We start from the raw sequence: 288358 nt of genomic DNA on the forward strand, positions 1-288358 counted from the left end.
TTTATTCATGCTAGTGAAAACTCACCTGTAGACCATACTGTTTCGGATTCCAGTTTTGAAAAAAAACACCGATAAAAAAGGCTCCTTTGGAAAAAACTCATTGATTCATACGCTGTTTGTAATCTAAGAATTATAAACGGTAGAACTATAGGCGATGACAACATACAATGAAACGTACAATGGTTTCAGCGCCGTTGATTTCTTTATTTGCAGCAATTTAGAATAAACCGATCAGATACATCTGATGGGGAATAAACGAGCTTAACGTCGTAAGTGCTTTCGAATCCCTGGAAACAGAAATCGAAGAGTACAACATAGGCGTCCCCAGGACCCCCTAAGGACGCCCATGCAAACAGATGACACAATCAGTTTGGACTCAAGCTCTCTGCTAGAAAAATGTACGAATAGCGAAACTCCGAATGTCATGTCATAATCTTAAAATGGAAAAATGAAGGAAACGTGGCATCGATCAATCAAATGGTATCTGCCCACACTGTATAGTCATTGGCGTTGAAACTCATTTCGTCTTATACTGCAAACTTAAAGATAACCTAAGAATTAAATATAACATTATTAATTTACACCTAGATACTTTTCATTCGACCTACATCCATCCTAGCAAACTAATTTTCTTAGATATTGCGCAATTTATATATCATTGACTTGTAAATATCAAGTAAAGAATATTGTATGTATATCAGATATTAAATGCCTTCTTCTTTTCCTTTATCGCTTTATAATTGATCCTTTTTCAATCACATACTTTTTATTTATGACGAATAAAATGAATTTGAAATTTCAATTGTCTAGTGTAGCCGTTATTCCCCAAATACGGAGCCCGTAACAGCAGGGGTGGATCCAGAGCTTATATTGAGGGGTAGTACCCGATGAAAAGGGCAATGATTATTAAGAAATGCGCTATCCACGAGTAGCGAAAAGGGGTCTGTTTGCCCTTTTGCAGGAAAATTTTGAAAAATAAGCCCCTGCAGATGCCATTCCCAAGTATTTGAGCTAGTTTCAACCACAGAAAAATGCAATAAGAGCCTTTAGATGTCTTCGGATGGTACTGAATTTTCGGGGGCCAACTGAAAGTTTAGAGGGTTGCACGTGCCCCAGGGGCTACCCTCTGGATCCTCGCCTGTAACAACGTCTGGTATTCCGACTATATCATGCATACACTCAGTAGATGCTAGATACAAGAAGATTGCAGATTCAACGGGAAAGAAACAGAAATTATAAATTCATGAGATTCGATATAAGTTTTTAATTGAAATAATGGATATACGAGAGACTTCAGACTTGGCAAACTGTCCAAAAATTTTTACAGAAAATTGCGTTTCGGTGACAATTCCTTTTTCTAGTTGAACGCTAGTTAAGTGTATATATTGTTATGCGGCCCGAAGAAGGAACCGAAATATCGTGGGAGAGCGTATCCTTCCTCAGCTCCGCACAACGACACAAATTGAAATTGACCCGAGACCAAAAATAAATAAACGACTAAGATGTATATACTTCGGATTCTAAATACTCACAACTATTTATTATATCAGTTCCGTCTTCCCTATGTATCGACACCTTTTACAATTTCTGTTTCTAGTTTCTTACGGTTGTCCTTTCCCTCTTGGTTTCCCAGGTGCTCTCCCACTAGTTCAGCTATGTCTCTTAGTTTTATACTATCAAAAATTTGGTTTCCAAGGAACTATTCTCGTGACCAACGCCACCGCATTTGGGGAGGGCCGACGACCAACCTCGGGACCTGATTCGCCCACCAGGCCCCCAAGAATTAATGTTCTTAGCAACCTGGTTAAGAAACAAGCCCGGAGTTGTCTCGGTTTCCAAACATGTAGACGTGGACACTTGACTAATCCCTTAGGATTTTTTATTATTGTCTTGAAAACTAACTCCAAAATATTTCTTATTAATCGAGACATAAACTGAACCAGTAACAAAGGCAAATAACATTAACTGATGGTAATGCCAAAACTTGCCCGTTTATGAATTTCTAGTAAACAATAACAAATATACATTGAAAAACCGTTATAATGCCATCATTTTTAATGCCACCGCTCACTGTCTTAACGCCAGCATTTTTCAGAGAATAAATTTGCGCAATCTAACTCAATTTCATTGAAAATGCCATTCGTTTATAACAGTGCCGTTATAACGGACTTTGGCTGTTAATACTTCAAGGATGCAGTAAAATAATAAGCAGTAATAAACTTGTTGTTTTCAAGTTAAACGATTCAGTAAACGTGATTGTTACTCAAATGTTACCTCAGAAAAGAACTCGTGCTGATCAGCAAGAAATTCAATTGATCAAATAAGTTGCAAGTATAAGGCGTATGCTATATACGTATGTCCCCGGCCGTGCTAAGGCATAGACTATATAACAGCAACCGCTTTCACTGGAGTGATCTCGTCTGATTCATTTGTTGCGGTCACGAGTCATCGCCAACCTGTTACGCACGGGCGGGGATTTTAGACGGTACATATATAAGTGTTTTCTTGAAATGTATATATAATGATAATCTTGTGGAAAAAGAGATTTTGATTACATTTCATGTATTGTAAGCATGCCTGCTTGCTTTATGTCGTTCGGATCTTGGTTTCCCAAGACTAAAACCCTGATTATTCATTATTGCTTTGTCTATATATTTTACCGACCAGTTTTTTTAGGTGTTTCTATGAATTGTTTGACCAAATTACCAAAATAACCCAGAAATAAATATATAAGTCAACTACTGAATACAAATCCCGACAAATACTCATAATCCTTCATTTTGTTTATTATGAGTTTCCTATCTCTGTCGACACCTTACAATATCTGTCACAACGTAAGTTTCTTCATAAATTATGACTAGCTTTCTTGGGTGGGTTTTCCTGATCTTTTCCCAGAGCGCTCTCCCGGAGCGCCCCCTTGCTCACCGGCTAGTTCAGCTATGTCTCTTATTTTCATACTATTAAAAGTCAGTATCCGAGGAATTATTCTCGTGACCAACGCCGCCACATTTGGGAAGGGCCGACGAGACCAACCCCGGAACCGTATTCGCCCATCAAGCCACAAGAACTAATATTCTTAGAAACTTGGTGGCGAAATGAGCCCGGAGTTGTCTTGGTTCCCAGACATGTAAACATTGCAACTCGAATAATCCCAGGATTTTTACTAATTGTCCCGAAAACCTAAATCCAAATTGTTTATCAGAGACCAGTAAAAAAGCGAATAAATATCAAGCACAATGAGTTGTATGTGTTATGAACAACTGCTATAGATTTATGCATGTTTATATAGATATCAAAAATTGCTTATCATAACAATATAAACATGTTTATTGTCAATACATCTGTGTCTATGCAGACTATGACATTTCAGTATCAAATCCATATTCCTAACCGGTTGGGGTGAGTTGCACAGACAAGTTTAGAATTGAGACCAGTCTAAGACCATGAGCTCTATAATAAACAATCCAAGAACTTCTCACCAGTCTTGTGATTTAAGACCACCTCCGCACTTAAATCAGGCGCGTTCGAACGGGCCCGGGCGGTAGTGATGGCCACGACTGTGAAGCCATGGAGGATTCTGAACCTTCTTCGACTTATATATAAATCGCCCATTTAGACCACTTGACACTGAAAATTGCAGTCGAAAATATATCCTGGTGGGTGCGATTTATGGTGAGAATTTGTAACGCTGAGGTTATTTCAAATATTCTATGTTCAGTGCATCCAGGCATTGATGCAGTTATAAATAAAAATTCGAAAATTGTATTATAATACATTTTTGGTGTGTTTATTGAGTGATCAGTTGAGTGCAAACGAGCAATAAAACCATCTCGCGACATATGAGACTTGTTGATACCGAAATATTATTTCAGTAAAAGCAATAAAAACTGGCATAAACTTTGTATATAAGTTCGAAGTATCAATTGGTTTCGAGTTTGACTGCTATCGAGGTAAGTGGAAGGTTAGAATATTGGTTTTAATAGCTGGCGGTGTGGTTCGAGCGTTCGGCTATCGGAAGGCAGGTCATAGTTTCGAACCCCGTACATAACCGACTGTGTCCCCGGCCAAGACACTTTATCTTCATTGCCTCACTTCACCCGGGAAATAAGACGGGTACCTGGCCTGATAGATGGTGACTCCTGAACACCGCACCTAGTAGTTGCTCGGGTATGTTACTTCTCCCCAAGGAGAGATGACTGATATATGGTTAGAGTAATAGGCTGGGGGTAATACATGTAATACCAATTGGAAAGCACATTTCAACATTGTATCACAGTGAAAAGGGCGCTATAGAAATAAGATTACTTGATATTTAGAACATCAATCATTTTTATTAAAAGTAACTGACATGGAGTGATGTTCTTTTCAATTTACTTCTCTTTGCGAAAGGGGAAACTAACTGTCAATCGCGATTTAAATCCGATTCGTTGCAATTCCAGAATAAATTCAACACTAATAATCAAGCATTTCTGATTTTTAGTATAAAGCTTTTACATCCGAAGAATGTTGCAGTTACTTGGCAAAAAAAGTTTGGACAGGTTTTTTTTCTGTATTTGCGTTCAAGATTTTAGGTTAAATTGACTGAATCAAATTTAGGAAGCAAACGACTTAACAATGACGGGGCTACTCGGAAATAGGAAAGTGATTGGACGGCTGAGCGTCATAGCTCTGATTCTGCATTCGATTATCTGGGCCAATGCCAAGGACGTTGCCGCGCAGCAGGTGAGTTTCAGGCCCCAGTTGCTCAGTTCTGTCCAGAGGTAGTAAATATCAAGATTGGCTTTATGACTAAGTTAGTAATTAGATTGATCTTAAATCAAAGCCATCGCTGTGCAACTGGCTCCAGCAGTTTTGCAAGTTGGTATGAATTCAGAATCTTTCAAAATAAAAAGCCTTACGTACATCTTGCAGAAAATACAACAAGTGGCTTCTTTATTTCAGTCCAAAGGCGACGCCGCGCACTCACTAACTGAAAGGGCGCTGAACGCGGATATTAAAGGCTTTTTAGAACAGGCACTTGGAAGAGGTAACGTAACCATACACCAGCCACATGCTCGTGTAACCATTACTGGGGTTCGTTGCTAGCTAATGTATACCCCGGGCCCGGTTTTATAGACTGGTATTACCTTTAACCGGGAGGCTAACTCAATTGATAATGAATTAAGTTAGCCCCGGGTTAAAGTTAATACTAGTCTATAAAACCGGGCCCTGGTGAATACCATAATGACAAATGATTTTGAAACTCGGCACAACCATAGCAAAATTGATTGATGATACATGTATGATGAAAATGAACTGAAAACCTGAAGGGGTTTCGACGAGATTGCTAGGTTGCGGGTTCAATCTGCCAATTCCTATCTTCGTAGGAAATCAGCTCGATCTTACCATCAGACAAAGATTCATTCCACTAGCTTGATTTATTTTCTATTTTCAACAGACGAAAGACATGCGCTGTTTAAGCGGCGACTCACCGCGGACTTCAAAGGCAAGCATTTCATGACAACGTCCACATTCCACAGCCTGGGAACTCGACAGCGAAATTGGGATAATGAAATGACCGCGCGGCTGCGGTACTATCGTCGAGATCCTAATGTCATTTCATTGATAGTAGCAAATAACGATGCCCGATTACAGACCGATATAGCGCGCCCGGCAAATACGGTTCCCGGTGGACATGGCAATCTGTATCGCGCAAGCAACAGTTACCGCGTATACGACGCGTCGATCCGGGTTAGGATACAGCACGGTAGGAAACGAGCCACGGTGACCAGTCTGATCGATCGAGGATTGGTGAATTTGATTTTGGGTCATAAAACATCGAGTATGGGCATTACGATGCACTACGACCGCATCGATGGCGCAAGAGGCAACACACGAATTCACCTGCATCCGTAATGGGGAAGGTGTCCACCGAATCTGGACAATTCAATTCACCGAAATATCCAATTCAATAAAAATCAACCGACTGAAATAAAACTAATATTAGCATGTATACTCTTTTTAATTTTCTTCTGTATATCAACATGACACCGGAAGAGCTCTGGACAACGGGTTATCTTTTGTGCATCAATTTCCTCCCGTATTCGGCTTCAGACGGATCACTTTTCGGAAAATGATGCAGCCTATTCTATGAAACAATTCGGGGCAGCTTCGTGATAACAACTGAAAACAAGAAATGAACATGCACGTATAAAAAGGTCTGTCTTGGTAGTAGAGATCCGAACTTGATTGGCACTCTGTCATCACATCCGGTCAGTATAATAAACACGTGAGAGATATAACCAAGCAGGGGGCGCTGCAAATTTTTCAGCACAAAAAAAATGTGTTACCCTTTCAATTTCTCGTGGTTTCATCGCTCTGTCGGTAAAGAGCCGCCTGGGTATGCGCACGCGATCGAGGTCATGTGGATCGATATTGATGACGCCGACTAAGGTCATTTGAACTTCTTCCAAATCTGGAGAGCACAAGAAACATCAATCAATGATCTGGCCGATAAATCGAACCCTAAAGTTACGAATTTCGATATATATTCCCTTTCTCGGTTAAGGCTGTTTTTAAGTCTTACCAGTATTATCTGCAATCGTATTCATGCCAGTGACACAAGAAATAGTTGATATTGTGTCATTCTGGAAAATACATAAACGAAAAAGTTTATGAAATTTATAAAAATGAAGCCACAACGTCTCAGTTCTTGACTAAGAGTCATCGTATTTCATTTGCTGACACGGCCTATTGAACCAGTCTATATTGAACCAAAAGTCTGTCATTTCATTTATTACCAAGTTAACTTTATTAATATTCAGCGCTTGATCTACTTCCTCGTAGAGTATATCACCATAATCTAACAGAACGTTACTGGCTGTAGATGCCAGAACCACTGGACCAGGGGTTAGAACATCTTCTTCGTTGAACTGAGTAAAAGAATACAAAGAATTGAAATAATATTGACTCTTACGTACAAAATTGCTCCAGAATTCCCTTTTGACATCAAATTGTCCCTTGGCATGTCTAAGAGATTGCTTTAATCAGCACATACCCATTCGACATGATCCGATAAGTCTATAAGGCCCTTCGATAAAAGATGGCTGCTTTTAGAAAACTTATGTCATCCAAGTTACTCCTATAGATCCTTCCAAGAAAATGGGCCGACTCCATAAATCCCCCTATGACATCATCGAATTACCCCTAGACTTACCCGGATGGTGTTGAAATGATGGCTGTTAATTGCCCGGAGGTTGGTGCCTAGCTTCCACACCTCGGTTGAACTGAATGGTCTTACAAATCTATGAACGAAAACCTGCAAAAATAACCATAAAATTGCGTCGGAAGCAAAATTAAGTCTTGACAATTACCGTGCGAGGTAATTTAGTCCTATTTTGTTATTTCAACATTCGAAAAAGTCAGATATTCCTCACCTTGCCAATGCGCTTTGCAATGTCTGGATTATGACTGTCGCGGACGGTTCTGTGTTTTGCTGACTTCACTATCAATTCACGCAGACATTTCACATGCTATAAAACAGTCAAACGCAACTAAAAGACGGTGCAGGGATTGATCCCTTTCAAGACGGCTATTCATTTGCAAAATTAAATTAACGTAGGTCTTAGCAAGCACATCGAGTAAAACTCGCTGATTTGTCTAAAACAATGAAGCGAAACCCCGCCAGGTGTATAGGATTAGAGCGTTGCAAAGCTTTCCAACTGGGGTATGACACACTGCTTAATTTATACCTGAAGTTTTCCTACAATCCCTTTGTCACCACCAGCCTCAAATAAGGGACAGTCTTTCTGTGCAAACGCTGTGCGTTTCTCCGCGCTGAATACAACATCTCCCGCTTGGTCTACAATCACGTGCTCAGTCGTGACCACCTTACGACCCTCGTCGGATACCGCAGACGATTTAGTGTCAGTCACCGCTGTAACGGCGCATCTTGCTTTCAGTGTGTCGCCGATGTAAACCGGCTTGTGTTGCGTAATATTGTAGAAACCTAAATGGTAACTTGCCATTTCGGAAAATCTGTAAGAAAAACAAAATGAAGCTTGGCAAAAACGAACAAAGGAAATGCTCCTCATTCTAACTTCGGTATTTATGTATCGTTCTAATTCACCCGAATCATCTAGCCCCAACCCTCCGAGACACCAGCCGAGACACCACAATGTTCTTACCTAATAACCAAAAGACCAGCGCACAATCCAGCCAGATGATAAAAATTCGCCAGTCGCGATTTCAGACCTAATTTCCGACTGAAAGCATCACTAGAATTCACTTTAAAACCATTGATAAACGACTCTTCCCAAGTTGACGCGCACGATGCGTCAAGTGTCACCTCAAACGGAGAGTGCGTCACCTTGGTTAGTGCCCCAGCCATTCCCGGGAGAAATTCTGCCTGAACAAGTTCATCGCTGTCGTTTTCATCCTCGACTGTCGTAGTTCTTTGCTGCGCTGCCATATCAAGAAGGTTCTGAGCGTGCTTGACATGCGGTGGTCCAATACCCTGCGCGCTATCGTAGGCCGAGCGTTTGTAGATGTGCATTCTACCATCATCGTTCGGGTTCCAACTTGTGATCGTTTGGGCTGATTTCAGATCGTGACCTTTGATCGTCAGTATATCGTTAGCCAGTATCGTCTGCGCCGGCGTTAAAGTACACCTCGTGTAGAACCCAAGTTCTTTGGCGCGTTTGGTCTGACGTATGAAATGCGAATGACTCTCCATGTTACAGTCGGCCCCGAATATCGGCGTTATGTTTGCTCGGCGACATGCTTTTACGATTTCTATCTGAGCTGCTTGGGCCACAAGCTCATCCACGGGAGCCATAGTTTCCGATGCATAGTCGTAACTACCGTGAAACAGAGACACTACTCGGTCCGAGCTGCGCACTATTTGCGCGCAGTTTTCCAAGCCTTCAATCGATTCGATTATCCCAACTATTTTCGTCTGACCAACTTCCATACCCATCTGCGATTCAATCCGGCCAATCAGGTTCGCGCATCTCCGAACCTCGTCGCCATTGGTCAATTTAGGAACTAAAAAACCGCTCACGCGTGGATTGACGAGCTCGGTGACGTCATCGATCCACGTGGAATCGTCTGCTACCATTTCATTGATGCGGATGAATATCGGAACCGGACACACGATACTGTTAACTAGTTCTTTGAAATTTCGCCTGGTCGTGCTCTTGTGGTCTGGGTGGACGCTGTCCTCCAAATCGAGAACGACACAATCCGCTTGCAGGAGCCGCAAGTTCTCGTCGGTTAAACATTCTTTTTTGACGAATTGAAATGTTCTCGGTAAATAACCGCCGAAGGCGTTGGTTGAGCGACACCTGGCGATGACTGATGCAGTTGCCACGAATTTACTGTGGAAATTCGCTACACATCGAAGCAGCATCTGAAATTGGACAATTAACGAATCATCAAATGAAATACTCACGAGCACGTAGATTTGTTTGTAAAGTTATTTCAGTTATTTTTCGACAACCAGTTTAGCCCCATTATATTGTTGACGTATATCGCTTGCGAGGGGTATTGCTCACCGAACCCAGCTCTCGCCAGCCTTCTGAACTTATTCTTAAAGGCTGGCTTATGTCGACAAGCAACGCGACGCCTACCGAAGCAACTGAGTTTATCGCCGGTTAGCGGCAATAGCGGCCTACGAGAGGCCGCAAGATGCTGCTCTATCGGTTCGACCTAAATCAAACACTCTGGTAGTAGAAATGTATCTCTTGAATATCATCTAGGATGATATGCAAGCGATACAGATACCTTATTATCTGGACCTTATTATTAAAGGCTGGCTTATGTCGACAAGCAACGCGACGCCTACCGAAGCTACTGGGTTTATCGCCGATTTAGGGGCAATACCTCTTGCATATCATCTAGGGATGATATGCAAGCGATACAGATACAGAAATATACAGAAATTACAATATTCATCACGCGCATATGTATTTTCTTGAAGTTATTGATCTACACAAGAGATTTTTATAGACAATTATTTTGGCAAATTGTTCCAGACAACAGGTGAAGCAATAACACAACAGAAAATTTGTTTCGGTGGTCATAAATCTACCAATGCGCAAAGAATTCCAGTATCTACGTAGTTGCAAGCGAGTGTCCATACTTCATACACTCTGTTACGGTATAAATGACGACATTTCATTCACGTGATCTTACTGCGATGATTCAGTGCAATTTGCATAGTTGCGAATGATGACATTCTCTTCCTTAATACATAGCCTTCTCATTCTCAAAGCATACAATTCAGTAAGCGTGAACTCGAGTGTTACCTTCTGATGATTAATCTTGGTGATCAGCTAGCTGAAATTCAAGTTACCGTTCTAGTTATGCCCTTCTAGTTCCGCATACCGATAAAGTAACGATGTATGGTTTTCTCGCCTATTCATTTCGCGCAAACAAATGTTGCAGACAGTCATCGCACACCTGTCACACGGTGCGCGGGATTCCACTACGGACAAGTAAATCGGCTAAGGTTTATTCAATCTAGGGCATATATGGAGGGGTAGCACCTGCTGATGAAAAAAGCACTGCAAAGGAGTCACAACCAAAAAGGAAACCAGAACACATAGGCCTATTTCCTCTATGTTAAACCTGTATATATTTCTACTTTATATTGCTCTATTTTATCCAATTCTTTGAAAAAAAATAATCAGATTTGTGCTGTCCTATAATTTATTACTGTTATACCGAGGATATGCTTCGTATTCTATAATAAGGTGTAATAAAGTTATTTTGAATTGGATTGGACTCCTGGCAAGCGGGGGTGACTTCGGTTATAAAAATACATATTTCTCAAGGACGTAGACTATGCCGTAAACAAACTGAACGAAACTCAAACTTAAATAGTCTAGTACCTATCCTAGTCTGAATACCAGTCGTTGTTACGGTTCCGTAAAACGGTTTCAGGAACAACGACTATTTAGTACCCGTCGTTCTACAAACAAGGGAACCGGTAACAACGACTGGTATTCAGACTACACAAATAATTTTAGTAAAATCTGACCACTTTGCATGAAGAATATTGAATGATCGATCAGTTCACCGAGATGGACCCGAAACATATTTTCGTGCGTGAATTCGAGAAAGACGACGGCTCTATTTTAAAAATCAACCAGTACGAAATAGGCGATGTAGGCTGCGTCGTGTGGGACGCGGCTTTAGTTCTCAGTTCGTTCTTAGAAACCGGTAATCTACGTAAATACTACGCCGATAAACCGCTATCCACGTGCACGGTCATCGAGCTCGGTGCTGGAACTGGAATTGTCGGATTAGAATTAGCTTCGCTCGGGTAATTATCGTTTAATCGATCATTATAGATAGATCATTAACCCCCAATGACATCATCATCACCAGCCTCAACACCATTCAGATTCCTGGAAGTATGCATCAGCATGGTCTATGGGGCACTTCGGTGATGTCATAGGAAGACGCTAATAGGTGATGTCATAGGGTGATTTATGGAGGCAGCTATCTTCACAATGCTCTTTTAAGTCACCTCCATCCCTACTGTCAGGTTATTTCCATTTTAGAGCGAACGTCATTGTAACGGATTTAGAGGAATTTGTGCCTTTGCTGAAAATGAACGTCGACGCAAATGAAAACTTGCTCGCTGCGGGTAGCGCTGCAGTGCGAACACTAAAATGGGGCCAAGACTTGAGTCCGGAATTCGAGAGACCCGATTTAATTTTCATGGCCGACTGTATCTACTATGAAGAGGTCAGAAAAACATTACTTTTTCAATTAAAAATATTTTCTGAAAAGATTGCGCGGATTTTGAGGTTTAAAATTTCAGATACTTGTAACCATTCTTTATTTTCAGTCGCTTGAGCCCCTCGTGAAAACCATCAAAGATCTTTGTCGCGCTGACACTTGCGTTTTCTGCTGCTTCGAGCAACGAACTACCGGAAATAAACCCGAGTTGGAACGCAGGTTTTTAGAGGTAAGTTTTACCAGCAGGTTTTCACAATGTACATCTCAATACAAACACCCCCGATACGCCGCCATACTATCTATACCGCTAAAATCGTTCTGCACCGATGTGGGCGGTATATCGGGGGTTGACTGTAGTTTTAATTTTTTTTTCAGCTTATTGGAGAGAATTTTACGATAGACACGATTCCGCATCGCGATCATCATGTCAATTTTACCAGTTCTGATATTCAAATATTGAAATTCTCACCGACTTGACATGAATTTCAATAATTAATCCTAGATTTCACAAATGGGATTAAAACCAAGATACGAGTCTTCGATGGTATATATCAGCCCGTGTATATATACGATGCCACTCAGCTGAAAGTTTCCATTCCTTGTCACTGAAAAGCCTAACACGTCTCAAACTTTCCAAGACAAATAAATGATTATCTAATTATAGCATTAAATTTTTGTTTTTCATTTGATAATTTTGGATTATTCTATAAACACAGATAGTCCAACGAACTACCCCCAAGTCTGTGGTTGGTGGGCTATCAACGCTTGTAGTGAACTGATCTAAATCTCAGCATAGTTAACGAATTAAAACCCACAGTAGATTTGAAGAAACAGTTTTACTCTATTTCCTTAAAATTCCTTATTTCCTTAAAATATTTTTTGTTCCTCTGAAGAAATTACATGTAACTGTTTCTACAAATCTACTCTAGGTTTTATTCGCTATCAACAATGTGGCTTTATGGCCTACATATGTGACCCAAATATGCAGATTACACAAAAAGTGTGGGTTTATTGAATGACCTGATGAATCGGGTAAAAATGTTTTTTTTTTAAGGATAATCAGCAGATCTCATAATTTTAAGCAGTGGTACATAAGGGGCGAAAATAAAGATTTTTCATTTTCCACGGAAAAATTTGTAATGAAAAAACAAGAACTGTTTGAATGGCGAAAGAGTAAAACGCTTGCAACGCCAAAAATGTTCAACTGCCAAAACACGATTCAAATAAGAAATTGATTTTTTTCCATATCATTGCTTTTATTATATTAATATCAATATTATTATCAATATTATCGTTACTATTAGATTTAAAGCATAAAAACGAGAGAAAAAAAACACATTTACAATGCATTAAACGGTAAAGTAGTAAATTCATACCGGGTACATGTATTTACAACTGAGTTAGAGTGAAGAAAACACCGGTGCCACTTTCAGCCCTAACTTAACTAGTTCTTTAACAGGTTCCAGCTAAAGCCTGCCCCCTCCCCGCCCCTGCAAGAGATCGCCTCCGTATGATCTTGCAGGGTGGCATATTGTGGTAATTGTATCAGAAACTAATCACTATCATTTTACATTTTGAAAATGCCACAGGAGAATTTGCACAAGCAACCATATCTAACCAGAAATTCCTGACAGTAATTTATTGATGTCATAGGGGGATTTACGAAGGTGGCGGCCATCTTTAATGTGGAGCTCAATATCAACTATCGGTGTAGTGCAACAAACAATCCTGTTGAGTAATTAAAGAAAAAACATTCGGAAAATTAGAGAAAAAAATGTGTTTCACGAGAAAAATCACTAACTCATCGCAATACAGAGACTAAACTAGGTCTTACTTCGAGTCTAGACTGTGAAATTGGGCACGGATTTACACATAGTTCAAGAATGGATGATTCAATCGAAAGAACGAAAGCATAATAGCTTAAGAAAAGAGATAGCATTCACGTTAAAAAACAATGCTCGTTTTGATATGTACTACTTACAATAGAACTGGAGGGAGCAAGCACTTATTTCAGAAATGACCGGTCAGCCCAATTCCACAGTCAAAACTTAGCTAAGCTAAGTCCACTATGCTGTGACCGGAGTGGACTCCGCGTGGCGAGACAGGCAAATTCCGGGGCAATCAGAGCCAGATCCGAGTTGGAAAATCAGCTCTGCGGCAAACGACTGAATAACCAATCTACCTACTACAGTGGAACCTCGTTATAGCAAACTTCACGGGACCAGAAAATATGTCCGTCATAACCGATAGTACGCAAAATCGGCCATTTTTTCATATACATTAAGCATTACAGTACGCAATTGCACTGACCCCTCCCCCCTCCCCTAATGCGTACGTAATAAATGAATGATCCCTATTATATCCGTTGAATGGTTGTATCAGAGTTCGTTATAACGAGGTTCCGCTGTAGTTAATATCAGTTTTAAGATGAAGACTCCAACTCTTTGACCTCGATATCAACCGTGGGACCCCGGTTTAGAGAATTTTTCATGGCCTCTTCGAGGTTAAAGATAAGATACACCGTGGGAAAACCCTACATTCGACGATGGCAGGGTTCATAGCGTCCATGACCGATCTCATTTAATTACTTTCAAGGACATTTTTGACTCCGATTCCAGGACTTGCATATAATAGTTATATTTGTATTGTCCAGAATCGGGGGCCAGTTGCATAATCGTGACTTAAGTTCAAAAGTGGTCTTAAATCTTAAGACTGGTTAGATTAGCTATAGAACTAAGTTGGTCTTAGACTGGTCTTAAGTCTAAGCCATGACTATGCAACTGGCCCCAGGAGTCGCAGGGAGTTGAGATAAATAATCTAGACTAGTAGTAATAGACCTAACAATACCATGATCTAATAAACTGTACATCACGATGATAGGTGACCAGAATCTTCAAATTGTAATCGCTAATTGTCAAGGACCATGACAATGATTTAAGCATTTAGACCCCATTCCATGATACTCGAGGCCTTGAATTGACCCATACCCATTTCAAAACTTTCAAGGCGCGCTATGAACCCTGCGATGGTCTGCACAGCAAAATATATCTACAAAAACCACTTCTAGTGTTTTTCCACTAGAATAGCTGTTTAAATGAAAAAAAAAACATACACTGATCATATCTAAAAAATACAACACAAGACTAAACAAAATCTCAATATTCAACATCGGCAACAAACTGGGTTTGTTTCTTCTTTCTTTTTTTTTAAAGATAGGGATCGGAAGGAAAAGGGTTAATTTATAATCTATCACCGCAAATCGATAAATTTTTCGGCGCTCCGCCGGAACGTTCTACAAAACATCCGAGCCAAACGGCCGAAAACACCATGCTTCTTTTCAAGGAATAAATAGAATTTAAACTATCTTACATAAATTTGGCAACAACGCTGAGAAAAATGAGCTTTCATCACACGAGGGGTTTACACGAATGAAACACTTATTCATACTTTCGACAATATCATTTCGTCATTTCTTCTGATTTTCGACCACGAGAAACAGAAAGAAATCAAATAACTCGCTAAACTTTTAATGAGATATATATATATATATATAATATCAATTGAAGCGTTCGTATTATTTCGTTTTTTTTTTCAAACTTTTTTCTTCATAAAAATATTTGAATTTCTAGAATGTATCTAACAACACGACCCAAAGTCTATCGACCATCGTCAGACGCTGTCACGCGAAGCTCGCCACGTGAAGGCAACGAGACTCGTGAGCGAGGATGAATCCATGTATGCCCGCATCCGTATACAATACTATGACCATAATTAACCTAACCCGGATTACCTTAGCTCAGGATCTAGTTCCTCCGGATGTTGGGTATAAGTATTGCCCGGTCTATGAACCCAAAGGCTGGCGGTTGTACATAGGCCTAATGCAACCGAGACAATAAAACTGGGCCCCAAGGATTTCAGTGAAATTCACTCTATAAAACCTGGGTTTAAGCTGAAGTCCATAAAACTAATTTCTGGGCTCAGTTTCACAAAAAACACAAATTTTTGGTGTAATTGCCATTGGTTACTTCATGTTTTCAATGAGGACAACAATTCAAACTTAACCGTTTTAGGCTTTAACTCTTTCGTGAAACTGGGCCCAGTTGTATAAGTCGTAGTTATTAGTTTAAGCCTACCGGTTGTCTAAAACCATCTTAGTTGTATTACCAACCTATAACCATTCTTAAGTTTGGGCCCAAAGTCGCAACTGCGCACTGGCGTTAAAGTATAAATCAGGCCTAGGGTAAAATGAAAACCCTATCTACGAAAGCTTACAAAGTGCCGCTCAACAACTGGATCCAGTGGTGAAACTAACACCCAGTCTATAAATCCCGGCCTAACAAGGGTTAAAAATACCTATCACCAAAATCTATGAAATCAGGTTAAGTATAACGCGACGACCAGGGACCACGGGTTCGCGAGGGTGTTCCCATCGATTAAACCTATAAAGCTGGGTCCCCGAGGAATCGCACCCCTCCCCGGGGACATCGGATAATTTTGATTTTCTAACGGGAGCCCGTCGATTGAGCAGGTATCATCTATCTCTATTTCGATTCGTTTTGTAAACAAGGTCACTTTTCTAAAATCATCTTTTCATCGTTATTTTCGTTTTCGGTGAATAACGCCTTTTGATCTTTTTCACGACGACAAATTTCTACGTCAATTTTTCTTTCGCGCCGTCGGTGTCACTTGATGGCGCCGCTGAAGTTTGATTGTCCGATGATGATGTTGTCGACGTGGCGGCGGGTTTTAGGTCGCCGTTATTTTTTTTCTGCGTTTTCCCCGAATGCGGCACCGGCGCGACCAGAATCAGCAGGACTGATATATGCATGAACCAATAAAATGAACTGCGGAAGAAGAAATTTAACGGTGAAATAAAATTAGCAATTTTCATTCAGTTTTCCAAATTTTCGCACGAGTTCCGAAATTAATCGTATTTTAAAAATTTGTCATATAAGTTTTCGTTTATATGCACATATGCAGGGTGGCTACTTTCCCCTTTTACAAATCCCCTGAGTTTTCCCTGATTATTCCATGTTATAACAGTAAATCCAAGGAATTTCATCGTTTGAAATGTTAAATCTATTAATTTTTTTATGAATTACATATTGATAAAGAAACACGTGGTCAATAGCATTTTCCGAATTCCCTGGGGCCGGTTGCATAGTCATGGCTTAGACTTAAGACCAGCCTAAGACCAACTTAGTTCTATAGCCAATCTAACAACGTAAGACCATTCTTAAGATTTAAGACCACTTTTGGACTTAAGTCACGACTGTGCAACTGGCCCCTGGGCTTTCCAGGTTTTTTTGCAAAATTTGTCATCCCTGAGTGTGAGCTGACTTTCCCCTTGAGTTTTACAGATTTTCTCATGTCAATGGCCTTTTGCTCTCGTTACTAGCATTTGCCGGTTTTTGTAAATACTTACTTGAAATACTGTACACACCAAACAAATTCTAACAGTGAAAACGGTACAACTAAATGCCCGAGGGTGAGCTGACAAAAAAACCAAGTGATCACGTCGTAGATCGACTTCAAAGTCGGCGACGCTAGGAAATATGGACGTATATGACGACGGACCTGAAAAATAAACGAAAAATACCAAACATTTTAACAGCACACTTTTCAAAAAGTGATCAACGACACTTCGCATAATAATGAATGTCGGAAAAGAGGTGGTATCGGGCTGCATGTTGTCTGATAGGGTGGTACCAGGCTGCATGTTGTCTGAGGGGGTGGTACCAGGCTGCATGTTGTCTGATAGGGTGGTACCGGGGTTTAGATTGTTTGTTTCAGGGAGTGGTACCAGGCTGTAGATTGTTTCAGGGGGTGGTACCACGCTGTAGATTGTCTTGAGGGGTGGTACCAGGCTGTAGATTGTTTCAGGGGGGTGGTACCACACTGTAGATTGTCTTGAGGGGTGGTACCACAGGGTAGATTATCTGAAGGGGTGGTACCAGGCTGAAGATTGTTTCAGGGGGTGGTATCACGGTGTAGATTGTCTTGAGGGGTGGTACCAGGATGTAGATTGTTTCAGGGGGGTGGTACCACGCTGTAGATTGTCTTGAGGGGTGGTACCAGGATGTAGATTGTTTGAGGGGGTGGTACCGTACCACGCTGTAGATTGTCTTGAGGGGTGGTACCAGGATGTAGATTGTTTCAGGGGGGTGGTACCACGCTGTAGATTGTCTTGAGGGGTGGTACCACAGGGTAGATTATCTGAAGGGGTGGTACCAGGCTGTAGATTGTCTTTAGGGGTGGTACCAGGCTGCAGATTGTCTGATAGGGTGGTACCAGGCTGTAGATTATCTGAAGGGGTGGTACCAGGCTGTAGATTGTTTGAGGGGGTGGTACCGTACCACGCTGTAGATTGTCTTGAGGGGGGGTACCAGGCTGTAGATTATCTGAAGGGGAGCGGTACTAGACGGTAGATCGAAACGTTTCCGAACGAAACTCACCTTACGAGAGGCAGCCAAGAAGAAAGAACCACTAATGAATGTGAAGTAATATCCCGGGTAGAACCCGTGCCAGATGGCGCTCAAACCGAACGTCAGAACGGTTTTCTGAGCCGGCGCCCGATCGTAGCAAACGTAACGCAGCCATTTCGAAGTCATTATATTCCAGCTGTCGAACACGAGTTTAACGCTGGTCGCCATCTACAAACAAAATATCAGCGAAACGTAACGATATGTAGACAACAGTGAAAAAACAGCCTGGAAAAGAACTTCAAATTTTGCAATTTACCGGTAATCAATTTTCGGTAATGCAAATGTCACCAGTAAGTAATGCAAAAGTATCCACCCGGATTCGACCGAACTTACTTCGAGATTTCGAATTTTTACGTTATTAACGAGGTCCCACCGCGCGTTTCCCGATTCGTCGAATCCGTCGAAACCTAAACCGGCCGCATTGTTGGCTGCCTCGGCTGAAAAAAATTATTCAAACGATTTTCTAATCGCAATTTGATAACCGAGTCTCAATCATTTCACGACGGACACTGGCCCTTGTTTTGAACCTAAAAACAGGACTTAAGACACGTGAATTAGCTATAAGAGGGAATTGCCCGTTGACAATTTTTTCTCAGATATTCATAATTTCAGGGACCACAGAGCAGGGGGTTTCCAGGCCTCCTTCCCCAACATTGAGCTTCATCAAAAATGTATTGAATTCAGTAGTTTTTATTTAACACACTGTATACCGGTATGGATTTCTTAGTAAAATTGTCCTTTGTTGTCTATGTTGATGGTTCTTTATTGAAAAATGGGGGGCAATTGACCTAGAATCCTAAAACATTCCTACAACCTTCCTACAAACTACAAGGATTAGCTAAGAATCATCCATGAGATACAATTTCCAAAAATTGAACTTACAAAGTTTCCAGGCGAAATAGTATTTGGCCCTCGCCAACGCGACGACGAGAATCGAGTAGAGCACTCGATAGAAGAACCCGCTCACCGCTATAAACTTTGGATCTGAAAAAACGAGCGAAAAAAAAAAAAATTGCACGGAAACTCACGGAGAAATGATCGAGTATCAAGCGGCGAGATCTTTACTTACCCATTATCGACGGCTCCGGATATCGTACGGCTAAACCGAACACAATAACTACACAAACCACCGATATACACAACTTCTCGATAACGGCTCTCTGCAATTTACGAGTTAGAAAACGCTGAACAACAAACACCAAACACCGTTGGACATTTTATCGACACACTTTCGAAAAATAGATCACCCACACTTCACACTGTCAAGTATGTTGCATATACAGACATTTCTCATTTCAAATTGACTACAAACATCAGAAACATTAGACATCTGATCAGCACACTTTCGAAAAATTATCGTCCACATTTCACATGTTTTCAGGGGCCAGTTTCACAAAAAAGTTTAACTCAAATTTTTGGTGTAATTGCCATTGGTTACTTCATGTTTTCAACGAGGACAACAATTAAAACTTAACTGTTTTAGGCTTAAACTTTTTCGTGAAACTGGGCCCAGAACTTCATCAGAGACATTTTCAATCGAAATTGAACTACATGCACAAACAAGACACTTCATCAGTACACTTTCATTCAAAAAGTGGTAGTCCACATTTCACATACATGTATTGTGTTCAGTACTTCCCCCAAGACATTTCTGAGTGAAAGTGAACTACAAACACCAGACTTCGTAAAACATTTCATAAGCACACTTTCAAAAACTGATCTCTAGACGGCACAACTTCACCGGATACATTTTTATTGAAAATGAACGCCAGACATTAGACAGTTTATCAACACACAATCAAATGAAGATCATCCACACTTTACACGTTGCAGGACCTCAGATGCATATTTTCATAAGATAAAAACCCACCATCTACAGATTAAAAGAATTTAAAAACAAGAATTTATTTATTCAATCTAAAATATATATAAAACACGACATTTCGATCTCACCCTAGTACCTGACAATGATCTCTAGGGTGAGAACGAAACGTCGTGTATTATATATATTTTAGATTGAATCAATAAATTCTTGTTTTTAAATTCTTTTAACCCTTTCAGTGCTGGCTAATTAATACCATTAAGTGCTGAAGATAATTTGAAAATTCTGAAAAATTCCACCCTAGTGTATTGAATAACGGGAATAGCACTATAGTGCATCTACACCCTGGCGCAGTATACCATTAGTTACTAATATTTCACTGTTTAACAGGTGCTGCCATCTTTCAAGAGATAACTAGTAATTACTAATTAGATCAATACACCGCAGTGCGGTGTACTAGCAAAATCCATCACTGATTCGTACACCGCACTGTGGTGTAGACACACTGAAAGGGTTAATCTGCAGATAGTGGGTTTTCATCTTATTATCCGTTCACCACGTTTGAGTGTGGTTATCGTTCTATCAAAGCACATTTTCATATACGATGACTACACGAACACGAGACACTTACATTAGGCGATGGTTCGGGTACGTTCGCGGCGTACTGATCAGGAGCGTAATGCTGCATCGTACGACCTTCGATGTAAACGATGTAATCATCGAAGAAACAGAACGGCCCGACGAGCATGCCGTGAAAATATAACAGATAACTAAAATACGTCAGCAAATTCGGCAGTTTACTGAAAGATCAAAAACAAGGAACAACGTTAAGAACTACAATCTCATCCAAGACCTAAAAACCTGCATCTAAAACTTATTTCATGTAGAAATTTACTCATCGTATGGAAGAGGTGGGTATTTTGGTAATGCTCATTTAAAGGGCGAGAGCTGTTTTGATAATACTTCGGTAATACAGTAAGCTATTTTGGCATTACTCATTGAAGCATGGGATGATAAGATGGGGTATTTTGGTAATACTCATTGAATGCAAGTGGGTTTCTTGGTAATAATATTCATTGAAATGAAGGAGCATTTTGGTAATATATATTGATAAGGAAGTTAGAGGGGGTATTTTTGCAATATTAATGCAAGGACCAAAAGTGATTTTTGTGGAACTCATTTGGTACTACTACCCATTGAAGGGGCGTTTGAAATACTCACTCCACTGCTCTGCGTTTCTGTTCAACGTTCAATTGCGAAAATGCTTCTTTTGACTGCATCCCATCTTTCAGCGCGAACGCTAAACTGGTCAATTTCATCGTGGTCACCATCAACGGACTGAAAATATATACAGTATGATGTCATAAGGGGAACGCACCAAGCTGGCAGTTGTCTTTTGATGTGATAGAGCATGTTATGGAGAGTTATTCGACGATGTCATAGGGCCATTTACAGATGGTTATTTGATGATGTAACAGGATTTATCAAGGCAGCCATCTTTCCGAACCGATCTATATAGGAAGTGAGAATTGATGTCACAGGGGGATTCATTAAAACGACCATCTTTAGTGACAATTTCATAATGTCATTCGGGGATTTATGAACGTAGACGTGTTTTCCAGGGACGGGCATCGATGGGTAAAGCGATGACATCAAAGGGGCATTTACGAAGGGGTGGACGACGTCATAAAGGGGGTAGGGGGCGTGGGTACGAGGGGCTTACCCGGTTATATCTAGAGTATAACTACGATAGTCATATATTTGACGGAATATATGCATTGCTGATAAATACACCATCGACCACGCGAACACTAACCTGTCAAACATAATTAGGCAAACCGTTAGAAAAGTCATCCGATGAAAATCAACGATATCATACAATGTACTTTGGCCGTGGAAATGTAACCTCTATTACATATAATTACTAAAGTCTATTACGTGTATATTCTCTAAAATTAACGTTTATGTCATTATTAAAATGATAAATCAATAAAAATAATCGTAACAACCTCCCTCTCGACCCCCCCCCCCGGCCACTTTACGCAAATAGCAACATTAGTGTATTTTTTTTTGCTTTTTGACACTCTAGTTGTAACATCAAAACGAATAGATGAAATCCTTCAAAGACCTGAACCATAAAAATCCCACGAAGTTGTACTTACTTGTGTCTGATTTTTTCACCGGAAAATTTTAAGAGAAGGTAACACACGGTCGATTGTAAAAATACGTGTATCATTTGACTGCAAAAAATCAAAAGTTAAATCCTAAAAATAACTTCCCCAACATTATTTGGGTTTTTTTTTATTGCTCCCTGTGTTTTTCTTTAAAAAACATTAGGTTTTTCTTTTAAAAACATTAGGAACAATAAATAAATAAATAGACATTTCCCAATTCTGTTACTCAAAACAAAATATTCGTTAACATTTCAATATTTTTTCATTATTCCCTAATGCTATATCAACTAGAGGCCATCGGTTGTTCGCGGCAAAAAATTAATAATCGTTCTCGAACTCTGCATAAGGTCTTTAAGATTCTTTGCATGCCGGCAACCCGTGCATTGTGTTGTACGCCTATACGTACTACACTCGCGACACGTCGGGAATCATGACTTACCGACCGAAACAGAAAAGTCCCAGCGAGGTTCCGAGGAAAAACGCGACGCCATGTCGAATGTTAGCGCTGACTTTCGTCGGGTGCAAATAAATCCGATACAGAACACCCACACATATCGCTATTATCTGACTGCACACAAAATTCAACTGCAAAAAAAAGTGAGAGAAAGAGTTGAAAATATGTGAATTTAAATTGTGGAACTCAAATGATGTAGGGTCTAATTTCACAAACTGCAGAACTGTGGAACTGGAGACTCGAATTAAACCCATCCAACTGTCGAAGTGGATTGGTAGTGAAAATTAAACCCAGACTACTGTGGAACTTGGATCTAGGTCGAAGGATCAAATTACACAAACCACACAACTGGATCTAGAAGTGGAACTGGATCTAGAGTCAAATTAAATCCACATAACTGTGGAACTGGGTCCAGAGTCAGATTAAACCCACACTACTGTGGAACTGGATCTAGGGTCAAATTAAACCCACTCAACTGTGGAACTGGATCTAGAGTCAAATTAAACCCACACAACTGTAGAACTGGTCCAGACTCAGATTAAACCCACAAACCTGAGGAACTGGGTCCCAGGTCAAATTAAACCCACGTTACAGTGGAATTGACTTGGATCTAGAGACAAATTAAAGCCACGCAACTGTGGAGCTTGGATCCGAATCAAATCAAACCCCACACAAGTACAACTAGGTCCAGTCAAATTAAACCCACATATACATAGGCCTAACTGAGGAACTGATCTAGAGTCAAATTAAACCCATACTACTGTGGAACTGGCTCTAGAGTCAAATTAAACCCATACTACTGTGGAACTGGCTCTAGAGAGAAAGTAAACCTCTACACAACTGTGGAAGTGGGTGTAGCGCGAAAACAAAACCCACACTAGTGGAACTCGCGGATCTGAATCAGAATTAACCAACACATCCGTGGAAATGGGTCCAGGGCGAAATCAAAATTACTGATGGAACTTGGATCTGCATCAAATCAAACCCACAAATCTGTGGAACTGGGTCCAGTGTAGAAGGGTCATATCAAACCCATGACTGGTGAACAAGGTTACAGTATACGTAGTCATTGAAACCCTGGACCTATAAAGCACACTCGAGTACAAATCAACTAGGAACCCATGATCAAATTAGACTTTAACACAAACCACATACAGTTATTTTTAAACAAATTATCTTTCTACGATTCATATATTGCGCACAACCATTGATTACTATATTAAGGGTTATATATCATCACCATTTGACAGGGTTATCAAACTAATGGGTCATACGCAGTTGGTTGCTGATAAGTTTTTTACTCTGAAGTTCGTCAAGGTAGACTAATCGATAAGATTAATCCACTGTCAACTGGTTTAAGAGATCGTGGAAAATTTCACCAAGCCCTTTTCTAATTACCATGTACTCAGGTAATTCAACCCTTACACATGAAAGTTAGTCTTTCACGAAATCGGTTCAATCGGAGGGGGGAAACACAAAAACTGTATGAGGGTTTTACTCTAACTCTAAAAGGGTAGGACTAGGCCAAACTAAAAATGCTACTAAGTCCTGATCATCGAAAACAGACACATAGGCCTACAACTCGTTCATTATCAAAACTTTGGTTGAATGGAAACACCTAGGCGACAACACCGTCCAGTGGAAGCCTTCAGAGCAAGGCTCTGCTTTGTTGCTAGCCCTACAGTAGGCCTAGCCCTCTCTCAGCCGCCGATCCCATGCCAGAATTGGTTATTACATTTTCAGATTCAGCAGAAGAAAATCGTAACCCCTTTCAATGAAAAAGTGCTTTTATCTTTAAAAAATCAAGGTCTTGCACGTTGCGGAAATCTGGAAAAAACTTTCAATCTCATTTTTTCCATACCCTGCCTGTATTGTATTGAATTACAATAGATATAGACAAAAGTTCTCTTGTACAGGGAGGGCACCAGACCCACGTTCTGTTCCAGCTAAATCAATTAAACCCACCGACCAGCCAGCAGTGGAATCACTAACACTTTACCACAATAATATTTCTCACGTTACACCAGATGCCGTCCCCTTTTTTTCACAGGGGCTTATCACACCCCTTCGAAACGATATCCAAGAATGAAATAAACATATAACACAGCAAAATATAGAACGATGTAATAGTAAACAGGTAAACATGAGTGCTAGCACTAACTTATTAATTAGGCAAAACAACGTCAACGAGCGAGTGTGTGTGGTCGCTGAATGAAGAAGCCAACTAACAAACTGACCTGATCTATCGGTATACTGAGTATCTCAGCGACTGGGTTCAACATTCGAGACCCTGCGTAAACTGTTGACGGCATTCTCCTCTTGTTATCACAACCATTTAGAGTCGATTAATCAGCGCGAACAGTCCCGAGATATTCACGTTTTTATGCTCACCTCTCTCGATATTTTTATCAACTATGAATTGTGAACTGATCGCGATTTTCGTGGCTGAATCAGCGTAGAAACGGTCAGACGAAACGTCACGTGCTAAAAGTCTACCGAAAATTTTGAATTCAAACAATTTTGCAATTCTGAACCGAGAAAATATTTTTGAATTAAGATTCAATCGAAGAAACTGATTTGAAGATTTCTATCGGCACTATACTTCGAATTCTTGCTACGATATTTCATCTATACGATTACTCAAAAGTGACCGCAATATTCATTAACTTGAGATCAAACAATGAAAAGCGTCTACTGAAACGTCGTCCATCTACTTAAATGTTTTTGATATTTAAACGCATCGAATTGGAGTGATATACCCCAGAAATAGCAATACAAACATGTTTTAGGTGCATATTTTTAGGTGAAAAAGATTTAGAAAAGAAAATATGACCGACGACGAAGTTTCGGGTTCGGGCTAATAAGGCTAGGCCCGGGCCACAGAAACGTGTTAAAATCTAAAAAAATATTTGGCTAAATTTTCAAATAAAGATATACCGGACAGCCAATAAAGATCAAAAGTTCTGCCAAACAGAAATTTTTTAAACGGTTTTACTCGCTACTTAGGTTGATATGATTTCGGTCAAGGTCACAGGGAAGTGGGAAAGCAAAACGCACAAATTAAATCAAGTATATTGAATGAAATTACGTTCACTAACTCGACTGATAAGCTGATAACCCAGCAATTCTTAAAGCAGTGGATTATCCTGCGCCGTCCATATAGAGAACAAAGGCCGAAAGGGTGAACAGGAATTATCTGTTGTGGGGTAAGACTAAAATTTCGTTTTTTAGTTTTTCGTTTAGCTCTCGTCGACTAACTTAGACAGTAACTAAACTAACTAACTTAACCAAATCGTTTCTGTTCTTTCTGATGATTGATTGATTTGATATGGCAAATCAACCGTGACTAAAACCGGAACGGTACTCAAGTACTCATGAGTCCGTCAATGCATCTGAGCTTTATTGAATTGAAAAGTTTAAAATGTTGTAGGGCCTAAAAAGACAATCAAAAAGTGATGTCCTATTTTTCTTGATGAATTCTGTAGTAGTAGGATTGGTTGGTGAGAAAGGAATACCATTGTATTTTGTATTCATTTATAATCTAATAATTTAGGCCAATTAGGTAATATGCAAAATTGGTATTCACGATTTTTAAAACATTTACATTCCCATATCAAATTGATTTTATTATAAGGTCTTTGATAATGAAATGATAGATTAGAATCAAAATAATGAAAAATGGGTCTAACTGCAGTTGTCAAATATTAAATCTTTCTAATCATTTTGGCCATCTGTTATTAGTTCTGGGTGTTGCTTTGTCTAACTTAAGCTATCTTCTAGTAGTTTTCTCTACTTTAGAGGCCATTATAGCGGGTCATCCTTATTACCGAGATGACGTATTTTACCGAGATGAACCGAGACGAACCGAGATGAAATGAAATATAGCATATTTATTTATTCCTTATCGATTTTAACACTTGAAATCATGTTATATCAGTAATAAATACCTTTTAGAGTCATATTTTACATATTTTTTTTATTAAAAAAAATTTTGACTTCAAATACGTAAACTCGGTTAGCAATGAAATTTCATTGAATTTGATTGATCGACGATCTCATCTCGGTAAAGTTAAGTTATTTTTCTACAAAAATATCCGACAAAATATGTAAAATATGACTCCAGCAGGCATTTATTACTGATATAATATGATTTCAATTGTTAAAATCGATAAGGAATAAATAAATATGTTATATTTCATTTCATCTCGGTTGATCTCGGTAAAATACGTCATCTCGGTAATAAGGATGACCGATTATAGCCTACACTTCAGGATCCAGTGCCGCAATGGTCATCAGTGGCAGTGAATTAAAATCAATTACATCTAATAAAACTTGAATTTTTCGAATAGTTGAATTCCAAAATTGTTGAATAATCAAACTTACTTTCTTTTTGAGAATGGGAAAAAAAGGAACTGGAATGAACTGTTGAAAATCACAAAGTTGTGGAACTGGATCCAGAACATCCATAGTAACTAGGCCTGTACTTTGACTGATCAGGTCGAACCTTTCATTGGCTAACCCTTTCAGTGCATATACACCGGCAGTGCGGTGTATTAATCAGCGTTTTACTTTGCTTGTACACGGCGATACACCGCATTGCGGTGTGTAACAATGCTGTTATTATAAGATTAGTTTTTGTCTGTATTGAAAGATGGCAGCACTTGTCAAACATGATGAACTAAGATAAAAACCCACTATCTACAGGTTAAAAGAATTTAAAGACAAGAATTAATTTATTCAATCTAAAATTTATACAAGACACGACGTTTCGATCTCACCCTAGAGATCATCGTCAGGTGAGATCGAAACGTCGTGTATTCTATATATTTTAGATTGAATAAATTAATTCTTGTTTTTAAATTCTTTTAATCTGTAGATAGTGGGTTTTTAATCTTATTATCCGTTCACCACGTTTGAGTGTGGTTATCATTCTATGATGAACTAACGGTACCGCTTAAAAGTGGCGTGTCAATATCAAACAGACTGGGGTGGAATTTCTGGGGTAAGTATAAATTTGATGGCATTGAAAGGGTTAATCTCTGCCTCTATGAATTATACATATTCTAATCTGCTCATATTTTCTATGTTGTATTTATCAATTTAGACTATGTCTACTCTATGCTTCACCGCTCACGTCCGGGACTAAGTCGTCGCTTGTACTAACCACACTTCTGTCCTAAAAACACTGTAAAGCACTACAACCGCACCACTTCTTATCGGGGCGGAAATTCTATTCGTTCGAAAATGGCCGAAATTCTTCGCGGAGGCGCGGGTGCTCGCGCCTCGGTGGTCGGAATACTGAGTCCAGTCGCTGATCATATCGGACTCCCCGTCGATAAGGTAGGTATAACAGTTCAACAAGCTGAACTGTCCAGGTCAACCCCGGCGTTTGAAATCGGGGCTAATTATTTAAAAAGAACCATATTTTCAGGGCCCTGCAATGCTCTGTGAGTATGGCCATTTCCTAGAACAGCAATGAAGGTATCTACTGCCTTGAACCACTTCAGACTTAAAATACTCCAATCAGCATTCTTTCAATTTTTTATTATCCGGACTTCACTCTACAATAGTAAATCTAGGGAGGCTGGTTCCAGGTTTTAGGTTCATTCATTCATTAAGATACTCCAGCACGCTTGCTTTCGCGATTCGTTTTTGGAAGGTGGGCGTGTGTGGTAAGAGAGGAAGAAAAAGAATTTCCCTAGAAAATTGAATTGATAATGATAAAAGAATTAATATATACATTTTAAAAACACTTAACAGGATTTCAGAATTCAAGGTTGTGTCACAGATACGGTACCAGCCTCCTGAAGGTGGATGGTGCCTGCTTGCAATTAGTCTGAGGAGTGTGGTTCCTGGCTGCAGGTTGTCTATAAAAGGGTGATTCTAGGCTGAAGATTGTCTGAAGGTTTGGTGGGTGGGTACTGACAGCAGAATGATACGCGCATTTGAGGCGCTCCCTTGAAAAAAAAAGTTAAGGTTTAATTTTGTTTTTGAAGCTATTTCCGTCGCACCAAATTAGTTGGTTCAAGGTGGGAAAATCGCTTAATGAATCATTTGAAATCCGTTTACACTTTTTATGAAGTTTAAATCAAATTTAGAAAAAGAATATCCAGTTTTATGTTTAAACTTATCTTCTGTTTTCATGTCACATTTATAGGCCTATATTCCGTCGCCAAATTCTATTGTCGTTACAAAGTTTTGTCGATAATTGAGGTCGACAAAAATCTGCTTAAATCTAATGAAAACAGTGTCGTTTTATGGAACTCGCCCTCGAAAACAACTGGATTTTTCCAGATTTTTAAATCTTATCTGATTCCGGCACAAAAGTTGAAGTCCAACTATTTAGTTTCTTACACGCCGTGAACCTAATAAACGTCAAATTCATAGAAATGTAACCAATCACAAGCTGCCATATGTATCAGACTTCCTAATTTAAAGCTTCGAACTGATATAAGTTTCGAACCTTTTATTGCAATTGTTTTAGAGGAAAATTATGATATCATTCGAAATGATATTGAAAACGGCCGATGTTGTTATTAGCTTAATGTGAGAATTAGATTTGGGGGATTTCAGATTTCTTAGCCCTTTCTGACTAATTAATACCCTATAGTGCTGGAGATAATTTGAAAATTTAAGAAATTCTTGCTTGGTGTGGTGTATCGCTAGTTACTAATATTTCACTATAATTGACAGGCACTGCCATCTTTCATTAGAGATAAAAATTAATTACACCTATATACCGCAGTGCGGTGTACTAGCAAAATCTATCACCGATTAATACTCCGCACTGAAATGGTTAAGGTGTACAGGGTTCAGTTTTATAGACCGTGACCCATGAGTTCTGCAGTTGTTCTGTTCCTGGGGTACAATGAGTCCATTTCAGTCAATATAAGGTTATACGCTTAGTTCATGATTTATAGGTGTGGAACCGGGCAGGCTATACTCCTTGCAATGAATTGAATTGACCCTCGAGTTAGGGTCCTGTAGATTTGTTTTTACCCACTTTTAAAGTTTCGGATTTAACTTATATTTGCGCGCTATGAAACTAGATAGATTTGATAGTTTTTATCCTCGCAAAAAAAATCATCAGGTTCCAAATTTGAGATCGACTCAGGAAGACATCAATCATTGACCTGAATGCCTTCTCTTGATGGCTATGAAGCACTTATGTCGTTATATTTCAAAAGAATATCTAGGCTATACCTACAATTATCAACAAAACTCTCCCTATTATTATTATTGAGAGCTTTACGGGAGTGAACTAGGTCGCATGCCTTTTGCATTGAAAAAGCCCTGAAAATACGTGTGATCAACATGTACTATCTAGTATTGTAGGTCTATATTACAGCAGTGCGTGCGCGTAGGCAGCTATATTGTAGTACATATATCTATAGCGGTATTCTTAATCTCTACGCGACACCACCGGTTTCCACGGACGAACATCTAGATATTGTTGTAAAATACCGGTTTTATACGTGCGCGTGCATAGTTAGAGTTGCCACTCATTTACATTTTGACCGAGCTATAGGTTGTTACGTCCTACTCGAGTCATTTGTTCGCTACCGTACGACGGATTACGGTAAAATATGATCCACGATAATCGGAATTACATTCCGTATTTGGCTGGCACGGGACTACTGACACCGATCGGGGACTTTTTCGGATTGAAACAATATCAGGTAGGCCTTACGCATTAACCTCCAGGGGTAAAGTATGATGCGTGTATTAGAATTGTATCATACTATGTATAGAGGATGTACATATGCGATGTAGGCAAACCCGGTAGCCTGTGTGTATTGCTAATCCCGGTATGTACCATATAGCCTATGCACAGACTCACTGTCCAATACTGAATGAGAGGTTGCAAAATACAGTAGACTCTGTCTCTTAATGCCATGAAGTTGAAATCGGTAAAATTCTACCTAGAGTTGGTGCCAAATACTAAGTAAGAGTTTGTGAAATACAGTGGTCTCTGTCTCTTTCTGCGGTAAAGTTGAAACTCGTAGAATTCTACCCGGAGTTGGTGTCACATACTGTGAGAAATACAGTAGACTCTGGGTCTTTCTGTGAATGAACGTTGAAACTGGTAAAATTCTAGCCTAAGTTCGTGTCAAGTGCTGAGTAAAAGTTTATGAAATACAGTAGACTCTGTCTCTTACTGTCATAAAGTTGAAACTGGTAAAATTCTACCCCGATTTGATGTTAAATACAGAGTGAGAGTTTTGTGAAATACAGTAGACTCTGTCTTTTACTGCCATATAGTTGAAACTGGTAAAATTCTACCCCAAGTTGTCAGGTACTAGGTAAGAGTTTGTGAAATACAGTAGACTCTGTCTCTTACTGCGGTAAAGTTGAAACTGGTAAAATTCTACCCCGATTTGGTGTCAAATACAGAGTGAAAGTTTGTGAAATACAGTAAAATCCGTCTCTTACTACGGTTAAGTAAAGACTCATAAAATTCTACCACGAGTTTGTGTCAAGTACTGAGTAAGAGTTTGTGAAATACAGTAGAATCTGTCTCTTACTGCGGTAAAGTTGAAACTGGTAAAATTCTACCCCGATTTGGTGTCAAATACAGAGTGAAAGTTTGTGAAATACAGTAGAATCTGTCTCTTACTGTGGAGACTAGAGTTGTCTCATCGGTATCGAGAAGGTACCGGAGACCAACCAGGCATTAAAGAGCGCAAATTCTCGCTCTGCTTAAATGCATTTGACAGCTGGTCTAATGGCTGTTTAGTTCGTATAGACGTAATAATCCAGACGCGCATTTCGTTTTTGCCTCGTTTAAAAAAACAGTAACACATGTTAAACGTCAAATAGAATGGAATAATGCGATTAATGTCCGGGCGCTTTCATTTGAATAATAGGTACGACTTAGAGACCGAATTTCATATACAATGATACAATTTCACGAATAAAAGATACGAAAAAAAAGTATAGCGTTTTGTTGTCAACTTAAATGAAGGCGTATCTATACCCTTTTGTATTGATAGAATTGGAAATTTTCCTATCGGGGTTCTGGTAAAAAATTTGTTTATGCAGGAATGAGTCAAAAATAATTCGATGCCTTCAAATTATTGTTACGGTAGTTACAAATACGGGGGGGGGGGAATCTTGGAAATGCGAGAGGCCGGGTTCCAGAAGATAAGAAAAGGCATATCTCAGATAAAACAGCCCGATCGTATTAGATACCTCGGTATTAGATATTTTGAAGGAATCAACTCGAAAATGATGCAATTTCTCTGAGAGGATGTGTGTCAAATTTGTGGGCTTTCACGACCTCCGTCTTAGCAAAAAAGGACAACCTCAATGGGAGGGCCCCTCGAGACCACTCCCGCTAAATCCACCCCTGAACTACCATACGTTTTGTCCGCTATAAAATACCATTATTGCGTGATTTAAGGAGAATTTCCCCTAATTTGTCCAGTAAAATGACGATTATTATGTTACAAATGTCGATCTTCTCATTCTCGATTTAACTTCAATGATTGAGTAAAATACGATTATAAACAGTTGCATGAAACTGCGTCCAAGTCTTAAGCCGGGCGCACACCTTTGCGATCATCGCGTCATCGTATCATCGCATGCGATGACATGAGGAAAATCGCATCATCACCTTTGCGATTTTTATGAGGGCCTCGAGTTGGATTCAATCACGTGACTGAGCCGCCATTTTGAACATCACGTGATTGCTTCATCCTCAATTCTGATTGGCTACTAAAAATTTTCCTTCGGAAAACCGACAGCGTAGCCCGCACAGCTTTACGATTTTCATCTCACGGAAAATCGCATGCGAAAATATCAAACAAGTTTTATTTGTTGCGATGAAGCGATGAAATCGGCCCCGGATGCCACCGCATCATACCTTTTTGATGATGCGATAAAACCATGCGATGAAGCGATTATATACGATCAATCGCAAAGGTGTGCGCCGGGCTTTACGAAATTCAGGCTATAAAACTAGCCTCAGAAGACCTCCAAATTTGCGCGCGTATTTGTTACTGCGAACATATCCCACCTAACAACTCTACTAACAGCTTTATATAGGCACATTCGCGAGAATGTTACTGATAATGAATAATTGAAAAAAAGATATTCTTTGTCGTTTTAGGTGAACTTCTTGACGTGTCAATTCTTGGCGTTGTTGCTCAGTTACCCATTGCGTTCGGTTTTGAGTCCGTTGAAAACGTCGTCTAACGCACGCCTAGCGTATGAACTGTTCGTGGGGTTGTTTTTATGCACATTCTGTTTCGGATAGTAAGTTCACACATTTACATCTTAAATGATACGTCTCTACGAGATATCTCAGTCGGTGTTGATAGTTTCAAACCGGTTTCTTTGAAGTATTTTGAAGTATCTCACAGTTGCATTCGGTATAGCACCACAACAGTACTTGAACAGTCCCAGCGTATTAAACCTACGATGCCTTGATTCCTTAAATACCCCTTATAAACTATCTATGCTTTTAAAGTTGCTTGAAACTCCTTTAATTTGAGCAAAATTGCGAGGATTTTTTCTTTACCCAATTACTGAATTAGAAATTAAGTTTAGTTAGTGTAAAGGTTAAGATTTGCTTACAAAGCCACGGAATTAACGGTGTTACTGAAAAGAACAGTTCTGATTTAGAATCTACAGTAATTGGGTCATGAAAGTGATGCAGACACTTCCTTGAAATTTTCTCCTTTAAAACTCTTTGAATACTCCTTACATCCAGGATTGACTGACACTGTTTTATAGAGACCATATGATTGATATCTCTCATCGAATTTGGCAACTAGCTATAAGCTCTAACTGAAACTATGAGATATCTCGAAGTGGCATCTGGTATATAGCACAGGACCTGAGAGATACCTCGAAAAGTTCCAGCTCTAGAACGGATTTAAAGTTCTCAAAGTGGCGCTTCTTATACGTCCTGATTGTTATAGAAGAGATTCATGCGATAGCTGATGTTTCATTTGCAGATCAGAAAAAAAATCAATCCTTCTTTTACATCTATGTTTTCAGTCAAATAATCCATTTGATAATATTGAGCACAACATGTTTGTTGATATTGAAGTATTACCCCGGGCGACATTACAGACATTTGATAGTGTTCGCGTTCGCAATGCTGTACCTGGCGGTCACTCATATACACCGGCAGGTCTACGACTACGGCGGATACACCATGGACATATCGGGGTAAGTTCGTAGAATGGCTGATCGTAATTTTGCTGGAATTGTTGATGTTATTGAGAATGAGATTGGTGGCTATGGGGGTTGTGGTAATTTCACCGAATGTTCGAATTTGTCAGGGTATTTTTGCTTTAAAAAAAGGTCGGGGAATTTTGCAAAAATAAAAGGAGCTAGAAGTTAGGGAAAAGTCTGGAAAATGAGAAGCGCAGTGGCGGCCGAGTGGGTAAAGCCGCCAGTGACAGGTCCTGTCAATCCAAGGTTTATGGGCTCAACTCCTGGTGGCGACAGAGTTTCTTGGTCGAAGGTTCGTCTCCGGTCTCCCTCCCCCACCCCATTGAGAAAATAAAACATCGAACCCACTGATAATGCTTTGCATGGCGCTCAGTGGGTTGAGGGAATTTAAAAAGAAAAAAAAAGCCATCGAAAACGAGAAGATCATGGCTCTTCAAAGATAAGTCACTGTCTAATTCAGTTGACAAATTCATTAAGTTTTTGAAAACAACTTCTAGATTCGAGATGGAACGTTATCATGCTTTTACAGTTTTTCATCAATATTGTTGGTTTTATTTGTCATGAGATCACTTCTTAAGTAGCTAATCATAATACACTCAATCTTTGAAGTCATCGAGAATGAGAACGTTATCGTATGTAGTTGATATGTAACAGATAAAGCGATGTAAGTGAGACCGGGTATTTATACAAGGTGTGTCTGCGGAGAAGTGATCGTACTGATTACTGTACTGATGTTTCTGCGTATATTTCCAGGCCTCTGATGGTGATGGTTCAACGCGTCACGAGTTTTTCGTTCAGCGTCCACGACGGAACGATCCCCGATGAGAAACTATCCGCCGTTCAGAAACAGAGAGCTGTTCGGTAATTAACGATTAAACATAATTGATCAGATTACTTCGGACTACTATTGCCGTCACCCGGTGGATCCTCACTTGCCTCAATGCTTTCGTTGCGTCTACACTGTAGTGCAGTGTACATCAGTGATGGACTTAGCTAGTACACTGTATCACAATGTATTGATGTTATTAGTAGCCAACATGTCAACCCTTTCAATTGTGACTTATTGATACACGAACGTGCTGGAGATAATTTGAAAATTTTTGAATGACAGGCAAACCCCTTTAGTGTGTCTGCCACAGTGTATCATTAAAATTGTTTGACAGGAACTGCCATCTTTCAATAGTGATAAAAAGCTTATTGCTAATAACATCAAAACACTGCTATGCAGTGTACTAACAAAATCAATCACTGATTTATACTCGGCAGTGCGCTGAAAGGTTACATTGATATCAAAACAATTGACAATGCTTAACGGTTTTGATTTTAATACCATCGCAGTGGTCCATCATATCTACACCTTTCCGGTTATTAATGACCTGACTGGTAGAGGGTTAATTTCAAACATTGCGAAATGTTATTTTGTAGAACATTCCCGAGCGTGTTGACGTACTATAGTTATCTGATGTTCTTCCAAGCGATCATGTGCGGGCCGTTCGTTTTCTACGACGATTATATGGGGTTCATTCACGGCTCGAAAGGCCCGAAAAAGCCGTCGCTGCCAGCGACGCTGCAGCAACAAAATGGGGTTGATTCACACGGTTCTGTACCCGAACAGACTGAACCAGCTCCCGGGGTAAGTCGAGCAAAACCTGGACGGGATGGCCACAGATCTCTGGAGAACTCAGTTAATCAGAGAAAATCAGGGAAAATGGATGGAATTTTGATATTATATATGCTATTACCATAGTTTCGATCATATTGAGCGCATGTTTCTTTAGCAGTTGGTGATTCATGAAAATTAATATTTTCAAACAAAAAAATTTCTCCCATTCAGCTGCAGCCAATTTGGTGAAAATCAGGGAAAACTCAGGGAATTAGTAAATGGGGGTTAAGTGGCCGACCAGATGGGTTTTAAGTTCCTCCTAAATATTTCAGCTAAATCTTACCGATCTGTAAATAATTTGAAAGTGGGATTGGTAAGGCCTGGTTTGGGACCTGATTTAACTGGGACGGGTCTCGAAATTTAGAGTTAAGCTTTAAATAGGTGCTCAGCCTGGTTCTAGGAGTATCTTAGATTTATCTCGTTATTCCAGGGAGTGGTCGCGAGGAAGTTGTTGGTGTCAGTCGTTTGTGGGTTGGTTACGTTGGCCTTAGCTCCCAGTTATCCCGCCGAGTCGCTTACACGTAAGTCCGCGCGCGCAATTTTTTCTCGCAAGAACATTCCAGTAGCTTTTCAGATTTAGCGAACGATGAAAGAATGAACCAACTTTCATTCTTTAACTAATCAATTTCCAGTTAAATCGACGTCATCATGACTTTATTTCAAAAGTTGCCCAAAAATTATAAGAACTGATCACATAAGTTGACTGGTGTAGACTGGTATTAATCGCAGAATTCCGTTATGAAACCAACAGTTGATGATTTAACCATTGATTCCGGTAGTTTGAAGTTATGACTAAACTTACTCATCGGAGAAGTGAAAATAACAATGCTATACAGTAATTCGGGATGTAGTTGTTACGAAGTAAGGTTAGGGGCAGGAACTAAGTTACAGGTAAGACAATAGATACATGAAAAATCTCAATATCTAATCATTTTTTATTCCCGTTCTCAGGTCCTTCGTTTAATGAGATGAGTTTCATTGGTAAATTATGGCATATGCACGTAGTTTTGCTAATGGCGCGGATGAAATACTATTTTGCCTGGACCATGGGTATGTACAAAATAGAAAACGATAAGTATGAAATTCTTCACAAAAAAAAGCTGATGGCTGCCTCCAGTAATCACCCTATGACGTCACCAAATTGCTCCCTACACCTATCTATGACTGCGACATTATCAAGCTTCCATAGGCCTATCCACGCCATTCCAGAAAAGATGAGGGCTTAATACCTTCCCCATATGACATCATCGTCAAATTTCCATAGACCTATGCCCTTCCATTCCAGAGAATGTCAAAAAGCCCTCTAATTCCATCATGTGTTTTTGACCATTGACTTTATTTAGATAAACCTAATGTATAAGTATATCTGAGAAAATACAGTTAAATTCTTACAAAGCACCAAAACAAATTCAAGGTAGCAAAAAGGTAGACGAAAAGCCGAATCAGTGGTTACAAGATTCATCACAAATACTGTGAAAAAGGAAAATTTCTGTTTTCTTTTTTAATAGGTTCCTTCGTGATGGTGTGCTTTAATACGATTCCAAAGTGCTCTGACTAGTATGGGGTCATTCATTTATTACGTACGCATTAGGGGAGGGGGAACGGGTCAGTGCAATTGCATACTGTAATGCTTAATGTATATGAAAAAATGGCCCATTTTGCGTACAGAGGGGAAGGGGGTTGAAAAATTCAAATTTTATGCGTACGTAATAAATGAATGATCCCTATGATAGAGACTGCGACTATTACCGTAATGTTTCTAATGTTTCAATCGATTTGTTTCAAGCTGAAGCTGTCTGTCACAACGCTGGATTAGGCTTCAATGGTTACGATTCTTCCGGTAAACAGCGCTGGGATCTTATCGATAATGTCGATATCAAACAAGTCGAGGTGAGAAACAGAAGAAATGATCGTCAAATGATGGTCGTAGCCTGGCGCCTGGATCGCCGAATCCCTCTGAGACATTCCGATACTTTTCCACGTTTCTTCTAAATTTCTGATTATCCGTGCTTCACACGATATTCAGCACTCCACTGAAGATATTTATTGAAAATGCAGGGGTTTATCTAGGAAATAGATAACCCCAAGTCTGGGCTCCAGCAGGAAAAAAGCATTTCTTGGATAAAGCTGCCTAACCTTTCAGTGCGTAGTAATATTGTAATATCCGAAAGTGCTGGGGATGATTTGAAGATTTTTGAAAATTCCGTCCCAGTGCGTTGAATATTAGGCATATCGGTTTAGTGTATCTACCCTGCAGAACGGTTTATTGTTAGTTACTAATATTTTACTTAGTTCAACAGTTGCTGCCATCTTTTAATAGGGATAAAAACTAATTATTAATACCATCAATACACTGCGATGTGTTCTATTGGTTAAGTCAATAACCAATTTATATACCGCGTAGATGCACTGAAATGGTTAAGATATTTTTTGAGAAATTTATTCGAAAAGATGCAAATTCTGATATAGGATGAGCGTCAAATTTGCAGGTTTTAACGATCTCTGGCTTGCCAACGAAAGGCAACCTCAATGGGAAGGCAGGGGTCCGAGAAGCAAGAACATCCCCCTTAAATCCACCCCTCAAATGAACTACTAGCACTAGACATTAGACATTTCATTATCAATGCAAAACGCTGACATTTTGCATTATTTTATCGGTGCGTTTCGTTTTTTCTCATCAATTTTCAGTTATCGACGAATTTAAAAGCTTTGATAGATGCCTGGAATATGGGAACGGCCAAATGGTTGCGGTTTATTGTTTACGATCGTTTGACGAAGTGGCGAACAACCGCCGTGCTATGCGTGAGCTCGGTTTGGCACGGATTCTATCCGGGATATTACCTCATGTTCATTAACGGTGGAATTCTAGGAATTACAGCACGAAAGGTCAGTCAATAGTCAGACTATAGATAGAGTCCTCTTGCCTCCGATCGTGGCTCTTGTCTGAAATGGTATTAAGATTGTTGTGTATGATTGAATTAGGGAGGATTGGAAATTTTAACTAGCATTACGCTAAACGACTTGAGTAGAAATGAATGGCGAATGATTGTTTTGGCACTGCAGTTCCCCTTTCATTAAGGCGTTCTTGCCTATCGAATCCTGTGATAACATCATCGTGATTATTGTTTTATTTCAGATGAGGCATCATTTCCGCTGGTATTTCCAAACGTCGAAATCAAAAAGAGTTTTCTACGACATTGTGACGTTTATTGTAACTCGTATGGCGATCGCGTATATAGCCTCGTCATTCATCCTTCTCGAGATAACGCCCAGTTTAGCCACCTTCAGGTCAGTAACTATGAAAATCACAGGTGGGGGAGGGTGATAGTTAGATGAATAATCTATATGGCTTCTGAGGGGCTATCCAGATAAGATTTCAGGTCAGTTAAATATCTAATGTAATCAATTTAAATAACTAATACAGTCACGCCCAATATACCAGATCTAACAGAGCAGAATGATTTTGGCGGTATAGATAGTATGGCGGTATATCGGGGGTGTTATACTGTGTATTTGTATAGAGGTGTACATTGAGAAAACCTGGTGGTACGCGGGGGTGGCAGTATATGGAAGGGTGGTATATCGGGGGTTGACTGTATAATCAAGGCTTCAGAGCGGCTGCCCAGGAAAGACCTACGATATCACCAAATTGTCTCTATAGGCTTTTCAGTAAAAGTGATTGCCTCCATAAATCTCTCTATGACATCGTGAAATTGCCTTGCATTTTCAGTCGAGATGGCTGCCTCCATAAATTCCCGTATGATATCATATACAGTAATTGACTTTGTATTTGCTTTCAGGTCGGTTTATTTCTGGGGTCATGTTGTCTCGTTGCCGCCATTTTTACTGCTGAGCGGACGAAAACATCCGCAGAAACCAACGTCGAATCACGCGCAGATGACAAAAAATCATACGCAGACGATTACAACGAATCACGCTCAGCAGACGACACCAGTGCCAGACGACAAAAAATCTTTATGAAAATGCGATTCATTAGTAGAATTAAAAATAACCAAAAATATTCATCGGCAACATCATCATTCTTCTCATCATCAACGTCATTAGAAAAAAGCGATTGTGTGATAAATATTGATACAGTTTTACAACGAAAAAGAGAAATTTTTAAACGGATTTTAAATACTGCAAAACACGTTTATAGAATCAACTGTTCTCAAGTTTGACACAAAATTTCTTAAAGATAATGCCACTCTATAAAACCCTTTAGTTTATTTATAATGTATATATTTACCGTTTATACGTAGATTCAAATCATGGAACCTGGGAACGTTATAAACCCCCGAATTGCTCAAAATATATTTCCAATCTATTCTTCTATTATAAGTTGGACTTATTTCTGATGCTTTTTGATTCAAATTCTTCCCTTGTTTTTATTAATCATAGACTTTTTATGCTTATTTTACTACATTATATTGTTCCATTATATACTTGACTTAAAATTCGGCCATTCTCGATACTAGAAAGAGGGAGATGGAGAAAAGTTACGAGTAAGCTGCTAGTTCTTGAAAAATAATTTCTTTTGATAATATGTTATGGTATTGTACCAGCAGCTGTGGGGAGTGAGGGGAAGGGGTAGTTGGGGGAGAACCACCATTTACTTGGTCCAAACGGGGAGTTGACTTCAGCCAACTTCAGACTGTGCAACTGGTCCCTGGGGCATTAGTTAAAACTGGTCTATAAGACTCTGATCTGAGGTACAAGTTGAAACTGGACCATAAACCATTACCTTGGTGTAAACTGTTAAAAGGGTCCATAAAACCATTGTTTATCAAAAGCTTTATTTGATAATCTATCAGTTGATTTACCAGGGGACAACTTAGTGTATCTAACCATTCCCTGCGAATTCCGATGAACTAAGTATGATAACATCTAGTAATTTGCATATCATTAGAATAATTTATCATATGATTTACATAGATGAAAGCAGAATATATATTTTTCTAATAATCGTTAGCCTTCCACGTCGCGTAGACGTGAGGAGGTTTGTGCTAGTCTATGTGCATTGTTCATTGAACTCATCGAGCTTGATTTACTGATTTGTGAAGGAGCCGTGTTAACCTACGGTGTCAATATGTGAACGTGAAGATGGATAGTACTTAGTAGGTTAATTAGATTTTATGAAAAGCTTTCGTTCCTATTCATCTGGTAAATGAATGATCCCGGTTGTCAATGATGAATTAGTCTGGTAAACTCATTTACCTAATGATGTCATATACTGGTAAGGATTTTCCGATTTTTCACATTGGCAAATACTAGGGATAGAAGATCTTTTTTTTATTTTTCCAGTTTGAGTGGATAACCGAGTAGGCTACTGTACTATTCACTAGTAGCAAAAGCTTGTTCTTTCGATAAAATCTAGTTACCCTACAAAGTGCTACAGCAAACCTCACCTAACTCGGATAAACTGGAACTGGTAGAAACAGGTCCAAATTAAATGAAAATCCAGGTTATGGGTTGAAAAATGTGTTAGTAAAATCAGAAAATTATTTTGTTGTCCGAGTAAGTCAAAAGTACATGTTGGCGAGGTTCACTGTATCTGTCCTTATGTTTACTTAATTAACTGTAATTGTTAATTAATTCGATATCACCATCAATATGCCTACATCTATGAAGTGTTCCCATTGGGTGTTCTATTTTTAATTATCAATTTTGAAAACTGTTGCGTCAAATGTGCTTACCCGATACACGCATATGTGCTGCTATTTTATTAACGTTTAACGATCGAGATTTTTGTGGAGGTGTTTGTATTTCGAAGCTTTGCAATAAGGGCTGAAAACGCTTGGAGCTAAACATGGACGTTTTACGTCCAGGCAGCTGTACAGTCATGGCTTAGATTTATTACCAGCCGAAGACAGTCTTAGTTCAATAGTTAGGGCTAACTTAAGATTTAAGACCATTTTTGGACGTAAGTCACGACTGTGCAACTTGGCCCATAAGCTGAGCAAGTTATATGTACTGCAGAGCGCAGCCCGCGCGAAGCAAATTATTTTAAAAGTTATGTACTGAGCAAGACGATAAACTCTGAGCTCTGTGCTTAGCAATATGGTAACGCTTGATTCTTAGAAAGTGTTCAACTCGTCTTTGTGCTTTATGTTCGATGTTAAATGGCTGGAAAATCAAAAATTATATTTTTGTTCATAGATATTTTACATAAACGGATCGATAAAATAATTCATGAATTACTATTATTTGTGATATTGGGTCCAGCCAGCAGAACCTGCTCGGTTTAGGAACCAAAATTTGGAATTATTTATTCAATTCATAAACATCGAATAAACTGACTTTTGAAATAATTGAAATGGCTTTCGTTTCTTTATTTCATTGGAGTTAGTTTCCAAACCACCCTGGCAATCGAGGATAGGATATATTCTGTTCGGTAGACTCGGAACAGACATGGCTCACAGTGGCAAGAAGTCCTCAATCCCTTTATTCTACAATTCGCCCGTGTGATCTGATATCTGGAAGCAGCATCTCCAAAAAATCGTTCAAAACTAACGCTAGAATTCCTAGAATCTGATGATCCGCGTACCTTTTTGGGCCCAAGTGTAGGCTCCGGTAGTTCCAGGACGAATCACATGTTATTTTCATCCGCACTTCAGTATGTGCGCAGATGACTGGATGACTTTGATAACTGGTCCACTGGGTGATTAGATTACTGGACAACTGGATCACTGGTTCAATAGGTGAAGTCGCTGATGGTGATTATGATGATGATGATGGCGGAGAAGGTGGTGATGGTGATGATGGTGATGGAATTGATAGTCATGAGGATGGATATGGTGGTGCTGATGATGATGCCGGAGAAGATAGATACATGTACATATAGTGGTGACGATGATGCTGGAGAAGGTGATGCTGAAGATGACCGTGGTGATGAAGGTGATGGTACAGATGGTGGAGACGGTGGTAATGATGGAAGTGATGCTGGTGGTGGAGATAATGATGATGGTGGTGATAGCTAATCGTACAGTCCTCCAGTCATCCAGTCTCCCAGTATACCAAGTTACCTGTGTACAGTCGGTAGGTCTTCGAATCACGTCAAATGAAGAAATGATACAATAATAAAAGTATGGATTATGTTCCTACACCCTTGTACTATTACCCCGTATTCTATACTTGGGCCCTTTCCTGTTCCAAATCATTAAAAGACGGCGATCCAGCGCAGGGCTCCAGCTTGTAGGTTAGACGAGTGTCCTGCTTCTTACACATAGGTAGATAATCATCTTAGCGGAAAAAACTTCAATTCAAAAAAAGAATCTCTAGATATCTTGAATAGACCTTGTGTATCTCAAGTTCTCTGGTTTGAAAGATCATCTTAGCAGAACAATGCCACTAGTGATCAATATCTATTCATTTCAGAGATGCGTTGTTTTGGCTCCGAGGAAAATCTCTCCCTTGTTGAGATAAAACTGCTAGAATCCTACAAAACAATTGCCCATTTATACTGTAGCGTTTTTAACAACTAGAATAAAACTATGGTCGGAAATAGAGCTTATGTGAAATACATACCACGGGTTGGGATGGGATAACATGGTGTTGAATCTGTTTAGTTGGTGGTAACCGACAATGAGCCTGTCTTTGAAAAAATATCGATGATATTTCTATATTTAGAACTGTGGGAAATAGAGCCCTTTATTACTTTGTAAGTTTGAATAAAACATCCGCAGGTTCATTTCTATTATTTTCGTTTCTGTTTGAAGTTTTGAAACACAGTAGTTTATTGTCCTAATCTGTTTTTTTAAGTTTGGCCCCAAAGATATGTTTGCAAAGGAGGTAGTTTTTAATTGGTTAAAGTAAAAAGGCCAACCAGATGAAAATGGTTAGAAACCAATGAAATCAACATGGGGTGGGTCTAGTCCCTTGGGATTATATGAATTATATATCGACTATTTGGTGTCATCGTCACCACCTTCAACTGCAGAATTTCATCAAACATTCAACACAATGAAAGCAAACAAGATTTTACAAGTTATTTTCTGTATTGTCGTCAGACTACGATCAGTTCTTATTCCTCGAACAAGGTCTCAGGGTGGAATATCCGTAGTCAGCAAGCGATACTGCAAGGCTAACAATCTCTTGGTTCCCGACTACGATCCAGAGAAGCCCTCGACCCACATAATGTACCTCGACGTGGGTAACTTATATGGCTGGGCTATGTCGCAACACCTGCCTATTCAAGGAGGCAGGTGTTGGGAGGATTCAAGTGGGTTGAAAATCCAGAAAACCCTCAAAGTCCCAGAACACCCGGATGACGCAGAAAAAGGCTACATCCTCCACAGTTAGACTTGCATTACCCTCAGAGACTGCACGACTCTCAAAAAGAGTGCCCACTGGCACCGGAAAGGCTAAAGGATCAAGAAGTTAGGAAGTCTTCCTGTTAAGAAGACTGGGAAGTTCAACCGACACAGAAAAACTTGTGCCCCAATCTCGGCAAAAAAGAGAGATACATGTCATAGGAACCTCATATTAAGAGTCATGAAATATGTTTCATTGCAAAATGAACGCCAAAATTCTTATGTGTAATTTTAATTTTGAAACGCAGATATTGGTGACAGTTATTGATGACGTAGAGCATCTAATCGATTCACACCGAAGCGCATAGTAGTTATCATTGTATATAAACATTATTGCATTGTCAAAAAATCAAACTTTTTCAAACAGCCTGTATTGTACGTATTATTATGTATATGTTCTTTTCCATGAAATGAAATAACTCGAACTTGGGACCCTGGCGAATTTTGGTGGAATGACGCTTGTTACAGTGGTTGCCGGTAGGGTCTACCCCAAAATGAAGTCACCATCTATTTCTTACTAACGGAACCAACCGGGAAACAACGCTTGAAACTATCGACAGCACTGTTAAGATTCAGCGCTCGTTCACCTTCCAGGCGTCTGATGCATTCACCAGTTGAGACAGAACAGTTGCCTTCGTTATGGGCGGTGTAAGCTGAAAAATGCGCGACACCGTAAGTTTTCATGCTGAAGTTGTCAACGGCGTCGCCTTCTTTGGATTTCCTTCCGTCCCCGCAAACGACATCGTATTCGACCCTGACCCGTTTAGCGTTTATTCTGTATTCCTTGACATCGGCTACGACCAGAGCTGCTCCGGGACCCTCGAATTTAACTTCAGATGACGCCCCGCTTGTCCTGACGTTTGAGCTGGTCCATGTAATAGACCCGCCTGACATCTGTGCCATTCTAAATGACGCAGAGCCACTGCCAGTACCAAGCAATTTGACCGAAGGCTGAGCTGTCACCCTCAGCGTGCTTTGGTACGTGAATGAATTCGCGGTGGGAGTAGTAAACGAACCGGTCTCCCCAACACTATCGATTCCGCCGAGATTCAGGCGAAATTCACGACCATTGGAACAACCTTGAGCCGTAGCGATCCCGACAATTCGTGACCTGGAACCGGTCGATCGTAACTGGTCGAGAATTTTCATATCAGCTGCTTTACAAACAGAAAAACGACACACTCTGAACTTGAAAAGCCGATCCCTGAAAGTATATAAGCAATAACAGCAAAATGTGAGTACCAAGAGCTATTTCGGATTTATATCTTGAATTTTGACGAAAGATTGCTTACTCTTTTCCATTGTCGTGTATGCTATGCATGCCGGTGATAGCCTGTCCAGGTGATAAGTGGTGGTTGAAATGATTGTCCCAGTTGGCCAGCCAGCCAGTCCAGTGACAGCCGAGTCCGGGTTTCGTCACCAACTGCGAATATATACGGGAAGCTCGGTTGGTATCTTGATCTTCAAGATGTCCTCCCCCTTATGTATCTTATTTGATGATCTGATTTGTTGTTGTTTCTTACAAACCCACCATTCACACCTGGCGGGAGTGAAATGGGGGATTTGATTTTGAAATCGAGGTTTAGATATAGTTGGAAGGTCGGTCGAATTTACAAAATTATTTCAAATCGATGTATACATGATTGGAAATTTCTGTTCCAGTTCGTGTTAACAATCTTCCAACCAGTCTGAGCCGGTAAGCGACTGATTGGAGTTAATTTTCCCGACGTTCCCGATAAGTGTATGGTATAGTTTTATTAGAATTTGATTTACTAATTAGAAAAGTTGACTCGAATTTAATTGAAATGTAAGAAATTGATCGCGGTAACCACCAGCGAACCTGGCGGATCCTCGCCTGCCATACGTGGAATCCTCGATTGCCACAGTAGCGTTGCTGGTACACCATTAAAAGGTAAACTATTTCATAGTGACTGCTTACTTATTTTTCGTAAATTACTTCTAAGTAAAAGTAAACGTTTAAGCTCAGGCTTGTTCTTGGATTCAGCTTATCAAACTCGCTTCATTAAGCGAATTAAGCGGTGAACTTACTTTACAACAATGTAACTTCCATCTTCTGTCCTCTTTGCCATTATCATGATAACTATGAAACCCGGTCACTATGCCGTTGTTGGGACATACGAAGAGAACAGGTCTATCCCAGTCATTCAGGTAATCAGTCCAACTGCACTCCGTGCCGACGTAACCCGGTCGACAGCCCATATCGAACAGTCTATCTTCACGGCCATTATCGTGGTGACTTGCGATCCAGTGGATGTGCTGATTTCTGGGACATTTAAAAGTTAACGGTTGGTCCCAGTCGTTCTTCCAACCTACAGAAATGTGGCAGATCCCGAGCAAGGATATTATCAAAACCAGGAGTAAGCTGTTCATACCTAAACAAAAACCAGATAAAACACAGGGCCGTCAGCTCACGAAATCGCGGGTGGGTTCGTATTTAATGAACCGGAACTAAAGTAGGGGGGCGTGGGGGCCCTCTCCCAGAAAAATTTTAAAAATTTGGTGCTCAGATATGGCCTCTGAGCGATTTCCCGTGGATATATAAGCAAGGTATAAATGAACAGATTTATTATAAAATGTTGTAATTTAATCAGCATTGTCAACATTGTTTGGAGCATTTACGTCAAAAATGTTTCACTAAGCAATGAGACTATCAATTGCCATTCTCCTGGGATGTAGTTTCGCATATATGTCAATCGTCCGATTAACGTCAACGGAAATACAATGGACGCTGGCAACAGTGGACGACGGGAGGTCGCTTAATATTTTTTTTTTGCTTTAAAACGAGCGGAACTCCATTTTTCGTTCGAAAACGTGACGGGCCTGAAACAATAGATGGTAAATACCGACGAATCGGTGGATAAGGTGTTTGACTCGATCGCAGCAACCGAAAGATAGTGGGTTTGAATCCTGTAGTGAGAAAAAGAAGAATGAAGAAGAACACAAATGTTTCTATAGAGGACTATTTATTCCCCTACCTACCTACCTAATAGAATAAGGTAACTAGTCCACGATTTCAAGACAACCACCATGTATTTAAGTACAGTGCCGTGCTGCTTTAACATATGAATAATTCAAACATGCTAAAACTCGAGCAAAGCTCTTCTCGAAAGCGTGATTAAATATCATTTTGTAAGCGTCCCGAATTTTATAAAGGACTTCACATTTTCAAAGACGAATATAATTCTAAATAGATATATTGTAAGCTGCGCTGCTATGAATAATTCAAAAACGTTAGTGGGCGCTTCTTTTCAAAAGGATGCTTTGTTGTATATTATTATAGAATTGCAACAACAGTTTCGCAAAAACCATCACTCATTAATCCGCACACAATGACGCATTTCTTAATAATACTTACTCTATCCGTACATGGATACAACAGGGCAGCTTTTCCAGGTTCAGCTCCAAACTATATTCAGTAGTAACCACCTGAGGTGACCGTCAGGCCCGTAGCGTCGCGGATGGGTCCGTTTTTGAATTGGTTTTCGAACTTAATGGGGGTCTGGGGTGCAGCCCCCTCATAACGGGCCCGAATATGAACCTTATATAAGTCTGGTTTAAGCCACAACCGACATTCATATATCAATCTTCAGCCTTGACCCCGCACTACAGTAGACATTATACTGCTATTCTTTCAACTTTTGCAAAAACGTATCGTTCAGGCTTCACCTATACGTGATTTATGGCTGTGGAACCGGGCAAACTGTACTCCTTTCGATGAATTGAGTTGACCCTCGAGTTAGGGTCCTGTAGATCCTGTAGATTAGTTTTACCCACTTTTAAATCTTTTGGATATAACTTAAATTTGTGCGATATGAAACTAGATAAATTTGATAGTTTTTATCCTTGCAAAAAAATCACCACCCTGCTAACAAAAATACATTGTCGGTATGTTGTAACAACATTAAATCAGATCAGACTAATGTCGCTTTAATGTTGGGTTTAATGTTGTATCTAGTTTAATGAGAACTGTTGACTCATAGCAAGTTGTCACAACATTGTTGCAATGTTGTACCAAACATCTCCACAACATGGATCAACGTCGAAGTGTTAAATGTTGAAACGGACAATATTTCTACATTGACACAATGTCATTATTTTACTTGAAACATTCTTACAACATCTTTATAACATCCTAATAATATAAATGGGAGGCCTTCAAGGGGTGAATTAAACTTCATCTTTTAATCCATTAGCCTATATCCTCATCTTCGGTTGTATGGGTATAGCCATATAACTAATAAACTCGAAAATAAATTTGAGTCGATTTTTAATTTAATTTTATTACCTCAATATTCATCATATATACAAACGATATAATTTATTGATACGATGCAACATCTATTTATATCTATCATCTTCGACCACATCTACATCCTTAGTCACTGATTTATCTGAAAAGAATAAAATATTTGTAAAATGTATTGCCCTAGTTTCAGAACAGTGCCACGTACCCAAGAAAAATGGCGGGAAATTCTAATGTGAATGAGGCGTGTGCTAACATCTCGTTTATCAATCAATTAAGACAATTAACCACATATGCTTACATGAAATGAAATCTAGAGCAGTAAAACTCACATCAATCATCGATAAATATCCAAATCATTCTTTCCAAAAACAATAGCCCAATGGAATACTCTCCCTGCATCAGTTGTCCTGACCCACTCACCTGAATCCTTCAGGAGGCTGGTATCTGTGGCACACCCCTAGATTTATTCCGAAATCCTATTAAGTGTTTTTAAAATGTACATTATCTCTTTTATTATTATTATTAATTGAATTTTCCATGCACACTCTTCTAACACAGACGCGCACGCTCCAAAAAATACTCGCGAATGCGAGTGTGCTTGAGTATTCAAATGAATGAATGAAAGCCCTGAAAATACGCGATCAATATGTAATATTTATCTAAGGTCTATACAGCAGTATGCGTGTAGGTAGCTTTTTTATATGTATAGCGGTATTGTTGTAAAATACCGGACCCAGTTCGAGGGATTACGGTGAAAAATGATCCACGATAATCGGAATTACGTGCCGTATTTGGCTGGCACGGGACTGCTGACGCCGATCGGGGACTTTTTCGGATTGAAACAATATCAGGTAGGCTTTACGCATTACCTCCGAGGTAATGTAATCGGACTACCACCTCCACCACTTGTAATTTCACTTAACAATCTCTGTACCACTTGTTGTTCCACTAGATTCTCCACCAGTTGTTCGGTGTTGTCATATCGCGAAATCACGGAATCGCAGAATTTTCCAAAAATGTGGGATTTCTTCATTTTCACTATCGTAACCTTGTTTTTCCACAGGATACCCCCTGTTGTACAAGGCACCGGACGCATGTTTTTGTTACCGGTACCTGGTAGGCCTATTTGATAATCGATTACCATGTAGCCAAATTTGCATGCGTATTCGTAACTGCGTACATAAACCCCCTAACAACTCTACTAATGTCTATTTATTAATTGATGAGACCTGTTTTTCTGGGATATTTTGCTTACTTTTTGGGGTACATACCTCATTTATGTCTTAACAGAATGCCAAAAATCGCGGACAACAACTGAATATCCGATATATTTCCAGTTCGGTACCAATTAGATGGATTGGCAAAAAGACTCCTTAAGTCCAGTTGAATGAGAGAGAAAATCCTCCATTTTGTCAAATTTCTTGAATTTTTACATTGTCACCATGCCTACGAAATGAAGTTATTTTTCTTGTGGGGTCTCAACAACTAAAGCAGGGTGGCGTAGGCATGGTAACAATGTAAAAATTCAAGAAATTTCACAAATTGGAGGATTTTCTCTCTGATTCAATTGGACTTAAGGAGTCTTTTTGCCAATCCATCTAACATCATTTATTATTATTAACAGTAATTAATTAACAGTAATTTTTATTAACAGTTCGCTATAGGCATGCTCACAAAAATGTTACCGATAATGAATGATTGAAAAGAGAATTTCATTGTCCGTTTCAGGTTAACTTTTTGACGTGTCAATTCTTGGCGTTGTTGCTCAGTTACCCGTTGCGTTCGGCGTTGAGTCCGTTGAAAACGTCATCTAACGCACGCCTAGCGTATGAACTGTTCGTTGGGTTGTTTTTATGCACATTCTGTTTCGGATAGTAAGTTCACACATTTTCATCTTTAATGATACGTCTACGAGATATCTCAGTCGGTGTTGATAGTTTCAAACCGGTTTCTTTAAAGTATTTTGAAGTATCGTACAGTTGCACCTGGTATAGCACCACCAGTACTCGAAAAGACCCAACATAGTACAGGGTCCCTACGATACCTTGATTCGATCCTTTGCTTTATCTATGCTTTTGAATTTGCTTGAAACTCCTTTAATTTGAGCAAAATGGCGAGGTTTTTTCTTTACCCAATTACTGAATTAGAAACCGAGTTTAGTAGTGTAAAGGATAAGAATTAGCTTACAAAACCATCGAATTAACGGTTTTCTGAGATGAAATAGTTCTGATTTAGGAGGAGTCTACATTGGGTCATGAAAGTGATGCAGACACTTCCTTGAAATTTTCTCCTTTAAAACCCTTTGCATACTCCTTAAATCCAGGAATGACCGATCTATAGACCCTGTAATAGATATCTTATCGAATTTGGCAACTAGCTATAAGATATTGTGGTAATTAAACTATGAGATATCTCAAAGTGAAATTGTGAGATATCTCGAAGTGGCATCTGGTATAGCACGGGAACTGAGAGATATCTCGAAAAGTTCCAGCACTACTGAATTCAAAGTTCTCGAAAGTGGTCCTTCTTGTACGTCCTTATTGTTATAGAAGAGATTTACGCGATAGCGGATGTTTCATATGCGGATAAAAAAAAAATACAATTCTTCTTTTACGTCTTTATTTTCAGTCAAATAATACATTTCATAATATTGAGTACAACATGTTTGTTGATATTAAAGTATTACCCCCGGCGACATTACAGACATTCGATAGTGTTCTCGTTCGCAATGCTGTACCTGGCGGTCACTCATATACACCGGCAGGTCTACGATTACGGAGGATACACCATGGACATATCGGCGTAAGTTTGAAGATCGTTAATCATGATTTTATATTTACTGGAATTCGTTGAAGTTATTGAGAATGAGATTGTCATTGATAGCTATGGGGGTTGATTGTTTCCTGATGACTTTTTACTGAATGGATGGTCGAAGTCATCGAGAATTAGAAGGTCACCATTTGTAACTAATTCTCAGTCGAACGTTATAAGTACGAGCTAAAATGTAACAGATAAAGCTATGTATGTGAGACTGGGTATTTATTTTCACGAAGAAGTGACTTTGTTGTTTCTGCGTATACTTGCAGGCCTCTGATGATCATGGTTCAACGCGTCACCAGTTTTTCGTTCAGCGTCTACGACGGTACGATCCCCGATGAGAAGCTTTCGGGCGTTCAGAAACAAAGAGCTATTCGGTAATTTATAATTCAACATCAAAAAGTGGAGTCTATTGCCACAGGTCATGTCGTACTGTCCTGAGCTCTAGCACACCTGGTCGATCCTCACTTGGCTCTGGTAGAATTCTCTATAAAGGTCTTGCACGTGATGCCTCGTTTGCCAACCAGTAGTGGAAAACCATACAATAACAGAAGATAATCGGGCAGCAAGAACCCTGTAATTGCCGCAGTAGTCGATGCCCTATTGCACATTAACGCGCCTGATGGATCCTCACTTGCTACAAGTGGAATCCTTGACTACCAAAGAATAGAATTCCCCTTAAGCAAGTATTAAAAAAGAAGCCTTTCCAGTTATTAATGACCTGGCTGATAAACTTTAAACATTGCGAACAGTTAGACAACTACATGTACTTGTCTATGGAAACCAAAATTGCGAAATGTTATTTTGCAGAACGTTCCCGAGCGTGTTGACGTACTATAGTTATCTGATGTTCTTCCAATCGATCATGAGCGGACCGTTCGTTTTCTACGATGATTACATCGCGTTCATTCACGGCTCGAACGGCCCAAAACAATCATCGTTAACAGCGACACTGCAGCAACAGAATGGCGTCGATTCACGCGGTTCTTTACCGGACCAGATTGAACCAGCTCCTGGAGTAAGTCAAGCGAAACGTGGACGGGGTGGCCACTGAGCTGGATTTCAGTTGAATTTCACAACACCATCTTAATTCGAACGTAGGATTGGTTAGAACTTGAGTCAAGACCTGATATATCGTGGGCGAGTTTTGTCACAAGCTTAAACTAGGGACACAGCCTAGTTCTGGGAATATCTCCTGGAAATTCGTCCTTAATGACCTTATTACAACTGGATACATTTCGACTCTATCATGTCATTATTTTTATGCTCGTTATTCCAGGGAGTGGTAGCGAAGAAGTTATTGGTGTCAACTATGTGTGGCTTTGTTACGTTGGCTGCAGCTCCCAGTTATTCCGCTGAGTCGCTTACACGTAAGTTGACTCCGAGATTTTCTCAGAATAGAATTCTATTAGCTTTTCAGATTAAGCGACGCCGCCAAACTGAGCCGACTTATCAGTTTCCCGTTGCACAGTGATGACTTTATAGTCTCATAATAGTAAGAATGGTCCCACGTGTATAAGTAGTTGCAATTGCTGTGTAACCAAAATGAGCTTAGACTGGTCTTGAATCAAACCTCAATGATCGTGCTAACTGGCTCCTGAATCTCAAAGAGTGTTAGCCCATTTTCAGATCCCGATTATCTGGTGCTATTCAATATCTAATTGTTTTTCTATTCCCGCTCTCAGGCCCTTCGTTTTATGAGATGAGTTTCTGTGGTAAATTATGGCATATTTACGTAGTAATGTTCGTGGCTCGGATCAACTACTACTTTGCGTGGACCATGGGTAAAATCGTGTATTCGTTACAGTAGAATAAGATATATAATCAGTTGTAAAACGGACGTCAAGCCTTCTAATTAAAGGTAGACAAAAAGCCAAATCAGAGAGGTTACAAGATTTATCACTAATGAGATTTATTACTAACGAGATTTATCACTGTTTTTTTGTTTGTTTGATTACTTGGTGCCTTCCCGGTAGGCTGCTTGAATACGATTCAAAAGTGCTCTTTGTTTGATTGAGAATACGATTATTTCGAATGTTTTAAATGATGTGTTGATGTGTGTTTCTAGCTGAAGCTATCTGTCACAACGCTGGATTAGGCTTTAACGGATACGATTCGTCCGGCAAACAGCGCTGGGATCTTATCGATAACGTCGATATCAAACAAGTAGAGGTGAGAAAGAGAAGAACTGATAGTCAGGTCTGAAGTGCCCTTGTAGCCTGGCGCGCATGTATCACCCCTCAAGACGTTTCGATACGTTTTCACCTTCCTTCGAAAGTCCATTGTCTACGTGTTTACCACTCCCCTTAAACATCAATGACCTACAGTAAATCACGCCTAATTCGGACAAACTTGGACCGGTAGAATCGGTCAGAAGATGATTCCGTTTTTGTCCGAGTAAGTCAAAATCCCGAGTTAACCATGTCCAAGTATGGCGAGGTTTACTGTACTAACACAGGACGTATCGGTACGTATTTCACGTCCACACTAATTCTCAACCCCTTTTACTGACACGTTTTGTTAATTTCTCATCAATTTTCAGTTATCAACGAATATAAAAGGTATGATAGATGCCTGGAATACGTCAACGACCAAATGGTTGCGGTTTATTGTTTATGATCGCTTGACGAAGTTCCGAACAACCGGTGTGCTGTTTGTGAGCTCGGTTTGGCACGGATTCTACCCGGGTTACTACATCATGTTCATGAACTGTGGAATCCTAACAATAGCAGCACGAAAGGTCAGTCCGTGGACTAGTACAATCCTCTTGCCTCCGATTTCGATAAATTCTCCCCTCGGTACACCCAAATTCCGGGGCGGTCGAAGAGCGGGGATGGGTCGTCATCACGATGAATTGGTTTAAGGAAATTTGTAATGCCGGTGATCAGGTGGGGCACGAGGCAATCCAAGGAAATTGACTCCGGGGTAAATAGTGTCCGCTTTATACATTTAATAAGCATTTCAAGAAAACATGGCTGCTTTCATAAATCCGCTATGTCATAATCGAATTGATGACCAGCGACAGCGGTGACCCGGTGACCGGATGGGACGAATCAGCAGAGACCACCCAGTGTGATGACCAGCGGACCAGTAGAAACCAACTGGTAGATAGACTTTGGTCACTTCCAGAAAAGGTGGCTGCTACGATAAATCTCCATATGACATCATTTAAGTACTCTTTTGAGACACTTCCAGAAAAGATATGCATATACATCACAAAATAACTTTCCTAGAAAAGACGGCTACCTTCATTAGTCTCCTTGGTGATCATCTCATCTATAATAGCCCATATAGACATGATATCTTCGATAGACATGATTATTGTAATGTTTCAGATGAGGCATCATTTCCGCTGGTATTTCCAAACGTCGAAATCAAAACGAGTTTTCTACGACGTCGTGACATTTATTATAACTCGTCTAGCGATCGCGTATATGGCCGCACCATTTGTCCTACTCGAGTTGATGCCGAGTATAACTGTTCTCAGGTCAGTAACCAAAAAACACATGGGGGATGGTGGGACTTGTAAATTGAATAAAGTAGAGATTTCAAGTTCATCCGTCTATGACCTCACCAGATTGCCTCTACAAGCTTTCATTATGGATGACTGCCTTCATGCTTTCCCTATGACATCATGAATGTGCCTTTTGAGTTTAGATGGCTGCCTCCATAAATCCCCGTATGATATCATATACAGTATTGACTCTTCTATTTGTTTGCAGGTCGGTTTATTTCTGGGGTAATTTAGTCTCGTTGCCGCCGCTTTTACTGCTAAGCAGACGAAAACATCCGCAGAAACCGACGTCGACGCAGACGACAAAAAATCATACGCAGACGACGACACCGGCACCAGACGACTTAAAATCATCATGAAAATTCATTAAAAAATAAAATTAAAAATATTAATCGGAAATGTCATCATTCTTATCATCAACGTCATTAGAATAAAAGCGATCGTGTGATAAATATTGATATAGTTTTACAACGAAATAGAAAAAAAATATATTTTAAACGGATTTTAAATACCGAGTTTATAGAATATTCTGTCATCGGGTTTGATGTTAAATATCCAGACGATATCGATATTAGCTGAAGTTCCGATAGATGTAATCGTTTAGTTTATTTATGACGTATATATTAAGCCGTTTATATGTAGATTCAATTACCCCCGAATTACTAATAGTCGGACTTATGCTTTTTTTAATTTAAATTCCTCCCTTGTTTTTATTGCTCTCAGATTTTACGCATTATTTAAGTACTTCCTTATATTGTTTTACGCTGAATAAATTGTACTTCAAATTTGACCATTCTCGACTGTAGAAAGAGGAAGATGTATAGGAAGAAAGGTCATGAATTCGCTTATTTCATTTTTGCGCCGTTAATTTTCTTTTAAGCAGATAGTATTAAGTACCAGCAGCTGTGTGGAGTAAGGGGTGGAGGTGATTGGGGTAGATTTTTTACTGAATTAAGTGAAAATTCGAGTTTTCGGTTTTATTCACAATCGTGTGTAGAATTCAATGGAAGTTCGGACTATTTTCCGTCAATACTGGCGTCAGACAATTAGGGGAATATCTTTCCTCGCTACCAATTGCTAAATCTTTGATCGAATGATATGGAGATTTTTGTGTTGATAAGCTACACAATACTATAGCAAGGCCCATGCACTAGCAAATACAATCTCAATACGTAATTATGCATGGTGAGACTGGACGAACGCCACTGATGTGAAAATATTCAGAATTCGATGTCAAAGACTACTGGTGCACCTGGTGGATCCACGCCACATTAAGTGAATATGAATACTTTATTCTCTCTAATAACAAATAAATAATACACACACACATGAATACATTTCGAGAATCAAGTGGAATCCTCTCTTGCTGCAGGTAGTTGATATACTACTGCACACTAGCACACCTGGTGGATCCTCACTTACCGCAGTAGCATTTAGTCTTTCCCATTGACAATTAACTTTAAATACGATTTATGGAGCTATAATTTCTTACATCAATAAAAAGTTGTGAACGCTCGTAGTAAAACGCTTTCGATTGGTTTTATTCTTTTTACGAGATCAACAATTTTCGAAACTTACGTCGGATAGAAATGGTTTCTCGAAGTCATTGCACCCTCTGGTGAATTTTCAGTGCAACAAATCACCGGCAAATACTAAGTTGGAAAAATTCGAAAAAAACTGACTGATCGTTCAATATTAATCGTCATTTAATTACATTGATAAACTATACAGAAAATAGCATTGAACACATTTTTGCATCGATTAATTCCAAATTCTTAAACGAGTATAGAATTTTCAAGCGCCATCAATAACTGCTGGGCCAAATCATCGTCATCTTCCTCGTCATTCTCAGAGTCGCTTTCATCAGGAGCTACAGCCAGATCGGTTACCTAAAATTCAGTCAAGACGATACAGTTTTAGACCGTGTGCAGATCTGATTCCACAGCTGTTGTACAGATTTCAATAATTAGACCCGAGAATCCAGTACTACAGTTGTTTTGGTTTCATTAAACTCTGGATCAAGTTCTGGAGTTTTGTTTGATCATGGGGTTTCGTTTTATAGTCCAATATGACTCGGGATCCGGTTCCACAGTCGTTTCATCCTCCCCCGGCAGGGATTCGAACCTGATGGCATCGAGATTGCCACGGCACGAAACCCTGCCATAATCGACCGTGCGCGCAGATACATGCGCAGTTCAGATGATGTGATTTTTAGCCAATCAGAAATCCCGTTTTATTTTAGCCCGGGTTTTCCCATTTATAGTTCTTTCTTGAAATTTGCCTCAACGATTATACAACGAGCAATCTCATTGGTGCCGCCAGTTTTCGTTCGGAAAGCTGCGCATGTACCTGCGCACCCGGTCTACTGATGCAGGGGTTCGTGCCGTGGCTGAGTGTAGCGATGCCATCAGGTTCGAGTCCCTGCAGAGGGAGGATGCAGTCGTTTGGGTTTAATTTGATTATGGACGGAGCTCCAGGAGCACGTACCATAACACCGGGGTTTTCATCTGTAAGCAAGCATTCCTGTGACGAGGTGTCGATTTCTACGTAGACCTTCCCGTTCGTGAAAAGGGCCAGTAACAAGCTGACGAACGCGTTCTGAAATGCCCTCTGCTGGGCGAATTTCTTCACTTTACAAACGGCGTTGGCTTTGTCCCTTACATCTGGAAGGAGAAGAAACGTGAGTTCCCACATATTCACCCAGAGTCCGGGCTGCGGTTTTTAATGATAACTATTCAGTTTTTAAATTGGTGTGAACTGAATAGGGGTCTGAGGATGGGCCTGAGACTAAACCTTAAGTCTGACTATGGCCACAACTGACTGCAACAGGAATCCATAATCGATCTGCAGCTAGACCCTGCACTACATAAGACATTCATAGCGCTATTTTTACAACATTTGTACTAGTCCACCTATGCGTTAGGGACTTCGCCGGAGACATTTTTAATCGAAAATGGACGACATTTACCAGACACATTTAAACATTTTATCAATGCATTTTGAAACAAGTGGTCGTCCAAACTTCACATTTGTTCAGCGTTTCACCTCATTTTTACCATGAACATGAACTACTTATTCGACCCGGACATAGATATTTTATCAGCCACTAAAATCCTCAGACTTCTTTAATAGGAGACGAACTGTACTGTAACAGGCATTAGGCATTGGCTACAACTCACATTGCCATTTCTCTTCAAATACTCCAAAACCCTTAGTCTCAACTCCCTGACTAGGAACGGCTATTTTCATACAGCAGCACGCACTCGCGCTTGAATCAGACGAGATTTCATTCGTCAAATTGACGATTTCCGATTTCCATCCGTTGAAACCTAAGTAATGATTGGCCAGGTCTTTACATTTGGTCAGACTCAGTGGAATCCGATTGCGTTCGCCTGTGGCGGTCGGCTGCATCGGTTTCCTGGTCAACTTTCTTATCTGTAAGAGGGTGAAAATTACACATACACATCTTCCTATTTTTCACTGCATTCACGATTTATTTCGAAAATTTCGAATACCTTGGAAATTCTTCCATTGATAACTAATTGATTGTTGAGCGTAGCGCGGGCCTTCCTTGCGTCACGTGACGAGTAGAACCAGACGAACGCGTAGAAAGCGCAGCCCCCAGCAGCGTCACCGCTATTATCAGTATAAAACTTGCTCTTGTGAATTGTCACGTTAAATACGAGTCCGTACTTCGAGAATGTATCAAACAGCTGGCTCTGAAAATGTATTAAGTTGGAAAATGTTATCGGAATGGAATACAGTTGCTGTACTCGTGGGTTTTCTGTACAGTATTAGCAACTAGCAGCTGGTGGCAAAGTCGTATCTAGTGCAAAGGTGGTTTTGAATCTTAAGACTGGTCTTAAGCGTTAGATTTGCTATAGAATTGAGTTGATTTTAGACTGTGACTATATGTAACGAGGCCCTGGTTTTCCACTGGTCTCAGCTGGTTGTAGCTGGTAATTCCCCACTGGTCTCTAGGCTATACCATCTACCAGTTGGTTTCTACTGGTCCGCTGGTCATCACACTGGGTGGTCTCTGCTGATTCGTCCCATCCGGTCACCTGGTCACCGCTGTCGCTGGTCATCACAGGTCCATCCTGCGGGTCTCTAATACGTAACAAGGTGGTACTGGAACGTATCTGGTCGATTTCGGCCTGCAGCGTACACCAGTTCCAAACGGTTACAGTTTTGGGGTGGAAATTCCTCGAATTGCTACCTAAAGCGCTAACTTACTTGCAATACTTCTGGTTCAATGTCGGCGATGATTTTCGTGATGTAAATAGCTTTTTCCGGATCGTCAGGGCAGAAAAAATCGATGATCTCAACCACTTCGTTCATCTCAAAACGTTCCAACTTTCTGAAATACAAAAGATCATCAGTTACTTGGTCATCAGCCATGATCATAGCCGCGATCACACGGGCATGTTTGGTCGGGGCTTAATTTGGCCAGGGACAACACTGTTCATACAGGTGCCAAGGGGGCCCGTGTCCGGAATTGATTCACTTCGCTTTCTTTAGTATCGAGTGAGTTGTTTACGTGTGAACACGCTCTCTTATCAGGCACGGGCCAAAATAAGTCCATGTATTTACCAACTTTCAATTCATGTTCAAAGTTAAATGTCATGCAGTTTTAAGGCAGACCCTAAGTTGCACGTACGTGCCAAGCGCACCTCGACTTGCATGTTATGTCAATGTGGATATTTAGGTTTCAACAACGGCTCTACCTTCTAGATACCGGATCTAGTGTAGGTAAAAAATAGAGCTCTCCAATAAAAAATCTATCAAATAAGACCTTACTGCTAAATCTATTAACAAACAGTAATTGGATTTTGACGTTCATTTGCATTATTCTGTAAACCCGTAAATGTTTATATTCCCCTAACGTCTTCTTTAAAAACATTTCATTGTCGACTTCATTTCATGTTACTTCATAGCGTATATCATCAGCTTTTAATAAAGGGACATCGTATCAGACAAATCTTGCGGCCACACGTGATCCAACCTCTCCGATCCACTTCATTGGTGTCTACAACGTCATCAGCTTTAACGCAGATTCAAAGTTCGGATGCTTTTACCCTTTTTCTTGAGCCAATTAAAAATCTAGGAATATTTCTGGGCCTCCAAGAGTTCGACCACCAATCAAGAAAGACAATAAGAACCTCTTTTTTATCTTCAGTAATATTTTTATTTTCTCGATATAAAAATTTACCACAAACACAAACGACATCATACAAAACATCATATACATAAAAACATAGTCTTTCATATTTTCATAATATTAGTTATAAGTAAAATAATTGGTCGACTAATGAAAGAATTAATTAGTCAATTAATCTTTTTCTGGATTAATTCATCGTTTTATCAGCAATTGACCAACGGTAATTAAGAGAATAATTATACAAAGGTTAGAACACAACATAAAGCATTTTTCAGGAGCCCTGGACCTAGAGGGAGAGTAAACCCAGCCCAAGATTTACTCTGCCTAGCCCTGGCAAGCACATTTTTATGCATAGGTATTAACAATGAGGAAGGAATCTTTGATTCCAAACAAAAATAAAACATCTTTACAAAAAACCTTTGTTAAACTAAATTTCAAATTTTTAACATCAAACACCAGAGTTTGATGGTACAGTAGACTCCACTCAAATCACGCCTATTTAGACCATCTCAGGGTTGAACGGGTTATCTCTGAGTTAAATGGTTACCTCTGAGTTGAACAGTGATCTCAGAGCTGAACGGGTTATCTCAGAGTTAAACCAACCGTTACCTCTGATTTTTTCAAAATAATCTTCACGTAACACTTTAAATTCACGATCACCAAAGCTATAATTTCAAAAGCACATTTATTGTCGTGAGATTTTCAGTCCGTCCGAAAAAAGCCAGCAAAACCGAAATTTCCCCCGAAGTCCTAAACAAAAGAACGATTTCGAATTTTGCTCATATTTCAAAAAAAAAAAACCTTCACAATTCACCTGGACTTTGAGCAAATTGTCCGAAGCAGTGATCTACCGGTGGTGACGAGTCAAATAACAAAATTTCTCCAAATCGCGAACGCAATACGGGGGGTTAACATAGACGTGAGTAGACCGGCGATTAGATTGACGCTGTGATTATCGAGTATTCCGACGCCGCTGATCCAGTCGACGTCTTCGCCCGCGTTCTCGACGATGCACTGACGTTCTTTAGAGAAACCTAGAAGAGCGAAATGATGCCGACGAATAATATCTCGCGAGGTTTTGAAGAAAGTTGAAATCAACGAAATTCGTTCGTTCTACAACTGTTCTACAGTATGATCCGCTTAATGCGGATCATTTGCGACCAACACAATTCATCCGGTTTCGGGAAATCCGGATTAAAAGTAATTTTCTTGTATATTAATGAACAAAATGGACTGAAAATAATGTCGGGATCAGATCGAAATCCGGATTAAGCGGATTTTGCTATATATACATTGGAAGCTTGTTACAACAAACCTCAGGATAAAGTTAGCTTTGAGTTGAAACACTTAGCTTCTTGAATTCGCTCAACATGACAATTCCATACCTGAGTATTGAAGCGTAGCTCCAAGTAGTGAATCTATCACCGATCCTAACAATCCGGCAATAGTCGCCACGACGATGACCGGCCATTGTGCGGGGCTGGCGTCCATGTAGTCGGACGGGAGTTGAGACAGCAACATTAAATAGAACGCCACTCCGACGACGAAACCTCCTAAACAACTACTGATCAGCCCGACTAAAGATACACCTCCGTTAGTACCTGAAATATATACATCATTTAACAATAAGAAGTTACTGCGGCAATCGAGCATCCACTGGGTGGCGCTAGTGTGAAATCAGATTTCAAAGACCCACTAAGTGGTACAAGGATTTATCTACCCGGTATGATGTCATAGGTTATTCAAGGAAAATTTATCCGTTGAAAGTGTCTATACGGACAATTTGATGATGTCATATGGGGATTTATGAGGGAAGCCATTTTTCCTGAAAGGGGTAGATTGTAAATTGAGGATCTCATAGGGGGATCCATGGAAGCAGTCATAGTAGGGTCCATAGGGACGATTTGACGTCCATGTCATAGGGGGATTATGGAGGCAGACGTATTTTCAAGAGTGATCTCTAGAAGCAATTCGATGATGTCATAGGTGGATTTATATGAGACAGCCGTATTTTCATAGGGACAATTCATAATATCAAAGGAGGATTTATGGAGGCAACTATTTTTCTAACTGACCTTTAGGCACCGATCTGAGCGTCGTGATAAGGCGAGGTCTCCAGCTCGCGAAGATGACCGTGCCGAGCTCCGAGGCGAGCGTATCTCCGCAGCTACACGCGAGAGCCCCGACCACCGCCATCGACAACCACGACGCATTATATTTACGAGAGAAATCGATGGCCACCTCCGTACAACCGACGTCCATCATGTAGATAATCGCCAGCTCAGTGGCCATACCGCCATTGCATAACACCTGTATCCAATTCCGCTGACCCCCTGAAAAAAAAGGTTCAACTTAAAATAAAAGGTAATAAGAAAAATAAAAGGTAACAGATAGTTGAGTTAATCCCCTGTTTCAAGTTAAACTGTTTTATGAAACACACATGTCCTAGTTCCATTAATCAGCGTGAAAATCTTACTCAAGAGATGAATACTTTGAAAGTGAACTAATTTCAAAAGTTCGAGTTGAATCTTAATACTTTGATCTTGAGCAGCCTTAAGTAGGCTCAGTGAGATAAGGTGTGATGCTCCCGCAATCACAACTATCAGCGCTGAGTAACAAGCGGGTTCGAGTTCCGCTGGCTGCTTAAAGTGTGCGGACTGGGCAACGCTTCAAAGGTCATCCCATTTTGAGGTTAAATGAACAATAGGGTTCAAGGCTCGGGAAACCGAGATCCGAACGACATCTGTAATAATGACTTCAAACAGAGAGAGAGAGGGAGAGAAGATTACCTTCTTTAAAGTCTTCTTCAAATTTTCTCTTTTGGGAACCGCGGAATTTCGTCGCCTTCGACGTCACAGTGAAAAACGCCAATAAACACGCGAAAAAGCAGTAGTTGCTGATCGTCAGCACGAAACCGACGAGAAATGCTGAAATAGAAAACCACAAATCTCGGTTGGTTAAAAAAAAAAATTCCAACTTGAAGAAAAAGGCGATTTCTGGTCACGCGTGAACCAGCTCCATTATTCTATGTTGCTTACTATAGAATCAAAAAGCTTTCGAATATGGTTTGTCTCGATATTTGTATTCGAGTGAATTTGGTTTTTACTATCTCAAGCACCCAGTTCCGCAGAAATGAGCTAAGATTCGATTCAGAGTAGCTGGTTCTAGTCTTCTAAGGTTTTTAGATTGGTTTTTCAAGATTTGCTTAGAACGGTCTCAAATCTAAGCCTTGAGTCTGCGCAACTGGGCACAAAACTGATACAGTCAAACCTGCTTAAGTGGTCACATCACTTATTAAAGTCATCCCTATGCTGTTGTCCCAATTGTATTCTACTTACTGAAAGTCATTATTTGGATAAGTCATTGACAAACCGGTAACGATTGTCCTTAACCACAACTTAAGCGACGAGTGATTGTACATGTATTTGTACATATATTGTGTTTCAAACTTCAGTTAATTGAAATCTACTAATTTTGGCTCAACATAATCACAAATCAAGTCAATATGATCGAACTCCTAACCAACTCTAAGGCCCAGTTTCACATTTGTGAATTCAAAACGACGTCCCGAAATTTTTCAACGGTTCAGAGTAGAATATTTATCACCTGTAATTGCTCCCGAATCATCTAAACTTTTGTGGCGGCGAGCGCGTCTGACGATCCACAACGGTACGACGAACGCCAACAAACATCTCCATGGTGACACAGCCGCGTTCGTATCTGTGTAGATAAGATACGATCAGCACAAACAATCAAACAGGAATGTTCGGGATGTTTGAAAAAGATATACCAGGTCCCTTGACGACACAAGATCTATGGACTCTCCTTTGAAGAATCCGGAAACTAACCAACAAAGGATTTAAACCCTGTGAATGCAGAGTAGTGGTCAGGGTCAAGTATTGAGCAACTGCCCCCCCCCCCCCCCCCCGATTGATAACTCTTGAATCTACACCTTCTTCGACATACTTAGTCTTGTCATCAGCTTTTTAACCCTTAATCACAACAAAAACCAGGATTTCTCACAATATCCACAAAATTTGTCCATATTTTTCCACGCCAAGGTAGCGGAAACATATCTGGACAGATTTAAAATGAAATACATTACAGCATAATTCTGAGGCCTATATACAGGGTAAAAGCATTTAGACGGACACTACTCATGAATTTTTCCCACATTTTCATAATTTTTCACATTACTTTTTTACTTTTAAAGCAGTTATCATTTTTCACCATTTTCTCATCAATCTGATCCTTGGCAGAGACTTCTTTTGGAATATATTTCACTGTACAACCATTTTAATAAATGAATTTACGAGAAATCCGAATTAAACATCATATTTTACTACATTTATCCACAAATGCACCAGGTAATATGGAGATTAGATCAACTAGGGGTCCAGGGACACCATGCCCACTTGGGAAGTGGTTTCAAATGCTCAACAATCTAACAATTTCAATATTCAACGCCCTCTGGTGACCATATACAAAAACCAATGACCTTGAAACTCAATACAATCATAAAACATGTCAGCAGCTACGATTTTGTAATTGATTGTGATAACAAACAATGCCTCGTTGACAATTTAATATGGAAATACTAAGTTATTCTACTATTCAACGCCCCCTGGTGACCATATTCAAAACCCAATAACCTTGTAACTCACCATATTCATAGAACATGTCATGAACTACAACTTTGCAATTGATGATGGTAACAAAATATGCCTAGGTACCAATATAATAAGGAAATACCAGGTTATTCTACTATTCAACGCCCCCTGGTGACCATATTCATTAACTAATGTCCTTAAACCTCACCATAATCATGGACGATGTCATGAGCTACAACTTTGCAATTGATTGCGGTAACAAAATATGTATTGGTACAAATATAATATAGAAATACTAAGATATTGTATTATTCAACGCCCCCTGGTGGCCATATACAAAAAACAATGAACTTGAAACTCACCCAAATCATAGAACACGTTATACGCTACAACTTTCTAATTCATCGTTGTAGCAAAATATGCTTAGGTATCAATATAATGTCGAAAAACTTTTTCCCACCTACAAATAAGTACTAATGACACCAAGATGGCCGCCAATTGCATCATAATTGGCGGATCAAAAATACCTGTCTCAGGTATAAAACATCCCTTTACAAAGAATACCCATCACAAATTGCAATGAGAAATGGCAAACCAGTAGGAAGCTACAGGACCTAGAATTCTGGCCAAATTAGACATTTTTGGGCACTTAAAAGGTCATAGGACGGCCATCTTGAGTCAGATGGACCCAATTTTTCTTATGCTGATGGGCCCTTGGTAGATTCAAATATAATCGAAAGATCAAGGTAAATGATCAAAGCGTCTTCAAAATTTCCCTCGTAAATTTCGAAAATGTGTAAAAAGTGCTTTTTTTGGCGAACAACAATGGCTGCCAGTCGGCCATCTTGAATCTGACAGGGCCAGTTTTTGGGCTGAAGATGTGTCTAGGGTAGAAACATGTATAAACCAAATATCAAGACATTTCCTTGAAGCGTCTTCAAAACTTCCCAAAATAACTGGATTCCGTCTACAGACGGACGGACGACGGACGAAAAGTGAACGCAATAGCCCGCTGGGACTAAAGTCCCAAGTGAGCTAAAAAACGATTTCAAACAAGGTCTGGAATAAGCAGGTTTGGTCGTTTCAAAAATATTCATGACAAATTCCCAATCAAATGCAACTGATTTCTCCTTTTTATTACTACGTAGAAACTGAAAATGAAATTGCCTTATCCAAAAAATGTTTCTGAATATATAATTAATTTATAATTACATTAATAATATATGAACGTATTCTTTGCAGTGGAAAACAAACAGTTTATGTAACCAGACATCTAGGTCACACCTGTCATCCCGATTATTCATCGAGAAATATGTGACATTTTTAAACTTAACCTACTTCTAGCGGGTGACCTACTAGAGGAAAATAGAAGCTGTTGCCATTAACATAGAACCCGTTTATTTTCAAGGCCACCGTAGTCGTAAAAAATGTCTGTATTTGACTTTGCGTACCCCTCCCTTTTTAGCGATTCCCCTTCATCAGCCTTCACCTCCTTATCAAATAAGAAAAAAAAACATCTTTTAAAATGCGATCGATGTCTCGAGGTTAGATTAAACATTTAAATTAAATTGGTTATCGAGATCTAAAGATGAACTTACCGTCAAATGCGCCGTACCAGTGGAAGAAGAGGTTACACAGCCAGAATATCAAAGACAACAGGATTTGAAGCGAAAGGATCTTCGCCAAAAACATATTTTCGACATCTCGGGACATACGTGAACAAGGGACAGATTTTATAGTCCAGTCTGACCGTGTCGTGCTGCCATTCGCGGCAAAATTAAGAACTAATTATTGTTTAGACTGGTAACCAGTGAGAGGCAACCAGTCTAATATATTTAAGATCACCCAACTTCGAATTTTGTCACGTCATAATCTTATAATTGAAAATGGAAGGAGACTTGGCATTGATCAATCAAATCGTATTTGCCCTCATTGTAACGCAATCGGTGACGAATCCGACTTACGCTTTAGCGAAGCCCAAATCGCGAATTTCGAAATAGCTTCAATGCTCGTACGTAACTACTAAGATTAAGAATTTCGTATCACTTAAATGTCCGACTCCTAAATCCTTGAAAGCTATGGTTGTCTCAAGTACACCTGTTTATGTGATATAAACACTACCTATATAGGTAAAACAAAAAGACACCTAGTAACAAGAGTTAAGGAGCACAAACTTAAGACTTCAGCAATGGCCAACATCTGTCGATATGCCGTGACTGTCACAAGTCTCGTCGTTTAGCGAAAAGAATTTCAAAATTTTAGATAAAGGATCTTCTGATTTAGATTAGAGAAAAATTAGAGAAGCACTTTTTATCAAAACTCAACAGCCCTCCCTTAATCAACAACTATTCGAACACGGTTCAGGCTTCCTCCTCAATGTTTTTAGATAATTAACTACTAGTCAAATATCTTCACCCAGTAATTTAGATTGTGTGTAATTAATTATCTTCGTATTATAATTATATTGTCACACAATTGTTTGTAATTAGCTTCGTCTTATTCTATATAATTACCAGTATGATATGTAAATTCAATCACTTGCTCTATGCCTGAAGAGGGGATAATGTAACTCCCAAAAACGTTCGTTTGATAATATTACTCATTAGAAAATGAGATTTGTACTGTTTTTGCTTCTGTGGATCTTAAATTATAAAACCAATTTCTCCTATGAGAGATTTATCCTAGAAGAGAATTGGGACATGCCACGGATGGACATAATTCGGCGGATGTAACTTGAATTTGCAGTTGAAAAAGTAATGTCCACAAAACAAGGATATCAGTTTTTAGGTCACCGATATCTCTTTTACATTGTGGCCTTGATTTCTTCTTAAATCTTATTTGCAGTTCCAATTTAAGCTGGCCGTTAATTAACTTGATAAATCATCCAACTATAGTTGATGTCCGCGAATGATGCAAAGCAAGATATTGAACAAAAATAAACCATATTTCATTTTCAAATAATTCAATAACATAAAGTTAGTGCAGCACCCCTTTAGTAGTGTACATATTTGTGTTAAATTGGCCGAGGCCACTAGTTCAAAATACCCAGCCAGCCTGAGGAGGATGCAAACACTCGTGACAATTACTGCTTATCAAAGTCCTCACACATTAAAACTTCCGAGGAAAACCGAATGCCGTGAAGAATTGACTTGATCTAGACTCTATAGAAAGAACAAAAAATGAATCCCAGTTTTTAGTGCAAGTGTTTTATTTTCATCAAAAATAATATCTAGGTAAAGGCACATTTCAATTCAAAATTATCAAATTTTAAGTTACAATATTTTTACAATATCCAAAATAATCAAAGGATCCTGTGACAAGGGAAGGGACTTCAAAGTGTGCATTTATTTCCAAATCATTATCACAATTCAATATCACAGCTCTTCACAAAAAAATCTATATTATACATTTTCAATTTCGTAATCTTTTTGAACATTTAGATATTGCGCGGTGTAGTGTTAAAAGTCTCTAACAATTTTCACTAATTAAGATACTAAGATACAATATATTAGAATCGTTGATAAATTATGATACAATAACTAAGTAGCAAAACATGATAAATAAATAGATCGATTAACGGATAACAGAACAACCAAAGTTTTGGTCAAATTTTCCTCGAATTCGACGCAAACTTAATTAATTAATCTTAACAGTTCTTAGAACCAAAAAAATCTCGATGAATTTAACGCATAGAAATTCATTGAGCTTAATTTGATTTATATTTCATTAATCATACATTACAAAATCGAATTTACACACACGAATTTATCACAAAATTTACCAATTTTAAATTGGCAAAAAATGTAAATTGCTAACAGCGCTTAGTTTTTTCAAATTGGGGTGTGTGGGCTGGCAAGATATTGGCGAAATACACAAAATCCAATTCGTGGTCATTCATTTATTACGTACGCATTAGGGGAGGGGATGGTGTCAGTGCAATTGCGTACTGTAATGCTTAATGTAAATGAAAAAATGGCCGATTTTGCGTACAGAGGGGGAGGGGGGGTTGAAAAATTTAAATTTTATGCGTACGTAATAAATGAATGATCCCTTCTGAACCCGAAAACGGCGCAACCAGTTTCACGTACCTACCTCACGATCTAATTCCAAAGAGTTTGACAGATGGACCTAGTGCTACAGAGCTCAGGACAGTTCTGCTGGACTCGGCTTTATAAAGTCTAGTCCATCAGACACTAGCTCCTCACCGCTCAGGACGCAGTGTGCCAGGACCCACAGTGTGACACAGCTCAAAAATCATTCCCAAGACCTAGTTCCAATAGGACAATTAAAGTCTACTCTTCCATCAAAATCCCTTAATCGATTTCGGATTTTCCGATGACATAACTACAATGAAATAGTCGAAGTGGACATGACTCAAACTTTTCCCTGATCTCACTCCAACAAACCCCCCCCCCCCCCCAAGGATTGAAGGCAAATTCCGGACGGATTGATTATTAGGTACATATATACTACACATATCTCAATGAAATTATCGATTTTGCAAATGATTCTTAATTTCCTCCAGCAACGAGTCACTGATATTATTACCGGGCGCGAGGGTAACATCTTTCAAGGTCGGGTGCATTTTAACGAGTTCTAACAGTTTGGCGGCGCCAGCGTCTCCGATCTGATTCCCTTCGAGGTCGAGACTCGACAACGCGGCGTTGGCGGCGAGTGCGCCGGCGAGAATGGCCGCACCGCCGTTACCGAGCCGGTTATAATCGAGCGACACCGTTCGCAAGTTCGGACTCTCGGCGATCGCGGTGAAAACTCGCAACCAGCCTTTCGCGGTGACGCGCTCGTTTCCAGTCAGGTTCAGTGTTTTTAAACTCGGAGTCGCGGCGATCAAAGCGGCGACGGAACCGGCGCCATCGTTCGTCGCTCCGACGTCTCCGATATCGAGTTCCGACAGCCGCAGCAGACGCAACGCTTCCGCGATATCCCGCAGCGAATCGGAACGCAACGCTTCGTCGATCGCGCCGGTTGCGATGTCGCGAGCAGCTTTGTTGATTCGTTCATCTTCCGGGTCCGCCGTCGCCGCTGCAGGTGACGACGGTTCGTCGGGCAATGTCCGTTCGTCTGTCAACTCCTGAAGTGTATCCGCTATGACCTTGACACCCTGGTCGCCGATCGGGTTACCGTGAAGACTGAAAACCAAAATATCGACATTTTCTTGTAAAATGTGTTGATTATTTCATGAAATGTCATTTGAGATGACAAAAAACTTTTAGAAATGAGGTTTTTCTTATAGAAAAACGCTGGTTTTTAAAAACATGAATATATAAATGATTATTGATATAACAGGATTTTATGTTGTTTATCTTATTTTTGCAAAAGCGCTGGGCTGAGTTAAAGCTGAAAATGAATACACGATTTTAGAGCAATTTAATTGAAATGATACATTAATCTATGATTTCAGCCAAGAATGGAACCGTATTCTAAATGAACCCTGAAATATTCATAACAAAAACTAGATTTTTGTACGAATGGATCCTATCAAATTCAAACTCCTAACTGTGGAACTGGGTCCTTGGTCAATTGGTTTCTCTTCACTATCGCGAGATCTACCAATAGCAAGTTCCATACAGATATTAAGTTTGAATCTAAACAGTTAGAATGAGTTCATTTTCAATAAGTTGATTTTAGAGTAAAAATTGTACCGGTAACTATAGGTACTCGCAGGTTCCCGTTCAATAGTTCTTGGTAGATTTTTACTCTAAGTTCAAAACTATTGAAAACGTACAAATTTCCACATCGAAAAGCAAACCTTATCCAAATTTTGTGTCTTAAATCATACCCAATGATATAAAATTACAGTGAACCCCCGATATACCGCCCTCCCATATACTGCCACCCCCGCCTACCAGCAGGTTTTCTCCAAGTACATCTCTATATAAATAAATAGTAAAACACCCCCGATATACCGCCATACTCTCTATACTGCCAAAATCATTCTGCACCGACGTGGGCGGTATATCAGGGGTTGACTGTAGTTAGAGCGGGTTTCGTTAGAATGCGGTTCCACTATATTATGAGGGACGATACTTACAGTAGAACTTGTATATCCGGTTTGTGTTTTAAGACGGCAGCCACGTGAGCGATACCGTCGCCGGTAATCTTGTTCAGATTCAGATTAAGAAGCTATAAACAGCAGAAAGAGAGAAGCTTGGTGCACAAAATCGATCATTAAACAGCGAAAATGAACCGTTCATGAAGTACATATGATCGGTACGCATCCCGAGTTTATGGACACGGATGTAGGCTTGCATTAGGCACCGCTCAAGTTGGATCCGATTAACACGAATATTACTTGGAAAACTTAATGAATTATCCATCGGGCAACTCTGATATTGCTCTCAATTTAGACAAATCTTGGCAATCCAAAAAGATCACACTGGAGCAGAGTCTACTGCATACATGTTTGAGTAATCTGACAGATTACTCCAAACATACATATACTCTGCGTCAGGCATTTATCTGTAGCTTTGATTGATTTAATCTAAAGACGTCTTAAAAACACCAAATTTTTTTTCCTAATATGCTGTATGAGGACACCAAAAACTCTCTCATCCCTCTGATTGCATATGTACTTAATGAACGATGTCGTATGATTGAGCTATTAAAAGTATCCAAAAAGAAAGGAGATGCCTATAAAAATTCACAGATATGTCCATGAAAAGACAATTTATTCTCGACACATTTTGTCTAGTTTAACAGCAAGCAATGAAATCAAGATGAATGAAATTCTACATGAGAACTTGAAGCAAACTGATTCGTGAATTTGTTATAGGTATCTCCTGTTCCCTTTACTATCTTCAAGATTTTAAAAACTAGTTCGAAAGGACTCAAAAAACTTCTTGTTTGTTAGCGAAATTAACCTTTGTTTTAAGGGGTGGGTTTCCCCAAATTGATAAAGAACACAAGTTTTTTTTCAGTCCTTTCATATATTCCTCAGCTGCGAAGCTCCAAAATAATAAAAGTTTGAAATTTTATTAAAAAACTAAAAACATTCATCATTCTCTTGTGATATGGTTCTTTAACATGGATTGTTGTTAAACTCAATTAAGATTGTTTAACTTAGATATTCAAAGGGTTTAATCATAACCTTATTTGTTGTTTCTTTTAGGCCTAACCTTTTAAAATATGTATCTATTTTGAACTTTAAAGCAATGAGTTACAGATTAAAAGATTTAGGCACTTATGAATATTTCAACATAGATTTATTGAATCCTACTGTTGTATAGGGTTATAAAGGTAGGATACAATAAAACAGCAAATTATAATTTCACAAGTTAATAATCTGTTAGGAATCAAAATGATTACCAAAACTTTGAAGGTGAATTTCGTTTGAGGAAAACAGGACAGAAAAAAATACCACGGAAAATACGGACACACAAGAATTGAAGAATGGAATAGAGAAAAGGAGCTCAGCGGGGTTAAAAAGAATTTGTTAAAAATATCTAAATATGAACTGAAAAGGTTAAATATCTAGCAATAAAAACATCTAAATTAAAGTTGAATATTTAAAAAAGTTAAATATCTATGAATATATCGGTCAGATTAAGAGTCTTAGTCCTAATCATAGAATAGGTTGAAGTAAGAATTTTAAAATTATTCATATTAAGCATTATTGAAGTAGTCTCGAGTAGGATTATATATATTTGATAGCTAGTTTCATGCCAAAGTTAGTTGAAATACTTTTAAAGGGAACTTACGACTATGTTTGATGGTGATTTGATGATAGCCTCGCTCAATTCGGCCATTGATAAATCATCGAGTTTAGCATTACGAGCCACGATTGATTGTACGTCGTTTCTTTCTGTGATTTCTTTACAAAGTTCCGTAACCTGAAAATAATCGAAAAACTTTCTCCAATGGCAACCTTCTCATATTCGATGAATTCAACGATTCATTAAAACTACGATTAGTTCTAATGATGGCCGATTCATTCTCAAGGACTTCAACGATTCAGTAAATTTATGATTAGTTCTATTGACGGCCTTCTAATTGTTGTTAATTTCACTGATTCAGAAAAACTGTGTAACTAATGAAGACCTTCTTATTCTTGATAACTTCAACGATTCATTGAAATTATGATTAGCTTGATTTGTTAGACGACCTCCTTACTCTCAATGATTTCAATGTTTCAGCAAAACTATAATGAGTTACTTAAGATTGATTAGTACCTGTTGTTTATTGAGATCCATATTAGATACGTCTAAATCTTTGCGATCCTTTAAAAGGTGCGCAATGCTGCCGTCGTGTTGAAGAGTTTCCTCCACCCCGACGTCCGACATCAGTGTACCGTTTAGCTGAGCGGTGTCTTCTGCTGTAATTCCATCCGGGTCGTTACCTGAAATAGACCGGGTAGCGAAATAGAATACAATATCATCGATCGAATAGGAAATTCTGTCAAATCCACGTCCATATTTCCTATCTAGATTTGACTCAAGTTCCAAACGGTCATTGTAAAGTAGAACCTGCTTAATAATTCGGCTCATTTTTGGGACAAATGAAATTTATCTATTTTATGAGAAATCAGGATTACAAGTCATATTCTACATACATCTACAGAGGCCTTAAGGTGGATCGTATAATCTTGGAATATTCCAGTCTGATTACTCCATGGTATAATGATATCTGATAATGTCTAAATCCGTATTTAACTGAGTGGAATGAAGCGGGTTCGACTTTAAGTTTTTTAAACCGTAACTTAAGATTTCATGTTCTTTTTCACACAGAATAACCATTAAAAATATCTTCACTCAAACAACTGCAGATTGACTAAAAAGCTGAGTAGAATTCATTGCATCTAAACAAAGAATATGAAAACAATATACAGGCACAAAAAAACTCAACTAAATGAACTACTGTTCGTGCTGAACTACGAGGTTGTATTTTAATCCTGAAAGAAATTCACGACAAAAAGCGTGCAGCGATTGTAAGTAGCGTTCAAAATGACAAGTTTCATTTTTCTCACATTCGCTTTTTTCGGAGACGTTTTGCGTCGGCTTCGTCTGTGAAGAAGGTTCGAGGTCTGCCTCAATCGACTTGTCACCTTCGGCCTTGTCGAGCCATCTGTTAGCCAGAAACGTGATTGCGGCGCCATCTGGTGACTGTTTGATGGTAATTTCATCGACGTACCAACCGCAACCAACGCCAGAGTTATCGTGGCCGATTCTTAACTTCGAAATCTTTGAAAAAAATTTGTTCTACCGACATCAAAATAATGCGACCAGAATTCCGAATCATTTCTTAAACCTTACTAGAAAAGATGGCTGCCCCTATTGCTCCCCCTATGGCATCATCTAACTGCCAATTTAATATCTCTTTATGACATCATGATTTAAGAAAGCAAAGTTTTCTGAAATTATCATGATCGAATGAAATCATTTGAAGACGACTTGATGATATCATAGGGGGAATTAGTCAGTCAGGGAATGAGGCAGTCATGTTTCCTAGGTTACTTTGAAATGTATGTCAACAAAAAGAATTCGGAGGTTTATGTATTCGTTTACCTCCTCGCCCACATCAACGGCGTTAACGCGGAAAACATCGGTCTTTCCGCGTTCGAATTTGTTGAAATTCGTCTCCGATTTTGTCAACCATATAACCCCGGTTTTATCGCTATTACCGTGGATAACAATGTAAACGTTCGAGTCAGTTCCGGAGTTCGGAATGTCACCGGTTTTAACGGAAATTTCGTAGCTTCGCAATTCACCTGATAAATTATACATGACAGGTTTTAATAGAAATGGATACAAAGTAAATCGGACTACGTTCGTGTCTCCTTAGAACTCTCAAAAAGCAGTGGTGGTCTGTTCTGGACAAGTCAAAATTTGCCCAGCTCCTGTCCTCACCCCCAGGTAAGCCACTGAATTAGAAACTAGCAGTTTCAGAAAAATCGTGAACCAGAAAACTCAGAGAATTTGATAAATTTTGCCATAACTCAGGGATTTGCAAATGAGGGAAAGTAGCCACCCTGCTTCACCAAAACAAGATACATTTGTAGCAAAATATTCATGGCCAACATCTTTATTACCAGATACACCTAGAGCAAGTTGTAAACAATTGTTTTCAATTCGCTCTAGATGTATACATGCTAGGAACTCCGAATGTCAACATTTACTCATACAATCCCACATGTTTCAACGATATATAATCATAACACCAGAAGAAGACTAGCGTGACACAGTCCAAACATGTCGAGTAAATAAACTGTTAATATGAAGATGTTAGCCTCGACTTTTTTGCTAAGTCTACTGGTTTAAAACTATCTATCGGCAGATATATTTACATACCTCCATCTAAATCATCATCCTCAGCATCTGATTCACTGTCGGATGAGGATGGTGAACTGTACGTCAGTGACGAAGCTGATGATTGGTCGCTTGACTGCGAGATGTTGTCATCATTATCTGTGTGTCGAAAAATGAAAATACAAAATAAGTAACTGATACAATAACTACAGAAAATATGGCTGCATCCATTAAAACCTCTTTGACATCATCAAATTGATGTTTCTAGAAAATATAACTGCTTACATAACCCCCCCCCCCAATGAAATCATTAAATTGTACCTATAGACCATTCCAGAAAAGATTGCTGCCTCAAAAATCATCAAATCCATTCCTACAGACCTTTCTGGGAAAGATGGTTGTCTACATAAATTCCCCTATGACATCACGTACATCTGTACATACCTGATGGTTTCCCCTCTCGGTTCTCTTTGGTTGGATCGTCTTTCTTCAGTTCTTCATCCAGCGTTTCTTTCTCGAGTTCTTCCTCAGGCTCTAGCGATAATTTTCTCATTAACTTCTGTAATGATATAACTTAAACTTCATGTTTCTGTAAACAATAAAAATCTGCACTCAGGGCTCACTGCTATTAGAGCGTGAACTTCAGATTTGTCAGTGTCTTACCACTTCTTCAGCAACAATACTTATTGGTTCTTCGTCCTTTGCCATACAACCTTTTGTAACCTCATGAACCTGGACATGCCTAGTTACTTCAACTGTTACCACTTTATCCTGGATAGCAACGTGTTCAGGGATGAATTCCACTTCAGACTGTGCCATCAATTCCTCATCACTTCCATCATCAGCTTTTGCTTTTTCTTCTTCATTATCACTAGTCGTCATGGCTTCATCATTTGCCGTTTCCACAACATCGACTTTGGAGTCATCATCCTCTGCATCTTTTTGGAATTTATCATCTGCATCTGTTTTCTCTCGGTCATCTTCTCGAGGAGCTTCTGGTGCCACATCATCGACTACCGCGTCAACTTCAACAACGCGTTTCTCAGCCACTTCGCGTTCTAAGTTAATGACGCACAATATATAAGGTTACTCAGTTACAACGTATGGATTATGACAATGTACAATTTGACAATCATGCATTTTTACAGCTACTATTTAGGAAGTATTTATGCCAACTGAGAAGAGGTTACGTTGTACAATTATTCAATCTTTCAGAATTTGGTCAGAATCATGAGAGAGGTTAATTAGAGAGAGGTTAAGAACTATTTACAGTTGTAGATAATGCATTTGCAAAGACCAAGCTTTACATACTTCCTGAACAGTTTGAAACACAGCTAAAACATTCATTAGACCCTGGTTAAACATTCTTCCTCAGTTGTCCAAATTTTGAATTGTGTTAAAAAAGAAAATGATCACCTTTTTCGGAAGATAATCATTGCATTGTAAAATTTCATAGGGATTTACAAAATTAAAGCTTAAGTCACCATCGTCACTTAAATCATCTTGAATTTGAGTTCCAATTCAGTTTACTAAGCAGAAGTCGTCAACAAAATATATCGGTCTTGACAACAACAACTTAAGCGAGTTTCAACTGTATTTCTGCTGCCCCAGTGACCCAGGAGGTTTTCACCGTGGTAGACTGACACGGCTTAGAAAAGCTCAACCACATTTTTACAAATGAATTCCATCACCTTAACATTCAAAATACGGGTAGCTATTATATCTATACACAGTACATATACAGTGCTAAATATCCAATATCGATATCTGAGTCATGCATTCATTTCTAAATCCTAGGTACAAGTATTCCTTACATGTTTCAGTGATAGCAGTGATGCACCTGACAATAATTTTTGTGATTTGCTTCATGCATATATATTTTGTAACTAACAAGTCTATTTGCTGGTGGCCCAAAAAGCCTTCCGAGTCCAGATAAAAGCTAGTTAAAAGCTATCTTATTCACGGTCACAAATTTATTTACAATAGAAAAAGGATGAAAATTTTAACAGTTTATTTTCACTGATTTGTGGTGTTTGAGCAGACGGCTTGTGATGTTGTTGTGAAGTGGTTTGACCTGGTTACATACCATACACAGCTCTACTAGTGACTTTATTGTGATGATGCTGATGATGCAGAAAAAAAAATTCAAAGAAAACCATTTGTTTATCAATTTTGTTTGCTTAACCATCAATTATTAAGTTCTATTATCCGCATGACCAAAGCATTGGACAAACCCTGCTCTTCCCTGGTAGCTCATTTGTAATCTTACCAGGTGTTGCCTTCCCTCTCCCCTTAACTGATCGCGGGGCAAAACTTGTCCTTTTTGGTATCCTATTACAAACAGTAGTTACAGCGATTGCCTTCCTTCTACCCCAAATGAGTTTCGTAGGACAAAATCTGCCTTTTTGGTGCCGCTACTAAAGAGAACAGCCCCAAAACTCCTTTTCCTCTGTCTATCCCCTCATTCTGATTTCAAAACCTTCATTAAATCTTTTAAAATCAGAGTTTCCAACCCCAATCAATGAAATGCATAGTAGGAAATCCATTCCACACAGACACTTATCTTCACACACACTTCATTGCCCATTTCTGTAGCAACATCCTTTTTCCAAGTATTTTTACACAGGAAATTCTCCCAAGACTCTTTGGAAATGATGATAAGTGAACTTACCGTCATCACTGTGCTGAACCTCTACAATAATGTCTCTATCAGATTTACCACCTCCACCACCTCCTCGCTTGTCATTTCCGCCATCGTCTTTCTCAAAATCATCAGAATATCCCTAGAAATATAGCAGACAATATTTCATCACGTTTTCTGGAAGTTGAAGTATGCCTTATTCGAATCGATTCTCAGACAAAGGAGAGGAATAATTGATTAGTCCACTAAATAGAGAAGGAACTACAATGCCAAACTTGACCAAAAATTATTGGAGAGCCAAATACCAGGTATTGACTAGTTTAGCTAGGTTTATTCTTGAAGTGCATAAGGACCTGATGATATAAAACTAGAAGACATTTTAACTTTTACTTGGTCGAAAATGAACTAAAGTATGACTTACACCAGATGAAGATCCTGAACTTGATGATGAGCTTGAACTGCTACTGCTGTCCGAATCACTATCTGAATCACTATCATCCTTCTTCTTTTTCTTCTTATCATCTTTTTTCTTCGCTTCTTTCTCATCCTTTTCAGAATCTTCTTTTTCATCCTTTTTATCGGCATCTTCAACCTTTTCCTCATTGTCCTCATCATCAAAATCATCTTCATAATCTGAAAACGAGGAGAAATTTTATTCAAATTTCTCGACAGTTTCATGACTTTCCAATGTTGGCTGCCTTCATAAATCCCCATGAAATCATGAAATGACCCTTATTGACACTTCCAGAGAAGAAAAACCCACAATACTACCGGTAAGTAAAACCGATAAAGGATTTTTATGTTCTGACACAAGTGCTATGAGCCAACAGATTTATTTCCTAAGAACATTCGAATTGTAGGTTTTTTCTTTAATTGAATTAGACATTCACTTGTCTATGGAAACCAACATCAAGAAAAGATGGCTACCTCCATAAATCTCAATATGACATCATCGAACTTCCCCTATGGAACATTCTACTAATTGACTGCCTTTATGAAATCCATAAAGCATCATTGATGAGGTCATCAGGGAATTTATAGAAGCAGTTGCGGCAATTGTGATACCGCTAAGTGTAGAAACATCAAAGTGGGTATTTCAATTCTTCATGGTGCCAATGCCAAAATTATGTGAACCCCAGGCATTCCATCAAAACCAGTGACACAAAACATATCAAACAGAAAAAAAATATAATGCAAGTGTTCAATCAGGTGTCCTGAATTCTGAATGTGTTGTCTTTCCTCCTGTTGCTAAAAAAGAAACAATCGGTGATATTTTCGTGCTTGAAAATCATGTAATGAACCTTTCTCTGTTTCTGCATCAACGTCAGAGTTGTCCTCATCAGTTTCATCATCGTTACAATTGATTTCCACTTCTTCTTCATTCTCATTTTCATTCTCATCATCACTTTCGAACTTATCATCATCATACTGTTCTTCGTCACACTCCGCCTTGTCCACTTCGCTGGCTGACAAATTAACCGATCCATTGATTAGTTATGAATTATTCGATTTATTCTAGTAATGTAGTTTTTATAGAGCAAATCTCACACACACACATGAAAATCAGGATTCTAAAATTTACAAAATGACCCAACACCAAACACCACTACACTAGATTGTTAGTATAGTCCCAAAGGACAAAGTTACAAATGACTTAACCTTGAACACGATCTAATGTGATCAGGATGACTTAGAACTAGCGCTATACAACCGACACCAAAACCCCTCCCCAAAATCAGACAGTGCAGAAAACTTGTGTTGTGTAGAAATATTCACCATTGGTTTCAGTTGGATGCTGACTACTTGTATCTGCACCTTCTTCAGTTGTTACACTAACCGAAATGATATTACTGACATCGTCCTCTAATTGTTTTGGTTCTGTAAACACAGCACCTGGATTTCAGTTTCAATCATAGAAGAAAAACTTAAGATCCCCTACAGGCACTCTATTGATCATTATTAAGTAATGGATAGACCTGGGTCAAACTTAAAATTGATCAGTCGGATTTCTACAAAGGTTTCTCTTTTTACTAGCATCAAGCTCAAGATTTGCGCAGTCCTAGATGGAATGTTCACAAAGGCAAGACAACCATTTGAAAGTTGTTCATGTGCCATCAAATCTCAAATACTCCAGGATGATCACCGACAAATTCAGATTAATCAGTCAGACAGGTTACAAGATGTGTCCAGTCTATAAAACCATGACAAGGCAAAAAGATGTAAGATTCCAATATTGCCATTTTCCAAGACCTTTTCCAACGAAAAATGCTGTTCCACAAGCTTCAGCTCCTCATCAACAAAATATTTGCCTAAAATTCAAAACAAATGTAATATTCTTTTACCTTCTCCAGATTTCTTGTCGCCTTTGCCTTTTTTCTTCACTTGTTTGTCCACTTTACACCTGTTTTGAAAAGATCAGATTATTAAGCCGCGTAATACAAACATGGTTTTGTAAAGGGCATTCATAAAGTATGAGCGCCTCCATGCATAGGGAAGAAGTAAAATTTGGAGTTATAAGATTGCATGTATGAGATAGGAGGTTGTTCGTACTTTATGAATGGCCTTAACTGTTTCAGGATCATTTTGAAATGGGAATCAGCTTACTTGTAACACGGTTGTGCTCCCTGTATTTTGGTGATAGCGAAGTGACCGGCTTTGCCTCCAAGACGGTGACCAGGGGCATGTTTATACTCGCAGCAAACGCTCAGACGACAATCCTGAATACCGTTTACATAAAACGTCAAACTGAACGGATAACCGCAGTGTCGCCGCGATATAAAACTAAACTTCTCTACAATTTCAATCAGAAAAATATTTGTTAATTAAAACGTAAAACAAGGTTCGTGGGAAAATAGCTTTGTTCACATTGATAACCTAGCTGGAATTATGCAGTCACCTGGGGCCTGTTTTATCAACTGTTATCATCTTAACATGGGGATTAACTCAATCCATTTCCAATTGAGTTAACCCCCAGGTTTAAGTTGATACCAGTCTATGAAACCTCCCTAGTGGAAATGACAAGCCAGTAATGGTTGCTGGTCTGATGATGACCATTAGGGTGTGGTTACTGATCTGATGATGACCATTAGGATGTGGCCACTAATTCATGATAACCACTATGGTTTTGATATTCTGTTCACCTAGAGACGTGACCATTACAGCCTGATGATGACCACGAAGATGTAGTCACTCACATGAGAATGACCGCTAGCATATGGTCACTTCCAAGGTAGTGAACACTAGGGTGTCGTCACTCACTGTCAAGTAACTTCAAAGATGCCCTTACTCAAAGGAAAATGGCTTGAACTATCACTGTACTTACGATCAGGCTGTAGTCTTCCTCTGAACACAGTCAGCGTATTACCCCCGCAGTGTTGTTGTTCTACTGTTACCTCGTGGCGTGGATCTTCCAGAATTTCTCTCGCCAGTTGCAACGTACTTCCGTAATATAACATCTCGACTTCGCAGTTTGTATGTACCTGACCCTGGTGCTGTTTGGCAGTTTCTAATTTTACAAGATGTGTCGGACCCTGCACAAGTAATAATCAGTTAATAATCATAGTTAAGTGCCATTGAAGTAATTGAAATGAGCTATGTTTAGACTTAAGAGTATAAGTTATTGAATTGAACTAACTGTAGAATTTGAGTAGAATTTAAGTTAAAGTTACCAAATAAAGTTTTTTGAGTTTAAGTTTAAGTTATTGAAATGAAATAGTTTTGACTGAAGAGTTAAAGAAAATTACAAACTTATGATTTTGACTGTATATTCAAAGTACCTCATAAGATTTATTTTTGACTCTAAGCAACCATTTCATCAATAGCTTACCCTAGCTGACTGGGCTCTCTGTCCAAGTGGTTGTAGTTTCGGGCGTCTACTAGCCGAGCGCGTTTGGGCCGCCGATCGGGCTGTACGGGGTGGCGACGGTACCTTCGTTCCAGGCGGTATCTGCGATGTTAAATAAGGAGATGAGGACAAACTTAAACCTTTCTCAAACTCGTCCAGGTGTAACGCGTAATGCTGTAAGGCTGATTGGTCGAGCTACATAGAAAGAAATTTCACATATTCCCTACTGAATCTATCTACTTTCAAATCAACATTCTCACCATTTTTCGCTGGTTTTTAGAATCAACATTTTCACCATTTAATATTTTCAATACTACACTAATTAGGAAGTTTTATCGCAAGAGGATATCTAAATATTTTCTAAATTTAACCATATATTTCAACGTGTTACATTTGGTTAACCAGTATTTACACGTACAGTAGACTATGCTTGCCACGGATGAGACTGCCTCTGATTATCAAGTGCCCAGCAAATAGGGTCAAAATTTTCCTATTCAATTCATGTGACGATGATTCATAATTGCTCCAACCACTACAGAATTTGTTGCTTTCTTCGGGAAGATTTATCGGTCGCGTGAGAACCGAGGCAAACAGAGTCTACTCAATTATTCAACTATAATTTAGTTTGTATGCATACATAGATAAGGGTGGTATGTGTGTGTAGTGTAGTAGGCTCTGGTATGTGAGGTGAACTTACCGCGTATAGGTGGCGGGAGTCGTCATTATCGGGAGATTCGTCGCGTGCTGATAAAACCGGGAAGCCATCGGCGTCGATATAAACCGGTCGGTCTCTAGTGCTCTATATACAAACAATATTCACCTATAAGTTTGCTATCTTATACAGCTGCTTTTAGTTGGATCTTTTAAAACTGGATTTCTACATAAGTCGTATAGGGCCTATCAATTGATAAGTCATATAGGGCCTATCAATTGTTTTGGACAATCTTTCTATACTCGCAAAATGAAATGTTGGATTTTTCGCAAATTGGACAAAGATCCTTCTTCCAAAAAGATTAGCAGGCTTTTTTATATTCAAGTACGAGGACTCTGAAGGCCTCAAGGTCCTCAACTTACAGCTAAATTGTATAGGCTTAGTTTATAGGCTAATCCCTGTCAACCATTTCTATGCTAAGTAATAAAAATCTAGTATAGTTTGTTATCGTTGATACAGTGGAACCGCATTAAAACGAAATTCAGGGGACCAGAAAATCTGTTTCGTTATGACATAGGCCTAGTTCTTTGTATCCAGTATAAAACTAATCTTACTAGGTAGGATATAAAGTTTGTTATATCCGGTTAATCGCTCTATCCTAGCTGGTTATAATGAAGTTCTGCTATTTTATCAAACTTGCTTAAGTCGTTGTAGTTGGGATAATTTGAATTGGAAATACGAACTCGGGATTCAAAAATAGAGACTTATTACACGTGGCAACTTGAACGATGAGAAGTTAAGCAAGTTTGACTGTAGAATGAGGACTGCACATGAAGTATCAGTTGAGAAAATGTACATTTCATGTACATAAGAGAGAAAGATTGAATGCGCATAAGTGAAAAATTGGTTCACTTTTAACCCCTTCTCTCCTATGTTGCACAGTACTGATTAACTATGTTGCAACAGCCCCTGATTAATCATTATGACGTAGTGCGTGCAAGTGATGCTTCGCTGATGCAACTGCGGAACTGGACCCGGAGTTCAACCTAGTTTGAAGTGAATACTCACGTCTGGATGCTCCTGGAACCCGAGCGCCGCGTCCGGTCGTTTATACGGTTCACCTTTTTGACCTCGAGCTCCGCGAGCTTTAGACGTCTGCGGACGACTGCTTTTCGCCGAACTAGTCGATCGAGGTGACAAATACGGTAAAACATCCTCATCTCCTTTACGCCCTCGATCAGCCTGTAACATAGCACAAATAAATCAGTAAATCTGGTTACATATGACCACGCTCACGTGGGATTTTTTAACACAAGAAATTTGTCTGATTTGAGGGTGACATGCGAGTTGGATGGTGTTGTCAACTCTACTCAAGTCGAGAGAAATGAAAATTTTCTGGCTTCCCAGAAGAGTCAAACGCTCTAACCCCTCACCCACACCACATGCTGCATTCATTTTTCAAAGCAGTGTTTTGTAGTTGCTGCAGGGATAGGGGCAAAAACAACATGTTTCATGAAAGAATTTAAGCCAAAAACGCCTGTATTTAAAGTTGTATATTAAATATGAAGTAAAAAGAAAAATTTAAGTTTAACCTTTTGTGAAACTGACACTTGGCGCTAAATTAGAAAACTGGTTATAGAACAAAATATTCTGAAGATGTAAATTGCAGATTAATTGAAGTGAATTAAATGGCAGACCTAGGTAACATATCTATTATTGCAATTCGTTTCACTCCAGCTAATATGAATTGTAACCAGAAATGAGTCAAGATGATTTAGTTATACTCAAGTGTTGTTATAGGCCTGTTGAATATTTCATCATTTACACTTGAAAACACTTGTACGTATTTTCAATGATTTTTAACTCTTTCCCGCGAGAGACTTAGGCTAGGTACTGGGAAAAAGCCAGCTACACTTGGTGCTTTCAAAACCCACTTTGCGATATCCTGAAGTCGAATACTCAAATCCTCTTCATGAACTATAAGGGTATGTACCCTTTTTCTACCTTTCGAACTCTACATGCTAATTTCATGCTGTAATTATTCTAAAAAGGTTGATGCTATTTAAGACTTCACTAGGGATGGGAAGAGCAATGTACCCTAAAACAATGACTCTATGATTGAGCCTTACAAGACTCCAGGCACCTTTAAAAAGTTTATATTCATTTAAACAATTATTCCTACAAAGCAGAAGGCGCATCCAAAACATACCCTAACCCAGTATGCTTAGGGTCACACTTAAAAATCCTATGCATCAATTAGAAATGTTTTTTCTAAAAATTTGGAGCCATCTAAGACCTTTTTCAAATGTGCTTTTCTTCCGGGAATGTTCTTCTTGCTAGATTCTGTTATCACTGGAGACGGAAGAATTGACACTTATTTCCAAATGCGGAAATCAAAAGAGAAAACTCCACATCTGGAAAAGCACAATCGAAAAAGGAGCGAATCTTCTCTGGGATAGCACGTACCCTAACTCGGCGTACGAGTTCTATTTTCGCGATCTCCTCGAGTTTTTTCTTGATTTGAACCTGTCTGGTGCGTTCCATGTCGAGCGTTTTGTGAACGATGGCCTGCGCGAGCAGATCTTTAACGTGTTGCTTGTGCTCCTTACGCGACATGTTCAAACGGTACGTGTTCTCCGTGACGATTTCCCCGCGTCGATTCACGAGACCCGCCTTACGTAGGTGGCGCCTCTTTTTCTTGTCGGCGAAATAGCCGCACAGATGCGGGTCCATCAGACTGTTGTACGCGGCCAACGGCCTGAAAAAAATAATCCACGAGAAAAAGTTAGTTTATTTAGAAGCATTTTTTATTTGGATATAAGTTAAAAAACAAGGTTTCTTTATCAGTGGACCCAGTTCTAAAATGCTGGGGCCAATGGCACATGTCATGGCTTAGATTCAAAACCAGGCCACGACCAACTTAGTTCTATAGCCAATCTAAGAACTTAAGACCACTGTCTTAAGATTTAAGACTACTTAAAGACTTAGTCATAACTGCAGGTCAACCAGGTCCTAATTTGATTCAATTGAACAACAATTGAAAATATGCTAATTTCGACTCTAGGCCCTAACTAAAGCGAGACTGGTGGAACTCGGTCTTGGTTATGATTTTACCAACAAGTCAAATATAGGTTGGTTTTGAACTTAATGTTACCTTGATTCAAAGCTAAATACTTTAGCGCAGGGTCTAGCTCTCAAGTTATACTTGATTTAATAGAGTCAAAATTTGCCAATAATCGATTCATGGAATTTAATTTCAATCCATTCCAGCAATAAAGCAATTTTTCGATCTAAAACATTGTCTTACCACAACATTTTCGACTTATTTTTCTTTCACTCTCAGAAAAAAAGTTAAATTGAGGACTGGTACAAACTGACCAATCCGTAAAGAGCGATCACTTTCAAAAACGAATACTCAATATGCGAATATATTCCATCTAATTAACATTATCCTATCAAGAGTCTCACTCTTTGAATCGAGCAGAAGGAAAGTTTTTTTCAAAGTAGACTTTTCAATAAAGATATTCCATTAAATCCGATTTACTAATCAGCACTCAGGCGCACGACGCAAAGACTTTAACCTAGAGGCGAATTTGTAGAAGAAATATTCAATTCCCTTCGAAGATTTATCCGATCGAGAGAAAAAGCAGGCAGACCGACAGGCGGGTGACAGACACAGTTTGTTGTGTAACTAATCAACAAGTTTATAAGCACACAAGCCCTATATACTCGTATACGTATATGACTGGGGTAGGGAGGGTTAATGACACATGAAATATAAAGACCGCATATAATACAAGAGGCCTTTGTACAGTCTAATTATTATGAACCTCAGAGATTCTATTCAAAGTGTAAGGATTTATAGAAAAAACTTGTCCGGCAAATACTGTATAGCGCTTAATTTAGAGCTATTTCATTGTCAATCATTTTCAGGTTTTATTTGTTCGACTGCCGATGCATAAGGGTCGGATTTTATTTCGAATGGCAAATAAACTCGAATTTATTTAGTGCGTAGTGGGAAAGGTGAATGCGTTTTCGGTTAATTAGGAAAAATTTCACGAGTTGAGTCTCATTTGAGACCGACAACACGAATAACGGAACCCGGTTCTGCAGAAATTTGTTAATTGATCGTCGACGGTTTAAAAATAAGATTGAAAATAGATTAATTGTATTCTAACCTACATCTCGGAACTTGAATTACATAGTATTATTAATTTCAGAGTTAACGCCCAGGTGGAAAAAAATGTGAAAGCGCGACTGTACAATGATGTCGGAGTTACCATGACAACTGATTATTTAGAAGACTTCGGTCTCAAGATAAAAATAGATTTTCATCTCGCTATTTCCGTAGAAACTACGCTGATGTCATCAGAGCCTAGAGGCAGCTTAACTGCACAGGCACTTTAATATTTTACTATATTCCCTGACATGCAAATTGTTTTCTCTTACTTGATCTGCTAAGAATCCAATCCAAATAATTTAAAACACAGTCACATAGGTAGGCCTATAACATGACGAAAATTTTTTGATTTCTCAACAAATTTCTCTGACTTTTCCCTGATTTTCAGTTCTTTTTACAAATTCACAAGAAGCGAGTTGATGATGATATGATGATGTCATGGGAGGACGTAGATCACTGGGTATTTTATAATATACCACTTTTGCATAAGGGTGATTTGATGAAATCATAGGAGGATTTATAGATCTTCTAGGTGACATATAGCCTATTCTATATGGGTTAATGATTTCTTGATCATAATTCATCATCATCAGACATGAAATTGATCAATATTATTGATTAACTAAGAGACACGGTATTAATGAATTATTGAAGACTCTGACAATCTGAGATATCTTCCTATACATGCATACATGAGGATACAGGACAAGTTTAATATTTGATTGCGAGTAGAATTTACCAGATCCATTTCAACACCAGAACCTATTTCTATACAGCACTGAACACAACTTTTTTTATTCACTTCAATTAATTTTAAGTTTCGGGCATTAATAAAACTTTCATACGATCCAAAAACTGAAACACCGCACGCACACCAACACAAACCGGCATTCATTCGATATTGCCACCGGAGACTCCCCGCAGTTTTAATAACCATATTGGTTTTTACAGCAATTCAGCATTCCGGTCGACTAAAGAGGAGGTTGCGCAGTTAGTTTTTATTCACTCAGCGTTAATTAATGAAAAACAACTTGACACTCCCTCTCCTCCCTTCCTCTTTATACTCCCTCTCCTCCTTGTACGGTACTCCCTCTCCTCTCTTCCTCTCTGTTCTCCCTCTCTTCCCATCCTCTCTGTTTTCCCTCTCATCTTCTCTCCTTGTACTCCCTCTCCTCCCTTCATCCCTGTTCTCCCTCTCTCTCTCTTCCGCTCTGTTCTCCCTCTCCTTCCTTCCGCTCTGTTCTCCCTCTCCTTCCTTCCTCTCTGTTCTCCCTCTCCTCCCTTTCTATCTATGCACCTCCCCTCTTATTCTATCTCTGCGGCCTTTCCTCTACTACCCCTCACCTTATTGCTTTTGCCTCCCTTACAACAATGTGCTCCTCTCTCCCTCTCTACTCACTCCCTCAATTCTCTCAGCTATGTCTCTCAACTCATCTCCCTCCCTCTCTCGCTTGTCTCTCACTCAATGCTCTCTGCTCTCTCTCAATTCCTCTCCCTCTTCTTTCTCTCTCTAATCTTTACTTCCACTCCTCTCTCTACCCTCTCACTCAATGCTCTCCCGTTCACTGACCTCCCCTCTGCTCTCCTCTCATGCCCCCTCCTCAATGCTTTCTACTCCCTCCCTGTGCGCTCCCTCTCCCCTCCTCGCTTGCGTGGTCTGAATTTCCGCCACACTATTCAGATCAATAAATAGCATATTGACATTAATAACATTATTTGCATCACTCTAAAAATCAATTTGTTATTTTAGTGAATAAAACGGCACGTTATGTGAGAATCTATATTACCCGATTCGTTTTTCGATAGCCTAAACGTCTGTCCAATAACTCTTGACATAAATTTAGGACTAGGCCTACCACGTGTTCATTTCAATTTATCTATCATCTTTGAATTCATTTGGGCATAGGATTGGCACAGAAAAAAACCCAGAGGCTTAAAGACAATCAGAGGACCCAGTTCCACCGTTTTGAAGTAAAGAGAAATAATTATCGCTAAAACCACTTAGTAAAAATAGGGTCAAAATTAATTTCCATTTAACCACTTGAATTTACTATAACTATGAGGCAATTCTAGGGGTACAGGCTACTCAAGTAAGGTCATCTTAAAGTCTAAGGCCTCTTCAGTGCCCTGTCCTCTTTATCAGAAAAATGGATCAACTAACTAACAACAGAACGGAAACACCACCACCACACCACCACGTCCACAGCTCTTTTTTAATTCAATCATCAATAGCCTTAATATCATGACTACTACTTATCCGGAGGAGAAAGCTCTACACTAATTAATCTACTGATAAATGTTCGCAATCTTACCCTCCTCCATCAACGTGTGACATCTTCAAATAGATTCGATCGCCGTTTTACAATGCGATAACCACGATTTATTCCTGTTTTTCAGGGTCAGAATTCGACTTGTTCAATTCAACGCCATTATTCGCTATGTACGCGTTGATCGGAAATTACTTCCGTAAACAATTGTTGTTGTCCCGGGAGAATCGTGGCTTCTCGCAATCGATCGAGCTAAATTATACCGCTGCTAGTTAATTCGAATCGGACTCGATAAATGACTAAAAATTACCCAAATGTAATCATTCCGACCCAATTGGTCGACGAACTAACTAGATTTTTTAATTAGGATGTTCAAGATAAATAAATTTAATTCATAGATACTCAGTACCGCCCTGGCAAGTGAGGATGCTAAACAAATCCACGACTGGTAATCCATTAAACGCTAGAATGTAGATAAAAATAGCCTCGCGTTTATTGGAATAAGTCATTGTAACTCTAAAAAATGGATGTTTATGATACTAAATCAATAAAAGTTTTTTGATACGATATTCGATTTGGGCAAGTGATGCTGTCGATAAGCTCTCCTAAAAGTCATATGATAAAATTCAGGATTCGTTAGCAGTTGGGCCCATTTGAATTTTTCAACAGATAGTTATGGAAGTGTTTCCCCAAAATTTAATCATCAATTTCAGGAAGCACTGGGAGGTCATGTGACCAGTAGTTCTTGTTCAAAATGGCGGACGGACAGAAAGCGAATGGAAAGAAACCAATCAGCGCCGTTTCGAAGGTTTATCTCATCGCTTACAACATCCTACAACTGATCGGGTAAGGTTGAATTGAGTTCGTAGAATATAGAATAGAAGCAATAATTTGGGGCTTGATTTGTGCGTGACCTAATGGGAAAATTGGGGTTTGAGCAGCAAAGAAAACGTCAGTCAGGACAGGACTCGCCCACAGGGACTTGTCACGACTGATAATGGATGAGACCAATGATGGGGGTACCAGTATCCCTGCAACTGTATAATAAAATAACAAGGGTGGCAACAAATTTTCAATCTGACGATGACTTCTCCACTTCAATCGACTGTAATTCCAAAAATTCTCAACCGATTCACATGAAATAAGCTTTAATACAACCTAGAAGACTTTCTGCTTCGAACGAGCCTACAACCACCACTCTCCGACAATTATCTCACAACGAAATCACCTTTTTTGACGAGAGATAGCTCAAAATGGAGGTGTACCGATTCTATGGTGGACAGCAAAATGGTCGTTTTTTTCAATTCAAACGATGATTTCTATGTGAGATCTTAGAGCAAACCCCAACAAACCATACATTTTTTAAAACTATGCGGTCATACCTGTACGCTTATCTCATTTATTAGTATAATCCACGCGATGGGTGAGCTCACAAGCTCAAAATCGAAAATGAGGACGAACACGGCGTTCAACTTGTCATCAACTGGGCAGCCATTAATCACGTGATATCGTAGTAACGGGCTAAATATTTCACGCGCATTGATTGGCTTAGAGATTTTGAAAAACATTACAAAATTTATTAAAAGTTCTGTTAATTAATAAAATATCCGTATTATGAAAATATAGTGCAACATTCGTCTGAGGGGTGGTATTATTAGCAAATATTTCCTTTTTTCAAGTCTACAGACGTAGTCTTGTCGCGGTTCTATTAACATAGCCCGAACCTGCACGTCATGTGATTAATGGCCGCCAGCGCGATAGTGCGAGGTGACTTTTTCGTATATTTGTTCGATTTTGAGCTTGCGAGCTCACCCATCGCGTGGATTATACAAATAAATGAGATAAGCGTACAGGTATGACCGCGTAGTTTAAAAAAATGTATGGTTTGTTGGGGTTATCTCTAAGATTTCACATAGAAATCATCGTTTGAAGTGAAAAATACGACCATTTTGCTGTCCACCATAGAATCGGTACACCTCCAATTTGAGCTATCTCTCGTCAAAAAACGGTGATTTCGTTGTGAGATAATTGTCCTAGAGTGGTGGTTAAAGGCTCGTTGGAAGCAGAAAGTCTTCTAGGTTGTATTAAAGCTTATTTCATGTGAATCGGTTGAGAATTTTTGGAATTACAGTCGATTGAAGTGGAGAAGTCATTGTCAGATTGAAAATTTGTTGCCACCCTTGTTTTTTATATTATACAGGGATAGTGGACCTGGTCATTGATATTGGTTTTATTCATTCACTATCAATTGTGACAAATCCCTGTGCACTCGCCTGACCTGTGCAGGACAACAGGTTAAAAGTCATATGCGTCATGATTAGAAGGGGCTTGGGTCAACTAATTGTTTCTTTTGAAATGGTGGAATTCTCCCTTATTTGGGTTTGAGGGCTGTTATTGTCGGTCACATACAAGTTGATCGGTATTTACTGACTCACACAAAAGATATGATAATAAGCGGTCATCCTTATTACCGAGATGACGTATTTTACCGAGATCAACCGAGATGAAATTAAATATGACATATTTATTTATTCCTTATCGATTTTTACCATTGAGATCATATTATATCAGTAATAAATGCCTGATGGAGTCATATTTTACATATTTTGTCGGATATTTTTGTAGAAAAATAACTTAACTTTACCGAGATAAGATCGTCGATCATTCAAATTCAATGAAATTTTATTGCTAACCGAGTTTACGTATTTGAAGTCAAAATTTTTTTTAATAAAAAAAATTGTAAAATATGACTCTAGAAGGTATTTATTACTGATATAACATGATTTCAAGTGTTAAAATCGATAAGAAATAAATAAATATGCTATATTTTATTTCATCTCGGTTCGTCTCGGTTCATCTCGGTAAAATACGTCATCTCGGTAATAAGGATGACCCATAATAAGATAGCTTGTCAGATATGCGGTTGTAACTTGTAAAGTTGAATGGGGCTTACATTTCTACTGGGCAAATAATACTCCTCCCAAACCAAGAATAATTCTTTAAATGTACTTCTAATTTTTGATTGTTCAGTTTTCTGTTGCAGTCTTTTTAGGTTAAATGACGATTTTCTCTTTAATAAGGCTCCTTCCAAAAATTGTCATTATTTATGAATTTGTGTATGAACTTATTTAAAAGGTCATTTTGATGATGATTACGTTTGTAATACACGGTCCCAAGCCGAGGTTCAAATGATTAAACCCTATCCCCTTTTTGCACTTGAGAAATCCCATCGGAAAATTGATTCTCAAATTTCGTCTATCCTTAAACATGCACTGTTTCTAATATAGTCAGCAATCAATTATAGGCCACTTTTGTTGATACCCCCCCAAATTTCACAAAAATTGAGTCATTCGTCAATCAAAACGCTCAATTATCTGACATTGAAATAGATTGGTCCTAACAGTGGCGGATAACTGACATTTGACCGCATTGAATTTGGTTCTTATAAAGCAAATGGTTAAACCGATTGAAAAATTTCGATTTAATGTCCAAATGTAGGCTTTTATCTATCAGTATTTGGTTTATCTGTCGAGCCACCTGCTGCCATTCCCAGCGCTGTCGACCGATTCAAGAATAGTGTGTCATATTATAGCGTGTGCTTGTGTTTTGAAGTTAGTCATGCAAATTTTCTTTTTTCCCCCAAACAGTTCTGGATGTGATCAAGCAATTTAAAGCGGTTACGAACATTTTCCCGCCTGATTATTAAGGATTTCGGACGCAGTTCTGAGTCCGAAGTTGATTTTCGATGCTGGAGTGAAGATTTCAGACTAACTATCAAACTTCCTGATCAGTATAGGATTTTAGAATTAAGATTAAAAGAGTCTATGCCAAGCGGACAGCTTCAAAAAGTGATTCCACCAGTATTCGTTCAGCTTTGATAAGGATTAAATCGAATATGGCTGCCAAGCCGGCGAAGAAGGTCGTCGCGGCGGATGGACTCGTTTTGCGAATTCACGCGTGCAGTTGGAACGTCGCCGAGGAGAAACCCGACGACGACCTGACCGAGTGGCTCGGCCTGGATTGCGACGTGAGATTCGAACCGGCCGTTTTGGTCGTCGGACTGCAAGAGGTCGATCACCAAGACCAATGGGAGGAGAAGATTTTGAAATTGTTGACGCAGCGCGGGTACACGCGCGTCAAACAACGCAGCCTGGCGTGGCTGTACACGGCCGCGTACGTGCAACAGCGCCACCTCGCGAAAGTCACGAACGTCGAATCGGAGGCGACGAAAACCGGATTCGCCGGCATGATTCCGAACAAGGGCGCCGTCAGCGTGCGATTCGATTTCTACGGCGTCAACCTGATATTCGTCAACTCGCACTTCACGGCGCACCACCCGAACACGAACGAACGCATCGCCGACTACGACGACATCCTCGACGGCCAGAAGTTCCGCGACGCGGACGTCGACTCGATCCTCGACCACGACTACGTCTTCTGGTTCGGCGATTTGAATTTCCGCATCGACGAACTGAGCAAAAGCGACATCGAACGCGCTGTCGACGACGGCGACCTCGGCGCGTTGCGCGCGCACGACCAGTTGAACAAGGCACGCGCCGAGGAGTTGATATTCGTCGATTTCGAAGAGGGCGCCACCGAGTTCCACCCGACGTATAAATACGACAAGGGCACCGACGTTTACGACACGAGCGCGAAGCAGCGCAAACCGGCGTGGACTGATCGGATACTGTGGATGGTACACGAAGACGCGTTCGACGACGTCGCGCTCGGCGCCAAGTTGCTCTGGTACGGCGCATACCCCGAGTACAAGACAAGTGATCACAAACCGATCGGCGCCAAATTCGACATCGTCGTCATGAACAACGCGCCCGAGTTACCGGTGAAATTCGCGCCAATCGCATCGCCGATCGGTACGCGTCCGATGGTGTCTGTCGCGGCGTCGTACCACTGCGCCGGTGAATTAAGCGTTTCGTCGTGGGATTGGTTGGGGTTGTATCGGCGCGGCTTTAAACACGTAGACGACTACGAGACTTGGGCGTACGGCGCGAGCGGTGGTGGCGCTGATGCCAAGAAACGCGATGACGTTCCGGTGACATTTACCGACACGGAGAAACTGAGCGGGGAATTTGTGGTCGCGTATTTCAACCGCAAGAAGAATTGTTTAGTTGGTTATAGCAATGTTTTCGAAATTCAGTCCGAATAATGACTTTTTATGGCTCGGGGGCCAGTTGCTTTAAAGTTGGTTCGAGATGACCGGCAGATGAATCCCCGTAGTAACAATGAACTTTAAATTGTCATCTATCTGCTGATTCACTGGTACCAACTTTTTAGAAACTGGCGCGAGGATGCAAAATGTTAGTAGTAGGGCTAGGTCCAAGGGCAGTATCTGAGGGTTTTTTTCTTTTGGGCAAATTAATTATGAAAGAACAAAAGGGACGGCTGATTTTCAGAGGGGTGGATGTAAAAATGAAAGTAGTAGTCGCCCCTCTAAAACCTGTTGTGGAGAACACTGGTTGGGCACATCTTTACGCGCCCCTAAGGTCCGACTTGAGCGGAGTCTACTGTACATTAGATTACAATTCAGTATTCATCTATAACTCCCGGTATATTATCATCATTTCATATAATCATGAGATTTGTCTCCAATCGTCTTCCCTTAATCAATTATCGACGATTAACTTAATTACCCTGTTATCATTGTTTATCATATCAGTAGTTATTATCTCGTAATGACAGAGATTTAAGCCGGGTTCTTTCAAAGTCAGTATCTTGTATTTAAGAATGTATGTATGTGGTTTTAGCTACTTATGCAGCAATGTCTTTTAGTAGAACATGTGTAGGTGGCCGGTTAAAGAAGCAATCACTTAAAATCCCAGTATCGTTTCTAAATGCCCAGTTGCATAGTCATTACTTACGGTCCAAATGTTAAGACTGGAGGTAACCCTTTCCTTGTTGACTAATCAATATCCGAAAGTGCTGGTGGAGACAATTTGAAAAGTTTTGAAAAATTCCACTCTTAGGTTTATAGCGACTACGTCTACACCGCAGTGCTGTGTATCGATATTAACTTAATATTTCACTATGTTTGACAGGTGCCGCCATCTTTCATTAGAGATAAGAACTTATTATGTCTATACACCACGATACGGTGAAATATCAGATCCTATCACTGATTAATACACCGCACTGTGGTGTAGCCACACTGGAAGGGTTAATTAAAATCTTATATTAGTTTTAGACCAAAATGTGCTTAAACGGGCGTTAAGTTCTTAGGTTGGTTACGGAACCAAAGCACGCGTAAGATAAGCTACGGAACGAAATAATGAGGTTTTAAATCAACCAGGGTAAGTCAGGACTGAACAATCCAAGTTTTAAATTCAACCCTTAGGCAGGTTTCGTAGGCCATTTTCAGTTTAGCACTGGGCCCAGTTTCACGAAAATGTTTCGGTTAAGTTCTTATTTCATGCTTTCATGTTTTCGACAAGGATGACTGCTATTCAAAGCATTTTAAGCTTGTTGAACTGTTTCATGAAACTACCCGCCTGAGGTTAGAACTGCTCGACGATCAATGGTCAGTTTAGTTAATCAAAGTCTTTATTAGATAAGATAAGATATATAGCTTTATTCTCCTGACTATGATATGCAGTGTAAGGAGGTCTAAAAAGTTTTCAATCATATTCGACAAACAGTATGTACGTCAATGAAAATAGATGACGCAAACAGTATGAAAAATATAATGCTTTACTATGAAAAAAATTATGACAATTCCTGATAAAATATTTTACGATAGGAATTTTGAATCAAATAATCTTTCACAACGCTCCACGCAGGGGCGGATCCAGACCGTATTAGCCGTATTGCCCAATACGGTCTAGAATTTTTTAGTGCCCTTCGAAATTTCACCGGCAATATTTTTGACGGCATTATTTCAGAAACCGCTAATTCCGTGTCCGTAATCCGGGCATAATTATAAAATTAATCGGTATATACTGCTGCCAAGAAAGTGAGGAGAGATAATCATATTTGTAAAGCCTTTAATCATGATAAATTAAAAAGGGCACTTTCCTTTTGCAAGGGGCACTCATGCTTTAGATGAGGGCACCTTGTCCTTGCCTTTTCAGAGAGGGCTAAAGGGGCACTGTTACTTAAGAAGAGGGCACTATACGCGGAAAATGTTGAAGAAAAGGGCACTTTTTTGCCTAATTTTTAAAATTTTAGGGGCACTTTTGGTTTGGAAGATGGCACACGACATAAGGATAAATGTGAAGACGAGGCAATTTTTGCCGATTGTTAACAATGAAGGGGCACTTAGCCGTATTCTGTATAATTGTTAAGGGGCACTTTTAAAGATTATAGGGGCACTAGGCGAAGTTGGCGACAACCATTCTTTCATGGGTTCGCCAGCTTCATTTTTTATCCGCATCTGTTGAAATCTTGTCTCGAATTCGTTTATTCTGGATTGCTCTGCTAGCCTCTAGAAGCCCTCTAAAAGCCTTTAAATGGTACCATATTTTCAAAATTTTCTGGGGGTGCGCCCCCAGACGCCCCTCTAAGGACTTGACCTGGATACTGGGTGTGCCCTAAGATCAGAAAGGTGCCCTTAAATGTCCTTCCAATACTGTCTACCCATCCCCCTGGATCCGCCCCTGCCACGGCTTTTGAGATATATATTTATTATAAGAGCTGCTAAACACATTAGCGCCATCTAACAATAGATGTAGGGAACTTCGAAATCGATAAAAAAGGAATGATCGCTGCGTGCGTATTATGACTGCTAATAATGACTCCACCCAATAGAAAATAGGTTTATAGGTCGATTTCCTATTTTCGTGTGTTCAATGAACTTCACCGTATACAGTAATAAAAACCTGTTCACTAAAATTAGGTTAAACGGGAAATAAACCCTGCCACTGGTCGACTGTTGTAGTGAAGGGTGACCTAGGCATAACAGAACAAATTATAGGGCAGTTGAATTGCAGACGCGGAGTGACGGACTAAAAATTTGCTTACAAGTTTGGAATTTTCGAATACTAAGATGGGCATATGTCAGACGAAGACCAAGAACGTCGCGAAGGGAAGCGGCCAACAAACTTTGAAGATACACGCGTGCAGTTGGAACGTGGCTGAGGAGAAGCCGGTGGATAACCTGACCGAATGGCTCGGACTCGATCGCGGCGCGAAGCACGAACCGGCGGTGATCGTCGTCGGACTGCAAGAGGTCGGCGATCAAGCCGCATGGGAGGAGACGCTGTTGAACGTTTTGACGGAGCGCGGGTACGCGCGCGCCAAACACCGCAGCATGGCGTGGTTGTACACGGCCGTGTTTGTGAAACAACGCCACTTGGCGTTCGCGACGAACTTCGAATCGGAGACGACGAAAATCGACTACGGCGGCCCGCTGTCGAATAAAGGCGCGGTCAGCGTGCGGTTTAATTTCTACGGCGTGAACGCGATTTTCGTCAACGCGCACTTCACAGCACATTATAAAAATACAGACGATCGTATCGGCGACTACGGCGAAATCATCGATGGTCAGCAATTCCGCGATCCGTCCGTCAAATCGATACTCGATCACGACTACGTTGTCTGGTTCGGCGATTTGAATTTTCGAATCGACGATTTGAGCAAAAGCGACATCGAACGCTACATCAAACGTGCGGAACTAACCACGCTGAGACCGCACGACCAGTTGAACAAGGCGCGTGCTGAGAAACTCGTGTTCGTCGGATTCCAAGCAGGCGCGATCGATTTCAACCCGACGTATAAGTTCGACAAGGGCACCGATACGTACGACACGAGCTCGAAGCAGCGTAAACCGGCGTGGACCGATCGGATCCTGTGGAAGGTCGTCGAGAACAAGTTCAACAAGGTGAAATCATTGTCGTACCGTTCGCATCCCGGTTACAAGATGAGTGATCACAAACCGATCAGCGGCGAATTCGAGATTACGGTGATAAAAAACGCACCAGAATTACCGGTGATATTCACACCCATTTCGTTGCCGCGCAGCGGTACCCTGGCGTCGTTCGAGGTGTCGTACCGTTGCGACGCTCGGCGCTTGGAGACGTCGACACGCGATTGGTTGGGGCTGTATCGTAGCGATTTGAAACACGCCGACGCCTACGAGACGTGGGTTTGGGCGGAGACGGGAACCGACGACGTTTCGGTGACGTTTACTGAAACGGAAAATCTTTCCGGCAAATTTGTGGTCGCGTATTTCAACCGCGTGAAAAACTGTCTGGTCGGCTACAGCAACGTTTTCGAAATTGGACCAAAATAACATTTTCTAACTCTACTTCTTTTGGTACGTTGATAAAGATGTCCGAAAAACTCTTGAGTATTTGAAAATCATATTTCTTGAAATTTCTTGTACTGCACAGAATATAATAATGCCACAGTCAATTTGATGTCTGTTTCGCCTAGCCACCTGTGTGCAGTTTTATAGTTTCACCATCGGATATATTTTCACAAATCACATTTTGCTTGCATTCCACATTGGGTTGGTTAAGCCCATCCGATTATGAAAGCTTACCACCAACGATTAGATAACTAACTATGCCTCTCCCAGACTGTGGACAAGCTCAAAAAAGTGATGGCCAATATTTCGCCAGGTCTCATGTTTGGACCCAAGGCAATTTCAATTGGAAATTAGATACCGTTCTGTTTTCTACATTGACTAAAAGTATAGACATCACCATGTGTGGAAACTTAGATCATCGAAAAGGTGATTGACCCACAAATTGCATCATTCGCAAAAAGCAAATATGACAATCTGGCAGGTAGCACCCAATTTTACAAACTGGCTGTAGCACCCCTTGGAGCTCTTGTTAAGTTGTACGCTGTGCCCTGTTTCATCTCGAATATCCTGCTAAACAGTAGCGCCATCTAACAATAGACACAAATAACTACCGGGTACGAAGTCGATGAAATCAATCATCAGCGTTCTCGATGCATAATGCATGTGCATGCGTTTGTCTGTTTTATGGCTCCACCTAATAGAAAAAAGGTTTATAGATCAATTACCCCATTCAATGAAGCTACCAGCTAAAATTAGGTTACGCAACTATTGCAACTCATTGTCTGTTGTAGTGTTGTATATGATGAAGTGCTGAATCGCCCCAGTTTTTTTTAAGACTATTGTCAGGAATTCGATATCGTATCGCAGCTGTTGACATAACAGCAATTTATAGCGTGGTTATAGTGCAGAGGTAGAGCGCGACACAGACTGGAGCTCATTTGCATTTGAACGTAAGATTATTCGACGACCAATATGGGCGCAAAACAAACCAAGAACGTCGCGAAGGGAACCGCCCAACAAACTTTGAAGATACACACGTGCAGTTGGAACGTGGCCAATGAGAAGCCGGTGGATAACCTGACCGAATGGCTCGGACTCGATTGTGGCGCGAAGCACGAACCGGCGGTGATCGTCGTCGGACTGCAAGAGGTCGGCGATCAAGCCACATGGGAGGAGACGCTGTTGAACGTCTTGACCGAGCGCGGGTACGCGCGCGCCAAACACCGCAGCATGGCGTGGTTGTACACGGCCGCGTTTGTGAAACAACGCCACCTGGCGTTCGCGACGAACTTCGAATCGGAGACGATGAAAATCGACTACGGCGGCCCGCTGTCGAATAAAGGCGCGGTCAGCGTGCGGTTTAATTTCTACGGCGTGAACGCGATTTTTGTCAACGCACACTTCACGGCGCATCATAAAAATACGGATGATCGCATAGGCGACTACGGCGAAATCGTCGACGGTCAGAAATTCCGTGATCCGTCCGTCAAATTGATACTCGATCACGACTATGTTTTCTGGTTCGGCGATTTGAATTTTCGAATCGATGATTTGAGCAAAAGCGACATCGAACGTTACATCAAAAGCAAGGAACTGAAGGCGCTGAGACCGCACGACCAGTTGAACAAGGCGCGCGCCGAGAAACTTGTGTTCGTCGGATTCCAAGAGGGTGCAATTAATTTCAACCCGACGTATAAGTTCGACAAGGGCACCGACACGTACGACACGAGCTCGAAGCAGCGTAAACCGGCATGGACCGATCGGATCCTGTGGAAGGTCGTCGAGAACAAGTTCAACAAGGTGAAATCGTTGTTGTACCGTTCGCATCCCGGTTACAAGACGAGTGATCACAAACCGATCAGCGGCGAATTCGAGATTACCGCGATGAAAAACGCCCCCGAATTACCGGTGATATTCACACCCATTTCGTTGCCGCGCAGCGGTACCCTGGCGTCGTTCGAGGTGTCGTACCATTGCGACGCTCGGCGCTTGGAGACGTCGACGCGCGATTGGTTGGGGCTGTATCGTAGCGATTTGAAACACGCCGACGCCTACGAGACGTGGGTTTGGGCGGAGACGGGAGCCGACGACGTTTCGGTGACGTTTACCGAAACGGAGAATCTTTCCGGCAAATTTAGGGTCGCGTATTTCAACCGCGTGAAAAACTGTCTGGTGGGCTACAGCAACGTTTTCGAAATTGGACCGAAATAACATTTTCTGAGTCTGCATTCCACATTGGTTCAAGCCCATCGGATTATGAAAGCTTACCACTAACGATTAGTTAATTATGCCTCTTCCAGACTGTGGACATTTCGCAGTGACAATTATATTTTGGGAAATTAAATACTGTTTTGCCCTATCTATTGGTATAGATATCACGGTGCTTGAAAAATTAGCTCCTGCAGATTTGGACCATCAAAAGGGTGATTGTCTGTTAGAGTCACTGCTCACTTGGCGCCAACATTTTCGGAGAAGGAAATTTGCTCAATCTAACTCAAATTGAATTGTATATAAGGACGAATTTGTTGCCATGTTCATGTTTTTCATCGGTTCCCGCAGGAGCGTTGTTAAGTACTTTTACTGTAATGAGGTTTCATCTGGAAAAATTTGCAATGTTTCAATAATGCGAAAATAATTACTTGCGAAATGTTATAATGACGTATGTTGTATTTCCCATGTGATATGTTTAAACATGTCTCATAATGCATATCGTTGTTTAAGTCGCGGATATGGAACTTGTGAGGTAAATGTATACTTAGATTAGATTTTAGAATGTTTTTCTTAATGGCTAAATTTTCAGTACCCAGTTTCTAGAAAAATATAACGTTACTTCTCTATATTATATGGTATGAATTTATTTGGCCTTTTACCTCCTAGTTCAGCAGTTTCATGATTTTTCTGAACGCTAATCGGAAATGAACGAGAATTTGTTTACGAACTTAAACCGAGAACTATGGAACTAGGCCCCAAAAAAAGACGCAGCAAAAAAAATAGGAACTGCTTCGATGTCTGTCGTATAACCAGTTTCGTAAACCTTCCCCCAAAAATTGCAAAAGTATTCAAATACCATTCAGTCATCCCGTTCTGTATTCAGTTCTTCATTCAGGTAGATTTGTATAGCTTTGTATTTCTATGTGTATATAATGATAGATCGATCGATAAAAACCAGAAAAAACATCGATCCAAAATGTTATTTCGTGCCCTCCAGACACAAATGGGGAATATGCCATGTGTTGCCATTTTAATGATTTTTCTCTTCGTGTATATACTCGTGTGTACTAAACGTATGTTGTTATTTCACGTGCTGCTCTTGCCTCGAATCTACGTTCATAAGTAGTCGGACGATTAGCTCGTGGACTCCAAAACGGAGCCCTGTGACATGTTCCTTTCGTTTTAGAGCGAAGTACTGTTTTCATATTGACGACCTCCATAACGCGTTCAAATCGTTCCCGTAAAACAACCGTTATCGACTTGACTCAACCATTATTATTTTAATCGTTGAACTTAGGAACAAGTTTTTGAAGTTATTGTGAAATACAGTCAGTTATAACTCCATCGTTTTTAATGCTGTTACTCACATAACGTCGAAATTTTTTGGAGAACAAATTTGCCTAATCCAACTCAACTTCAATGTTATTATCTTCTTTAAAAAAATGTTTGATATATCTTCTTTGCAAATTCTTTATAATGCCACGTTCTTCAGTGGTCCCAACAGTGGTATTATAAAGGACTTAAACTGTACTAGAAACTGACTTAAGTGTATCCCATTTTGGGCTTTATGTGTGTTTTGTCAATATTTCTTGGTAATTAATTTCTTATTGATCAACCTAAGCAATGAATGTGACTGCAAACTACTTATGTTTGATTTGTAATAATTTGGTAATTAAGAATTTCCTATGTCCTTTAATACGCATGTTCCATTTCGGGCTTTAACAGTGGTTTATCCTGATTACGATTAATCTGTTAATTTCTCAATTCAATTAATACGTGCTGGAACTACTGGTGTTAAATTAGAATAATAATTTGGTAAATCACTAACTAGGTTATTTCATTAATGAATACTTGATAAGGTTTATTGCTAGAAAAGGCCGAAAAAAAATAATTATGTAAAAATATGGGTAAAATCGGAAATAACTAAATGATTTCATAATTTCTGTTGCCATATTCTCTTTTACTAATAAGTATTAATTAGTTTGTTTTGATTTCTAAAACGTTTAATCTTTCACTGATTATTTGAATGTCGAAATATTAGGAAAATTGCAAATGTGATATGCATATGATTGAAATGTTTTAATGCTGGTTCTGGTTTGAAAAAATCGCGCCTAGTTTAGTTTGACCACTCGGCCTTAGTTCGCTGCTGTATAAAGAAAAAGAAAAAAATATATATGCAATTTTTCCTGAGTTGAAAAAAAAACATTTTTGCTGTCAAATTATATCTTTCATCTGAATCAGGAATGAATTTTTTCGAGCTGGCTGGCATTAGTGTATGCGTCATTTCCCCTGAGAACTATACGACTTCAGAGGACTGGATGGGGCCCATAGCCAGGAATTTACAATCTAAGGGCAATTTTCCATCGGAAAACGTTTCTGAAAAATTAAAACATCAAGAAGATTTCAATAACCATTGGTTGTAACATACGGAAAGATATTTCAATCCCTTGATGATCTTTCCACACAGCCACGCCGCCCCCCTTTCCTCCACACAGTGTAGAACAGAATTAGAAACTGGGATATTTTTCTCTGAAAGAATCTTTACGCAATTGTTGTGGCGTAGAAACCGTCTCGGAATCCAGAAGAAAATTGCCTTAGATTCTGGTGGCTGTAGTTTTAAATGGGTAAGTTCGTCATCAATATTGACCCTGATAATTTTTGGTTTGGTTGTAGAAGTGACTTTTCTTTGCTGCTAGCTTTAATAAACCCCAGTTATTATTAGACTTCAGTTCGTAGAAACTTTGTACTTTATACACATTTTATTCCAAACTCTAATCAAAGATTATTTTTTTTAAATTTTTCCCTCACCCTGTTGTTGATAAAAGAATGTGCAAAAAACACTGAGCACTCAGGGGCGGATCCAGAGGCCAATTTTGAAGGACTTGTCACTTTTCAAAAGGGACTTTGATGTCCAGAAAGGAAATATTAGTTCCACTACCGCACTGAGGGCTAATTTCAAAGAACTTGTTTCATCTCAAAAGATAAGATAAGCACTTTGATGTCCATACGGCGAATATTAAGCGTAACACACTGAAATGCACCAATTATCTTTGTTGACAAAAAAATGAAAAAGAGCGCTAAAAAAGTTCTTTTGAACTTGTACAAGTCTCATATGTCCCCGTGGATCTGCCCCTTGCACTGCTAGTATACTATTAGGATTATGAATGGTAGACTCCGCCTTTGATAGTTGCGCCGAGACTGGCAAAATATTAATGGTTAAGACAAATACGGGTATAGATTTTCTGATATTTTGCAATGACAAATACTAAGAGAGAGATCTGTAGAGAGATCTGAGAAATCTGTTTATTATTCTACTGATTTGAACTGATTGCTGGATAGACCGGTACTGCATATTAGCAGAGTACCGTACGTGCAGTTTTTCAAAAGTAGTCAAGTTATCTTTTTATTACTCGACAGGTTTGAACCGATTACCGGATAGACCGGTATTGCTAAATTGGCGGAGTGTACTGTAAACGTAGTTTGTCCTAAAAGTAGGCAAATTATTTTTTGTTAACCACGGCATATTTAAACAAAATATATACGCTCAAAAGAACGATAACCACACTCAAACGTGGTGAATGTATAATAAGATAAAAACCCACTATTTACAGATTAAAAGAATTTAGAAACAAGTATTTATTTATTCAATCTAAAATATATATATAAGACACGACGTTTCGATCTCACCCTAGAGATCATCATTAGGTGTGACACCTCCGAATTCGCTGACTGCACAATTGTTAAGTTTAATTTCTAAATCGTTTCTCTAGATGGTGTAAGTTATTCGGGCGAGTCGTCAGACATTATCTGGACGATGGCCGACACGATCAGTTGTACGCGAAGATAGAACTGGATTTGAAGATATTTCAGACCGGCGCCGTTTTAGAGGTAAGAAATACCATTCGAAACTCAGGTGTGTCTTGATAAGGCTGAAAAAATGATACCTTGTTTCTCCTAATCAGCCGGGCCATTTTGAACACAGAAATAAAATTTGTATAAATCAGTTCATTTCTGCTGGGTCTGTTATGCTTTGTTTGATCATGATTTAAAAAAAAACAAACTTATATACCGGGTAGATAGGCAGCCGGCTGGGTCAACTTTTAAGCTCATCAGAAATGAGAAACTAGGTACCAATTTTTTCAACCTGAAAAGGAGATTTGTATTAAAATGATTTTGATTTTCTAAAATCACGCATTACATGTTTATATTTTGTTTCAGATTATTCACTGCGCCATCGGCATTGTCCCGTCGTCTGTGGTTTTGACGGCGTTTCAAGTCTTCTCGCGCGTATTTCTGACCTGGGGAGTCGTGCATAGCGTTAAACAGGTGCGTGTATTTAGCCCGATACCATTCTCAAATGTTGTTATACCGGATCACCGAAAGCATAAGATTCCGCTCAAGTTGGATGTGGTCAACCATTAGAATTTGGATGTTTGTGAAATATATAGTGAAAATTGCTGAAGTCATTGTAGTTGGTACGATCAATATATTGACCACTTACCCAAATGACAAAACGCACTTAGAAAATTGAATTGCAAAAATGAATTGTGACTTGAAAATAGAGAAGACTTATCAGATGCATGAATGACTATAACATCTATCTCGGATAACACTCAAATTGGACAGATTTTGATGCTCCCAAAAGGTCCGACTTGAGCGGGGTCTGTTGTACATCTAAGTTGATTTATCAGTTGATTAATTTATATGACGCTCAACTTTTAAGATCGAAACCCATTGTTTACAAGTCTGAAAGATCGAAAACGAGATTAATTTACAAAGAATTAAAATCAAAAGTTAAACGACTTTTTTTCCTTTTAGAGTCAAGAGTCAGTAGGTGTGGCTCTGTTCGTGTTTGCGTGGACAGTGACTGAGATGATTCGTTACAGTTTCTACGTGTTCGGTTTGATCGGTCGAGTTCCTTACCTTCTGCAGTGGTGCAGGTAAAATCAACAATTCCTCCATAAAACATGGCTGCACGTTCTTAGAATCTCCTTATGACATTGCCAAATTGCTCCTGTAGACACTTGCAGACGCTGCTTCCATGAATCCCCCTACAACAGCAAATTCTCCCTTTTGACTCTTTAAAGACCCCAATTGTAAAAAAAAAACTTTTCATAAATCCCCATAGGACATCGTCAAATTGGCTCGACAGAATTTTCAGTAAAGATGGCTTCCACCATAATACCCCTCATGATATCGAAATTGCTCCTATAGAACCTTTTTCAGATGTTTTACATTTTCATTGTAGGTATACTTTCTTCATAGTTCTCTACCCGATTGGAGTTACGGTAAGCGTCAAACCGGGAAACTGTAAAACAACCTGTAAAGATGCTTCAAAATGAAGCCTTTTTATGCAGCATCTTCAAGGATGCTTCAATGTTCCTTTTACTTTGTATTTTTTATTATTATATTACTATTATTATTTACTTTCAGGGTGAATTATTGACGATCTATAGCTCTCTGTCGCACGTGAAGCGTACAGCTTTATACAGCATTGATTTACCGAATCAAGCGAACGTTTCATTCAGTTATTATTACTATTTACTTTTCATAATGATCTCCTATTTACCAGGTAAGAATCAGCAAGAGCACCTCTAATGAGTTCCCTGATTGGAGATAATCAGTTTAAGTCTATCATAAATAACGCCAATGTTGAGACCAATGAATAAGATGGTGTTATAGCGAATTTGGCCTTTACGGAAAAAAAGGTATTTCCATTGAATTTGAGTAAGTAAGATTGTGCAAATTTGTTCTCGGAAACATGTTGGCATAAAGTAAGTAGTGGTGTAAAAAGAATTGCCTTATAACGGACTTTGACTGTATTTTAAAGTGCCAACACTTGTGAAATCCCTGAAATATCAACAGTCCCAACTATTCTGAAGAATCCCTGATTCTCAACTCCGTGATATATTAAGTCTCAGCACTTCCGTATTCCTCGATTCTCTCAACTTGGTGAAATATAAACAGTCTCGACGCTATCATTGTTTCCTGATTCTCACTTGAGTTAAGTTGTTACATGCGAGCAACTAAGGCAAGAATCAAATACATACAATTTTTCTATATTCCCGTAATTTGCATATATTTTCAGTGTTTCCTCAACTTTATGGTCACATGTTAAAACAACGCAAGAAGGTGATCGGTGGAGGAGGCGCAGTGAAAGCAAAATCTGCATAAATTAACGCCGGATATATAAGATTCAAATACGTTAATGTAACTCGTGTAAATTTTACATATCGTAAAAGGCTATTGATAGAACAAAGATAAATGTAGCTTTACATAGTTCCGCTTTTAAAGAAACTATAAGAATTCTCAGTTTTATATTGACATACAGACACTTAATGAATAATACATGTAGTTCATGTGTCTGATGAATGCGAGAATGATTCAAATAAATTAGCACATGTATGTGAAAACTTATTGTTGTTGAAATGTGTAATGCCTTTGGATCTAGTGGATAGAGTCGACCCCTGATCATGATCCATCTTCCCTCACAGGAATATCGAATTTGATGGTATCGCCTCTGTGACCATGCCTCTGGCAGAGGTCATGGGCTCGTATCAGAGTTGTAGGTACTGTAAAAACGATATTCTGTTATGAAAATCTAGTATTCAATGTTTACAAAATAACGTTATTTTAGATCTTAGGTAGAGATTAGAGATAATTTAAAATCTGTAGAAGCAAAAACAGTACAAATCTCATTTTCTAACAGATCATTGTTTTTACAGTACCTACAATTCTGACATGAGGTCCCGATGGCTTTTAAACAGTTCTACAAAACATTAAATAGGAATTTCACAAATTTACTTCTTTATTTGAATAATCTATCGTAGTTTCAGTAATGTTTCCAGAATTTTTTCAATTGAGTCCGCCGGCTAATGATGTCAGAATTTTACCGTCAAGTGCTGCCCCTCTATATATGATTAGCGGTGATCACGTGAACTAAGTTTACCGTACAAAATTCTTACTGTGGCATGCGAATAATGGTGAAAGTTGACCATGTTGAATGGAAATAATCTGTATGAATCACATGCCACAATAAGAATTTTATGCAGTCGAGTTAGTTCGCATATTTACCGCTTATAGTAAGTATAGAGGCAGCACTTGACAGTGAAAATATCTGACTCATTATGCACATCGTTGAAAAAATACTAAATTTTGGACAACGAATGTATTCTAAAAAGTAGAAGAGAGCATGTTCCACAACTTTGCGGGGTAAAAGTGCAGATCCGCACCTCCCGTGATTGACGCACTCTATCTATTGTTATGCAATCTTTCTAGATAGAAAATCCTCCAAGGAATCCAATGGTTCACTTGATTTTATGATTTGCCCATCGGAAAGTTGTTTTATAGGTTTAATAGGTTTATAAGTTTTTGGCAGCATTTCAGAAGATGCTCCAAGTAATTAAAAAAGCCTGTCTCCCCTCAATTGAATCAAGGAGTTTTTATGAAAATCTGTCTATTGACGGGATTCTGTGATAACAGCATGAATGATGATAGTCAGTAACCTGTCTGTGGTTTAGTTTCACGATCGGATATTTTCACAAACCACAGTCAGGAATGGGAAGGTCATTTTTGTATGAAATCTTCGTCAGCCAATTTGACTGACGAGTAATTTGCCTGGCATTTCATTGTCTCTTAAGATATCCGTCTAATTTTTGTTGTAATCGACGCACAACAGATTCGTAGTTTGTCTGATACCTATAACACCTCACCTGACGATCTTAATCCATGTGCAAATCGGCCGTAAAGTGAGAGTAAATTTCCGTAGAGTCAACAGCTGCCATTTTGAAAATTACTGGAGGTGCTGGCACCTGTGGACTGAGGCCAGAACAACAGCACAAACTAACAAAGCGAAACGACGAAATTGAAAAATATTAAGAAATCAACACTTATTCACATTTTTCTTTTACCAGAATTTATTATTTTAATATTAATTAAGGAAAACACGAAGATTTGAAATATAGGTTGGAAAACCATCAAAAATAAAAATTGTCGTTTCGTCTTGGAAGTTTTATATAAATCCTTGTAGGTCCCCTTGTCTTATCATGCCACATGTGCAATACAGAGAAATGGCGGCCAATGGCGAAATTTGTGGAGAAATTAATTAATTTCTCAAAATAATGTTGATTAATCACTCGAAACATGCATAAAATTGGATTATTTCGAAAGGTTCCTGTGTAAGTTTGTGAAATAAGCCATTAATTGTGGACTGAAGTGGATAGAAAGTATATTTTTGAAGTGTTACTTTTTTCAACCGTGTTTTGGCCCTTGTCATCCCTAACGTTGGTATAAGCCCATCCGATTATAAAAGCTTACCACCAACGATTAGGTAACTAACTAGAATGATGATTAATCATGAATACGTGGTATAAGTGGGTTTCCCCAATGACTCAAATAGACCGCTTTCCTCGTGCATGATGTGAGTTAGTTATCTCGGGGTGCATGAACTGTCCGTGACTAATAAACTAATTTCATTAGTAAATGTTTACGCGGTTTCTATGATATGAAGACATGTATTGGTGTGAATCTTTAACTGAAGAGCTATCGGTCGGTATAAAATTATAAATTATTCTAGAATATTCCAGAAGGAAAAAAAACAGTCGGCCTATAAATTCGGAGGTAGCTGTTGGGAATCAAGTAGGCCTAATTTATTTCAATGCCTTATTCAGTTCCTCGACCACTATATTTATTGTTCAGCTGACTACTGGCGTGTATTCAACTCGGCGGTGGAACCTTTCATAATGTAAACCCATTGAACGATAGAGAGACACAATTGCGGTTTTTCAGAGTTGTTGATATCATTCTGACACGCGCTATTGATTACGTCACCGGTTGACCACGGTGTACACAAGCATAGGCCATTCACCTCAGCTTACTCACACTGTGAACATGCTACCGTGGATTCTCCTCCTGGCGATTTTCGCTGCGCTACCACTCCTGCTCCTGTTCCTGCTTCCTGGGGAACGACGTCTATATGTTTTATGTGTTACTGTTCGTCTCTGTGCTGTCCTGTACTGTTCCGTGTTTATTAATCCGTTTTATTTTTCAGGGTCTAATCCGTTTTATTTTTCAGGGCCGATTTCTCTGTCGAATTTCAACGTTTGCTGGAACAAAACTAATGCCCGAAAGCGTCAGCTCTCCGTCGCCGGTCATGTGTCAAGGATGTCAGACAAAGAGTCGGTCAGGAAATGGCTACCCTCTACACGCCCTCATATGGAACACGAAAACCAGGATGACGAGGCCTCACTCTCCCCACGTATCAACAGAGTGTGTCTGTTGACGTCAATGATGAGCAAGTCAGTCGGATTGCACAGGTTAAAAGTGGAGTGGTAAAGCTGGACTGTCTACTAGTATTCATTGATTCCTTTTCAGGAATTGCTTCGGGTAAAGATTTAGTCTTGTCTTCCTTTGCGTTCTAGCATTCATTGATTCCTTTTACGGGATTGCTTCGGGCAGGGATTAAATTCCCTGTCTTCCTTTGCGTGCTAGGATTCATTGATTCACTGCGGGATCGCTTGCATGCCAGCATTCATTGATTCCTTTTAAGGGATTGCTTCGGGCAGGGATTAATTTCCCTGCCTTCCTTTGAGTGTTAGTATTCATTGATTCCCAGTGGGTTGCTTCGGACGGGATTAAGTCTTGCCTTCCTTTGGGTGCTAGTGCGGGCAATCCAGTTGCGCTGCCCTACTTTTGGCTTGGGCAATTTGATAGGTTTGTCAGTTACTGACGTCACCCGGCACACCCTGTTGGTAAATGGTGAAAGTAAGGCGTCGTCATCCTGGTTTTCGCGTTCTGTGTGAGGGCGTGTAGAGGGCAGTATATTCCTGGCTGGCTCTTTGTCTGGTGTTCTCGGCATGTGGCCGACGACGGAGAGCTGTAAAGCTTTCGGACATTAGTTTTGTTCCGTACCAGGTTTTCATCGCTCTTCTCTTTTTTTTTCATTTCAGGACTCCCAAGATGAAGAAGATGCTGAAGGCGACTACAGAAGATGGCGAAAAAAGAACACTGAACTCAGCAATATTGAAAGTTAAGTTGATTTACACATGTAAATTACGACGTATGATACAGAAAGGATTGTGTAACTACAGAATATCGTTCTTTTACTCATTTCAAGTTAATCCAGAAAGGCCCATTTAAAATCTGCCCACCAGAAGTGCCCACAAAAGACTCCACGTTGAATGAACCAAACGTCGAAAGTCCTGCCGCAACCAAACCTGGCAGTCTCATCCTGCATGGCAACAGGAATACATAAAGCTAAGTTGATTTTTCATATCTGGGGTAGAATGCATAGGCACTGGAGAGGAAAGAGACGCTGGTCAAGCTCACCATCTCCGCACTACTTTATTGAAGCTCTGTGGCCGGTAGTAAATTGAAATATAGCTAGGTAATGATTGCTTGATTATTTACAATATTAGACGAAATGATTGAGTGAGGTCCCTTAAATATTCTTTGGTCTGATAATTAAAATGTAGATTGGTCTGTTATTGATAAAAAGATTTTGTAAGTATGTACAATTAAGGTAAATTCAATATCTTATAAGCCATTTGAAATTTTTCGAATGTACCGTAGATATTCTAGGCCTCATATGACTATTGTTTAACTGACAATCAAGATATAGATAAGACAATTTACTAATTAACCAATCGCTTAGATATAAGCGATCATTCAATATCTTATTATGTTTGATGAAAAATTCTTCTGGTGTTGATATTTTAGGGCCCCATATACATTAAGGCTGGCTTTACTTGTAAAGATATATATATATATATAAATTAAACTTTATCGTCAGTTAATAGATTTTTTTACAAATGATATATTGATACATATGTCATTTATATGTCATTTATAAACATTCAGGCACTTCACAGTATGTATTATATGCTGCTTTACCCATTGCATTAATGAATTTCTGGGGGAAAGATGTAGAAAATAGTGTCTAGGGCTGTATCGAGATCTGGTGTAATATTATGGGGAAAGCTATGGACTGCGGGTCTTTTAGAAACTGTGATTAGGTCTCAGCACTTTGATAAATCTAGAATAAAACAAAGCTTTAATTGGTTCAATTCATTCCCGAAAGCCATACTCGGTGCCTTGTTTTGCGCTATGATTATTGTTTAACTGACAATTATCATATATAGCTAGGAAAAATTGCTCATTAACCAATAGCTTAGATCCACAATTAAGATGAATTCAATATTTCTAAGATAAAAAACTATTTATATGGTATGTAATACAGGTCCATAATATAAATGTCGTAAAACTGAAAATTTAAATATAGCTGATACATGTATGAGCACATCTGAATCAGTCTCATCGATCATGATCAGTATTTACATCTCCAACTGCCTTGCTTATGGCAACTATTCATGTTCTTCACAATTGCCAAAATTTACCTAAACCTAACTGATTCATCTAAAAGCCATACTGTGTGTCAAGTTACGCATAATAGATATTGTTTAACCATGGACTCTAAAACGAATTAGAGTCCATGGTTTAACTGACAATTAGAATCAGAGGTGAATAACTCATTAATGTATGACTATAAGATATCTACGATTAAGGTAAATTCAATATGTTATGTGAAATTGTTTTTAATTCAGGTCCATGGACATTTAAAATTTAGCTGATACATGTGTATCTGATCACATTTATTTATCTGTATCTAATGAACCTATTGTGTCTTCATACAGCTGTATTAGTTTTGATACATATTGCCAAAATCATTTCACGCAGATTTACTTCCGATCGAAGGGAGATAAAACAAATCTGTACGCGCAAAAATACATTCCTGAATTTGGAAGGGAGAATATTTCAATTTCACTGTGTATGTCAGGTTGAGAGCCTTATTCTGACAGGATATCCTAAGCTTAGGTCTTATTCGTCTTGCTAATAGCTCCCTTTTACTAACCCCTCTCCTTCAAACTATTTTCTAGCATCATGTCTTGCACCGCACCAGGGAGGTCCGGTCATAACAAGGTCTTTCAGTCCTTATACACAGTGTGCCACTATAAAAGGGAAATAAAGATTATATAGCAATTCGGCTTTAAGGGAATTTCTAATTTACCACTTAAATGTGCTTTTATCTTAATTTCTGATGAATTCATAATAGTGATGAATTCACCACATCTGAAATTCTACTCATGTAGATTTTCAGGCTCCATGTTCAACTGACTATTAAAATGTAGCTAGTATGATTACTAATTAACGGATCGCTTAGATATCTAGAAGATTAATTAAAATTAATTCAATGTAATGAATATAAGTGAAAAGTATATTAAAAAAATAGTGCAGTGGATGAGACGACTGTATCGTGCAATGTCACCTGCGTCATAACTGGGCGACATGTGTGTGGGATCTGTTGAATCAGTTAGGTTTTGGGGAATTCTGTATTCGTCAAACTAGATATCAAAAGCTCTGATGCAAAATAAGCATTTTGAAATAGTGATCAATCGAAACCAGATCTGAAATTCTTGTAGTGTAGAAATATTAAGCCCCATAAAAAATATTGTCAGACAATTTTAATTATAGCGAGGAAATTAATTGAGTGATTAGGTATCTAAGATGAAGATTAATTCAGCATCTTCATATGAGGTAAAAGTGCTCAAATCTAAACCGTAGGGGTTGATAAGAAAACTGGATAATCTAATTGGTTGATATCTAAAGAAAACACGGTGTGTTTAAACTCTGTCTCTTGGACGTGGGATTTTTATTGAATCTTTTTAGGCTTTGCAGAATTCTGGATCTGTCAAGGCGTTGGAATGATTCAAGGTTTCTTAAATCTGTAGAACCATGTTGCTTATAGGATCAGTGTGCTCAATGCTGGCAGCGCACAGTTAGTTATATTATCATAATTACAAGATCATTGTATATATTAGGAGCAATATTTAGAATTACTGGAATGGATTAGAATAACATTCACTGGGCACAGATGTCACCACCTATGGGTAGAAAACGTATCTTTTAAAGTTTATTAATTGACGATGAAGTTAATTTGATAATACGAACATGGTTTAGCTGACAATCGAAATGTATATAGGGAAACAGTACAAAAACAATTTGATAACATTGATTATGCATTACTAAATTTGCTGTAACTCTGGTATTCCTAGAGATGACTATAGATGCTTTAGTTGAATTGTTTTTAAACTATAATAATCAACCGTTGCTTAGATATCTAGAATATAGATGAATTACGATATGAGATGAATTTCATATAGATATTGTTTAATAATTGACTATTATCAAACCTTGCTGATCCACATTGCTGATCTTATATATATATATATATATATATATATATATATATATATATATATATATATATATATATATATATATATATATATATATATATATATATATATATATATATATATATATATATATATATATATCAACTATATATATATGAATTGACACATTAATTATGATCACTGATATTCGAAAGGATTTTCTGCTCACAAGATTCTGCTCTTTTTTTCAGCTATACTACTAATCAACTAGTAATAAAATCTACAAAATGATCTTCAACCTTGTAATATAGATATTCCAAATCTCGATGTATTAAAATAGGCAGTCAACTTAATTGACCCCAATCAGTCGCTTGCCGGTTCAGTCTGGTCGGAAGATTAATTGAATGAACCAGAACTGAATTTCCCAATTATGTGCTCGGATTTAAAGAAAAAGAAATTTATGTAAAATCGACCGCCGATCACACAACTATATCTGTACTTCGATTTCCGATTTTGAAAAAAAACTTAAAACTACAACAAAATTTAAAATTAGACAAAATTGCGACCTTGTAAACTTTCGGACTATTTACATGAAAAAAAAAGACCAAAGAAATGTAAAGTAGACAAAATTATCTTAAACCTTGTAAACTTTCGGACTGTTTACACGAAAAAAAGAGCAATGAAATGTAAAATTAGACAACCAACTTGGGAGACCTCACCGATAATGAACCCGGCAATCACAGAAGGTAATATTTCGAATTATTGCAATAAGTTCTGAATGAAATATTTTGTCATTACAGGATATCTATTTTTGATCATTGCAGCTAAATTTCAACTATGAGAAAAAACCCAGCTTGAAAACAACTACTCGCCCAAAATGGACCAACTTGAACAGCGCACAGATGGGCCAACAGAATTGAACTCATTAACGCACAAACTTTAGATGATCCACGCCGATAACGAACCAAGCAATCATAAAAGGTAACTTGATATACATGAAATTATTACGATTACTTCTTATTGAAATATTTTGTCATTAAAGGGAATCTTCTTTTGATCATTAAAGCTAAATTTCAACTATGCGAAAAAACCCAGTTTGAGAACAACTACTCATCCAAAATCGGCCAACTTGAACAGTGCACAGATGAGGCCAACAGAATCGAACTCATTAACGCACAAACTTTAGATGATCCACGCCGATAACGAACCAAGCAATGATAAAAGGTAATTTATTATACATGAAATTATTACGATTACTTCTTATTGAAATATTTTGTCATTAAAGGGAATCTTCTTTTGATCATTAAAGCTAAATTTCAACTATGCGAAAAAACCAAGTTTGAGAACAACTACTCGACAAAAATCGACCAACTTGAACGGCGCACAGCCAACTAGGATCGAACTCATTACCAATCAACTAATAAGATAATCGCCGATAATGAAACCAGTCATCATAAAAGGTAACTTGATATACATGGAATTATTACGATTAATTCTTATTGAAATATTTTGTCATTAAAGGATATCTTCTTTTAATCATTGCAGCTAAATTTCAACTATGAGAAAAAACCCAACTTGAGAACAACTACTCGCCCAAAATCGACCAATTTGAACAGCGCACAGATGAGGCCAACAGAATCGAACTCATTTACCAACCAACTAATAAGATAATTGCCGATAACAAACCCAACAATCATAAAAGGTAACTTGATATACATGAAATTATTACGATTAATTCTTATTGAAATATTTTGTCATTAATGGATATCTTCTTTTAATCATTGCAGCTAAATTTCAACTATGTGAAAAAACCCAGTTTGAGAACAACTACTCGTCAAAAATCGACCGACTTGAACGGCGCACAGCCAACTAGGATCGAACTCATTAACCAATCAACTAATAAGATAATCGCCGATAATGAAACCAGCCATCATAAAAGGTAACTTGATATACATGAAATTATTACGATTAATTCTCATTGAAATATTTGGTCATTACAGGATATCTTCTTTTCATCATTGCAGCTAAATTTCAACTATGCAAAGAAACCCAGCTTGAGATCAACTACTCGTCCAAAATCGGCAAACTTGAACAGCGCACAGATGAGGCCAACAGAATTGAACTCATTAACGCACAAACTTTAGATGATCCCCGCCGATAACGAACCAAGCAATCATAAAAGGTAACTTGATATACATGAAATTATTACGATTAATTCTTATTGAGATATTTTGTCATTAAAGCATATCTTCTTTTGATCATTAAAGCCAAATGTCAACTATGCGAAAAAACCCAACTTGAGAACAACTACTCGTCAAAAAACCAACCAACTTGAACAGCACACAGCCAACTAGGATCGAACTCATTAACCAATCAACTAATAAGATAATCGCCGATAATGAAACCAGTAATCATAAAAGGTTACTTGACATACATGGAATTATTACGATTAATTCTTATTGAAATCTTTTGTCATTAAAGGATATCTTCTTTTAATCATTGCAGCTAAATTTCAACTATGCGAAAAAACCCAGTTTGAGAACAACTACTCGTAAAAAATTGACCAACTTGAACGGCGCACAGCCAACTAGGATCGAACTCATTACCAATCAACTAATAAGATAATCGCCGATAATGAAACCAGCCATCATAAAAGGTAACTTGATATACATGGAATTATTATGATTAATTCTTATTGAAATATTTTGTCATTAAAGGATATCTTCTTTTAATCATTGCAGCTAAATTTCAACTATGCAAAGAAACCCAGCTTGAGATCAACTACTCGTCCAAAATCGGCCAACTTGAACAGCGCACAGATGAGGCCAACAGAATTGAACTCATTAACGCACAAACTTTAGATGATCCCCGCCGATAACGAACCAAGCAATCATAAAAGGTAACTTGATATACATGAAATTATTAAGATTAATTCTTATTGAGATATTTTGTCATCCAAGCATATCTTCTTTTGATCATTAAAGCCAAATGTCAACTATGCGAAAAAACCCAGTTTGAGAACAACTACTCGTCAAAAAACCGACCAACTTGAACGGCACACAGCCAACTAGGATCGAACTCATTAACCAATCAACTAATAAGATAATCGCCGATAATGAAACCAGCAATCATAAAAGGTAACATGATATACATGGAATTATTACGATTAATTCTTATTGAAATATTTTGTCATTAAAGGATATCTTCTTTTGATCATTGCAGCTAAATTTCAACAATGAGAAAAAACCCAGTTTGAGAACAACTACTCGTCCAAAATCGACCAACTTGAACAGCGTACAGATGAGGCCAACAGAATTGAACTCATTAACCCACCAACTTTAGATGATCCACACCGATAACGAACCAAGCAATCATGATAGGTTACTTGATATACATGAAATAATTACGATTAATTCTTATTGAAATATTTTGTCATTACAGGATATCTTCTTTTGATCATTGCAGCTAAATTTCAACTATGAGAAAAAACCCAGTTTGAGAACAACTACTCGTTAAAAATCGACCAACTTGAACGGCGCACAACCAACTAGGATCGAACTCATTACCAATCAACTAATAAGATAATCGCCGATAACGAAACCAGCAATCATAAAAGGTAACTTGATATACATGAAATTATTACCATTAATTCTTATTGAAATATTTGGTCATTACAGGATATCCTCTTTTAATCATTGCAGCTAAATTTCAACTATAAGAAGAAATCCAGCTTGAGATCAGCTTCTCGTCCGAAAAACGAACAACTGGTACAGCAAACAGATGAGGCCAACAGAATCGAACTCATTTACCAATCAACTAATAAGATAATCGCCGATAATGAAACCAGCAATCATAAAAGGTAACATGATATACATGGAATTATTACGATTAATTCTTATTGAAATATTTTGTCATTAAAGGATATCTTCTTTTAATCATTGCAGCTAAATTTCAACTATGCGAAAAAACCCAGTTTGAGAACAACTACTCGTCAAAAATCGACCAACTTGAACAGCGCACAGATCAACCACTCGTCTAAAATCGACCAACTTGAACAGCGTACAGATGAGGCCAACAGAATTGAACTCATTAACCCACCAACTTTAGATGATCCACACCGATAACGAACCAAGCAATCATAATAGGTTACTTGATATACATGAAATAATTACGATTAATTCGTATTGAAATATTTTGTCATTACAGGATATCTTCTTTTGATCATTGCAGCTAAATTTCAACTATGAGAAAAAACCCAGTTTGAGATCAACTACTCGTCAAAAATCGACCAACTTGAACGGCGCACAGCCAACTAGGATCGAACTCACTAACCAAGCAACTAAAAAGATAATCGCCGATAACGAACCCAGCAATCATAAAAGGTATCTTGATATACATAAAATCATTATGATTAATTCGTATTGAAATATTTTGTCATTACAGGATATCTTCTTTTGATCATTGCAGCTAAATTTCAACTATGAGAAAAAACCCAGTTTGAGAACAACTACTCGTAAAAAATTGACCAACTTGAACGGCGCACAGCCAACTAGGATCGAACTCATTACCAATCAACTAATAAGATAATCGCCGCTAATGAAACCAGTCATCATAAAAGGTAACTTGATATACATGGAATTATTATGATTTATTCTTATTGAAATATTTTGTCATTAAAGGATATCTTCTTTTAATCATTGCAGCTAAATTTCAACTATGAGAAAAAACCCAACTTGGGAACAACTACTCCCCCAAAATTGAACAATTTGAACAGTGCACAGATGAGGCCAACAGAATCGAACTCATTTACCAAACAACTAATAAGATAATTGCCGATAACGAACCCAACAATCATAAAAGGTAACTTGATATACATGAAATTATTAAGATTAATTCTTATTGAAATATTTTGTCATTAAAGGATATCTTCTTTTAATCATTGCAGCTAAATTTCAACTATGCGAAAAAACCCAGTTTGAGAACAACTACTCGTAAAAAATTGACCAACTTGAACGGCGCACAGCCAACTAGGATCGAACTCATTACCAATCAACTAATAAGATAATCGCCGATAATGAAACCAGCCATCATAAAAGGTAACTTGATATACATGGAATTATTATGATTAATTCTTATTGAAATATTTTGTCATTAAAGGATATCTTCTTTTAATCATTGCAGCTAAATTTCAACTATGCAAAGAAACCCAGCTTGAGATCAACTACTCGTCCAAAATCGGCCAACTTGAACAGCGCACAGATGAGGCCAACAGAATTGAACTCATTAACGCACAAACTTTAGATGATCCCCGCCGATAATGAACCAAGCAATCATAAAAGGTAACTTGATATACATGAAATTATTAAGATTAATTCTTATTGAGATATTTTGTCATTCAAGCATATCTTCTTTTGATCATTAAAGCCAAATGTCAACTATGCGAAAAAACCCAGTTTGAGAACAACTACTCGTCAAAAAACCGACCAACTTGAACGGCACACAGCCAACTAGGATCGAACTCATTAACCAATCAACTAATAAAATAATCGCCGATAATGAAACCAGCAATCATAAAAGGTAACATGATATACATGGAATTATTACGATTAATTCTTATTGAAATATTTTGTCATTAAAGGATATCTTCTTTTGATCATTGCAGCTAAATTTCAACAATGAGAAAAAACCCAGTTTGAGAACAACTACTCGTCCAAAATCGACCAACTTGAACAGCGTACAGATGAGGCCAACAGAATTGAACTCATTAACCCACCAACTTTAGATGATCCACACCGATAACGAACCAAGCAATCATGATAGGTTACTTGATATACATGAAATAATTACGATTAATTCTTATTGAAATATTTTGTCATTACAGGATATCTTCTTTTGATCATTGCAGCTAAATTTCAACTATGAGAAAAAACCCAGTTTGAGAACAACTACTCGTTAAAAATCGACCAACTTGAACGGCGCACAACCAACTAGGATCGAACTCATTACCAATCAACTAATAAGATAATCGCCGATAACGAAACCAGCAATCATAAAAGGTAACTTGATATACATGAAATTATTACCATTAATTCTTATTGAAATATTTGGTCATTACAGGATATCCTCTTTCAATCATTGCAGCTAAATTTCAACTATAAGAAGAAATCCAGCTTGAGATCAGCTTCTCGTCCGAAAAACGAACAACTGGTACAGCAAACAGATGAGGCCAACAGAATCGAACTCATTTACCAATCAACTAATAAGATAATCGCCGATAATGAAACCAGCAATCATAAAAGGTAACATGATATACATGGAATTATTACGATTAATTCTTATTGAAATATTTTGTCATTAAAGGATATCTTCTTTTAATCATTGCAGCTAAATTTCAACTATGCGAAAAAACCCAGTTTGAGAACAACTACTCGTCAAAAATCGACCAACTTGAACAGCGCACAGATCAACCACTCGTCTAAAATCGACCAACTTGAACAGCGTACAGATGAGGCCAACAGAATTGAACTCATTAACCCACCAACTTTAGATGATCCACACCGATAACGAACCAAGCAATCATAATAGGTTACTTGATATACATGAAATAATTACGATTAATTCGTATTGAAATATTTTGTCATTACAGGATATCTTCTTTTGATCATTGCAGCTAAATTTCAACTATGAGAAAAAACCCAGTTTGAGAACAACTACTCGTCAAAAATCGACCAACTTGAACGGCGCACAGCCAACTAGGATCGAACTCACTAACCAAGCAACTAAAAAGATAATCGCTGATAACGAACCCAGCAATCATAAAAGGTATCTTGATATACATAAAATCATTATGATTAATTCGTATTGAAATATTTTGTCATTACAGGATATCTTCTTTTGATCATTGCAGCTAAATTTCAACTATGAGAAAAAACCCAGTTTGAGAACAACTACTCGTAAAAAATTGACCAACTTGAACGGCGCACAGCCAACTAGGATCGAACTCATTACCAATCAACTAATAAGATAATCGCCGCTAATGAAACCAGCCATCATAAAAGGTAACTTGATATACATGGAATTATTATGATTTATTCTTATTGAAATATTTTGTCATTAAAGGATATCTTCTTTTAATCATTGCAGCTAAATTTCAACTATGAGAAAAAACCCAACTTGGGAACAACTACTCGCCCAAAATTGAACAATTTGAACAGTGCACAGATGAGGCCAACAGAATCGAACTCATTTACCAAACAACTAATAAGATAATTGCCGATAACGAACCCAACAATCATAAAAGGTAACTTGATATACATGGAATTATTATGATTAATTCTTATTGAAATATTTTGTCATTAAAGGATATCTTCTTTTAATCATTGCAGCTAAATTTCAACTATGCAAAGAAACCCAGCTTGAGATCAACTACTCGTCCAAAATCGGCCAACTTGAACAGCGCACAGATGAGGCCAACAGAATTGAACTCATTAACGCACAAACTTTAGATGATCCCCGCCGATAACGAACCAAGCAATCATAAAAGGTAACTTGATATACATGAAATTATTAAGATTAATTCTTATTGAGATATTTTGTCATTCAAGCATATCTTCTTTTGATCATTAAAGCCAAATGTCAACTATGCGAAAAAACCCAGTTTGAGAACAACTACTCGTCAAAAAACCGACCAACTTGAACGGCACACAGCCAACTAGGATCGAACTCATTAACCAATCAACTAATAAGATAATCGCCGATAATGAAACCAGCAATCATAAAAGGTAACATGATATACATGGAATTATTACGATTAATTCTTATTGAAATATTTTGTCATTAAAGGATATCTTCTTTTGATCATTGCAGCTAAATTTCAACAATGAGAAAAAACCCAGTTTGAGAACAACTACTCGTCCAAAATCGACCAACTTGAACAGTGTACAGATGAGGCCAACAGAATTGAACTCATTAACCCACCAACTTTAGATGATCCACACCGATAACGAACCAAGCAATCATGATAGGTTACTTGATATACATGAAATAATTACGATTAATTCTTATTGAAATATTTTGTCATTACAGGATATCTTCTTTTGATCATTGCAGCTAAATTTCAACTATGAGAAAAAACCCAGTTTGAGAACAACTACTCGTTAAAAATCGACCAACTTGAACGGCGCACAACCAACTAGGATCGAACTCATTACCAATCAACTAATAAGATAATCGCCGATAACGAAACCAGCAATCATAAAAGGTAACTTGATATACATGAAATTATTACCATTAATTCTTATTGAAATATTTGGTCATTACAGGATATCCTCTTTTAATCATTGCAGCTAAATTTCAACTATAGGAAGAAATCCAGCTTGAGATCAGCTTCTCGTCCGAAAAACGAACAACTGGTACAGCAAACAGATGAGGCCAACAGAATCGAACTCATTTACCAATCAACTAATAAGATAATCGCCGATAATGAAACCAGCAATCATAAAAGGTAACATGATATACATGGAATTATTACGATTAATTCTTATTGAAATATTTTGTCATTAAAGGATATCTTCTTTTGATCATTGCAGCTAAATTTCAACTATGAGATAAAACCCAGTTTGAGAACAACTACTTGTCAAAAATCGACCAACTTGAACGGCGCACAGCCAACTAGGATCGAACTCACTAACCAAGCAACTAAAAAGATAATCGCCGATAACGAACCCAGCAATCATAAAAGGTATCTTGATATACATAAAATCATTATGATTAATTCGTATTGAAATATTTTGTCATTACAGGATATCTTCTTTTGATCATTGCAGCTAAATTTCAACTATGAGAAAAAACCCAGTTTGAGAACAACTACTCGTAAAAAATTGACCAACTTGAACGGCGCACAGCCAACTAGGATCGAACTCATTACCAATCAACTAATAAGATAATCGCCGCTAATGAAACCAGCCATCATAAAAGGTAACTTGATATACATGGAATTATTATGATTTATTCTTATTGAAATATTTTGTCATTAAAGGATATCTTCTTTTAATCATTGCAGCTAAATTTCAACTATGAGAAAAAACCCAACTTGGGAACAACTACTCGCCCAAAATTGAACAATTTGAACAGTGCACAGATGAGGCCAACAGAATCGAACTCATTTACCAAACAACTAATAAGATAATTGCCGATAACGAACCCAACAATCATAAAAGGTAACTTGATATACATGAAATTATTAAGATTAATTCTTATTGAAATATTTTGTCATTAAAGGATATCTTCTTTTAATCATTGCAGCTAAATTTCAACTATGCGAAAAAACCCAGTTTGAGAACAACTACTCGTCAAAAATCGACCAACTTGAACAGCGCACAGATCAACCACTCGTCTAAAATCGACCAACTTGAACAGCGTACAGATGAGGCCAACAGAATTGAACTCATTAACCCACCAACTTTAGATGATCCACACCGATAACGAATCAAGCAATCATAATAGGTTACTTGATATACATGAAATAATTACGATTAATTCGTATTGAAATATTTTGTCATTACAGGATATCTTCTTTTGATCATTGCAGCTAAATTTCAACTATGAGAAAAAACCCAGTTTGAGAACAACTACTCGTCAAAAATCGACCAACTTGAACGGCGCACAGCCAACTAGGATCGAACTCACTAACCAAGCAACTAAAAAGATAATCGCCGATAACGAACCCAGCAATCATAAAAGGTATCTTGATATACATGAAATCATTATGATTAATTCTTATTGAAATATTTTGTCATTAAAGGATATCTTCGTTTAATCATTGCAGCTTAATTTGAACTATGCGAAAAAACCCAGTTTGAGAACAACTACTCGTCAAAAATCGACCAACTTGAACGGCGCACAGCCAACTAGGATCGTACTCATTAACCAATCAACTAATAAGATAATCGCCGATAATGAAACCAGCAATCATAAAAGGTAACTTGACATACATGGAATTATTACGATTAATTCTTATTGAAATATTTTGTCATTAAAGGATATCTTCTTTTAATCATTGCAGCTAAATTTCACCTATGCGAAAAAACCCAGTTTGAGAACAACTACTCGTCAAAAATCGACCAACTTGAACAGCGCACAGATCAACTACTCGTCCAAAATCGACCAACTTGAACAGCGTACAGATGAGGCCAACAGAATTGAACTCATTAACCCACCAACTTTAGATGATCCACACCGATAACGAACCAAGCAATCATAATAGGTTACTTGATATACATGAAATAATTACGATTAATTCTTATTGAAATATTTTGTCATTACAGGATATCTTCTTTTGATCATTGCAGCTAAATTTCAACTATGAGAAAAAACCCAGTTTGAGAACAACTACTCGTAAAAAATTGACCAACTTGAACGGCGCACAGCCAACTAGGATCGAACTCACTAACCAAGCAACTAAAAAGATAATCGCCGATAACGAACCCAGCAATCATAAAAGGTATCTTGATATACATGAAATCATTATGATTAATTCTTATTGAAATATTTTGTCATTAAAAGGATATCTTCTTTTAATCATTGCAGCTAAATTTGAACTATGCGAATAAACCCAGTTTGAGAACAACTACTCGTCAAAAATCGAACAATTTGAACAGTGCACAGATCAGGCCAACAGAATCGAACTCATTTACCAACCAACTAATAAGATAATTGCCGATAACGAACCCAACAATCATAAAAGGTAACTTGATATACATGAAATTATTATGATTAATTCTTATTGAAATATTTTGTCATTAATGGATATCTTCTTTTAATCATTGCAGCTAAATTTGAACTATGCGAAAAAACCCAGTTTGAGAACAACTACTCGTAAAAAATTGACCAACTTGAACGGCGCACAGCCAACTAGGATCGAACTCATTACCAATCAACTAATAAGATAATCGCCGATAATGAAACCAGCCATCATAAAAGGTAACTTGATATACATGGAATTATTATGATTAATTCTTATTGAAATATTTTTTCATTAAAGGATATCTTCTTTTAATCATTGCAGCTAAATTTCAACTATGAGAAAAAACCCAACTTGAGAACAACTACTCGCCCAAAATCGAACAATTTGAACAGTGCACAGATGAGGCCAACAGAATCGAACTCATTTACCAAACAACTAATAAGATAATTGCCGATAACGAACCCAACAATCATAAAAGGTAACTTGATATACATGAAATTATTAAGATTAATTCTTATTGAAATATTTTGTCATTAAAGGATATCTTCTTTTAATCATTGCAGCTAAATTTCAACAATGAGAAAAAACCCAGTTTGAGAACAACTACTCGTCCAAAATCGACCAACTTGAACAGCGTACAGATGAGGCCAACAGAATTGAACTCATTAACCCACCAACTTTAGATGATCCACACTGATAACGAACCAAGCAATCATAATAGGTTACTTGATATACATGAAATAATTACGATTAATTCTTATTGAAATATTTTGTCATTACAGGATATCTTCTTTTGATCATTGCAGCTAAATTTCAACTATGAGAAAAAACCCAGTTTGAGAACAACTACTAGTAAAAAATTGACCAACTTGAATGGCGCACAGCCAACTAGGATCGAACTCACTAACCTAGCAACTAAAAAGATAATCGCCGATAACGACCCAGCAATCATAAAAGGTATCTTGATATACATGAAATCATTATGATTAATTCTTATTGAAATATTTTGTCATTAAAGGATATCTTCTTTTAATCATTGCAGCTAAATTTGAACTATGCGAAAAAACCCAGTTTGAGAACAACTACTCGTCAAAAATCGAACAATTTGAACAGTGCACAGATCAGGCCAACAGAATCGAACTCATTTACCAACCAACTAATAAGATAATTGCCGATAACGAACCCAACAATCATAAAAGGTAACTTGATATACATGAAATTATTACGATTAATTCTTATTGAAATATTTTGTCATTAATGGATATCTTCTTTTAATCATTGCAGCTAAATTTGAACTATGCGAAAAAACCCAGTTTGAGAACAACTACTCGTAAAAAATTGACCAACTTGAACGGCGCACAGCCAACTAGGATCGAACTCATTACCAATCAACTAATAAGATAATCGCCGATAATGAAACCAGCCATCATAAAAGGTAACTTGATATACATGGAATTATTATGATTAATTCTTATTGAAATATTTTGTCATTAAAGGATATCTTCTTTTAATCATTGCAGCTAAATTTCAACTATGAGAAAAAACCCAACTTGAGAACAACTACTCGCCCAAAATCGAACAATTTGAACAGTGCACAGATGAGGCCAACAGAATCGAACTCATTTACCAAACAACTAATAAGATAATTGCCGATAACGAACCCAACAATCATAAAAGGTAACTTGATATACATGAAATTATTAAGATTAATTCTTATTGAAATATTTTGTCATTAAAGGATATCTTCTTTTAATCATTGCAGCTAAATTTCAACTATGCGAAAAAACCCAGTTTGAGAACAACTACTCGTCAAAAATCGACCAACTTGAACAGCGCACAGATCAACCACTCGTCTAAAATCGACCAACTTGAACAGCATACAGATGAGGCCAACAGAATTGAACTCATTAACCCACCAACTTTAGATGATCCACACCGATAACGAATCAAGCAATCATAATAGGTTACTTGATATACATGAAATAATTACGATTAATTCGTATTGAAATATTTTGTCATTACAGGATATCTTCTTTTGATCATTGCAGCTAAATTTCAACTATGAGAAAAAACCCAGTTTGAGAACAACTACTCGTAAAAAATTGACCAACTTGAACGGCGCACAGCCAACTAGGATCGAACTCATTACCAATCAACTAATAAGATAATCGCCGCTAATGAAACCAGCCATCATAAAAGGTAACTTGATATACATGGAATTATTATGATTTATTCTTATTGAAATATTTTGTCATTAAAGGATATCTTCTTTTAATCATTGCAGCTAAATTTCAACTATGAGAAAAAACCCAACTTGGGAACAACTACTCGCCCAAAATCGAACAATTTGAACAGTGCACAGATGAGGCCAACAGAATCGAACTCATTTACCAAACAACTAATAAGATAATTGCCGATAACGAACCCAACAATCATAAAAGGTAACTTGATATACATGAAATTATTACGATTAATTCTTATTGAAATATTTTGTCATGAAAGGATATGTTCTTTTAATCATTGCAGCTAAATTTCAACTATGCGAAAAAACCCAGTTTGAGAACAACTACTCGTCAAAAATCGACCAACTTGAACAGCGCACAGATCAACCACTCGTCTAAAATCGACCAACTTGAACAGCGTACAGATGAGGCCAACAGAATTGAACTCATTAACCCACCAACTTTAGATGATCCACACCGATAACGAACCAAGCAATCATAATAGGTTACTTGATATACATGAAATAATTACGATTAATTCGTATTGAAATATTTTGTCATTACAGGATATCTTCTTTTGATCATTGCAGCTAAATTTCAACTATGAGAAAAAACCCAGTTTGAGAACAACTACTCGTCAAAAATCGACCAACTTGAACGGCGCACAGCCAACTAGGATCGAACTCACTAACCAAGCAACTAAAAAGATAATCGCCGATAACGAACCCAGCAATCATAAAAGGTATCTTGATATACATGAAATCATTATGATTAATTCTTATTGAAATATTTTGTCATTAAAGGATATCTTCGTTTAATCATTGCAGCTTAATTTGAACTATGCGAAAAAACCCAGTTTGAGAACAACTACTCGTCAAAAATCGACCAACTTGAACGGCGCACAGCCAACTAGGATCGTACTCATTAACCAATCAACTAATAAGATAATCGCCGATAATGAAACCAGCAATCATAAAAGGTAACTTGACATACATGGAATTATTACGATTAATTCTTATTGAAATATTTTGTCATTAAAGGATATCTTCTTTTAATCATTGCAGCTAAATTTCAACTATGCGAAAAAACCCAGTTTGAGAACAACTACTCGTCAAAAATCGACCAACTTAAACAGCGCACAGATCAACTACTCGTCCAAAATCGACCAACTTGAACAGCGTACAGATGAGGCCAACAGAATTGAACTCATTAACCCACCAACTTTAGATGATCCACACCGATAACGAACCAAGCAATCATAATAGGTTACTTGATATACATGAAATAATTACGATTAATTCTTATTGAAATATTTTGTCATTACAGGATATCTTCTTTTGATCATTGCAGCTAAATTTCAACTATGAGAAAAAACCCAGTTTGAGAACAACTACTCGTAAAAAATTGACCAACTTGAACGGCGCACAGCCAACTAGGATCGAACTCACTAACCAAGCAACTAAAAAGATAATCGCCGATAACGAACCCAGCAATCATAAAAGGTATCTTGATATACATGAAATCATTATGATTAATTCTTATTGAAATATTTTGTCATTGAAGGATATCTTCTTTTAATCATTGCAGCTAAATTTGAACTATGCGAAAAAACCCAGTTTGAGAACAACTACTCGTCAAAAATCGAACAATTTGAACAGTGCACAGATCAGACCAACAGAATCGAACTCATTTACCAACCAACTAATAAGATAATTGCCGATAACGAACCCAACAATCATAAAAGGTAACTTGATATACATGAAATTATTACGATTAATTCTTATTGAAATATTTTGTCATTAATGGATATCTTCTTTTAATCATTGCAGCTAAATTTGAACTATGCGAAAAAACCCAGTTTGAGAACAACTACTCGTAAAAAATTGACCAACTTGAACGGCGCACAGCCAACTAGGATCGAACTCATTACCAATCAACTAATAAGATAATCGCCGATAATGAAACCAGCCATCATAAAAGGTAACTTGATATACATGGAATTATTATGATTAATTCTTATTGAAATATTTTGTCATTAAAGGATATCTTCTTTTAATCATTGCAGCTAAATTTCAACTATGAGAAAAAACCCAACCTGAGAACAACTACTCGTCAAAAATTGACCAACTTGAACGGCGCACAGCCAACTAGGATCGAACTCATTACCAATCAACTAATAAGATAATCGCCGATAATGAAACCAGCCATCATAAAAGGTAACTTGATATACATGGAATTATTATGATTAATTCTTATTGAAATATTTTGTCATTAAAGGATATCTTCTTTTTATCATTGCAGCTAAATTTCAACTATGCGAAAAAACCCAGTTTGAGAACAACTACTCGCCCAAAATCGACCAACTTGAACAGCGCACAGATGGGGCCAACAGAATCGAACTCATTAACGCATTAACTTTAGATGATCCACGCTGATAACGAACCAAGCAATCATAAAAGGTAACTTGATATACATGGAATTATTTCGATTAACTCTTATTGAAATATTTTGTCATTACAGGATATCTTCTTTTAATCGTTGCAGCTAAATTTCTACTATGAGAAAAAACCAAGTTTGAGAACAACAACTCGTCCAAAATCGACCAACTTGAACGGCGCACAGCCAACAAGGATCGAACTTATTAACCAATCAACTAATAAGATAATCGCCGATAACAAACCCAGCAATCATAAAAGGTAACTTGATATACATGAAATTATTACCATTAATTCTTATTGAAATATTAGGTCATTACAGGATATCTTCTCTTAATCATTGCAGCTTAATTTCAACTATGAGAAAAAAACCCAGCTGGAGAACAACTACTCGCCCAAAATCACCCAACTTGAACCGCGCACAGATGAGGCCAACAGAATCGAACTCATTTACCAACCAACTAATAAGATAATTGCCAATAACGAACCCAACAATCAAAAAGGTAACTTGATATACATGAAATTATTACGATTAATTCTTATTGAAATATTTTGTCATTACAGAATATCTTCTTTTAATCATTGCAGCTAAATTGCAACTATGCGAAAAAGCCCAGTTTGAGAACAACTACTCGTTAAAAATCGACCAACTTGAACGGCGCACAACCAACTAGGATCGAACTCATTACCAATCAACTAATAAGATAATCGCCGATAACGAAACCAGCAATCATAAAAGGTAACTTGATATACATGAAATTATTACCATTAATTCTTATTGAAATATTTGGTCATTACAGGATATCCTCTTTTAATCATTGCAGCTAAATTTCAACTATAAGAAGAAATCCAGCTTGAGATCAGCTTCTCGTCCGAAAAACGAACAACTGGTACAGCAAACAGATGAGGCCAACAGAATCGAACTCATTTACCAATCAACTAATAAGATAATCGCCGATAATGAAACCAGCAATCATAAAAGGTAACATGATATACATGGAATTATTACGATTAATTCTTATTGAAATATTTTGTCATTAAAGGATATCTTCTTTTGATCATTGCAGCTAAATTTCAACAATGAGAAAAAACCCAGTTTGAGAACAACTACTCGTCCAAAATCGACCAACTTGAACAGTGTACAGATGAGCCTAATAGAATCGAACTCATTAACCCACCAACTTTAGATGATCCACACCAATAACGAACCAAGCAATCATAAAAGGTTACTTGATATACATGAAATTATTACGATTAATTCTTATTGAAATATTTTGTCATTACAGGATATCTTCTTTTAATCGTTGCAGCTAAATATCAACTATGAGAAAAAACCCAGCTTGAGATCAACTACTCATCAGAAAATCTACAAGTAGATGAATACTGATTGACCCATTTGCTGATGAAAACTGCAGAAGCCCAGATTAGAAGTTGAGGAGCCAGCAACAGATTAATCACTCAACGATTCTTCTACAAATGGTGGTTGATTTCTATAAAATATTTTATCAGGAGCAGCAGAGACTATAGTGAAACTTATAAACACTGATTTGAGCGACAAAACTAATGGATTATCTCATAAACACTGATTCAGGATAAGCACTGTTTTAAAAGCAGCAAAGACAACAGTGTATCTTATTAGGAGCAGCATAAACAATAGCGCATCTTATAAACACTGAGATCCAGGAGCGGCAAAAACAATAGCGGATTTCTGCCGTAAAGAATTGATTTTTTTACTTATCACCCTTTTTCAAACCAGTCTGATATAGTGTTTTAAAGGAAATTATTTTATAATGTTTAATGCAATGTTAGAGTCTAATCAAAGCTAAGCTCCATTAATTCACGATGTTGGTATTCGATCCTTGGATGATAGAGAAGTCAAGTTAGGTTAGTCACTAGGGGTAAATGGTCGCGTCGAGCGCCTTGTTTTGGCTGCAGGTCTGTTGAGTTAACTCCTAAACTGAGATATAGTTTCAACATGATATTGTGAGTTTAATCTTTAAACTTTACCATAGTTAAACATAGTCAACTATGGCTATTTGTCCGTGTAGGTATCACATAGTTAGGAAACATAGAACATAACGTTAGACCAGTGTTGATGTACAAATATTAAGTATTTGCTGAATTGTAGATGTATTAATTTGATGGATTTATATTTTCGAAGGCCCATGTAACTGATTTCACAATTGAATCGTATATGTCGATTTTCACATTTATTTTTAACTTTGAGCCTCCATTAATCTGTTTGATGATCATAGCTACTTATTTGAAATCAAAAGCTTTATTTGAAAGGAGACCATTATTTACATTTGAGAGGTAAAGCTAGGAATAACAAAGTTATAGCTAGGACTAATTTTGAACGTTTTAAACATTGTTTATAGCTGTTTGAACTTTTTTTATTGTAATGGGTAAATCCATATCACGAGATGGCTCTCATGAATAATCACTTAGCTTCAAATTGGGTGTATAATGATTATTAAGGAGTGGCAGTGAATCGGTAGTGCTTTTCTAAAATGGGCCCAGAAACTTTACAGTGAAAAAATGCCTGCAGTTGTAAATAGAGGAGTATAAATAATACGCAATACAAACTACGAGTAAATAAATTAATAAAAAAATAAATTAGAAAAAACCAATAAATAATAAGTAGTAAATAATACAAAATACAAGTACATACATAAATAGATAATATTAAAAAATAGATAAAAATCATAAACAACAATACAAACAAACAACAAATTAATATTCTATTTACATGAAAAGGCATTTTTTCAAATATCTATCAACAAGGTTCTTCATTTATCGAACAACCTTCCCTAAGTATAGCAAAAACCCTAGATCTTTTCTGTTGTTATTCAAAGCATTCTATCGGACTCAGTTATTATAATGAACAAAACAAATAACCATAAACCTTAACTAAATCGAACACACTTAAGAAAATAACTGATATGATAGAATGCTTTGAATAACTGTGATGAAAGATCGACCATCCTATGAACTAGCTGCGCTCAATCACTGCTGTGACTGTTGATATTGTGAGTTTAATCTTTAAACTTTACCATAGTTAAACATAGTCAACTATGGCTATTTGTCCGTGTAGGTATCACATAGTTAGGAAACATAGAACATAACGTTAGACCAGTGTTGATGTACAAATATTAAGTATTTGCTGAATTGTAGATGTATTAATTTGATGGATTTATATTTTCGAAGGCCCATGTAACTGATTTCACAATTGAATCGTATATGTCGATTTTCACATTTATTTTTAACTTTGAGCCTCCATTAATCTGTTTGATGATCATAGCTACTTATTTGAAATCAAAAGCTTTATTTGAAAGGAGACCATTATTTACATTTGAGAGGTAAAGCTAGGAATAACAAAGTTATAGCTAGGACTAATTTTGAACGTTTTAAACATTGTTTATAGCTGTTTGAACTTTTTTTATTGTAATGGGTAAATCCATATCACGAGATGGCTCTCATGAATAATCACTTAGCTTCAAATTGGGTGTATAATGATTATTAAGGAGTGGCAGTGAATCGGTAGTGCTTTTCTAAAATGGGCCCAGAAACTTTACAGTGAAAAAATGCCTGCAGTTGTAAATAGAGGAGTATAAATAATACGCAATACAAACTACGAGTAAATAAATTAATAAAAAAATAAATTAGAAAAAACCAATAAATAATAAGTAGTAAATAATACAAAATACAAGTACATACATAAATAGATAATATTAAAAAATAGATAAAAATCATAAACAACAATACAAACAAACAACAAATTAATATTCTATTTACATGAAAAGGCATTTTTTCAAATATCTATCAACAAGGTTCTTCATTTATCGAACAACCTTCCCTAAGTATAGCAAAAACCCTAGATCTTTTCTGTTGTTATTCAAAGCATTCTATCGGACTCAGTTATTATAATGAACAAAACAAATAACCATAAACCTTAACTAAATCGAACACACTTAAGAAAATAACTGATATGATAGAATGCTTTGAATAACTGTGATGAAAGATCGACCATCCTATGAACTAGCTGCGCTCAATCACTGCTGTGACTGTTGATTGTTATACGGGGGTAGACACTTACTATCTAAAATCTGGTACATACATTTTTAGAAAGAATGTAAAACAGCTATAAACTTAAGTTATTGATGTTATTGATTAGTTACCGATTGTATGATTATGTTGATGTTTTTGAAGCTGCCAGAAAGAAACATCAGAATACTTAGTATTTAATGCCAAGGTGCTTGGACATCTTTAAGTCAGGGCAAAATTCTAGAAAGTAATGATTAGTTGATACTTAGATTTCCAGAGTGAATCTGTATGTTCCATCTCTAGTTTAAATGCTCTATGTTGGAGCATAGAACTCAAATCAAATTGATTTGAGGTCTATGGTTGGAGACTGTTATTGTAACACATAGCCGAACACATGTTTGGAAATTAGGAACTTGCATGATGATTCCTCGTTTAAGATATAATTGTTGTGTGAATAAAACGATGTTCATTTTCATCATTCATGTTGAAACTTTTAAGTTGTTAATTTCTATAGCAACAATTCCACTGTGGTGGTTCATAAATTACTGATAGAATAGAAGGAGCAGTTTCTTGATAGGCTATCTCGAGGATACAGTGCTAATTGGTCAATTGTCCTAGCTTAGTTTAACCGCATCTGTGTGGGGCCTGTAATATCTGGACAAGAAGAATTTCTGATCTTAATATAAAGTTGTATTTATATCTACTATCAAGTTGAATAATACAAATTAAGAAGTTGCCGTAGCTTCGTCAGTCAAACCATATTTATGAAGATACTCGATTTATCTTAGATCATCACGAAGAAAAACCTTTATAATAGTTTGCAGGGTTTGATCTAAGGATTAAAATGCCAGTTGACCTTGGGGCAAGCATATGTGATATCACTTGCCCCCCTCAAAAATCAACTTGCCCTATACATGAGTAGTCCAATTGAGACACAATCATCCCTTGCATCGAGTGGGATAAAAGCTTTGAGATATAGAATTACACAAGCCCGGTGGACGAGTGATTGTGATAAACTACATTTCCTAATGAAAATATACTTGTCCCGGGAAATTGGACTAGTGCTTAAATCAGACCCTGCTTTGTTTCTAATGTAACATTTGTGAAATAAGCTAGTTGATAATTAAGGAAATCTCTCAGACGAGGAAATTTTTGGCAATGTTTTTAGTTTTCTTGTAATAACTAAGATTAATTAGTTTACCTAACGCTTTCCAGAGTGAGTGAATTTGTAGGTTTTATGTTGAACTGTTTTCTAAATAACTCATTTAACGGGCTATAATTGTTGTGTAAGAATAAAATGATATACATGTTTCGGCATTCACACTGTGCTGCTCATCAATGGTTCATAAAATACTATTTTCATTAAGGCCCTCATGGAATAGAGTCGCAAAATAGAGGAGCAGTCTCTTGATAAATGAGGATATATGAACAGTATTAATCAGTAGATTATGCTAGCTATGGACTCTAAAACCATTGTTTAACAATTTATATATGGGTTCTGAAATATCTGCACAAGAAGCACCTCAAAAAGTTAGTTATTGAATCTTAACTTAATTGTAGCAAAGCCATTAATTATTAGTAATTGCCCTAGCTCTATTCAAATTGGCAGTTGAACAATACTCGATTTATATAGTCTTGCTGAATGCATAGAAGAGAATACCTCCAAAATACTTTGCATTAAATGTAACATTTGAGAAAATTGCCAATTTGATAATGTCTTGAAACCTCAAGGCAAAGGTGGCAAAACTAGCTATCTTGTAAAATAATGTTAATGAAAATTAAATCAAAGACTGTTTAGTTAAACTTATCTTAAGCTTTCCTGATTGAATTTGTGGTTTTATCTCCGGTTACAATGTTTTTATGTTGGAGACTTTTTTGAAATACAGGTCACGTTTTTGTAAATGACTGAGGCACTTCCTCCAGTAGATGTACCTGTCATTTAGGTATAATTGTTTTTGTGGAGATAAAATGACATGTTCGTGTCAATTGTTCATTAAACATTGATTTATTAAGGTCCTATCGAGTTGAGCTTTTTCTTGATAAATGAGATGTCCTCAATCGATGTCATTTGAAAAGTTGACATGATAGATTCATATTTCATGAAATATAACAAAGTGTCGGTTATATTGACCTCATGAATTGTCAAATTCATAATCTCAGACTAGTCCAATTTTCGGTTTTTTATGGATCAAAGTCTATAATTCTTAGTGTATTTTTGTTATTTTCCTATTGATGCAAATTGTATAAATCAGCTGTAGTGGAAATGTATCGTAGATAAAGAAAGACTTCTAAATACCTTACGTGTAACTAGTACAATTTCATACATAGTAATATAAATAAAATTACTATTAAAATTTGAGAAAATAAGCTAAAAGTTAATAATATGATATGTGAAAATAAAATGATGTAAGAATGTAAATCAGATTGATTACTTAATCCTACGCTTTCCAGAGTATTTGGCCAGGTTTATCTCTGGTTTTAGTGCGGGGAGCCATGGACTCACGGTTTAAGAGTCCATGGTTGTCGGCCATAGACATTTCTGGTTTAGAGTCTATGGTTGGACCATGGGCGTATATAAGCTCTCGTTTATAGTTTATACGCCTATGGTGGTTGGACTAGTTGTTTTTGAAAGTCCGTGTTTGAGGAACTTACATTAAAATTCCTCGAGCACAAACCTGGCATTTTGTATAATTGTTGTATATATGAGAATAAATATGATTGATTTTGAAATTTGTCATTCGTTTAGTTAAGCAACAAGTGTTACTAAAATGAAGCACCACTAAAAACGAAAACTATATGCACCCGAGAAAACCGACCAGGCAATTTACGTTTCCGTCAGAGGTGGCACAGAGCGCCCCAAGTGATGATTTCGAGTATCTTCGGACTTCTTTTTAGTCATTCATAGTTCTAATACCCGAAAGTGCATAGGCCTTCGTTTTAGTAGCACATAGTTTTTAGTAACACCCCCATTGCACTGCCCTGCTATAAATTAACTGCTCATTTTCACGAACCCAGGGCCACCTTCTGAGTTAGTCGACTATAGTCGAACTAAACGAAACCGAATGTCCATTAGCAGGGCCGTCGCGGCCCACTTTTTTGCTTAACAAAATTTGTTCAAAAGCACGCTGTACCGCGTAGCAGCTCGTCGTTCTCTGTACTAAGTGGTTGGCTCACGACTTCTCATGCTTCTGTGAATGAGACCGTGAAATGGCCCCAAAACATATCTCCGGCGATTGAATTTTCAAATTTTTCAAGGGGAGGGCCCCAAACCACCCTTCAGAAATAAGCCTCGCCACTGAAAAATTCCCTCCGACGGCTCTGATTAGTCATTCGGTTATTAGTTCGATCCGACCACTAGTTGACTAGATACGAAAACCGAATTTGGTCCTGGCAGTTGAGTCGGTTGCTGTTCCCAGGAAACCTTTTATTTAACACGCGAGGCGCGCTTTTCACTACACGCACAGATCGCAGCTTCCATTTTATGGGTAGATTTCTTGAAGACCATATTTTCACTCTCAATCTGCTTAATTTGATTTGAAAGAATATCGATATTTTTTAAGTTCGTATCCAATAGTCTACTATGGGTCTCGATTTTTTCTCTGATGTCAGCTATGCATTTATAGCTTTCTTTTGCAGAAACGTCTTGATGTATTTTGGTAATCCGGGATTCTAAAATTTCTATAGCGTTAAAGAATATTTCTCTCATGTTCTTTATCTCCAACCATAGACGTATGTATCTAGTTTATACGTCCATGCTCCAACTTAATGGTCTCCATCTCTTGAAATTTCTGCTCAGTTTGAAAATCAGTCAAACATCGACTACACAGATATCTAACCGGCAGATTCTCTGCATTTTCAGCTGCGTTGGAGCAGTTATTACAAATTGACTGACTGCACTTGGAACACTGGACGATCTCTTTTTCAAAATTAAACAGACGGTTACATGAAGAACACGGTACATAATTTCACATATCATAATACGGTACATAGTTTCCCCATTCATCATCTTCTTCTAGTGTTGAAGCACAATCACTGTCCAGTTCTGCTAGACCTAGACTCTCAGCAAACAGCAGAGCATCTCATGAATTTGCCGTTTTTATCACAGCCCTTTACCTTAGTTGCCATGGTTTCCCTTGTCTGAAATGGTTGCTAAGTTGCTTGGATGATTTCCCATGGATGAATCCCACCACTTTTTAAACACTCACAGATTTAGTAAATATCAGCGGATTATCAATCATTCCAGTAATCAATCATTCCAGTGCGATTTTGACATTACTCCTAGTTTCGCTTATTCGATGAGACGCCATTTTAACCCGGAAGTAACTCGATACTGACATGTTTGACATGCATCGAAAATGTAAAATGGAGGATGGGATCAACCGGTCTCTAACTGAAAGTAGACCAGTCTACTCTCCCACTGTACGCGGGTAAGTGTAGTCACTATATAGTGTATTGTGCGCCGGAGCAGCGCGCGGCAGCGTATGCTACACGTATAAAAAGACTTTGGACTGTTTGTTATCCATTGCACTCGTATAGATAGCAGGCAAATCAATAGTTTTTAGCGAGAGAACTATGAATATTCGGTCAAATTCCGAAGTTGAACACACTCCACATACGCTGTGTAACGCCATTGAGTTCTATCGCCAAAACGCAGTGCTTCTATAATGGCGGAGAGCTCGGTTTGTGTATATAAGGACGTTCTTCATCCCGTTCTTATTCAAGATCTTGTGAGGCAGTGGCTGAGAGAAGACACCGCCAGTTTCGACTATGCAGGATTCGTCGTCGGTGAGAAGGTTGAACGCGCTGTGCTCCTCTGTAAAGGAGACTGCGTGCTGGCCGGGGCTCCTTTTGTCGAGGCCGTCTTCACAGAGTTGGACTGCAAAGTCGAATGGTTACGCGAAGATGGCGACGTCCTAGCCCCGCCTTGCCACGTGGCCTACGTCACGGGAAAAGTGCGTAATTTATTGATAGGCGAGCGGGTGGCTTTGAATTGTTTGACGCGCACCAGCGGCGTGGCTACCTACGCCCGAGCCCTGCGCGAAGTGGCCGTCCGTCAGAACTGGCCCGGAGAGGTTGCCGGCACTAGGAAGACAACCCCAGGCTTTCGGCTACCCGAGAAATACGCGCTACTAGTCGGCGGGATATCAACTCATCGCTATGATCTATCCAGTATGATTATGCTGAAAGATAATCATATTTGGTCAGCTGGTAACATCACACAGGTAAGAGTATGATCTAAGTAATTATCTGGACCTCATTGCAGATGGTCGTGAGTCAGAGTTGACTCAAAAGTGTTTGATATTAGTTCATTTTCGATGAGTTAACTGAGTCAGAGCTATAATAACTCCTCACTGCAGGTAACACCCGCCCGGGTAAGAGTATGATCTAAGTAATCATGTAGACCTTATTCCAGATGGTCTTGAGTTGGAGTTGACTCAAAGTTTTTGATATCAGTTCATTTTCAGTGAGTTAACTCTCAGAGTTATAATAACTCCCAACTGCAGGACTGGGTCCTGATGATTGATTACCCCAATGTATGATCGTTTGCTTCGGCCAGTTACTTACCTATCGGCTAAGGAACCTTAGTGTCCGATGTACCACAGTTGGTACACAAGGAGATCATTGTGATACAACCACGCTGCCTGGGTGAAATCGGCTATTGATGACTGAAAATAAATTCCCCTATAACTTGCATATATTTCGGTGAAGGCATTTTTGTGTTATTCTCATCGAATTGAAAAACCAGTTATAATTGTTTTTTTTTTATTAACTCCATTGGTTCCTTGTTTTTCGAAGGCTGTAAAAGATGCCAGGAAAGTCGGCGGATTTTCCACTAAAATCGAAGTCGAATGCAGAAGTTTAGCGGAAGCGGAAGAAGCGATCAAAGCCGGAAGTGAGATCGTAATGTTAGATAATTTCGATTGTGCGGTAAGTAAAGCTCAACGGTGTTCTGGAAACCTCGGAACCCACCGCCCCCAGATCCTCCCCTGGTGATGGTCGCTTGATGTTAAAATTTGTTTACATATTGAAAAGATGGTAGCCTCCACAAAAGTCCCCTTCTGTGGCATAATCGGCTGACATCATCTGATGAAATCAAGGTACGTAGCTGCCTCCTTATCTATTATCTTCATGTTTTCCTCCTTTTTTTCTTTCATTTCAAAAGGCTTTGCACGAAACTGCAAAAGTGTTGAAATCCAAATACCCGCATACAATCATTGAGGCAAGTGGAGGTGTCACCGAACAGACTATAGCTGGCTATATGGGTCCACATGTCGACGTTATCTCGCTTAGTAAAACTACTCAAGGTTACCAGACGATCGACTTCTCCTTCAAGATTCTCAAGGACGGGAAAGATCCGCACAATCCTCTTGTGACGAAAAACTGATCCAGGGCCTCTGGATATCGAGGACTCACAGGGTGGTGTTATAGTGGAATGCCGAATACCTGGATGTCATTAATACCTTCGATTTACGAGTGCTCCCAAAACATCTCACTTACAGACTTGTAACCCTACGAATATTTGGAAATATATATCACACTTTGATTTATAAAATTCAGAGACGGTTTTTATGATTTTGGCAAAGCGCCAGTTTCAAGGATCTTGGGTGTTGCATCTTTCATGCCTTCACCTGACCATAGAGCATGACAGTGCACATATGTATCTCCCTTACGAAGTTGTGACTCAAGTGAACGGTAGTTGTAGTACAGTACATCATTTACCCTCGCAATCTTGATCTGCCCAATTAGATGCCTGACTTCATTTGATTTATATGTATCAATCATACGAACATTCGAGTCAAAATAGAAATAAACCGACAATGATTTCTCTATCAATACGATCTTTTTATTATGCTTAAACCAAACAAGATATTTCAGACCAATTTCCGAATATATAAAAGACACTGAAAAAACATGGAAATTAATCTTGAGATAAATAATCTATAGACTAAAAGTGTTGTACAGGTAAGACCAGTTTCACGTCATATTTATTATCATTTTACCAGTAGTGATTGATTTATTTATTTCATAAAAGTTTCGTAAGTATTTTGTGGTAGCATGACGTAATTAAACTTAACAAATCCACGCCAAATTCAACAGTTGTCGGGTACATATGACTCAACCTCTCTGTAGAATTTTGCCAAGCCCTTATCAACTTTCGTTGCAAGTTCCGCCGAAAGATAATTCTTAAATTCTTCAAACGATAATTTGCCATCTGCGTTCGTCTCGCTTTTCTCGATTCGTCTTTTTTCGTCTGTCCCCACTCGCTTACCGATTTGACCAAGATACGACAGATAAGAATCAATCTCCTTTTCATCCAGGTGTCCACTTTCATCTTCATCGAAATTGTCAAAAATCCTTCTCGAACGTTCAACGATTGTTTTACTGAAATATAATACGAAATGCCCAGTGCAGTTATTTCAGAATGTAGCCTAAATGCCACCACCGTTTTTGGAAATAAATACGCATAAATATACAGTTTGATATATCAAAAACCCCAACTCCAAATAGGAAAATCCATCTAAAATGGTTTATACGCTGAACCTAACCCTTTTCGGACATGGCCAACTAAGGGCTTTTGACTACCTCGGCTTGTTCTGATGGGAGATCTCCCCGTAAGATTGTTTAACAATTCTGATGCTCAGATGGCTCCTGAGTGTGATTTCTAAACGTCAATGTCAATGAACTATGATGGCCGATTCGGGCCAAAAAAATCCTAGACGTTACACATTTCTTTTTTACAGACGCTTAAAAGTCGTTTTATCGCGCAATAAAACAAAAATTGTACGCGTTAAAACGAGAAATCAACCACGATAAAACGGTATATTTTCGTTTTATTGCACGATAAAACGAAAAATAATCGTTTTATCGCGTGCCACGTCAAAACGAAAAATAGCGCGATAGAACGAGAAGTGCCGTGATAAAACGAGAAAAAGTCGTTTTATTGCACGATAAAACGACTTTTAGGCGTCTCAAAGAAAAATTTTGCAACGTTTGTGATTTTTTTACATGGCCCGAATCAGCTACCATACTTAACAAAATTGATGAATATTTTATATGTATTTTGTTGTACATTTATCGTACTATTACGCGTAAAGGAAAGCAGCAGGCGTGCTAACCAGTAGACCAATAGAACTAGTTAACTTGGCCATTCATTATTGTACTTAATGCGTAACAGTAGAACGTTTCTGCTTAAAACATTTCTTCCGAATTGGAAATGAGCGGAACTTGATTTTACGTTGAGGGTTCGTTCGAAACTCCCCCGGCCCGCGGACCTGAGCATAAATGACCTTTTGATGATTGTAAACGTTTTGATATTCTTCTCCTTTAAATTACTCTGCACATCCCATAGAAATGGAAGAAAAGTAATAAGGTTTAAGAAAAAATAACAACCGCGATGAATTTATACCTGAACCAGTCGTGTGCGAAATCGTTCAGTGACAACATTCCACCATTACTGCTACATTTGTACGTCTCACCCAGCCGCTGAAAATAAATCCATTCGTCACATCATTTGCTTTGCATTTCTGATAATAGATATCGATTTCTGATTAATAAACAATATAGCAAAAGAAAATGTACAAATTAATCATCCTTAATCGTCTTACGCTCAGGTAGTCTGAATCTTGTATGTAACGGGACAATGTCGTTAACGGAATGCAGGAACTTTCCTTTCCGTCATACGCCGTACAAATTCCTTTAAGATTTCTCCAAACTGCCTCCTGGGTCTAGAAGGGAGCTGATAATTGTCAAAAATATCCTCGAAAATATTGAAGTAGTCCATATTCTTTCTTCGAATCTGAATAACACGAGAATCAATCCGCTGTCGTGCTCGAGTTCGAGTCGAATGTGTCAGGGTTACGCGGTGTATTGACCACCGACTGACATCGGGGCAGGTTTAGACCCATCCCTCGTGCCATTAGGTTTTTCAGTTCAAACCCGGCCTAATCGCTTTGTATTTATATACAGGCATATACGTATTCTATACGCATTCTGAACCTGAACGGTGAAATCCGAACATAATCAACGATAGATTTCGTCTTTCAAAACACGGTTTCTTGCACGAAAAAGAAAAGATTTCAGTTAGAATAATAATAATAATAATAATAATAATAATAATAATAATAATAATAATAATAATAATAATAATAATAATAATAATAATAATAATAATAATAATAATAATAATAATAATAATAATAATAATAATGATAATAATAATGATAATGATAATCATAATCATAATGATAATGATAATCATAATGATAATGATAATCATAATGATAATGATAATCATAATAAGTGTTTTATATAGCGCTAAATCCAGCTCATGAAAGAAACCACTCGGAGCGCTTCACGTAAAAGCCTCATTAAAGATGAAATGTTTAAGTTGCCTCCTGAAGATCGCCAAAGATGTTTTAGATCGGAGGTCTCCAGGAAGCTGATTCCACAGGGTCGGGCCATTGATGGAAACGGCTCGAGAACCGAAAGACTTTCTATTGTATCTAGGGACTGTAAGTGAGATAAAGGCAGAAGAACGGAGAGGACGGTTTAACCACACTAAATGTCACTGATAATTGTTATACATATTTCATCTATAATTTGTATTTCTTTATTGTTTTATGTCTCCATCTTATTACTCATTGTCCTCTGAGACTGTTTGTCTGTGTCAGAATGTGTTAATTGTTGTTTGTCTCACTGTCATGTCACTACTCGTCACCTTTGTTTTTGTATCATTTTCCATGTCTCAACCTGTCTGAATCTGTGTTATATAAATAGCTATGCGTAAAAATTAAGTCAGTTCCAGTTTTGGTATTCCAAACTGATAGTTCGCTCGTTACTCTTTCGCTCTGTTCCGGATTTCCGACGTCGACCATTCTTCGAGAATAGGACTGAAAATAGCTTTGCTAAAACGGCAAGGGACATGAATATGAATGAGGTCACAGAGAAAACTATAGATATTAGATAGTCACAGAGATATCATTAACACAGAGATTTTATGTTATAACTTCGACACCAATAAACAACAACTTTCAATCTAGTCTTGTTCAACGCTTTTTTTGCAATGATAATCGGAGACATTAATGATACCGGTACACGATTTCCAAGTAAAAATATGTGTGAATGTACGCTCTGGGAGCACCGAAAAGATTATTTTGTTCCCAGGAAAAACATTTCGTTCCCGAGAAAAGAAATATTTATTTGTCACCATGTCACCTCACCTCCGGAGCTCGTATCTATGGTGACATAAATGTATTCATAAAAAAAGTATCAAAAAAAAATTGTGGTCAGAAAAAAGGGCACTCGGAACATTTTTAGCGGGAGGGCTGCGCATCCGCCCCTGTGTGATTGAGCTGTCTTCGGCGCGGAAACACCCTTCATTTCATAATCATAGTGGCACAGCTTTTCCAGTTCTGATCGATGCTCAGTCTCCCCAGGCGAGAGCAGCGCAGTGCTGATACCTAACTACACCGCGTGCACGCAGCATGCGCCGCCTGCTCTCCTCGCTTCGCTCACTGTCTGCTGCCGGTTGTCGCAGACGATAATGTAAACTCACCAGATGTTCCCGAGCGATAAATATATATATACCGCATCATATATTCATACATGAAATATAAAATGGCTTCTAAACAAAGCCTGATTTAATACGAGGAATATCTATAGTCTTATAGTGCGATATAATTAGGAATAGAATGATAAATGGACCCGCAGCAGTGGATGCGACCGGCGGCGCGCTGACAGTTTAATGATGGTTTTTCAAGGTCGTCTGAGCCGCAGACGACACTAGATCTAGTAAGTACAGCAGCCGATATAGTTTCACGGCATTAATTGTTCGTAACGCTATCTGTGTCGTTGAAATCGTTGACTGTTTCATTACATGTCCGCAGTAATCGAAAATTAACATTGCGTTTGTCATTTATTCTCACTTCGGTATTAAACCGAAACTGGTTTATTGCATGTTATTGATACCTTTGCGTACACTATAAGACTATATACGCTAGGATACCTACGTTTGGACCAGTTTTATCTTAAGATTAGAATTTCTGCCGCTATATACGTAGGCCGACCCCAGTCTGTGAAATTGCATCCTGATGATTAGGTTAGTTGTGTATGAAATGTTGGCGGCTAATCTATTGACACGCGTTTATGTCTAGCTGGGGACTTAGAAAGGGCAGTTCTTTTTACCAAAAAAAAAGATTTTCTCCATTCAAAAATGTGCATAAAATGCACAGTTGTCCAAACGTGAACTGTTTGCCTCCTAGACGGCTTAACCATTAGAAATCCAAGCCTGCCTGAGTCACTGGCTGCGGTGACCATTTAGCTGGGGTAACAAATAAAGCAAGATTGAAGGCGTCAAAATGCTCTATTTCACGAAAATGAATACCCTATACCATTATGTTAATAAAAGAGTTTCTAAACAAATTTCCAGAATGACTTTCTAAATCTAACTGAGGTCGTGAATTCTCGTTTCATTGAAGCTTGTATAGAAAGCATATTTACCGCACAGGCTAGGCAGTGACGGTTGTTTATGTACGCGTTAAGATATAATCCGCAATTTTTTTACGAATAGACGAATACGTATTCTTCTGCTAAAGGACATACTGAGTCACTGTAGTCGTACGAAAATGTCACTGAAAGTTCAGAGCTGTGTCCGTGTGGTGCACTGAAGCTTTCATTCAGAGCTTGGAGCTTGGAGATTGACGAGAAAGGTGGAATGCCTGGATACTGATTCATACTCACCACATACCCCCAAGGCCAATTACTTTTGAGGCTGACACTGGTTTGTCCTTGGGGAGCGCTCAAGCATGTGGAATTGGTTTCTGGGGCCCAAGATGTCATCGACCGCTCACATTTGAAATACCGTCTCTTGGTTCAATATCGTGGATCGATATCGTTGCCGACACTCCTTAATGCCACTGACAAACGAACAACTGAAGACTCTGCTCTGGCTATCGAGTGCTTGTCGTCGGTAAAGATGATAAGCCTGTGGGGTAAGCTCTTTGTTCGACGACGGACGAACACTCCCCGGTTCCGCTCTCCCAGTGGGATCAAAATCTAATCAGACCCGATGGATAGGGAATCTATTGGGCTAATGGTAAATGTCGGGAACAGTCTGAACAACGTGGCTATACCTCCATAAATCCTTCTTTAACAGCGAAATGAATGGATTCATTGAGGCGGCCATCCTTCCTGGAATTATTAGAAGGATCACATCGGTAATATTGTGGCTATGCTGGAAAAATTGGAAGAATGTCTGACGATAACACGACGGGATTCTATGAAAGCCAGCTCTTTTGAAGTGTTTTTCTGAAGCAATCAATTTGATGTGAACAATATTGGTGTCTATAAGGGGTTGTTTCACGATGCCACTGGTTGTAAATTTTTTTTTTTAAGTAATTACGTATGTGCCTCCCCGTTGAAAACATGTTCCTAAGCGACACTTCTATACTCGTCTGGGACTAATTTCATTGCGCCATCAAGCGCCGCCGAAAAAAAATGGTTAAAGATTTATGATCTTGTGTGACTATGAAAGCTCTCCGGATTAAAGCTGTCAACGATAGAAAAACGTTTTAACCCAGGGTTCGGCGCATTGGCCACATTTATAGTTCGAATGACAAATGATGAGACACGAACCTACAGACTATTGAATCATACCGTCCCAGGGACTACATACGGGTAATTCCCCCGAGCGTCTGCGACTGAGATCCCTGGGATCCCGCTCTACCGGCAAACAAAGGCAGTTATAAAAAAAACATGCCAATGACTGGCGGTATATTACAATGATTGAAAACTGCATCGAGGGACATATTAAACTCGCACAACTCTATGGACTTTCCGGAGTCGGAGTGAAAAGAAACCCACACTCCTATGGAACTGGATCCGGAGCGAAATTAGACCCGCATACATGTATTAACTGTGAACCTGGGTTCAGAGTGAAATTAAACCCACACCCCTCTGGAACGAACTGGACCCAGAGTCAAATCAAACCTGCAAAACTGTGGAACTGGGTTCAGAGTGAAATTGAACCCACGCAACTGTGGGACTGGGAACTGAGTCAAGTCCACATAACCGTCGAAATAGATCCAGTATGAAATTAAACCCATACATCCGTCGAACTGGATCCAGAGTCAAATTACACCCGCACAACCGTGTTGAAATCAAACTGCCACTATTAGCAACTAATCGTCACTTCACCGGATCGTTGAAATAGTCGAGAATAAGAAATTTGCGATGAGCAGCTATCATTAGCAGCTTCTTATATCCTAGATATGTTCAAATGGGAGAGACTGAGCCCAGGTATAGATACTGAATTCTGTAACGAAAGAACGGCTAGATAAATGTTGAAAGTGAGTTTTTCCAATTTGTACTTGATAAGCCACACTTAGAACTAGGGGAGGAGGTGTGCCAGTATCTACACTTAATAGACACAACAAAGATACTTATACAAACAGTACACACACACACACATATATATATATTTATAACGAGGTATGAATACGTAGCGGGGGAGGGATATATGTAAACTGCTTTTTCCTCGCAGATACAAGGTGGGTGTTGTGGGTGTACTTTCACTGTAACCGGGGTGGTCCAGTGGTCGTTGAATGGTCCAAGGGTCCATTATGGGTCCAAATCGTGCTAGTGCTGCAGGGTTTCTTGGTCGACACGGTTCTTTTTCGACTGACCCCGTATGAAAGTTTAAAAGAAGCCCCAGACCTGACAACGATGCCCTGAGATGGTGCTAATTGGGTCGAAGAAAGTCGGCATTGTTAACTGGTAATTAGCCGTCCATCTGATGAACGAATTTCGACAAAGCTTATCAAGGTTTTTTGGAATTCGTGGAAATGGGAGTCGTAATTATAGTTACCGCACTCCACTCGCAGTGGTGCGCAGCCTCGAAAAGTTCCCTTAACCGGAAGTGGGCCCAAAATCTCGCTCAGAGTATCGATAAGGCTTGCACACTTCCGGGAAATTATTGCAAAAGAAGGCGTCTGGTGATGAACAAATATATGAATATGTAGATATCTATGATCAGCGCGTAGCGATACCAATATACTGACGATAAATCAGATTTGTTCTACTTTCAGGTTTCCATGGTAACTGATGATATTCCGTGTGCAAAAAGTGCGCGGCACCCGGAGCAATTTTACTTCAAATGTCAAACCTTCCTGTCCTCTTCTTCGAATTGGCGCATAACGTTCAAACGGGCTTGCGATTGGTGGACTGATATCTGACAGTCGCAGCGGGCGAAATCGTCTGCTTGTTTATCGATCGAACTTTCGCTTTTCGGTTTCAACGGACGCAACATCACGTGGGATTAATTTCATATGAATATATTCATAGATATGCGCTACAATTATCTAGAGACGGATGTTTTACTTTCAATTAAAAATTCAATTAAACACTGAACCAGTGATATATATGCGGGTGTACGAAAATGAATTCAACACGTAATGCGTGATAAGCCTATCATCCATTTTTCCACGCCCTATAGACCATATAGGTTCTCTTTACATTACTACTAGGTGCAACGACAATATACGATAAAAGTAGCGTGGCGTGAAAAACTGTTCTAGAAATTCTGGATTTTCTGACTATATGTGGACGGCCAATCGGCGGATCGTTCAAAGTTTCTGTGGATTTTTCGCTATGCGGACGGGAAATGTACGGGGAAGTTCGAATCCCATTTGCGTGACGTGAATTCATTAGGAATAACTTATTCCCGATAATCGTTTTCTTTAAACAAGTTCCAACTTGTGTTTTGGATGATGAATCTAAGTGATAGGATATCATGTGTGTACGGCTCAATGATGAAAGCGGTTGGACTGGTCGGTCAGACAACTTGCTTGTTGTTAGTCGCCTGTTGTTTCTGTTTCGGACTGGTCCGCGCAGCCAGTCGTCAGGGTATAACGCTAGAAAACAACGGCTACCGCGGTGTACTTATCTCCATCCATAGCGACGTCACGGAAAGCCAGGCTCTGCTGGATGCGATCAAGGTACGTAAGACGGTCACGTGGGATGTTGCCTGCCGCTAATTGGCCCAGTGTTGCTCAAAATTACCTTAACTGTAATTTGAATCGCAAAATAACTTTATAAAAACACTTTCAATGATTTCAAGACATATGAATCAAATAATTTGTTTTATTGAGTTGAAACAACCTTGAAACAATCTTGATAATGTTCTTACTGTGTAGCCCAAACGCACCCGATATAGCGAAATAAATAAAAAAAAAATTTCATAATTCAAAAAGGTTTTTCCCTGCCGTGTACGTTGGCCTAGGCAGTCAACGTAGGTCAATTACAATTTCATTTAGCTGCATCCTCAGCCTCTTCCATACAACTTACTGCGGAACTGGTGATTCAAGCGTTTGCGACCGATTAAGGCCTAGGGTTGCCGTCGAGTCTCGCTCGGCTGTCCTCCACAACAGACGAGATCTACCGCATCTGCTCGCAAATAATCATTATTAACCATCCTTGCTTCCCCATATAGCTAGATTATTAGCTATTCTCGGATCTATATCGGTTTGTCTGATTAACTCGTTTATTTGTGCGGAAAGAATTACATCGATTCGGAAAACCTCCGCGCAACCGAGCATGTACATTTAACATAGCTACCAGCCGATTGCTGGGTCCAGTTTCACAAAAAAACGATTGATTAACTGAATTGATGGAGAAATCGAATTAGGAGTTCGATTTTTTATGAACTTTGGTCCTGGGGCCTCTTCCATAGTCGAGAGACTTCATTCCAAGAATGGTTACAAATCTTAAGTCTGGTCTTGAGCTCATAGATTGGCTTAAGAAATAAGATGATCTAAGCCATGAAAGTATATATGGAACCGGCCCCTGGCAATAGAAAATCATTATTTTAAAAGTAACTTGATAATTTCAATTGTGTGTAGGATCAATTCACCAAAGCTTCGAAGATACTTTACAAGGCGACGAGAAAGCGAGCTTTCTTCAAAGAGATAACGATCCTAGTGCCGCCGAACTGGTCCGACCGGCCCGATTACGGTAAAGTATCCACCGAATCACACCAAAGGGCGCAGGTAGTCATCGAAACGCCGTCTGGCGGTGGAACTCACGGACTGCCGTATACGAAAACGTTCCGCGGGTGTGGAAAACCCGGAAAACTGATCAACATTCCACCGGATTTCTTCCTGAATCCGGCACTTTACGTAAAAACTCTCGGCCCGCAAGGTACGCAATGCAAAATTCTTAAAATTCAATTTTATCCATATCTTAGTCTAGTACCTAGCCGTCGTTCTACAAACAACCGCAGGGAACCGCTAACAACGACTGGTAGTGGTATTTAGACTAATCCCTATTCATGAGAAAAAGTTATTTTCAAATCTATCAAAATTCGTGAAAATCTACTTTCTCTCCTCTGTCTGAATTAATTCATTTGCTATTTTAACAAATGGTTAATTGGTATGAATTGCGGTAGTGTAAACATGTAATTTTGGTCAAGCTATTTCAGGAAAAAAGGATTTACCAAAAGAAAATGTGTTACAGTGTAACACATTCAATGTGTTACACTGTAACACATTTTCTTTTAAATAAAATAAAAATTAAAAAAAAATAAAAATCTTACAAAGGGTGTAACTTAAAGTTACACCCTTTGTAAGATTTTTATTTCTTTGTTTACTTTGAGTTAGTTCTTTTGCTGTATAAGCATTTTGGAAAATGAAAACGTCGCAATGTTCTCAAATTAAATCGTACATTAATTATTAACAACGAGGAAAATCTATTTAAAAGGTCGAGATAATACACAACTTCCGTGTACGACGATTAGGCAGAAAATTCCTCTTTTCATCGTGAGATTTTCTGCGTTTCTATTCTTGGACGCAGATTAGATTGTATTAATCTTTAGTTAAACAACGACGAAAAGCTATTCGGAAAATGATCTATTGTGGGGTTCGATGTTCCGCGAAGATGTTGTACACGGTTCAATGTCTTCAACTGCAGACATTCGAAAACTATTTTCTTGTGGTGGTGAAGATAAAACGATAAGTCATTATTAAAAACACTCTAGAAAATTATGTGTTATTCAGAATAACATGAAACTCGGTTTGCAGGTTGTTATTTACGTATGCACTGAACACAAAAATGATTAAACAAACTTTTATTTACGTTGATGAAGAACTGTTAACTGAAGTATTAAGGTGGCAATGGTCACCGACCTCGTATAGTCCGTGAGCTGGATGGGCTCACCTGGCATACCCCGTCACTTTTCGATGTTTATAGGCAACCACTACACTTACCGGGTATTCTTGCAGAACCTGTTCTCTAAATGTCGTTAATCGGCCATATTAGTAGGGAGCGTCCGGTGGATTAAGAGAAAATATCTATTTTTTTCTGTGAAAAAAATTATAATAACGAGATCCCTTTTCTCGTAATCCAGGGGCCATGTGCTCAAAATTTGGTTAAAGATAACCGGCCGATAAATACCATAATAACAATGAACTTTCAATTGTCATTATGCCAACCATCCAACGGTTAACTCGTCCTGGGAACATACGTACGTGGCGTTCTTTTTCCTCGTTGAACACTCTATAGGCGATTTGTTGATGTTATACAGGGCTAAACAGAGGCGGCGTCTCATTTGCACATGTCTATATACTTCAATTACTTGCGGACGATCTTTTTCTAATTCATCGGTATCATTTTTCTGCAGCTAAAGTCCTGGTACACGAATGGGCCCACTTGAGATGGGGCCTTTTCGACGAGTACGGCGACGAACCGAACTACGAGTTTTACTTCAGCAATCTACGAGAAACCCAGGAGGCGACGCGTTGCACGTCTCAGATCAAAGGCGAAATCATCAAGTGTCTGCTGCCCGATATCAAATGCAGTATTTGTCGCAACGTCGACCCGATCACCGGAACCTACGACACCGGATGCAAGTTTTATCCATTCCTCAGTTCGCCTCAGTCAGGAGTCACCGGTTCGTTCATGTACAGACAATATGTTAATGAGGTAAATACGGCGACCAATGAAACCCGCTCAAACCGTTGACCAATCAAAACTATTACCAACGTGAAAAAACAGGGTTTGAAGCCACAACTGCGCAATATTGGGGCCAAAACTGTTCTTATGATCTGTAACGATGTAACTGGGTTCAAATCTGCGGGACTGGCTATAGTGAAATTATATGATTGGTTATACAAGTGTGGAGCTGGATCCATATCTATGGAACTTAGACCGGTCTAAACTAGACCGGTCTAATTTGGAACGGTTTTTTTGTCCGTGTGAACGCTTGGTCCGGTCTAAATTGGACCGGACCAAATTAAGACCGGTCTAAATTTCGTTGTGTGAACGCATCTAGTGAAGCAGGGGGTATAGATGTAAAATCGGGATTCGAAACAATGGTAATGGGGTCCGGACCCGTAGAACTTGGCCCAGATCTAAATTTGACTATTTTCAGAGATGTTTAAAAAAAATCTTACATCCTATTTCTAACCAGATTGTGGAGTTTTGTGATAACGATCCGTCGAACCCGTCCACATTACACAACGTCGAGGCTCCCAGTAAACAGAATCGATTGTGTAATCACCGCAGCTCCTGGGAGGTGATGCTCACTACGGACGACTTCAAACGCAACCGTAACCCTGCCAGACACCTCGACGAGCGGGACCTAGTGCCGACTTTCAGAATCGTGAAGGATAAAATGCACCCGTTAGTTTTGGTGGTAGATGTGTCGGGCAGTATGCAGGTAAAACACTTTCGTGCGCGCTATTTATTGTGAGCACAATTTGAAGTTCTAGATTTGTTGAATGGTAGATATCGCATCTGATTACTTAATTCTTCGTTATCAACTGCTGAACACAATCTTAAATTCTTCGTTTTGATTCTTTCTAATGCTATATATCGTATTTGAGCCCTCACGAACCTAAAAAGCAGCAGGAATGGTTAGGAGGTTTGGGTATTTTTGATGTCGTAGGGGAATTTTCGTAGGCAGCTATCTTTCTGGAATGAGGGTCTATAGTAATAATTTAATGATGTCACTTGGGGATTGATGATGTGATAAGGTTTTTACAGCCATATTTTCTGAAAGTGTCTATAGGGAGAATTAAATGAGGGCATGGGGGCTCATGTAAGCATTTAATGCGCTGTGATAGGGGGGATAAATTGAGGCAGCCATTTTTCTGTACGAGTTCATGAATAAAAAGATTTTCTTCTCAATTTCTTTTCGCAGAGTGGTGAGAAGTTCATCAGACTGCGCCAAGCAGCAGAATTCCTGATCCGCAACGCAGGAAACAACAGCGAAATCGGAATCGTCGAATTTTCCGCCTTGTCGAATATTCTGAGTTCACTACGAGTAATCAACTCGGAGGAAGATCGCGAACTTTTACTCGCGTCTTTACCCAGTGTGCCAGGGGGAGCCACTAGTATCGGCAGCGGATTACGCTCTGCGATGAACGTGAGTCAACGAAACCGTAGATATCGTCAGTTATCGTTTCTTTTTATTTGTACATTTTCGATAGTTTCACTTAGAAATATCTGACCGAAACCCACAACTACGGGGCCTAATGATAAATGCTGATGAAGTTTTTCAAAAGTTCAATAGTTTCACTTAGTTATCGTTTTTTTTTTATTTGTACATTTTCGATAGTTTCACCTAGAAATATCTAACGGAAGCACAAATCTACGGGCCTAATGTTAAATGCTGATGTTGTAGTTTCAAAAGTTGGTTTGTTTATAAGTGACAAAGACTGTCTTTTCCATTTAGTCATTATTTGCCCATTGACTGGTCTCAGGCCCGTGCTGTGGCAGTAATACCGATATTTACATAAATCATGTTTTCATCTTTTTGAAATGTTCAGTATCTATTTCTTATGTTTCACAGTTATTACGTCATAAACACGATGATATAAGCGGTTCCGAGTTGGTACTGTTGACAGACGGAGTTGAGAACACCGACCCACTCGTCGAAACCGTTCTTCCTGACGTCCTTGAGGAAGGGGTCATAGTTCACTCGTTTGCCTTCACCGAGTCTGCCGACTCCCATATGCGCATGCTCGCCGAGACGACCGGTTAGTATTGACCCTTAGACCCTCTATTCCTAATAGTGATACTCATTTTATGGGGAAAATGAAAAAAAAATATTTCAACTTCCTTAGGGTCTTACAGAGCCACCAACTGCTCCTGATTTTCAGTATTTGTTTCTGTTTTATAACTGGAAATACTGATTTAATTTGTTTGATGCATACAAAAATATGAAAGGTGTTACTAGAGGTTTTGCTGTTGATTTACTGATTAATTTGAACATTTTCTTTCATATTTCAATGAAATATTAGGCCTACTGAAAAAAATCAATTTGTTGCTGATAGTACTTTTCAGAGGTTGGCAGCAAAAAAGAAACAAACCGTTAGTAGGCTATTGCAATAAGCCTTTTTACAGTTTCCAGGCGCCATTTTTGGGTACCCGCCGAGTCCGCATTGTTGAATTTTTTGTTCCAATTTTTCCCCGTTTAATACTTTTATTTCGTTCATATCTCTGGATTGGATAAAGATAGAAACAAAATGAAAATATCGATGAACTCAGCTGATATTCTTTTAAATTATATTACTCAATCATGAAGTTAATGCAACAATGCGCGCTGGTGAAGTTATAAACATTGATATCGTCTTCCCGATAATTCAACTTGAATTATTGCTCATCTCATTCTTACAAATTTTAATCTAAATTCTTTTAGTTTTCAGGATCAATAGACACCTTTATGTGGTCTTATATTCTTTTTACCGTTTTCAATTATCCGTATTAGTTTTTAAGTAATTGCGAGTCAAACTTCCACGTTACGTGTTATATTTCAATTACTTGAATCATCGGAATTCTTCTAGGTGGGATGTTTTTCTTCGATCGGAATCAAGGCGACTCGGTGGCGCTGATGGAAGGCTTCGTTGATTTAACCAAACGAACGCAAAACAATGACCCGGATGGGCAAATTCAAATGGTATGATGTCACCCAAAATGGCCGCTGTAGATTTCTAAATCCTAGGTTCTTGCACAATGAAGAAAACGTTTTGTAAGAAATGACATCGTATCGATGTCGGAATTAATGTTTCTGCATTAAAAGAAATTTGCAGCAAATTACGTTTTAGCATTTCCACATTTTCAGTGTTCATAAACATATTTGAAAATTAACTAACCCTTACTCGACTTCGAAATGTGTAACCGAGTTTAGTTGTGCTAGATCTTGTGCTACGTATTTAGCAGTTTCTTTGACACATTTCTGTATATTTCGTATTTATAGTTGTTCGTCAAATCGAAGGTCCTCTATTCCGAAGAGCTCTGGCAGGAGGTCGTGACCGCCGACCGGGCAGACGGTCGTAACCTCCTTATTTGGGTGGCATATTCACGTTTCATGCAACCGAAACACGTGACCATCACGTCACCGTCTGGCTACGTCGTCGAATTGAAAAGCTGCGAGCACGAGAAGGATTTCTACTCGATCCGGTGCTCGGTACCGGACCCGGCTGAGGTAGAATAGATTTCACGAATTGATAGATTGATAGATTAATAGAATTACTACGTCTGTGTTGTTGCGATTATATAAGATCCAACGTTGTAAGCAAAGTTACCATTAATATTGCCCACATCCTCGCTTGCCATGGTTTGATTGCCGCTCGCCAAATCTCACGCCAACACAAACCGTGGCCGTAAACCCTTCATTGGTCTATTACATTGTCCAAGATTTCTTGGCCGGACATGTAAATGAACATTTTCCATATTTAGAAATTTCATAAATCATCAATTCTGAAATTTTGTTCAATGGCTAACTACTACTATATAATTATTTTGTAACGGGAAAAAATCCTTGAAGCCAGCTTAAACTTGTTCCATCTTTATAGCCCGGTGAGTGGACGATATCCGTACAGAACCCGAAAGTTTTCATCGGTCAGAAAATCACCATAACCGTGACGTCAACCGCACGTCGCGATGACGCGGAAACGGTTCTCGTCGAAACCGAATTGTCGACGACGAAAACAACATGGCCGCCGGATCTGGTGATCTACGCCGAAGTTACCAGAGGTGGCCGACCGGTGCTGGGCATGGATGTGAAAGCCGAGATACAACGTCCGTTCAAGGAACCCCTGGTTTTACAGCTGAGAGACGACGGAAATGGTAAATTGTCCACGTGAGAATAAAACAGGCCAGAAAATTCGCTGGAATTATCTACAAAAATGAGATTAATTTCCTGTGCACAAGAAAAAAACATTGAAAAGAATCTGGTGATAGAAAATGTAAATACATGTATTCTGGGAAAAATCACCCAGAAAAATGTATCCTAAATGAACTAAAATCAAACCCCGTGTTTTGTTTGCGGTAGGTGTTGTGAGTTTTTAACGTAGGCCTACAAATTGAATTTAATCAAATCACTCAATTAAATAAATAGAGAGGAGATCCTCCCTATTTCAGGGTAAAAAGTCTCCTAGGAAATATATGCATCCTACTCACTGTTTCAGTGAAAAATCTCGTGTTAGAATCGAGCCCACGGAGCCATCATCGCGTAGCAATAACGTGACATTTAGTCGTACGTGCCAAACTTGTTTGTACCAGATAATTGTCTAAATCTGACCTATTTGGTCGATCTGAAGATCGCGCATTAGTGGTCTGTGAAAGAACATCGGTAAGGACTCGCCTTTTGACGAGTACTCTCTCTACCAGAGGCTGGTGATCATCTAAAATGATGATTACAATATTGCAGAGGTGCCACGATCACAATGAGCATATATCAATACCGAAATCTAATTCTATAGGAAAAGGTTATTAGGAAATAAGAATGACACGGAATGTTCAAAATATCTTTCTGAATAGTTTTTGTTATCTCACAGAAAATTGATTTTCTATGAGGAATATCTTTACAGAGAATTTTCTGGCTCAACCATCATCAATCAATAAATTGTTCAAACTGAATACTTATCTTGCATTTGTGAATAGTTTATAGTTCTACGGTCGATTGCTCAGTTTTTTACTGCATTTTCTTGTGACTTTTGAAGATGAAGATGTAACTGTAATTAATTCGTTTGTAATACTCTGGCTTTTTAAGGTGGTGATGTAACGAAATATGACGGAGTTTACTCCAGATATTTTACGGATGTTACTGGTACGGGTCGTTACGGAGTTAGTATCAAGGCAATGCCGCCGCCTAACGGAACTGTCGTTATGAAAACGACTAAATTCTACCCTTCAGCGCCGGAGAAGGTCGACCCCGATAACCCGGGTATGTAGGCCTAACAGTATATTGGGATATGTTAAAAAGTTTAAAATCTGCTGAAAAGTTTAAGAGTACAATTCAGGTTGCTTTTTGTAGTTAAAGGTAGATGACCTATTTCATAGATTTTCAGCAATTACTTCAAGATACCTATTCATTTGAATCAATATGCAAATAAATAAGAGATTTTATTCCAGTGCTGCCGCCTATCATCAAAATAGAAAGGTACGAGTTAGTTCAAATGAACGCCAGTAGGGTGGTGACCCCGGGGGCGTTTGAAGTAAAGGACGGAACTTCGAGGAAAGTAACCAAACCGCTATCGTTGGACAAATGGCTGGAACGGATGCCCGACGGGCATAAAGACAAAATGTCGCCGGCCAGAATAACGGATTTGATGGCGATAAAGACGTCGGAGAAAAACAGTACAGTCAGACTACAGTGGACGGCTACAGGCGATGACTTCGATCAGGGAACAGGTAACTATCCGGTGCTCACTTCTTAAAACTTTCGTGAGAATTAGCTGATAAGAGCTAGTAGACGGAGAAACGAGGTATCATTTCTTTAGCCCAATTATTTGAATAGAATTATTTGTTTTTCTTTTCTAATTTCTAGCCACAAAGTACGAGATTTACACCGGAAACTCGTTCCAACATTTATACAAAAACTCTTCACGCGCGAACTTAGTGTCGCCAGAACAAATCCTCGAAGGGAACCTCAGCGCGCCCTCTATCGCCGGCGAAATGGAACACGTGACTATACAGGTACGACGCGTAGGCGGCGTCAAGTCGACGCACGCGTTCAAAGTTCGTGCGGTCGACGACGCCGGAAACGTCGGTGAATTTTCGAACATCGTCTCGGTCGGTTTGGGTTCGGTTCCCGATTTATATCGCCATATCCGGGCCGTGTTCGACATGGCCGAGAACAGCACATCGATCGAGGCCAGCTACCAGGCGTTAGAGTCGAAAATCGCTGAACAAAATACTCACAAATTCCGCGGATTGGAATTCTACCCATACAATCCGGCCGGGTTACTGCTCGGATTGTTCTTTCCGATTATCGTACTCGTGGTGTTAGTCGCTATATTCCACTACCGCAAAACCGGAAGTTTGACGGCGTCGTGTAGTTACATTTATCAGCAGACGAACACTAGCGACCTTGACCCGGTTACGCCTGACGTTGCGAATACCGTCTGATCGACAGAAGCAATAGTGATTTCCGCGTTGTTGTTGTTTTTTTGGTATATGAAAACGTAATTGTGACGAAAGCTGTGATATGTAAATTTGACTGGTGGGGCCGCCTCGAATTCAGATAACCTGTAGTGCCCTCTGATGGGCATTACATTAACACTAGGGGAAGTATGAATGGAGCTCTGTACAACGTAATTGTTCGTGTGGATGGCGTTTAGATTGAATGTTGAAAAAGTCAGATGGTTTGCATAAGCTTACAATATGAGGCGCTGACCTAGTTGAGGAGCCATATATCGAACGAGTTACCAGTGACAGTAAGATCGAGGCATTATGACAAGGATTAATCGATTAATACTTGACCCAACCGTGAACTGAGATCATTGCCCAATTTGGTCAAATGTCATTCTTTTTTAATCGTGAAAACATTATCCACAAATGGCGAGATTACTTAAGCCCTGTAACACATGCCCGTGACGTCATATCGGAAGCGTTTTTGCGTCGTTGTGTGGCGCAGATGAAATTATTTTACTCAAGATTTACAGGGTATCTTCACTTACATGAGACATAGAATGTGAACAATTTGTACGTCTTTAACTTATAGCGGGCTTAAAATCGTATTGCGAGTTGGACTTTCAGAATAATACATACATTCGATTAAAGTTTAGTGTAATATGTATAATTAGTGCCAAACTGTTCGTCTGTCTGTCTGTCATCGCTGTCTACAAGAATAACGAAATGGCGCATCGTGAACCTATAACACTATAATTTTGAAAAAGATGTTTCTCGAATATCTTATTAACTGTATGAAATTATGTTTTATGTAGCAAAATCGTTTCGGTTTTATTTGTTTTTATCATCGGGACAGCGAAAGGTGTTCCCCATCTTCCGTGTCTCAGTCTTCGCCGGGCGCAAGAGTTCCGCCTTCTGTATTTTCTTTTTTCCGCGTGCCAGGGATCTTGGTCCCTAATGACTGACTCTTGTAAATTTCACCCAGTCCTGGCAGTGGTTGCCTCCGTCGCTCTACGATCCGAGAGTTCCCACGAAGGCAAAGTCAGATTTCTCTCGGCGGGCCTTTTAACAAGTTTTTTCGACCACACCTTTCACGGCGTCCTTAACACCACTATTCCGGATGACAGATCCTCGTCTCACGGGAGGGGTGCATAAATCAAAAAGGTATTCTGGCCTGTACGCCCCAGAAATCCATTGAAATCAGCGATCTCGCGTACAGCTCTCACTTCCGCTGACCACCAAATCTGACTACCAGGGGCGCCTCAATTACTTTTTCAGACTTGAAAATAAAAATAAAGATATAGATTCGTTTGTCATAGTGAGCGACACAAATGTGGTACTTGCCATGATTTTGCAAACGTCTGTGAGGACTTTAGGAGATGTATATGGTGTTACCAATGTAGCCTCTTGGAGCCAGTGCAATGCATACATTCTTTGCGGAACCGAAATAAGAACCTACGAAGCAGTACAAGGCAGATCTTTACAAGGATTCAATTGGTCAATTTTGGTAGAAACACTATTTACAAATGACTTCGAAAGTTTATATCAGAAAATCAAGAGAGTCAATTTTTTATTGGATCTTAAAATCTCAAAAATTTTAAAAATCTCAACGATGCAGGGACATTTATGGTGGCTGAATAGGGCCAAGTAAGAAAACTTCGTGCAATACGCCACGCCACGTATCGTTTACGGTTTTTATGTCGCACAAAAGCGAAAATCACCAAGCAGAAGCGAACCTTCGTTCCTGCGTCTGTTTCGAAGGGAACTCGACTGTCAAAATGTTCGTTTCATCGTTCGGAAAATGTTTCTTACATGGCCCTAATTAGCCACCATATCCAATGCATGAAATACAAGAGCAGCGCGAGGATTTTTGGCAGGGCACAAAAGTAATCGCGAAGGGCATCCCGACGTGGCGAAGTTTTAGCTTGTTGGGTTCTCTTTGCTTTCACGCCTGCCGAGGTGGTGGCTCAGACGTATTCCCCATCTTCCGTGTCTCAGTCTTCGCCGGCCAAAGAGACTCCGCCTTCTGTATTTTCTTTTTCCTCGTGCCAGGGATCTTGGTCCCTAATGACTGACTCTTGTAAATTTCACCCAGTCCTTGCAGTGGTTGCCTCCGTCGCTCTACGATCCGAGAGTTCCCACGAAGGCAAAGTCAGATTTCTCTCGGCGGGCCTTTTAACGGAAGTTTTTTCGACCACACCTTTCACGGCGTCCTTAACACCACTATTCCGGATTATAGATCCTCGTTAGAAGGTCTCTGTAACGATTTATTAGAATTGATTGAATCTAGCTGGAAATAAGCTTTGTTTCCATCGAAAAATGAATGAAGTTCGCCCCCAAATTATTGGGTTGAACGGTGACAGTCTGCGGAGTTCCTCCTAATTAACCGGAGACATCCCTCACCGCATCCGTATTAAATAAACGGATAAACACCGGATGGTGGTGCCCTCTGCGGATGGTGCCCTGGTAAGCGAATTATGCGGAAATGAATGACGGGGAAAACCGCTATCGAAAACAATGAATTAATTCGCCTGAAATTACTCGGATTAGACTTAAAACATTAACTGAAATTGATGAGGATTAAATGGTTAGTAGATTAGCGTTAAAAGTTCTTTTAATTATCGTTTGAATTGTCGACAATTTCTGGGTTTGCTTCGAAATTCGAATTGACATTTTTATTGGGGGCTTGCGTTGCGGCCGCGGGTATTGCGTAATGCTTGTTTTTGCGTAAATCATGAGTCCATTGATTTAAATTCTAACGATAAATGTCATCATTTATATCAACATATGTAGAAAACTGGAACTATATAGGGACCATTTATTTATTACGTAAATTCCGATTTTTATCGTCGCATTGCTGGATCGGTAGTTTGTGGTTTCACTTTCTTTCAGGAATTCCTGGTACAATAGACATATTAGCGATCTTACGTGTCTTGGATGCCTCTGCTTCTTAGCGTTGCAGATGTTGGGCAACAGGTCTTTCAAATCGAGATAGTACCTACAATCATTCGACGACCCCCTCCTCCGGTAAAGACTTACTTATATGCATCAGACATAACCCACCTCCCGCAAACAAATGATCCCATTGAGACAAAAAATCTCTTAAGAAATAGATTTCGTCAGTGTTTTGTTGTGGACATATTCTTGATGTTTTCATTTTTGTTGCTTCCAGTTTTTGACGGGTATCGAATTTGGTTAAATGAATCGAGCAGAACATAAAGGAGTCTGATGCCTCCGAAGTAAGGTAAGATATACCGCTACATGACACAAGAGTCTTTGTAGCAACGATAATCCCAAATTCACAGATGACCCCTTGCACTCGCGCTCCCGGTTTTCAGGCGCGGATCCAGATGCCTTTTTTTCTGGGCCAATTTTTTTGAAACATTTTTTATATAGTTTCACAGTTGCCATAATGTAGGAAAGAAGTCCAAGGATGCCCTGAAAAGTCACTAAAATCAGTAGATTTTCCAAAATTTCTTGGTGGAGGGCCCAGACCGCTGTAGTACAGTCTTTCCACCTTCAGTGCTCGCACAGTCCTGTTTATGAAAAGTAGTTGCCCTTTTTCCCACACCCCGTCCCCCTTTGAAGAAATCCTAGATCCGCCCTGGTTTTTTTCACAGGTTCACAGTAGAAATATCTTTAAGGCTTTTTACTGAGGTGAAAACTGTTCTAGTTGTTTAGGTTTTCTCATGATAATTTGCTCTCATCTGATTCGAACCATATTTTCTCGAATCTAAAAAACCACATCGGATATTTTCCGACAGTCCGACAACCGACCACAAAATAGGATGAGAGTAAAAATGTTTGTCTGCGGTAAGTAGGAAGGTAAAACCGTCACCGCGCTGCTGTGTGGTCACCTTTTGTCTGTTATCTACACGTACTTCCTATATTTCTCATGTTATGTTCGCTCATAAATCAGGCATCTGTTATAAGAGTATTTCTCTTCTGGTTGAGCTTAGAAATAACGCTAGTTTTTCCATTATGAGTACAGCCTCCTGGCTAGCCCATTGTCCTTTCCCCATTTTAAAAATTATCTGATGCTGTATTTATAAAATTGTAAAAATCTTATTGTAAAAAGAAATAAAGAAATATCATTATTATTCTACTACTGCCTGTCATCACCTGCTCTCCGCGCGATGTGTCTTCCGTAATTTCCTAAATAATTAGAGCATCTGAGTGTATTATGCATGAATGTGTCTGGTGAGGATTTTGCCTCGCGAAATGAATTATGAATTCAAATAAAAAACATTCGCTCATTAACTCTGAAATACTGAGATCAACGTTAGTCAGAGATAGATTCCCCCCTGAAATTGTACCATTTTTTGTAAACAAAGCGCCTTTAAATGATCGGGTACTTAAAATTTTGGATTATAAGTTCTTTTTGTCGATAGAATTTTGGGATTTCATTATTTCACAATCAGTGAGAATTCGTACAATCTGTCAGCGTTTTCGATATGAATATTTTTCTACGAAAACGTGAATTTTTTGCGGTATTTATCGTTCGTAATAACCATAACGGACGAAATTTCATCGACATCGACCCGATTGTTATTGAATCGAAGACGAACCCGTTAGGCCTATCATTCATGATTATGAATTCACGCGCAGTAGGTGGGCGGGCAGGCGGTCGTCTATAGAACGAAATTCTACGTACGTATTACAGCCCGATAAAATTCAAGCGCGCGGCTTTATTTATAAACATACCAGTACACTGACAGTACAAGCGGTGATTGTTGTTTTCAGCGCGTCTGCTGCTAGGAAAATATGACTGTGCGATCTCATTATCAACGCGGCCACATTACACCCTGTATCTATTAATGCGTTAGACGACTGAGCTTCGCCTGGCTGCGGCGAGTGAGTTCTCCATTCATTCAGACACGACGCGACGAGATCCATTCAGAACGTCGAACGTCTAAGCAGTAAGAGTCGACTCTCACTACTCTCTCTCTCCGTCTGACGAAGAAGACTTGTTACTAGTTGATCGGACTATAGGACTAAATCGATTCATTTTAGATTACGTTTTAATTACGGTTATGGATTTCGGTTGTGATAATTGCTGTCGACAACGTTGGCATCGGTTGAAGGTATGTTTACAATCACCCCAGTTTCAAAGGGGGAACATGTTTATAGTACGTTTGTTTTGAATCGATGAAAGTGAAATTTCAAAAAACTCATACCGATGGAATTAGGTTTAGGGCGAAGGGTTCGGAATTGTGGAATTTGGCCCAATAAACTCGCTCGATTTGGATCCGACTGTCAAATTTAATACATAAAACCGTGAAACATGATACGGAATTGGATTAAACCTATATAGGCCCAATTATGGAACTGGATCCAGAGTCATTATAAAATCTGTAAAATCGTTAATCTGTAGTCAAGTTTAACTCATACATCTGTGGAACTGGAAAACCACATTACTGTAGAATCGGGTCCAAAGTCAAATTAAACCCACACAACTGTGGAACTGGGTCCTGTGTGATATTAAACCGACACTACTGTGGAACCGGGTCCTGTGTCAAATCAAAAACCACATAACTGTAGAACTGAGTCCAGAGTCACATTAACCTGCTCAGAGTTATATTAACCTGCTCAATTTCAAAGCAGGGTCTCCGAGTCAAATTAAACCCACACTACTGTGGACCAGTAGTGATTCAAATTAAACCCTGGCAACTGTGTAGAACTGGGTCCAGGGTCGAATTAACCCGCTCAATTTCGAAAGAAAGTCGAATCGAACCCAACTGACTGCGGAACTACCTGTTGGCCCTCTAATTCAAATTAAAACCGCAAAACAGTGGGATTGGGTCCTGAAAAACTCGCCCACTCTTGTGATAAAACATTCTGTGGTTTTGCTGTTCACGATTTTTTCGAATAACATTGTACTATACAACAATGCTGTACGGATATATATATATATATATATATATATATATATATATATATATATATATATATACGCACGATTAATTAGATTCCAGGATGAATTGACCACAATTTCATACATTTCTCGTAAACCGACATTTTTTCTAACTTCCTCAATAATCATAATAAACCGGACACAAAGTTTAAACAGTTGGCTGCCACGCGTAAATTTAAATTCATTTGGATGAGAAAAAGCCGGTTTTACGTGAATTCGTATTTTAGTTCCCGGTACTGATACGGCGATCGTGGTCCCGTCACCGACAAAACAAACCATCATCTATTTTATACGACAACGGCGCGCGTTATTTTTTAAATTATTTCAATTTTCATCTATTCACGGAACTGATGATAATGGCTGACGTCAAAACAACTTATTATCCATGTTTTTTATAACGTGAATATTCAAATAGAGAATTGCGGTTATTAGAATTGCTGTGTCTGTCGAAACCCACGCAAATTTCGGATCGCGCGATTTTTCACCGCGAAAGTTACGGTCCATTTTCACAAAAAAGTTGAAATTTTCACAAAATTTTCACGAGATTTCCACAAAAATAGTTGAAATTTTCGATCGATTTCTTTTGGTCACTTCACGCTTTCGACGAGGACAATGATTAAACCTTGACTGTTTTAAGCTCAAACTCATTCGATTCATGAAACTGGACCTAGAGTAATGAACTGAGACCGTTGAAATTGTCATTTTCTAGTTCTAGTTACAAATATCGACCACCGAAATTAGTTTTTGAATTATCATTTAGTGCATTCCAAATTGTAATCTTTTTTCCCTGATTCGACCGCTTAATTCATTTGCAAATCTCATGATTTTAAGATAAAGGTTACCGATTTTCAATTGAGCTAAAAACAGCTCGTACCTTTGGACTACAATTTTTTGCGATAGCTTATCTTATCCTAAGTACACCGTCATAAATCAGATTTTGAACTAGAATTGCTTGTTTTCGTGTAATCTAAATCAGTAACAATATTTATGATAATCTTATGAACATTGTTTTTTTCTCGAGTAGGTACGAATACGCCGAGCTCTCGTTGCGAATATATTTGACATTTACGATATACAAATGCAGATTTTTTTCCGAGCTGAAATGCGCCGGAGGGTACGCGGGATTCCCCGCGCGGGAGAGTTCGGTTCGAAAAAATACCCACCAGACGTTTTCCGTCTAAGACGCGCAAAAAAAAACCAGACTCATTGTTTATAAGAAAAGTTTCGCTCGCGCGCGGCTTAGACTTCCAAGATGCGATGCGTTTAGAGGTACATTTTTAAGCGTAGGTCGACGCATGGAATCTCCGTTAAAAACTGTGAACTAGATATCGATTTTTTTTTGTCGAGGGCTCGAAAAATTATGATCTAATTTTTGCATCGAATAGTCCACCTCGTGACAGAGCTCAAAAACAATTTTGTCTCTATTCATTTACATCTATTCATCCCCAGACAGCCTGCCATAAAAACACCCAGCCAGTTACATAAGCTTATTTTTGGCTCAATAGCCTATTTAACAACTTACGTAAATTGTCAGTTTAAGCTGATTTTAGTTCTATAACCAATCTAACAATTTGAATACCAGTCTAAGTTCATTTTGGTTCTGTAATCAATCCAACAACTTAAATAACCTGACTAAGTTCATTTTGGTGCTATAACCATTCTAACAACTTATGACCAGTCTAAGCTCATTTTGGTTCTATAACCAATCCAACAATTTGAATACCAGTCTAAGCTCATTTTGGTTCTATAACCATTCTAACAACTTAAGACCCGTCTAAGCTCATTTTGATTCTATAACCAATCCACTAACATAAATGACCAGGCTAAGCTCATTTTGGTTCTATACCCAATCTAACAACTAAAGACCGGTCTAAGCTCACTTTGATTCTATAACCAATCTAACAACTTAAATGACCAGGCTAAGCTCATTTTAGTTCTATAACCAATCCAACAACTTAAGACCAGTCCTAAGTTCATTTTGGTTCTATAACCAATCTTACAACTTAAAGACCCGTCTAAGTACATTTTGGTTCTAAGAACTTAAAACCAGTCTAAATACGTCAGTCTAATTGCTAAAATGTGGTTTAGTAATGATATTGAAGAATTCAAACATTTCATAAAAGCACCAAGCTCCTTCAATCTCCGTTGAAAATATTTTTTTTAACGTAGAGATTCAGATATTTTTTGCGATGCAGCCGAGATTTGCAAGTGTTCCAGCAGCAGTCGGGTACTTGAGCTCATTGTAATGCGATACAAAATGATTGATGATAACGAAAAAGAATTTTTTTTTATCTCCAGACATTTTTATCTGATGATTTCCACGCTGCTATCTGGACAAATGTGAACGAGTGCGTCTTACCCTCTCAGCTCCGCGCAGTAACACTATACGCTGCTTTAGGCAAATCGGGGTTCCCGGCCTTGGCTCTAATACGGGCCTGGCTTGGTTGAAACCACAATCACGCGGAGACAATTTGGTCCGGGCCAAATTGGCATGGAACAGGTTTGAGTCAAAATTTGACCTGTGCCTAATGAGAGAGCGCGTTCACACATAAACCACTCACTCAATACTAAGCAAGTGAGTCACTTCCAGAACCAGTTGCAATTCATTTGTCCCATGCCAAAATTTGGCTCAGCCCTGGTCTTAAGTTTTTGGTTTGGCTGAACGGGTATGGGTCCATTTAGCACCTGTGTAAACGGTTGTTCCGTGCCAAAAATTCTTGCGCGATCACAGCTATAGTAATGAAAATTGGGTCCCATTTTAGATCGGTAACCAATGGAATATGAGGCAGGTTTCAATAAACATAATATTCAGTTAACAAATTCTGGTTTAAGAGTAGCGTATCCGGATTGTAAACTGTCTTCTATATCAGGCTTACAGATTTATGACTTTCCACTGGTAGAGCGTATTCTAGACAAAACTTGTCGGAAAAGAATTCCCGATTCGGTAGAAACCAATCGAAATCTCCCCTACAAATGGAAACAGACAGGGAGTGATTCGTCGAAGAAGTTGAAGCATAAAACGTATATTTTTGCTTGCCATGAATTTACCTATCTTGGATGTTCCCCAAAATGGGGGTCAGGCAGGGGTCTCAACGAGCCTCTTTTGTCCATTGTGAAATCAATATTTTTTTAAATGAAAAAAAAATACAAGTTTTCACTTGACAACAATTCAGATTTGAGATGATAAGATTTAAGAGTGGGATCACAACCTGCTGTCTGTGCATATAGGCCCACGGCCTTCTTTAATGGTAAATAACTTAGTTCCACCAGAATTGGGAAAAACTTGGGAATTTTGAAATATTTGTGAAATTTGTTTACATTTCGCGTATGACATCTGCCAAGGGCAACTTTCTTCAGCAATTTCCCTTGAAAATCACCTTTATCAACCAATTACCTCTAAAATATTGACTGGATCATGATGGCGTCTGTTCATTTCCATTCGGGGAAATCGAAAAAAAAATCACCCAGATGAAATATTTGGGAAAAACCATGGAATTTTTAATTCATGTAACTGTGGGAACGATGAAATAATGATTTATGATATGATATGATATTTAACCCCTATATACAAAACAAGTGTAATTTACATGTTGCATATAGTTGTTATGAAATGAAATAGTGAATCTGACCCTATAAAATTCAAACCGGCCCTTGAAAAATCCAGGGGGATGCCCATGCTTATGTACCTATTGGTAAATAAGAGAATAAGATTAGTAGGATTAAAAGTTCTACTAATTTGTACTTTATTACCGCGGATTAATGGATCGAATGGATTAATGAGTTAATCCGGCGGTACCTCGTGTACTATAATATTCATACGCACATGGTTTCAATATTAAGCCTTTAATCATATTTCGTTTATATTTATTTATTACAGATGTCGATGATCAATACAGATTCCCTGCTACGTATTGTGATACTACTAACAGGTATGTCTTAATCAGTATTCGTAAGGGGTATATCCGTATAGACAGGGGTGGTCTCTGAGTGTGGCTTCAATTCGCATTTGATTTGAAGTCAAATTTTCATATAATCTACCAAAATAGAAGTATGGATGCTGTTCCTTAGTGGTCTTGACTTCTAGTGTTACAAGAATTTCATTTACAAAGGCTGGTGTTGTAGTCGAGACTCAAGTCCCAAAGTGGTCTTGAATCTTAAGACCGGTCTTGAGTTACATTGGTTATCGATACAAAATGAGCTTATAGACTGGTCATTAAGACCATAACCTGACTACAGCTCCAACCCGCACGAGTTCTGTTTAGTCTTGAGTCAGATCTTCACAGAGAAGTGAGACGGTGTCCAGGATACTGGTTAATCGGACGAAAGGTCCGGAATGTGTCTTCGTTCTTTGATTTTGGTCAACTCCAATCCTGAGAGTTAGATCCTAAATGATTTAATTCAAATATGATGCTCCATGCTCACACCACTTAACGGGGAGGATACAAAAAGGCCAGGGTGCAGCTTTGATTAGGGTGGAGCTCTTTAAGCCAATTCTAAACCACCAATGTTGAATTGAGAAGCTTTGATGAGGGCTAGGTAATTCTGAACTTTCCGTATTTAACTGGGACGCTTCAATTAGGGCTGTGAAGTAGGTTCTTAACCTGCGATATTGAACTGGGACCCAGTATTTTACGCTACGCAAAGGTTAAAGTGTGCCAATCTGATGACTATGCTTAATGCAATTTTCGCTTGTATCAATGCCCGTCAATGTTATACGGTTCTTTGTGTCACCTTTGACAGTTTTTTCATGCCGGTTCAATGTTATACGGTTATTCGTGTCACCTACTGACAGTTTTTTCACCCCTGACAAACATTCAACGTTTTTGATCGTTTTGAATAATATTTTGAACGTCTATGATGTAACTATACCCCACTGTTATCTATTGCCAGCCCCGTACGGGACGCTATATCGACCTGTATTTTAGAGTCACATTTCATTCAGGTTGTTTCGGGTCTTTGTTCGGGATATTTTGAAACGTGTTTTATACGGACACAATGAGGCGGGAGACAATGTTCGTGTCCCGGGACGCAGATCGCGTCGTCGTAATTAGTTACGCGCTTTTCCAGACAGATATACAGAGATGATTTATCATCGGAGTGCGTGAAATACAGACAGAGAGAGGGACGCACAGAGGCAGATGCGAAGCAAAAAAAGAGTTGCTGCGTGGAAGAGAGAGAGCGAGAGAAAGGCTCTGAGGGTAGAGATTCAATATGTGGTACAGAACGGTGTAGTGGATGGATATGCAGTGAACAAAGTCGGAATGAGGATATGAGGGATTGGAGATGACAAGAGAGAGGGAGGATTGAGAGAGGGGAGAGGCTTTGAGGGTATTAGAGCTGATGTGAGGGAGGGGAGAGAAAATTGAAAACGAAGAGGAGAGAATGAGATGAGTGTAAGACAAAAGTTGAGGTTGTAGAATGGCAGGGGGAGGGGACATCGGGATCGATTGAGATAGAATTGGGAAATAAAGGGGCGAAGGAGAAGAGGCGCGATATGGAGTGCGATTTAGGAAGAAAAATGTGAGAAGAGAGAAGATGAGGGGCGGGAAATGTCACAGGCGAGGGGAGGCGGCCCTGGATCTCTCTCTGCAGACGGAGGTCGTCTAATCTGGTAATGCGTCTGATTTATTATTAATGATGGTATATTGTGTAGTCGCGCGGGTGTTGTTCAATTACAAGCTGTTTCCTGGAAATCATTGCGGCGTCTCTGTCTCTCATTGAGTCCTCGCTGCGTGGCGCGCGTGACGAGCTTCTGTCGTCTGTTTTTTCTCCTTGATTATTGATATGTATACTCGAATGGAAGCCTTACACGCCGAACATATCGAGACAGAAGACGCAGTACAGTCTGTTGCTGCCGTATCAATTCCTTAATTCCAGAAATCACCGGTTGATGATATCGCCATGTGATTACAGCGCTGTCATCGATATGAAGCCCGCCGGCGGAAGAGGCGCAGTGGCCGAGTGGTTTAAGCCGCCGGTCACTGGTTTCGTCAATCCAGGTTTTATGGGTTCAAACCCTGGTGGCGACAGAGTTTCTTGGTCGAAAATTCTTCTCTGGGGACAAGAAACATTGAACCCACTTATAATGCCCTGCATGGCGTTTAGCGGGTTGAGGCCGCAGAACTCTAAGCGATTTCTCGAGGATTTGTCGGCAATGTTCATCGCAAGCGATAAATTTGCTATAATATCACCTGCTGTGCGGCCACCGGTGCAGGCACTGGCAACGAGTGGTCTACGTCTGCTGACGAGTGGTCGCCAGCGTCTGGATTGCTCAGTATCTAGCATACTAGATATTCAGGCAACGAGATCGGCGGCAAATTGTCATCAGTCACATGTGTGCGGCTACTAGCGATAAGTCTCATAAGAAATTCCGATAAGAAATAGTCAATCGGCGCAGAGATTTGTATCTTGTGAGATTCACAAAATGGCCTAACCCTAAAATGAACTGGCACCAACAAACATGCACTTGAACTTGAACTTTATTTACGACTAAGACCACATTACAGTGATACATTGAGGAACTACATGTATAGTGGCGCCACCCCATGTGTCTCTTTTCAATCCCTTGGGGGATATACACGAAATTTGTGTTTAGATCTACGTATCTTCCAGTAGATTAATTTGAGGTAAAATAAAGTTTATATAGTCTATCAACATCCGCGCAAAATTCTTATCTAGAGAATTAGACGCGTGGTTTCCATCAGTCGGGTTACTACGTTTCACTCTGGCTAGCGAGCATATTTCCAGAGTTCGTGATTCCTTCCCTGGCAATCGGGGAACCACCAGGCGTTTCGCATCGCATACTGTTGATAGATGCAGTTTGGCAGTAGTGAGTTTTGCAAACAACACCGTCAGATTTGAAATATAATGTTCTGGTTCCAAGATTTTTGATGAAATTCCTAACTAAAGCAGTTAATTCTAGATAACCGACTTCTAACATCTCAACTTCTGCAGAATAGGGTCCCATATTTAACTAGTTAGTCCCATTAATTACATATATCCTTGCATCTATTGCATTTCTAGATTTGCGCAGAGATATTTTTAATCCATTAATCTCTTGTTTGGAGGCGAGCCAACCGGCTCTCAGGGGGATATGCATTCATAGATAGCCAGTTAGTAGTACCGAAGTACTCATTAACCCCTATAACGCTAATCACATTTCACTAATCAGTTTACGGGTTTTCTGTTAAGGGAGTTCAACTGTAACGTTTGTAAACGAGTTCTGATTCAGCGGCTCGGAACAAAGACGGTTGTCCTTTTCTCATTTCTAATTTCGAAAAGGAGTCCAATGATGTTAGTAAGGGGGAAGGCTTTGTCTACAACAGATATATTGTTTATGTACTGGGTAGGGTGGCCAATGACATGAAAAAATCTAGAAAAAATCAGGGAATTTGACAATTATGACCAAAACTTGGAAAACTGAGGGAATTTGGATAATGCTCTTGACAATGTAAATTTCTTTATAAGAACTTGATTCATGAAAAATGGATGAATTGGAACCTATTTTTAAACCGAGAAATTTCTCTTGATTCACTCAGGGAATTTTGCCTTTACACATTGAAAAATTACGGCACTCAGCTAGGATTTGTGAATGTGTGGAAAGTTGTCACCCTGCTGAATACCATTGTTTACCAAAGATTTATGCCCGATCAGCTTCCCTTCAAAATTGACCGCATCGCCCCTTTTTATGAATGGACACATCTTTAGTATTTTTGGTTGTGACTAAATCTAAATTCATTTTCATGAAGTTGCGATAATTATGAAATAATTTTGTTACCCCGGATTAAAGGGGTTAATATTCAGTTATCGCATCACTAGAGAAGATATCGACCGACCCGATATCATTAGCAGAGTGTTTAAAAATGGGCTTCTTTTGTTTCAAAAGCCAATTATCGGGGAACCCAATAGGAATAGACATGTTTTCTCGATAAGAGGCAAGTCACAAGTTACTAGTGATAGATATCAGTATAGAATTGCTTTTAAAAGAGTAAATTAGAAAAACAGAGATAGGGAAATACCCGCAGGAAGATATTTCATTTCTTATCACGGTAGCTAGTTCGTCAAAGGAGATTAGAAACTATTAAAGTTCTTTGTTCTTTCGTAATGTGAGACACGGTCGATGAACTGCGGATGATTGCGATAAACGCCGTGTCAAATCGATCCGTTAAGAAAATTTTGTATTTGAAACGAAAGCTCTTCATTTATTGCGATAGACATTGTTGGTTTTGAATTTGAATCTTTACCCAATTCTACAGTTGTATTTTTTTTTTGGGGGGGTCTGTATCCTGTTCCAAGAGTTTTGGGTATAATTTGAAGCCGTAACAAGTTCCGAGGGTTCAATGGTTTTAATTTGGAACTGGACCCAAGATTCAGCTAAATCCACCTGCACGCGTTAGGATCAACTTAAGATTGCTTGTTAGTTAAATATTTAGTAAGATGATTTGTTAGTTAAATATTTATTCATATCAATGGTTTTACATCGGAACTGGATCGTTGCGTTGGTTTAAGCTGACTGTGGCCTGTTTCCACATTTTTGTGGATCTTATCGATTCCGGACCCATCTGGATCTAACTCTGATGCCGTTGTCTGAAATTTCCGTCGATTCTGGCGACCGGGGCGCGACGCTCATGAAAGGTGCGTCTTTTTAAGGCCGGCAGTTTTTTCACGCCGTATTTAATAAAGTATGCGATGATATGTTTTCGTGGTGTTCTGTAAACACGAATTAATGATCATTTAGAACGGTTTCTCGGTGACACATGATTAATGAACTACGGTTCTGAAAATAATTCAGGTCAATTGCTTACGATTATCAGTAACAATAGACGTTAAGCACCCGGTTCGACAGTCCGGACTTCACCCCGAATTGGCTTAAAAGATCTGTTTTAAGTACAGTCTTGTTTTTATCGGGTCGCCAGAGCTGGACTAGTCCGATGGTCAGCTAGCCGTCTAAGTCCTGTTTTGCTTACGACAGGTGTGACAGGGGTCGATTTATATATAGGGGATTCAGGGGTCTGACACCCTTTACAATTTTCAGGTTGCCTTTTTTGAAGGCCGTCATTTGAAAATCTGAAATGCCTAAAACTCCTTCGAAACCCCTTCAATTTTGAAAATAGACATTTCAGAAAAACTATGCCTGAATCAGTACACATTTGGGATAAGAATTTTTTTCAACCCAATTTGGAAGTTACCTAATAAGGGTTTAGTAGTGTAAATGTGATGAAAATTTTCTCACAAAACCACCTCATTACCAGTTAACCAAGATAACGGTAGTATATACTGTTAAGTGATGCAGTTGGAATATTCTCCTTAAAAACCCTTCAAAAACGCCTTATATCCATGAATGACCGATCTGTGGACCCTGTATATATAGCATGCGCAATCCTCAAGGCGCGGCGTATTAGCAAAATCCATCACCGATTATGCAGTGAAAGACATGTTGAAAGGGGTTAATGAGAAAAAACAATGAATTCCGAATGCATTTAATCAAACGTTTCCACTATTTTGATTTTTTGCTAATGTACAATTTTTGCGCAGTTTATTTCAAGAATTTCCGGAGTTCATTTCAAGTATTTCGATTATTTATTGATGGGTTTTCGGGAGGCCGTAATTGCGGAAATACTCGTCGACGATGGTTCATTCTCCTGTTGAGTGAAGTCGAGAGCCAATTTATGAAATTGAACGAAGCCCTCTCATCGACTTTCTTGCTCTCAACTCGAAAGATATAATCTCGAGATCTGAAGTTGCCGGCTTCACGTGTCAAGGTCGATGTAATAGCTCTTTCCGTATGAGGAAGAATGCCAATTTGAGATATGTGGAGAATTTGTCGAAGGCTGTTTCCTATAGATACTAATCCCGAAGACTAGTTTCGCTGCTCTGTTTGCAGTCATGAGATGAGATCTGTCTTAGGTAATTGTGGTCCGGTGTCCAACTTTAGTTAAGTCAGACTAAGCTTATCATATATAGGTCTTAATCTTTCAACCTAAGATCAATGAAGGTAGAATTTGTCTAAACTTGCATCAGTTCATGCGGTGGCATTGGAACAACAGCAAATGCAGCAGCATAAATGATAAATAGATTTAAGAAAAATCCTCTTATTGAAATAATCAATTGCAATTAAATAATCGTATTATTAAATAATAATTCTCCAATTCATTGTGGCTTTAAACATTGATAAAAATGTTCTATTTGTGGAATCAAATTTTAGGCAGGCTATTTCTCTCTTCATCCGCCCCATTCCATTTCATCTCAACCATAACACTTGTATTTGCACTGTATTGTTGTCAGTGTGCATGGGACCTTCGGGTTTACAGCTTATAATGGCTTCCATGCATCCTGCCATATATATTTATATAATGTATACTTTGTAATTTGTTAATCATATATATATATATATATATAATATATATATATATATATATATATATATATATATATATATATATATATATATAATATATATATATATATATATATATATATATATATATATATATATATATATATATATATATATATATATATATATATATATATATAGATATATATATATATATATATATATATATAAAATATATATATATATATATATATATATATATATATATATATATATATATATATATATATATATATAAAATATAGATATATATATGGAAAATAAACTTGAACTCGAACTTGCATAAGCCCCGGCAGTAATTTGCTGAATAACCGGTTTTTTTCGAATACCACGTCTTTTAACAAAATTGATATAAAACGACATATTAGAGTCTGTCGAGAATCGGCAATATTGGCCGCTGCAGTCGAAATTTGCTTCCAACGCGCCTGTCTTGCACTTTTGATATGCCAATTCCACGATCAAGACTTTACCTATGACCAGTCTAGGTATCGTTTGTTCTTAAATGACCGATCTAGCTACTAATGCGTATGACAGCAGTTTTAAGATTTACCGTAAGGCCATTTTCAGCTCGATTGAAATACTCTTTTGTAGAGATTTATCAATAGCCATTAATCCACGCTGCCTGCCGTGGTAGCAAAGACCCCCCATATTGTGTCCAGAGTCCATGTCTCGGCAAATATCTCTCTCGTGTATGTCAATAAACGCATATGCCGAACATTAATTATTGTCAAACATTGTCGGATTACTTTCTATTTCAAATATTCGAATAGAGCGATTTAAACGACGGAAGTTTTTGTCCGTGTTCACTCTCGGAAAGCTCGGTTCCCATATGGGGTAACGATGAAACGGTAATTACGATGAAAAGACGTACTTTTAACTGTGAATTTTATTCGCGACGATATGTAAACATATGATTGACAATTAAAGCATTTGCTATTATTCTCAGGGCGTCCACTGGGTTCTCTGCCTAGGTTTACGTAGCCCCGGGCCAACCAATGTAAATCCAAAGTCTGGGGCCACTTGCTCAAAAGTTTGTTAGAGTTAACCAGTGGATAGTTGACATAGTGATAATCAAAAGATCATTGTTACTATGGTGTTTATCCGTATATCTTTAACCAACTTTTGAGCAACTGGTCTGTGGTCTCTGCATGGACTGAAAGTTAGTTTTGATTTATTGGGTTATGAATTTGATCCATGCCCATGTATCTGGTTCCAGGGGCTGGTTGCATAGTCATGGCTTACACATAAGACCAGTCTAAGACCAACTTAGTTCTGAGCCAATCTAACAACTTAAGATCAGTCTTATCAGGCTAAACTGGGCTGGGACTGGCCTTGAATCTAGGCTTAGATTGGTCTTAATCTGAGCCATGACTTGCCTCGCGACTTGTTTACCAGAACCAGTAGTGAATTTTCCAATCGATGATTTAAACCGGAAATTCTGTAAATTCGGCCGATCGTCCATCCTATGTACTCATAGTACTCGGAGTATCTTAATCAAACCCCTGTTCCGTTCCTGGCAAGTGTAGAGTGTTTACAAGGCACTTGCGCTGATGAATCAATTGGAGATCAGAATAAACTTGTTACAAAAAAATCGAACATTCGCGCAATATCAAAATATAGGCTAACTTCGATGTAACGATTGAAAACTGTCACGGGATGTGACCCAGATTCCGGATAATTGGATTGTCTGCTTTTATCTCTCTCAACCCGGAGATCCAGCATGATTCTCTCTAACCCGGACAGCCAGCAAGATATTCGAACCCGGACAACCAGCATGATTGTCGAAAAGATATTCATCAATTTTTATCCGCCGGACAAAATAATCCGCACGCGATGAAGCCGTATATATATCGGGTATATTGTATCCGCGTTAGATCATTTTTCGTCATAATATTCGAATATTCATGTCGAAAATGGCTTTTTAACGCTAATGGGCCTCGCGAGAGAGAGATAGTCTCCGCGAAATATAAAATATGCAAAAAAATTGATCGAACTAGGCTACGACTACGTTGTAGTTCTATGGTCGGCTTATCGAGGTATTATGCGGGGCGTAATTTATGAAAAAGCTTTGCGTGTATTTTTAGTTAAGATATGGCTGATATCTTAGTGACTGAATATTGAATTTGAGTCGTTACAAGATCATTGATCTATTGATCTTAGCAGTAATGTCGAGTTAAATCCAATTTGATAAGTATGAATACCTGTGGCCAGTGTCTCAAAAGTTGGTTAAGAGGTAACCAGTGGATAGTTGACATGGTGACAATGAAAAGTTCATTGTTGCTATATTCATCCGTCGTATCGTTACCATCCTCCTCCGGCAGGGATTCGAACCTGATGGCATCGCTAGACTCAGCCACGGCACGAAACCCTGCCACATTAGACCGGGTTTGCGGAGGAGGCTTGAGACACCAATCAGATTGCTCGTTGTATAATCGCTGAGGTAAATCTCACAGAAGAACTGTAAATGGGAAAACCCACTAAAATAAAACGGGATATCTGATTGACTAATAATGACAGCATCTAAGATGCGCGTGTACCTGTGCACCCGGTCTAGTGTGGCAGGGTCTCGTACCGAGTCTGGCATCAGGTTCGAATCCCTGTCGAGGGAGGATAAATTGTTACTGGTATTTATCCGCAACTAGCTCCTGATTTGGCGACAAATTGTTGACAAAAACACATCAAACTATGTTGTTAATAAAACTCTTTGATTTAATGACATAAGACATCGAAGTCTTCCATAATAGGGCGTTGTCTATGCACCCCCCCCCCTTCCCTTACACACACATAAGGAATTCTTAACAATTGAATCATATAAAAAGCATGTCAAATAGTTCTTTTCTCCACGTCTAATGTATATATGTAGGTAGCCGGTATACATCGCCAGTGCCGACTAGACTAATGGGGTAATTGTCTGTTGACAAATATTCGATGTCATATGCATAGGGCTACAACCAGCGGCCAGCGTTGAATGCAGGGCACTTAGCCTAGTTCTCTAATCACTCTCTTGGTCTTATCTCGAGTTGCATCAGATTTTGTGGAAAACATTCAACCGTCGACATACATACACATATTAATCGATCTATCTGGCAGTGCGTCTGCAGGCACAGACCGCCGATCGCTCGGAGCAGACACAATGTCCGATATTTGTACCCTAGTTCTCTAGTGGTATCACGTTTCTCGGCTTGAGACGTAGGACCAGATTCCTGATACGGTAACTCCCCAGCTCCAAGCGGTACTCGGAAATATATAGAAGACTAGCACTGCAAGTATTCATCTGCAGGAAATACAAAGCAGATATGTTGTTCGGCCAGATGCTTTTACTAACTGTAAACCCTAGTCCTTGTCACGAAGTTGAAGTTAAGATAAGTTCAGACTATGCTAATGAATAAAGTCTCGAAGAAAGCTTATTTGTGACTGAAGTGAACCCGACAGCCGTTTTTGCTGAAAATGCACAGAAGATGTGGCTTTGAGAAACAAAGCGTAGGCCTATGGAATATGTGTGATAACCTATAAAACATTTTCGACTTGAGTGTCAAATTTTTACTCTTCAGAGCCATTTTTCCTGAAAATGTGCAAAAGATCTGGCTTTCAAAAACAAAGTGTACGGTAACCCTATAGAATACTTGTACATTTGATATGAAATTTTTACTCTTGAGAGCCATTTTTGTTGAAAATGTGCAAAAGATCTGGCTTTCAGAAATGAAATGTACGGGAGCCCTATGGAATGCATATACATTTAATATGAAATTTCTACTCTGAGAACTATTGTGCTGTAAAAATTAGGTGTAAGCCTATGGTATACATTGACTACCCCTTCGAAACACTGGCATGATTGTACGTGGCTATATCTGAGATATGATTCCGATCTATAGAATCTATACAGTTATATATCCGGCGCGATCAATCGTAGATTCACCCGGTTATGATTCATCGCCGGTTTCGAATCGGCTGACGCGCGTATATATTTATTTCCAATCGTCAAAAGATTCTTGTTTAGATTCGTTCGACGTATAAAACGAGAAGTTGTAAACGTTCGTGCCCTCGCACCTCGCCTCGACTCAGCCGGTGCGATTACGATGACTCAATCCGTAGTCATTCATCGATGTTTCAACTCTCCGCTCGCTGTGGTTTGTCAAACTATTCGCGCGCTCACGATGACGTAATTCTGATTAGGCCGAAAAAATAACATTCGCGAAATTGTTTCATTCGTCCATTATAGACATTTCTCAGCCTTGCATTCTTAAGCCTTGCTTACATCGTCACTTGTTTAAACTGTGAGTAACTGGTTATATTTTGGGTTCTTAAAGCCTAGCCTACATCGACACTGCGATTGGAGACAACTAGTTGCCGGGCAGTTTTCGGCGCATGAAAGCAACTGGCTGGATACAATCAGTTGCTCGAATTTGTCGATGTGAGCGAGCTTACGACTGGTTAGCATACATCTATCTCCAGTTCCGGCCAGTTGCCCATGTTCTACTTTCGAGCAACTAGTTGTACTCAGTTACTGTCATATCCGTCGATGTGAGCGCTCTATAATCAACAATATATGGTTGCGAGTGACTAAAACAAAGCAATTTGTCACGTGACTTGTGATGCCCTCAAGAATGTTTGCTAAAACACATCTCAGTTGCCGCCAATGTATGCGCTGTGGACCTAGCGACCGGCATGAGCCACACAGTTGCTGGTTTTCATTAGATTTTCGATGTGCACTGGGTACTCGCTCACTAGCAAATAGTTGTCTTTAGTCGCTTTGTCGATGTACGCTAAGCTTTAGGCTCGGTTCAGAAACTGTTTCAAGAGGTGGCGGAGCAGGCTCCGCTGGGCCGACGATATTGCCGATTATATTTTTTGAAGGTTATTCCAAAACTTCTGCTTGGCCTGCTTCCATCGCTTTGAAATGTTGTGCAGGATAGCTATGGTCTCATTTAGCTCCAGCGCCTGTCGAATTGCATGCGCTTAAAGAAATGGATCTGTATATGAACCCCAGCCAATGACAATTTGCATCTGCCAGCCCTGGTTTATCAGAGACTTTGTAATTGTGGATGCGCAATTATTTGCGTCCATCGAGATAAAATCCACTGATGGCGTTTTTCGCATTCTTATATTACTGCAACAGATTAACTTGTAGATGATTGTGACCTTAACCTTCCAGTGAGTCATGTTCGATGCTGAATGTCACCTCTAAACAACAGACTGACGGTGTTCAGCTGTGTAGACACGGAGACACGAAATATTCACCTGGGAAAGACTTAGAGAGAGAGAGAGGGAGACAGAGATGGGGAAGGAATGGTATAGAGGAGGGGGCCATAGGTAGGTAAGAATCATCCACAGACCAGACTACTGTATCAATACTGTTTGAGAGTAGTTGCTACCCTTTTCAAGAGCCACTTACTCCTCAAAACATCGAAACATGCTCGAAAACAGGATAACTTTTATATATATAGTATATATGTATATGTATATTTTATATATATAGTATATATTCTATTAAACCACCATTTCAGATGTCAAATTATGGCGAAAACTACTACTTTGATAGACATTTTGATCTTTAAATAGGGATTGACCCTGTTATTTGTTTTATTGGTAGATTTCGTTTGATTCATTTTGATTTGGTGTCCCTTACAAACCCCCAGCCTGGAGCGAAACAGAGGGTTTGAGATACTCGGGGGCCGGAAGAAAAAGAGGGATGGGTGAAAAATGGAGAAAGGGTAGAAGAAGAAAAGGGTATATGAGGGGTGGTAAGAGGGAGAGAGGGTGGAACGAAGAGAAGAGGGGTTGAAGAGAGTAGATATATGAAGAGAGACAACTTTCAACCTTGATCCCAGAGAACTACTGTAATATGTAAAAAAATGATAACTTGTTTATCAGACGGGTCACCTTTGTAAACTGCAATAAAATTTGTAATCAGTTCATTTCTATGGCGCGTTGGTGATACCTTGGAGTAAACAGACCGATTACTCCAAGGTTGTACTTAGCTCGACGGTGATATATAAAAAGTAATGTACAGGGTAGATAGGCGGGCGGCCGGGCCAACTTTAAAGTGCGGCAGAAATGAAAAACGAGGTATCAATTTTTCTTAGTCTATAACGCAAAATCGAAAACGAAATTCTCATTTCTGCGAATGATTTAAGAGCGCTGTACGTATACGCCGCGTGACGACGTCGTTCGACGTTTCGTTTTCGCGGAGAATTCTAATTTCCTGCCCCCGAAGAAAAACAAATTCCACTCGTCTTAGTCCGCGACGTCGGAGCTCCGCGGCTGTTGCTGCGGTCGCGGGATCGGTTTTCAGAAATTCGATCTCGAAACATTTAACCAACACGCCGAATACTCAATGACTTATTTATGGGATTTCGTATCGGATAAAAACGATAGCTAGAAATATCTACAAGTGATTACGGATTCTTTGTATATAGTTATGAATGTTTTCCGAGTTAGTCACGTTTCAGACTTTTTTTATTTTTTTTTTTTTACTTGCCGCATCTTTTCGTCAACCCCGTATTTTAGGTGTAAGTCAACACGCCGCATGGAATGACCCAGAAAAAACGTACGCAAATATTCTTATTCGTATTTATTTTTTACCTGACTAATGCGAGTCAAGGGGAAAATGGTGGACAAATTTTAGAAATTAAAAATGTGAGCAGGGTTGCGAATTACCTCTGCAATTCGGAAGAATCCGGGCGCCTGTAGATCAGGGGCCACTGCTGCACATATCGGGGTATCTAAGACCAGTCTGCTTTGGTTCTATAGCCAACTTTTACAACTTTCGACCTGTCTACATTCATTTTGGTTCTATGTCCAATCAAACAACTTAGGGCCTGCAGTCTGAGCTCATGTTGGTTCTATAACCAATCTAACAACACTCAAGACCAGTCTAAGCTCATTTAGGTTCTATTCATAACCGATGTAAAAACTGATGACCAGTCTAAGCCCATTCTGGTTCTATAACCAATCTAACGACAATCAAGACCAGTCTAAGCTCATTTAGGTTCTACTTTTAACCAATGAAAAAACCTAAGACCAGTGTAAGCCATTTTGGTTCAATATCCGACCAAACAACTTAAAACCAGCCTGTTTGACCAGTTGTTGCATATTTGCATATGTCCATATGTGGTCTTAAATCTTAAGATTTGCTGTTGATGCAGAAATATAGCACTATAGAACTAACATTGTCTTTGACTGCTGTAAGTCTAACCTGTGGCTGTGCCATTGACCCTCCCCCATTATTTTCAGCGTGTCTTGGTAAGATGGTTCGGCTTATAGTCCCTGTTCGATCAGAAAACATGCATATAAGAGATTTTCAGTGAATTGGAAGTGAAAGGGTTGAAGTTAATTAACGCGCAAATAGCTGTGGTATCGAATGAACGAAACTAGATATAAATAATGTATTTATCAATAATAATGAGAGCATGTTTACATAACTGCAATAAAATATCCATAATTCATACCGTAACAATGTGTGATTGATATTTAAAAAATGCGCTTTCATCTAAGAAAAAAATTATTGTTATCCATTGTCGGGGTGGTCTCCTAAAGTATGTATCTACGCACAAAATAGGGTCGGTGATATGGACTGGTTTTAACTTATAGCTTCAAGTTCATTTTAATCAACCCCCCCGCGCTTGGAACTGTGGGACCAGTTTCAGAATTGAACGGGCCAGTTTACTAAGAACTGTGTCTCAGTCCAGTTAACCCAATTGCCATGTGACTTGCATGCACCCTATATACAGGGATGAGAATTTCCCGTTTTTTGGCAGTTTACCGTTATTTTGTGATGAAAAATGAAAAAAAAAATGAGTTTTCCAAATGGTCTGGTAATTAACAGAAACTTTCAAAAGTCCTCTTTTTTCATAATCCCTGGTTCTCATCCCTGATATAGTGAAAACTGTTTTCCGTAGACAGTTCTTAACAGTTGCCTTGTCTTGGCGGATCTTGTAAGAAAAGCATCCCCTGAGAACGAAAAGTAGCTGGACTTACGTAAGATGTTGGTTAACTATTTATTAGAAAGAGTTGCTGCCTTTATCGTAATCTTAACAAGTTGTTATTAGTTAACCAAATTATATACATGTTTTCTATGTGTTTTTATTGTTTCTTCGTGTGAAGTGACTACGCACTTTTGCTGGGAAAATCCACGTTTCATATAAGTGAGGGTTTGATTTCACGTTGGATGCGCTCGGGACCCAGTTTCACAGTGTTCAATTCGACTCTGGACTCTGGGTCCAGTTCTATGGTTGTGTTTAATTTGACTCCAGTTCCAGTTCGACAGTCGTGTGGGTTTGACTTGACTCTAGATCCAGTTCCACAGTTGTGAGGGTTTTATTTCACTTTGGATCCAGTTCCACAGTTGAGTGGGTTTAATGTGACTGGATCCAGTTCCACAGTTGTGTGGGTTTTATTTCACTCCGGATCCAGTTCCACAGTTGTGTGGGTTTTATTTCACTCTGGATCCAGTTCCACGGTTGTATTGGTTTAATTTGACGCTGGGTCCAGTTCTACAGTTAGGTGGGTTTATTTTAACTCTGGACTCAGTTCCACCGTAGTGTGGGTTAACTTTGGACTCTGGATCCAGTTCCACAGTTGTATGGTTTTAATTTGACACTGGCCTTACTTTCAACAGCTGTGTGGGTAGAAACTTGGTGGTCCCTGTGACGAAGCAGTTCCGTACTTCATTACCACAGTTCCACATTTATCTAAGATGCAGATTAGAATTTCATTCTTCAAAAACAAGTCAGTTTGTATATCATTAACGAGACTTCCGTTTGATTTATGGCACTATATTTCGCCCTGTTTAACTCTTAGTCTGACTCTATATTTAATACCGAGAGATTTGTGATATTTGAATAATGTAAAGAGCAAACAGCCGCCACACAACTCGGCGACTGCAATATGGATAGGATTAATTCTAGATGAAGCTGATAAATTACGTATGTGCCTTATAGCTTTACGCCGACATCGCCGGGTCGGGGATGTAATGCATTTAATCTGATCAAAATCGACCAATTTTTCATCGCGGCATTTCGTAGAAAAGCTTAATTTTTTAAGTGATTCGAATATCTAGGGATCTGCTAATTTAATACCCCGTTGTTGGCCAATTTTATGGACTTGTTTTCAACTTCGATCGTAGGCTCCATTGGGTAATAGTTGAATTTACCCCTGGGTTGAATATATAGAATGCCATGGTCTGTAAAACTGGCTCTTTGGTTCTTAATTGAAATGGATCTGCAAACCTTGCCCTTATAACCAGCCTCAGCAGGGTATAACAGGTTTACTAACTCGGTACCAAGATTTAAGTTAAAACTGGTCTATTAATGCTTTCAGTGCATCTACACCGTAGTGCGGTGTATAAATCAGTGATGGAGTTTGCTAGTACACAGCACTGTGGTGCTTTGATGTAATTAGTAATTAGTTTCTATCTCAAATGGAAGATGGCTGTACCTGTCAAACAAAGTGAATTATTAGTAACTAACGATACACCAGACCACGGTGCAGACTGACGAAGGCAATATGCCTGCAATTCATCATACTGGGATAGAATTTTTTTTTCAATTTTAAATTATCTCTGGCACAGGGTCTTAGTTAGGGTAGTCAGCACTGAAAGGGTTAAACTTATAAAAATGATAGAAACAGAGTTCATTTGCTGGAAATATCTAACATTTCGCGTTGTTCTCTCTATATTTTCAGTGTGCTGTGTGATTTCATCTAAAACGTGTAACGAACATGACTTGAATAATTGTATAAAGAACGGAGAGTGTCACTATGACAGCATGAGATGGCAGACAAACTGTACCTGTCTCGGGTATGTAGGATGTAGAGGTAAGTTACACAGCCGCACGCACACCACCAGATGGCGTGACTAGCAGATGGTTTTACAAGTGGAGTCCTTTATTTCCACAGTAGTTGGATGTAAGATAAGATAAGATAAGATAATTTTATTACTCTCCAACCATTTCCATGGTATGTGGAAGAAAAAAAAAGATTTTGTTTACAAATATTTACATATCGAGAGAAAAATAAAAAATATTTTAAAAACATAACAAGATGTCCTACTGTGCACTAGCGACACCTGGTGGACCCTCGCTTGTCACAAGTGTAGTTGATGCCCTACTGCACATTAGCGACACCTGGCGGATCTTGATCGCCAGAGAAGTTGATGTCCTTATTGGACACTAGCAGCACCTGGTGGATCCTCACTTGTCACAAGTCGAATCCTTCCTGACCTATTAAGAATACACAGATCACACTGCCACCGATCTAACCCCCTGCTACCAACTGCTTTGTTACAACCTTCCAATTATCTAGTGTATTTCTTCCTGGTTTCTAGATGTGATGAAAAAATGCTTCTTACAATATTGATGAAGAATCTTTGATTTGAAAACAAAAATTGATTTATTAGCTTATCAGGTTTTTTTGTATTTTCAGTATTTCTTGTCGAGACTGCTAAAACCTCGGGGTCAGACATGTTTTACCTGCACGTTCCACGCGGCTTGTCCGGAGTCGTCCAGTCGCAGCAGCCGAAGCACTACAGCTCCGGACAAATCTGGACGGTCACTCTGGTCGCGCCGGTCGGAGAAACGATTACGTTAAAAGTATCGAACGTCGATCTCGGCGGCACGACGGATAGCTGCTCGGAGGGGCAGTTAGATGTCTACGACGGACCGAGTCCGCACGACTATCGAGTTCATTACAGACGGAAACCGGGGATGGGCTACTGTCTGAATAACATTCGTGAGTATGAAAGAATTTGAAAATATACGCGGACGGGGCGTTTACTTTCTCGGTACTAATACGCATATTACCTGTGCCTCTTGGTGCGGTGTATCCGTAGAATTGTCAATTAGCTGAAATCTCTATTGAAATATGGTATAAAACGTTAAACATTGCGAAATATTGAATATAAGTAACTTACAATGCATCGTAATATGGGGTAGATGCAATATAGCAGGGCCTCTGTGCCATACAACACCGCACTATGGTAGAATTTCCAAACTTTTCAATTTTTCTCCAGTAGGATAGAGCGGGAAGCTTTCAGTAGTGAAAGCGATTATTTAAGCCATGAATCAAATCCTCAGTTTTGCAGTTGCCAGTTGAATACAAACCAGAGCTGAATTTAGTCCATTTTCGATGATAAAAAAACTCTTAAGAATCGAATCTGAACCGACGCGCAACTGTGCGACCGGAATTCATGTCAAAAATCAACTCACTGTTTGTTACCAAATTGACGGTTGTGGATATCTTTGTTGTATCAACAATGACCTCAATTTTGTTATAATCACGAATTCCGACCCGTAAACTGAGGATGGACCTTCCTGAGTTTTATGAGTAATTTTCATATTTTTTGTTTTCCAGCGTTGATTACTTCGAGTAGAAATTATTTGACGATTTCATTTTATACGTTCAGCGTGAACCATTTTCACGATGGATTCAACGCTTCATTCCAAGTCTCAGGGGAAGGTTAGTTACAGCTTTTCACTTATATAAGGGGGGACACTTAGAATAATGGACCTGCACAGTTCGCAATGAAGTCTCAATCTAGAGTTATGTTAAGTTCATTTCTACACCGAGTTCAAAAGTAGAATGAAAATCGTCAATTCGCTTCCAATGCTTTAGCTCTTATGATTAAATCCAAGAAGTGGACGCCTGACTCCAGGGCCCAGTTGCTCAAAGGTTTGTTAGAGTTAACCAGTGGATAGTTGACATAGTGATAATCAAAAGATCAATGTTACTATGGTATTTATCCGTCGGTTATCTTTAAGCAACTGGCCCCAGATGTTTAGACTCTAGAAGTCCATTTTTTACCGAGACCTGTTCGATTCTTAACGCTATACAAATCTTGATCGTTTCAACACATTCCAGTGCGTCTACACTCCAGTGCGGTGTATAAATCATCGATGAACGTTGCTATTACACTGAATTGCAATGTACCAATGTTATAACTACAAGTTATTGTCTCTATTATGATGGCAGCACTTGTCTACCATATTGATGATACACCGGGACAGGGTGTAGACGCACTGTATTGATATGCCCATGATAGGGTGGAATTTTTCGAAATTTTCAAATTATCTCCTGCACTATATAGGGTAACAATAAGTCCGCCAGTTTAAGTTGTATTTTCATTTTCGCTTCAGTGGATGGTAATTGGAGCGAGTGGACATCGTGGACGAAATGTCCGGCGAGCTGCGAGTCGAATGGAACTCAAACTCGATACAGACTGTGCAATAATCCGACTCCGTCGAAGAATGGCAAATTCTGCGTCGGTTCGGCGCAGGATAAAAAGATCTGCCACAACTTGAAACGGTGCCAGTTTGACAGTAAGTATTCGAAATTACCTCCACATTCATATGGACCTAGTACCACGGTTTGACGTTTGACTTGACTCCTGAGTAAATTTATTAAAATCTATTAAAAACGAACATATTTCAAGTCGGTAGAGTTAGATCTAACTCAGAACTGTTCAAACAGGCTAACTGGTAAGCACGCTTGTTTGCTACGTACGTACGAGACCTGGGTTCGATCCCTGGTGAGTGCGTATAAATTCACTGTCACTCCTCTTGATCACTTGATCTTGGTTAATCCTCATCCTGCCTTGGCAACAGGATAAATAGTGTAATGATCTTAGCCGAAGGACCAAATTCGGGTTGGTTTGCACTCTATAGGCTTACAACACTACCAAAAATGAACTGATTTCGATCAAATGTCCCAACAGATGGTGTGACTAGCTCTCCGATGTTTGTTTCAGTTTGCGCTCGTAAGAACTATATTGGATGTGCTCGGGGAGCGGTGTGTAAAGAGGAAGGGGATGAACTCGTTTGTTCCTGTCATCAGTATTATTGTAAAGGTATGTATCACACCGGGCTCATTCGTGACACCCAGTAATATAGAGAAACCAGGAGAATGCGCAAAACAGGGTATCGGGTTCATCGATCTTGTGAATTTCGGAATATCCTACCGGGCATCCTGCCATGAAATCAATAGCTTTCAGCATACCTAGCGGTAGAAGGGTACCGAAAGAACCTTTGGAGCCCAAGGCTAGATACACAATAGAACTCAGGGAACCCAAATCAGTCAACCCAAGGTACCCAGAGCAGGGTACCAAAAAGGCTCAGGACTGGCCACTTATGAAACTCTGGTAACAAAGGATACTAAGAAAACCTGGGGCAGGGATGCCAGACAACTTAGGGTAGGATACCCAGAGAGCACAGAGCAAGGCACTTTTGCCAACTCAGAAAACACCATAGATGCTAACCTCGCTCTCGGGGCTCAAAGTTCTAATAAGGTTTATAGGATTTTATGAATGACATGCGATATTGTATTTTGTTTTAGTGTATATGGAGAATGCATGTCGCGCTGCGCCGAACGGTAAAATACGTCTAATCGGTGATCGAGGATACGTTCTATCTCAGGCTTCACAGTTTTATTCCGTCTCACAGATGTGCTATTTAACTATACAAGCCCCGCCGTCGAAATGGCTCAGCATTACGGTAAATATTAAACAGATATATTCCTATAGTCGAAACAGACTCAAGCGGCACAAGCTCTCGTACTACCACCTATCCCACTAGTTGGCTTGTGTAACATGTTGGATCCTCACTTGCCAAAACCAGAATCCTCTTTTGACCCAATAGTCGATGTCCTATTGCACACTAGTGTAGCTTGTGGATCCTCACTTGCCACTAGTGGATTCCTCTATTGCCACAGCAGTAAATGCTCTACCGCACACTAGCACACCTGGTGGATCCTCACATGCCATAGTATTGGATGTTCAAGGCCGGCACATTAACGCAGCTGGTGGTTCCTCGCTTGCCATAAGTGGAATTCTCTATTGCCACAGCAGTAAATGCTCTAGCGCACACTACCACACCTGGTAGATCCTAGTCACTTGCCACAGTAGCTGATGTTCATCAGCATATAAGCGCACCTGGTGAAACATCACTTGGAATCCTCAATTGGCGCAGTAGTTGATGTTCACTGCACACTAGCGACACCTGCTGGATCTTCTCTTGCCACAATCACCCGAAAAAGTAATAATATTCAAAAACATGAAGTAACCGATCGCGACTTAACACTTTCAATTTTTAATCCTTCTCTTATGCTCGCGCTTTCTCGCAGTTTGAAGAGTTCGATTTGGGCGGCACGACGAAGTGTAACCACGGCTATCTGCAGATCTACGACGGGTACAACGCAAGTCAATATCAATACCGATATCCGGATATCGATTCCGCTGGATTCTGCGTCGAGGAACACCCCCCTACAAGTAGTATGGGTTATAAGAATATCGTTGTTTCGACCGGCAGATACGTGACGTTAGGCTTCGACACGACGAGTATGTATAAGAACGGGCAGTTTATCGGGTTCTCCGCCGTCTTCAAGGCCGTTAATCCTGGTAAGTTCAAAATATTCGATCCATCTTGTGGATCTTTTTGTCAGGTCAGGGCCTCAAAGATTCTTGTCCGGTTTTCATTGACTTGTGGTAGCAAATCAGTCCCGTAGGAACATGGCTCTCAGATCATCTTGAGTTATCCCTAGGGATAACTTTGATATCCAGTCCAGCGAACATGGCCCAGGTTACGGGTTTATCCATAGGGATTGCTTTCATACCAAGCCTATAAAACAAGGCACAGTTTAAGGTTTAACCATAAGGATAGCTTTGATACCCAGTTTATAAAACTGGGCCAGGTTAAGGGTTTATCCATAGGGATAGGTTTGATACCAAGCCTGTAAACCCGGCTCAGGTTAAGGGTTCATCCATAGGGATTGCTTTGAAACCCAGTCTATGAAACTTGGCCCGGTTAAAGGATCTATCTCTGTTGATAACTTTGATACCCATTCTACGTTATCAAGACCAGGGTCAGGATTTATATTATTCTTGGTCAGGGTCAAGAAATAACTTATGGGTACTTCGACAAAAATGGTCACCGATACACGAAGAGTTAATAGAATTTATACAATCAGGATTTCTTAATTTGTAGGTTTCGTTCATTCCGGACTGACTAAACGTATGCAGCTATTATTGGTCGGTTGCGCGGGAATCGTTTTAATCATCATAGCGATTATATTCATTATCATATACTGCGTTCTGCGACGCCGGAAACGTAAACGTAGCGCCGAGCGTAGTATAATGCTGCGACGTTCGCAAACCGACTACGTAAGTGCCTCTTTCTTCCTCGGGGTGCCCAGTGTAACGGTATCAGGGTCACTACGTCCTCCAACCAAAACGTCGTCGCAGAGGCGGCTGCCAAAACAACTTGAAGCATACAGAATCGCTTTTAATTCCATCAATGTGTAGCTTATTACTGTTGGCTATTAACTAATGGTTTTTATGAGCAAGATTAAAGTAAATTCATAACATCCAGTTGATGAAACACTATTCCGTGTGGTGACAATATCTAGAGGATCCCACACTAGTAAAACAGACGATAAAGTCCGAAAGGTTTTTCTTTCAGCTATTAATTTTTTCATCCGACGTTTCTGATATATCCTAATAGTCATCTTTTGGAATATAGTCCAAACGTCAGGTGAATAAATTTATAGCTGAAAGAAGAACTTTTTGGACTGTATCATCCGTTTTATAGGTGTCAGATTCTCTATATAAATTCCTAACGGCATGAATTTCATGAAACCACAACACGCAATACTAATACACACTAACGTTGATATTTTATCATGATAAAGAATGGATTGAATTGATAATCTAAATATTAGGTGGAAATATAAGCGCGTTCATAATTTATCTACAAACTTCGAGATGCTATTTTCATTGATAAACCTTGTGTGAGGTGGACATTGTACAGACAAGGACGTTTTAACCGGGAGATGTTTTGGCACTATAGGGGCGTTCGACTGTAATTCTGCGCAATCCTCGAACCGAGACCCGTTTATTTTTTAATCCCGGATATTTCACGTTTTTCGATATATTTTTTTCTTTCAGCAAAATGTTCCGCGGGTGAGGTCGAAACGCGGTAGTCAGATGAGAGAGTCGGCGAGACTAAGCTCCATTCCGAACAGATGATCATCAGCGCCGGCGACAGACGGACGATAGAATATCATAAACGAAACGAAAAAAAAAAAAATGACCGCGGCATCGGTCGGAATCGAGGAGAAAATGTTTTAGGAAAATTAAAGATAAAGCAATTTCTACTGTAAACAGAAGGTTTTCCGACCGCTAAATCGCGACATATCAACCCAGAAAAAAGGACGGCCGCTTTTTCCGTGTAAAAAGCTTCGCGCTGGCGGATTGACAAGCTTTCTTCGAGCTGAAACTTCAATGGTGCTTTTAATAAACTATACTTGTGTCTCATTCGATGTGCATTGACAAAAGACATTGACGATTATATTTGTTGCCTCGCACTTGTAAATTATGCGATCCAGCCTCCCGGACTCGGAAGTAGAATAATCAACTGAGGCGCCATCCTTTGGCGATATTACCGATACCGAAATACGCGCCAGGCCTCTTGTTCTGAGAATAAATTCTCGGTGGACTGGGAAAAGTTATTCGCCTGTTACAGGATGTGTAGGATTAAGCCCATCCTTCCTTGGCAGGGATTGGAACCTGATGGCATAGCTACACTCAGCCACGGCACGAAACCCTGCCACACTAGACCGGGTGCGCAGGTTTGCTGCAAATATCTTGTGGTACCAATCAGATTGCCAGTTTTACAATCGCTGAGGCAATAAAGTAAACTATAAATGAAAAAGAAGGGCTAGAATAAAACGGGTTTTCTCATTGGCTCAAATTACACTCGGTTTAGTGTGGCAGGGTTTCGCACTGTGGTCAGTCTCGACGCCATCAGGTTTGAATCCCTACCAGAGGGGGGATGGATTAAGCCAAGCGCACAGTCGTGACAGTGTGTTGAATTTTGCGAGTAAAATTATGGATGGCTCTGCGAAAGACTTAGTGCGCTAAAAGTACTGGGTACATGTTCTTGCCGAAATAACTGCAACCAGGTTGAAAACTTTGCGCGAAATCGGTATTTCAGAGATCAAATTGGTCTGTGCTAAAGCGCGTACGAGTTGCGCGAAGTGTAGCGTTGAAAGGTTTCAATTTTGAGAAATCGTTCAGATCCCATTGTTCGTATCTTCCACTGTAAACGTCTGCTTTAAACGTGAATATATTATGCTAATTAAGATCTCTCTCCGTGTGTGTACGTGTGCGTGTGTTACGCGATTAGAAATTTGGTCCGCGGCTAAAGAAAAATCTTCGAGAAAACGATAACGAAATGCGCTTTCATTCCAAACTTTTCGTACGCGTGCGATCGCTGCGACTCCGTGAAAGGGTTGCGTGTGTGTCGAATTTCAGTTTGCTTAGACACAAGCTTAGAAATATATTGAAATATATCGAATACGAACTAGAGCAGAAGGTACTTTCCAAGAAAGAAATTCTTTTTTATTAAATACTGCGATCATGACTTATGCTCGTGAACGTTGAATACTTGCCGTCAGTCGTACATAGAAGTTTCTACGACGTTTAAAAAGTGTGATGTTCTAATATTTCTAGTCAATTCGACTTTAATAATGTTTTTTGCCTCTTTAAAAACCAGGACCCCGGCTTCTCAGGAAGTTTATAAGAATTCGGTAGAGTGGATTTTTACTCCGAACTCATGAAACGGATCCTGGTTAAACGGATCGTCGAAATTGTCATTTCCGCACCTGTAAAAATGCATTTCTCTTATGAACTATGTGTCAAATTTTTCTTTGAAATCGACTTTTTCAGAAAAGATTTCAGCTGCTATTAAATCCCTAGATGACACCAAATCAAAATTAGCGTAGTCACTTTATGGCTACAAATGATAGACGGCACTTGATGATGTCATAGGGGGATCTATGGTGCTTTCATGACGAATGTATGCATGGGGGTTGGGGGTTGACTGTGTGGCAAAAATTAGCCTCGATATTTGAATCCCTGCAGGGAAGGAATGTGTTTCTAACCATGACTTTAATGAGCTCAGGAAATCGATGTAGTTTGATTCGTGTAATATTGTTTGCTTGGCTTTTTCAATGTGACCGGCTATATTTTAGGCGTCTACGTCAATCCAGAGGTAATTTATCTGGCACAGCTTAATCAAGATAACCGACGAGTTCGAAGTCGGAACATACACAAAGTCGTGGAAGTCAAAACGCTTCGTCTGTTTTTCTCTAAAAAATCATGGATTCTCGAAAAATCGCTAGATTATGTTTTTGCTCTATATCTTGATGTACATGAAAAAGAAACCAAACATTTCTATCACATAAAAAGCACCGAACGTTATCAGATCTCGGGGTAATGATTCTGAAAGGCTGCTACAGTCGTTAAAGAGTTGGACATTTTCGATCATAGAGTCGAAATTCCCAATATTGGTTTCAACTTTGCAGTCAAATTCACCTGGCAACTGTGAGTCAATAACTGTGAAGAAAATACTAACTAGTTCATCCCTACTGCGGTAATGATTGTAACCTTTATAAGTCAAATCTAACTTGCAACAGGGGAACTGGGTCCCGACCCCTTGATATATATCTCCTATTAATATATTTATAATAATAATTATTATTATAATTATTATCAATATCGTTATTCAAAGCTTTTATATGTAATTTTATAAGATGTTTGCTACATTAACCTCGCTGATTTTCAAACATACTGAGAATTCCGTGCCATTTTTTCGTTTCTATTGATGACGCAGCATTTTTTCGTACCCGAATTAGAACCGCCATGTTCGGCAATTTTTCTACGCAAAAAAAATAAATGAAACGTATTTCTGAATTTCGAGGTGATTAGAAAAAGCGATATTTCCTGACCGAGTGACTGCAGCAAAAATCTTTTTCTGTCCCCGAAAAAACTGAAGTTCCACTGTGAGATGATATTTTGGGAAATCGTGATCAGAAATATATGGCTTACCTTTCATATGATCATCGTAGTTAGATTAGATTTTGATCAGAAAATGATTCCATTTTGTAAATGCGACAAGAGTCTTGTGTGATCGGGTGATGAATGTTTTGATGACGAATGTAAAGATCTTTTTCTTTATTGTATGTTTTTTCTTCTTTTTTTTATTATCATTGCATTTATGCATTTTTGTTGTTGTGATATTAGTGTGCGTAGATGTTATACCGCAGTGTACTGTTAAAGTTGCGGTTAGGTACAATTCTGAGATATTTCGTACTTCTGATGCTATGCTAATAGGCACCATTTTGAGATATCTCTGATCTATGTAAGGCATCACTGTGAGAATATGTATAGTTTCAATGCTATGTCAGGTTTTGTTTTGATAAAAATAAACAAATGAATCCTTTAAATGGAAATCAATGTACACACAAAATGAATACATACCGTACTTAGGAGATGATTAGCAATAGATTCGTGTTGGGTACCGTTTTGAGGTATATAGAGCTGATATCTCATAGTTCTGATATATTGTACAAGCAATTGATGTTACATTGACTTATATGGTAACTAGCATAACTAGAAGTATAGCCGCGATCGCACGGGCGTTTTTGGCCTCGAACAACTGTTCACACGGGTGCCAAATGTGCCCGTGCCTGTCTGCAGGGACCAATCTAAGCACTTGTCTGATTGCCCGGGACAAGTATATTCTCATTAGGGCGTGTAGGTTATCATTATCACTTGTCCACCGGGCTAGTGCAATCTAATGTCTCAAAGCTTTTTTCCCCAATCGATGATTGTGCCACCAATCCCATTGCCTGTGTAGGGCAAGTTTATTTTTGAGAGGGCAAGTGAAATTTCAGACATGCTTGCCTCCGGGCAAGTGGCTTTATTCCTTAGATCGGACCCTGTGTTTGGCCCAGGCCAAATTTTGCAACTGATATAGCGCTTGAACTATGAGATAATCCAAAATGGCAACTGGTAATAACACTGGAACTAGATATCTAGATAACTTGGACTGATAAATACATGATATAAGTTTGTGCAATAGAAAATCCACCCTATATATACATATAATATAGCCCTGAAATCTGCCATCTTTCAATTATATGTTTTGTATTGGTACTTGATGAATAAAATGCTTATTTGTATTGATAAAATGAATGATCCTGGAATGTGGTGAATGCAGATGATTAGTTATCTTGAATGTTATGAATTGTTATCGATATATAAAAGAAGTATTTTACACAGCGAAATAGCTGTCAATCATGTAAACTGTAATCAATTTAGCTTTTTGCTTGCTTATCGTTTTAAATAGTAAGATTGCGCAAGGAGCGAATCTTAATCATCTATCGGTGTAATCAGTTTTTAGATAATTTGATTCAAGAATTTGGATTGTTTAGTTTGCTTTCATTAAGCTGTTGATTGATTTCTCGAGAAAATAATGCAAATGAAGAAGCTGGGGACGCATGTGGCTCCCCCTCCCGATAGGTTGTTGAACAAATAATATCATTGTATTTTTCTCTTAGACATGAGAAACCCCTACGTCTCGGCACCCGCCCCCACACTGTGAACAAAATGGTTTGATTAACTTCAGTTGATTTTTTAATTAAGCTGTGTGAGTAATTCTTGAATGCGTTTTCTTTTTTTTTAAAGTTATGTTATGTGTTTTATTGATACAGCTCTGTATAAAATGCAGGTTAATAAAGATAATAATTATCATTATGGTAATCGTCATACTGAATTTTGATTTAGGTTTTCTTCTATGTAGTTCTCATATATCAGGATCACTCATCAACACCGATACTGGACTTGAACCATTGACTTCCCTTGTTTAGCAGAATTTGAAAAATCATTATCAAATATAGCCACAAAGCAGCGAATGTGAGTTTTTTCCTGCACAGCCATGCATTGCACATTCAAAAAGATGGGTTTATAGAATTTGTACTGATGGGATTCGAACCTGATGTGGTGACTGGTCCAACTACGTCAACATATTATGTCCTCCTGAAAATAACTGGCTGTAAGCTGTTGCCGCAGTCGATCAAGAGTCCGAGTCGGCAGTATTCAAGTGGTTCTGACTGACGCGCGTAGTTGGCACTTCATTTCGGTCGGTTTTCACGGAAAACTGACGCATGCTAACGGTTGTTTTTGTCAGCGTTGAACATAAATTGGGAACACTCCTAATTATTCTGGCTTAAAAAAGATTTACGATTTTGAATTTTTTGATATATTACAAAAAACATCGTTTAAATGAATATACACGTATTGATAACTTTCTAATGTCTATTTATTAATTGATGAGACCTGTTTTTCTGGGATATTTTGCTTACTTTTTGGGGTACATACCTCATTTATGTCTTAACAGAATGCCAAAAATCGCGGACAACAACTGAATATCCGATATATTTCCAGTTCTGTACCAATTAGATGGATTGGCAAAAAGACTCCTTAAGTCCAATTGAATGAGAGAGAAAATCCTCCATTTTGTGAAATTTCTTGAATTTTTACATTGTCACCATGCCTACGAAATGAAGTTATTTTTCTTGTGGGGTCTCAACAACTAAATCAGGGTGGCGTAGGCATGGTAACAATGTTCAAATCATTATTAGACATTTCATTAGTAAGTACATCATCTACGTTTAACTAACTTACCCAAGCCCTCGACTGCCAGATAAAGAATCCCTCGACTGCCACAGGAGCATTCTCAACTCACCATATTGATATATGGAAATCGAATTGAATTCTTTACTAAGGATCTAATGATTTTAGTTCAGTGAAAATCCGCCAGAGGGGTAGAGCATTGAAATGCACTCTAGACCCCAGACATATCTACAAAAACCTTCAGAAATGAAAATACAAGTGTTTTGAAAACGAAAACATCTCTGAATCCAAAATCTGTACCAATTACTCTTGAATTAAGTAATTTGGCAACGTATAATCTAATCTATAGAGAAACGACTGTATTATCATCTGATACCAGTTTTACCGTTTTCTGGCGTAGAATTTCTATAATTCAGTCGTTTCTAAATAACTTCAAATACGTTACGAAAATAATTACGTTGCCTTAATGATAAATTTACGAGTAATATGAATAAGTTTTGAATTCATCGATGCATTCAAAACACTGTTTATTTTCATTTCGGGGGTTTTTCCAATTTTCTCTTGGGTCTAAAGGGTATTTTGATGCTCTACCCCCTCTGTCGGATTTTCACTGAACTAAAATCACAATACATGCTTTGTGTAGATTCTATACGCAGTTTGATATACGCTATTGATTGATCCGAGAGTCCATCCCATAAGCTGAAGAGGATAATCAGGGGTGTCTTGGGTTCAAATCCAGCCTATATATATTGATTCCATCTAGTCCTGATACTAAAAATGAAAAATGAGGATAGCCAAATGGCCAGGCACGGTCTCTCGCTACTAGATCACAGTTATTTGCTGTCAGAAAAAGTCCAAAATTAGTTAAGGTTCGAATCGTAATTATTACAGCTTAAAAGAAACCAATTCGATTTGTCTAGTTTATATAGCAGATAATGATAATTTGTTTATTTTCCTTTTTCAACTGATTACAAATGATAATATGTATACATTTGTTATTTTCTAAAAGATGTCTTCATGCATAGGTAGAAAAATATACATTTACGTTAATCGAAGAAGTCCCGCAATTCGAACGCAAAATAACGCAAAATAAAATATGAATAAATAAGCAAATAAATAAGCAAATATAAGTCGGTTTACCAACCCCGAATATCCATTTGATGTCTTCGCAGCGTATAGCTGTTTAACAATTCATTTGCGATTCAATGGGGTACTCGTGCCGCTACTGTGGCAATCGAGGTTCGCGAGCGGTTACTCGCGGTCTTCCGCATTCGATTTCTTCTACATTTTAATTAAAACCGAATTAACTTTTCTTGAATCAATCAATTATTAATGAAAACTGTACCTATATCTTATTAGAGAAATGAATCCATTGTATATTTGGAGGGTGCTGTGATGATATACGGATTTGGAAGTCTAAAGATTCGGTTCAAAGTTAATTGAAATAGAACGAATTTTGACAACGTAAGGCCGAGTGCTATCTGGTGGGATAGCTGGTGTTGTGAGTTCCCCATTTACAACATTACCGTAGTCACAAACGATACTGTACGGCAGCAAGCGGGGGATAGGTTTTTTTTCATCGAGGATCAAATCTACTTATACACAATGCAAAATCAGAGAAATACCGAAGCGTCCTGGAGACATGAAAAAAGATCTAGATCCAATTCCACAGTTGTGAGTTAGAGTTAACTCTGAGCTAAAATTAGTTCATTTTCAATTAGTTAAAGTTAAATCTTAACTCACAGTTGTGAAACTGGGTCCTATAGTATTATCTATGAATTGGAAAAACGAATTCAGTTTTTTTGATGAGATATAACTTGTAAGAAACTCGATTTTACACTTGAAGTACAGATCTTAAATATGATCATTTGGGCACGATGAAAATTTTAGGGGCGGTTCGGTCGCTCTGTCTGCCATTGGGAAAAATATTATATACTGCAATTGCTTTATCGAGTTTCTGACGAGTTATATCTCATTAAAAAATTAAAACATGAATTCGATTTTTTAAATTGATAACTCATTTATTCATTTTTCTTTCCGCACGTCCCCAGGACGCATGCGTAGATGAATATATTATCATCGAATGTGTTACCCAATAAGATTGGTTTACACGACGAACACGCCGATCAACAAGCTAATCATCACTGTGCTGCCACCAGCAGCCACCTTGCCAACTAAAATGGAAAGAATATGTATAAATCAGTTTCTAAACAATATACCGTACGTACCGTTTGGTGGAAAATTACGCACGTAGCAATTTAGCCAGCAAAACCTTCAAAGTTTCGTTACAACGTGCAAATTCACACGTTAAAACAACGTACAAATTACTCGTAGTGGAATGGCGCCAACTACAACCGCGGCCATCCATATTCTATAAATGGCGGCGCGTAGTCAGGTTATTAAACAAAGCCCGCATGCGATATGCCAGTAGATAAATTCGCACGCTTATATATAGCTAATGATTCGAAACGAACATTTGATAAATAATGTACAAACCTCAGCATTTATCCGCAATTCGTCCTGTAAAATCAATTTTCAACAAATTACATATTTTCGCCCATCTTATTCCAATTAAACCCATCGTGATGAAATAACGGCCGTAGTATCTTAAATGGCAAGATACGAGACCACGCAAAAATCAGCTTGTTTCCCATCAGTTTCATTTTCACGTGCGTCACTTAAAAGTGAAGATATAAACGCGCAACCCCGCACGCCAGAAATCTGTTCTCGTTTCCTCTTTGTTCAAGTACAACACTCTCGAGCGCATCCCGAAAAACAAACATGATCGTTGTTTTTCACGTTTTCTCTCGCGGTCGCTACTTTTGAATTGGTACTGTGGCAGGTGAGAATTTCGGCAACGAAGTGCTTTGGCTATCCTGATTCGAGGTCGTTGACGCCTATATCCACATTTGAAAAATAAAAGATAGTCGCCCTTCGTCACTTTTGGAATTTAGAATGAGGCTTTTTATATTATTATTTTTTTAATAAGGTAAAAGCAAAAACCTGTCTCCATCGTCACCTTTCTAAAAATGAGTGATGAGAAACAAGGATAATTTTTGCGTGGGCTTAGATGAAGAATGATGAATACAATGGTTTATGAGTAAAACTGTAAATTTTCTACTTACCCGAAAGGTACGCAGTGTTTGGGCATCCTTTCGCAAATTGCGAAATACCAGAGGAGATGCCATTCTTAATTTGTTCGATGTTTGTATCTTTCGGTACGGTTATTCCCAACACGGAAACGATACCGTTGAACAAACGGCAGCTACCTTTCTTCGCCGACAGAGTACACGGTATTATGTTCCCGATAAAAGGCGAGCGTCCTCTGAAAATTGAAAACAAAAGCATAAGCCCTAATTTCACCGTAGACTCTGAACACCACGCAATCTAAAGCATCGCACACACAGCGGAACACAAATTCAAACATGTTCTCTCGATATTTTTTGGCTGTGTGCGCGGTGCTCCTGAAACTAACGATGTTGGTTTCGCGAAAAAAGAAACGTCATTTCAGGAAACGAAGTTTTTTCCCGAAACAATGTTTCTTGATTCGGGGTACCACGCACATAGTCGTTAAACATGTGAAAAAGTTTCTTTTTCGTGTTTATATCGTGCTAGGCATCCAGTCCTCGTTGGCTTAAGAAGCCTTTTAGTCAATGTACCCACAGCCCTACTGTGGCAATAGAGGATTCTACTTATGGCAGGCGAGGATCCGAGGTGTCGCTAGTAGATAGTTGGACTTCAGCATTCTATTTTGTCTATTTCAATAAAAATTTAATGAATTTTCTCTAAAATGAATCAATTATTCATGAAAACTTTACCGATATATTGAGCAGAAGAGAAAATTCATTTTATATTCGGTAGGTCCTGTGATGATACATGGATTCGGGAGTCTAGAAATTCAGTTCACAGTTCATTAAAAACTTCATTTCATGAACTAATCTTGACAGCGGAAGATTACGATTACGATTACGATTACGATTTATTTACACTCCAACCATTTCCATGGTATATGGAGGAAAACTATTACACATGTATATATACACATATTTACAAAACAACACTGAAGTGATTAAAATTTAGAGAATGAAAACGTAACAAAATATATATACATCAATAATTTACAATACTATATATACTATTGGAGGGATCTATATACATCTAAGCCGGTCTTAATGAATTTGGCTAAGTTGACCGTTGGGTTTTTCAGAATATCAAGGAAGACCTACTGCTCGTCACGCCACCTGGTGGGATAGCTGGTGTTGTGGGTTCCCCCCATTTTATTTCCTAGAAGGCAATCCACCCTTGGGGCGCTATTCAGCTGATCAAGGATCGCGTTTGATCCTGCATGCTTCATCTCTCTTGCTACGACCAACATTTTTACTCACAGCTGTCTCATTACTGGGCACATCGTCGATGTAAGAGCTCGAGCGACCGAATCCTTTTGTTCTAGCGAGGTCGCTGTAGTCAAACGTTCTACCAATTGGACCAATTCGGGCATAACCTTCGCTAGTGCGTGCACCAGGTTATAAATATCATCGGGACCAGAGCTCTGAGGCAAAGCGCACTTCATTATTTTCGCGATTTCGTTTGCGAAACACATATCAAAATCTAAAATAGAGAATTCGATTGCAGAAGTTCATAAATTTTATTGAGAACGTATTTCTAGCTAGGGAAGTTCAATTCACATGTAATACCAGCGTCAGATCTCATTTCTAAGAAACGTTATTTTGTAATATGGGACTTATTTTGTTACCGCTGATGAAAAACTTTTTTGGGTGGAATACAAGTAACTATGGATCGAAATCACTATTTGATAACTGGTGTCTTCCTATTTTGCCCCATTCAATTTCACCCCAATCCATTGCCATTTGAAGGGGTGGATAAACCTTGGTAACTTACTGAGGTCCGAATTGCTGCACATATTGTTCGTTACCATTGAGTTGAAATTGAAAGTAGATGAAATCAGTTGACACTGACCACTGTTCATTTGTTTCATACACAAGTCAACCGCATCGTATATCGGTTTCATTTTTGCAGCCCTACATTAATAACGCTAAAACTTAGGCTCTGCATTTTCAAATATCAAATTATGCCATACCGATAAGTTATGCAGAAATATCTGAATGGGATAGTAATTCAATTTCTATAACGCCCATTTCACTGTGAAACATTATATTCAACGGCAATCAATTTTCAATTGGTAATATTACCCCCAGCCTGATAGTGAATTAAGCAGCAGGCATACAATCCTACTTAACTACCATCCCCCGGCAGGGATTCGAACCTGATTGGCATCGAGACTGCAACCAACAACACGAGACCCTGGCACTTAAGCCCGAGTGCGCATGTACAGCTCATACGATGTCACTATGAGCCAATCAGAAGTCGAGTTTTATTTCAGCCCGGGTTTTTACATCTACAGTTTTGCCGTGAAATTTGCCTCAGCCATTAGACAACGAGCAAACTGATTGGTGGCGCAAGTTAATGGGCGGCAAACCTGCGCATCTACATACGTGCGCCCCGGTCTAGCGTGGCAAGTTTCTCTCCGTGGCCGAGTCTAGTATGCCATCAGTTTCGAATCCATGTCGATGAGGGATGCAAAACTACTCAGGTGAGCCGCAGAATGAAAAAAAAAGAACCAAAACGTACTTGTTACAGAAAACCCCTTGGCTTGAACTCGGGTCTTTGATCATATTCCCGGCGACGCACGCAATGGTGTTCAGATTGGTCCCACTCATTACAGAAGTTGCCAAACACGACATCATTTTCATGCTTCCTTTCATTGCACAATTCGGATCTTGCACTAATTGATGAACTGAAAACATTTCCGGTAATCAATTTATTTCAATCTATTCTTAAATTCCGTGGAAATGAACAATAAAATGACGAATTCCAAGTTGTTAATGCTCTTTCTCAACAATGGGGAACCCGAAACGCCGGCTATCCCACCAGGCGCGACGTCAAAATTATTTCATTTTCAATTAACTTTGAACTGGAATTTTAGACTCACTAACCCATATATCATCACAGCACCCACCAACCATACAATACTTTCATTCTTCTACTGATATATATCGGTATAGGTTTCATTGATAATTGATACATTTTAAGAGAAAAGTTCATTCAGTTTTGATCGAAATATAGAAGAAAATCGAACGCGGAAGACCCACTATCTACTAGCGACACCTGTTGGATCCTCGCCTGCCATACGGCAAAAGGTTGAAAGCCTGTTTTGGTCGATGGCGAGTGACGTCACTAGTACAAATTCCGAGCGGTTCGAATCCCACAATACGCCAAAATCACTACGGCCGCTCTGAGCGCACATCGCATTTCAACGTTGCCGTTTAATAATTGTAAAATAACTAATAATAGTTTAAGTTTTATAAGGGTTAGAAGTACATTGTATTTACTGCTAGTGTATGTATATATCATGTACGGTTGCGAGAAATCCCTGCCCTAGTTAAACAGTAAGTCCACTAAATCTTTAAATTTTAAGTTGTTTAATGAAACTATTATTGTTTTAAATTGTTAAAACTGCAAACTATGGTTGTCGAAGATGCACCTTCTTCACATCCTTTGAAATCCTGGATAGCATCGCTGTCGGCAAAGACCTTCAGGTCTGTCTTCAACGGCACATCGCTTTGGAACAAGCGACTACTGTGTTATCAAATCTGAACTAGGTAAAAAAATGTTCCCCAAAAATAAAGACAAGTAAACGGATTAATTTAAGGTTTGAATGTTTTTGTTTATTTGTTGGTTCAAATCGAACCCTCGTCATCCTGATCTCCATAAATCTAAGAAAAGTATTCGCACACTTAAAACAATAAAATACGAGCAATAAGCAATAACATCAGACTGGAGTAAGTAACTTTACTTAATTCACAGATACAATCCTACACAAAACAATAGCTATTCAGTGGCGGATCCACCCCTCTATTTTTACCGATGTAGCCGCAAATCTATGCGTTACTGAGTAAAAACCGAATGAAATCTTTCTATTAAGTAATGCTCAGAATGCACCTGCTTGCATCTATTTTTCCAAAAAATTTTTAGGAAGGGTCTTCGCGTTATCGGTGCTTGCTCTGGAATGGCTTACAGCCATCTGTTGTTGCTTTCATTTGCCCCCCCCCCTTCAAAATGCTGGATCCGCCCCTGAGTGCAGACAAAATGATCGACAAAGACATACAGAACTCTAAAACAACAGTTAACAATTTAAGCAACGATAGACAAAACAGATAGCTGATTACTTTACAAACCTGTTGTCAGAACCTTAATTATTTTTACATGATATACAGAGGACTGTTAACAATTCAACCAATGAAATTGCGATAGAGATACAGAACATACAGCTTTAACAGTAAACAATGCAACCAATGAAATTGCGATAGAGATACAGAACATACAGCTTTAACAGTAAACCATGCAACCAATGAATTGCGATTAACTAAGACCTACGAGCAATTATCAAGTTTGATAATTGCTCGTAGCTAAGACATACAGGACAAACAGGACTAACTTAATTGCGATAGACATACAGGACATACAGGATTAACAGTAGACAATTCAACCAACGAATTGCGATTAACTAAGACATACAGGACTAAACCACAGGACATACAGGACTAACAGTAGACAATTCAACAACCAATGAATTGCGATTAACTAAGACATACAGGACATACAGGACTAACTTAATTGCGATAGACATACAGGACTAACAGTAAACAATGCAACCAATGAATTGCGATCGCGATCACAAAGACATACAGGACAAAACCACAGGACATACAGGACTAACAGTAGACAATTCATTAACCAATGAATTGCGATTATTTAAGAAATACAGGACTAACTTAATTGCGATAGACATACAGGACATACAGGATTAACAGTAGACAATTCAACCAACGAATTGCGATTAACTAAGACATACAGGACTAAACCACAGGACATACAGGACTAACAGTAGACAATTCAACAACCAATGAATTGCGATTAACTAAGACATACAGGACATACAGGACTAACTTAATTGCGATAGACATACAGGACTAACAGTAAACAATGCAACCAATGAATTGCGATCGCGATCACAAAGACATACAGGACAAACAGGAATAAACCACAGTAAATTGCGATAAAAAAGACATACAGGACTAACTGCAGTAAATATATAGGGCCTTAGGAATGCAAAATTCATTCATTTTGTCATTTGTAAACATTCCACAACTTATTTCATTATGTCATTTCCAGTTTTCAAAGGGAATTTTCTTAACTTCAGATGCCTCGAGGACATAAACATATAGAAAGATCTGTCCCAAAAAAATGTCAAGTGTCTTTCATAGTGCAATGGGCCCTGGTTTCCACGTTTATATATCACATATAAAATTCTACAGAAACAATCAATGAATAAGTGAAAATTTACGAATAACAAACAAGACATTCAAGCAGTTGAGTAAGTTAAAATGGGACCAATCTATATATATTATATATGGATTATACAATTTAATCAGGGACAGCCTTGAACCGAGGTTGATGTGTCCATACACTCTCTTCATACACTCTCTGAACATGCATGTATGTATACTGCTGCCAATTGATGATAAGTCAAGGATGTTGAAGTTCTAGACATGGTCAGAATCATCCAGAGACATCGGCACGCATCACAATAACTGATGATTTTGCAGTAACCTGTAACATAAAAAATCAAGCGGTAATCTATTCACAAAATATATTTTCCTGAAAGAAAAAACCTGAAATAGAGCACTATAAACACCAGTGCATATACATCGCTTCTTAACCTTATATATAATCGAGTAAATATATAGGTGACTAAGTGACGGTCATTATAGGCTTCTACGTTCACCATGGGAAATGAAAATATTTCTAACGTCAGGGATTCATTCGAAACCCGATCAATAATATTCTATACAAACTATTTAGGAAATCGGGTCACAATGAAAACAAAACCACCTGATATGTTCAGGAGGAGCCTCATTGATTGGAGCACATTTCCAATGATACCATCTATGGCAATTATCACATTCAATTGAGAATGTGGACTTTTTCTTAGGATTAGCATTGCAGTTTTTGTGGCAGACAGGGCAGGTTTCAGCAACTAACCGAGAAGGGGTTTTTTCAACTTTTGATGACAAAAGATTATCTAGTTTCAATTTTGCTAGGTTTTGGAGGCCTGCATTTCCAGGTTGATCTATAAGAATTTCTAATTCTTTTTCAGAATTGGAATTATTGATTTCTGTAATAGGAGAACTGTTGAGATAATCATCTCTATTATTATAATCGATTACAATAGATTTTTTCTTATGATGATTATGTTCAATACGAATGTGCTTTTGAAGGAATGTTTCACTTGCATATGAATTAATAACCCCATCTGCCCAACAAATAGCACATGAGATAGGTTTCAAAGATGAATGAGAAGTGGATATGTGCCTATCTAGTTCCCTGCGACATGAACAAAGATATGGAGGATTTATTTTGTCTTTAATACAAAAGGAACAGACAATACTTTTTTCAAATAAAACAGACTTCGAGTCATTTTTAACAACTGGTATTGACTTAATATCTTTTGGTTTGGTATCTTTTGATTTTTTTGGTAAGGATGATTTATTCTGACTTAAAATATCTGCTGAAAATTCGATATCATTGCCAGGATCTGGATCAGTGGAGTCTATGGTTTCAATTTCTGATATTTTAGCTTTTTTACCTAGTTTGATAGCAGCATTTTCAACCATAGCAGAAAAGGATACACCTCTGTTAGCAGGTCTAATTATCTTTCGCCCTCCGTGTCTTGCATTCTCAGCATCTTTAGGCATTGTAACCTTAGGACAGTAAGGGTCTATCACTTCAAGTTCAGGAAGGTTTATGGCAACCTGATTGTCCTTGATTGGACCCTCAGCACGCCTATGAGCCATATTGTGAGGTTGTCGTTTGGCAGGTCGTCCGCTTATTAACTTAATTCCACAGTGGCTTTCATTATGTAAAATACTTAGAATGTGCCCTTTCCGAGCAGCATTGATATCATTCGAGCTAGCAATGTGGGAATGATCTTTTAACTTATCAATGAGGGTAGATGAAACAGAAATATTTTGTCGAGTAAAATTGTAAGTTGGCAGAGGCTCCACAATGTGGAATTTATATGCATCAATTAAAGCCTTCGTTGTGGTTATATTGTTTTTTTGGGCAAAACAGGCAAAAAGATGTTTGCAAAAATATGGTTGTCCAATCATTATAAAAGCTTCACAAGTACATATACCTAGTTTCAAATTGATTAAATGGCAATTACCATCTACGTATGAAAGACAATTTTCAGGAACGATTGTAATAACGTAATTGAATAAGATACGACTGGATATTGAATCTAAATTTCCTATGTACCTTCGGCATTTTTTTGAAATGTCATATGAATGTTCCTCGGATATTGATACTTTATCGGGGAATCTTTCTTCTAAAACATCAAGCTGATTGAATGTATATTGAGTATCACCATTGAAAAAATTATCATTATCTTCTAACCTATTTAAGTTCTTTCGTGAAGAACTCTTCACAACAAACCAATTAGTTTCTTCATCATATTTTAAAATCTCATTATTCTGTAATAAATCAAAGGCTCTTTTGCAACACTTTTCTATCTTTTCAAGGTGACGTATATTCTTAACTCGTTGGTCAAGTTGCTTAAATTGGAGATTGTTCATATTTGTCGCTTTGATCTCATCATTAAAAACATTTTCAAACAGTAATCGTACAAAAGATGATATCAGTTTATTTAGGTGTCCACTTAAGTAGACATCATCTATTTGTTTGAATTTGCGCTCAGTAATATTATCAGTTAATAGCAAAGGGTTATTTCTGTTAGATTGGTCTGACTGATAAATTGATTCAGCATTGAATGCATCAGACCAAATTTGGGAATTAAACCAATTCTTCTTTAGGTAATCAATAAATAATGTTTTTGTATCTTGCGACATAAGGTCTAAAGAAATATCATTCTCAATAAAACTAATAAATGAATTGGCTATATCAGTTCTAGAGGAAGCATCCCATGATCTCATAATGCATTTGAAACCAGTTTCTAGAGGCTTGCAAAATAAGCGAAGTTCTTGATTTTCATTCATGAAGCGACGAATACACTGCAGGACATGAAAATTACATAGTACTGATTTAAGATTATTGTCAGATGCTCCTTGCTTTAGACTTGCATCTTTATCATGTTGTACAAAAGGACAAAATCTAGATGTTGATGAACATGGCTTGATTCTGAAAAAACCATTGCCATCATTAAATATATAGAATTCAGATGGATGATTACATTTTTCGTCTTTACATGGTGTATTGGCTAGAACTAACTGGATGGTAGTTGCATGAGTAGCCCCCCCTTCATCACTACTAATTGATGCAGCAGCAATACGTCCTTCATTTTTGTTGTCTGCAAAAGTTACAAATGAAGTTTTGAATTTCCACGAATTGAAATCATGTTTCACGTCAATACCAATGACAGATTGTCCAAAGTTGGATAAATGTTCCAGAGAACGAGGATCAGAGAGAATAATGTGATAATTACGTTTGAGTGTGGCATCCCCTCGTTGAAATAAAAGGACAGATTCATAGTTACCCTCTAATAATTTTTCAGTATTTCTCCAATCAGAACTTAGAATAGGTATTTCGTCTTGAGATTTCATATGTAATTTTATCGAAGATTTATCAATATATTTCAATCTATTTGAAATTTGATCTAGGGTATGGTCATGACCGGCGCCATCATTTACATTTGATACATGAAGGTTATTGTGAGCATTGGTGGCAGAAAGAACCTTCATTGCTGTGGCTTTCATCATGACTCTATTTTCATCCCATCTATCTCTAGTAGATAAATTAGGTCGCTTTTTAATTTGTAAAGGAATATTGTCATGATATTGACCATTAAGTGGTTTGCTGAAGATTCTCCACTTGGATAAATCAGTACTAAATAATACAAGTTTTGTTGCCCAATAACACATAAAATGAGGGTGAATTAATTTTTTTGGCTCAAACTGCTGCCTTAACTTCACAGGACGATCACGTTTATTCTTCAGCTTATAGTTGTAACAGTTGGAACAAAGTGTTTCACCATCAGCATTTTTCCTCCATTTGTTAGACATGGTAATGGAGCAATGAATACATTGTTTATCATTTAAAACAACGTCAATTTGACATGAGGGACAATTAGTGATGTTACTGGACATATTCAACTTTGAAAGATAATATCCACATGATGATTTACAAACTGAAGACTTTGACGAACATTTTATGAGCATTTCTGCAGCCACAAATTGAGAAGTATCCTCAACAATTGGCTCAATAAATTCAAATTTATTATCTAATCTATGGGTTTGCCAATTCTTTTTTAATGTTAAGGAAGCTTTCATCGTTGTCTGGTTACCAACAAATGAAGGCCGCACATTCTTATGCAGACGAACTGTTTTTGTAAAATCAAAAGTGAATCTATCGAAATAATTTTTTGTGTCAGCACCAGTCATTACTTCCCCATTTTCAACCCATTCATCACTAAGTGGATTCTGGTTGTTGAGGTATTTCTTGATAGTGTCAATGGCTACCTGGTCATTTGTACCTTGGTCTGTACAATGAAAACTTTTATACTTCGTCTTACTGCCAGTTGAATGAAAAGCAACTTCAAGATAATGCTTTCCTCTCCTGATGCGATGGGAGATAGTAGTTTTAGAACCATTAATATGGGAAGTTAATGGTTCAGCTGAATTTAGAGTTAATGAGGATTGAGGATTCAAAATTGAGGATGTAGATTCAGGTGTAGATTCATTATTCGAAATTGGTGTAGATTCAGGTGTAGATTTAATAGTCAAAATTGGTGCAGATTCACTATTCGAAATTGGTGTAGATTCATTAGTCAAAATTGGTGCAGATTCACTATTCGAAATTGGTGTTGATTCAGGTGTTGATTCATTAGTCAAAATTGGTGCAGATTCACTATTCGAAATTGGTGTTGATTCATTAGTCAAAATTGCTGCAGATTCATAATTCGAAATTGGTGTAGATTCAAGTGTTGATTCATTATTCAAAATTGGTGTAGATTTAGATTTGGCTGTAGTTAAGACTGATTTGCTTTTTTTAGGGGCAATATAAGAGTCTGACATCTTTAATTCAGAACTAGCTAGTGTATTATTTGACTCAGTTGATCGTTTATGTCTCTGTCTGCGAGATAATCGTGATATCTTAGAGAAAGTAGTACTATTAGCAGTAGGTTGAGATGACTTTGAGAAGAGTTGAGTAATATCAATTAGATGTTTCATAAGCCAATTAATCAATATCAATCTAACAAAATCAGAATAGTTAGAAATGTTCTTAAGATAAGATAATTCATTGGGAGATGAAAATACACTTGAAATATCCTTTTCATAATAGGTTGCAATGCAAGCACCAATTAATGTAGCAGGGCCACAGACAGATGAACATGATTGGAGTGGGTAATAACTAGTACAATTATTACTACATACATGCACTGAATTTTCAGTAACAAAATGAGGATCATGGAGGTGGATATAAACAGGATCAGGGCAATTCAAACCTTTCAAAACAGATCTTAAATGATTTTTAAATTCCCTTGGACAATCCCATGCTAGTGTATCAGCATAACACAGTTTGTTACTTTTTGGGTAAAAAACTGCTAGTGCATAATGATTGGCAACAACATGTCCATAAGAATTTAGAAATACGAAATCGTTTTGGGTGCCAACATGCAGGAAAAAAATTAGTTTATCACAACTTATGAGTGGATTAGGACCGAATCTTTTATATAAATTTGAAACATATTTCTTAGCATCAAATGTAAGTGGCATCATAAATGCATGAATATTACAGTACTGTTCATTTATCATAGATGCAAAAGCATTTAACACAGATCCTTCAAACCATTTTTGATTAGTCATCGTCTGAAGTTCTGATACAGATACGCTATTATTATTACCAACTGGAAATTGTTGAGAGGGTTTTAAGGAAAAGAGCATATTTGAAAATGCTTGAATCTGTTCCCAATCGACTGAATCAGTGGGGCTTAAAGGCTTACTATTTACCCAAAGATTCATGGCAAAAAGATCTTGTTGTTTGGTTTTAGCATAATGTAAGAAAAGAAACCTATTAATCTGATCAATAGAATAGCAGCCTGTATCGAGTCTCACATGGATATTAATGGAAGGGTCACGGACAATCCTTGACTGCATCTGTGCTTTTATGTCCTCCAACTGATTTTTGTGGGGCATAGTGGGGGCATCATCAGCCAAATGACATGAATTAGACATGTCACAAATTCTGAATGACGTGACCTTTGATGGCATAACAGGAGGAATTTTCAAAAACTGATAGTCATTGAGGCACATTTCTGTTGGATTGTAACTAAAATTTCTTCTACATACATGTTCATCATCAGAATCATTCTCATCACTATCATCAATTATGATTGGTTCGATACCTCCACCACCTGTGATACTTAGCTGTTTTTTGTTTTCCATCCAGCTATCTTCCTGCATCTTTAATCTTTCTATCCTTTCTTTCGAACTATCTTCCTGCATCTTTTCTGCTTCCTCTATCGTTCCTTCCGAGAAATTGTCACAAGCCGCGTCCTTTCCTTCTTCCTCCATTGTCCGCCTGAAATACACATTATCAACTCACTTTTTTTAGACATATGAATAGATAGAGTATGAAATTACCCATATAGGCCTAACATAAAACATGGGTATCTCTGAGTCATTTGCATTAAGTCATTTAGATTTGTAGGTACTAAATTAATTGAATTATGTTGTACTTACATTTCAGTATGGTTTAAACTAACATGGTCTAGAAGATCTTTCCAATTGGTGAATTCAACTCCGCAAAAACATGTCGAGTCAGCAGGATCCGTCTGTGGATGAATAACCTAATGTGGAAGAGCACATTAATCTGTTTTTGCTTCAACATCTAAGCAAAAATAACAAAAATGAACCCGCATCTCGCAGAAAGGGCATCAAACTTACATGTTCCACTGACTTCCTTTTTCTGTTAAATCTTTTAGTATTGTGACAACTTCTATTGTAGCATCCCTGAATATGAAAACAAAGCTTTACAGCATAAATCATACCAATACCAATGAATTTCTATAATTTCATTTCGAGAAACATATTACTCACGTTCTTAGTCTGATAAAAAGGAGTAAATAATTGAGGCTTTAAACAAATAGCAACACCAGCCACATCAATTTTAGTCATGTACTGGAAAAAAAAGACAGATTTGTGCATGCACAGCCTTTAGGTAATTGTGAAATAAAAGTGACCAAACTAATATTAAATCATAAGTTCTTGAGATGATATGTACCTGGTCGAATGTGAAAAAGGCTCTTTGATCTTCACAACAGAATTGTTTCCTTGTATGATGCGCAACGTCAAAACTGCTATACTGGATTGAAGGATACAAAAAACTGTTAAAATATATCTAACTTTATAAAGATAAATCACGTACAAATCACTTAGGAAAACAACTTTACCACTATTGTTGAATCATCCCATGCTCTTGCTTGATCATCCTTCAATTTGTTTTTTGCTATCAGCTATCAATATGATTCATTAATTCAATGCAAGGATTTTGAATAAAGTGGTTTCGTATTCAAGTTATAAAAACTAATTGCAAATCATTCATTTTCTAGGATATCAATGCTAAATGATTACCTTTCGTCGATGGACTGCTCTACTTCTTTGCATCTTTTCAATCTCATATGGAAAGTATTGAGGGCACCTGATTAAGAATCATTCATTATTTCCAGTACAATCATAAAATTTATGTAGTTTGCATACCTGGTAATTGGATAAAATAATGCAATTCTACGTACATTTCATCTTCATTTTTCAATAGCAGTAGTTCCATTATCCTGTTATTTATGAACTGATTTCCCTTACGGCTGGGGTGTAACAAGTCAGTCCTAGATCACAAAATTTAGAAAAAAACAAGTTAGTTTAAATCGCGAAAAAATGCACATAACCTACTGGGCTTATTAAAATTAAACGATTACTTACGGTGAAAGGAGATCTCTTGAGAAGTGAAAATCAACGAACTTTACACCAAGTGTAAAGCATTCGCGGTGCAGCATTTCATTGTAATGAAATATTTTTGTGTCAGCATCGAAACTTTAAAAAAGAAAGAAATTTAAAAATCATTACATCGATCATAAATATAGTACTTCAAGAAAAATCTATTCTTGATACTTACTCATCACATCGAGGAAAAAGAGCTGGTACAATGATGGTCCCAGTACATTTATAGAGCAACAATCGAATTAATTCAACGTGTCTTCGCAGAACAATCTCAAGCGGGACATCACGCGTCATATCATTTGTTCCAACATGGACGATTAGTTGTTCCACATTCAGCATCTTCACCTTTTTCAATTCTGTAATATACAACTAATCAGTAACCCAATGAAAATGAACAATATAAATCAGTACTGAACCGAGAAATTACCTTCCATCAATGTTTCAATGGTTCCTCCGGGGCACACGATCCTTGTCCATTCAAATAAGCCTACACCATCTAGCCCAGCATACTTTAAAATGCTGTCTGCTACGAGACCAATATGCTACAAAAAAGATTATTTGTCAGTCTCAGGCCAATATCACAGGGAGGTGTGAGAGAGCACACTGGTTACTGTAAGACCCTACTACATGCAAAAGAAGTGACACATATATGTATATCAATGTGATAGAATTGATTGAAAAAATTGTGCATAATAGTAGCTAGTGCCCAAAAATAGAACACAGTGTTATTGAAGTGAAAATTTCTAAAATCCTCTGAAGCGGTGCTTATTTGGTAGCTACATGGGTATTCTAATTGAATAAGCATAAAGATAAGCGTGCACACACAGTAGCCTATGCATAAACAAGGGCCAGTTTCACCTTCACCTAAAAGTCCTGCAGTGTGAAGACTAACTTGTTCACCTAAACCACCTCTACCAGGCTGTGGAAGGCCTAACATCAGGCACTAAATTAAAAGATTCCTCTAAATCAAATTATCTATAAACATCCTCTTAATTGCAGGCAGACTGATTCAGGGAGGGGTGCAGCCCAAAATAGGGCATACATATCAGTATCATATATAATTAAAAATCAAAAGGGCACCAGATCATCAGAAAACATAATACCTATATTTTGGAAGTAGGCCTACAGAGAACATGTTTTGGAATATAAGCTTTTTAAAAATACTTGTTGATATTTTTAATTTTTCCTTTAAATTTCATTGCGACTTAAAAGTTTTAAGGGGTCTACACCCCTGTATACTCTCCTGATCTGCCCCTGAATTGCCACTTAACAAAATTTCTCAGCTTAATTGTTGGCTAACTAGCTCAGTGAAACTGGGACCAGACCTAATGCATACACCCTCAGTGGCCAGGGCCAGGATTAAACAGTTAGGCTACGTATATAAATAAAGGAATGAAAAGTACTTATCCTGAAATTGGTTAGGCTATCTATCTGCAACAAGAAATACATTTTCATTGACTCTGAATACAGGGAACTACCATTCTTCTGTTTCGAGGCCTTAAAATTTATTGTTTATTTTTTGTTGCTGGATTTGGAATGGTTGTTGGAATATTTAAGGCCTAATGTCTATTTATTAATTGATGAGACCTGTTTTTCTGGGATATTTTGCTTACTTTTTGGGGTACATACCTCATTTATGTCTTAACAGAATGCCAAAAATCGCGGACAACAACTGAATATCTGATATATTTCCAGTTCTGTACCAATTAGATGGATTGGCAAAAAGACTCCTTAAGTCCAGTTTAATGAGAGAGAAAATCCTCCATTTTGTCAAATTTCTTGGATTTGAACATTGTTACCATGCCTACGCCACCCTGATTTAGTTGTTGAGACCCCACAAGAAAAATAACTTCATTTCGTAGGCATGGTGACAATGTAAAAATTCAAGAAATTTCACAAAATGGAGGATTTTCTCTCTCATTCAATTGGACTTAAGGAGTCTTTTTGCCAATCCATCTAATTGGTACAGAACTGGAAATATATCGGATATTCAGTTGTTGTCCGCGATTTTTGGCATTCTGTTAAGACATAAATGAGGTATGTACCCCAAAAAGTAAGCAAAATATCCAAGAAAAACAGGTCTCATCAATTAATAAATAGACATTAGTAGGTGGTAACTGTGTACGGGCAACATAGGCCTATACCCAGTGGCATGGCAATGGCATGCCACTGGGTACCCACTACTGCACTATAGTATACTGCCTACGGCTACTGCGACTGGTGGTTCGGTTGGCAGAAATTACTTGTTAACATGGGGGGGGGGGGGAGGGGGGAAGTAAGCGTGGATGAAGACAAATTAATTTAGCCGAGTAAGTAGCAAGCAAGTAAAGTAGTGGCAGTACAGTAGGCCTAGCGACAATGTGAGTGTGGTGGTAACGTGGCCGTGGTGGCAATAACAAGACTCCAAAACTGGCAAAAGCCAAAATTAAAAAGCCCTGCCGCCGCGCGGTCGCGACGCCTCGCCTGCACCACCGTGTACGATCCTCGCGGCGTTCACCAGTGTTACCCAGTGAGTTTTTTATAATCTTGCAATCTACCTCTTTTTTCAAACCAATATTCCCACCAACTGGTCCGGAGACAAGCTTAACACGTTCGGAAAACATGATTCACAATCTTTTAATCAACAGCCAGCAAGAATACACTTGACAGAAAATTCAAATTCAGCGGTTAACCGTTAAAAGTGAGTTGTTTAGCTGTGGGAGTAACAAAAAGGCGATCTTGATGACGTCACTAGCCATCGACCAAAACAGGCTTTCAACCTTTTGCTGCCATACGTGTAAAGATCGAGTACCCATTATATAATTCATTATTCGAGTACATATCGATGCTTAATGAAAAAAATTATCTTTTGAATCTATCGATTCCAAAATGATTTCTCACGTGGATCGATCGCCCTGAATTGTTTTGTTCCCAATCCCAATCGAAATGTACTTACGTTGGGCCACATCGGGTAACATTTTACAATTGACGTCGATGAGCGGCGGTAGGCTAGGCGCAAATTCACTCTCAATTGTCAAATATGGACGGATTGTGGGTTGGGATAATTGCCGTAAGAGGCAGTAAGCGTGCTCGTTTGAGCAGACAGTCCGGTATCTTCGAAACCATGACCATCAGTTTATTCCTAAAGAACAGTTATCATCGAATGGAAATTACAAATACAAATGATAATGATGATGCGACGATGACGATAATGAAAATGCTAATAATGATAATAACAATAATAATAACGAATAAAACGATAAAGAATATTGATGATAATGATGACGATGATGATAATGTCACTTATGATGATACATCCTCCCCCGGCAGGGATTCGAACCTTGCCACGGTAAGAAACCCTGCCACACTAGACCGAGTGCGCAGCTACATGCGCAGCTTAGATGATGTCATTGTTATGCAATGTTCAAAGTTGTCTGACAATAGAAAAACTCTTCTTGAAGTATTATATAGAAATTTTCCGGAATGCAGGAGGTCCTCAAGTGAGTGTAAATTCAGAATCATTATGTCAACTGTACAGATGGCGTATAGCCTTGGGAAATTTATAAAGGCTTCTTGCTAGATTCAGCTATGTGTATGTATATGACATGATATGACGTTGTTTACTGAATCAGATTTTTTACTTGTACATAGCCTACTCATATGAACCGTCTCGGACTATTGAATCCTAGTCATAGTATAGAGAAACGAGTGTATCTGCCTATCTTATCATGTTTGTACATAGTGCTATAAATTTTATCTGGTTTTGATATATACTATACATGTATTCTTCTTTGTTTTCCTCTTTATTGTAAAAAGCCAATAATGTCATTTGTATATTACGGTGCAATAAAGATTAAATTGAATTGAATTGAATTGAATTATTAGCCAATCACATATCCCGTTTTATTAAAGCCCGGGTTTCCCATTTACAGTTCTTCTGTGAAATGAAATTCACCTCAGCGATTATACAACGAGCAATCTGATTGGTGTCGCAGGTTTTCGCGCGGCAAAGCTGCGCATGTACCTGCGCACCCGGTCTAGTGTGGCAGGGGTTCGTGCCGTGGCTGAGTGTAGCGATGCCATCTGGTTCGAATCGCTGTCGAGGGAGGATGATAGGCCTATAGATCGATTAATAGTTATGTAATAATATTTTCCTCAGTGGGAAGTGATAAGATTACTTTAAACTTTCTGATCGTCTACAACACGCCTGGTTACCTCCAAATAGCATCGCAGAAGGATTTCACGAGGCCGAAAGTTTCTTTTATAGCCGTCTGCATGTGTTGGCTACCCGCTGCAAACTTATTCGCTAACGGCACACCTTTTGCAATCGCGAGGGCTAAACCGGCGTTTAAGGCGTCCAATCCTGATTGGTTCGCATCATCGGCGCATTTCAGAACACGAGGCACTCCACTCCACATACACAGGAAACGTTCCTCGTGCGCTTGAGCTCCTCCTAATGGCAAAAAATAGAACACGAATTGGTACAATAAAAACAAGTCGAACGAATGCGGATCATTTTTGAGATTTCATATTAGGTCAGCTCTTGATTGTCGCGTGGGAAGTCGTACCATTCTACCTGGTTATGGTGCATCCATGTGATTATGGATACACCACCGTGAAAACCGGGTTAAAGCAATTCATTTTGGCTCTATCGGGAATTTCAAAAATACGTGGTTTCAGGTCTTCTTTTTCAGATAATGAGAGTGATATAAAAAAAGCTTTACGGGTTCCAAATTTTAAACAAATTTTAAAGGGATGATATTTTTGCCTTAATAGATACACACGATTTCCACGCAGGCGAAAATTTTCGAAAGATCTTCTATTACGATCAAAGCTTTTACCCGCGCAGAATCCCTGCAATGTCGATATAATGGTTGTTTCTATGTTCGTAGCGTTGAAATCAGCTGAACACAATCATCCACACGCCACTCCTTTTTTGATGTCATCTTCCAGGGTTCGTCTGTCAAAAAAGATTTTGCGATGCAATGACTTATTGTTATTCGTCAATCAAATTCTGTTATTCAAATTACTCACCCGGGGTCGAACACAGGTCTCGTGCGTAGAAAGCAAGCGTGCTAGCCAGTAGACCAAAAAGCCCCGTCCACTCGGCCAGTGGTTATATACAGCTGTTCATGCGTAACACTGTGATCATTTTATCACAGATTCAAAAGAATTTAGCCCAAACACAAAAATGGTGTTCATTTCAAGAAGCTAAGCAGCTATTATCAGAATCATGGCTTGTCAATAAGCGACAAATAGAGTTCTGTATCTTTTTTCTTTTCATACGTTTAGTATCAGCATCAGTATCAGTATCAGTATCTTTTTTCATACGTTCATTATGTTTAGATACAGATACATCGAATACATTTCAAGCATCAATCAATGAGACCAGATTCTAATGCATTGATATTCTTTGTTTATAATATACCTGTGGTCGACACAAAGTGCTTTGCGTAGTTGAGCAGAATCATCAGCATTTGCCGATACCTTCTTCAGGGTATCGATCCAACCGCTCAACTTATTACCGATACAAGGTATCAAACTATCCATGATGCACATAGCTGGAATAGACGCATATAAACGTACATGTAATAACATGTCTGACTTGAGGAAATTGGATCTAAATTTACGAATCATACCCAAATAAGCACGACAAAATGGCAGCACGAAATAACATAGATAGCGCGGTAAATAAAATAAAAATAATTGTCTTGTCGCCCAAAAAAGACGTGAAAAAATGTTTTATTTCGTTGCCCTCAGATTCAGAACCCTGTCGGGAAGGATGAGGTAAACTAATACTGCTAATGCTGCCATTTTACCCTTCCAGTGCGTCTATTTAAGTCAGCACCGAAAGGGTTTATGTTTTTCACGAATATTGCGAAAAACAGAAATTTCCTGAAACATGTTCTACTATCGTTGGAACTAAAAACTAAAATGGCTCGGTTTCACCCACAGGGCATTTTATAGTTTCGACAAGATTGATGATTCAGTTATTCATGAATCCTATGTGCGAGCCGGAACCGAAAGCTACGTTTTTCTATATCTAAAGTATAATTCGGTTGGGCTAATCTATCACTTTTGTTTCTCTATTTACCTTGCATTGCTGGGCTTTGAGTCGTCATCGATTCATTTTCTAGCAAAATAAGATATCCTCACGAAGTTTAAAAAGCAGGAATTAAGGCATGTTCTGTGTCGTTTTGAAACGGGAAATGATATCGCTGCAAATTCAGCTTAGCAAAAAGAGCGAAAACCGAATAACGGCCATGACTAACCGCATTCCATGCATTCATTCAACGATTCAAATCTTACCTCGAGCGAACAAAACCACCAGAATAAAGACGTAAACTTTGAATGGCTCGTGAAACTTCATTCTTCCTAGATTTTTTATCTGGAATGTTAAGAATGGGACTTCCTTAGAATATGAAAACAACTCTGCTAAACGTTTCGCGGTACCTGGTACTCGAATTATTTTATTTCGTTTCTTAAGTAAAAAACTGTCATTTTTGCGATACAAGACGCTGGAAATTCTAACGAACTGAGGAGTACTAGAAATGGCACCCATCGAGACGCAAAAGTGAAAAATCATAGGGCAAGAAATTTTTTCGTTTTTGTTCTGTATTTTTTTTTCGTGCGGTAGCGAAAACGAAAGTTGATTTTTTTAAAATCATGTCGTAAATATGGAAAGTCATAAAGCCAAAACAAATATTCTCGTTTTTACTCGGTAGAAAAAATGAAAGGATTCTGCGCCCAAGCAAAAACGTATTAGCATTGTAAGTTTCGTTTTGGTCAAAAGGAGCGAATGAATCTACTAAATCTATTGAAAGAAAACGAAAGTGATGAGAAAAAGGAAAGAAAATCGAAAGATTATCATGAAAAAAAAGCTGGACGAAAAGGTTTTTTCGTTTAAATTAATTTTTCTCTGTTATGGTCCATTTATAAATGCATCGTTTATTAGTTAGGGAGGAATTCTAAAAAAGTGAAAAATCGAAAGCGAAAATGAAACGGAAAGAAATCGAAAAATTATCACGTATTACAATCATAGATATAATATGTATGCAATTTATCGATCAACAATGATCGTCTGCCATTCAAAACTAGCTGATCTCGAAGCTGTGCGTACATACCTTGCGCGCGATGATAGCTTCAAGGGAGTCCTTTCCTTCTACACTTTAGGAACGAAATTGTAAACAGGTTGCGCAGATTATGAATCAATGTTGCAAAGCGCATTCATCAGAAAACCAGTTTTATTATTTCGTTTTATTATGTTAATGCTGAAATCCATTGCTTCTTTCATTGCAAATACATTTGTTTGCGACTTAACGGTGAATATATCGTTACAATGCTGTTTATGTACATTGATTGATAGCCAGGGAGTAGCCCGTTGGATAACAATAATATTGAAAGGTTGTTTGTAACAAAGCAGTTGGTAGCAGTTTGTGTGTTTTTTTTGGCCAGCACACAGATCACATCGATCATTGTCAACAATCGAAGAAGTCCCACAATTCGAATTTTTCGTATCGATATAATTCATTGAAACGAAACCACAGCGTTTCGGTTGTTGACTAGCAGCCATCATCAGGTGGAATAACCAGAAACAGAAGAAACAAGCAAAATAACTCACAGTAGGCCTACCTTGTTGCTTCTGATTGATATTTCAATGATATTCGGTATATGTATTCGATATTTCGAACGGCGCAACAGGTGGAACGGGCGATATGGGGAGCGTGTATTGACGAGGACCGTTGTGTTACTATACTATAAAATACTGCCACTACAGATTAGCCAACAATCTTACCACTTTCACTGATACTACGATTCGTCGGTTATTTTCCAGACTGCATGAAATATTTCAAAATCAATTATGCCCCGAAACTTAAGTAATAACTCAAACTCGGTTGTGTCGGCTCGTTTGGGTGTCGAGGTGTCGACGCTGCCGCAAACTGTCGAACATCAGGTGGTCGACATTGCTGTCATCCGTCAACCATGCCCCGTTCCTCAATGGGTTTGATCCTGGACGATAAGGTAGAAAACGGCTTCCACCTTTTTGTTAAATTTGTTTCACGACTTAAACACGAGCGCACGCATAACCCCCTTATTCACTGGAGCACCACTCATGAGAGCACATGTTTAAATCTTATTTGCTTCTCAAATTCATTTCATTATTTTGTGAGTACTTTTTCTTACATTACGGACTGCACGTTTTTTTCCAGATCAATAGCCGGCACCGATTTTGAATTTTAAAGCATTCGCTACATTATTTTTGAATATTCTCCCTTTGAATATTTTTTTTTTCATTTCTAGTAAATCTTGTCCTTTTTCTTTTCTTCAGAAAGGTAATTGCTCAGTGATGCTCGTACAATATCGCCGTCCACAATGGAGAAAGAGGCAATAACTCACCACAGCAGATTGAAACAAGAAAATTAATTTTAGAAAATTATTTGACGCCTGCGAAAAAAATGTAGAATTTCTGGGCTAAGCTAATGTGGAATTGCAAATTCGAAATCGAAGTTTTAAGAAATTTGGGGAATGATGAGATTTGGCGATTGGGTAGATGATACAGGTCTTCGACTCTAGTAGTGGTTTAAATTTTTTTATTGAAAATTCTCAATAATTGATCGCGAACTTGCGACCGACTTCATTTACTAATGCCTCTAAGCTGGTCTGCAACTTCATTGCCTCCATGGTTGAAGAAAGAGCTCTTCTGATGTCTGCTTCATCATGACTTCGAGCATATCGTGTGGCCTAGCCAGCCGGCCCGGTCCTGGGGCCCGGTTTGGCTGTCACTCGATATCCTAGAGTGTTGAGGATGGGTGGGTTGAAGTAGACATTGTCATTTAAAATAACATGCTAATGTTGTTCTGTATGAATTACCCGTGTGTCATGTATATTGTATTAATTTATTTTAAAATTTGTATTTATTGAATTTGGGAATTTTATCCCGGAATTTCAATGTAATAAGGATCAATAAAGAATTTAATTGAATTGTCACCTAATACACATGCCATCAGAGGACGCGGAGCCGTATATGACAGCTATGCTATTATAAATTGCTAATCTCACGAAACCTGCATACTCCTAATATCAAACATATTTTCTAAAACGTTTTAATATTGAAATTATATGTTTACACATTTTCATATTGACCGCTTGTAGCCGCTGATGAAATTCACGCCGGCCCTACACACATCGTAGATAGCTTCGTCATTCCACCGGCATGCCCACGTCAGGGTCTGACTTTTATATCAGACTTCCGCATCGTGTATACATCCGCCATTTAACCGAATAATCCGATTTACTTATCATTTCTATTTATGCCTGCCGCTTCTGATATAATCATACATCCTTTTCTATTACAATACGTCTTCTAATGAGATTTAATGCAATATAACATTTCGACGTTCAAATATAGGTCATTATATAATCACAGGAAGCCATTCTACATCTATGTCAATAATATTTTGCCAGATAGCTTGTTTGTGTACACATAAACCTGTGACGTTTTGCACATCGATTTACGGCTGTCGTTTGTAAAATGACGCTGTATGGTTAACATTGTTTAGGTTTCATAATGGTAACGTTTTATAAGGCGTCAAAAAACTCGAGAAAAAGATCTCAAACAAGGTTCGAATTCGCTGACCGATCCCGCCACCTCCGAGGACATGAACGAACTATTCGCTATTAAACCTAGCCTTACGAAAAAGAAGAAAAAGTCGTCAACGAGAAGCAAAGTGGAAAATCCGGAGATGTCAGTTTTCTCGATAACCGAGCCGAAAACGAAAGGTTCTTCTTATATGTAAAGGGGGATCCTTGTAACGAATGTGCGTGTGTGTGTAAGTGATGAGTGCTTGTGAGTGTGATTGTTGACCGAGGGGTAAGGATTCGTATAAGTCAACTTTTGACTTCTCCTTACTCCTCGCACTATATATTGTTACTCTGAATATAATGTATATTGTGTTGATATTTTTTGTAACAATTTATTTTGCAAATAAATTCATTCATTCATTCATTCATTCATTCATTCATTCATTCATTCACGCTATAAATCAAGCGAAAAACTCATTGACACCGGAAAGAAACGAGCGAATACCGTGAAACACCACCACCGGCCTCTACAGGCCAAAAACCACTGCAGCTTGCCTGACAACCGGGCGGCCGATTTATTACCACAACGGCGCTTTGAGCTCGTACGATAAAAACCGCGGGGGCTTGTCACGGTAGCTAGGGGTCCAAAATAAAAAATACGGCCCAGTATCCTATAAGGCACTACCTACAAAAAGAATCGCCGCCTAAGATACCAGGTAATTTTTTTTTATTTCGGACCCCAGCTATCGTGACAAGCCCTTGAAATAATTTTTTTGACATGATTTTCTTTTTAAGATAACATTGTTCGTTAAGACCCGACTTTTCAAACTGAATATAGATTTCACATACAAATTGACACTATTTAGTTTTAAATCTTTATCTTGGAATCTTCAAAACTACAATGACAAGCGTTTGGAAAGCGTTGGGTTCTAGTGGGCGCGGAGACTTGTGTCTGGGCTTGATATCGTCCTCGCCCAAGACACTTACATTTCGAAACGATATAAAACAACACAATCTTCGCTTTGAATACAAATGCATTTAATTTATTGACATTTAAAACGATTGTTTTAACTTGAATAAACAGGTAGAATTTATTTATATCATATTAAATCTGTTACGTGCATTGAATAAACACATAAAACGAATGAAACGTTAAAAATCAATCTATTCTCTGAAGGTCGCCGCTGTCTAAACTCAGTCTCATCATCAACGGATCGATTGGTTCGGGACTTTCTGCCATGAACGAAGTTGTATTTTCGGCGATCGAATCTAAAGCCGACCTTCTACGTTCTTCCTGTCGGTCGTGCACCGTCATTCGGAAAGTTTCCAATTCGAACGCGCCGCTGTGAGTGCACGTTTGATTGGCGCGTTCCGGTACGACTTCCGTTTCAGCAATACTCAAACTATCCAACACGTCCGATGCGCAGATCTTTTTCTGGGCGACTCTAAACTCCGAGCAGTAGTGGTTGAGTTTCTGATAAACTCGATGCCGTAGGCTCTCGCTTCTGAGCTGTTCGACTTGTTCGTTGTTGAAGATTTCGGCCAGTTGCGGCAGAAGGGCCGCGAACAGCGTCACCATCGACGTAACCATCGTATTGACCTCGTCCCTTTCCGGGCTGATTATGATAATCGTCAACATGATCAGTACGATGAACAGCGTGTTGGCCATCTGGCGTATTAAAGCTCGCGCCATATTCTCCCTAAACGGATACAAAACTTTGCACAGTTTCAGACAAATGTTACTATTGATATGCGGAATAGCGTCGTCGTAGTAGAATATCAATTTGTGTCGCCGTTCGATTTTCAACCATCTGTACGTGAACTTTACGTTGTCGACGTCGGTCATCGTTTTCTTCGAGCGGTCGTGGTGAATGAGCTGCGAGGTGGTCACGTGATGCGCCCGGTACTGCCCGATTTCGCCGCCGGATAAGCAGTACTCGAAAACGTAGCGTTGTATTTCGGTGTATCGCTTCGACAATTTACCGAACGCTCGATGGGCGTAGTAGAAAAATATAGCGCTGCCGGTGAGATAGGGCGCTACGATATCGACGTTGATAACGATACCGCTAACCACGTAAACGGGTATGTGGAAAAGGGTGAAGACAATCGGGTACGTGCCGATAACCACGACAACAAGCGCGAACACCAGTAGATTATGCAAAAACCGCTCGATAGATGGCAGTTTATGAACGACGTTTTCGTGTAGAAAAGCGTTTTTGATCCAACGCAAGGTGAATTTACGAATGGTCGAACTTTCGAAAAGCCACCAACAAATCAGCAACATCGTAGAAATAGCGACGAGCACGATCATCAACACGCCTACTTTAAAGGGCCACAGGTCCGAACGAGTGTAGATCCAAGCTATCGGTATATTCAGCAAGTTGAAGACTATCTTTTCAGTCGTGTCCAGTTGTTTGGTCGTGTATCCGTAGGCCACCGAACCGGAATGATAAAGCACCACCGTCGTAATGATGAAAATATACTGACATAATATCAGCAAAGTTACTCTGAGTTTTTTCCGGTTAATATTCGGCAGCTGCATGAACATAGTCAACGATACGGGCGTAGAGTACGACATCAGCTCGTCCGGGTTGGTTAGTATGTAGGCGTCGGAAAGAAGGCCGCCAGTCGGCTCCGGCTCGACGCGAAAATGGTCGAATTTGATTCGTCGATTGGTGAACTCGGCGGTGAGAACCTCGGTGAATTTCCACGGATGGAAGCTCGGCCAGGCGATCGCCATGACGATGGCGAAAATGGGCAGAAGAACTCCGCAGAAAAAGAGCACCAATCGTTTGGCGCGATAACTGCGACTGGTCATGTGCGCCGGGCACAAGGATGAACTATCATCCAGCACTCCTTCTAAACAACAATCCAACCCGATCCCGACCGTTTCACCCGTTAACCACGTGTGTGTAAATGCGCTTCTGCAGATAAAATCGTCAGACCCGAGATCGAAAGTGACATTGGGCACGGTGTGAAACGTGTTCGGTTTCCTAGTAAACCGGCGTAGAAGGCGATGGATCATCAAGTTGAAACATTTCGGGCCCAATTTCGACTCACACGAACTCGGTCGACTCGAGATGTTCAAAGTCTGTTCTTCGATGCGCAAACTGAGTAAACCGAGAGACAATAAGTGGTAATCAACGGGCATGTTCAGAACGAATTGACCAGCGCTCGAAACCCACGACCACCAGAACGGATTGAAAGTCGTTTTGTCGACTGCCGCCAACGACTCGATCGACACGTTCAAACCTGATAATCTGAATTTGACGACGTGCGAGTGGTCTTTCCGAAATCTGCGGAATTTAAGAACTTGGTTCTGTTTATCGTCGATCGTCAAGCGACATCGCATCAGTTCATCGCTACACGTGGATGCGTCTGGATAGGTTACCCTCAGTTTTCGCAGCACCGAATCAACGTTGACTTTAGTTTTGGTAACCGGTGCGGCAGGCAGCGGCGTCGTCGGGACTGGAGTAGTAGCCGACGCATTCGCAGTAGTCCGGACGACGACCGGGCGTAGAGAGGAAACCGTGTCCGATGTGACCGGTCCGACAGTTGTCCGCGACTCGATTGTCGTAGTATTGTTAGTCCGGTTCGCGGTCATCGACACCGATTGGCAGACGATCAAAATGCAAAATACGCCTCGCGTGAACATCTCAGTCCGGTATAGATCTGAAAATTAGGAGAAATATTACGAATATACAAACAATGAAAGCAAATTTTTACTAATAATGCAACCTTGTTCCCTTTCATCGATAACTTGATTTTTAGTTTTATGAAAAAAGCGTCGTAGAGATCATTAAACAAAAGGTGGAAAAACAGCGAGTATACTCACCGATCTTTGTGCTCAAATTCAACAAGTTGTCATTGATTGCGTACCACGCGCGCGAGTAAGGGACAGTTATCGATATTGACGTATTTCATCCTGTTCTGAATCCAGTCACTCGTCGACACAATGCAAACATCGTATTTACCCAAAACCCATACGAACAATTATCAACGAGTGAAATGCGGGATCATTTTAAACTATTTCAATAGGAAGTTGATATATTCTCTGCATTATACTTCATTTACTTCCTTTCTGTATTATGCGTATATGACATGGTTAAAAATATCAGACACTCACAAGTTTGAGCATTTAGTTTAAAATAAAAGCTTTTATGTTTTTTTTTTTTTAATACTGCAGATACCCAGATGCGTGTTGGCCCACAAATTCCACGACCCAGTCCTAAAACAGAGGTCAAGGTCAGACACGTGACAATGTCGGTTCAATTCCGCGCGAATTTTTAAGAATATTTACATATACAAATACTTTGGCAAATACTTTTTACATTACGAATACTTTTATGAATACAATTTTCATATGCCTTTACATGACACACCATTCATTGTGATTTTAGTTCAGTAGAAATGCAACTGAGGTGATTAGGAATCGATCTATCTTTTAGAGCCCAGAGAAAATTACAAAAACCTATCATGGATATACAAATATACAAAAAAAATGCATGAGAATAATCTTTCAATTCGAAATCTGTTGCAATTACTCGTAAAGCAGTTAATGTGGCAACGTAATTATTTTCCTAATGATTTTAAACTAATTCAGAAACGGTTGTTACATTATCTGATACCAGTTTGTTTGATTACACGAAAAAATTATCATTACGAAAACAAATGATAATAATAATGTTTTATTTACGAATTAAATTACAATATAAAATGAAATGTTATAATACCTACATACAAAATGTTTCAATGATAACTTCCTAGACATCTCATTAAACAGTGCATCACATAGATTAAAATACCTTTTTAAAATTGCCTGAAATACCTTTATAAAACGGCATCGACTGCAATAGAAAGAATCCCTTGACTGCCACAGTAGCACTCTCAGTTCACCTATATATAACCATATGAAAATATGAATTTACAAAAGATCGATCGTGGTTTTAGCCCAGTGTTAATCCGACAGAGTGGTAAAGCATCGAAATACCTTTTTTACCCCAAAGAAAACGACAAAAACCTCCCGAAATAAAACTGTAGAGAACTTTGAATGCATCTATAAATTCAAAATATATTCAAATTACTCGTAAATTAATCAATTCGGCAACGTAATTATTTTATTCGTAATGTATTTGAACTTATTTAGAATGTTATGTTTTGAATTCAGAGATGTAACTTTAACACGTTCGTTTTCATTTCGGGAGAGTTTTGTGATTTTTTTCTGGGGTCTAAAGGGTATTTTGATGCTCTACCCCCTCCGACGGATTTTCACTTAACTAAATTCACAATAGATGTTCTGTGTAGATTCTATGTGCAGTTTTATATAGCTAGATACATGTAGCAAATGGGTAAAATAATCGAATCGATTTTTCTTTAGCCTCCGCACAACTCAGAATCAGTAACACTGGGGCTATACACCTCAATATTTTTGACTGATCCAAATCCTTCTAAATTCAGAGCATTGATGCAACAGAAAAATGAATATGTATTATAAGATGTGTGTACGTTTGTATCAAACGGTAAAACATTCGCTTAAAGTTTCGAACATCTGTAATCATTGTCAGGATGAATGAATAAGGCTAAAGGTATAGTTCAGCATTGTACTACTACGCGGATGTGAATACGCGGTAAGCGCCGAATCTGCGTTCACAATACAGAAAATACGCGACCAGTTCAGTTCCGTTGTTTGATCGGGCTTTTGGCCGCGTATTTCCGTACGGAACTGAATAAGCCGTGAATAGGCCTCGAATAGTTTCCAAGTGTGGACGCTTAGCACCGTACTGAAATCCTAATGTAAACGCAGATAAAGACACAAACAAACTATCTCGAACAAAGAGTAATTGCATAAAGAGATTTAAACATTAAAGAAACATAGAATATAGATGAAATATGTAGAACACTCATCAGTGATTTCTAGCTTAGTTAGAACATAACGCGTCGTGCGAAACTCCGGAATTTACTATCGGTAGAAATCAGAATGTAGAAATTAACGACTGAATTTAACACCGATGAAGTAAGAGCGAATTGTTGGATTATGGAATATGTTCTGTTATCGTGTATTACGTAACCAGTCATTGATAGAAGTCTCGGTATTGTGGCAGGGATTTCACAGATTAGGAAAAAAACGACGAGCGCGATGACATTTCTGAGAGCGCGGAGATCGATAACGTTCGTCTGGGCGACGGAATCGCTACGAATAAGAGATCGTCTGGCCACGGTGGCTCGATATAAAACAAATATCAACAGGAAATTAACGACTACCAAAACGCAAGAAGGAAATATAGTTGTTATGAATATGTACGCATAAAAGTCATAAATCTCATAAATCTGTGCAATTATCTTTGTAAGTTTAAATATGTTATAACCTCCATGACTAGTATAAACACGAATGTTCAGTCTGAGACAAGGCCAGCGATAAGAATCTGGGAATGTGATAGGCATTATGTAATGCCAGTTTGTCAACGCGCAAAAGATAACCATCGAAATCACGATTGAAAGTAGCGTATTTTTCGTCCAGAATCGCGCGGCGCGCAACGGAAACGAAATCACAATCAATCGATCAACGCTCAGCAAAACAATCGACCAATTCCTCGATGCTTGAAACCATACATACGTGAAAGAAAACACGTACGTTATCCAACCGCCGAATTTGAACGAGTACAGAATCCAACCACCGAGATTGCGTCCGTAAATACGAAACATGACGTCAACCAGAATCGCGTACCCGTATAAAACCCGTATCGGGTACAAAAACGCGACCGACACGAGAAACAATAAATCGAAGCAAGCTACAAATTTGCAGACGCAATACGATTTCCGTTTCTTGAAACGTTCGATCGTGACGATTATGAGAATATTAGACGCGATTCCTACCAGCGTTAACGCGCCGTATAGAATTGTACCGACGTAAAACGCATCGATGAAAAGTGTTTGTAGGTCTGTCGGTAAGGTTTGCGCACAAGACGGCATGATGTGCGATCCATTCTGAACTACAGACGATGTCATCATTAAACGACTTGACAGACGAAAATCTAACGAATCATCAGTTCAGCGCGTCAACAATATTCAAATCTATAATGATGATAAAATTGTGAGTCGGGTACTTCGTGTTCTAGGATTATTTCACTAATGGATGAAATGTGATATAAATGGAAAAAAATGGTCAGATGTATATACTAACTACACTTGTCAGTCAGAAGCACGGGTCTCAATACTGTCGACTCAGACTCTATATAGCTACATTTTACAACTAGTTATTTTCATGAGCACATTAATCGTTGGCATAAAATCCCGAACATCGTGATATTTTAATGTTCGATGAATCCCTTCATTTCGAATGTGCACGGCATGGCTGTGCAGAAAACCAAATATCGCTGCTTTGCAGCTATATTTATTTGATATTTGTGTTTAGTAGGTCTATTTCAGGACCAGGTGATATATGTTAGGGTGATAACGTTTGTGATAATGTGTTTGCTTCAATTGATATTTGGAGTCTGCTATCTATCAATGTTTAACCTCATGTACTTCGGTGGTAAGTAAGTAAAACATAATAAAAACCTCCCGAAATGTAAAAATACATTATTTCAAGTGCATCTATGGATTCAAAACATATTCAAATTACTCGTACATTAATTAATTAGACAACGTAATTAATCGTCTAACGTATTTGAACTTATTTAGAAACGACTGTATTATCATCTGCTCTCATCATGTAGTTCTACTTTTATCTCGTAGATGGCGCATGTGTGAAAGGATAACACATGAACCAATTCATATAACTTGTTAGAAAAACAATTAGTTCCGGGAAATTCTGATAGATGGCGATCGTGCATCAATCTTTTCTAATGCGAAATCAGGACATTAACTAGCTTATTATTAGCTTCATTAATCAATCATTTACCTAAGCCACTACTAATTAGTCTCAATAAACCGGAAACCTGGACCATCCCCAGTTATCCTCTACTCACTGACTACCCAGTACCAGCGTCGATTATCCTCTACTCACTGACTACCCAGTACCAGCGTCGATTGACCGGGTTCAAACCTGGGACTATCCCGACTATTATTAGCTTCAATCTGAACTTTCATCCTCTATTCAGCAAAAGGAATGCTCAAGATCAGTTTCAGTGGACCTTGGGTTCGAATCTGGGGGACACCCCTTTTTATCCTCTATTCACCATCAGGACCACTTGGAAACAGTATCAGTAGACCAGGTTCAAATCTGGGCCCATCCTGACCTTGTTAAACACCTTTTCATTATGTGCCCAACCTCTCAGAAACAGAACAATTCAATTGATGATTTTGCAATAATAAATATTTTATTTACCTGCAATCCTCTATAAAGATAAATATATAAATATGATTCATTTGACGATAGAGTCAAAAATGTATTTTTTAAATTTCGATACAAAATAGTTGACAAATAGAAAGTGCGCGCAGGTTAGTGGAATGTCTGCTTAGTTTGCTCCTAACACGGCTTAGAGAGGAGGGATTAGATCACACTAGAGTACTTATATTCTGTAATTATATTCTTACCCCTTCAAACACTTAGAGGGGTGAAGCAATCGTTTCGCGTAGAAATCAGTGATATGTTAATAAATACATGATATTTTCACATTTAACAAAAACAGCTATTTACAAATTTATAAAAGGACGAAATAGAATTGTGGATGGAAAATAACGCAAAAACGCTACATGATCACAAAGGGCAAGATAGCGTTATTTCATCGAATAGCTTTCATATAAGCTTTCATATACATTACATCGCAACTTTATACAGTAAAATCTCAAAATTGCAATAACAATCTCTGACCCTTATAAGAAACATTTACAAGGTATATTCTCGTTATATATAAAATGTTTCTATTGTAAATTTGGACGAATTTTTACATGATCTGATACGAATCGACCTGCTTAAAACTGTTTTAGTTCCCGGACGGTTCAAAACATATCGATGGTAAATTGAAATATTTTTAATAAATAGACGACGACATATTTTCATTAAATGATTCACCTCATAAGCAAGACTAAGTTCAAAAGTAAAATATATCTAAGACCGCTCTTAGACTGAAAGGATGGCTATAGAAGCAAATGAGCAAAGACTGGTCTTTATTGTTAGATTTGTTTTTAGAACCCAAATGAGCTTAGACCGTCTATGTTGTTGGATAAGAGTTGTTAGGCTATAGAACCAGAGTAACACTGCAATCTCAATGAATTTTCGATTGCGCGCAACTGGCCCCTAAATTCAGTTCTACTGTTGTAAGTCACAATATGAAGCTTGAGAGTTAAAATCAGCTTGTTCTCTGAGTCATGTCTGAACTCAGAACTCACTCCTTATTAAATTGTATGGTTACTAGTAATCGTGTTCCTAATTTTCTAAGAATAGAGATCCCTCTTTCCATTCACACAGTCCGTTGCTTATCCTTAGAAAATTATGCAAATGAAGAATCTGAGGACGCATGTGGCTCCCCTCCCGATAGGTTGTTGAACTCGGCACCCACCCTCACACCATAATGGTGAACAAAATGGTGGTATCAACTTCGGTCGATGTATCAAGCTTTGTGCGTTTAATTCTTAAATGTGTTTTTCTTGTATTTCAGGTTATGTTGTGTGTTTTATTAGTTCAGCTCCGTATAGAATGCAGGTTAATAAGAATGAAAAATTATCCACATTCAGAATCATGGAATTGTAGAATACTGAAAATTCATATTGATGGGGATTCGAACCTGATCATGGTGACCGGTACCTCTACGTCAACGTACTACATGCTCTTGAAAAATAACTGGATGTAAAGGTTGAAGAAATCGAATCAAGAGTCCGAGTCGGCTTTCGCTTCAACGATGTTTAATTCGGTCGGTAATTTTTACATTTTGATTTCAACCGATAGTAAATTCCGAGGTTTCGCGCGACGCGTCGTGTCAGTAAAAAGATTTTATAAAAGATGACTAATCACGCACAAGAGCAATTGGTAATATCTTTTTTCAGGCCAAAGGTCGAAGAGTCGAGCTCATAAAAAATAAAAATAAATTCTCGCACGCTCGAATTTATTTCTTCAACCATTAACCTGAAACAACATATTCCCAATTACTCTTATATTCATGTTTTAAAAGTGAGAGTTAAATGTTAACATAATAATCTAGAAAAATAAGATCAAATATAGATTTCGAATAATAAAAAATCAATTTTTAACATAAAAAGTGTGAGTAAAGTGTGAGTAAAATAATTCATATTCAAAACATTGAATATTCATATTTATATGCGTTGGATTCATTTTAATAAAAGTTTTGTAATAAAAATGAAGATAGAAGAAGAAGAACCTAAATTCAAAATCGAAATAAATGAAACCAATAACTTATTTTCACAGTTTAACATTAAGAATTATATTTCAGCATCAAATTTAGTGTATGAGAGACATTATAAAATTGATAATATCACTGTAATTAATCAAATATTATCAAATGAAACTTATTTAATTACTGATTAGAACTAGTGATAATGGAACTATTGGAACTATTAGAACCATTAGAACTTTTGATAATGGAATCAAAAATCCTAAAACATTTAATACAGTTTTAAATTTTAAAGGAACTTTAGATGAAAACATAATAAATATTCTTAAAATTACTTTCAATGAATGAAAAAGTGATATAATATTTTCAAAAGATTATAATGATTTGATTAACTTAAGAATTGAAAAAAAGACAATTATATTATTTCAATTTTGATAATAAACAAATTATCTATAACGATAATTCATCAAATATTGGTATTCAATGTAATTTAGATGATGAATATTCAAGATCACATAAATCAAAGCATTATCAGACAATTAAACATATCGAATATGGAAAGAATAATAATTCTATATTGAAATAAGATTAAGCTGTATGTTTCAAATATCATGACTCAAAAATAATAATTCAACTCTAAATATTCATATTCAAAATAAGATATTTCAAATTACTTTTAATTTTTTTTTCTTTAAATAAATGGATGGTTTCATTCCAACTGGGAAAAGTGATTGGAAGCATTATCTTATAGCAGGAGGGTTAATATCGGCTGCGCTTTTCTTTTACTATGAGAATATAAGTAAGGATCTAATGAATAAAAATATTAAATTGAGTAAAAAGTTAAAGAAGTTAAATACATGAAACATGAATAATTTTCCAGACATCTCATTAAAGAGTGCATCACATACATTGAAAATACCTTTTTTAAAACGGCATAGACTGCAAGTGAAAGAATCCCTTGACTGCCACAGTAGCATTCTCAGTTCACCTTTATATTGCTATATGAAAATATGTATTGATTCTTCACAAAGGATCTATTGTGATTTTAGTTCAGTGAAAATCCAACAGAGGGGGTAAAGTATCGAAATGAGTTTTAGAGCCAAGAAAAAATAACAAAAACCTGCCGAAATAAAAAAATACATTATTTCAAGTGCATCTATGGATACAAAACATATTCAAATTACTCGTAGATTAATTATAATTAGACAACGTAATTAATCGTCTAACGTATTTGAACTTATTTAGAAACGACTGTGTTATCATCTGCAAGGAAATAGCGGAATAGCTCTCATCATGTAGTTCTACTTTCATCTCGTAGATGGCGCATGTGTGAAAGGATAACAAATGAACGAATTCATATAACTTGTTAGAAAAACAATTAGTTCCGGGAAATTCTGATAGATGGCGATCGTGCATCAATCTTTACTAATGCGAATTTAGGACATTAACTAGCTTATTATTAGCTTGATTAATCAGTCATTTATCTAAGCCACTACTAATTAGTCTCAATAGACCGGAAACCTGGACCACCCCCAGTTATCCTCTGCTCAATGACTACCCAGTTCCAGCGTCAATTGACCGGGTTCAAACCTGGGACTACGCAGACTATTAGCTTCAATCTTAACTCTATTCAGCAAAAGGAACGCTCCAAATCAGTTAATATAACATACAACTCCCATATCGCACTTAGTTCATTAGCTCTAGGATCTATTGTGATTTTAGTTCAGTGAAAATCCAACAGAGGGGGTAAAGTATCGAAATGAGTTTTAGAGCCAAGAAAAAATAACAAAAACCTGCCGAAATAAAAAAATACATTATTTCAAGTGCATCTATGGATACAAAACATATTCAAATTACTCGTAGATTAATTATAATTAGACAACGTAATTAATCGTCTAACGTATTTGAACTTATTTAGAAACGACTGTGTTATCATCTGCAAGGAAATAGCGGAATAGCTCTCATCATGTAGTTCTACTTTCATCTCGTAGATGGCGCATGTGTGAAAGGATAACAAATGAACGAATTCATATAACTTGTTAGAAAAACAATTAGTTCCGGGAAATTCTGATAGATGGCGATCGTGCATCAATCTTTACTAATGCGAATTTAGGACATTAACTAGCTTATTATTAGCTTGATTAATCAGTCATTTATCTAAGCCACTACTAATTAGTCTCAATAGACCGGAAACCTGGACCACCCCCAGTTATCCTCTGCTCAATGACTACCCAGTTCCAGCGTCAATTGACCGGGTTCAAACCTGGGACTACGCAGACTATTAGCTTCAATCTTAACTCTATTCAGCAAAAGGAACGCTCCAAATCAGTTAATATAACATACAACTCCCATATCGCACTTAGTTCATTAGCAGATAACGACCATTTATTTTCCTTTTTTTCAATGATTGCAAAAGATAATATGAAGAGATTTATCATTTTCTAGATATTTTAGCACACAGAAGTATTCTCAACTCGCCCCCACGTGACTGTATGGAAAACTATATGAATTCTTTACAAAGCATTTATTGTGATTTTTGTTTCAGTTGAAATCCAACAGAAGGGGTTAGGTATCGAAACACCCTTTATACCCAAAATGAAATAACAAAAGAGCTATTTTTCTAATGTTTCTGAAGTTAATAAGAAACCACTGTTATCATTATCAGATACCGGTTTGTTTATTTCATGAATAATTCAAAAAAAATTCGAAAACAAATGTTTTACATGAAACATGAATAATTTTCCAGACATCTCATTAAAGAGTGCATCACATACATATAAAATACCTTTTATATAACGGCATAGACTGCAAGAGAAGAATCCCTTGATTGTCACAGTAGCATTCTCAGTTCATCTTTATATTACTATATGAAAATATGTATGGATTCTTTACAAAGGATATCTTGTGATTTTAGTTCAGTGAAAATCCAACAGAGGGGGTAAAGTATCGAAATGCGTTTTAGAGCCCAGAAAACATAACAAAAACCTCCCGAAATTTAAAAATACATTATTTCAAGTGCATCTATGGATTCAAAACATATTCAAATTAATCGTAGATTAATTAATTAGACAACGTAATTAATCGTTTAACGTATTTGAACTTATTTAGAAACGACTGCATTATCATCTGCTAGGAAAAAGCGGAATAGCTCTCATCATGTAGTTCTATCTCGTAGATGGCGCATGTGTGAAAGGATAACACATGAACGAATTCATACAACTTGTTAGAAAAACAATTAGTTCCGGGAAATTCTGATAGATGGCGATACAAATGCGAATTTAGGATATTAACTAGCTTATCCCCAGTTTATCCTCTACTCACTGACTACCCAGTGCCAGCGTCGATTGACCGGGTTCAAACCTGGGAATATCCAAACTATTAGCTTCAATCTTAACTTTCATCCTCTATTTAGCAAAAGGAACGCTCAAGATCAGTTTCAATGGACCGTGGGTTCGAATCTGGGGACACCCCTTTTCATCCTCTATTCACCATCAGGACCACTTGGAAACAGTATCAGCAGACCAGGTTCAAATCCTGACCTTGTTAAACCAGAAAAAATAACAAAAACCTCCCGAAATGAAAAAATACATTATTTCAAATGTATCTATGGATTCAAAACATATTCAAATTACTCGTAGATTAATTAATTAGACAACGTAATTAATCGTCTAACGTATTTGAACTTATTTAGAAACGACTGTGTTATCATCTGCTGGGAAATATCTGAATAGCTCTCATCATTTAGATTCAACTTTCATCTCGTAGATGGCGCATGTATGAAAGGATAACACATGAACGAATTCATATACTTGTTAGAAAAACAATTAGTTCCGGGAAATTCTGATAGATGGCGATCGTGCATCAATCTAATGCGAATTTAGGACATTAACTAGCTTATCCCCAGTTATCCTCTACTCACTGACTACCCAGTACCAGCGTCGATTGACGTGGTTCAAACCTGGGACTATCCAAACTATTAGCTTCAATCTTAACTTTCATCCTCTATTCAGCAAAAGGAACGCTCAAGATCAGTTTCAGTGGACCGTGGGTTCGAATCTGGGGACACCCCTTTTAATCCTCTATTCACCATCAGGACCACTTGGAAACAGTATCAGTAGACCAGGTTCAAATCTGGGCCCATCCTGACCTTGTTAAACAGCTTTCCATTATGGGCCCAACCCCTCAGAAACAGAACAAATCATTTGATGATTTTGCAATAATAAATATTTTATTTACCTGCAATCCTCTATAAAAATAGATATATAAATATGATTTATTTGACGAAATGTATTTTTTAAATTTCGATACAAAATAGTTGACAAATAGAAAGTGCGCGCAGGTTAGTGGAATGTCTGCTTAGTTTGCTCCTAACACGGCTTAGAGAGGAGGGATTAGACACTAGAGTACTTATATTCTGCAATTATATTCTAACCCCTTCAAACACTTAGAGGGGTGAAGCAATCGTTTCGCGTAGAAATCAGTGATATGTTAATAAATACATGATATTTTCACATTTAACAAAAACAGCTATTTACAACTTTATAAAAGGACAAAATAGATTCGCAATTGTGGCTGGAAAATAGCGTAAAAATACTAGATGATCATAGCGGGCAAGATAGCGATATTTCATAGAATAGCTTTCATATACATTACATCACAACTTTATACAGTAAAATCTCAAACATTGCTATAACAATCTCTGACCCTTAAAAGAAACAATATGGAATGTTTATATTGGACGAATTCTTACATGATCTGATACAAATCAACTTGCGTAAAACTGTTTTAGTTCCCGGACGGTTCAAAATAATATCGATGGAAAATTGAAATGTTTTCAATAAATAGACGACGACATATTTTCATCAAATGATGCACCTAATAAGCAAGACTTAGTTCAAAAGTGATATTTAATCTAAGACCACTCCTAGACTGAATCTGAGGGCTATAGAGCAGGGACAGGTCTAAAATAGTTAATTTGGTTTCAGAACCAAAATCAGCTTAGACTGAGACTGAAGAGTTGTAAGGCTATAGAACCAAAGTAAGAATGAGCTCAAGTCAATGATGTTTTGACTGCGCGCAACTGGCCCCTAAATTCAGTTATATTATAAGTTACAAAATAAGGCTTACGAGTTAAAATCAGCTTGTTCTCAGAGTCTTATATGAACTCTGAAAACTCTCCCATTTTTTAAAAGGTCCATACCAGTGATTTTATTTTCTGAGAAAAGAGATCCCTCTTTCCATAGTAATGAGTTAACATTAGTTCATTTTCAAGCCAGGGTTCTTACGGGTTGGCCAATTTAATTTTCCAGGAACCTTTTCCATACCCAGATTATACATTTTCCATCCCTAAATTGCACATCCCCAACTTAGAGCAGGCAAAAGGCCAATAGGCCGATACAAAGTAAATAAGTGCCAATTATCATAACCATTGATGAATTGTTTTCATTAAGATTATTTATAGTTGCTATAGACAATGCGTTATTTTGAAAGTGACAGCTCCCTGGTGTTACTATCAAAATTGTCGGCAAGAGAATTCCTCAACTAGCCTAAAGATCAGATTGAAAATTTAGTTTTGAGACACTTTGCTGATTTTCCATACATTTTCAATAACCATAGAGAATAAAACAAAATGTCCATAGCTTTTCAAGGGCCCGGGGCCAGTTGCTCAAAAGTTGGTTAAGAGTTAACCAGTGGATAGTTTTCATAGTGACAATTGAATCTCCATTGTTACTATGGTATTCATCCGCCGATTATCTTTAACACAACTTTTGAGCACCCCGCCCCTTGGAAAAGAATTCCCCAGACTTTCAAAAACCCGCGAGAACCCTGTCAAGCACACAATCTTGTTTTGCGATCGTTCGATTTCGCGCAGTATTTTTCTGCAGACGCGCGTCGAGCAACTTTTACGCGTACGAGAATTCCGTGCGCCGGTCCATTTCGAATCCGTCGTATGCGTGCGCGTCGAATATGTTACTGTTGCTGTGAATATACGACGTTGGCGAGCGAGGCGGGTACGACCGTTCGGGCGGTCGCGGCGGTTCGCGTTTCTCGCGGCGGCTACGACGCACGAATAAACAGCACATGCACATCGCGATCGTCAGCAAAACGAACGTGCCGGCCGCGAGTACGTACGTCGTCATGTAGTACTCCTTCTCCAACATGGCCGCTTCCGGAATTATCCACTCTGAAATATAAGACGAAAACACAACGGCGAATTATAGCTATTTCAAATGATTCCATGACAGGGCCATACGTATTGTTCACTCCTGGATATATGGAGTTTTAAGTTTTAAAAGAGAAAAATTTCAAATATCGAAGAAGCGTCTGCATCACCTTTGTACCCTAATTACAATAGACTCCTTCTAAATCGGTACTGTTTATCTCAGTAAACCATTAATTCAGTGGTTTTAAGCTAATTTTTATCTTTTAGACTACCTAAGCTCGGTTTTAATTCGGTAACCACCTAATAGGGTATTAACAAATCCAAACTGTACCAATAAAGGCATAGTTACTGTACAACCACAAAAAAATTAGACAAATCTAATTTCTTAACGCCTATGTCTCGAAAATGAAAGTTTTAAAGGAGCTACAGGCAATTTGCTCAAGAAAATTCGTTCAGAAGGAGTTTTTAAGGTATCCAGGAGGGATCTTGACAATTTAAATTTAACCATTCTGAGCTTGCGGTAAACTTGTTCACAAAACCAGACCCAGTCGAAACTCAATATTGGTACGTACCATTATCGATGCGCGCGTAATGTCGAAAGTAATGGTTCCAAAATCCGTAGTAACTCTGTCGATATGCGATCTGATTGGTCAAATTCGGATAGCCGATGTTGATGTACGTCAAATTCTTCAAGTTGTACGAGTAGAAGTACGTTTCGTTCAATTTCTCGGGCGTCGGGTCCCACAGTTTCGAGAAGTTCGTCAACATGAACATCATGTAGTTGCTGATGTTCTTGTCGAGGTCGGAGAAGTTCGTCTGGTGAACGAGTCCGAGGTCGTTCGTGTCGTTCCACAGCGTGTAGTTGAACCACGGCGCTCCGTACAACCACGGTAACTCCTCGCCGGCATACGCGCCTTTAAAAAAGAGAAAGAATTTATTTATCAATTTGTCGAACAGGGTGGCCACATTCAGCCAATTTACAAATCCCTGTTTTCCTAAATCCGAGTTTTCCCTTATTTTTCAATGTGATCACGCAAAATTTCGTCCGTGAATCTGAGAAATTTCTAGGTTTAAAATGTTACGATTCATTCATTTTTCATTGAATCACGAATTGATATAGAAACAAGCAAATACTGCGCCTCTCAATTATTGTAAGCCTCCGAATTAGAATTCATGTACATGTACCGCTTTTATGATTGACGACACACATCCTCGCTACAACAGGTAACACGTTATTAACCACAAACCGCTCTATTCGATATCATCATAAACAGTTAGTTACTTACCCATCCATTCGGGATTCGTGCTGTTGCCCGAAACGTAGTCGAACACGTAGAAGTACGTGCGATTATCGAATCGAGCCTGATGTTTTAACGCCGCGTCGACGCAGCTACCATACTTCTTATCAGTCAACATCTATAAGCATACGTATAAAAGAATATTACGTTTCAGTTCTCTGTTTTTACTCAATGAGGTTAAAACTTTAATAATAGCTATAGATATTGCGTAGTAAGGATTTGGTTCAGTTTCACGGTCGAATTTACAGATATAGGTAGCGATGGGAGGATGAGAAAGGAATAGAGATAAGAGATGAGAAGCGTGAGAGACGAGAGGGAGAGAGGTGGAAGGGAGATATAGGATGAAAAAGAAAGAGGGATGATGAAAGGGGAGATAGGTTGAGAAGGGGAGATATGGAGAGGGATGGAGAAAGGAGATGAGAGAGGGCAGAGATGGGACAGGGAGATTGAGAGGGAGAGATATGAGAGGGATGGAGAAAGGAGAGAAGAATTGAGAAGGGACAGAGAGAGGTAGGTTGAGAGGGAGAGATGAAGGGAAAAGGAGAGAGGAAGGAGAAAGGAAGATAAAAGAGAGAGGAGGAGAGAGATAAGTGGAGAAAGAGCGAGATAGGAGGGAGGACACATGTTTTAACCATGTTTTAGCCACCCTAACTTCTGAATCTCTAAAATCTCATCGATACTCACGTCGGTGAAGTTGAGCCGGCGTATCGTATCGTTGTGCGGATCGGGCCAGTACGTGTATTTATACTCTAACAGGTCTAACACCTCGTCGGTGTTCTCGATGCTCCACTCGTTCAGCAGTCGACGCGTGTGCTCGCGGAATCCTGCCTTCGTCAGGCCGTACGGCGAATCGCCGAGATACTTCGCTACAAATGATAACATCTTCGTCAAATTTCATTAAAGGCGACCAGCACTCGGCAGACGGCGCAACAAAACACAGGGTTATTCGTGTAGTGAAAATCAGTTCATTTTCAATGAAATTTAATCGAAATTTTTCGGCAACCAAATTTTAAAATTATCAAACAAGTCCTCGAATAGATATAAAATTGACTTTCCCATTCAGTTTATGGTTAAGGTTTACTGGAAATTGATTTACTTATCGGAAAAGTTAACTCAATTTCATTGGAATATAGAAGGAATTGAAGCGCGGTAGCGGGTTATCGCTTGCCACAGTAGCATTGCTGTACCCCATTACAATACATTCTTCTCATTGTTAGATGAATTCATAATTAATATTTCAAAGGTGATATCTTTAAATTTTCTCAAATGAAAATTGAGCCATCGTACAAATGAAAAGGATAGCATCGTACCACGGGGATGACAAGGTATTCATTAGTGGTAGCTGGTTGATGAAATTGACTTCAAAAAAGATTGCGGAAAAACGCTGCCCTCAGCAAATACTATGCAAGAATTTCTGAAATATATTCCGGTAAGCGGAAAATCTATCGAGTTCTCAATAATGTTTCCGAACAGGGAAGTATCATTTCGAAAATTAAGTTTAAGATTTCGCGACGAATTACTCCGGTGGTTTTTACCTGCGAGTTGAGCAGCTCCGTATCGCGTTAATCCGGCCATGTAGGGAATCTTTTCGAAACGACCGTTCGCCCGCGCGTACCCCGGAGAGGTCGGCATGAATTCGTAGGACCCGTCCCAGACCGGAGTCCAAGCGAAACCGCCGCGTCCATTCTGTAGAAAAAAAAATACGAGAAAAACGTTTAGTATCGAATAGACGGCTCTTCTCAAATCCGTGTTTACTAGATAGCACCGACATTCAGCAGTCAGCCTTCCATTCGACAAATATCCCAAACCGATTTCAAAAGTATCTGGATGAAGAATGCGAAGTAAAACTTGAGATTGGAGACTGTGACAGTGAAGATTATATAAAGGATAAAGTTAGTTTCTGTGGCCAGTTGCATAGTCGTGGCTTAGACTGAAGACCAGTCTAAGACCAACTTAGTTCTATAGGCAATCTAACAACTTAAGACCATTCTTAAGATTTAAGTCCACTTTTGGACTTAAGTCACGACTGTGCAACTGCCCCCTAGTGCCCCAATTAAATTAAGCCCTCTCCTGTCTGATGGAGGAACTACAGTTGGAAATCACCCCTGTTGATCTACCAAGGAGTGGATCCGGTAGCCGGATATTGCCCTCGACTAAAGATTTATGTTAACCCTTTCAGTGCTGGCTAATCAATACCCTATAGTGCTGAAGATAATTTGAAAATTCTGAAATATATCACCCTAGTGTGTTGAATAACGGGAATAGTACTCTAGTGCGTCTACACCCTGGTGCGGTATATCGTTAGTTACTAATATTTCACTATGTTTGACAGGTGCTGCCATCTTTCAAGAGAGATAATTAGTAATTACTAATGTGTACTAGCAAAACCCATCACTGAGGTTTTTGGCATGGTTTCTATATCCGAGGAATTCCCTTCGTTTTTCTTAAGACCCAGGGGCCAGTTGCATAGTCATGGCTTAGACTTAAGACCAGTCTAAGACCAACTTAGTTCTATAGCTAACCTAACAACTTAAGACAAGTCTTAAGATTTAAGACCACTTTTGGACTTAAGTCACGACTGTGCAACTGGCCCCTGCATACTAATTTTCTTCGACCCCTCGCTCAGCGGTCGTCACTTACCCCCGGTGATATTTTACTGCCAGCACTCAGTATCTCGTCGACGGGTTTATCTCGTAGACAGCGTAACATCTCCCAGTGTTGCTCAGGCTTACACGGACAGTTCAACATACAGCCGAGTTGTTCGGCGTATTTCTCCGGCTTCCAGAACTGAGACGTGTACGAATTCTCGCATAAATCGGAACCGTCGATCGCGATAGCTGCTTGGAACAAACCTATAATCATAGATACATACATTTACAATGCAAGTTTCATCAGATTTGAGCACAGTTTTAGTAGATCATGCGAGCCAGATTTTAGTGGATTTGAGAAGATTTTAAGTTGATATGCGCTCAGTTTAGTTTTTAGGTACCCATATGGGTAATTAGAGCTCATGGCATTTTAGTTAATTTCAGTGAAGTTTAAGTGGATTTGAGTGAAGATTTAGATAAATAGAGCCTGTTTTGAGTTGATTTGAGACCAGTTCTTGGTCTTTGAGTGCAGTTTTAGATGATTTGAGCCATATTTTAGATGAATTGAGCTTAGTTTGATTGAATTAAACAGGTCTAGTCGATTCAAGCCCAGTTTCTTGTTTAAGCTTTTTCTTTAAGTTCCCTTCAAATGGGGTAGTTTATCTAAGGCTATATCTTGTTTGTTTGAGCCTGGTTCTGGTTAATCTAAGCCCAGCTCTAGTTTAATTTAGCACAGTTCGAATGAGCTAAACTTGAGCTTGAGCTCACACCAGAGCTAATTCATTATTTTTTTCCGGTCTCTTTTCAGGTTTTCATGATCACCCAGGGTGAACTTTGCATTTCGTGCATTATCGACAAGTGGTTGCAGCTCATTGAAACCGATATATAATTCAATGTTCACGTCGCATTTCACAGCTTCGGCCATCTCTGAACTAGGGTCGAACTACAGCGACCTATTTTCGAACTTTAATGCAAACGAACTGACATTCGATTTCAGTTAGTTCGCAAATAGTCGACTAACTCCGATATCCGAAGTTCGCGCTGGTTGATGAAGGATAACACTGTAAATCGTACCTCGACTACGCGAGCGCGGAGACACCATATGCAACCCGACGCTGATACCGCCGGCTTCGCTTCCCATGATCGTGATCTTCGTTTCGTCGGCTCGCAAGTATTCGGCGATGTCTCGTACGAACTCCAGCGCGGCGAGCTGATCCAATAATCCGAAATTACCCTTCGCGTTCTCGTCCTGCGTCGATAGGAAACCTGCGGGTGAAAAACAATGAATTCATTAAATTTCCTAAGCTAATCAAAATCAGGTCTTTTCTATTTTTGTTATTAATTGTAAATCCTCTATTTTACTCCATTATAGCATAGAACGGTTGCAATGTAATAACAAACAAGGAAAAAATTCTTAATACGGACTTTCCTAAATTTACGTGATGGTCCATGGTAAATCCATACTATCAAAATAGGTATAACTAGAACCGAAGCATTTAAAATTCATTTAGATTTCATTATAGGCCTACTCGTTATTTTAAAGATTTAGAATATGCGCGCTTGCCGTTTGTGTTAATCACGGCAGCGCGTAGTTGCTAGAATCATTCGTAGTTTCTTGGAAAACTAGGCCGTGCAGGAGGCACGCTTTTCATGTACGCAGCTAGCAGTAGTGAATAGATACACCACATAGCAGCCAGTCTGACACACGTGTGAAGCACGAATATACGTAACAACGAAGTGTTCTTCCAACAACAAATTAATATAACTAAAACCAGCAAATAAGGAACGCTTTGCGACGAAATTCAATAGGGTTAGAGATTTTACAACCGCAACTTCTGCATCGAATATGTTGAAAGTTCAGAAGAGAAACTAAGCCTGTTTCGATAGTTATTTTGTACCAATGGAAGATAGTATCATACGTGATCTAGCAAAAATGGACTTGGCTCGAGGGGGTCCATAATACCTGTATTTGTTATCATATCTCCGTAGCGAATGTTTAGCCCGGGACCAAAGGCTTTCTTTGTAGGAGGTATTTAACTGAACACGCTTACCGTACGCGCTTATCAGCGACCCCGTGTTAGCGGTTAGTCGTACTGAAAGAGGTTTAAACACTCACCGAACGGGCCGAGTCTGTAGTTCACGGTGACCAGTATGACCTCGCGCGTCGCCAGGTAATATCCCGGGAAGAGCTGACCGCTTCCGTAGTTGAACTCGCCGCCGTGGAAATAAACGATGATCGGAAAACGAGGATTCACCGGGTGAAACGGATACTCACGAGTCGATATCTACAAATAATGACATTCGATTTAATCGTAATCTAATCATTTTCTAAGCGCTGGAAAAAGAAAATGAAAATTCTATGGATCTGGGCCAAGGTTTACAAGAAAGATAAAACCTCAAGTTTTGAGTTTAATGTTTTTGGTTTCTTCAAGTTTTCGATGTGGACAACAATTCAAACACAATTGTTTCTTAACCCTTTCGGTGCTGACTAATAAACACCATAAAGTGCGGGAGATAATTTGAAAATGTTTGAATAAGTTCAGCCCAGTGCATCAAATAACAGGCATTCGCTAATAATGTATCGTATATATGTAACTACTGTAGGTGCTAACATCTTTCATTAGAGATAAAAATGTTTACGAATTACATCAATACACCGCAGTGCGGTGTACTAGCAAAGTCCATCACCGTTTCATACACCGCAATGTGGTGTAGACGCACTGAACGGTTAACCTTAAATTTTTTCGCGAAGCTGGGCTCCCAAGAGTAAGGTTCAACTCAAAGAGTTTTAGTCGGTTCATTTTACTCCAGAAGCAAGTATTGTTGAATTAATATATGTCTGCGTAATGCAGTGAGTATCAATAAAAGATGATTTTTCATTTTCATAATATAGGAGATTCCGTTCGAGTCGATATCCCTTTAACTGAGATGTTTGTTAAAATATTTTTCATGGCACTATCTATGAAATACATTAAAGCTAATTCAGTAGCATTCAATTCAGAAATTTTTACAGTCCAATAAGATCCAACTTGAGCGGAGTCTACGGTACATTTGTCGGCTAGGTATGTCTTAATATGCTCAATTTAATGCAAACGCATATTACAAAATGCTTCCTTATTAATGAAAGAGTTGCTTTGAATGGTGTGTGAAACGGAAGCGTACTTACATTCGGTTGAAATATGTTCAAATAAAGACAATCTTCGCTGATGTTGACTTTGTTGATGAGATGCTTTTGAAGATACGCCGGATCCTGAGGACACGCCGGCGGCCATTTCTTCGCTTGCCAGGGCCGGTACCATCTCGTCTTGGCAGGAGGCTGGCGAAAAAAGGACTAAGTTAGTGAACCATTATCATTAGTTCGACAATTTGTCAGCAACAATGAAAATGGGGTACCAGAAATATACCAGTTTTCACAACAGGTGATACGTAAACCTGGACCAACCAACCAGTAAAATGACCTGGTGGCACTTAACTTGCTACGGGTATCCTCAATTGCCACATGTATGTCATACTACACACTAGCGACACCTGGTGGATCCTCACTTGCCACAAGTGGAATCCTCTATAAGCGCAGTAGTTGATGTCCAACTGCACACTAGCGACACCTGGTGGATCCTCACTTGCCACAAGTGGAATCCTCTGTAAGCGCAGTAGTTGATGTCCTACTGCACACTAGCGACACCTAAGGTATCCTCACTTGCCACAAGTGGAATCCTCTATTGCCGCAGCAGGTGATGTTTACTGCAACACCTGGTGAATCATCAATACCACAGTAGTCAATAGCCTATACTTCTACGTGCTAGCAAACCTGGTGGATCCTCACTTACCACAAGTGGAATCATTTCCACAGTTAAATTGTCGATACTAGATTTCCCAAATAAGCAACTTACCCTAAATCTGTAGTATCCAATAGGTGGCATCGCGTACGGAACGCCGAGGTACGTATTGACCCGAGTGTGTGGGTGTCCGACGTTTACCGTGTACCCGTGAATATCGCCGTACTCCGTTACGACCGACATGTGATTATAATTCGAATTTGGATTGTACAGAAAGTTCACGTCGCCTTTTCCCCAGTCGAGCCAATTCTGCCACATGCTACCCACATCCATTTTATCGCCCGGACGCCACGGCCTCAAATCGGGATTCTGTATTTTTGGATCCCACGGGTTCCAGATGTTGTCCTCTTGCGAAGCTACGCCCGCAATCAAGCACGCGGTATATAAAATAACAGCGCGCAGCATTTTCTATTCTTTCTTCGGTCCTGATTAAGAAAAATATCATAAATTGTAATAGAAAATTTCAGGATGAACTCGGTTAGTGGGTTAGAATTGGGAGAGCCAATGTTTTGAGCTGAACGCGATGATTCACTACACTGATTACTGTTAATTCTGAATTCCAGAGGTTTCGCCCATTCAGCTTGCAAACCAGATGAAACTATACAATACAAATTGAATTACGTTCACTGTTTTTAGCTCAACGCAGACTTCTGTCGTCAAATTTTGAATGCACACAAGATTAAATCATTCATACCAATCATTTAGATGGCTGGCTTTCAGATAATTTGTTTTCTGACACAAATTAGTGCAAATCAATATTAAATGTATCTTCGTACAAATTAGATCTAATGCTACGACGGTTTAAATATGGATAATTGTTTTCAGAAATCTGCTGCGGACCAACCAGATCGTTTGAAAACACGATGAACGAATCGCGAATTTATTTTTATGATCCGTTAGCGGAGGTCGCGTGGTACAGGATAACGTACATCACACCTCCGCTAGTCATAGTCGGCGTTACGTTCAACGCGATGGTTATCGTCGTATTTCACAAACTGAAAACTAAAAACCGCTGCTTCGATTTACTGAAATACCTCGCACTCGTCGACATTATGTTTTTGCTGGCAATGTTCATTTTATTCTCAGTTCGTTATTACATTCACTACGCGTGGTATGGCGAATCTATCAAGAAATTTCCTAATTACCGAATTTCCCCGATATACATAAGCATATGGGGAAGTATGTTTTATAAAGGATTTCTGGTGCTTCGCAATTATTTGACCGTCATCATTCAATGTGAAAGATTGGTAACTATCAGTTTTCCGCTACACGCAAAACGTAGCTTGAAGCCACTTGTCATTATAACGGGTACATTATCGATGTCTATAAGCGCTTACTACCCTATTACGATGAGGATAACATCGTCGAGTAGTTACAAAGAGTTTCAATTTGTTCATTATCTATCTCACACTCCCGGGGGCTATGAAACAGTTTACAAAATAATGAATAAATACGTTGATCCAATCATTCGCGTTATTACTTCAAATATTCTAATTTTCGTGGCGAAAATAGCTCTCGTCATTGTTTTGTACGTCAAACGTAAACAACGCAAAACCTTGTCGGCGTCGAAAATCTCGACGTCTCAAAATCAAACGAAAGCCACAAAGATGGTGCTGTCAATGAGTTTCGTATTCACTATACTAGAATTTCCAGGTTTCTACGGTAAGATCGGCGGAAAGGACGCGGGTTCTATATTTTACAAAGACGATTCGGTGCATATTTACCAGATCTCGTCGATTTTCAATTCGTCAGTAAATTTCGTTCTGTATATAATCGTAAACAAACAATTCAGAAACACCTTGTTGCATTTGTTTAAAATCAATCGAGACATCACAGAAAATTCAACGTGATGATGGTTATCCGGGGTCCATAGTAGTAAGGCTCAGGTTCAAATACCGGTAAGCACTTATAAGCACGACTTCAGAACCCAAAATAAGCACTTTCAAGTGCAATCCTGGGTCCAGTTCCACAGTTCCGAGTTAAGATTTAACTCTGAGTTAAATCACTGAAAATGAACAAACTTTAACTCAGAGTTAACTCTAACTCACAACTGTGGAACTGGGTCCTGTAGTCTTTGATTTGACACATCTGTATATGCATGCGCAGTTACGTGGAGTCAGTGTACACCGAATGGACATGAAAACTGTGGTTAGGATAAATGCTTTGGCGGAATTGGTCACGAATAGATTGTCGGGAGTTAAAATTCGAATGAGACACCTACAAAACCGATGAACCTGACGTCGCTGGAAGACGTCTACTGAGAAAATAGCGACTATCGAGCACTTTTGGGAGATTTCCTAAAAAATAAATATTATCATCAAGGGCCCTTATTTTCATTTTTCCGAAATAAACACTAATACTGATTTATGAGGACTGCTACGGATTTCGTAATGTTGCCGTACATCTCACAGAAACTGAATATTATATTCACCACGCATGGTATGGCGAATCTATCAAGAAATTTCAGAATTACAAAATTTCCCCAAAGACATCACGTTTTTGCTGGCGACATTTCATTCCCAACCCAGTTGAGTAGCCTATGCTATTAGTAATTAGGGGTCCTCCTAATTACCGAGATGACACAATTTACCGACATGAACCGAGATGACATGAAATATAGCATTTTTGTCAATTTCTTAACCGTAACACTTGAAATCATGTTATATCACTAATAAATACCTTTTAGAGTCATATTTTACCGGATATTTTGCCGGATATTTTGTAGAAAAATAACTTTAAACTGAGATCGGTATTCAATGGAATTTATTGTAAAAAATTTAAATTTATTGAGAAAAATACAATGTAAATGCAATCTTAAAAGTAATTTGTACCGATGACATAAAAAATGAAACAAATTTCATTTTTCAACAGAAATCTGAAGTGAAATTAACTTTTGATGTCATCTCGGTGAAATCAATACAATAGGCTATATTGAATTGATCGCACTGTGATCTCGGTAACTTATTGTCATAAATACACAAGAAAACAAAAATATTTCACCCCATAACTATTTTCATATGCACAATTTCAATATAAATTTTGTGTATCCAAAAGCACCATATTGACTTCAAATACATCATCTCGGTTAGCAATAAATTTCACTGAATTAGATTAATCGCAGTAAAGTTAAAAAATATTTTTCTACAAAAATATCCGACAACTTTTGTAAAATATGACTCCAGCAGGTATTTATTACTGATATAATATGATTTCAAGTGTTAAAATCGATAAGGAATAAATAAATATGTTGTAATATTTCATGTCATCTCAGTTGATCTCAGTTCATCGCGGTAAATTGCGTCATCTCGGTAATAAGGTCTTTAAGGATGACCGGTAATTACTACCCGACTCAACCAGCGAGCGGCCATTATCTTTTTACATGTATCAGTAGCAAGACAGTTTTTCTCTGATTTATTGCAGAGTAACCACTCAAAACACAAATACACTATCTAAAACACCAGGAACTGCATCCCAAGCCCATCATCGGCGAGTGCCTGTGGTTCTCCTCATCTCTCTCTCTCACAGACAGGGCCAAATTCCGTTTTCGTATCTACTGTCTGTCACACCTGCTCTCCGTGCGACGTTTTGGTCCGTTATTTCGTTAATAATCGGTTTATCTACCTTTATTACGCATCAATTTGTTCAGTGAGGAATTTGCATTCAGAAATAAACAACAATTTTTACTAAAGTTGTTTTTGTTTTCATTTATGAGCGATAGTTTACTCAGCATACGCTCGCGTAATGCTGAAAAATCTGCTCCGCGGACGCTCGGAAACGTTACGGTGACGTCATCACCTGCTCATTAGCATATAAAAATACAGTAGGTGGCGCCACGTGACGGGCCATAAAAGCTGTTTTTCAGCATAACGCGAGCGTATGCTAGGTAAACTATCGCTGTTAGATGAAAACTCAAACAAATTTATAACGGACCAAAACGTCGCACGAAGAGCAGGTGTGACAGACAGTAGTCGATTAGTGGTCGGAACTAATAACCGCATGCACTTGATTTTCGAACTATTTCCGGAATTTAGTTCCGACTAACGGACATTCGGTTTCGTTTAGTTCGACTTAGATAACCGAAGGACGAAGGTGGTCCAGGCCAGAGAGTAGAGGTTCCAATTCAATTGAAACCCGACTCAATTCGTTTTCGTCTTTCAACATTTATCAGCACGACTTATGATCGCCCTAACTAACTAAAATACATTGGAATAGTCGTCCTAGATAATGGATATCATCATTCTGCTTACCGATTCAACACAAAAACCGAGTAAAAGATTACAAATTCGCAAAAAAATATTACTCAACAGGGCGGCGACATCTTGTTTTTCTCTACACTAAATCGCGGAGTTGTTAACGGTAAAATCCGTAATAGGATCGAAGGCGGCGAGTAATAAACTAGTTCACATTTTTAACGCCTACGGTTAATATAGTGGCAGCACCAAATGATCAACATCCGTCACCTCCTAACAATCCTACTGCGGCATGCGAGTAATATAGATTTTCTCCAGCCAAATTTCATACATTTATCAATATTTCAATAATCTGAAACATATTTTGATACCAGCAATTGTATCTAAACACCGGAGCGTTCACCCATATATGCCCACAGAAGAATTGGAATGATTATGTTCGAATCCCACAATGACGATCTTGGATTGAAATAACACATAAAACTTGGACTGAAAATGACGAATAATGGCTATGAATAGAATAAAAAAGTTTATTATCTAAAGTATAAAATACAATACATATACACAAATGAACAACCCCAACACTCTTGACATACTGTTAACATTCTCGAGACTGAAAATAAACTACTTATAAAACCCTTTGACCGTTAAAAATTTCATACTTCTACAACAATAATATCAGGAGTGATCCACACAAATCGACCAAATACTCCCACAGCAGTGGTGGCAGAGCAGCGAGTAGTTTAAAATAGGTTTCTTGGACAGAACTCCCCTCCCCTCACTGCTACAAAGGTTTTTCATAAATATCAACATTGAGACATATCTGATAAAAAAGTTACATTGCACCTGTATAGAGACTCAACTATATCTTTCTTTAAACCCCGAATCCATATTTACAAAAATAAGTATTTTCAGCAACCATTTTCATTCCAATGGAGCTATTAAAGTGAAGGTTATGATGTTCAATGATCAAATGCAGACAGCAGGCACAAGAATAATGAGACTTCAAAATACAGCTAATCTTAATTCAAACATGACTAATAAATATGACTAATGAGAGATAGCAGTTAATTGATAAACAATCCTAATGAGCAAATAAATAAATCTTTAAGAAATGATATGAATAAAATAATATGCAATAAACCTGAGAGAGACAAGCGGAGACTCAGTAGAAGTAAAGACTAATCTAAATCCTCAAAATGAAACAAATGATAATTACGATTATAACGATACGATTACGAACAGAAAGATCCGATACAAAATGACATGGAAAATTATCTTAATTCTTTAATCATAGATAAAATCGTTTGATCGCTAAAAGTTGCGGAGAAAATCGTCGAAGATGGAAAACTTTCTTACGAAAACAATCACGGAGGTAGAAATGAAAACGATTAAAATAAGGTGGCCTTAAATCGTACGTGGAATGAATGGTTCAGAAGTGCTATGAGAATGGCTTGATGAAAAATTATGATATACTGACAATCTTTTTTTTTCTTTGGTGCAAAAGATTCGGTTTATGCAAGCATCAATCCACAACCCTGAACCGTGAAGTCTTGAAGGCCCACTTTTAGAAAGTTTGCTGCCAATACAGTCTTGATTTTGAAGTTCGATTTCAATTTAAAATGCCTCAGTTCTGAACACAAAGATTGGACACTCAGAAATTGGAATAACAGTGATAATGTGTCGAATGAGTGCATGGCCCAGGAAGCAGATTGATACGTACTGCATCTACATGATAAATGTTGAAATAAAAGTGTTTGTGGTTTGGTGAAAAAATCCGCTCAATATATTTCATCACAGGAGGGTATTTTACTTTTGAACTGAGCAATACGTCAACTAACCTGACCAGTAGCAATTACGGTAGGTCAACTGATTCGAATAGTACAAAGAGTACAGCAGGGTCTGACTGCATAACACGTATCACAATAGTCGAAAAAACGAGAATGGAATGTTCTACCAGTTGCAATAAACGCTTTCAAGATCGAGTATCCGGCTCAACGTTAATCGATTCGTTCTAAAGATGGACCTTACTGGTTCACTTCGATGATTGCCACTGTTTGACGAGTGATGCCGTGTATTTTTCAATAACTACACAAAGCATAAGTTTATACTAAAACCACTGCCGTAAATGCAATAACTGTTTTACTACCAAGTTTCATCCGACTGTCTTTGTTCCTTCCCTTCGATTTTAAGTATTATGTATGGACATCGGTGACTTAAAACGTTCAGCCGTTCGCTTTGGCAATCACTTTTTCAGCCAACTCGAGAATGGCCGGCACGTGGAAGTCACCTGCCGACACCTGCAGTTCGATTTCGGAAACGACCCCGCTATCCGACAAGGCCTGATGGAAAGTTTCATCTGAAAAATAAACCATATATTTGACCAGAAAAATGACAATAATGCAAGACTGGCGAATAAGATACCAGGGAACCCCATGAGATGACTGCCTTCATAAAATCCCCTTATATGATATCATCAAATGATAACAGTGAATGCATCTAAAGACAGTGATCTAAAAGGTGGCTATGAAAAGGTCCAATTACTAGAAGACAATTTGATGGTGTCATAAGAAGATTTATGAGAGGCGGATCCGCTGGGATTTCTGACACTTGTACAAGTCCATCAAATTTGTTTAAGAGCCCTCTTCTATTTTTTTAACAAAAATAATTGGTGCATTTCATTGCAGTAGTGCCCCTTATATTGCCTTCGTTGACATCAAAGTGCCCTTTCGGGTTAAAGTCCTTCAAAATTGGCCTCAGGTTTATTAGGCAGCCATCTTTAATGGAAGGGGTTAGAAAATATTTTTTACATTTTAAACAGTCATTTGGATGTCCAGGACAACAAGGGCAACATACCTTTCATAAGATGTAACAGAGTCCACAGGGCGATATGAGTGGAACTCTTGTCTGACCGACGCAGGAATTCGTTGGCATATTTCAACACACCGGAACTGTTTGAGAGGATGAGGTCTTTCGAAATATCTACAAGAGTTCAATAGAAGAAAATTCGGAATGAATATTTTTGTCAGTCAGGTTTAATGGCAGGTTTGATACCGTTTGAATTCTGATCATGGGTAAAATATATTTTGAATTACATTTTGACTTTCAAAACTGTTGGTTTTACATACCCGAGACTGCAAGTTGACCGATGATACCAGCACAGTTATATTGTAACTCCGAATACGTAGTTTTGTTCACCAAGTCGACAAGTTTCGTGAAAAATAAGCCATCTTTATACGCGAGCATACGTAATTTGACTTCCTCTGAAAATGATAAGTATAGAAAGGGAACTTCATCTCCGTGAAAAGGAACTTCATCTAAGTTAAGAAAGGGAACTTAATCTAAGTAAAGAAGGGAACAATAAAGAAAGGGAACTTCATCATAGTAAAGAAAGGGAACTTCATCTAATTGAATAAAGGGAACTTCATCACAGTAAAGAAAGGGAACTTCACCTTAGTAAAACAAAGAGACTTCATCTTAGTCTAATGCCTGAGGAGCGACGGTGGTAAAGAAGAATTTTTGAAGAAGAAATTTGGAAATTGACATACCCTCATCTGCTAGAATGGCCAACGCTGCCGTTACTTGAATGAGGAGGTTCAATTCCAGGGGATCGGGCTGACTTTTACACCGTAAAACCAGTTTACATAACACTTCTATGTGACCTGTATTCAACAGTACCTGAAAATATTTATAAGAGGGTCATGATTAAATCAAAATGATAAACGGGCAGAACAAACCGGTATTTTTCCGAGTGGGTAATTTAAGAAGACGTACCCTGCTGTGTTCGCCGGCCGCTAGGTTTCGAATGACGCCCGCCGCATGGCGCTGTGACTCGGGATTTTCGGCGTTCAGCAAAATTCGCGAAATCTCCGGCAAAAAGGATTCACAAATAATCGGCACCTGAAAATCAAATAAAGGAGGACACTAGCACTCAAGAAGAACTTTACTGAGATTTCATCTCGATGTGGTACCCAACCAGACGAAATATCCAACTATTTACTTCGATTTAAACAAAAATTCTCTAAATTCGACTGCCGATCACACAACTACTATATCTGATTTCCAATATCAAAATCAAACCACCTTTCACTCCGGGCAGGTGTGGGGCTTGTAAGGGACACCATATCAAATCCATCAAATAAATAAATAAAGCGGTCAATCCGAAGTCAAAACTTTACGGAATATGTAAAGCGGAATCTCTTGAATTTCCAAAATTCTTATTCAGTAGAATTTTTTCAGATTTCAGATCTTGATTCCAGATTGTTGTTTCAAAAAAGAAATCAGATGTGGGTTTCTCTATCAAATAATGATAATACTGCCTTAGGCGATTCACTGCGGCGAAACAGCAGTCGGTAAGAATTTGAAAGAAAAGCAGACCTGCTGGCGCCAGTGACTGCGGGGAACTACGCATTTTAGACAAAAAAGCGACAGACACATCTTACATGATGAACAATACTCACCTTTACTATGAGACTAAGAAACACGAGTAGGCTCAGGGAAATGTGGTGAAAGAAGTTGAAAGAAATAAGTAGAGAGCGGGAAAGGAGCCAGTTGAAAGGAAGAGAGGAAGGATCAGGAGCAGGCCACTTTCTGCCAACTTACAAATTACCCGAGTCTTCCCTAATTTTTCCATGAATTCCCATGAATATTTACACGAAATTCCTCGAGTGAATCCGCACCAATGTTACAATTCATTCGTTTTTCATGAATCCCGTATCGATATAGAACGCGTGGTCAAAGGCATTTCCAGGTTATTTCGCAAAATTTGTCGAATTACCTAAGTGTTCCCTAATGTTGTCTTTATCTATCCGATTCCTCGAGTTTTCCTGATTTTCAGGTCAGAGGGCATTGACCAGAGAGGGAGGGAGGGAGGGAGGGAGGGAGGGAGGGAGGCAGGCAGGCAGGCAGGGAGGGAGGGAGGCAGGGAGGGAGGGAGGCAGGCAGGGAGGGAGGGAGGGAGGCAGGCAGGCAGGCAGGGAGGGAAGGAGGCAGGCAGGGAGGGAGGGAGGCAGGCAGGGACAGAGGGAGGGTTACGATGGAAGGGGATGGGAATTAGTCAATAAACAGTAGAGGGAACGGGAAAGAGACGCACATGTTTTCCTACCTCATTGGATTGATTGATGGAGAGATTCTGTAAGCAGGCCGTAGCCGCTGAGAGGGTATCCCCTGAACTGTACGTGATAATATGCTTCAACTTCGGTAATCCATCGTAATGTACAATCAACAACTGATTATCAGCTGAAATAAAACTTCATTTAGTTAACTTTCAGTTTTATCCAATACGGCCATCAGGCAGCCAGAGACGAAAGTTATGTAGACACAATGTATGATATTAGAAAATTGATTTACCATCGCAAGCCAAGTTTCTGAGCGCCAAACAAGCCTGACATTGAACCTGAAACAAAGACAAAACGGCATGTGTAATTGAATTGAACAGACCCTCAAAATACAGGCACATAATTCAAGTCCAGGGTTATAACGGGGTTTTCCAATTTTCTTTTCCATTACTTTTCCATACCACTTCCTTATACCCAGATTATTAATCTTCCATAGCCCTTTTGCTAACCTAGAACAGGCAATGTCAAATAAGAGCCAATTATCAATACCATCGACAAAGTCTTTTCATAAAGATTGTGTTATTAAATGTTTAGTAAGACATTTAGGCATACAGCCTAAAACTTCAAATAAGAAGGAAAATTTTATTTTGAGACCATTTCTGATTTTCCATACGTTTTCCACAGCTAGAGAAAAAACAGAACAAAATTTCCATAGCTTTTCGAGTACCTGGAAAGAAATTCCCATTTTCCAAAGCTATCGAAAACTCGTAAGCACCCGGCAAGTCTGCTTATCGGCGGGATAGATGACTTACCCATTCGGCCGGCGACATCAACAAATCTATGAGTTGTCGTAGTATGTCGTGTTGCCCGACGGCTACGATCATCGTGCGGTGTTTATTGTCGACGGCCAGGTTACTGATCGCCGCCGTGCAGTAGTACTGTATGTCGACGTCGCGACTGTTCTGAGCTTCGACCAGAATCGGCAACGCTCCATTCGATACGAGCACCTCGCGATTCAATTCTAGAATGAGAACACAAATTTTAAGATACTCGAGACATCTAACAATCGTTCAAGGATATATGGGTTCAGTGGTTCGTTCTTCAGGGCTGCCAACCTCTGAAAAGTGCTATCAGTAACATACTGAATTTTCTTCAGTAACATTTCATTGAAATATGGAAGAAAATGTTCAAATAAATCAGCAATCAACAGTAAGACCCTCAGTAACATCTTTCATTTTTCGATAAGCATCAATCAAATCAAATCAGTATTTCTCATTATGGAATAGTAACGAATACTGAAGATCAGGAATAATTGGCAGCTCTGGTTTTTTCTCTACGAATTGTAAGTTTAAATACTTAGTGTACGGGCGAGACTGTTGATCTCTGGAATTTTCACATTTTATACACCCTTACAATTGGCTTTTTACATTTTTCACGATGAAATACTAGGATTTTTCGAATAATTTTTCCAGGTTTTTCACGCATTTTTTCACAAATGATTTCAAGGTATAAAAACATCAGTGGTTAGTCTGATCACAATGCAGGCAGTAAAATTACTTAAACATAAATTCTGAGCTACAAACAGCAATTCTGAGGTGTTTGAGGCATTAAAAGGGGATCAGAATATCTTGACAGTTACTTCTCTTCAATTTTTTTACAGATTTTTCGAATTTTTTGAGCAGACCTCCATTTTTCACAAATTTTCACATGCATATTATTTCACCCTAATTTGACCCCTTTAGTGTTTAATTAGATACAGCTGGGGCTTCGAACAGCCAACTCCTATGAATAACCTTGAGAGATGTTTATAAGTTATGCAAGCTCAGATATTTGTTCGCGAATTCAACTTTCCGCTCGTAATAAAACTGCGCAAAACAGACCTGGATGTACGAGATATAATGCTAGTTGTAAGTCAGCAGACGGATTGATCGCTCTTCTTTCTCAACCAGCTGCTGCGACATGATCGCTAGGCAACTGGATAATTCATTCAGTCACAGTGACAAAGGTTAGATTTATATCGTTCTCGCATGTTTGAAATGAATGGTAGTCGTAGGGGGTGTCTTGAATGCCGGCGGCAGCGCACAGGTGTCCCGCGACTAGCGCGCAAGACATACACACATGATATCTGGGTTAATTATACACATACATCACAGATCAATAACAATGATTGACCATTACTTACATATAATACCATATGTCGACATATGTAACAGAACGACCACTAGGATCGTCAGTACTTTTTGTAATGTAACATGTAATGAACCTTGTGAAAGTAGCACTTATTCGAAAATATACATTGACATAAAATGATTAGCCCATATCAGCAAACAATGACCCCAGAAGTTGTGTAATAACCCTTATTGTTATGCAATATCAGTCATGGAATTTCCTCGCTGCAAACAATAGACCATTATGTACGCACTATCAAAACCTCAAAAGAAGATTGGGGCTGGTTAAATGGTGCTGATCAGTTATCTGTTCCAACTTTTTCAACAATTTATATATTCTAGAAATCAGTATCTAGACACCCACCAACCAATTCCCCTTCCTGAGAAGCTGCCAAATGGTTTTTTATTACTAACTCAAATATACTATAATAACTGCGAACTTCATTGCCTTAGCAAGGAAGGCTTCACCAACTAAAGTTGCTTCCTCCAGTGGAAAAAATCGTGGATCTTAGTGTAAAAGTAGTTGAGGGCCCAGTTGCAGATGGGACTTGCAGTTCAAAATCGTGAGACTGGTCTTGAGTTGTTAGAATGGCTATAGAACGAAGATGGTCTCAAACTGGTCATCAATCTAAGCCACAGCTATGCGACTGCCAGCCAAGAGTTTCACAGGGCACGGGTCATTCGCTTGCAACGTTGAAGCGTAAACATTTTTCAAACCTCAATGTACTCTTATCAGCACCATCTGGCGCGATTGGTGGATGGATTGCTGGCGTTCAATTTTCCCACTGAAACTGACTAGTAAATCTTATACAAAATGACAGGTGTTTCGCACAACATATTGAAATAACCTATGGTTCTTCAGTTTACACAATAACGCGCGCTGTAGTAACCACGTGTGGTAGTATGCTGTTGTAGTGGTCGCATATTTTTCAAATGTCTGGAAAGATGAATTAAAACAGCTTTCGAGAATTTATCGCTGATCTTACAATGACCAGGGGCTGTATGCAAAACATTTTCCAAATTTCCTCAACTTACCCAAGTGAATTTTCGCCCATAAGAAGTTAGGTAAATCCTCAGCTCAGGGGTTCTTTTAATATCCCTTTTTATCGTAAGTATCAATCAATAGCACTTTTTAAAGTTAGGGACGCATTTTTTTCAAGGGAATACATGAAATTTGAGGGATCTTTTATGCCGAGTTGTTTTCTGCATAAGGCTCCAGGCCGCCTAACTATCTTACACAGAAGCCCCTTGTAGCTGTCTTCTAAGGTGAACCAAGAACCTGATGGGGTGAGAGGGTTCACCAAAAACCTATCGTGTCAGTTCTATACTCCCTGCTCTCCTACCACAGCTGTGAGTGGGTTCACCAAGAACTCATGCGTCTGTTCAAGTCAACGCACTCTCACCAAAGCTGTGAGGAGTTCACCAAGTGTTTTAGACACACTGCCATCGCGACGAGAAGGGTTCACTGAGAACTGGTCACCGAGTGTTGTAGTGTTGTCACACTCCCACTGCGACTTCCAAGAAGGGTTCACTCAGAACCAATAATCGAGTCTACAACCTTCCACAATGGAACGAACAGAACGAACTGTTTACACATCCGAAACCTATTTCAGACTCGAACTTCTGCCGAAGTTCTATTTACTCACCGAGATGACTGAGATTTAATACAGCGCCCATAGCGTTACGTTTCACTCGCGGTTCACTGGATTTCACTAGATTCAACAACGGCATCACGGCTCCCGACATCGCGATCTCTTCTTTATAAATATCTAACGAGAAAAGAAGTTCGTTTATCGGGCGGAGTGAAATTTTTACGAATACATTTTCATCAAAGATCTAAGGGTTAAATTCGACAACCACGTTTCAGTTTTACGAAAAAACGAAAACTTAATCGATGCCTTAGCCAATTAGACTCCTCTCATTTACAGTGAGTGAACTCATTTATCAATTAATTTCTTAACTCAAAAGTTGGTAACTGGGTGCAGGGACCTCTGGACTACTTTCTCAAAGTAGCGTGTTTACCTTTGGTAGCTAGCGTGGTAAGACAGGCGCACGTATGACACTGAATCTCGACATCAGCCGACGACAACAGATTCACCAACGGTTCAAGAGCTCCACATGCGACAACTACCACTTTATTACGCTCTACAAAAAAGAAACAATGCAACTTACATATTACTCATAGTCTTGGGGTTGATTTTGATCTCGAAATAGCGAATTGCGCCTCTAACCTATTTGATTGATTTCCATTTGATTTATGTCCCTGCTTGCCGGGAATAAAGCGCGGTGTTTTGGGGCTGGTTTTAACCGCACGGCTAGTCGCTCAGTTGAGGCTTAGATTCAAGACCAGTATCAGACCGCAGGGGCGGATCCAGGGGGACTCTTGAGACTTGACAAGTCCATCAATTTTTTGTCCTTATCATTTTGTCTTCTATATATAACTGGTGCATTTCACGTCGGGAATACACCTACGTAATATTACCTTTTACGCACAACAGTGACAAGCGCTTCAAAATTGGCCCCCGAGTTGGGAAGAGTACTATTGCCTTTTTAAAGATCGAAGTGCCCTTTTGGGACCTGATCTTCAAAATTGGCCTCTGGATCCGCCCCTGGACAGGCTAATAATTCTATAGCCAATAAGACCAGCCCTGAGAAATATCACGGTGATTGCCAAACTGTACTCAAGCGCTGATTTCATACGTCGATCTACAAATTTTTACGTTTTCAATTCGTCCATGCAACTGGCCCTGAGATTTTTTTCGGAAAGGGATCGAAGTTCTTTTAGCATACAGTAGGGATGTTTTGAGGGGAAGTTTGGCCTGTCAGCTCACCTGGGCCATTAAGAGTGAAGTTACAAACGGTCAACGACGCGGCTCGCAGAACTTGTAAGTCTTTACACTGCAATAACGCAATCAACGGCTCCATCATATCTTCAGTAAGAGGTGTACGCACTGAAATACAGAACATTACAGAGTAATTTTATTTTGCTGTCTTAAGCTTCCTAAATCACAGTTAAGACTTCGATTAAAACTAGGCTAAACTCATTTCAGTTTGATAATTGATCCAAAAAATTTATCTCAATTGGTAGGAAAGCTTCTTAGTTCTCAGGACTTAGGTTTGGAGGAATATACAATCCTAGAACCCAGTTTCGTGTTAGAAATTGCTCGGCCGGGCCGTGCAAGAGCACCCTTGTACCAAGGGCTCGATTTTAACTGTATCACATGCAACCCACTAAAATTTATAGGTTACCATTATTTCGAAAAAAAATCAAAAAGGTACCATATGTTGTCGTTGTAAAAAATCTTTTCGAAATCAGCATCATGAAATTCAGGTTAAAATGTGGGTAGATGCTATCTATCATGAAAACACAATAAGATGAAACGTGTTTTTGAAATGTTGTTTGCCTACATTACTGCGTATTATTATTTCTGATCATTCTACCTGGTTAGTTCCCCGGGCTTACACCCTATCCAAATTAACAGTGGCCTTATAATTCTACCTCTATTCGCACAATCAAGTTCTCCGGATGACGATCCCAAATTTCAACCATAATTCTATCATTATTCAAAATCTATCTAAGTCGAGCCAAGTCTGTCAATCACGAACGATGAAACCAGGAGGTTGACAGCACTCAAATTTTTATCATGAGCTCATTTTAGAAATCATTCCCAAATAGAAACCACAATTTTTCAGCAATCAAGCGCACGGATCAGATTCTGATTGCCGAACTCATTTTGTATATTTTTTTTCATACCTTTACAAGTGACTTCTTTCAAAACTTCAATCACAGATTTTTTACATTTTTTTCCAGATAATTTTTTCATAATTTTTCGTGTCAAGGTACATACAATAGATGGCTACCGATCACAATATGGATTGAAAACTTTAAAACAGTGTGTGCATAAATTCTATGCACCATAAGAAGGGAATTTAACCATTTCGACGGTCACTTGACTTAAATTTTTCATAGATTTTTCGCACTTTTCTCCCACAATTTCTTAAAACAGACATACATTTTTCACAAGTTTTCACTAAGCTATGACCCATGCAGATAAAATTGTTTAACAGAGTGTAACGTCTGAACTACAAGTAACAGTGTAACCCTAGTGGGTCTTAAGAGTCGGCCAGGGCCTTTTTAGGCGGGGCAAGGGCATTTGGTTGTTATGACTCACAACCCGCAAGTTAGCCGAGCTTAGTCCATGTATACGTCTCGACAGCCATGGCCAGAGGAGGTTTCGAACCACGGACCTCTCGGTTCCCAGTCTTCGACTTAACCAACTGAGCTAACCGCGCAGGAATAACGACGACCTACTCGTCGATTGATACGTACTCTTAGCGCTGATCTCCGCGAAACAAAGCGACGCCGAACGTTGCAATTCCACGTTGTCGGAATACGTCAGAATGCACAGAGCGTGCAGACGTTCGTCGTTAATACTCGGCTGACCGCTACGATCTGAAAAACGAGACAAAAGTTCAATTTCCCATTTTCCAAAGGCATCTTCCGAGGCAAAACTCGAACTAGCGCATCTTCTCGGAGGATATGGATGCGGTATTATTCATGACCTTCATAAATATGTGCTGTTGGAAAAAATTATTCGACAAATATCGTCCGACCGCTGAGCGCCACTCGTCGCAATAATTAAGTCTCAAGAAGTTTAAGGTCTCTTTTTCTCCTCAACCCGCTGAGCGCCACTCCTTACACAGGGTCCCTACAGACTTACCCTACATTTCTCCTGGATAAGAGACAATTTCAAGAAAATGTTTCCATCACTTTCATATCCCAATTACTGTAGACTCATCCTAAATCGGTACTGTTTATCTCAGTAAACCGGTAATTCGGTCATTTTTATCCTTTACACAAACCAACCTCGGTTTCTAATTCGGGAACCGTCTAATTGGGTAACAAAAAGATCCTGGTTCCAACTGGTTTAGGCGTTGTCTACCATAAAACTACAAACATTTCTATTCACGATTCTCTAAATCGAAGTTTTAAATGAGTTTTGGGCATTTTCCTCAAATAAGAGGAGTTTTGGGCAATTTTCTTAGATTAAAGGAGTTTCCAAAAGAAAGTTTTAAAAAAGCATTTTCAGTTAAGAAGGAGTTTTTAAGGAATCTAGGAGTGGCAGGGTTTCCTTACAGGGCATTATCAACAGGCTCAAGGTCTCTTTCTTCCAACAAGGGAAGAGGCCAGAAAGGAACCTTCCACCAAGAAACTCGGCGGAGCACCTAGAATCAAACCGATGGAACCCAAGATTGACGAGAGCCAAAAACGTGAATTTCTTTTCCATGAAAAAACTCACCTGAATCTAAATATTTCAACAAACTGTTGACGGCTTCGCGTTCCGTGTCCGACAACGAAATCTCGTCCAATTCGTGGTTAAAGCGGCCGTTCGTAGAGGGCGCCGGCACGCAGCCGCACGTCACCACGCACAAACAATACCCGAGCAACTTGCGCAGAAACGTCAGAACCTCGTCCAGCAAACGCGGTTTCTCGTCGTCCGTCCGACCGGCGGCGAGCGAGTGCTCGTGGCACGGTCTGGCGTTGATGATGACAGCCCGAGGCGTCGCGTCCAAAGCGTAGTAGTTACCAGTGTCCGTCATCGTCGACTCACTCAAACATACAATCCGTTTTCTACAAAATAGAAAAAAAAATCCATAATTATGAAGAAAAATCCGTAGGCGACAAACAGTTCTCGGGCTCAAACTCCAAAATTACCAAGCGTTAGTTCCAATTGCATTTTGGATATGTCGTAGGGCCAATAGCTAAATAAAAAATTTGTGTCAAGACAACCTTCCTAAAACCTTCAAAGTTCCTCAGTTATTTCATCATATCATATCATTATTTACCATCGAAGAAGGCCACAGGCCTATATACGGACAGCCTCTTAGTTTTTGTATCTAAAAACTAAACTTCTATATCTATCTTTTATATCGTTTTTAAGTCTTTTGTGAAGAAGCTACTTGAGGTTTTAAGGTCACGTCACTGAAAAACAATCATTCTGCTTCAGATCAAGCATCAGCAAGATCGACCCACCTATCAACGAACTGAAAGGCAGACAGACAGACTGGGAGAGAAGCTCGAGAACCAACTATTTTCGTACACGTGACCTGGCTACCTTATCTACTTCAGTACGGTGGGCGGAACTGAATTGAAACGAATTTCAGGGGACCAGAAAATCTATTCGTTGTAACTGATGGTTCACCGTTATATCCCGTATGAAATTCTAGCTACGTAATAGGCCTAACTGTTAAATCTGAGTTCGTTATACATCGACAAGTTCCACTAAGTAGTTTTGCCCTTAATTCGACATCTGAATCACAGTAGTTCAACCGAAAATGAACTAGAAACTAATCTCGTTTTCGTCATGTTCATTAAAAATATTTCTACGAGTAGTCGCGCTCTTAAAAGAAAATCTCTCAAAAATAAGTGCGGCAGTCAAGTCTGGTATTGGTAATTGCACCAAAAAATAAAACCAGATTTCCTTTCTTCGTTCATTGCCCAGAATAAATTGAATAATATATTTGTAATAGTAATAGTGTATATTTGGAAAGCCTACTGTGCCCAATTAAATAATGCGTATTCTGGTCTGCTTTTTCCATGGAAAACTATATTCGCTCTACTTGGAAAGTCAAATCCAACTGAGCTTGTGTTTATAATAAAGAGCATGTAATATTACTCAGTAATGTAGATTGGTCAAGAGTTGTACGGTATTGTCAAATACTTAGTGAGATTTTGTGGAATAAAGCAGTCTTTCAAATTTTTACTCAATTAAGATTGACTGTCTCTAACACGATTAAGTAGAGATTGGTCAAGAGTCATCGTCAAATACTGAGTAAGACTTGGATTTCCTACTTAGTGACTGCCTCTTACTCGATAGAGTAGAGATTTGCCAAGAGATATTGTCAAATACTGAGTAAAAATTTTTGAAATTAAGCGGCTCTTCCAAGGGCGGATCTAGACGGGAGCACATGCTCCTGTCGCAAATTCTGAGTGCCCTTTTTGAAAAAAGTGCAAAAAAATTTTTAATTCTATAAAGTTCATTATCACATTGTTTCCATATTAATAAATTCCCATCTCTTAAAGAATTGTTGCAGAATGTCATTTTTGTGTCTCAGGTGCCTGGAAATTGCATTAAAATGGATTGAAATTCAAAAATTTTCTGGGGGATGCCCAGACCCCAGCGAACGCTTCGCACCCGGCGCTCGCCTGTCATGGATAGTGCCTTTTCTTATGAATTGCCATTTTTTAATTCTGTGCTCCTGTCATTGTCTGCCTCTAGATCCGCCCCTATCTTCAATTCTTTACTCGGTAAAGTTGAAAATGTTCTTCCTGATTTGGTTTTCCAACTTAGTCGGTGTGACTGCCTCTTACTCAATAGAGTAGAGATTTGCCAAGAGTTATTGTCAAATACCGAGTAAGAGTTTGTGAACTAAAGTAGCTCTTTACTTCTTACTCGGTAAAGTTTAAACTGGTAAAATCTTCTCACGGAGTTGGTAGCCCTTCTCAGTATGAGTTAGAGAGATAAAGTAGCTCTTACTCTTTAATTGTTCAGGCACCGGGAGTTGGTTTCAAATACCGAGTAACCAGTTATATTAGTTCAATCAAACAATGTATACCAACGATTTCGATTCAATTGTTAATTCGTTTAGCGTGTGAACAGCTGCGCGGGTCCGCGTCTGGAGCAGATGATGTTTTTACAAGCAGACAACATCAATATTGTCATCGACCAATCGGATTTATTACTACTGTTAAATACGCGTATAGAAAAGGCCCAGAGCTCATAAGGATCGCACGATCCGTAATCGAAAGAAGCCATGAAAAAAAATTCTTAATCACACAGTGGTAAGCCAAGAACTAGATAAAATTGCACAGTCTTAGACTACCAGGTGCAAAATCAGTCTAAGAACGAGTTGGTTATGCACTGTAGCCGATCTAATAACTTAAGACCAGTCTATAAGTTCATTTTAGTTCTATCGCCAATCTAAACAACTTGGGCCTTGCGACCAGTCTCAGCCCATTTTGATTCTATAGCCAATCTTGACTAATCTAAGCTCATTTTGGTTCTATAACCGATCAAAATACTTGGAACCAGTCTAAGCCCATTTTTGATTCTATAACCAATCTAGACTAATCTCAGCTCATTTTGGTTCTATAACCAATCAAACAACTTGGAACCAATCTAAGCTCAATCTGGTTCTATAGCTAATCTAGACCAGTCTAAGCTCATTTTGGTTCTATAGCCAATCTAGAGCAGTCCGAGCTCACTTTGGTTGTAGGCCTATATCCAACCATCTAAGACCATTCAAAGCTATTTTGGACCTATAACCAATCTACAACTGAAGACCAGCATTTTGGCCTCTCACAACTTAGGTGGATGCCAGATTTGGTACCAGGGAGACTTTCAAGCACACTTTGATTGAATGATGACTTCGAGATAAGAGCAGGCTAAGGACAAGACTAGGCTAAGTTCCATGATATCTATCATCCTATTAAGCAAATTCAACTAGGCCTAATTAAGACTGATCTAATAATCTAAGCCAATTCTAACATAAACCTGAGACAGCTATTTTAATAAGCCAGCCCTCCAGGGTTTCTCCAGTAAGGTGTCGAGATGCTAAAATACGCAATCTAGACATAATAAAACGGCATAACCGACAAAACCATATCAATCGAAAAATATATGTAGGCCCCTTGTGTGTATGTATAATGGAAATTATTAACTATGTCGATCAAGAAAATTAGAACACGTTATTGAAAATGGCATCGACTTTTTAGATAAATCAAACTGACAAGTGAGACCAGTTATAAACAAAGAACCAATGCTTGATCCACTTGAAAGGCGCGTAAAAATAGGTGACACTATGTTTTTTGTTCTAATATAAGGTCTTTATTATTTAGCTGATGAACTGGCAAACACAAGATCTTAGGATGTTGTCAATTTTTTTTTCAAGGCAAATTAGTTAGATCAGACAGAAAGATTAAAGATACAATTTTCTACACAATTTTGCCTGCATATTAAAGAAACAGCCCCTTCCTTATTTTTTTTCCGAGGCAACATTGTGGCCTTTTTTACGTTGATGAGCCTATAAATAATCTGAGTTACAGGCCTACATAAAAAATTGACGATCTCACAGAAGTCTTCTTAGACCTGCTGTATTTACCCCTTATTTTGATATCAATCTATTAGCGATAAAATCTTGTTTGATCAGAAATATCAGAAGATTGACCAATTTGGTTAGTACTAATAATCAATAAAATCTTATTTTGATGGGAATGGACATATCTTGAAAACCCTGTAACAAAATGAGCTGACATTTTCAGCATCTCCATATTCCATCTAATACTCTATATTGAGAAAGTTTAGACCATACCCATAATTGTCAGAATTTTGGTCAATGGAACTCTATATTGGTTTAATAATTCAAAAGAAAATAGCTAATTTCGGACAAAAATACCGGGTACATATTTTTGTCCAAAGGTACCCAAACATTTGTACATTATATCTCAAACTTAAACCAAAAGATTTCAGGATATAATTGATTTTAATAATCAGATTCTATTCTAATAGAACCATCAAATTTCATCAAATGAAATAAATTCTATCGGTGAAATATGCAATGAAAGCCATAATTAATGGCCACAATCATTTTATCGAATACCAGACTGCCAATTATCACGATTACATAAAAATCCCAATAATAATTTCAATTGATCGGGTATCGATTACGGAGACAAAGCATTTTGCCAGCCTTGGCAAGCGAGTTTTCCCTAGATCCAGGTAGTGCTACGTACGTTCCTTGTTTGTTGAAAATGAAAATGTTTAAAATGTTCATTTCCAATAAACCATATCAACAGCGAATATTTAGGCACGGTTTTTACTGCATATCGCGATATGGAATGCCCGCTTACCTTGAACTGGAGAGAGCTCGAGTGACAGCGATCCGAAATGCTTGAATACTGGATTGAATCTAGCTGCGATCAGAACCCGGGACTGCCAACTCGACGCGACCGCTAAACCACTACCGTACGATGGCGACGACTAGCGGTCATAATGATCACTAGCCGTCATTTGTCAGTAGGCTCGAATCCCATCGATGAAGAGGTTTTAGTTCTCCGGACTAGGTTCCTGTACTATTGCGTCACTGTCACTATGGCTTCCTCATTTGAAACGCATTGAGATGCAACGCGTCCTAAATCCTGCAACTATTTTTTACGAATTCAAAACTTTCTGGTGGGATAATTTCTAAGAGCACAGTAGAGTACCCAGGCCCACAGGGGAGTTCCAGGAAGATTTAAAAAAAGCTTTTATTTCAAATGTCGGAGTCTTGGTAGCAAAACAGTGCTAAACGGTTTCATTTTGTGATATTGTTTGTGTTTTACTTCATCGAAAAGCTAACTGCTTGACCCTGGCTTGGGCCACGGACACGTTGAGCATGCGCATAAGCCAGGCCGAATAAGGGTTTTAGACAATTTTAAAACTTCAGCACATTCAAAATGCAATTTTCGGGAACTTGTGACGAGCAGGTGGAATTACCTGCTCTATCGGAGTTATCGGAAAGTTATCAGAAAAGTAATCGGAGTTAGGCCTATCAGAAAAATTTAAAAAATATTGCCGCTATTTTTCAAAAGGGCACGGGACTCGGAATTGCGACGGGGGCACGCGTGCTCCGTGTGCTCCCGGCTGTATCGCCATTGACCTGTAATTTGTTCACAGTAGAGTTATTCTTTCGAGTAGAATCGCGGCGAGACAAAAAATCAAAATGAGAAGGCCTTACATCAGAAATCACGTGAAAGACAACGGCGGTTATGAATACGAATTTTGAATTTCTAACGGGTTTTCCATCGCATTTCACAAACCACTGCTCACGTAGCAAACTCGTGATTTTCTCTTTTTTTCTGAATGCGCGTGCGCAAATATTTCAGATTTAAAAAAACTAGAACAAAATGAAAAATTGTCTGCGTCTTTGGAAAAATACAATCGGGTAAAAATAGCAACCCGACCCGCGCGCACCGCCACCCCACGCTATAAAAGATCCGCCAGAATTTCGAATGTCAAATTATTACTTTAACGGTAACACCGACCTCATCCCCGCTCGATAAACCTGCAGGACTGAATTTTGCGGCCTCAACCTCTCCGACCGATTTAGCTTCGCTAACATTATTAGTCGGCCGTCGTTAAAAATGATGATGTTACCGGTAAGTCAAAAATTTATTACAATTTCCCTATTCGATTTGTGTTGATTTTTTTTGGGGGAATAGCACGCAAGAGTAGAATTTGTGTAAAAATCTTTGTGGTCAAAAGTTTGAAAAATACGGTAGACACTGTCTCTTACAGCGGTCAAAGTTGAAATTGTTGAAGTCATACCCGTTTTGCGTCAAATACATTGAGAAAGATTTTTGGACTTCGCTTTCTTGGGATTCCATTTAGGATGGTGGCACCTTCCCTCCTCGTATTAGGTCTCACGTTGGATGCGGTTCCGATGAAGCTTGGCCCAGCGGAATAAGTGCCGGCTCTCAATCACCGGGTTTTCTGGGTATTTTACTGCCACAATTCTGCAGGTGGAATGTCCCCGGCCTTATCACGAGTTATCGGCATTTCAGCGCTAAATAGAATTTTACTTTGAAATTTTTCCCCGGCCTTACCACCGGGAGTTCTTTGAAAGAACGGTTATTTTAGCGCCAATTCTGGTGGGAATTCTACCCAGTTCTCAAGTTCTACAATAGAATTGCCTTCGTCATAATACCGCGGCAGTACACACCTGAATTCATGTTCGATGAAGTGGAAAATCTACAGACGAAATAATGTCATTATGCTTAATGCAAAAATAATCATCATTAAATTTAGGTACTGCATCAATCTGCAGCCAGATCCAGCATCCTCTCGAACACAATCGAAAGGATGCTTTGACAACATCTTTCTAATATTTCGATCGCGCCCCGCCTTCACAGAGGAGCTTCAAATATGTCGCCAGCAAGAAAGACGCGGGGTTACAGATTACAAATTACATGAAAATCATTTAGTTCATATATAAGACGGTGTCCACTTTGATGTCACCTTATGTGGGATACCTTCGTGGACTTCACCCCCCCCCCCCCCGACATTTCTTTTCGAAAATAAACTAAAATTCTCGACCTTAAATAAATGATTTATCATTTCCCTTTCAATAAGACTTCACGATGGGTTCAGTATTTCTGCCAAGAAATTTTCGATCGAACATGAACTACGAACGCCAGGCGCGGGCATTCGTGTTCACTTTTCGTCCGTTCGTTCGTCTGCCCATAGACGGAATCCATTATTCTGGGGGAAGCTTTGAAGAAGCTTCGATGGATTGTCTAGATACTTGTTTTAAACATCTTATCAGTAGCACACTCCCCATATCAGCGCACTCCCATGTTATCGCCCAATGCTTCACTCACCCTCGGGTTGGCCTACAGAGCGGAGTTCTCCGACCCTCTCGCTTCAGTATCATCCTGTAGTACAGAAAGGTCAAGATATGAAAATCGTTTAAGAATATGTGAATTACTGAAAGAAATGTTTCGGGAGCGGCATCAATTCAGGCATTCACTCGAGACATTTCGATGTTGACAATATGGACAATAAACTACAAACATTTGCCACATTTCATTTGTAGGTTGTTACTTAAATACATTCATAGGTATTATTTCAATTATGCTACGTGTAAATGCTACCCTAAATATCACACGATACGAACTGTTAACTTAAGGTTTTTTCACACTAATCACACCGGTGATGTCGTCTGCGATTGTGATCACAGTCTAAGTACACGATATCATGTCGCGCGGTGCGATTAAAGGTTTTACACGCATTACGCAAATCTTATTTTAATGACATTTCTCATTCACAAAACCTGCCCTACCGGGACAATGATGCAATGTCAGCGTTTGTTTATTTTTGTTATTAATTGTTTATCTTGACAATGCCACCGACGTTTTTATTTAAATTTTTTAATTTTCTTGTCTGGCAAAAATCCATATGGAATTGTTCCAAAATGACGAAATTGAAGGCTGTTTAGTACAAATGTCACATAAAAGTGAACACTCTCCCCTCGGCGAGTGAACTCCTGCCCCCTCACAGCTACAGCATGTTCTCCGTGAGTCGGCCAGTCGTTGCGTTGGTGGTTGACAAAACTATTTGTGAAATTCTACTGAATTCATGGAGAGAAATTTAACAATCATTAGTTTAGTTGCCGATAGGTTGATCATCTGCTGCTGGTAACGCAATTAACGTAATTGACAGATCCAATGATAATCTTTGTGCTACCTACGAGCTGAGATGATTGTTAGTGGGTGCAAGTGGCCACTGACTTTTCTAGGATTTCTCAAGTCTAATTGGGCCTCAATTCAATCAGTTAGTTCTTTCTTTGCATTCCTTTCAGGTTCGACTGGTTTTGGCTGTTGCTAGCGTGTTACTGTTTCTCGAATCAACAAGTTCACGCCATTTGAGATCCAAACATGGGCATTTATTACGTCATCAAGAAGAGCTATGTTTCCACCCACCAGGCCTACGGGGCACTAAATCCGGAGATAGAAAATTCCAATGTCCGCCTTACTACCCGTTCGACTTGGACACGGCCCCTCAAGACCAGCGGTCAATCTGCCAATCCTACTGCGTCAAGTCGATGAACGTCGAAGGCCGATACCCGAAAAAACTCACCGAATACAGATGTAAAGACTGTTCGAACCGATGCAGCGGAACTGAATGCGAGTGCGAAGAGGTCAAATACCCGGTACCAATCTGGACGGTGGTTCTTGATGAAAATCGTAATTTTGCTGGATATGAATTGAGTTATAGATCTGTATCGGTCGGCTGTATGCCGGCGCGCCCGACTTTCAGTCGTTATTTCGACGACTATTAGACAATACTTGTAAACAAAAACAGGCAATTCAATTTTTTTTTAAATTTTTTTGACGCCGTACAAACTGAAACAATCACGATGTTTATTACCTAGTATGCGCTAATTCAGAAGTTCGTGTGAGCCGATGTGCACTACGTCATCAATATTGATATGATCATTTTCAGGAGAAAGTGGCCAATACGCCATCAATGCGATATATATTTGAAATCTAACAATCGACCCAGAATTTTTGAAAGTTTACTTTTGTGTACAATCTAAATCTAACTAAATTGAATATGAATATCGTTGTACAAAAAAATTATAGTTAATGGCGAGATATCTTATTAAAAAAAATCCGCACAGGTTGGATATATAGTCTGTATACGAATGTCGGTCTGCGTTTCACCTTGACTGTCATAATCTGCCTCTATGAACCATTAGTGGCGAATATATGTACTTAGAGACGAGATGACAAAAACAAAGCCACTTTTTCGTTAAGTTTTACGTTTATTGTTTCATTTCATATGACGTCGAATACGACATTTAGATGAACAGGGTTTCATTTGTATGATGTGAGTTACTTCCCGGGAACTGGGCACGGAGGCTTCGGCGGCATCGGAGGACATGTCAACGTGGCCGCGATCGTTTTCGCCAGAAAATGCTCGACGTTGACCCAATCTTTAATTTCGAAGTAGTTTTCGTTCACCGGACGACTGACAACTTTCTTCAACTGCGCCCTGAATTCCGGCAGTTTTGCTCCGACCCCGACCCCGATGAGACGGGTGTTGGGGCTTCGTAGTTTCTTCGCCTGTTCGAGCAACAAGCCTTCTACGATATTAACCAACTGATCCCCTTTGAAAATTTCGCCGTCAGTTATCAATACGACCGTGTTGTTTACGTCTGGGCGACTTTTCGGCAACATCTGAAAATGAATGAAAATATTGCACATTTAGTCAGGCGAGGGAATCTCGAGGAAGAATGGCGAAGCTAGTTCACACATCCACCATTCGGGGGCACCACGTGATGGTCAAGATCTTATTGAAATTAACCTACGTATCTCCTCCGACATGTACTACCAGGGTTTGGTTGCATCACACGCCAACACAGGGCAAAGGCAACCAAACCCTGGCAAGCGAGGATGCCAGATCATGCGATAATAACTAAATTGTTTATTCAATCATAGAATTGTGATAAAATGTACATTTATCAGTACTAAGGTCAGCGATGGACCTCAAGAAATTCAGCGAATTGAAATGGTTCTTTTTAGAAATGTCTGAATTAACTTCTTCTTCGGATTCTGATTGATAACTGATGAGTCTGACGTAACTCTGGTACTGAGGTAGCATGTGGGCTTAGGTGGTGGGCCATGATCAATATTCACCTTTTCTCGGACATTCTTCAGCGCTGTATCTGTATGCGTCTGGCCGTGGTTAATGATTGCGGTGTCGATTTTAGTCACGATATTTTCGACGTCTTGTGTCGTTTGCAACTCGGTCATTTGTTGAACTATGAGCTGTTCATCAGCTCCCGAAAACATGTACACCCCCACCTGAACAAAAAAACAATTTACACTATTAATATGGAAATACCGTATGGATAAGATATTCTATCCACTATTTAGAACCCGTGTGAACAGGTTGTTTCGGGCCCAATTAAGCCCGGACCAACGCGGCTATTCATGAATCATTACTATTCTATATTCGGCCATTTTTTCTTACATTGTAAATTGCCGGACTATTGCCAACGGGAAGCGCCAAGCCTTTGACGATGTCTTCCGCCGCTCTCCTTACAGTCGGTATGTGATTTGGCCCTTGGTTATTTATTCCGTTTTCCAAACTCCCGCTCTGGTCCAGCACGAGAACAACATCGTTCTGTCTCAAACACACTAGACATTTGATAAAATCGTTTGACTATTCTAAAACTTGAAAAATTCAATAGATTGGCGATGTATTAATTAAGTTCTGGCTAAGCTTACTAATATGTACTGCTTTAGAAAACAAGAACAGGTTGGTATCAATTAAGTAAAGCATTGATACCTATCATTATATCTTATCAACCTCTAGATAACATTCAACCTTTTTCCAATGGGCCTTTATGGCACTGTTCAGGCCCCTATCATCAATCTACTAATTCTGTCATGTACCGCAATGTTGTATTATATCTAACGGGGTAATAATGATGAAATAAGTATATTAATTCATTCCCTTTTGAACGACATAATAATTCAATAAGTATTCATAGCACTGAACGCCTTGTTAGTACATAAGTTTGGAGCCTTGTTTTACCATGACCGGGAAAAGTATAGAAGCTAACACTGCTTACAAAAATAAACAAGTTCTACCTGGTACTGAGTCTGATAAGACGGGAGGTTCCATCATTGCTGCTACCGGCCCGAACACGAACGCGACTCCCAATAGCATCCCGTAGAAGATTACAGTCATTTTCAGCTGAATGTGAAATAATATTAATAGAAATAAATTGAATAAAACAAGTTTCAGAAGAAAATAGCGTGAATACCTCAACCGCCCGACTGCAACACCACCTTTTAGGAAAGACCTGCAGACGTAGATAATTTGCTGCTTCAAATAAGACGCAGGGAATTATGATAAGGTTAACGCTTGGAGTAATCAATTGATTACTCCAAGGTTAACGCTACTTACCTTTGATTTACAGCACAAATACAGGCTTTGTTACTAAAACAATAGTTGATGCCTGGACCGGGGAAATATGGTGTTATTTATACCAAACGAATAGCTGCCGGGTGTTTTTCGATTGGTTTCTGATGGCTCAACGTGAGATCAGGTTTTCAATTTCTTCCCCGCTAAAAATTCACGTAAATATTTTCGAAATATATCTTAAATATTCCTTTCAAATTTATTTTTCGCAAAGCCCATAGACCGAGCTATCACTAATACATATATAACCCTAACCCACAGCAAGACGGTTCACCCGAAACATGAAACAGAAACGCAGGGTTGTTTCGTCTGTTCGTGCTTCGGAGCAACGCGCGCAAAAAGCCAAAAAATCGTCTTTTATGTTTCGCGTTAGTGTTAGTAATTATTCGAAACATTTTGACAAATACCACCCCGTGTGTGTAAAAGCGAGCATACCGCTGTAGTATGTCTACGCCGCGATGCGGTGTATCGTTAGTTACTAATATTCACCGTTTGACAGGTGCTGCCATCTTTCATTCGAGAAAGAACATAATACAGCCGAAAAGCAGCAATAACGGGTTCTCTTGTTCTTATTCTTCTTTGGATACTGTGTCGTACAGTGTCGACCACGATCGCGTGTATACTGACACAGCCGCACCATGCTATTGAAAATGAAGGGAACTTAGGCTAAAAAAATGGATACCTTGTTTCTACGCTCTGCTGAGCTTTACACGTGACCTAGCCGGCCGGATCCCTACATTATTTCTTGTTTAAATCGTGATCAATTTTACCATAACAGACCCGGCCGCTATAGAGAAATGAACTGTTTACAAATTTTATTATATTTTCCAAAAATGACCCAGCCGCTGCGGAGAAACAAGGTATCATTTTTGTTTAGCCTTAGAATCCCCTGGTTCAACGTTCCACACGGTTTTAAAAATGGGAAGGTCTACAAGCAGTCAATTAGGCCTACTTGAAACCATGGATAACTGGCCCAGACAATCCTAGATAATCGACCGATACGTCTATAGTTCTTTTTATTTCAATAAAGCATTTGAAAAGGTACTATATCAGCGATTACTAAACAAGCTATTTGGAAACGGTATTGTTGTGGGGTTGCTTAGTTTCTCCAACAATGTTGTGGGGTTGAGTTTCTCAACCAATTGTTGTGGGGGCCACGTTGCGTTCTCCCCTCGTGTTGTCGTTGTTGGTTCCGATAAATCCTATAAGTGATATCCCTCTGACTCCGGAATAATAACAACTCTTCTCTTAGGTCTACGTTCTTTCTTTATTTTCCCGCACAATTCTTATTCCTTCCTACAGCTCGTATTTTTAGGCTTCTCCGCCACTCTAGCATCTCTCTCCCCCTTACTGTGCTGACCCTCCCTTTTTATCTTATTTCATGTTACTCGTGAAGTATACTTCTACATATGTTATACGTCACGAGTTTATTATACTTGTTTACTTCCTAGCCATACCAGAGCTCAAGGCTGCCGCTATAACCAGCAACCCTACGCAGATACTCACGTCACTTTCACCTATCTTCTATTCAGTGTCTTGTGTGCGACGTAAGCATCTACGTAGGTTGTTTACTAACTTCAGCCACTGCCCTGAACTCTGGCTTCCCTCCCTCTATGCAAACTACTAATTTATCACCCCAATAGTATCATTGATGGGCTGCTTAGATGGACCAACAGTTTTCTCCGATCGAAAACAGGCGGTCAACATCAACAGAACTGTCTCGTCTTGGGTAGGCTTAACTAGTGGAGTAACGCAAGGTAGTATCCTAGGTCGTCTCATAACATCAGTACCACTGCAACGCTGTGTATGTCCCTCGACGATTTACACCGCACTGAAAGGGTTAAACATGAACCAACACTATAAAGCTTTCTTCGGAATCCTTTTAAATTTCTCGGCTTTCATTGAAAAATATATATACGCCGGAAGCATTCATTCCCTATGGGAAGGGTGATTTTCTTAGAGTTTGAAGGCCTGGGTTGGTCACAGTTTTAAGTTAACGCATCGAAGCAGGAGTTGATACAGTGGCAATCGTAGTGGTTGTAGTAAATCAACCGTCACTACGTCAATATTTGCTGGTTCATGTTATTTAGATTTCTTCGGATTCAGAAGCCAAAACATCGAGTTCGAAAATTAATTTGAAATGCACTGATTTGGACGATGGTGGAGTAACAAGTCTTGTGGTTCCCCTTTATTGTAACACATGGCCCAATTGCTTATTTTCACAGCAAATTATCGACTGGAATTGATCATAAAAAAAGAGTTACTGTAAACGAGAATTTTGAACCGTAGGGCACTCAACAGAAGTACCGGTACCGGCCGTGCGTTATCAGATACTTGGTTGACGTGGTGTTATGAAACAGGTGTTTTATATTTTATAGTCAAAATGAATGTACTATCGGTGAAATACTCTATGATCATAGACAATGTTCATTTAATAATCAAAAGCTTTTGGTGATAGATAATAATTTGAGGGTTTAGATGGTTTATTAGATCAGGGAAGTGTGATCACACTTCCCTGATTAGATACAAGTCCCACAATCACGAAGCCGAAAACGTAAAATATCGTACGTCGAACGTAAAATATCGTACGTCGAAATTTATCATCAAAATTTCCAGTTTTCAACTAACTGGTTTTTTTAGTTGAGGGTTTATTATCAATTTGGTCCAGTTTGGATTACGTCTTGGCGCTTCTCACATCTCTGCTCACACCCACTATGAATAATTAACCAGGTTAAAATCAAATACCGAATAGTTTACACCGAATATACCGAATACCGAACGAGGCTGACTTTCTGACGGAGTTGAAAAACGAAGTCCGAAATTGTTTCCTAGAGCTTGTAGATTATTCTACTCTACGTTTCCACGATAATCTAACAATCATCTTCAGTATTCGTGAAGATGAATATTAGAATAAAGTGGAAACGTCGAATAAACTACCATCTCTCGGAAACGATTTCGGACTTTGTTTTTTCGTCATCATCATTTGATTCTGTCCACATCATCCTCACAATACGGATATAGTGTTTTATCATTGGTGATTAGCAATTTAATGCTCATGCTATGCACGATCATGCATAAAACTCAAAAGCTCTGGGCATTTTGTCAGCATGAGTGAAATTAAATTCATGCATACAAGTAAATGAAGTTATCATGACAATGTCGTGAGTGATCTTGATCTAATTTCCCAAAAAAACATGGGCACAGTGGTACTTTCCAGTGACGGATCCAGGAATAGGGGGCCAAGTCCAAGCCTAGTTGTATACTTGGTACACGAAGTGCAGGAATATTTTGGAGGGGGAGGGCTTCAAGATTTTGAAAACATGCATCATTTTCTGGGCATCTAGAGTAATTCTAGAAAGAAATAACCAGCAATGATTTGCCACTGTATGTGGTACTTTCGTTAGCCAGGTTGTGAAAATGTAATTTTGGCAATATATACATTTCCTAGGATCCACCCCTGCTTTCTAAGACCATAATCTACCTGTTCTCGGACATTCTTCAGCGCTGTATCTGTATCTGGCTGGCCGTGGTGAATTTTTGTATTTCGGATTTCATTTACGATATCTTTAGACGCTTGCATCGTTTGCAACTCGATCATTTGTTGAGCTATGAGCTGTTCAGCAACTCCCGAAAACATGTACACCCCGACCTGAACAAAAAAACAACAATTTAGTACATTATTGATATGGAAATACCGTAAGAATATGATATTCTATACACTTCTACCTAAAAGATGATTTAGAAAAAAAATCTCAAATGCATTTATCGGTAAGCTTATATTCATTCAAAATTATTCAACACGTCTCCAATTCATTGGCTTCATCCATGGAGCCTAACTCTTCTAAGTCTTCACTCCTCCTTCCAGTGCGCCCAACATATTTCTGTCTCCAACGCATCACTTCCGCCAACCGGAAACACGGGATGGGGATGCCTTCAGAGGGCCTAATCTCGCCAGCTCCACTTCCCTATTACATCCTGCTGAACGTAAGGAATGTAAAAAGATGCAATATACACACAACAACAAAAACAATTTTCGTTAATTCAATTTTAACAATCTTTTTATTTGCGCTCATAAAATATACTGTCGAAATTGCACACGATTTTCTATTTGTACGTTAAAACCTATCTATCTATATATCCATAATGTATATTTATATACATATATATTTATAATGTGTATTTACACCATAAACACTTTGTATTACGTATAAAATAATGTAAATAGTGATCTACTTTTTTCTTAACCAAACGATGATTCAATAAGAAACACAAACCACAAAACGAGGAAGGGTCTTTCGTTTTATATAATAAAATCAGGGATTGCTTGATAAAATGAAAAAGATTTCTGGGCCTATTATTCAGAGTTTCTTGACTCCTCTTCAAACTCGAATACCTTCGAGTCAAATTATTGCTTAAAATTCCTTACAACCATCGTTGATAGGATTTTTACATTACATATCATCAAAAATTCATGAATTTTTTTTATATGAAATGTCATGAAAAAAAAACGTTCAGCAGTAAAATTTACGAATCCAATTGTCTCGACTAAGAAAACCAGAACCTAATTATATCAGAGTAAGTTATTCAAAAGTTTAAAAAAGACGTATAGGCACAATGTTTGTGCTGTGAGAAAGTGAATTAAATGAAAGCGAATAAATTATTCAAAATTTGGAGTTCAGCCGATTCTGATATAGTTTTCATGCCCGATATGTAAAGCCCAACAAACATAACGCAGGGAAACAAAGGAATACAGAATCAAACATGTTTTATCTCTCGGAAACATCGTTCCCCAAAAAAATGTTTCTCGTTTCTCATAAATGCACACGAATAGGGAAACGCTCGGATACATGTTTCTGTCTCCATGTTTCCCTGCATCGTGTGCGTTGGGTTTCAGAAACAATGAAAGGCTAACAACGTCTCTCGTAAACCCACACAAAGCAAGGATACGCTCGGAAACATGTTTTTCTCTTATGTTTCCATGTTTTCCTGCATCACATGCGTTTGGTTTTAGAGGCGAGAATAAAAGACTTCCAATGTCTCTCATAAACGGACACAAAGCAGTGAAACGCTCGGAAAAATGTTTCTGTCTCCTGTTTTTATGTTTCCCTACGTCGTGTGCTTTTGGCTTTCCTCTCCCTTTGGAACCAGAAAAATTTACATCGTCGGCCGCAGTTGTTCCGTTTCCTTTTTCCACTTCGAACGTCTGTTCTGGAACCAAATTTTGATGACTTTCTCCGACAGGCCGAGTCGATTGACCAGTTCCTCGCGTCGACCGGCGTCGCCTAGATACATATTCATGCGGAACTCGTATTCGAGAGTTTGTATCTGGTAATTGCTAAAATTCGTACGCGGACTACGGAAACTATGACCGACGCCGACACCTGCGAAAGCGGCAGCGGGACTGCTGAATGCCGCCGCGCCACCGACTCCTCCGGACGACTCAACTACAAAAAAGAAAATGTTACAATTAGTGGGAAATTTAGAGATATAACAAGGTGGTAGCCTGAGACTCAAGTGTCGCAGCTAAGTCAGATTTGGCATGAAGTTGATAAAGTTCATTATTTCCCCAGTCATTTAGCTTCGATCTGTTAAATTTCAACTCAAAACTGTAGAATTTGTTCCAATTTGCCGATTGCGCAGTCGAGACTTAAATCCAAACAGGATTAAAATTTTCTAGACTTGGTCTTGGCCAACCAGGCAAGGATATTTTCTTGCAGGGATCAGCACGGTGAAATTATAGTAGGATGGTTTACCCTCATCTATGCTATGACCTAAAAACATTTTTCGCTCAAATGCCAAGTACTCTGCCAAGTGCTTTCAGGATTATACCCAACTAAGCACTAATCAGGGCCGGAATCCAAAATCTGTTCAAAAGTAAGTACTTTTTTCGGACTTTGTCAGACTCGCTACGAACCCTGCTTACTCAATTCAATTTCTCAATCGAGTTAGACCCCAGGTTAAAGTTAATACCAGTCTATAAAACCGGACTTCCTAGATGATATTTCAAACTAACCCGGTTCGGGAGAGTAGTCGTCGTCTTCGCCTTCAGGGTCATAGTTCGGGTCTTCCTCGTATTTTTTCTTCCTCTTATTACTGGCTTGTTGTTGTTGTTGTGTCGAAAACGGGCGACCACTGAACCGTCTCTCGTATCTATCGTAATGCTGATAAAAATCACCTGCAATTTAAAATCACGTATTTTCTAAATCTGATGACTCTGCACAAGTACGCCAGGGGTTAGAACTCCAGAAAACTTTCATTTGTTCTCTCTAATTCGAACTTAGTTTAATTCGAAAGGGAAAATATGGACTGTTTTATAGGCGAGTTATGCCTTAAACCCAAGGGTTTATCTAATTGATTATGAATTGAATAAACCCCCCAGGTTAAAGGCTAAAATGGTCTGTAAAACCACACCAGCAAATTTCTATAAATAGCTTCATGGGATGGAGAGATCCATACCTCCTCCAGGCACTACCCAGAATGTCCATTTGCGCAACAATTGCTCATCATTTGGTCCATCTCTTGTGGAATTGAACCCATCCTCCTTACCCAAATCAAACTCATATAATCAGGTATCACTCAAACACAGAAAACACAATGGAATAAGTCGAGGCAAACTTGATTTATTCAACTCAGAATCTGTACAGGTTCCTGAAGTTCATTGATCTAATGGAAGCTTCAAAGCGTTTATTAAAAGGGACTTGGTTGATAACATATCCATCGCAATATTGTACTATTGACTTGGTCATAATTGACCCATCACAGCAGTTGATGAGATAATTTTAGGATCTACGATTCCTTAGACTTTTTTTTAGAAAAGCAGTATATTACAGTAGGTCAAAAATTATATCCAATCAAGTCATCAGACTGTCGGCGGCTGACAACTCCCACAGTCTGAAAGGTTGATGGCGATGTGACACTATGAACACACCCTCAGAGAGTCCATACATATCCTTGGAGACCCAATACATCCTCAAAGACTCCAAACACACCCTCAGAGAGTCCCAACACACCCCCAGAGAATCCCAACACATCCTTAGCGTCCCAATGCATCCTCAAAGACTCCACACACACCCTCAAAGAGTCCCGCCAACACATCTTTACAGTCCGAGATTCATAGTTTTCAGTTCGTCGAGAATCTGCGAATGGTTTCGTCTCATGTGAGCTTTAAGCGTATCGAGTCGCGTGTACTGAGTAGCGCAGATCGCGCATTTGAACGCTTTACCCATCTGCACGTGTTGTACGAGCACGTGGCGTTTTAAATTGAAATTGTTCGCGCACACTTTATTGCACAGATGACACACGAACTTATCCACTCCGCCGCCGCCGTTGTTGTCGTCATGGAAATGACCTTGAAGTGGAGCGAATGGATTAAGAAGGTCACCTGGAATGACAAGGAAGAGATAAATTTAGAAGAAAACAACAACGGCTTTTATTGTCTGCTCGCAATGGAAAGGGTTAACGATCAATAGACATTTTCAATATTCGAAAACTCTCAATACATTTGCTTCATTCTTTTGTAATTCCAGGTGACCTTCTAGTGTTGCTAGGATTTAGAATAGGCTAAAACAATTTGACTACTGGAGGTAGTTGCCCAGTAGCATCAGAGAAAACCCTCAATTCACTAATGTACCTAAATCCAACACTCTCAGATGAAAATGATACTAAGAAGGATGACTGTTCCGTATACACCATGCACCTGAACCTGTGCTGTAAGTCTGGTGTTTTGTCGGTCAAGAGATATTTCGGACAAGATTTTGTGCTCTAAATTCTATCCACAGAAGTTCAAGAAGTTGAAAAGACAACAAATGAAAACAGAACGACACAATTTAGGAAAAATGATATAAAAATTTTGATTATTATTATTGGGCGAATAGTTTTTACAAGTAAAATTATTTTTCGGAGAATGACACGATTTAAACTTTATCGATATAGAATTTTCATCATTATTAGTCTCAAAGTTTTACAAATACAACAGCTTAATTTGGATGACCAGGGACTGCCCAGATATCTTTGAATTGATTAAAATGCGAAAATAAGATAATAATAGTTTACACGGTTCCAGGTTAAATGGACCAAATATTTCATCCGAATTAAGTAAAAATCCGGATTAAAAAATTTGAATCAAGCAAGTTCAACAACTGTACAACTGTCATTCTTCGGTGGATATTCATTTCGTTTTCGATTACGGAGTCTTTTTCGATCGTTCGTTCAATTTTGAAAGTTGTGCATTCCGACGAGCGGAGGAACGGCAGGCGGAGGATGCTTCGAATCGACGTGCGTTTTGAGGTTATCCGACCGCGAGAAACTACGCTCGCAAAACCGGCACTGATATCGCGTTTTGTCGAACATGTGAACGCCGGCGACGTGTCGATTCAGATTGAACAATTTACTGAACAATTTATTACAAATCCGACAACGGAATCGCTTCAGGGCCGGCGGCGCTCCTCGACGACCGTCGCCGAACACCGGCGATCTGATGAACTCGACTTTATATAAAGATAAGTCCGACGACGTCGACGCAGCGGTCGGCGGATCGAGGCGACCGCGCTCGACGGGATTCTGTAACGCCTCGTACGGATCCGGCGCGCACCGATGACTCATCGTCAAAGAATCTTCGTCCTTGTAATCCGTAGTTTCCAGATAAATGTCTGCGTTGTTGCCATGGTGATTGGCTCTCAGTCCTGAAAAATGTCATATGGAAACTACGGATTACTGAAATGCGTATGGCTGCGTGTATTCACTACGTGCATTAGGAAAAATAAAACATTACATGTGTATGAATATAGAAGATGGCTGTCTCTGCAAGTCCTCATATGACATCATCAAATTTTCATTTAGATCTATTAAAAATCTTAAAACTATACATTTTTATATACACATTGCTTTCACAATTTCCAAATACAATTGACTAAGATTGGTGGATTTTCAAGGGCGGATCCAGAAGCCAATTTTGAAGGACTTGTCACATCCCAAAAAGGCACTTTGCTGTCCACAAAGGCAATGTAGGGGCACTACTGCACTGAAATTCACCAATTATCTCTATTGACAAAAAAGAAAACAGCACTCGAAAAATTTGATGTAACTGTACAAGTGTCGAAGTCTTCCTGGATCCAACCCTCAATTGGACAGTGGTTATACAGTGGTTCATTCAGATTTGACTATAAAAACTTTCCCCCTTCATAGTAACGATGAATAAGAAGGGATTATGACATTTGTGGCGGAATAATTGACTATCGAATGCAACCATATTTTCTAAGAGGTTCTCCAGTGTTGGGAAATATAAACTAGCATCTAAAACCTCAGATTACAAAGAAACGGAGAGTTCGAAATCCTCTTGAGCCAAAAGCCTTTCTTCAAAGGAAAGGATGAGACCGACGAATCAACCGATACCGAATTACGCGACACAGAAATATCAACATAACATGAAATATGTTTCTCGATGTGGTTGGATTTATTAAAATTGTTATAAACAGTTTTACACATGATATTTCTACAACATTTTAATAGATTTCCAGAAATATATATGAACCTCGTAAATACAATAGATGCGGTACAGCTGCTATGGTCAGTGGGGCCGCAGTTTCCTAGAAATATTCGAAGTACACAAACCCGTGGGCGGGATTTCCCGGCAATTGCACCGTAGATAAGCGTTTTAGAAGCGGTGATCCAAACATTCAATTGCGATCCCGACACAGACAGACCCCACCAGAACCACACACGCGCAATTATTCTATTTCATTCTATTACAATATCGACGATTAAAAGTGATTAAAGCATCACGAGCTATTTACAATTTAAAATAATCATTTCTACATCCATATCGAAATAAACGCTTCTTATTCACTGAAAAACGTTCCCTCATTAGTAGCTGCAGTGGTTCCTGGTAAACCACCTCCTCTCAACCTCACTCAGTTTGTCCAAATTAGTCAAGGTTTACTGTATGATACTACTTATGTATGACTCCTAGTAGTTGCGCCCAGTAAATGCTCGGATGTTACTTCTCCCCAGGGAGAGGATTAATACATGAATAGATAATAGGTAATAATACCAAGTTTGGAGCGCATTTGAACAGACTCTAGATTGGATACCTGCGCTATATAAATAACAATTATGATTATTATCATCATTACTTCTGTTTTATCAATATCAATTGCACACTATGTATTAACCATCAGGCTTTCACTCAGAAAAATACAAAGTTCATATTTGTCAACACAAATTTTCAGAATCGACTTCTTTTTTCCACTCCCACCTATCGGAAGGCATCAGAGTTAAGGGCATTCGGAAAGTATAGTCGACCACCTCGGCTGGGACTTGAACCCGGGTCTTCAGTTTGCAAGACGAATGCTCTACCAGTTGAGCTACCCGGGCAGATTGACTACTGATATTTCCTGCGATATTCCTTGCTTTCCTGGCACTGGCTAAGATATCTAAATTATATCTACCCGTACAACGATCCCTGAATGCCTTACGTGTATAAAAATCTGAATTTGCCGCGCGCAAAATATGAGGCAACCGTACGCACTGACGGGCACAAAGCCCTGAGGGATTTCTATGTGGGTAACACCGGATAACCGGGCGGCAATTCGAACCCGTGTCGCAGCCGGATGTGACAGCGTAACGCGTCTTTGCGATTGAAACGTTTTTTGCACACCATACACTCGTACGGTTTCAGTCCGGTGTGTATTAACAAGTGTCGGTTCAGGTGGCCCGTACGCGAGAAAAACTTCCCGCAAACGTGACATTCGAGAGACGGCGCCGGCGCTGCCCGAGCCGGCCGAGTGACCGCATCTGAAAATAGCCAAAAATGCGTAGAATTAGATATGTCTTTCGAGCGAGGAATTTCGGGTAAGTTTTTATTTTGGTCCCCCGTTAAAAGATTCGGCGGAAACCCGGCCGGCGAAAGCACGTGCGCGCAGAACCACGTTTTCTTTCAAAATTCACATTTTGGAGATCGAATGAAATAAATAAATAAAAAGTAATAAATAACTCGAAGAGTCGCGTCGAAATTTTTTTTATCCTTCGTCGCTTTGATTCAACAGCGGATCGAATAGATACGCCTGCTCGTCGCCGGTGACGCGCGCGGCAGACGGATCGTCGCCGGCGCCGGTGACCGTCGTTGTCGTCCGCCGCTCTCCCTCGTTATCATCGGCCGCCACCGTCAGCGGATATCGCCACGGCAACTCGAACCCATGCTGCAAACGGATGTGGTTGCGCACGTTGTCGCGGCGATTGAAGCGTTTTTTGCAGACGATACATCCGTACGGTTTCTCGCCGGTGTGTATGAACGTGTGACGCGCCAGGTGGCGCTTCGTCGAGTAACATTTGCCGCAAATCGGGCAACTAAATTCCGAGTTCGTTCGCCGCCGGGCGTTGGTGTCCGCGATGCGCCGCTGTTGTCCCGCGAACGGCGTCGTTGTTGTCGGGGCCCCTGAAAAAGCCATACACAAAAATTACTGGAAAATTTTCTAACGAAGTTCAATCGCAGCCCGAAAAACCGGGTTCTTACATCTTAAACATGTACATAGCTTTTCAGGGCCCCGTGAACAGCAATTCTGGGGTTTGAACCCGACGCTCATAATCCACTACGACACAAACACCGGACATTTACATCCGTCTGAATACAAGATGTTTTTACGCTCCCAAACACTGGTTAGGTACTTAAGTAGACATTTACATAGCTTTAAGGTCAATTTTAGACAAATTTCGTCACTTCACGGTCAGCTGGAGTAACTCTGCACTTTAACTGATTCGCCAATCGAAGGTCAATTTAACTCGCGAGTCGTTTCAACGTCACTTTATCTTATGAGTCGTTTCGAGGTTGCTTTAACTTGTGAGTCATTTCAAGGTCATGTAGATGAGAAGTTTCATGGTAACTTTCTCTTACGAGTCATTTCAAGGTCAAGGTCGCTTAATCTTATGAGTCAGTACAAGGCCATGTAAACTTATGAGTAATTTCAAGGTCACTTAAACGCGGACGTAGTTTCATGATTTACGCGCAAGTTTTAATCGTCGGCGGGTTTCAACGACCAGCTGAGCGGCACCTCGAACCCGTGAGTCAGTTTTATGTGGTGGCGCACGTAGTCTTTGCGGTTGAAGCGTTTTTTACAGACGATACACTCGAACGGCCGGTATCCGGTGTGTATGATCAGGTGACGCGTCAGGTGACTCGACGACGAGAACGTTTTACCGCAAACCGTGCACGGGTTGCTACGCGGGTGATAGTTGCTATGACTACTAACGGCCTCCGACTGACGACCAGCCGACGAGCGGGCTGAGGCGGAGGACACGATTCGAAGATCGAATTCTGAAAGAAAAAATCGAAAAATGCCGATAATTACTACGAACCAAGGATTGCCCTCATATCTTTCTTTCATCCAGTGCCGGAAGGAGTTATATCCAGTCAGTTTTCTATGCTTTACGGTCCTAGCATACCTTACAACCCCAATGCAAACTTCGGATTATGTAACTAGCGGTCGCTATCAATCTAAGCTCACTACAGTTTGGTCTTAAGCATTTTCGCAGTGTCCGCCATCTTGGAATTACAGTGACCGTGTTCAGTTGCCTGGTTCACCATTTTTTGTTACTAAATGACAATTGGTTTCACTTAGTTTGCGAATAGTCGACTAATTCCAAAAACTGATCATTCATTCAAATGTGTGATATACCAACATACTAAAGGTTCTTAGTCAAATTTGTCTTAGTTTTCGCCACTGTTTCTGGCAATGTCTGTGGATTCTACGGTCATTGTGGTAGAATTCTTCATACTCGGGTCATGAGATGATTAATCGAAACCCTCTGCCGCTTGGCAAGAAGTTCGATTTCAGGATTGCCCCAGTGCTTGCACGTTGAGCCTCAGCCAAAGAGTCGGATCGCGACAAAAGGGGTGGCACATCTAGTCTTAGATCGAGGTCGATGAAGCTGCCGAGCTAGATGCAACCTTCTAGATGTTCTCACAGATATTAGACGGATAGGACTAATATTTCCGAAGAATGAAATTGGAATTCGTCGTCGGCTTCGGAAATTGAAACAATTCCTTCTCGAAAGATGTTCATCCTACTTTCCCGAAAACGACATCAAATATCAAATACGAAAAGCCAACTTACGTTTTTTTATCTATCAATTTCGATATCGACTTTTTTATTCATCCATTTATTACACATTTTTACACGAATTACTTCGAGGTTATTTTCATCCGTTTACAAAAGTAAATAAAAATATATTCATATACATATATGTATATATACATAAAATATCAATTACTACTAGAACCTGGTATAATATTCCTCTAATTAGTCGTAGTTCGTTAAGTTTAATGAACTAAATATTCTCTTAAAATTTTCACATCTTGAATTGATATCTAATATGACTGTACATAGAATATCCGGATTATATATATATATATATAAGTAGTATACACGAACATTTCATAAATACCAAAGTAAAAATGTTAAAACTGTTCAAAGCACTGAATTGTCAGTATCCGGGGCAGTTCCACAAAAACGAAAAATTTAACACTTAAATCGATTCAATTTCTTCACTATCTAGTTAATCTTAACTTTTTGAGTGCGTTTACACTGCAGTACGGCGTATATATCGGTGATGTACTTCACTAATACACCGCATTATGGTGTTTCGATGTAATAAGTAATTCGTTTCGTATCTCCATTAAAAGATGGCAGCACCCGTCAAACTTGGTGATATATTAGTAACCCAGTATGGCGGTCAGATAGTCAGCACAGAAAGGGTTTTATCGATTTAGCAGTTGAACTTTTTTATGAAACTGGGTGCCGAACAAACTTGATCATTGTCGGTTCATAATAAACTGTATATCCAACATACAAACATTAAAAAAAACAAATCATAAAATCCTAAAACACAGGTTTTGATATACATTTTTTGTTGATGAAAAAAAGTCTAATAAAATGAAGTCATCAGTTGCCGGAACTTGACACAAAGAATCCTGCTTAAATCCTGTAGTTAGGGGCCGTCAATGAAGTATGTTTATGCAAAATTAGCCTATTTTAAAGCATCAGAATTTTTGCCTTGCCTCCCTGAGGATGCATGGATGCATGCAATTCCAACATATAATGGTCTATTTGACCCCTAACAGTGGACGGCTAGTAAAATTAAAGGGATACTTCGTATCGAAAAAAAAATGCAGACATTCTGGTTTACATTGCATGCCCCCCTCAGGGGCGATCTGATTAACACAACCACTCCCCATCCCCCGCCCCTGACCATAATATGGTCATGGATATGTGCAAATTTCATTTATCCGGGTATTTCATTTTCTTAAAACTATTCTATCGTTTCATGGAACCTCGCTAAAACAAATTACCCTTTTTCGTCCCAATATCCGACAAGTACCATGATACCAATTGTAATTGGGCTAATGAACTATCACTTAAAAGACCGATTCCCTGAATTCAAAATAAAGTCTTCAATAAGAAATGGTCATTAAAGCTTAACGTGATTAATTTGCAGACAAGAACTTTAGGAGTCCGGTTTAAAAAGGTTCCACATAGGTATCCTAAAATGCAGTTAAATTCGAATGAATCTTGTAAAGGAGTATCGGCCAATAGGAACGAGCGTTACTGGCGGTATCAGCCAATAGGAGCGAGCGTTACTACATCGGCTGAATCGAGTATCCGAACGGCAAATCGAAGCCGTGACAGTGCCGCACGTGGCAGCGCAGTTTGTCTTTGCGCGCGAAACGTTTTTGACAGACCATACATTCGAACGGTTTGACTCCGCTGTGTATCAACAGGTGGCGCTTCAAGTTATACGCGTTCTTAAAATATTTACCACATTGCGAACAGTATTGTACGACCGAGCCGGACGAGGTTTGACTGCCGAACATACAGGACTGCGGCTGTGCCCCTGAAACGGCACAAAAATATATAATAATTACTAACTGATCAACATTATTAATTAATTACTATTCGGTGCTAATAAACTACGAATCTACTACGCTTCGTTTAGGGTTAAAAAAAAAAATATGGCTGCAAAGCAGTTATAATGGGTTTTTCTGCGTTGCCGGTTCACAACGAGGTAAACAAAGTTTCATTGGAATTGCGGCCATTATCAGTACAACGAATAGGGTTTTTTTGTAGGAGCGCCACCTAGGGGTCAAAACACGTATTATACGTGCGGTGCAATACGGGTTACTAAATACAAAGTTTATTCATCTATACACTCCCCTGGTATAGATAACGATTTTCAAATTCTTTTGATTATAATAGCTACGTAATCGTGAACATCGACCCAGTACGGGGAGTTGGAAAAAAAATTGAATCGCAAGTGAAATCTGCGACTCGTGGAAATTGGACGAAAACATTTTGCAAATGAGCAGGCCCGATCTCTCAACGAGTTCATAATAGCTAAACGATCAAATATTTTTTGCTCCCATTGCTGAATACGGAATCATCATACAACGCCGCCGTACGAATATTGATTAGACTTTAGCTTATCTAATGAAATGCCCATTAGGAATGTTTCGGATATAAAAATACTGGACTCAGTCGCACGGTCATGACTTAATGCGCACAAGTTGTCGTCTTCAAATCACAAGACTTAAATCGTAAGTAGTTAGATCGGTTATGGATGTAACTTCTTAAATTCAAGCCATGACGGTGTAACTTCGCTAGCTCAATTCACGCATCTTAATTACGATGATCACTTTTGGATTTCTAACGGATAAAAAAATGGCCAGCCAGCAGTCCCGAAAAAAGCGGGTTTAGCAGTCAAAGGATTAATCAATATCAATTATACAAAAAATACCGAATAAAAAAATGCGCTCGGCAATAAAACTTAACAACATAGAGTTCTTCGGCTAAAATTCTATCACTCGTAACATTCAATTGAATTTTTGATTTATTCAATAATGGAAAGGGCCAGCCAGCAGTCCGAGAATTTGCAAGTTTAGCAGTCAAAGGATTAATTGATATGTTATCGATAACACAAAATTTATACCAAATAAAAAAACGCTCGGCAAAAATGTACAAAACACGAGATCTCCTAAAATTCAAGAACTTTTTCAGAAATTGTGGATTTATCATATCAGTCAATAAAACATGAGGCCCAACCGGCAGTCCTGAGAAATGGTGGAATTCGAGACGATGGGTTTATCGATTGGAATTCGCGAGCGGAATTATTCAGGGTTAGCCGGTACGGGATAGCCCTGCGGCAGCTCGAATCCGTGCCGCGTGCGTATGTGCACGCGCA

General features: G+C 38.8%; 21 protein-coding genes and 4 long non-coding RNA genes across 44 annotated transcripts in view; 15 read left to right on the forward strand and 10 right to left on the reverse strand.

Moving 5' to 3' along the window:
* Nucleotides 1-3936: 3936 nt before the first annotated feature.
* Nucleotides 3937-5983, forward strand: LOC141909976 (uncharacterized). The gene is made up of 4 exons (XM_074800665.1): nucleotides 3937-3950; nucleotides 4597-4722; nucleotides 4942-5026; nucleotides 5438-5983. The coding sequence occupies exons 2-4, from the start codon at nucleotides 4615-4617 to the stop codon at nucleotides 5893-5895; spliced, it is 651 nt and encodes a 216-aa protein (XP_074656766.1). The 5' UTR covers nucleotides 3937-3950; nucleotides 4597-4614; the 3' UTR covers nucleotides 5896-5983.
* Nucleotides 5984-5994: 11 nt separating this feature from the next.
* On the reverse strand, nucleotides 5995-10341 carry LOC141909973 (uncharacterized). Its single transcript, XM_074800659.1, has 9 exons — nucleotides 10287-10341; nucleotides 8166-9388; nucleotides 7731-8016; nucleotides 7416-7511; nucleotides 7196-7297; nucleotides 6780-6911; nucleotides 6566-6626; nucleotides 6330-6454; nucleotides 5995-6162 (listed from the first exon to the last, which is right to left on the reverse strand). The coding sequence occupies exons 2-9, from the start codon at nucleotides 9386-9388 to the stop codon at nucleotides 6067-6069; spliced, it is 2121 nt and encodes a 706-aa protein (XP_074656760.1). The 5' UTR covers nucleotides 10287-10341; the 3' UTR covers nucleotides 5995-6066.
* Nucleotides 10342-10815: 474 nt separating this feature from the next.
* LOC141909870 (protein N-lysine methyltransferase METTL21D-like) lies at nucleotides 10816-12385 on the forward strand. Of its 3 annotated transcripts, none has more exons than XM_074800534.1 (5): nucleotides 10816-10829; nucleotides 11010-11305; nucleotides 11547-11733; nucleotides 11837-11956; nucleotides 12103-12385. In XM_074800534.1, the coding sequence occupies exons 2-5, from the start codon at nucleotides 11043-11045 to the stop codon at nucleotides 12202-12204; spliced, it is 672 nt and encodes a 223-aa protein (XP_074656635.1). In that variant the 5' UTR covers nucleotides 10816-10829; nucleotides 11010-11042; the 3' UTR covers nucleotides 12205-12385. The 3 variants fall into 3 exon arrangements, with proteins under 3 accessions (XP_074656635.1, XP_074656634.1, XP_074656636.1); XM_074800533.1 differs by having other exon boundaries at nucleotides 10829-10867; XM_074800535.1 differs by lacking the exon at nucleotides 10816-10829 and adding an exon at nucleotides 10883-10903.
* A 600-nt stretch (nucleotides 12386-12985) lies between these two features.
* LOC141909975 (membrane-bound glycerophospholipid O-acyltransferase 2-like) lies at nucleotides 12986-25587 on the reverse strand. The gene is made up of 12 exons (XM_074800664.1): nucleotides 24900-25587; nucleotides 22648-22793; nucleotides 22197-22274; nucleotides 21758-21850; nucleotides 21256-21372; nucleotides 20666-20834; nucleotides 19282-19372; nucleotides 19095-19196; nucleotides 18546-18649; nucleotides 18183-18380; nucleotides 17153-17304; nucleotides 12986-16571 (listed from the first exon to the last, which is right to left on the reverse strand). Exons 1-12 carry the CDS (start codon nucleotides 24972-24974, stop codon nucleotides 16379-16381), a joined length of 1518 nt encoding a protein of 505 aa, XP_074656765.1. The 5' UTR covers nucleotides 24975-25587; the 3' UTR covers nucleotides 12986-16378.
* Nucleotides 25588-25714: 127 nt separating this feature from the next.
* LOC141909974 (lysophospholipid acyltransferase 6-like) lies at nucleotides 25715-41804 on the forward strand. 4 transcript variants are annotated; one of them, XM_074800660.1, is made up of 13 exons: nucleotides 27424-27458; nucleotides 27539-27664; nucleotides 27767-28002; nucleotides 32774-32919; nucleotides 33667-33840; nucleotides 34600-34707; nucleotides 35272-35479; nucleotides 35940-36030; nucleotides 36461-36559; nucleotides 37296-37399; nucleotides 38198-38395; nucleotides 38646-38797; nucleotides 39310-41804. In XM_074800660.1, exons 3-13 carry the CDS (start codon nucleotides 27907-27909, stop codon nucleotides 39488-39490), a joined length of 1557 nt encoding a protein of 518 aa, XP_074656761.1. In that variant the 5' UTR covers nucleotides 27424-27458; nucleotides 27539-27664; nucleotides 27767-27906; the 3' UTR covers nucleotides 39491-41804. The 4 variants fall into 4 exon arrangements, with proteins under 4 accessions (XP_074656762.1, XP_074656764.1, XP_074656761.1 ...); XM_074800661.1 differs by lacking the exons at nucleotides 27424-27458; nucleotides 27539-27664 and adding an exon at nucleotides 25715-25868; XM_074800663.1 differs by lacking the exons at nucleotides 27424-27458; nucleotides 27539-27664; nucleotides 27767-28002 and adding an exon at nucleotides 25716-25868.
* A 2365-nt stretch (nucleotides 41805-44169) lies between these two features.
* On the reverse strand, nucleotides 44170-45225 carry LOC141910102 (uncharacterized). The gene is made up of 2 exons (XM_074800816.1): nucleotides 45114-45225; nucleotides 44170-45025 (listed from the first exon to the last, which is right to left on the reverse strand). The coding sequence occupies exons 1-2, from the start codon at nucleotides 45140-45142 to the stop codon at nucleotides 44329-44331; spliced, it is 726 nt and encodes a 241-aa protein (XP_074656917.1). The 5' UTR covers nucleotides 45143-45225; the 3' UTR covers nucleotides 44170-44328.
* A 3621-nt stretch (nucleotides 45226-48846) lies between these two features.
* LOC141910348 (lysophospholipid acyltransferase 6-like) lies at nucleotides 48847-54778 on the forward strand. The gene is made up of 11 exons (XM_074801083.1): nucleotides 48847-48939; nucleotides 49817-49962; nucleotides 50717-50890; nucleotides 51175-51282; nucleotides 51716-51923; nucleotides 52185-52275; nucleotides 52591-52689; nucleotides 52974-53077; nucleotides 53448-53645; nucleotides 54241-54392; nucleotides 54628-54778. The coding sequence occupies exons 1-11, from the start codon at nucleotides 48847-48849 to the stop codon at nucleotides 54776-54778; spliced, it is 1524 nt and encodes a 507-aa protein (XP_074657184.1).
* Nucleotides 54779-56189: 1411 nt separating this feature from the next.
* Nucleotides 56190-65926, reverse strand: LOC141909620 (transmembrane protein 19-like). Of its 3 annotated transcripts, XM_074800134.1 has the most exons (7): nucleotides 65789-65919; nucleotides 65642-65682; nucleotides 58656-58779; nucleotides 57935-58138; nucleotides 57599-57854; nucleotides 56907-57082; nucleotides 56190-56308 (listed from the first exon to the last, which is right to left on the reverse strand). In XM_074800134.1, the coding sequence occupies exons 3-7, from the start codon at nucleotides 58758-58760 to the stop codon at nucleotides 56195-56197; spliced, it is 855 nt and encodes a 284-aa protein (XP_074656235.1). In that variant the 5' UTR covers nucleotides 58761-58779; nucleotides 65642-65682; nucleotides 65789-65919; the 3' UTR covers nucleotides 56190-56194. The 3 variants fall into 3 exon arrangements, with proteins under 3 accessions (XP_074656235.1, XP_074656234.1, XP_074656233.1); XM_074800133.1 differs by lacking the exon at nucleotides 65642-65682 and having other exon boundaries at nucleotides 65789-65926; XM_074800132.1 differs by lacking the exons at nucleotides 56190-56308; nucleotides 56907-57082; nucleotides 57599-57854; ... (1 more) ...; nucleotides 58656-58779; nucleotides 65642-65682 and adding exons at nucleotides 59638-60614; nucleotides 60966-61181; nucleotides 61656-61913; nucleotides 62370-62507; nucleotides 63187-63300.
* Nucleotides 65927-67423: 1497 nt separating this feature from the next.
* On the reverse strand, nucleotides 67424-88191 carry LOC141909936 (uncharacterized). Of its 5 annotated transcripts, none has more exons than XM_074800619.1 (19): nucleotides 88079-88191; nucleotides 84053-84344; nucleotides 82655-82828; nucleotides 81632-81733; nucleotides 80917-81036; nucleotides 80413-80620; nucleotides 79695-79881; nucleotides 79433-79491; nucleotides 77512-77723; nucleotides 77121-77232; nucleotides 75113-75507; nucleotides 74894-75008; nucleotides 74492-74608; nucleotides 73709-73911; nucleotides 73171-73384; nucleotides 72377-72543; nucleotides 71906-72037; nucleotides 70240-70331; nucleotides 67424-69337 (listed from the first exon to the last, which is right to left on the reverse strand). In XM_074800619.1, exons 1-19 carry the CDS (start codon nucleotides 88099-88101, stop codon nucleotides 68680-68682), a joined length of 3582 nt encoding a protein of 1193 aa, XP_074656720.1. In that variant the 5' UTR covers nucleotides 88102-88191; the 3' UTR covers nucleotides 67424-68679. The 5 variants fall into 5 exon arrangements, with proteins under 5 accessions (XP_074656720.1, XP_074656719.1, XP_074656717.1 ...); XM_074800618.1 differs by having other exon boundaries at nucleotides 80932-81129; XM_074800616.1 differs by having other exon boundaries at nucleotides 80917-81129.
* A 565-nt stretch (nucleotides 88192-88756) lies between these two features.
* LOC141909940 (very-long-chain (3R)-3-hydroxyacyl-CoA dehydratase 2-like) lies at nucleotides 88757-105896 on the forward strand. Of its 2 annotated transcripts, none has more exons than XM_074800623.1 (7): nucleotides 88757-88879; nucleotides 103274-103391; nucleotides 103722-103829; nucleotides 104322-104443; nucleotides 104752-104791; nucleotides 104937-105075; nucleotides 105592-105896. In XM_074800623.1, exons 1-7 carry the CDS (start codon nucleotides 88788-88790, stop codon nucleotides 105675-105677), a joined length of 705 nt encoding a protein of 234 aa, XP_074656724.1. In that variant the 5' UTR covers nucleotides 88757-88787; the 3' UTR covers nucleotides 105678-105896. The 2 variants fall into 2 exon arrangements, with proteins under 2 accessions (XP_074656724.1, XP_074656725.1); XM_074800624.1 differs by lacking the exon at nucleotides 88757-88879 and adding an exon at nucleotides 100019-100035.
* On the forward strand, nucleotides 91687-94671 carry LOC141909780 (inositol polyphosphate 5-phosphatase K-like). The gene has a single exon (XM_074800392.1). The coding sequence runs from the start codon at nucleotides 91929-91931 to the stop codon at nucleotides 93195-93197; it is 1269 nt and encodes a 422-aa protein (XP_074656493.1). The 5' UTR covers nucleotides 91687-91928; the 3' UTR covers nucleotides 93198-94671.
* LOC141909937 (phosphatidylinositol 4,5-bisphosphate 5-phosphatase A-like) lies at nucleotides 95509-97290 on the forward strand. The gene has a single exon (XM_074800621.1). The coding sequence runs from the start codon at nucleotides 96030-96032 to the stop codon at nucleotides 97272-97274; it is 1245 nt and encodes a 414-aa protein (XP_074656722.1). The 5' UTR covers nucleotides 95509-96029; the 3' UTR covers nucleotides 97275-97290.
* On the forward strand, nucleotides 98254-99514 carry LOC141909939 (phosphatidylinositol 4,5-bisphosphate 5-phosphatase A-like). Its single transcript, XM_074800622.1, has one exon. The coding sequence runs from the start codon at nucleotides 98265-98267 to the stop codon at nucleotides 99501-99503; it is 1239 nt and encodes a 412-aa protein (XP_074656723.1). The 5' UTR covers nucleotides 98254-98264; the 3' UTR covers nucleotides 99504-99514.
* An 8710-nt stretch (nucleotides 105897-114606) lies between the features above and the next one.
* Nucleotides 114607-134885, forward strand: LOC141910154 (uncharacterized). Of its 2 annotated transcripts, none has more exons than XR_012619845.1 (8): nucleotides 114607-114674; nucleotides 128003-128160; nucleotides 128246-128397; nucleotides 128483-128639; nucleotides 128725-128875; nucleotides 128961-129118; nucleotides 129204-129361; nucleotides 129447-134885. It is a non-coding gene; the product is annotated as an uncharacterized LOC141910154 (long non-coding RNA). The 2 variants fall into 2 exon arrangements; XR_012619844.1 differs by lacking the exon at nucleotides 114607-114674 and adding an exon at nucleotides 127787-127917.
* LOC141909473 (uncharacterized) lies at nucleotides 122331-122900 on the forward strand. Its single transcript, XR_012619739.1, has 3 exons — nucleotides 122331-122476; nucleotides 122562-122713; nucleotides 122799-122900. It is a non-coding gene; the product is annotated as an uncharacterized LOC141909473 (long non-coding RNA).
* LOC141910266 (uncharacterized) lies at nucleotides 123677-124177 on the forward strand. The gene is made up of 3 exons (XR_012619892.1): nucleotides 123677-123715; nucleotides 123801-123957; nucleotides 124043-124177. It is a non-coding gene; the product is annotated as an uncharacterized LOC141910266 (long non-coding RNA).
* On the forward strand, nucleotides 127157-127641 carry LOC141910155 (uncharacterized). The gene is made up of 3 exons (XR_012619846.1): nucleotides 127157-127203; nucleotides 127289-127445; nucleotides 127531-127641. It is a non-coding gene; the product is annotated as an uncharacterized LOC141910155 (long non-coding RNA).
* A 1671-nt stretch (nucleotides 134886-136556) lies between the features above and the next one.
* Nucleotides 136557-138720, forward strand: LOC141909691 (nicotinate-nucleotide pyrophosphorylase [carboxylating]-like). Its single transcript, XM_074800265.1, has 3 exons — nucleotides 136557-137402; nucleotides 137977-138108; nucleotides 138344-138720. Exons 1-3 carry the CDS (start codon nucleotides 136845-136847, stop codon nucleotides 138563-138565), a joined length of 912 nt encoding a protein of 303 aa, XP_074656366.1. The 5' UTR covers nucleotides 136557-136844; the 3' UTR covers nucleotides 138566-138720.
* Nucleotides 138721-146614: 7894 nt separating this feature from the next.
* On the forward strand, nucleotides 146615-157323 carry LOC141910148 (calcium-activated chloride channel regulator 4-like). Its single transcript, XM_074800870.1, has 12 exons — nucleotides 146615-147173; nucleotides 148077-148374; nucleotides 149852-150153; nucleotides 150641-150889; nucleotides 151373-151597; nucleotides 152024-152210; nucleotides 153018-153130; nucleotides 153431-153658; nucleotides 154029-154302; nucleotides 155228-155401; nucleotides 155590-155868; nucleotides 156005-157323. Exons 1-12 carry the CDS (start codon nucleotides 146943-146945, stop codon nucleotides 156583-156585), a joined length of 3141 nt encoding a protein of 1046 aa, XP_074656971.1. The 5' UTR covers nucleotides 146615-146942; the 3' UTR covers nucleotides 156586-157323.
* Nucleotides 157324-159078: 1755 nt separating this feature from the next.
* On the forward strand, nucleotides 159079-193459 carry LOC141909557 (uncharacterized). 5 transcript variants are annotated; one of them, XM_074800004.1, is made up of 14 exons: nucleotides 159079-159175; nucleotides 159481-159615; nucleotides 159761-159832; nucleotides 161332-161672; nucleotides 166380-166431; nucleotides 182580-182711; nucleotides 183318-183623; nucleotides 184245-184349; nucleotides 185027-185209; nucleotides 185638-185736; nucleotides 186222-186379; nucleotides 187008-187281; nucleotides 187868-188043; nucleotides 188827-193459. In XM_074800004.1, exons 4-14 carry the CDS (start codon nucleotides 161622-161624, stop codon nucleotides 188905-188907), a joined length of 1617 nt encoding a protein of 538 aa, XP_074656105.1. In that variant the 5' UTR covers nucleotides 159079-159175; nucleotides 159481-159615; nucleotides 159761-159832; nucleotides 161332-161621; the 3' UTR covers nucleotides 188908-193459. The 5 variants fall into 5 exon arrangements, with proteins under 5 accessions (XP_074656105.1, XP_074656108.1, XP_074656106.1 ...); XM_074800007.1 differs by lacking the exon at nucleotides 161332-161672; XM_074800005.1 differs by lacking the exon at nucleotides 159481-159615.
* A 9357-nt stretch (nucleotides 193460-202816) lies between these two features.
* LOC141910235 (uncharacterized) lies at nucleotides 202817-217641 on the reverse strand. Of its 2 annotated transcripts, XM_074800952.1 has the most exons (13): nucleotides 214644-214876; nucleotides 213385-213570; nucleotides 210877-210991; nucleotides 210625-210805; nucleotides 210432-210542; nucleotides 210248-210337; nucleotides 210087-210153; nucleotides 209906-209968; nucleotides 209737-209812; nucleotides 209553-209633; nucleotides 209400-209465; nucleotides 209196-209302; nucleotides 202817-209034 (listed from the first exon to the last, which is right to left on the reverse strand). In XM_074800952.1, the coding sequence occupies exons 2-9, from the start codon at nucleotides 213394-213396 to the stop codon at nucleotides 209804-209806; spliced, it is 648 nt and encodes a 215-aa protein (XP_074657053.1). In that variant the 5' UTR covers nucleotides 213397-213570; nucleotides 214644-214876; the 3' UTR covers nucleotides 202817-209034; nucleotides 209196-209302; nucleotides 209400-209465; nucleotides 209553-209633; nucleotides 209737-209803. The 2 variants fall into 2 exon arrangements, with proteins under 2 accessions (XP_074657053.1, XP_074657054.1); XM_074800953.1 differs by lacking the exons at nucleotides 202817-209034; nucleotides 209196-209302; nucleotides 209400-209465; ... (4 more) ...; nucleotides 210248-210337; nucleotides 210432-210542 and adding exons at nucleotides 211314-211880; nucleotides 215270-215388; nucleotides 215857-215989; ... (1 more) ...; nucleotides 216738-216816; nucleotides 217553-217641 and having other exon boundaries at nucleotides 210783-210805; nucleotides 214644-214881.
* Nucleotides 217642-221101: 3460 nt separating this feature from the next.
* On the reverse strand, nucleotides 221102-223895 carry LOC141909768 (uncharacterized). The gene is made up of 2 exons (XM_074800373.1): nucleotides 223846-223895; nucleotides 221102-223682 (listed from the first exon to the last, which is right to left on the reverse strand). The coding sequence occupies exon 2, from the start codon at nucleotides 223663-223665 to the stop codon at nucleotides 221170-221172; it is 2496 nt and encodes an 831-aa protein (XP_074656474.1). The 5' UTR covers nucleotides 223666-223682; nucleotides 223846-223895; the 3' UTR covers nucleotides 221102-221169.
* Nucleotides 223896-234541: 10646 nt separating this feature from the next.
* Nucleotides 234542-248513, reverse strand: LOC141909871 (acetylcholinesterase-like). Its single transcript, XM_074800537.1, has 11 exons — nucleotides 248432-248513; nucleotides 244239-244609; nucleotides 243515-243664; nucleotides 242465-242633; nucleotides 241423-241614; nucleotides 240401-240612; nucleotides 239296-239446; nucleotides 238445-238626; nucleotides 237749-237878; nucleotides 237035-237376; nucleotides 234542-236483 (listed from the first exon to the last, which is right to left on the reverse strand). Exons 2-11 carry the CDS (start codon nucleotides 244587-244589, stop codon nucleotides 236203-236205), a joined length of 2160 nt encoding a protein of 719 aa, XP_074656638.1. The 5' UTR covers nucleotides 244590-244609; nucleotides 248432-248513; the 3' UTR covers nucleotides 234542-236202.
* Nucleotides 248514-248955: 442 nt separating this feature from the next.
* LOC141909649 (uncharacterized) lies at nucleotides 248956-265617 on the reverse strand. 2 transcript variants are annotated; one of them, XM_074800196.1, is made up of 14 exons: nucleotides 265510-265617; nucleotides 260900-261231; nucleotides 259930-260052; nucleotides 258431-258550; nucleotides 257622-257744; nucleotides 257246-257368; nucleotides 254244-254452; nucleotides 253724-253769; nucleotides 253479-253612; nucleotides 252149-252274; nucleotides 251923-252052; nucleotides 251503-251637; nucleotides 251231-251356; nucleotides 248956-250733 (listed from the first exon to the last, which is right to left on the reverse strand). In XM_074800196.1, the coding sequence occupies exons 2-14, from the start codon at nucleotides 261198-261200 to the stop codon at nucleotides 250600-250602; spliced, it is 1830 nt and encodes a 609-aa protein (XP_074656297.1). In that variant the 5' UTR covers nucleotides 261201-261231; nucleotides 265510-265617; the 3' UTR covers nucleotides 248956-250599. The 2 variants fall into 2 exon arrangements, with proteins under 2 accessions (XP_074656297.1, XP_074656298.1); XM_074800197.1 differs by lacking the exon at nucleotides 265510-265617 and adding an exon at nucleotides 261447-261523.
* A 16049-nt stretch (nucleotides 265618-281666) lies between these two features.
* Nucleotides 281667-288358, reverse strand: part of LOC141910349 (uncharacterized) — a 9130-nt gene continuing 2438 nt past the window's right edge. The window contains exons 3-9 of the mRNA XM_074801084.1: nucleotides 288300-288358; nucleotides 287682-287691; nucleotides 286765-287014; nucleotides 286473-286537; nucleotides 284166-284438; nucleotides 283172-283562; nucleotides 281667-283065 (exon numbers count right to left, since the gene is read on the reverse strand). The exon at nucleotides 288300-288358 is cut by the window's right edge and continues 480 nt beyond it. Of these exons, the coding sequence (XP_074657185.1) occupies nucleotides 282684-283065; nucleotides 283172-283562; nucleotides 284166-284438; nucleotides 286473-286537; nucleotides 286765-287014; nucleotides 287682-287691; nucleotides 288300-288358 (1430 nt within the window). The 3' untranslated portion in view covers nucleotides 281667-282683. The remainder of the gene's footprint in view (nucleotides 283066-283171; nucleotides 283563-284165; nucleotides 284439-286472; nucleotides 286538-286764; nucleotides 287015-287681; nucleotides 287692-288299) is intronic.

Source organism: Tubulanus polymorphus, chromosome 8, assembly GCF_964204645.1.
Source record: "Tubulanus polymorphus chromosome 8, tnTubPoly1.2, whole genome shotgun sequence".
NCBI lineage: Eukaryota > Metazoa > Nemertea > Palaeonemertea > Tubulaniformes > Tubulanidae > Tubulanus > Tubulanus polymorphus.

Bases quoted from the DNA above. Each gene is read 5' to 3' on its own strand.
- LOC141909976 (XM_074800665.1), top strand. From the start codon at position 4,615: ATGACGGGGCTACTCGGAAATAGGAAAGTGATTGGACGGCTGAGCGTC. The intron at 4,723-4,941 runs GTGAGTTTCAGG...TCTTTATTTCAG, and splicing joins AGGACGTTGCCGCGCAGCAG to TCCAAAGGCGACGCCGCGCA. The intron at 5,027-5,437 runs GTAACGTAACCA...TATTTTCAACAG, and splicing joins AGAACAGGCACTTGGAAGAG to ACGAAAGACATGCGCTGTTT.
- LOC141909973 (XM_074800659.1), bottom strand. From the start codon at position 9,388: ATGCTGCTTCGATGTGTAGCGAATTTCCACAGTAAATTCGTGGCAACT. The intron at 8,017-8,165 runs GTAAGAACATTG...TTTTTCTTACAG, and splicing joins GCTGGTCTTTTGGTTATTAG to ATTTTCCGAAATGGCAAGTT. The intron at 7,298-7,415 runs GTGAGGAATATC...TTATTTTTGCAG, and splicing joins TTGCAAAGCGCATTGGCAAG to GTTTTCGTTCATAGATTTGT.
- LOC141909870 (XM_074800534.1), top strand. From the start codon at position 11,043: ATGATCGATCAGTTCACCGAGATGGACCCGAAACATATTTTCGTGCGT. The intron at 11,734-11,836 runs GTCAGAAAAACA...CTTTATTTTCAG, and splicing joins ACTGTATCTACTATGAAGAG to TCGCTTGAGCCCCTCGTGAA. The intron at 11,957-12,102 runs GTAAGTTTTACC...TTTTTTTTTCAG, and splicing joins TGGAACGCAGGTTTTTAGAG to CTTATTGGAGAGAATTTTAC.
- LOC141909975 (XM_074800664.1), bottom strand. From the start codon at position 24,974: ATGCCGTCAACAGTTTACGCAGGGTCTCGAATGTTGAACCCAGTCGCT. The intron at 20,835-21,255 runs GTGAGTATTTCA...TTGATCTTTCAG, and splicing joins CAGAAACGCAGAGCAGTGGA to TAAACTGCCGAATTTGCTGA. The intron at 18,650-19,094 runs GTAAGTTCAATT...AATTTTTTTCAG, and splicing joins CTATTTCGCCTGGAAACTTT to CCGAGGCAGCCAACAATGCG.
- LOC141909974 (XM_074800661.1), top strand. From the start codon at position 27,907: ATGGCCGAAATTCTTCGCGGAGGCGCGGGTGCTCGCGCCTCGGTGGTC. The intron at 37,400-38,197 runs GTGAGAAACAGA...ATCAATTTTCAG, and splicing joins TCGATATCAAACAAGTCGAG to TTATCGACGAATTTAAAAGC. The intron at 38,396-38,645 runs GTCAGTCAATAG...GTTTTATTTCAG, and splicing joins TAGGAATTACAGCACGAAAG to ATGAGGCATCATTTCCGCTG.
- LOC141910102 (XM_074800816.1), bottom strand. From the start codon at position 45,142: ATGCATAGCATACACGACAATGGAAAAGA. The intron at 45,026-45,113 runs GTAAGCAATCTT...ATATACTTTCAG, and splicing joins ATACACGACAATGGAAAAGA to GGATCGGCTTTTCAAGTTCA.
- LOC141910348 (XM_074801083.1), top strand. From the start codon at position 48,847: ATGATCCACGATAATCGGAATTACGTGCCGTATTTGGCTGGCACGGGA. The intron at 48,940-49,816 runs GTAGGCTTTACG...TGTCCGTTTCAG, and splicing joins TCGGATTGAAACAATATCAG to GTTAACTTTTTGACGTGTCA. The intron at 52,690-52,973 runs GTAAAATCGTGT...GTGTGTTTCTAG, and splicing joins CTACTTTGCGTGGACCATGG to CTGAAGCTATCTGTCACAAC.
- LOC141909620 (XM_074800132.1), bottom strand. From the start codon at position 65,903: ATGTCCCGAGATGTCGAAAATATGTTTTTGGCGAAGATCCTTTCGCTT. The intron at 61,914-62,369 runs GTAATCTTCTCT...CTTTTTTTTCAG, and splicing joins TGAAGAAGACTTTAAAGAAG to GGGGTCAGCGGAATTGGATA. The intron at 61,182-61,655 runs GTCAGTTAGAAA...TATATATTTCAG, and splicing joins GCTCAGATCGGTGCCTAAAG to GTACTAACGGAGGTGTATCT.
- LOC141909936 (XM_074800616.1), bottom strand. From the start codon at position 88,101: ATGTCACACGTTGATGGAGGAGG. The intron at 74,609-74,893 runs GTATGTACAGAT...TTCGACACACAG, and splicing joins CCGAGAGGGGAAACCATCAG to ATAATGATGACAACATCTCG. The intron at 73,385-73,708 runs GTAAACGAATAC...TTTTTTTCAAAG, and splicing joins CCGTTGATGTGGGCGAGGAG to ATTTCGAAGTTAAGAATCGG.
- LOC141909940 (XM_074800623.1), top strand. From the start codon at position 88,788: ATGGCGGACGGACAGAAAGCGAATGGAAAGAAACCAATCAGCGCCGTT. The intron at 104,444-104,751 runs GTAAAATCAACA...TTTTCATTGTAG, and splicing joins TACCTTCTGCAGTGGTGCAG to GTATACTTTCTTCATAGTTC. The intron at 105,076-105,591 runs GTAAGAATCAGC...ATATATTTTCAG, and splicing joins AATGATCTCCTATTTACCAG to TGTTTCCTCAACTTTATGGT.
- LOC141909780 (XM_074800392.1), top strand. From the start codon at position 91,929: ATGGCTGCCAAGCCGGCGAAGAAGGTCGTCGCGGCGGATGGACTCGTT.
- LOC141909937 (XM_074800621.1), top strand. From the start codon at position 96,030: ATGGGCATATGTCAGACGAAGACCAAGAACGTCGCGAAGGGAAGCGGC.
- LOC141909939 (XM_074800622.1), top strand. From the start codon at position 98,265: ATGGGCGCAAAACAAACCAAGAACGTCGCGAAGGGAACCGCCCAACAA.
- LOC141909691 (XM_074800265.1), top strand. From the start codon at position 136,845: ATGGCGGAGAGCTCGGTTTGTGTATATAAGGACGTTCTTCATCCCGTT. The intron at 137,403-137,976 runs GTAAGAGTATGA...TGTTTTTCGAAG, and splicing joins CAGCTGGTAACATCACACAG to GCTGTAAAAGATGCCAGGAA. The intron at 138,109-138,343 runs GTAAGTAAAGCT...TCATTTCAAAAG, and splicing joins TAGATAATTTCGATTGTGCG to GCTTTGCACGAAACTGCAAA.
- LOC141910148 (XM_074800870.1), top strand. From the start codon at position 146,943: ATGATGAATCTAAGTGATAGGATATCATGTGTGTACGGCTCAATGATG. The intron at 153,659-154,028 runs GTAGAATAGATT...CCATCTTTATAG, and splicing joins CGGTACCGGACCCGGCTGAG to CCCGGTGAGTGGACGATATC. The intron at 155,869-156,004 runs GTAACTATCCGG...TCTAATTTCTAG, and splicing joins TGACTTCGATCAGGGAACAG to CCACAAAGTACGAGATTTAC.
- LOC141909557 (XM_074800004.1), top strand. From the start codon at position 161,622: ATGGATTTCGGTTGTGATAATTGCTGTCGACAACGTTGGCATCGGTTG. The intron at 185,737-186,221 runs GTATGTATCACA...ATTTTGTTTTAG, and splicing joins TCATCAGTATTATTGTAAAG to TGTATATGGAGAATGCATGT. The intron at 188,044-188,826 runs GTAAGTGCCTCT...TTTTTCTTTCAG, and splicing joins GACGTTCGCAAACCGACTAC to CAAAATGTTCCGCGGGTGAG.
- LOC141910235 (XM_074800952.1), bottom strand. The intron at 210,806-210,876 runs GTAATTTCTCGG...TGTATATTACAG, and splicing joins CATTGAAACATTGATGGAAG to AATTGAAAAAGGTGAAGATG. The intron at 210,154-210,247 runs GTACGTAGAATT...ATTCTTAATCAG, and splicing joins TTGAAAAATGAAGATGAAAT to GTGCCCTCAATACTTTCCAT.
- LOC141909768 (XM_074800373.1), bottom strand. From the start codon at position 223,665: ATGTTCACGCGAGGCGTATTTTGCATTTTGATCGTCTGCCAATCGGTG.
- LOC141909871 (XM_074800537.1), bottom strand. From the start codon at position 244,589: ATGCTGCGCGCTGTTATTTTATATACCGCGTGCTTGATTGCGGGCGTA. The intron at 239,447-240,400 runs GTAAGTGACGAC...TTTTTTCTACAG, and splicing joins GCAGTAAAATATCACCGGGG to AATGGACGCGGCGGTTTCGC. The intron at 238,627-239,295 runs GTAAAAACCACC...TATCATTTGTAG, and splicing joins CGGAGCTGCTCAACTCGCAG to CGAAGTATCTCGGCGATTCG.
- LOC141909649 (XM_074800196.1), bottom strand. From the start codon at position 261,200: ATGACGGACACTGGTAACTACTACGCTTTGGACGCGACGCCTCGGGCT. The intron at 257,369-257,621 runs GTAAACACGCTA...TTTTCTCGTTAG, and splicing joins TACCACGCTAGCTACCAAAG to ATATTTATAAAGAAGAGATC. The intron at 250,734-251,230 runs GTATGTTGCCCT...TTTATTTTTCAG, and splicing joins TCTGTTACATCTTATGAAAG to ATGAAACTTTCCATCAGGCC.